At 32.2% G+C, this 237,981-nt stretch overlaps 6 protein-coding genes and 2 non-coding genes across 11 annotated transcripts; 3 read left to right on the plus strand and 5 right to left on the minus strand.

Annotated features, from left to right (window-relative positions):
• Positions 1 to 26,053: 26,053 nt before the first annotated feature.
• LOC124362552 (ninjurin-A-like) lies at positions 26,054 to 45,449 on the minus strand. Its single transcript, XM_046817171.1, has 2 exons — positions 41,974 to 45,449; positions 26,054 to 28,031 (listed from the first exon to the last, which is right to left on the minus strand). Exons 1-2 carry the CDS (start codon positions 42,223 to 42,225, stop codon positions 27,840 to 27,842), a joined length of 444 nt encoding a protein of 147 aa, XP_046673127.1. The 5' UTR covers positions 42,226 to 45,449; the 3' UTR covers positions 26,054 to 27,839.
• Positions 45,450 to 45,573: 124 nt separating this feature from the next.
• LOC124362561 (ninjurin-A-like) lies at positions 45,574 to 58,806 on the minus strand. Of its 2 annotated transcripts, none has more exons than XM_046817183.1 (2): positions 58,471 to 58,806; positions 45,574 to 45,950 (listed from the first exon to the last, which is right to left on the minus strand). In XM_046817183.1, the coding sequence occupies exons 1-2, from the start codon at positions 58,711 to 58,713 to the stop codon at positions 45,771 to 45,773; spliced, it is 423 nt and encodes a 140-aa protein (XP_046673139.1). In that variant the 5' UTR covers positions 58,714 to 58,806; the 3' UTR covers positions 45,574 to 45,770. The 2 variants fall into 2 exon arrangements, with proteins under 2 accessions (XP_046673139.1, XP_046673147.1); XM_046817191.1 differs by lacking the exon at positions 58,471 to 58,806 and adding an exon at positions 50,518 to 50,923.
• LOC124353274 lies at positions 47,111 to 47,261 on the minus strand. Its single transcript, XR_006921590.1, has one exon. It is a non-coding gene; the product is annotated as a U12 minor spliceosomal RNA (small nuclear RNA).
• A 3,690-nt stretch (positions 58,807 to 62,496) lies between the features above and the next one.
• LOC124367170 (coiled-coil domain-containing protein 113-like) lies at positions 62,497 to 78,899 on the plus strand. Its single transcript, XM_046823851.1, has 9 exons — positions 62,497 to 62,655; positions 63,527 to 63,652; positions 63,796 to 63,970; positions 67,825 to 68,058; positions 72,764 to 72,996; positions 77,244 to 77,374; positions 77,623 to 77,691; positions 78,465 to 78,646; positions 78,740 to 78,899. Exons 1-9 carry the CDS (start codon positions 62,607 to 62,609, stop codon positions 78,831 to 78,833), a joined length of 1,293 nt encoding a protein of 430 aa, XP_046679807.1. The 5' UTR covers positions 62,497 to 62,606; the 3' UTR covers positions 78,834 to 78,899.
• Positions 78,900 to 82,596: 3,697 nt separating this feature from the next.
• Positions 82,597 to 82,737, minus strand: LOC124353275. Its single transcript, XR_006921591.1, has one exon. It is a non-coding gene; the product is annotated as a U4 spliceosomal RNA (small nuclear RNA).
• A 2,693-nt stretch (positions 82,738 to 85,430) lies between these two features.
• Positions 85,431 to 144,276, plus strand: LOC124362588 (putative protein kinase C delta type homolog). Its single transcript, XM_046817235.1, has 8 exons — positions 85,431 to 86,155; positions 93,645 to 93,726; positions 100,222 to 100,308; positions 108,496 to 108,643; positions 115,494 to 115,525; positions 118,482 to 118,567; positions 127,761 to 127,890; positions 143,710 to 144,276. Exons 1-8 carry the CDS (start codon positions 86,015 to 86,017, stop codon positions 143,727 to 143,729), a joined length of 726 nt encoding a protein of 241 aa, XP_046673191.1. The 5' UTR covers positions 85,431 to 86,014; the 3' UTR covers positions 143,730 to 144,276.
• A 20,467-nt stretch (positions 144,277 to 164,743) lies between these two features.
• LOC124362575 (putative surface protein SACOL0050) lies at positions 164,744 to 217,270 on the plus strand. 3 transcript variants are annotated; one of them, XM_046817204.1, is made up of 9 exons: positions 164,785 to 170,490; positions 175,189 to 175,290; positions 197,942 to 198,129; positions 202,388 to 202,561; positions 206,164 to 206,318; positions 211,136 to 211,274; positions 212,776 to 212,964; positions 213,842 to 213,982; positions 215,156 to 217,270. In XM_046817204.1, exons 1-9 carry the CDS (start codon positions 165,249 to 165,251, stop codon positions 215,300 to 215,302), a joined length of 6,477 nt encoding a protein of 2,158 aa, XP_046673160.1. In that variant the 5' UTR covers positions 164,785 to 165,248; the 3' UTR covers positions 215,303 to 217,270. The 3 variants fall into 3 exon arrangements, with proteins under 3 accessions (XP_046673177.1, XP_046673160.1, XP_046673169.1); XM_046817213.1 differs by lacking the exon at positions 175,189 to 175,290 and having other exon boundaries at positions 164,789 to 170,490; XM_046817221.1 differs by lacking the exons at positions 202,388 to 202,561; positions 206,164 to 206,318; positions 211,136 to 211,274; ... (1 more) ...; positions 213,842 to 213,982; positions 215,156 to 217,270 and adding an exon at positions 196,453 to 196,498 and having other exon boundaries at positions 164,744 to 170,490; positions 197,942 to 198,074.
• Positions 217,271 to 221,127: 3,857 nt separating this feature from the next.
• On the minus strand, positions 221,128 to 233,094 carry LOC124362597 (sodium channel protein Nach-like). The gene is made up of 11 exons (XM_046817246.1): positions 232,747 to 233,094; positions 232,414 to 232,614; positions 230,342 to 230,510; positions 229,806 to 229,957; positions 229,474 to 229,579; positions 227,559 to 227,723; positions 227,361 to 227,472; positions 225,087 to 225,140; positions 224,662 to 224,746; positions 223,065 to 223,159; positions 221,128 to 222,025 (listed from the first exon to the last, which is right to left on the minus strand). The coding sequence occupies exons 1-11, from the start codon at positions 232,890 to 232,892 to the stop codon at positions 221,772 to 221,774; spliced, it is 1,539 nt and encodes a 512-aa protein (XP_046673202.1). The 5' UTR covers positions 232,893 to 233,094; the 3' UTR covers positions 221,128 to 221,771.
• Between the last annotated feature and the right edge of the window lie 4,887 nt (positions 233,095 to 237,981).

The following is a 237,981-nucleotide window of genomic DNA, read 5'->3' on the forward strand; positions in this document are numbered from 1 at the left end:
AACTTGTAATTATTAAAAATATTAATAATTGTTGCTGTCAAATAAGTAGTGTTTGAGAGATGATTGAAGTAGTTGGTGGTGTGTGATTATTCTTGATTGCATATTTATTTAAATGTCTTGTACTTGCATCATTTTTGTGGGGGATTGGATCTAATTTCTGAGAATATGCGTAAAAGTAAAAATACTTGTGTACCCAGTTGATATACTCATTGGATTTTGACTAAATTTTTTCTGAATTCTATGAGTGTTTTCAGAGAAGAGCTGTTTGTAGTGAATGCTCTAATTTTCACTGAGGATGCTGGACTTGGATGCTCTCCAAGTACTGGAAGAATTCAGTTCCTGGTAACTGAAACGTTAGCATCACAGCTTCCCTTCAGAATCACATCCTGCACATTTGCATCCTGGTTTGGATGTGGCATTTTCATATGCTAACGAATTTTTCTAAGCCAAGCCAGAAGTTATATGAAAAGCAGTCCTTTGTTAAAGCATCAGATTATTATCAGCATAAAAAATTTACCAGAAGAGTAAATTTCATTTGTGTTTCCATTCATGAAACACTAATTTTTGTAAAATGGTTAAACTTATAAAAACTAAAATTTTGTCTATTTTCAAATTTGTTCCTAACATTTCTCAAAGCACTTATCCATATAAAACAAGTGTAAAATTGATGTCTGTAACTCTATATTAATGACATACTCTTTCCTAATTAATTTTTAATGATACACTAATAGTGTTGAAGTTTTATTCTTGTCAGATTGAATCTTTGAAATCAGCCTAAAAAGGGTATCATAAGTAGATTTTTGTGCTCAAAACCGAGTAAGAATGACCCTAAATACCAAATATTGTAGGGTATATTAGTGTGGCCAAGTTAATTGAAAAACCACTAAGAAGTTTAGCTCCAATAAAGGGCAGCAGTTGTGGACATATGAAAATTAACTTTACTTTTGAAATAGATATAAACTATAACGTAGATTCAGATAAAACATCACAAACATTGTAATAAGACGAATGCATCTTCAGAGGGTATGAAAAACAACAAAGTACACTAAAAATATAGTATTGATTTATTGGTTATAAGAAATAAATTTTTTCAATTCTGGTGGTCAGAAGTTAAAATATCAACTAACAGAGGTCAGTAGTTTCTTATAAAACAGTATGCAAGATATTAAAATAGTATTTGCATTTAAGACAGTTATCTTCGTTTTTTTTTTTTATTCAAAACCTGAAATGACACTATGGAATTATAACTAGAACAAACTAATACAATAATACAAACTTAACAAATTAGAATCTCTCTATATAACATAACACAAATATACATATATTTTTACTATACACAGATCTAAAGTTCTACCTAGAAAACAATGATGGTCTGCTGATGAAATATGCAACAACAGTATGTTGATAGCTTTCCTTATCACAAATAAATAAATGAATTTATGTTGTAAGTTATTGTTGAATTGTAAAGATTTAAAACCCTTAACATTGGTAATTGTGTAAGATTAATTTGTGTATTTTAAAAGTACACTGTTATTTAAACATATAAATTTTGTGTTTTTTATAGACTATTTTCTAAATGCTATAAAAGTATACGGTAATAACAATGTTCCTCATTTTGTGCTGAAAATCCTTTGTAATTAGTTTTTCAACAAACGATTCAATAACCTTGTAAAGTTTAATGATTAAGACTCATGATCTTTATGTTTCAAGTAAGTATGAGTTGAGAAATGTAATCTTATGCTAATTACTACCAGACAACTAAACGTTTAACACCTACTAAACAACACCATTATTTAAGAGAAATAACAAAAATCCACTTGTAGAGAATAAAAGAACACAGAAGGCATTAAAATACTAGTTTGTTCACCATTTTGTACAGTAAAATACACACATATAAACAAGGAAAGTACGGTACTGAGAGTATGTGTTTATTATAAACCGCAGTGAGATATAATACACAGTGAGTCAGGCCAGAATGTGTCACGAGACGGCCAGAGCTACCTGGCTGTTACTGTGGTGACATTGTGGGGACCAACATCACTTCTTGCCACCTGTAACAACAATACACAGATATATAAACAAGGAAAGTACGTACTGAAAGTATGTGTCTACTAAACCGCAGTGAGATATAATAATACATGGTGAATGAGGTTAGAATGTGTAACGAGAACGTCAGAGCTACCTGGCTGTTACTGTAGTGATATTTTGGGTTGGGGGGGAGGGCCAAAATTGGAGTTAATCAAAGTAAAGAAATATGATTTTATAAACAACATTTAACTTGAAATCATATACTCAATGATATATGTACATACATTTAAATCTTAATATTTTTTATCGTGAATAGAGGTGGGTTTAAAATTTCTTTAAACATTTTAAGCTTAAAATACATTTCATAATTGATACAAACACAAATGTTTGGCAGGTAAACACATATTCATTCTATAAGCCTAATATTATAAACCATAAAGTGACAATAGAAGGCATAGGATATGAATTAGTTCTTAAAATAAAGTTATTACCCTGAATCTTAGCAAATCCCTTTAAAATAAAGTAGATGTGAATGTTCTTCAGTTACCTCTTGTTATCGGACGGTCTCTGAAATTTAAAACTTTTAGAATGGCAGAAATTGGTTTGGTTATGATTGTATTTTAATTAAAGAATCTAATAAAATCTATTAGGATTCGAGAATCGGTATCAATTTTTTAAGATTCGAAAGTAGACCAGAGGTTAAAAAATCTGCATTAGACCATCACAACTGATAGCATCATGTGACAGTGAATCAGACTGTTATATTTTAAAGTGATGAAACGGAGCATACATTATCATTACATTATAATATTTAATCCTTATAACAAAAAAAAAACATGGTTTCATAAATGTAAAATAAATTAACACAAACTGCATCTTGATGTACACCCCATTGATATAATATTACAATTCTCATGGCTTTTTTGTTGGAGTAAATAAGTGTAAAGTTCTAAATAATAATAATAATGAAACTTATTCATAACACGCCATATGAGAAAGTACTTAAACAGAATCAATATTTATGTCAATTATAACAAAACAAGACTTTAATTAAATGCTGTGTGCCAGAAAATCAATCACAAAACCCTATTACAATGATCTAAGTAATCACTTTAACAATGTAAATGAATATATTATTAGCTAGGGTATGGAACAAACACCCTGCTACTTTGCTCATTAATATGCCATTTCCAATCAAAGGTACTAATGTAACATTCTAATATTTGTAAAGATGTTATAATGTTTCTATTAAACAGCAGTGAAATATACTGCACAGTTAGTAAGACCAGAATGTGTGATGAGACCGCCAGAGCTACGTGGCTAGTGTGGTGCAATGGGGGAGGCAAACAATTCTGTTTATTTTATATTTATGAAACCATGTGTTTTGGTTATAAAGATTTAAATAGTATAGTGTAAAGATAATGTATACTCCGTTCCGTCACTTTAAAATATATACAGATATTTTAGTTTAAATCATTTAAAGGCTAAGTTATTTTTCGGTACAATACAGAGAATTTTACTATTTATCTCAAACCATCTACAAATGTTAATTTTCAATCTGGTTTCTGGATACGTGTTTTGAGAACTTTCATAGTAGCCTTTTCACATAGTTAAACATGATTTGAACTCAATTGTTCAACCTTTTGATTCCCAGGCAACGATCTTCTTTACATTAATGCTACACATACTGCATAGTACAATCATATTCATTGCATATTCTTTACTAGGGTTTAAAGGGTTATAAAAAGTCAAATATTAACACACCCACTAACAATGCAATTAAGCTGTATAATGTTTTATCTTACTTCATTATATATAGTTACAGAAAGGTTTCTTAACTTAGGAATTTAAAGTTCTCATAGGATATAAAGTAAGTTTGACTGAGATCTAAATTACACCGTCACAACACAATATACTCAAGTACACAAATATCTTATCAAGTATAAATAACAAAAAAAACCGAAGTTGAAATAGCTACAGCTACTTGTATAATTGCATGTTATAATTTGGAATATGAAAGCGAGTGAAACAACTAAAGTATTGGAAAAAAGGGATTTGAGCTAGATACAATATTAGCAATATATGTATTAATAATTAAGACAATTGGAACTCCATTACCTTGTTTAACATTCAGTTAACTACACTTAATATTAATGGCATTAACATAGTGATTGTTATTTAACAGCGGTTGTACTGGCAGATATCTTGATTTCAGCTTTATAATTATAGTGTGAAGTCTGAAACACTTGCACCCTTATTTTGGTTATTTAACTATGTAATATGTTTAATTTTAAATATTATTATTAATATGCATCCAAATACTTTTTAGATTTTATGATAACATTATTGGTTCTTTCAAATATAAATTTTTATTTAAATATATTTGAAAAGTACTAAGTTTACATACCATTATTAAAACAGTTATGTTATGTATCTCAGGATCTTGTAGTATCTCATTATTTTATCTTTAAAAGAGATAGCTCATATAATTTTATGACCAGGAATAAAGACGTAATATTGTTTGAGATTTAAAATTTGTCTTACAGAGTATCACTGAAGGTAGTTTTTTTCTGGTTTCTTACGATCTTGTGAAACAACTATGGAAATATGTCTCATCTTACAGGTGTTGATAAATATTCATCCAAACGCTTTTTAGTTGTCTTAAGTTTATATTTCTTGAGTATTTAAATAATAAAATTCAAAAAAGTTTAAGAATTTTGTCTAAGTTACAAATAAAAATATTAAAAAACTTAAAAGTGTTTGGATGTCTATTAATTATATCTTTAAAATGATATTCCATAACTCTATGACCAAAATAATAGAGTTTGAAGTTTAACATTGTTCTCATTGAACTAAAATCAATGATGAAAGTGCCTTTAACTGAAAGTCCTGTTTTACTTCCCCTTTGGTGGGAAGGGATCTCCACTGTTCTTTGTCAATGTAATTATCTTGTGGTGGATGTGATCCACTCCTATAAGAAAGTGCAGCCACTGTGAAAACTGTAAATTTTATATATTACCTTTCTTCCCCCCCTTCTCTCCTCCCTTGGGTTTGTCTCCACCTCCTTTTGCTCCTCCTCCTCCGGCAGCTTTCTTCTGCAATATCGTCAACAAGCTTAGAGAAATATACTGAGGAATAAGATCAAAATACATAAAATAGTGGCAAAAAAATCAAGTTATCCTCCTCCCTTTCTTAGTATACATTGTGTCTAATTATTCCCCAAAAGACCTCTGGTTGAGTTTGACAGGGGACATATTTTGGCCTTGACGCATTCAATATTTCATTTTTACACAAAGTCAAATATTTTTTAAATGAGAATTCTATATGTTGTGATCTATGCCATTTCAGATATGGTAGTTGTGTATTCCTTGAAATTAAGAATAGTTTAAAAATAAAAAGTTAAAACTTTTGTTCTAAACTTGCTTTTGTCAGGTATGTTATAAATTTACTGTAATGTAATTAATTATAATGATCTAATGATAAATAATTAATTTTAGATAGCTTTCTTATATTATTTTTAAGCTTTAATAAATGTTTCGAGGTAGAATCCTACTTGTAGGTCTAACCTAACCCCCGAACGCCATCCAGCGACCTGGAAAACGACCGTTTAGGAAATCCCTAACATCTGTTAGGTTGTGAGGTGGTGCTCCGTCTTGCTGGTAGTAGAAAGGAGCATCCTGTTGTTCATCTTCATCAATTTGAGGAATCAAAAAATTCTGCAACATATCAAGGTAAATGATACCAGTGACAGTTCTATCCAGCTTCACGCCGCATTGATTTTTTAGGACTGCGGGCAAAGGTTTCCCTGATCTGTTCGACAGTAGCATCACTAAGGCGGAACTTGGTACTACAGCACTACGGGAGTCAAACTTGAAGTAATTTGGTACAAAATGACACATATATCAAGTCTATAAGTAAAATAAATAAATATCTATTTAATTTCAAAGTTGTAAAGTCCTTTTAGACTCACCCGGTATTAGACAAACATTTACACTAAACCCTAAAAACAGTAAAAGTGACAAAAACTACTGACCTCCTCTCCACCAGCTGCTGCAGGCGCTGCTGCTCCTCCTTTACCTCCTGCAAAGTCAGGAAATCAGACTTGTTGATTTAAAAAAAATACATAACTATGTATATATATATATATATATATACTATATATATATAGTCTGTGTGTGTGTGTGTGTGTGTGTGTGTGTGTGTGTGTGTGTGTGCAATACAAACTGTTATTAAACCTGGTGAAGCTAGATTATAGTGGTACTTAGTGAATAAACGATATTTATTTTGACACATTAAAAAATTAAACTGCATTTAAAAATACACTTTAACACTATCATTCATTTTATAGGCTACTTTTCAAGTTTTCCAACTCATGTCATGTCAAAACACTGTAAACAACCTATAACCTTGAGATGTTACGTCCTCTGTGGAAAACCATCACATAAGTCTCATAGATCGATTCAATGGTGTTGTTCACTGATCTTCTGTCTGACATTATATCGGTTGAATATAGATTTACAGTGAATGTTAAATATCTCAAGATTTTTAAAGTTTTTACGCGGTGTGAATTAGAAGATAGTAAATTAGATTACTAGTATTGGATTTAGATTTGACTCCAGCTGCGTAAGCCTAAGAAGTAATATTCTTCTTATATTATTATTTTGGTTCAGGATGAGTCATAACATTACTAAAGAATAAATTTTAATAATTACTATTTATACTGATACTGACCTCCTTTTAGTACACTGTTATAGTGCAGTCATTGAAGCATTTTTGCTCCGAATTTTTTTACTGTGAACCGAATTGCATACAATTTTGGAATTAGGTTCATCTTACCCTTAACTTCAAAAGTGAAAATGATTTGAACTCCGCAACCACCCTGGGGGTGGTTACCACCCCTTCTCGGGGGTGAATTTTTTTTGTTTCAAAATAACCTTGGATATCGATAGAAGGCATCATTTTAAGCAAAAAATCATCTATAAAGTTTTTTGAAAAATCCAATACTTTTCAAGTTACTGGCAATTGAAAATTCGCAATTTTGTCACGTTTTTTCATCGGTTTTTTGCAAATATCTCCAAAAATAAACGTTTTATCGAAAGTTTTATAAAGAACAAAATTGTAGCAGGTAATAAAATGAACAATTTGGTTTTTTATAAAGTATTCTAAGTGCAATATTAAGCTAGATATTAAAGATCAAAGCAGTTTTTTATTTTGTCTGAAATTTAATCGATGTTGTCAATGCCATCTAGCGGCGAGCAGATGCATTTTAGGCATTCTAATAAAAAAGATTTTTGTAGTGCTTGAAATAAGCTTTAAAATGAGCACTATTAAACGTCTTTTGCACTAAAGTAAGTGAGTTGTATTGCAAATAAGAGGAGCATCTAATGTTTTTTCTTTGAAATCAATGGGTTTCATAAGTGCCATTTCCACCAAAATTAAAATTAATCGGATTCCGCCTAGAATTAACTTTATTATGAAGAGTTTGATAGATTGTATCAGTTTTGCTGCTTCTGGACACATATTTTTCCAAAAAGTCACGATTAAAAACAATTTCAAATTTTTAAAAAAAATCACCTTTTTCATAATATCTCAAAAATGACTACAGATACGTTTAAAAGTGTTAGGATGAAAAATTTAGGTATTTTTTTGACAAAAAATTTGGTTTCTTTGTTTTTTCTGACACACAAAAATTGACGGAGATATGATTGTTTAAAGAGCGCGTGGCAGCGCAATCACAGCCTCTCTTAAGCCCTTTAACCCTTCACCGTTTGAGAAAAAGGTTTTTTACTATATATTTCAATAAATGATGTTGTAGCTCTCTAAATTATCTTTACAATGGTTTTTTATAAATTGTGATAGCATGGAAATTGAAGGAGTTGTGGTCCAAAAACTTATCATATTTTGTTTATACTTAGTAACTGAAAATTTCGGAGTGTGAATATTTGGAGCAATGTGAAAGTACGCAGTATAATAGAGACCCAAACTATTGTAATGTGTATATATATACATAACATGGCTCATATACTTTGGAAACGTAGGCATGAATACATACCAACGTTCTTATATGTATATATAACACATTTGAATGAATTTTATATAATTTGTAAATTTTTTATTTAATAAATGGCAATTTTTTACTCTAAATAAAAATTTTTTAAATATGTAATCATATATATTTACTGTTTTAATTTAGGGGTAGTTTTAAGGGTTGAAAAGCTTAAGAATATGATAATCATTTTCGAGAGTGTGGAATAATATTTAAATCCTTTTCCTTTTTTTTAAAAAAAATGTTAAAATTTTTTTATCAAGGGGTAGTTTTCAAGGGTTGAAGGGGATTAAAAATTTGATAATTATTATAGAGAATATAAAATATTACTTACTCTATACTTACATCTTTTTATGTCATACCAAAGTATTTTTTTGTGTTTTTTTTTTCAATTTAGGGGTTGTTTGCAAGCGTTGTAAGATTTTCAAGGGGTTGAAAATGATTTTAATATGAGGTACTTGTGTTAGAAAACACTTTACAATTTCACCACTTACTATTAGACATGTGTTCTAGCGATAAAATGGCTCAATGTCAATTTTTCCATTAAGGGGTTGTTTACACCCCTTAAAAATAATAGGCGGAGTTCAGATCATTTTCACTTTTGAAGTTAAGGGTAAGATGAGCCTAATTCCAAAATTTCATGCAAATCGGTTCACAGTAAAAAAATTCGGAGGTAAGACCGTATTTTTCGCTTCAATGACTGCACTATTAGACGTTTTCACACTACAGCACTAAGATACTTCTGACAGTCTAAAGTTAACGTTACGTTGTAGTTCTCATGATTTCAATTGTACACACAATTTAATTTATTTTAGATAATAGCATGTTGTACGATACAGTTAGTTAATAAACTGTACGTTGTTCAGTTTATTACTATACAATAATACAATAGGATTGTAAAAATTGCATAACTTTAAAAACATTGGTATGACAATATCACAATTTTTAGGCTAAAATTAACATATATTTAAAAGTATAGATTAATACAAGTTATGTAAAATAAAAAAATATTATTTATATATTTAATACATTTTGTTACATTAAAACGTTTTATTAAAATTGAAATAAAATTTTAACAAAAAATGGTTTTGATATAAAACGCTTATTCTTTTAAATAGCCACTATGATTTTGTATATGTTTTCACCATTTATAATCTATTAAACCATAAACTACAATAGGTCTAATAATTTATTCAATACTCTAAACTAATTTCTTAGAATTATATATTGAACTTTTCCATTACCATCTCAATTAAGATCTTCCAGAACTACCTGTTAGTGTGGAAATGGTAAAATGCAATGTATAGGTGATGAAAGGAATATTTTGGAATTAATTATTTAATCTAAAAAGTGCATGTTGCAGATTTTTTGAAGATCAGGTAAGTTGGGGAAGTGCAGGACAGTCCACCAGGTTATTCTCGAGTTTATAGAGCCTAAGCACACTGTGGACATTGTGCTTTATCTCGAGCGCCTTAAGGGTAGGGCACATGCAGCCGAATTCCTACCACACTTACAAACCTACCTTGAATTCTTTGCAAATCGTCAACGAGGCCTCTCAGAAAGGGCGACCAGACTACCGATGTAAATTCGAGCAACTGTCTCGCCAATGCACAGTATATAGACTTCAATACCACTGGACTACTGAACTCCCTCGTAAAACGTATCACAAGCCTACCAGCCGAGATATATTTTTAGCTAACAACAATTATTATAGTTTTCAAATAATCATCGTTTCTTGTTCATGAACTGAAAAATGTTTTAGTAACTTCGCCTGGCATCGAGGAAGAATGTCTATCTCCTGTCAAATGCATTGAGTTGGTCTTGGGTTTAAAACGAATTGTACAAAACTTGCAACAAACGTCATGCAAGGACATGGAGGTAAGGGAATGCACGTTGTGGTGTGGCATGCATGTCTCCCGAACATATGATATAATAATGAGATATCGACAACCTGTCAGCTGGTCTATGAGGGTAAACACAGACGTTATGCGGAGCAAGGCTTAGACATGCGATACAACCATCTTGCGCCTTTCCTTCCAGCAATACTGCATCCGGTGCGTAGCTGGTACGGTTTAGCTATCTGGCAGTTGAAGAGTGGGACGATTACACAGAGAGAGATATATAGTACAGAATTACTATGCGTACGATCATCAACTGTGAGTTTCTGAGTTAAATGAGCTGGATTTAAGAAATATGACGTCATACCTGTAAGCGTAACTTTAAGGGGAAACTTGCAGGGCCAAATTTACCAATACATTCAGGTGTATGTACTCCTCCCTCCTCAAGGCAGAGAGGTTCAAGGATTCTCGTTTGAAAAGTTCTTCATATTTAGATCAAAAATAATAATTTTTCATATTAACCTCTAGTATCTGTACATCTTGTATTAAAATATGTTCATATTCACCTCTAGTGTTTGTACATCTTGTATTAAAATATGTTCATATTAACCTCTAGTATTTGTACATCTTGTATTAAAATATGTTCATATTCACCTCTAGTGTTTGTACATCTTGTACTAAAATATATGTTTTGAGGCCTTTTCAGAATTTAATATCTGCAACACTTTCACTAAAAGATAAAATGTGTACTTGTTTAAATTTGTTATCTACTTCTAAATATTTAATATATTTTTGGTACAGTAAAAATTGTTGCTTTGATAAAATGATACATACAATTGTGTCTATTTCTATTCTACAAAAACTTTTTGTCAATTCAAATATATAGTATAAAACTTTAACTCTCTCTATCGATTCCGAAAAGTTAAAATACTGACCTTCCACAAACGTACTCATGTATTAGAATTCAAATAAAATCTTTTAATTCACACCTTTGTTGTAAACTAACCAATCAGATCGATCGAACGTTGCGCCGCCGTATCGTTTTGCAGCGTCCATAAGAAACAAAAATACATAATTTTCTTTTTATTCTAGAAATGTACCTGTACACATTGATGAACATCAAAGCTTACAGCAGCAGTTACTTTCTCTTTGGACGCGTTGACGCGCGGTGATCACCGATTGTAGTGATTAAATAATTGTTTGTCTCTGTACACGGTATCTTTTCACGTTTTCGTCATATTCTGTAATAAAAGTGGCGTCATCGAAGTGCGAATATATTATTTCTCGTCGAAGAAAATAGGAAATTAACTGAAAACAATGTGGTTCACGAGAAACCATTCATCCAGAAACACGTTGTTGAAAAATTAAAGTTAATGTCAACTTCAACCAATAAATTGTTCACTCTTCGTGAGACACCCATAACTTATGATTTGACATTACCATATTTTGATTTGTTTTCATTTTGTTTCTTCTTTACATGCAATGTTGCACTTTCACGACTATGGCCGAGTAATGTAGCATACGGCAACCACGTATTCTCTCCTTTTGACTGTCGTTTTTGTGTTAGTTTTCTCTCACCAGTCCATGGTCGTAGGTCCTATAGGCGAGTTGGTTTCTTCTTAGGACTGAAAACATAGAGTACCGTAATATTGGCTATCACTCGTGAGACTGGAAAAAAGTCATTTCTGTCTGTCCACACAATATCTTGAAAACGAACTTAACTATAGAATTGAAATGTTACATAAAGTTTCATCTGGCAACATTGAGTTCGATGATGGTGCATGTCACTCACTCCATGGGATTTGGCCGAGGGTTAGCGAATATTTGTACATTGGTCTAATGGGTAACCAACATGATGACAACGAGAAAATTGCAGTATTAATCAATTTATAAACAAGCTGAGTACAACCATATTAGATTTTATGGTTATGTCATGTGACATATTAACAAATGTAGATTATTAATAGAGTAAAAAGAAACAACAATATAGTCAAGTACATATTGAAAGTCGGTGACAAGATCTGATTTCAGTGTACACTTGTATTATAGTACTCTCCCTACCTCACTCGGAAGTTTATTATTTAAACACTGATATGTAACCTAACTCAATAAAATAATGTAAATGTATCCTGAAAGCTAGTTCTTTCAATAAAGATAATTTTCACACTTTAAATTTGCATGAAACTTCATTATACAAAGGGAATGAGTTCTGTGGTGGTTTGTGCCTAACCATAGAATTTGGCTGAGCGTCATTGAAGCATATTACGTAGTAGGCTGACCAATTTCAATTTTGTCTGCCAGTGGGTTGTATAATTTTTTTCTGTGTGATGTCAATCTGGCTATCTGACCGCAGGATATCTCGAGAATGAAATAACTATAGGCTTAAAATTGGCGTACTCCTACCTTATATCATGTGTTATTCTATTTTGAAGATTTTCAGCACACTCTCCATATAGAGATTATGCCCGTAGAGACTACTTAAAAAAACTATTTCAATATTATGTTAGGTGCTTGAAATATCCATGCACAGTTTTGCTGGATTGAATCGTAGTTCATCATGTCAGGGAAATATATTTTCATTCGCGGTGGCAGCCTGTACGTAGTGGCGGGAAGACTATTTGGCGCGTTACCGAGTTTGCTAGTTGTATGCCTCAATGGTGTTATTGATTACACCACACCAAAATGCAGCGATTGATTCTGATAACTTATTTACCTATAGGTTTTTTTTTTAATTCAATAGATTTACTGGTATGTTTAAGAGATAACCAAATCATTTTTATACAATTAAAACTATGATTTTGATATTGTCTAATAATCTCAATTAATAGTGTTATATATTTTATTTTATGCACACACAAACTAGTAATTCTTTTTTTATATTATAGTTATTCATATTTGTGATGTAAAACTCCTTTCTATGTGAATTCTACATAATAAAACCTCAGTTCACAGCGGTAAACTACATTAACCGTAGCCATACCCTGAAAGGAGACTATATATAAAAAATCGCCAGTTTACAGGAGCACACGTTATCTCCTTAGATTCTACTATTCTACCACCGTAGTCTACAGAGAGACATACTAATAGCACTCTAGTCGTCAAAGCGTAGTCCATTCTTCAATGTTTAACATTCTGTAAAATCTGTGGAAGCAATATTTTACTCGTACAGTATCAGTTTGAAAGTCAGCAGATACAAGCTTGCCTAGTATTATCTTTCAATATGCTGTATTACATCATAACACTCACAGACTTTATTGACAATGCTGGTCTCGCTTCGCTCGGTCTAGTTTTATCTCGTTTTTTACCATATTGTTTATTATGTATGCCTGTTAACACGAAAACAGCTAAAAAAAATAGTCGATCGATTTTTTAGCACAAGTGATTTTTGTACTATAACGATTTTAGGTAATTTTGTAGATTTGTTTATCCAACACCTCATGTTTCCGCAAAAGCTTCAAACTCTATTGGAGCACAGTAGAACGAATATACAGAAAACCCTTTATGGAGAACTTGTTAAAACTTTACTTAGGCCTAAACGATTTTTCATTATATATAAACAACTAATATAACCAAACTACTTAATAAAAATACTTCTTTATAAAATTTCTTAAAAATATTATATAAATTATGATAACATAAATAATTATTATCATATAAATTATTATTATTATTTTATAATAAGACCCTTTCCATTGATATCTAAATGTCAAAATCAGATCACAATAAAAAACTAACAGTGAACCTCAAAAGGGTCATACTCTCGCAACGCATTATGTAGACCTTTCAGAGGGAAAACGTAAATAAATTTAAAACATGATAACGAACCAATAAAATAGGCTCATTTTGAAATACTTATTTTGAGACAAAATGAACTATAACAATAACAATTATTTTTGCCGGATCCCAAGATTTTGCGAGATGTCCGGAATTTTAACAGTTGTTCAATTTAGCAAAGTATTATAATTATACTCAGCTCTTATACTGATACTAGCTAGCGATTTATACTGGCCAAAATGTATCTGTTCTCTCTTTACTTGAATGGTAATAACACTAATGCTCGCATTGGACAGTTTCGCAAAACTATTATGCTTTAGCTCTTAGTGACATGACTGTGCTAAGTATTTCAACAAAACTGTTGCAACAGCGTAGAAATGTACCGGTTTGTTTTCATGGCTAGTTGTGTTTACTCGCACACTCGCTGTCACAATTTGTCATTATAGGACGGTGTACATGAGTCACTTTCTTGGGCCAAAATAACCGCGACGTCACTCTTTTAAAATAACCATAAATCATTTTGTCAGTACGCGATTAACGTACGCGCTATAACACAATATGTACTATTATTGCGATCAATAATGGAGTATTTCAAGGTCAATATTTCAATTATAATTTAACTAAATTCCAACCTTTCTGTAAACAATCAAGATTAGAGCAATATTAGAACATGATATTTTAAAATAAATCAGTTGATTAGTTTTCTTACAACGAAATTAAAAGTGTATATTTTGAATTGTGGCGTCTTAAATCTTCCTAAATACACAATTTTTAACAAAGACGGAGATAATTTTATTTGCATGCATCTAAGTATCATGCATTCTAACCTCAGCTGTTTAATACTTTATTTAATGAACTGAATTGAATAAAAAATGTATTATTAACAATTATTGATGGTTTTCAAAGGCCGACTTGATTGTTACGTTTTGATCTGTACTGTGATTAAGAACTGAAAATGTTGAATGCACTCCAAAGAGGCGGAAATCGAAATTATCTACTTTACCTGATACATTGTTTTAAAGAGGTAGCCTACAAAAATAGGCAAATGTTGAAAACTAGAGATCGCTATCTCTTTCCTACCCAATTTTGTGACAAGTCAAAGATTTTAGTGAAGTCGCTACTTAGCTTTCGTTAAGCCTTATATGGCTCAAGGAACATTATAATCTATTATAAGGCTGTGCGGAGAATCGTGGCCTCTGGGGTTACCGACCCCAAGCGTTAAGCACGCGGACTCAAAGTTCGAGTAGCCTCAGCTGTCCTGTCAATCACCATCTGCCTTCTCAATGTGCGTTGATCACTTTAATTCATTCTTATCCTACCCTGTTATTGTTATTACATGTGTTATCGTGATAACAAAATAAATTATTGAGTTCAAATAAGTTATACGGCACTTATGTCATAGTAAAGGCTAACTTTAAATGTTTATGGCAAGGCAGGCGGGTTGCGATGACCGGCTGTGTAGTGAGATGTCTGTAGTGATGGATATATAACCTAATCCTTCAGGGCGACGGCCTTCCAGACAGAGTATAGAAGAATGAGCAGTTTGAACATAAACAATTATACAATTCTGTAGACAAATTCGTTCATTTATTTGCAGTTAATAGTAGTATAAGTGATTTACATTTTCTCTTGCATCAGTATACCGATAGGGGTTTATTTATATTAAGTGATTTTAACACAGCGAAGGTTTCTAGTGTTCACTAGGATTATGTTATTAATCTCAGAATCTTAAGTGCATAAAAAAACTTGATTTTTTGAAATTAGATTGTATTACGTATCTGGGACATACACTTGTTTCATTATATTTTAAAATATGAACCATTGTGATCAAACTTAAATAATAAAAATGCACTTGTGGTTGAATAACGTCAGTAAGGAACCTGTTACTATTTTAAAGGACAATATAAATAATTACATTAAATAAAACCCACTTTAAAATTAGACGATCCAATGTATCACAACTTTACGAAAGGATTTGTTCTACAAACTGATTACATGTTTTCTAGAGAGTTGAGAAGTAAATGACACTTGACTAGCTGAGAATTAATCTTATCTTTAGTGACGACAATGTCCTTTGAAACAAGCACGTTCAGTACCAGAGACGGAGTATAATCTTGTTTGTTCAGTACTGTAGGTGTACTGTCTTTTATTATGTATCAGTCTATGAGAAGATATTACATCCATTGCTAAACTCTGAAACGTTGTGGTTGTGCGCTACCTAGCGGCAAACAAATGAAACAGTTGTAAATTATATAAAGACCAACGAACTATACTACTGGAACGCGCACTGCCCATAAGCAGCATGTTGTGTTTTCCGGTCGCACACAGCTGTGCGTTACTGGTGTATCCATGGATTTGCAGGCGCTTAAAGTGGGCAAGAACTCACCAAGTTCTGTACTCCATGCCAATGATGCTGATCTTAGAACACATTAACTTTTTATTGATTTTAAATCTAAGGGTAAATTAAGTAGATCAAGTGATGATGTACGGTATTGAAAATTGTAAAATATTATTATTTACTCTAGTTATCTCAAACAAATGCGACCACTTCTAAATTGACAGGAAGCCACGAGTTACTTTGAATTAAAACTGTGACTAAACTATTTTTTTTTAATAATATCTCATCACATCGAAAAAACAAAAACTTTTGACATTAAAAAAGAAACCAACTTAGAAATAAGGCAAAAATATTGGTCAAAATAATTTTATTTTCTAACACGTAGATTAAGTGTGTCATGTTTGTAAATTTTTTGTAGTTTATTTTGAAATAAAATACTGTCAATAAAAAGTTGTTTTTTTTCATCTGGGTAATATTTTAATGCCTGTAATATTTGTTTCCGACTTTGTAAGAAAAATAAAAGTCAAAATCTCAGTTATTTTGATATTGCACAAAAATCAGTTTTTTTAACAGAAAATAAAAATCCACGGTAAAAAGCAGCTACTAACATTTGTAATAATAAATAAATTGTAGTATCTAACAATTGTATTAAGTCTACAAGGCGTTTTAAAGTGATATTAGATCATTACTATAATGCCTGCCATATGGGCGGAGTTAGTTCTTGCCCATTTCCAGCGCCTGCAGACTCGGAACGCAGCCCAGGATTTCGGCTCGGTTTCTCCGGCCCAGAGCGCGTTCCATTATTATAATTCGTTGATAAAGACATCACTATTGAACACATTATTACATTGAGTAAACTGTGACAAGTATAAAAATATTCAACATTTTAAATTTAATTCATAAAAAATGGGGTAATAACTATTGGATTAAAATGGACTAAACCTCTGAATAACAGATTGTGTATAGTAGCGCTATCTGTGTAACAAAACTATCTTTACCGAAGTAAATTTCTGCCACGAAACTGCTAAATGGCTATATTATAAGGTCTATTCCCTGAAAAGTCAAAGCTATTGCTAATTTCGTTTTGTCTTAAATCTTTTTTAGAAGTTGTGAAATGTTTCTTTCTTGGTACTTCCGATGTTTATTTATAAGGCAAACTAGGAGTATTGTTTTTTTCAGACTGCATTAAATTCTCGGCCGTATCTCATGCGTTCATGCCTGTTTATGCCCGTAAGATTGTTCATTTTATTGTAGTATAAAATTGAAGAACATTTGTTTATCATAAATGTGTTTTCACCATGACGTATTTCGTACCTGAACAGTGTGTGTAAATTGCTTATTTTACACTTAGTGCTTAGTGTAGTTTATTAATTACGGATTGTAGTCTCCTATATAGCATGAAAAAGAAAACCCGTTTTCTTTACGGACGTGTTTGTCATGTTTAATATTTTTGTTGTCGGTTTCTAACTATGCAAGTTAATAAAACATGTTTCGTTTAATTAAAATTATTTGTTTGTTATAATTCTCAATGAATATTTGACGAGCGAAGAAAAGTATCGTTCATCACTCATCCAAAATTGCCAATTTGGTATGCGGAAAAAACTTAGTGTCGCCTTTGACTTGCACGAAAACACAATAGTTCAATTTACAGATTATTAAATATTGTCTTACAACACCATTTACTTCTAGAACTCCTATAAATCCTGTTTTTTTTTTATTTATTTTTTTATTTTTTATTTTTTTTTTTATTTTTTTTTTTTATGTGAAGTAGCCTACTTCTCTTACAATATATCAAAAACTTAAACGTTAAAATATGCCCTAAGGTGTATTATCATCAACTAACATTATAAATTGCATATAACATCCGCTACACATTGCTTCAGAAAATATTGATTTCAGAAAATGCATTTTATACTCATGTACTGTATTAGCCTACTGGTCTGTACATACATGTGTAAACAGTCTTGCTTGCTTTATAAAGAAGCGAACCTGTTTACCACTTGCAGTATTGTATCATGTGTCACACACGCACGCACGTGCACTACAAGCCGTGGTAGTGTTTATTGTCTGGGCCAGTGCTGCGAGACAACTGCTGACCTTGGACGTCCATTCTCGTCTGTTGCTACTGTCTGCCATTGAATTGAATGATATAAATACAGTGTGTAAATAAGGTGTGGGGCCTTCTTCTTTGTCGTTTACAGTGATGAATAGACAAATATCCTTTGGATACATGCGTTACTGTAACAAAAAGTTCTAATAGACTTTTTTAAATCTTTAGTTAGAGTTCCCCAGAAATGTGGTGAAACTCAAACCACTTGTAGCCAATTTACGTGTCTTAATTTTTAAATGAGCTTCAAAAATAAACAAACAAACTATGAAAATTGTAGATCTATCTCCTTTCAAATGTCAAACTTTATAATTACGATTTTATGCCACTTTATTTCCTTTGGCCCTCATCTCCCTATTTTTTGACCAGAGTCAAGGTTTCACAACAGTAGAGATTAAATTAATGGAAGAAATTTGTCTTACATCGGAATACTGATAAGTAGTTTATTTGTAAATACCGTTTAATTATTAGTTGCAATAGCCTAACAAAAACCCAACGGCACATTAAATAAACCTGAATCAACGGGATGTCGATGTATTCGACAGAACGTAAAAAATCTTCACCGAACTGACTATAACTTTATACCTGATAAATAAAATGTATGGTATGTAGGCTTGCCATAATTTTTCACCGGCCAACCGGGACGCCTCTGTTCGAAATGCGTGGGGGGGGATAAATATGAAGTCAGATTAACAATAAAAACCAAAAAACTTTGTGTATAATTGTATGAATTTAATTTAATTTCTAAATAGTATAAAAGTGATTATATCTTATAACAATAAAAATACAGTTTGGGTTATATTTTTACACGGCTTTCATTAAATAAATGTAAACCATTAAACAATACAAGCTTACTTCAGGCTATACCTTAAAAATATTGACAGCTATAAAATGTAAAAGCAAGGCTTATTTTTTATACCATTCGTATTTTTCACTAGAGCAAATCTTTCTAAATAACTCTTTTTTGCTTTTTATTTTTTCATAAAATTCAGTGCAGCTAACTGCAAAGTTAACTTTGCATAACATTAAATTTCAAACTGTGGATTCGTGCATTAATCCTTGATCATCACTCCAGGCAATGTTCATCATGGAGAAAACTCTCTCAACTAAACTGAAAACTCTCTTATTTCGGGACCATGCTGAACCGATAGAGTGTTGTGTAGTTGTGAACCTCTAGACTAAACTACAACTAGGCCTAGCTCAATTGTTTTAAACATTCGGCTCCTCTGACGTGACCGGGACAAGCAGGCAACCGGGCGGGACACCGGGACAAGCTTGTAAAACCGGGACTGTCCCGGCCAAACCGGGACGTATGGCAAGTCTGGGTATATGTAACTCAAAACGTGCTTTTATGTATGATGTGCTCAACGCGGTTTATGGAAACGACAACTGCCCCCAGAAAGGCAAAACAAATTAAAACCTGGTACATAAATTAATCTTATACCATTTTTTAAAATTTTAATATTTACAAGAACAAAATCATTGTTGGCCAAGAAGATCCCCGATCACTGTGTAAGTAAATACAAATAAAGAATATTGATGTCCCATTTGAATGGAGTGGCCAGATTGGTACGTCATTTCGTTTCAATTTGACGGCCGTACAAAATTTAAAACATTCACAACTCCGTCATTTATGAACCTAGGTACTACATAAAATATGTTCTGGAATGCTCATAGAATTTCATAGACTTTGTGTAATTAACACTTGTTGTATTTCAAACAATTTTCAAGATATTGATTTACATGTAATTCCCATAAAAATATTTCTATCGCCAAAAACTGGAGGACATAAAGTTGAAAACGAGGTCACTCTTGGTATAGAGATGTATTTTATAAATATTTTAGCTAAGGTTATTGCCCAGATTGGTTACACCATTTCGTTCCATTATGGCGGCCGTTCTATTAAAAAATTAAATCCGTTATTTATGTGCTAAATGGACTATTTTCATGCTTACTAATGTATGAATTTACTGCCATTAGGCGCGTTGGCCCAAAAATCTATTATTAGAACCAGAAGGAACCTATATATCACGTTTCAACCCTCTAGGAGCTTTCTGTCGCACAGACGGCCTGACAGAAGAGCGGACTGCCCATTGACATTTTGATCCGAAAAATAATACATTTCTTCCTTTAGCCAAAAGACGTCCATGCACCATGTTTCAAGCTGTAGGACCTTTTTATCAAGGAGCTATCGCATAGGCAGCAGCAGACAGACAATTTTAAGAAAGACCTGCCGTGTCCTTAATACAGTGAGTAAAACCGAATGTCCTCAATAAAATAGTTAGTTAAAAATAGAAGGATAGTTGGCTAAACATTATGAAAACTATGACCCCTGGGGGTGGGCTATCAAGATGACTCTTCTGCCTGTCTGACTATCTACATGATGTCCTCGAAAATAAATTGAGAGATAGACTAATAATTTTACATGAAGCTTCAATTGTTTAAGGGCAACATCGAGTTAAATGATCGTACATGTTCCTCCATGGTAATTGGGTGAACAAACACGGGTACCGATATTTCTAGTTTAAAATATCGATACAGCAGTACTTACCTACAACAAGATGATAATAAGAGGATCTATCTTGACGCAAAGAATTACGGAGGAAACTCTACATAACATTACTATATTGTATATTTATATAATTCTTACAATAATAACAATAAGTGAGTAAAAAGGCTCTCTTGCGGTTTTCAGATTTTCAAAAGGAGCAATATTTTTTATTAATTTAAGTTTTATAATTTAGGATTAGCTTAAGCGAACTGTTTAATGATTAATGAGTGCACCAATTTTCTGCGTCAAAGTAATATACCCATTAGTGTACAATCAATAGTAGACGAGTTAATGGTTGCAGTACGTAGTCTACCCTTAGGCAACAGTCACCAACAAGAGTAACTCTAGATTATTTTTTATGAACTATGCTGCTAATATTACTTATTATTTCGAGAAGAGGCAGAATGGTATCACATTACTCGCTAAGTCTTAAGGTTCGTTGCACAGTATGAAACCTTTTCAATAAAATGCCAAGACTAGCCATTGGTAAATTCTTGGTACAGGCCCTTCATAGATCAGTGATAACTTTTGTCACGCCCTAATTTATATATGAAATATATACAGTTATTCGCCAGTATTATTATTAGAGATAGGAAATTATTTCAAAATAGCAGAAGATGCTACCATAATACAATTTTTTCATTTATAAAATAATTCTTTCAAAAAACTCTTGGAATTCACATAACATAAATTACGAGATTTCAATTAATTATGACCATTTTGTACGTTATGAGAGAATATTTGCGCCTCTCAGCACTCCTTAAACATGTCCGTGTTGAAGTAAGATTTTCGTAATTACAACAATAGTAACATTTTGCAGAAACTATTTTGCTATAATTGAATGCTAATATAACAATAATGTATTCCATATTTCTTAAAATATTGTCGTGTGATCGAAACTTTATGTGTAGATTTATACAGAAAGGGATAAAAGGTCACAATTTTAAAAATCTAATATGGCAATAATCTTATAATATCATACAAGCTTCAATTGTTTAGCACATCAAAACATTCCTTTTTGGAAAGAAAAGTGTCCTGTGTATTCAATGATCACACCGTGTAATTCTAGTAAGATTGAGTTGTAGTACAATGTAAGTTACCGCCTCCACTCTAAATCTGTTGCTCACATCTCCTCGACAAAAATCACTTTCCCCGTTTACACAGTTAGTATTGTCGTGCGAGTTTTCAACGTATGCGTGTCATGCGTATTTAGTTCAAAAGTCCAACTGTATCGCCGAATTTTTAGTTTAGTAACAAAACGTTTTTGTTGAATTAATCCTATACCTGATAATATGTTCAAGTCGATTTTGTTGTTGTTAATGTTGGTTATTTATTGAAAATTGTATTTCTAATAAACTGAAAGTTGTTTTATTAGTAGGATACGAATCTCTCGAAGAGGCATTTTTATATTACACACCAGCTGAGTTATGGCCCGCAAAAATTACCACAAACTTCTCAAGTCAAATATTAACTAAACTGATTCTTGAAAATCCGAGAACATATGCATGGGTCATCTTAGTCCTCTTATTATTTATTTTACACATATGTAATTTACTCTGTACCTTAATCGGTACAGCAATCTGTTTTGTAACTGATTTGAACTTTGAACTGTATAGAAGATTGCTACAGCCTTTAAAGTTACCATTTCTGAAGGCAAGAACATAGTTCATTATTCCAAGATGAATTGTAGGGATTAGAAGCATACATTTAGGGATATCTTATAATCAGGTGCAAAGAGAAAAGGTTAAAAATAAGTACACTAACATTGTGCAGTAAACATATGAAAAATAGGGTGACCTGGTTTTTTATTACCAAAATACATTAATTTCGTAGAGAAATATTTTGTTAAACATAATTTTTAAATTATACTTCACTAAATAACGTAATTTCCTTAAGTAATTAATGAATATAAAACTCATGTCATTCCCTGAAGCTCAAGTACATAATGTAAAAGTCTCATATGTTTGTCATGAATGTTTGTTTTCAGCCGTTTTTTAATTTTGTCTGATTACAAAATTTTCTAAATTTCCTATTTGAAATGCCTTAATTCCTTGTGGAGTGCTTATTATCTTATAAATTAAAACTAAAATTATATTTTCCCAGCCAAAGACCAATTGCATCGCGTTAAGCGCCAATGTGTGTAATACCTGACAATGGCATTGCTGACTAATTCATCTTATCGATTCTATCCATATTTAAGTGTTGTGTCAGATAGGAATTCTTACCCCTTAACTTCGCTTGGTGAAATAAGACACTCTTTGCCTTTATACCTTTCTTTTAGTTTTGCATTTCTTCATTAAATGTTTCTTGTTGTAGTACAATTAAAACTAATAACTCTTCATTTTATGATTCCGTTCCCAATAATAAAAGTATTCTTAGTCGCATCCGTTGGTTGTAAAACGGAATGGCTCGAAACAAATTACCAAATAAAACTGTATTTATGAATGTGTGTTATTAGAATAATAACATAAAGTTCGAGTTTGAAATAGGAAATGAAGGTATAGTCTATCTCTGTCTTATCTGCAACATTTTATTACATCTTTATTTTTAACATTACTTCAAAATGTATGTACTTTTTAATATTTTTTACGTATCAAATGCAATATTTTGTGTACGTCTAAAGTATGTACTTATATTTCATTTAAGCACTCATAAATTAGTAGCCTAAATCATTAGTCAACTAACTAACTCTCAAAAATAGACAAAAGCCTACATCTGATAGAAAAAGTATAAAACAACGCCGATCTATACATTAAACCAATATTTGTGTATAATTTGTTTCTCAGATGTTGCGTGTTGTTTGTTTAGTGTCGCGGACCGCCGATTGTGTACAAACAATATTAAAATAGCCATCCGTATAGTTTTGAAATATATTTGATAGATATGTAATATACTATACAAGTTACATAATTTGCTATAATTCTGTAAGCCAACGATTATTTTATTTGTTACACTTGATTGAAAGACTCTTCGATAAAAACGAAATGAAATTTTGAAAGTAAATTACGTATAAACTATTTTTGACACAGTACCATGTTGTTAATGTCCCGTATCATTACGCATCCAACATATCATAGCTCTCATTATTTACATTATCAACAATGGTATGATAAAGCTCTTAGATTAACGCAATAAATCTTGTTAAGTGCCTTATCGAGAAGTTTCTACTAAGCGATATCGATTGTTTTGTCACGTTCACAAATATTACACGATCTTTATTGGATGGCAAAAATCGATGAAGCGTTTAAAAAGCAAATTTTAATTGTATTAAAATTGACTCGTAAACAGTTAACACAATCGTGTGTAATCAATAAATACAGTTTAAATAAACCTGTCAACGTTATCCACGATTATTTTTAGCCACCCTTCAAACACGCTATTTTTACCCCGGTGGGCCTTCATTTCAACAACAACAAACCACTAAAGGTGTACTACAGTTAGTGAGACTTGTACTTGACGGCAAGGACCACGGCTGGCGTGCCCGGGCGTCTATTTTTACCCGAGATTTAATACAGGCCACGGTCACTCTATCGGGTTACGACTCGTCACTACGGCGGGTGTCTGTTAACTATCAGGATATCAGGAGATGGAAGATACTTGCCTTTTCCCTTGGCCATCACCGGAGTTGTAGGTTGCTGAAGGGTCGATAGCAGACTCGCCACTGCTGCCGCCTATCGCTCGCTGCTTCTCTCTCGCCCGGGCCAGGCCGCGCGCGCTGCCAACCTCCCAGCTGACAATCATCAGCTGTGCCCCTCCATGTACCGTCTCTTCGCTGTAAAACTTTAATACATTTTTCTAGAAATTACAGTACATATTTATGAATCGGAAGTAGGTAGAAATATAACGCATACAAATGATTTAGTGGATTCCGAAAGTTTTTAAAACTGGTGAAAATATTACTCATAAAGCCTACAGAAAAAATTCACATTCAAATTTTTAACTATATATGTATATAATATAAAATATACTGATATTAAAATCAGACTCCCGTCACCCACAAAGAAGTACCTTTCGATAAAATATAGTTCCAAGGACTCGACGTTGGTTGATTATAAATAATTGTACATTTGTTTACTCAGACTGAAATATAACAATTAATTATTATTGTTTAAATCTTGTGTGATTTGCTCTACATCAAATCCGGCAGTGACAGGTGTCTCATTCGGAGATATTCAAAGCACAGAACCTTAGGGGAATTAACAAATTTAAATATTGAACATAAAATATGCTGATACTTTAAACTCCCAAAGCTCTCTAACGGAACTGTCGCCTCACGAGAGTTAGGTCAATTCGTTTATCTTATAAGATTAGGTAATATTTTGTTAACGAAATTTTGTTACGTACGACGAACGCAGGCTAATTGAGACCATCTTAAAAAATATGAGATCTAAAAAGATCACATGATTAATACAGTACACATAGTCCAACAGACTAAAATTCTTCGGAATATACAAGTGTAGCAACTTAAAATGTCAGTGTTATCTCAGTTCATACAAGATATAGCCTACATTTACTTTCATAATTAATACAAATTTGTGAAAATAGTATTTGATGTCTAAAATACATTGAATGAAAAATCAAATTATTTGTGTTTGCCATAAAGAAGCTTGGCAAGAAATTCTTTGTCACATAACCCATCACACAAAACAAAATAACTTATGCAAAATTGAAATGGAACTTTTATTACCCATTGTTTATATTTTGTGCCATTTATTTCTGAAGTCAAATTCTTGAAAATGTAGTTTACATCCCTTATTTTCTCCAGCCTTATTCTTGATGTTCTGATTAAAGGTAGTCGTAGGCTATATATTCAAAACAGAAAATTTGCATAAAACTCATGTAGCCTACACCCTATGTTATATCCAATTCGAGCTAAAATTTGGTCTAATAAGTGTTTGTTTTGTGCATTTTTAGTGACGAATCAGAATAACTAAGTTAATTGTTTTATGTTATGAAATTATCTGTTCATTAAAAATAAACGAACATGATAATACGAACATTAAGTCGAATTCAAATGTAACCTGTCTCATACCTGCCTTCATATTGAGGCTTTCTCAACTCTTGGGTTTGTCTGACGACACCTCTAAGTATTAATTAGTCTTCGAGTTTTTAACATTAATTAATATAATCTCTAAAACTGTAACTCCTTACACACTGCAGTTTTATCCAGAATAACGAGCAGGTATATCCACTGTCTCGTTCAAATATAATTATTTCCTGTGGTCAACTGGTTCATTTACAGTAATAAATTAGTTTACGAACAGCCTAGGCTTATTCCTTAATACATTAACACAAATCAAATATATGTAGCCATATAATCAGGTAAGGGAAGGTTTTATACGTGTGCCACTAAGTCAATAATAAAAACCAATAAGTATAACGGTGATTTATTTCAGATAGACTTATCAATAATTGCATTATCTTACAAATATAATATATGCAGCCATATAATTAGGTAAGGGAAGGTTTTTTACGTGTGCCACTTATTCAATAATGAAAACCAACGTGTATTACATTATTTAATAATTACATTATCTTTCAGTAACACACATATGTTAACGCATATAGTATTTGCTTTTTCGGGTAATTCTTAACTTATTTAAAACCAAAACATGCGGTACACTTTTAGACTTTGTCTATATAATATTCAAAATAATAATTAGTCATCTAATCAAAATTTGTGTGCACGAGTGTGTTGTATACACTAAATTTAATAATTACTGATCAGGGTACTATTACATTAACCACAGGGAATATTCCTATTTATATCTTTGGTCATCATAATTTTGTATATGTAAGTTCATGAGAAGATACTGCATCCAATACTAAACTCTGTTGGCACGTGAAACGATATGGGTTGCTCGTAGTGTTATGGCGAACAAAGGGAACGGTGATTACAAATTACAGAAAAATATTAACACACATATGTCACATTGGATAAACAAAATTTCTACCACATAATATTCATATTGCATGCAAGGTCTATTCTCTTTTAAAGACAAATTCCAAGTATAGAATGAGTAGGCCTATCTGAGTTATCTTTGGTCATAACACAATTAGTACTATCGTATGCTGTTCGGATTATTCATTTTTATCGTTTCCACAAATACGAAACAATATATAATTTTGTCCGAATCTAACGGAAATGTTTCAATAAAATATTTCCATACAATCTATCTCCAATCTTTCAGCAATAATGCACAATGATCTGAGGTCTTTTGTACGGCTTCCGGAATAATAACACATTCAGGATGGTATAGCCATTGGTGACGACTGTTTAAAAAGTAATTTATTATAATTATAACTAATAGCCTATGTACAAGAGTAGGTTTTATCATAAATATAAAATAAAGTAGGCCTATCCTATACTTTAAATGTAGACTAATCTTAATTTGTTGAGTTGAGTACAAAACAGTACAAATTTTGTATGACGTGTCTTTAAACTAACACAAAACAATAAAACGGTTACGTACATCTACTTGAACTATGTATCCTAGCTAAACAATAATAATTCTTATTAAAAAAATATGAATAAAAACAATAAATGTGTTTTATTATCATAAGGGAAATTTTCTCACTGCCCGATATTCGCAAGCACGAGAACAGGCAAGACCTACATCTAGTTTCCGACATATGATCAATTCTGTGTTATATTCCAGAATTCATATTTTAATAAATCACCTGACTTTTAGGTAACTTATTTCAACCAAACATACAACCACATTCAGCAAACATAATTAAATTCCCACAACACGTTGTATGGAGACCATTGTTGCCAACACTATAAACACTGGAGTAGCAATTACGATCCAACAGTTTTTTAGGTTACCCATAATGCATCGTATTTAAGAAATTCGAACTATTGCAAAATGTTGCCCATTGCATGAATTATATAAAATAAAATTCACCATTTTCACATCTATTTAAAATCTTCCATTTCCGAAGTAGCTAAAATAACATAAATTATTCTTTTGTTTATATATACTAAATTATTTTTTAATCTTTTGTTGTTTTTGCTCAAACCTAAAACAAACATGAAAACTACGCATTCCTGTGATTGGCTATTTGTAAAAGTTATCACAGGCAAGGTATCGTACATCACAGACGTGCCTTATAGTAATTATAACGTTCTTTGGTTATACAGCATCTGGGTGACGTCATAGGGCCGAGGCGGTGTGCTGATCCTTCGCCGGTCCCGTCACGCTGAAAGCTGCGATGAACACGTTTATGATGGTGATGAGGAAGACCCCGATGACCACCCTGTTGTTGATGCGGTTGGCCATCTCCAGCTTGGACTCTCCCTTCAGGTCACATCGTCCTTTGTAGACCAACGAGACCCCCACCACAATCTGAGGAGAGAAACCAGTTATATGTTCCACAGTCCACATATTGCAGTACAAAAGGAATAATTGAGCAGCAGCGATCCGTTTATCTATTGCATAGCTGGGATTGAATAATAAAAAAACAATCGTAATGGAACTCTTTTCACAGCGCCATCCGACGGTTAGATCTAGTAACTAAAAAAGACAGGAAATGCGTTACTAACGAATTATGTTCATGTTGTCTGGTCTCAGGTATGGTCTTTGATGGCTGTGCTGTCCTTTAGCTAAAGATCGAATTTAAAAGATGTATCGAAGCCCGGATTTTTTTAAATGTCCCCGTTTGGCTTCTGATGACCAACCTGTTGGATGAACGTCATCGTTCCTTAGAGGTTTATTCTTAGGCCTCCAAAATATGTACTACCTTTGTCACTGTATATGATACAGGACTCTTATCAGTTCAGTTCGCCCAGTGGGTCAGTTCGGTCATTGTTCATTGGTTTTTAGCTGTGCGGTTAGCATTAGTTTTAAAATGATTTCAATAGTACTTTTGTAGTGTTTTTAGCTTTTAGGAGTATTGTAGTGTTGTCCCGTATAGTGTAATGCAGTGAAGTTTAGTGTAGTGCAGTATAGTACAAATCAATAGTGTAAACTATTATGTCATCATGGAACAGTTAAATGAACTTAGTGTAAGGGAACCGAGGTGAAGACCACGTACACGGATGTCGGTCGAAAAGAATTCGTCTGGCCAAGAAATAACGTTGAAAAGTCAGTTAAGGGAAATATATATATATATATATATATATATATATATATATATATATATATACTCGCCTTCGGCTCGCTGGGGGCTACGCCCCCAGGCCCCCATGATGTACGCTTGCAAATTCGGGGATAAGCGGAATTTGGTAATTGGTTAAATTCAGACATGAGGTTTCCAAATTTCATGTATCCGTTCTCGACAATCGTACGGGTCGTAATGCTTCGCTAACGCTCAGCCAATTGATGTGTGGTGTATAATAATAATAATCAATAGATATCGTAGAACAGTTAAGTTATGTGTTCGCGAAATTAGAAGACAAGAAGAATTTGATGGTAACTAAAGTCAGAGATTATGTTTGTATATCATAGTTAAATTTTCCGGATTTACCCAAACTTTTGACTTAGAGAGCGTTTTACGGCTTAACCGTTTGAGATACGACAATAAGTGACTGGACCTTTCTTGTCGAAAATTTAATTTTGTGTTTCGATTCCGTTGTGTGATTTGAGTTACGACGTCTGGTTTAGGTGGTGCAATGCTTGGGATAAAAGTCTGCACTGGTCAGCTATTGTGAATTTTTCAGTGTAATATAACAAAAAATCGATCCTAAGTCAGTATTTTTAAGTTGTTTAGGGGGTTACTATTTGCTCAGGAGTTTATTTAGTCATACAAGGAAATTCCCTGGAGGGGAGTTAATGTTATCGAGGGTTAAAATATTACGTGGTACCACAGGGCGTTATGAGGAAAGCTGTGTTGTTACCTGAAGAGTAATCAACCTAAGTCAGTAATATTTAACAGATTAAGAAATTGATTAGGGGGTTTAATTTACTCAGGAGTTTATCTGGTCATACCAGGAAATTCCCAGGGGGGGGGTTAATGTTACCGGGGTTTAAGACATCAGGGGGTTTAATTTACTCAGGAGGTTATCTGGTCATACAGGGAAATTCCAGGGGGGTTTAATGTTACCTTCGCTAACGCTCAGCTAATTCACGATGTGCTCCAGTAGACGTATACTAGTCAGTCGTTTACGAAAGTAGGGTGGTTAATTTTAACCAAAGCTTTGATTTAAAGAGCATTTTGCGGCTTAACCGTTAGAGATACGACAAAAAGTTACTAAACCTTACTTTTAGAAAATTTAAAATTGAAGGAGGATTCTGCTATCTGATTTCATTTACGACCTCTAGTTTTGCAGTACAGAGCTTGGGAGCAAAGACTGCACTAGCCAACTATGGTTAATTGTTTAGTCTAAACAAAATAAAAACTAACTTTATCAGATTATTAGGTTGATCAGGGGGTCTAATTTAATCAGGAATTCATCTACCAGGAAATTCGCGGGAGGGGGTTATGCTATAGGGGGTTATAAGAACGCGTTGTACTTTTCTGGGAAATGTGTGTCTGTGCTAAAAAAATATGTGTACAGTAATTTTTATAAAAAAACGTTGATCAGAGGTTACAATTATTTAGGAAATTATCATTCCGTAACACAGTGTTGATAAGGAATCACTATTTCATTAAATTAATTAACTCTTAGCCAATTTCAAATCTGTTGTATTCACTCGTTAACCTAGCAGAGCAAGTGCAATCGGAATCTGGAATGAATTGCACAAATATTAGTCGCATATAAATTAAAATCTCCAAAAATTGCCAATTCACAACAAATACGAATGTTTGTATTTTACTATTTAAGGCGATTTTCGGGCTTGCGAAAGGATATACGATAAAAGCTACTAGACCTTTTTTGTACACCTAGTCATTTTATATTATTGGAAACTTTCATATTTAATCTAAGACTGAAGATTCGACCGCTATACACTCCAGAAACAAAATTATCACGTCAAAATTACATAATATTAACATTTATCAGCCAAAAAAAATAAAGATAGAGCAAAAAGCTACCAAACCTTTTTTGTAGATCGCTTCAGTTAATAAACAAAACAGTTTTTAGTTTTAAGCTAGAACCATCGGTTCGGTCACTATCGAGCCCGGAAGGTAAGTTTTTAAGTACGATTTTCATCATAATCACGTTTTTACGGCTAAACCAATGAAGATAGAGTAAAAAATCAATTAATCTTTTTTGTAGATCGCCTTATTTTGTATTGAAATCACATTTTTAATTTTGTGCTAAACAAACTGCTGACTGCAATGTAGCCCAGACTCACAAATTTAACGGGAAAAAGTAATGCGTTTAAACGCGTTTTCCGGCCAAACCATTGAGGATAGGGCAAAATGTTATTAAACCTTTTTTGTAGATTGCGCTCTTTCCTAAGACCTATTGAAATTGTTTTGAGCTACGACCAACCGTTTTGCCGCTATCAAGCCCGGAATGTAAATTTTTAGGCGAAAATGTCCAAATATTTTCACTTAATCGCGTTTTGCGGTCAAACTAATGGAGATAGAGTAAAAAGTCACTTGACCTTTTTTGTGGATCATATTATTTCCTAAATCTAACCTTTGTTTTATTTTGACCTCCGACCAATGGTTTCGCCGCTATCGATTCCAAAAACAAAATTTTCACGTAAAAATTACAAAAAAATTGCACATAATCACGTTTTTCGGCCAAACCAATGGAGATATGGCAAAAAGTCACTAGACGTTTTCTGTAGATCACGGAATTTGCTAATTTGACGGGTCAATCAGATTTGAGCTACGACAAACGGTTCGGTCGCTGTCGGGCCCAAAACATAATTTTTGGCGAAAAAATCTCTGGAATGTCAAATATTCGAGCGTTTTGTCGCTTAACCATGGGAGATAGAGCAAAAAGTCACTTGACCTTTTTTGTAGTTAACTTCATTCCTGACTAACGATTTTTCATCAGATCCGAGCTAGCTCCAATGGTTCGCCCGCTATCGGGCTTACAAAAAAGGCCTGCAAGGGTAAAAAATGCGCGTTTTTTTGCGAATTTTTTTGAGGGGTTTTAAAGTTAAAAATTCCCGGTTTTCAGACTTTTCCTGTTGATTTCACGGTAAAAGGTACCTCCGTGCCAAATTTCAAGTTTCTAGCACTTCTAGAAGTAGGTTAGAATTTGTATACATATATCAGTCAGTCAGTCAGTTTCACATGCGGCTGTATAGTATATATATATATATATGCAAAGTACGGAATACTTTAAAAGTGAAAAATGAAACAACCGTAGCTGGCCCGTTGCCCCCTGTAGGAAATGTTTTACAACGAACTGCAGATGTGTTATGAGTTTATCCTAGTTCCATATTTCATTAGGGTTTTTATTTTATTGATATTATGCAAAAACCATCTTACATTAAAAATATTTTTGTTCCATACAACAATTTTGAATACATTTTCAATATTTATATTCAGTATATCCCATATTCCCTTAAGTTTTAATATACTTGTATTTTAATAAGTTACAACTCTTCAAATTCCAGAAGAATGGTAAAGATGTTCTTTTGACTTTAATTAGTGATATAACATTTCTAACACTTACAATTGTAAAAGCAGAATAAATAATAATTAATTTAAAAAACTCTTAACAAATTGTCATATATTGATTTTGTTTTAAACGCAGTTAAAACAACAGAAACTCAAATAAAGTCCCAATCTAAAATTCCCAGAATTATTCTCTACCTGAATGGACAAGGAGAAAATACAATGTTAATAGAGGAGAAAGTATGCGACACTAATTGTACTATTCTACAACTAATAGTATTAAGTGGCTTATATCAATATATTTTATTTTCAAATCTCGTCTTCTTATATTTTGCCAGGTTTAACTAAGAAGGTAGTAACTATATAAACACACCATGTATTGTAGTCTAGTTTTGTGCAGGATGTCAAACCGCGACTACTGAACTACTAATGAAAATGTATTTAGGCCAGGAAGTTAACCGCCTGATAACCCTGTTTGAGTACTCCTCATTGATATTTTCTCTAACTGAATGACATTTGGATTAAGTACATTAATTGTATTAGTTAAACTACTAGGTAAATTAATTATAAACCACCACGTAGCTACAAAGTTGTATAAATGAGAGTGGGGATTCTGAAACACATTCTCTGACATCGTTTCATTACTAAGATGATTTACGTTCACTAGCATATCGCTGTAGCATTTTATTTGTCAATTAAGGCCTACTATAAATAGGTTTAATTTCTTCATACTTCTACTTACTTTATTTCTTCGTTACGAACCTAGGGAGGTAACGTTCTTAACATTTATTTTTTACAATTGTTGTTAACGGGATACTTAAATCTGCACTGTAGCCAGCCTATTTAATACCACGGCTTCGTAATAGTTGTATTCGAATTTCGAATGCTGTTAAACCATCATTCAGAAATACATTTCTTTTGTTCACTACAATTACTTAACCGTATGGAGTGAAAACAAATAAAAGTCGATTGCAAGCAGATTTAGTAATTTCGTCATTCATTATGCCTGTCGAGATATGACGCCTTCTGTGAGAAGATAGAGTTAATATGATAAAATACAGTGGTTTTATATAACATTTTATCAGATTAATAGGGAATATTTTCAATGATAAATAGAAATACCGAAATAATAATTATTGAGTTGTTTCTTTTTAAAAGGGGGATTCTCAAAATGCAGCCTCATTAACTGTGAGCAATAAATGTTCGATACCTCAAATAAATATACTCGTATACTCGGATAGTAGATGTCTCCAGCTGAATCTTACAGGTGACCTCTTCATCATATTTACCGATATTTATGTTTCTGTTACTACGAACATTTGCAGAAAATGTAGATTTCTTTATTCTTTACTACAACCTTAAAGAAACTATTCTGTGTTTTCTATATACCCTGCTGTATTCTACAACTCTACATTGTCATATTTATAAATATATACTTCTTCAGAATCTGGAGATGTAATTAAACATTATTATTTATTTATTTTAATGCTTGATTCCTAGGAATATTATTTATGAAATGTCATTTATGAGTCTGCGTTGTATTATTAAGTTCGTCACATTCAGTATATTTCATTTTTATTCAAAATTGTATGGTTATCAAAATTAATTCAGTTCATTTAACAGCCGAAAAGAGATTTTAAACCAAATACAACACAAACCCAGGCGTCACACTGAGGTTAGTTACCAGGCACAGTAAATTCGCTAGTGTGTGCAGAGTCCCAATGAAACTTCTATGTTTTATATTTTTTAACCCATTGCCTGCCATGATCCCCATTTGGGGATATTTGGTTCTAAGCTGTTTAGGTTGGCAGTATTGCCTGTTTGGCGCCAAATGAGTACTGATTGTCACTCCTAGTGTTGTTCTGTTCAAGCAGATGGGGTTCTAATATTTTTGATGTTATTTATTATTTCACCATATGATATCTACTTAACCAATGTCAGGTAAAGTGAAAACCTCTTGTATTCTTAGTTATAAAGTGGTTGTAACGGAGTTATATTTTGGTTCTGGGTGTTTATACTTGTAACACTCACTGTATGTAGGTTATGAAACACAAACCACATATTGTTTTGTTTGTGTAAGAGTTTGGTTGATTTATTTAGGTGCGTAAACGTAGATCCCCATTTGGGGATCATGGCATATACCACATGTATACATCTCGCGTTCAAGTTTTATAGTTTTTTTTTTTTTTTTTTTTTTCTTTACAGATATGGCTGGAAGGCAGTTTTTTAAATTAAATGAAATAGAAGAACTCACAATGAACTCATAAATGATCCAGAATTCACTGATTCTATTGACCTTGAGATTCATATTGACATTGTTCAGTTACCTCCAGACACTGTAGATGACGTATCAGACTTAGAGGAAATTGGTGACAGCATTTTAGATGACACACTTCCCATAGACGTTCCAGGAAAAGTTGAATTTCACTACAATACATTTCAAACAAATCCAGATGAAACTGTAGCTGATCATGACTTAACCCCTATTTTACCTTCATTGTCCAATGATAATAACCTACAAACAGACTCAGCACGATCACAACAGGCACTCCCACCCTCAATAGGCATGTATGATGGTTTTGGGAATGGTACAAATAAGCCATCTTTGTTTCCTAGCCTAATCACTGAAGAACAAACACCTGTTCCTAAAAACCCAACAGTGATATTGAGTAATATTGTGGAAACCCCTGAAAAAATACTCCAGCCAAGGGTATAAAAAGAAAATCAGCGACGGACCGTTGTACTTTTCCTTCACCAGATCCCTCTAGCACCTCGACCACGATTGTGAATCGACAGAAAACTGAAATCAAGTCTAAAAATAAACCTCAAGTAAAAAAAAGAAAATAATAATTATACTGTGATTTGGAAAAAGTGTGATCCAGAGTTTCGTTTATGTTTACCTACGAATGATTCTGAAACTTATCAAAGAGAGGTTATTAAACTACAACTAAAGGATAAATCACACACACACACAAGTGATAGAACATATTATATAGAACATATTCACACACAAGTTTTTGAAACTCTTTTTGATGACTTCAACATATTATTGAACAAAGCATAATTTTTGCATCACAAAACAACCGCCATGGTTTCACTTTGAGCCATGATTGTCTCAGGAAGTTTGTTGGGTTCTTGCTTTTAACAGGTCACTCATTACCTCAAGAACAACTTTAATGTAGTAAGGATGATGATATTTCTATTGATTGCGTAAGGAAATGTTTTACTAAAAACAGGTACATTGAAATAAAGCGCAATTTACATTTGAACAATAACATTGACATTGTAAATGAAAGTTCACCTAAAGATTTTAAAATCTCTCCACTTTATGAAATGCTTAACACAAATTTCCTAAAGTATGGAGATTTCTCATAAAAGCTCAGCATAGACGAACAAATGGTTCGGTATTATGGTCATCACTTTTTTAAGCAATTCATTAGAGGCAAACCTATTAGGTTTGGTTTCAAACAATGGGCACTATGCGGCTCTGAAACTGGATATTGTTTCCACACTGAACTCTATGAAGGGAAACAAGTATTTAATAACGACGAAACGTTTTCACTTGGCTACTCTGGTGTCATGAAAAAGGTCGCTGTTTTACAACATCCTGAACATCACGCACTGTACTTCGACAACTTCTTTACTAATTATTACATAATGAAAAATGTCACTGAACTCATAGTTCGCGCAACAGGTACTACTCAAATCAGACAAATGGGTGCGAGTTCTTTGAAAGACGACAAAATCATGAAAAAGGATGAGAGTGGAACATCTGATCACCAGTTTGATGAAGAAAACAAAATCCTTGCAATTACCTGGAAAGACAGCAATGTTGTTAAAGTCATGTCAAATCATGAAGGGATAGAACCATTACAGAAAGTGAACCGTTGGTCGAGACAAGAAAAAAAGCAACTAAAAGTCAAACAGCCATTTTGTATTTCTAACTGCAATAAAGGAATGGGTGGTGTGGACAAAATGGATTGGTTGATAAACTAGTACCGAATAAAAATACGTGGAAAGAAGTGGTATTTCCCATTGTTCACAAACATGATTGATTTGGCACTTGTCAATGCGCATGTGCTTTACAATATTGCAAATCCCAAAATCACTCTTTTAGATTTCAAACGACAAGTAGCCAGAGTTTATCTTGCCTTACCCCTCTATATCAGATCCCAAAAAAGCTGGAAGGCCTTCCCTAAACCTGCATCCAAAAGGACACTAGAGACTATTAGAAAGAACTCTGTTGGTCACTTCATAGTAAGAACTACCAATGGAAGGCAGAGGAAGTGTGGTATTTGCAAAAGGAATGCAAGGAAGCAGTGCTCAAAGTGCGATGTCGGCCTACACATAGACTGTTTTAAGCTTGGCATAAATAAAATAAATTAGTTTGTTATTTTTTTAAGAAGATTTATGTAATAAAATACAAATAAATTGAGTTTTTCTTGAAATGTGTACTTATTCACCCTAAATGCCATGACCCCCAAATGGTACTTTTTTAGTTTTTTACAATATAACAACTTTAAAGTTATTTATAATGAAAATTACTTTAAATGTAATAGTTTTAGTATAGAATAAAACATTTAGCCACAAAAACTAAATTTTTAAAATTTGGCAGTTAATGAGTTAAACAAAATACCTAATCTCATATTACAGCTACTTTTGGTGAAAAATCCGTTTTAGGCCGAAATCTCAGAAAAGGAAGACCACAGAATTAATTCTTACCACACTGTTCACATCGCCATCCAACTATCACATCTAGGAATCTACTATTGGTGGGGCAGAGCCCCAACTAGCGAGTTCTGTTGACTGGTTACAAGGAATATATTAACCTCAGTCAGACGTCTGGGTTAGTATTGGCCTTGACTAAAATAATTATGATATTGATGGCATTGATTTCTCACTGAATTATACACAATTTAAGGCTGACGATGCCATAAGAATAATTTATAGTTGTCTTAATGACCAACAACCGGGACAAATAAAAGGTTTAAATAAACCTTAATGACAAGTTTTTCGGCTTTATTAAACTTTTGTATTAAAACTGAGTTATGAGTAAATGTATCTTTCATGCATTCTTTCTTGTTGTTCTGTATATTTCAGACCACAAGAAGGCCAAGGCTGTTCTGGAGTTACTGCATTGTAGGCTATATCCTTGTTTATCTGTGGATGTGGTCTCAATGCGGTTTCCCTCATATCCTCTGCAGACCTCCACCAATGTGGGTTGATAACGATAAGAGACGTTTGTTTACGCTGAGGTGTCGGATAAAGGTTAATTATGTTAACAATCAAACATGACAGAACATATAATTGAAGAAAAAGAAAATCAAAATAATCTTTTTTAATAAATAAAAAAAACAACCTTGAATAATCGTGATAGGTTGTGAAAAATATTGCCGCATATAATATTGTAAGTTCGTATTAGTGAAAATGAAATAAATCAGTATCCCAAAAATGGAAGCAATTCTTATTATGTATTAGATAATTAATAATTTACTACGCCTATTTCGTGCAATGATCAATTTTAATTTTACCAGGTAAATTATAATTGTTGTTAATGGGATACTTAAATCTGTAGTTGTAGCCAGCCTATTTAATAGCACGGCTTCATAATTACTTGTATTCGAATCCTGACTGGAATTTAAACATCATTCAAAAATAAATTTTTTTGTTCACTACAATTACTTTAGCCGTATGGAATGAGAACAAATAAAAGTCGATTGCAAGCAGATTTCATCATTTCGTCATTCATTATGCCTGACGCCTAAATGCTTTATTGCATTATGTTTTATTGAGATATGACGCCTTCTGTGAGAAGATAGAGTTAATTTGATAATACAGTAATGTTATATAACATTTTATCAGATTAATAGGGAATATTTTGTCATAATTTCAATCTTTTATTTCGATAGAAAATTTAATCCAAACAAAAATTATAAATATAGTTTTGAAGTTTTATGTTTTTAGATTTTTTAAGGCGATAGTGCACAGGATGTACACACTCTTAATTTTTGACGCAAATAACTTGTAAACTGTGAATGGTTTCTGTTGTATTTGTAGCTTTCAATAATTAAACATTAAAATTAAGGTGGAAACAACGTTTGTTACCATTTTTTTCAATATATTGGAAATTGGCACTGTCGTAAATGTGAAATCTGCGAATGGCTTGCAACGTCACATGGACAAACACAAGAACGACGTAAGAACGGAGAATGACGGGAATATATAAGAACTAATATATACGTATATGTTTTTGCGATTTGCTTCACTCAAATCAGGCAATACTTTTTCTTAATAAAAATGTTAAAACTTTATTCGTTTATGATGTTAAATGTACAGAGTTTTGTTATTAATTGTTACTTAGATATTGTTAACAAATTAGATCACAGTTTATTTATACTACTATGAACTGAAAGCGACAATTTATTAAACAATTAGCAATGACGTAAAAGTAACGTTTTAAGTTTATATTTTAGGCATACCTCCAGCCACCCCCTCCGCTACAAGCACGTTCTAACCATATCCTTCCTAACAGTATCTCGATGTCGATTTGGAGACAATGTCTAATTTTCTTCACCTTCCACCGCTGTCAGTTCGCAGAACCTTAATGGACATGGTTTTCCTTTTTAAGATCTTGAATGGGATGATCGAATGTCCAGCCATTCTTCAGGCAATAGACCTTCATATACCTCGTAGTCAAGCACGGAGCTCCCAACTGTTCACCAGACGTCACCATCATACCAACTACCTTTACCACGGTACGATTCCGAGGCTGATGAGAACGGGCAACAGTATGTGTTCTGACGTGGACTTCTTTGATCCGTCTTTTCGTCACTTCAGGAGAAACGTACTGGCAGCTATAACTTCACCAACTGGAGTCTGAAAATCGACAGTGTGTTCTAAGTGATGAGTGCCTGGGTGGTGCCTTTAAAGGGCCACATCGTGCTTTATGCACGATTATTGGCTGTGATAGCAACTTAATAAGGGTCCACATAGTGCTGCGATGTTATATATTTGCTATCGTTACTGTTATCTATCTGTTATCTATATTTTATTATTTATGTTATTGTTACAATGTATTATATAGTTTATGTCCATTGTTATTGTCCTAGTTACTTATATTGTTATGTACTGTTATTAATTTATTATTGTATATATTATTGTTGCACGCTGCTTCTAAGTTACTAGTCCTCTTCTGAGCTAATTATTGATATTTTGTAAAATGGTGTATTGCCGTAAATGAAATAAATGAAATGAAAATCCTTGGTGCTTCAGTGTATACAAATCATAGTGTATCATCAGGTGCTCAAATAAGTGCACTACGATATTTTTAGACACGATATCAAAGCACGGTGGAGCGACCGAGTTTTCTACACATAACGTAACTATGGTGGGTAGGGTTGATTCAGTGTGAATACCGAATTTAACTCAAGTTCACCTAGATTAAACTGTATTTTACAGTCTAGGTATCTCTAATGTTGAAACTATGTAAAGAGATCATTTTGAGCTTCTACTTCACCGACAGTTTTTGGATCTCTTCATACGATCATGACTCCATATTGCAGGAGTCAAGTCTGAGACAGCGTGAGATTTCAGCCGCTGCACTAAGAGGAAGGTGAACTGGAGCTAACTCAGCATTCACATTGGACCAAACCTACCCACCATAGCTACGTTATACGATAAGATGTTTCATTCAATGTTAAATCTGTTGCTCGTTGAAGCATCGTGGTAGCTCGCTATGTAGCCAGAGAAACGAGATACTCTATCATTACTCGGTAATAGGCTGCATGTTATATCATAAACTCTGACAATAATTAAAAACAAACCATCAATTTAAATTTAATTAAAAAAATGAGGTTATTTCTAGAAGATTCAAATGGATTATAATTTTAAACAAGAGATGTAGCGTGGTAGCTCTAGTATCTATGGGCCATCGCAATGATCTAACTTTACCGCACAAGATGTCTTCCACAATCCTCAATTCGATGCCAGATCTACGCTCTTTTATAAGCATAGCTTTTATGTACTCCACAATATAACAAACTCTAAATTGTGCTTTTTTATATGAACTCTTTTAGTAAAATCATTTCTGAGATTAATTTAAATGAGTTAAGATTACATGTTACAAATGTAAATGGATAAGAAGTAAGCGGTGTCCTGGATATGGAGATAAGATCGACGACGCTATAGAGAAAAATGAGGAGATGGTTAAGAGAATAAGGTAAAACAAAATAGATACACGTGATGATCTAATTAATTAGTTCATTCAAAAATAAGTAATTGTATATTGATTCATTTAAGCTTGAATAATAAGATTTGAACAGTTAGTTCATATAGACATTTATCAAACAGGACAGTTGTAATATATTTTATTTCTCTATTTTTAAGGTGGTGAATGATAGGATCTCTCCTCCTCCGAGAGGTCGCGCCGAATATCATAGCATTCACAACAGTGTCAATGCTGATATTGTCAGCTGAATAATTGAATGGGTATTTAGAGAACAACTTTGTTGCCATAATGGTCATATATCACTCTACTATTACATAACATACCGTTTTTGGAGCTTCTTCCCAGTATCGGACGATACTTACGAAACATCAACATTCACAGAGTCATGGAACAAAATTGAAGGTTTCTAATATTTACTACTAACTTTTGACACTACTCATCTATCTACTATTATTGGGAGTCAATAATAAAAACCAACCACTAAAATGGAATGTAAGGAAGAAGCCAATATTAAGAGCAGGAGTTCAAATTAATTGGTTAGTCGATAACCAGTTCAGTGGCGTAGCTATAATTCTCGAGAGGGGGTTTACTAATATGTATAACGGAACCCCCCCTAGGGTAAATTCGTTAACTGTGAGTTATGTCAAATATTAATGAATTAAGATTTGAAACTGTTTGATTGCTACAGTCTGGATTTATTATTTCCAATGCTGTTTGTTCTTCGATTATAATTTAGTATCCATACTTGTGACCTCAATTGCATAGGAGGGGGTGATTGTTAATCCATATATCACCCTCCCTCCCTGTTGCTACGCCACTGAATCGTTGCCTTAAATGATGTACCTGTGAGTGCTTTCCTAACAGACAATATTTTATAAGAAATATTTAACTAAATTTGTAAAGCACGAGGCTTTTTGCTATTCCATCACAATATTTTTAATGTAAACTTTTGGGTGGAGATTTTTAATAAATCTCACAGCTTTCATTTCTTATATATGTGTGTAGATAATACAGTATAACTAGTGGTTTAAAATAGTAGTAGTATTGGTTCTAAAAGTGAAGTCTTCATAATACGTGGTTAAATTTATGTTCTTTGTCGATTAATGGAATTTATAACCCACAGTAAAACTGCAATATTCTAAGTACATATAATTTTAAAGAAGTTAATAGTAATTTTTGAATTACATTTGTTTATAAAATGTTAACATGTGATAACGGTTTGGCTAAATGGTAATGTAAATATATTATAGACACTTACTGTAAATATAAATGTTCTTGGAATTTTAAAATAAATTCTACAGCCTACTTTAAGTCATGAATATTCGGACAATTTCAGACACCGATTAGAGACACAATAAATCTAATTGTTCGTTAATAACAATGTTTTAAATTTGTACAATGTGGTATTAGCATACGTTTGTCCGTTTGTTTGGTGGTTAATAAAACCAAGTCTAATTTTAACTCCTTTAAATTTTAAAATTAAAACAAAGAAATTATAATAACATTAAATGTACACTGTTCAATGTGTGCTATAAAATATCCTCCGGGGCAGTCAATGAACAGTATGCTATATTATTGACGTATATACCAATGAGAAATACCTGCAGGAGGAGGCTGATGATCAGGAGCGTCAGGACCAGGTAGTAGGACGCGGACTCCGAGCCGTACTCGAGAACAAACTTCATCTGATTAGCGTTGGCTGTGATGAGAGCCACATCCATCATCCCCTGGGCGACCGTCTTCTTTGCGGCGTAGGAGTTCTGGAGGGGCAGGGGGTTGCGCCTCTTGCCTGCCTGGAGGACCACAGGGGGCACGGGGTCAACTGCCACAGGCTGTAACTCCACGTCGTCCATCGCGACCGGTCGCTGACAGCCTACTGGTAGGTGGTTGACATCTGACTAGGTCACGTGACCTGACCGCAGTGTGGCTACTGTGCGACCGAGGGAACATGACTGATGTGGATCAGGACAAGTAAAGTGTTGGCGCAAGTAAATCGAGCCAGAAGTCTCCAATACTACTATAGGATATGTGGTAATACGATACTTTAGGAGTTACGTAATAATCTACTACTAACGAGAAACAACACACTCATGTCGTGGTCGAGTCACTTCCGTAATCTAAAATTCTAAATTAATAAATGGTTTCAGATTTTGAAATGAACAATTCACTAACCATCCAGTGTCTATTATATCTTTTACACTCAAATCAATCGTAGAATAATGGTTATGTTGTGTGTGAACTCTTAAAACACGTTTTATGTCAACTTCATTTATAATATCATATATAGATTTCTATATATGTAGTATATTTATTTGTACTCCACTTGAATAAGTTTTGTAAAAATGCATAAACTTAATTGTACTCAATGTTAATAGTGGTGTGTAATGGGAACTGTTCTTTTAATTAATTTACTATCTCAAGGAAATCCTCAAGCAAGGAGTTGTGGTGTTCAAGAAATGAAAATTACCCGAAACCAAATAGAAAATGTACCAAAAATATTTAAATTATTTGTAATAAGTGAAATACATCGACCAGAGCCATAGTTTATTTACTGAATAACAATATATACATTGAATATTGTTCACACGTTCTAAAATAATTATACATTTTGAATATGTTTTCCTCAAACAATACTTTAAAATATCGAGACATGCACTACTAGCCAAGGCAAACCATCGCTGCTCTATCCAACAGAGTGTACCTGTATTTGTAGAATACCTCCTCTATTCCACCATCTCTCAAATGTAAGGACCAAACAATTTGTTTTTTCTTACAGCCTCAACAATATTATAGAAATATTTCTTACAGTTTCAAGTTTTGTATCAATCAATGAAGAATATATATTGGGACAAAGGCAAAATCAACTATGGAACAAAAAAATACTAAGACCCTAGTAAATTACAATGTCCATCAATATACACTCTTCATCATATTTTCTTGGTTGTAGCAAGAAGGTAAACAACATTGGAGTCGGAAATGCAATTCACTCGAACCAGAAGTGCTCATTCAGTTGCAAAACTACAAAATTGCGTGCGCAGCCGTAGGTTACTGCTATTATTTAATATATTGTTATTTTTTTATTTAATTCTCCATTTATTTGAATTATTTGTAATGCGGATTTTATGAAGGACAATAATCACATATCGAAAAATGAGTTAAGAAATTAATTAAGGTGAGCGACGCAGGTAAAGTTTGTTACACTCCTTTGGTGCGCTGCTTGCTTGTTATAACAGGTACAGAACGAATAAAAATAGAAGAGGACGCACACACACAAATATTAAGTTCAAGTATGATATAAATTACTATTATACTTATACATATGTATACAGTAATAAAATAAAATAAACAGCGAGATTAACAAATCAGTATTATTGAAGTGGGACATTAATTTGACTTATTATGTAAACGTGACATCTACAGATTTTCGATCAAACTGTTAATTACATAGTTATGTTAGTTGGAAAAGTACGCTAAGAGTGTGTAATAATGGTAATTAACGCACGTGTTTGACGCAACTTGTAAAACGAGCCAAGGGCGAGGTTCGGTAACCTCATAGTTAGGGGTTTTTAATTACTATATAAGAAACTAGGGAAGTAAGAAATTTCACTTTTCCAATGGATTTTTGCCATGTAAGAGTATATAAATTTATTTATTGGGAGCCTGAATGTTTTTAAATACAAAACAAAATAATACTCTCGTGTACAGTTGTTTCCATAGGTCAGCCATGTGCAAAGGTACATAACTTTTTAAACACACTAATGAACAACGTTATGGATTTGAGCATTAATACTACCTATGTATTTATTATTTTCAGTAGTGAAAACCTTTCACTAAAATATGCTTAGATATAGACAGCTTAATTAGATATAAAAGACATTCCTTCTCTTAGACATTGAAAACGAGGTGTCACATACTTACCATTCCATAATAATTATACTTGGAGTTACAACCATATGATTTCTTCAAAACTTGTATTTGAAGGGGTAATGAGTTTTCTATATGTTCATGTGAAACGTAATTAAAAAATAAAGTGTATTCAATGCGTATTAATAGGTTAAGAGGTTTATTATGTTATTTGCAATATAAATAACTGTATACATTTTTTTAACACTCAAATTTGTTATGATTTAGTTCCTCATTAAAAAATACTAAACCATAGTGATTTTTTACAATATTTTAAAATTATGCACCATATGAAAGATTTGCTTTAGAAAAATTGTATATTATAATGTAAAGATTTAATAGTGGAAAAGTTCAACAATGTGAACATTATTGAAGTGTGAAACTTATTTTAGTTCTCGGCGTATAAAATGAAGAGCCAAATGACCTACCATAATAATGGCCATTTTATTTTTTTTCAATATATGTATCTAGGGGTAGGGAGTGTTTTTTGATGTTTTTGTGACATGTTTGGACCACAATGTTTACAGCGCCAACGGACAGCCAGACCTAGGAACTACCATTGCCGGGACTGACGTCTGGGTTTGGATTTTCTTCTGATTTAAGCAATCCACGCCTGTTTACGTCTGACATTTATTTCTGTAGTTTTGCATGTAGAGGAACTATTAAATATAACAAGTTATATTTCCATTGCCATATTTATTTGAGTTTTCCTTGTTGTCCGGATGAGGAAAGTACGTTGACTAAATACAGAAATCTGAGAAGCCTATTTTGGTATAAACAAGCGTCTTATTTGGTATAAGTAATGGAATCAAAATCCTGTTTTCCGACTTGCTATACTATTCAATAGACCAATTTTGGTTCTAAATGTCTCAGCTGTAGGTACGTCAAACGGTTCTCGAGATAATGTGCAGACAAACCAATGTGGGACATAGACCTACCCACACCACACGTAGGCTACACCCGCACAAGCAGACAAGAGCTTTTCGATTATTTACCTCAATTCAAATTTTAAATATATCGTTTCGTCAGTTGAAAACAATAGTAATAAATAATCCTTAACTACAAAGACTGGACAAATACCCTTTACTCCAATGAAGTTGGTTGTAATTTGTCTTATATAATTGTGGTATAACGCTGTATTTGTTAGCGCATTACAACATTAATATTTGTGTTTATGGGTGTGACTAAAACTTTCATCAATGTCAAGCTGTAAAACATAGCAACTTAATAAAAAGTGTGCTGAGTGAAAAACAATGGTTAATGGGTAAAGAAGGGGAAATGTGCGGTTATGCGCTGCATAAAATACGAATGTTCTTACATTTATTTCTAGATACATATTATAAAATATTAAAACACTGTAATACTTTCCTTTGGCAATAGTTATTTGTCGCAGTTATTTCTAAACCGATGGACACACACGAACATTATGTTAAATATAACAAAAATAAATATCACAGCGTGGCATGTTGAGTAGCATAGTCATTGTCAGTAGTCACTACTGGCCCGTCACTGGTGGTGCAGCAGTACTGGTGAAGGCGGTGATGAACACGTTGATGATGGTGATCAGGAACACTCCAACGAGAACCCAGTTGTTGATGCGGTTCGCTTGTTCCAACTTGGAGTCGCCGCCCAGATCACACCTACCCTTGAAAATTAACGAGATTCCCACCACAATCTGCAAAAGAGAAGACTTTACTAGATTATTAAAAACAAAACTTGTTCAGTTACTTGTAGTCAATCGTGACTAAATGAAGGCGCAGTAGTACTCCGTTTATCCAGATCAGTCAGGACACGAAGTTATCCGAATAAAACTGGAATATAGTAAAAACACTATAGGTAATAAGGAATTTATAATACAGTAAAAGAGAGCCAAATTGTTATTTCGTTTCACTGAAATTAATTGTAGAGTAAACGATAAGTTAACAAATAAAAAGAAATGTTAATTATAACATTGTTAATTTGTTTTATTCTACGCATTATTCTGAGCGGCGAGGGTCCAATTTAGTTCAGAAGACCAGTTTGATTCAGGCGCCTGATCACAAGTCGTATAGCTTGTAACTAACTAATACCCAGAGTAACTACATAATATGTTATGGAATTAATATTTAAACCATCAAGGAAGACTAATACTAATGTTCGAAATATGATGGTAGCGTCTACTACATTGTTATTTTCAATATTGTCGTTTACAGTTTAATAGTAATACGACTAATTGGATATCTGATATTGTTATTTTAGGATACTATTTCATTAATTTTATAACAAGTGTTATACTTTGCCTATGTGTAAAATCGATGTTTGAATTATATTATTTAGTTTTGTAACTAACTACTACTAGTAGTAGTAGTAGTAGCTATTAAGTTGTCAACAGACTGCCTGCCGAAGTGCTAATGCTAAGAAGATAGTAGAGATTCAAAAGGGTAGTTCGCGACTAGTTCAAAAATCGGCCTCTCTATTCAATAAAGCACTTTTTCGAAGATTAACAAGGTATATCAGCTGCAATGTAAATAATAGTAAATAACATTTTATTTGTTGATTTTGAAAGTTTTTCATAGGCTAGTCTATTCAGCATTGCTGGTATCGACAATGAACGTAGGATATAAGGTATTTAGTGATACAACGTGTAACATAATTCGATTATTATGAAATTGAATATACTCGTGCATATAAACAGCAAATAATGTACGGATATATAACACAGAGTCACTAATGTCGAAACTCCTCTATTTTATTATTGGTTGAAATTTGCCAACATGAAATAATATTATCACAACTGGACTCGCCAGTTTGCTTCACCACAACAGAAAAACTTGTTTCTACAAATCGATAGCTTACAGGGCAGATCGCTTCACCAGAACAGCCCGTAAAAGTAGACGGGCCACTCAAGGGACGACCTGTACCCAATTAAAAATTATGGGCTAGGTTTGCTAGCTGAGCCAAGCGTCACCAAAGCTCTATATTTTCCTTACTCATTAGTTTAAGGCACGAAGGTACACAATTACCATTTCTTGAGTATATGTTTGACCTATTAAAAATTCCCATGAGAACTGTTTAAGAACATAATTTATTTTGAGTTCTTTGAATAAGTAACTCGTGTTTATTTTCATAAAATAAATATTTTATACTTTTTAATAGACTTATAAATATAAGCTATTATCATATACATATTACATATTTATAATATTAACTTAAAAAAGTATAATTTGAGTTGTAAGTATTGATTACAGCGATACCTAGCAGCTTCAGTTTAAACTACGTACAAATATTCTGATTGTGCCGCCTCTAACGGGAACCTTGAACACTAACGACGTACTAGTGCTGCTACTGGTGGTGCTAAAATCCAACTTTTGAATTATTTTAAATTCAGTACCTAACATTTTAATTAATTTGAGTAATAGGTTCTTACATCTCTTCTTTCACTTCTGGAAATATATAATACATGATATACGCATATAAGTAACAATAATTATTAAAATAAGTAAAGAAGTCTTTTAAATAGTCAGTAGCAGTAAAATCACAACAATTTGTAGTAGTAAGCTTTATTTCTAACGTAGCAATATATGTTAGTTACTTGTAGAAAATAAATTTACATACAAATTCTTAATTTGAAATATACAGTATTAACTTCTATTGCTTATAAGAATTGGAAACCCTTACAAATTTTCGAAAGTGTTTTTGTTGTAAATACCGTAGTAGTATTAGCCTATAGCATAATACCCTTATATCGTGTAACCTATAGTATAATGCCCTTATATCGTGTAGCCTATATCATAATAACCTTGATATGCTAGTTCATTATGTGTTACTCGCAATTACCGAATAGAGCATTTTAAGAAATTTTTACCCACTTATCGAACGTTGTTTTACTCGTTTCGAGGAATGGAAAAAATCAAAATACTCTATTCGCGGAATAGGCATTTCAATTTACGTAACACACATAGTAAAACCTCCAGTTTGGCTTCTGAGTTACATCAAATATCCACTCTGAAGAGTGAGCATTTCCATTTACTCTTATTTGTGCCCTAGTTTTAAATAAGCTGTTTGTAAAACAACAAAATTCGCACATTCTGTAAAGAATAGCCTATAAATTTATAAACATAACGTATTTAAAGAATATCTTATATATGTAAAGTTTGTCCTCAGCTATTTAAACCAATCGTTTCTTATTGCCAATGCCAGTAAAGTTACAAAAATCCGTTACAATTTAATTCAACTGTAATCTTTAGAAGTCACGTATAGAGTTCTTTGCGTTTCTCCTCTTTTACTTCTTTTGTTCTTTGACATACAATTGATATTATTATTAATAATAAAAAATTGGCCTACAATGAAAGTGAACCCCCTATTTTTACAACGTCACAAAAACAGAGTTTTATTGGGAAGGTGGCTAAAAACTATTATAAACTCGTCTATTTGTGGAAACGTTTGAAAACGACTAATTAGTGATCACAAATCATCAGACCCGGTTTAATAGCATCAGTAGAGGAATTGGTGAGGTGTTCAGGGTATCTAATTTCCCTCAACCGGGGAGAGAAAAAATAGCAAATTATATGAAGATTTGTGGAAAGAGTTTAGAGCTGAATTTAAATTAAATTGTAACTGCTCAACGCAATAGGACAGAATCTCTAATTACAGCTCTGATGTAGCAACAGCATTATTTTGTGGCTTTTATAAATTTGGGTTCTCTCAGTGCATCGTGTTTTCCTGTTCAATGTTGTTGTGTATCTATATAATCTTTTAGAATTGCATCGTCATAACAACTCTGACCGGACATGGATAAACCAAGATATGATAAGGCTGGCCGCATTGCCTTCCGAGAAAGTGCTTTAAAGAAAGGCTTGATGTAGATTTAGTCATATCATGTGTAATAGCTTTGTTATAAAAGATGTGTGTATACAAAGAAGTTTAAGAACTGTATATACCCATGCAATAACCCTTTTCACTTAAAATAAAAACAATTATTGATAAATGCATAATATTTCAGTAACTATCATTTGCGTTGCAGCATCATATTTACCACAATGGACATAAGAAAAGATTTTAAACTTGAATGTAGGCCTACATTACAATTTAATTATAAATTTGTCTTTAAAATGTTCTAAATTAGGTATAAATAGCTCTCGCGGCTTCGATCAATCAATAGACATTAAGTTTTATTGATGATCAACGTAAATCGTAAAAATAGAAAAAACTGTTACATGTAGACTATTTATGATCTCTGATAGACAAGAAAATAAAATTGGACGCATTTTGGATCTGCATGTGTAAGTAGATTCATACTACGGATCTGTTTCTATAATGTAACGTTATTTACAATAGCTAGAATATACTCTTATCAATTAATACATAGTATAAATTATTAAAGTGACCTTTTGTGTTGGACTGTTTGTGGATCGATATTTTCTAAACTATTCAACGGATTTTGATACGGTTTCCCCTGTCGGCTTCGTTATGAACTAGGCAAATTCCTCGTTATGATAAATAAATATTTTAATCATAGAAATTAAAGTAATGTTTGTATAATGCAAAAATTCATATTAATATCAATTTATCCACATCAATGCATCAAGCTACGTAAAGATTAGATCAAATTACTCTTCAAGGAAATAATTTCGATTAATATTTTGGTACATAGATATTACGTTTAAAAGCCCACGTGTTTTGGTCCCAAAGAACGTCACCTCTGATTGATCGAGTGGGCATCATACCACACTTCATTACGAAGTAACTTATAATAATAAAATCCAAGACAAACTAATATTTAACTAAAGTTAAGTAAATCCGATTAGTACAGTTACAACGTTAGTATACTTTTAATTCATCAAATTTAGCTGTTATTATTATTTTATTGTTGTAACACATTTTCAAAAATTAATTACTGATTAGGGTTGTTTTTAGTAGGTATATTAATTTATGTGGTTGAAGAAATGTCACAGGGATCCTTCATATAACAACATAAATGGTTTCATGAAGAAGGCTACAAATTTCGATTTTGAAAATTGCATGTAAAGTCGCGGGAAACTTGTAATAGACAATATTATTAATCTAAGATACAAAATTGACAGATCTCGTGAAAGCCTTCAAATCAGATGTTAGTTAGCCTATAATTTTCAATCCTGACTGTCAGACTGATCGTATACGGTCCGATTTATTACGGATTCGGAACATGTTTAAAAAATAATAAATTACTATGAATAGATAAACGATTACTACGTCGATCATTTCCTACACAACATAGGGACTACCTGTAGGATAAGGCTGGCGGTGATGAGGAACAAGACGAGGTAGTAGGTCTTGGTAGTCGTGCTGTACTCGAGGACGTATCTCATCTGGTTGGAATTGGCCATCACCAGGGCAACGTCCATCATGCCCTGGGCCATAGTCTTCTTAGCGGCGTACGTGTTCTGGAGAGGCAGCGGCGTGCGCTTCTTGGCCGGCAGGTCTAGGTCGAAGTCCTCCATGACACCGAGACGAGAGGACCAACACAGTCGGTAGCGCGACAATAACTGAGGTTTGTGGGCGCGAGCGTGTCACGCGTCGAGCGACAGCTGACGGGCAGGACTGCTCTTTTCCTGTATTCTTCATTCCTTCTATCTTGTGTATGACGCGCTCGCTTTGCAAAATACAGGTTACATAGTCTCAGCCCCAGTATAGAAGTTATTACGACCGACGTTGCATACGGTGATTGGTTGAGTTTTCTGCTTACAAATTTTAGTCACTCATAATATTTTTTGAAAATAAGAAACACATAAGGAAGTTTTAGTCTTTCCACGAGGAGTCGTGGGCAAATTATAGGTATCTTGTAATCAGGCGTAAAGAAAAACGGCTGAAGATAAGGATGTAACATTTTTATAGTATGTCTATAAAATATGACTAACGGAAGTTATTTATTTAAAAAACAAAATGTCCCCAGGTAACATTTATTTAAAATATTCTTCATAAACTATATTGAAAAATAAAAACATTATAATTATTAAGTAATTATCAAGCTTGGCATTATCTTTAGTATTAGGCTAACTAATACAAAACAATGCATAAACATGTTCTTATCTTCAATCATTTTTCTTTGGGTCTGATTGCAAAACTGCCCAACATTCTAAAATAAATACCTATAAATCCTCGTGAAGTTACTAAAAATAGGGAAATTATCTAAATAGAAACGATTTTTTTTATTTATCCAACCAAGATGATACAAAAACCTATTGTAGCATTTTAATATTAAAGAATTCAGCAAGGGAAAAATTAAATTCTTAATATAGAAAATGACTTATCACCTCATGTAAATGTATAAAGGCTTAGAAGTATATAACGTTGTTTATTTTGTACATACAGTTTTAATTGATATGAGTACATACTACACACAAAAATTATTCTGATGTTAAAAAATTGTTGACTACATTTTCAGAAATTTTTTCGAAGAGCCTGAAACAAAATGTTCTAGTTTGTTCATATAAAGGAAACGTACAGTATCACTGGAATTATCCCATAAGGATCTAGGCAGCAGAGATGAAGGCGATTTATCAGAGGCAGGGCAAAGTAGAAAAAGTAGGGGTCTCCAGACCAGGTATATATCAAGACCACTAGTCGCGTAACAGAGTTCGCTGCATTTGTACGAAAAACTTCAAGTCTATAAATAATTTCTTTCCTACAGACAAAGAGACAGACGATTGACAGGCTTCGCTAACGCTCAGCCAATAAAGACGGATCGAAGTCCGAGAATCGCGACTGGTAGTGGCAGTAAAGCTGGGAGGACACCGGAGGACGCTGAACTGACCGGCTTAATCCGCAGGTCCAATATTAGGTAGGACGATGAAGTAAACAAGTAACTCAAGCGACTCCTTTCTGTTCGTGGTTATTTTCAGTCGTAGGGGCAAGAACGGATCAGCGGACTGTATATTCTGCTCTGGCATAGCTGACGAGGCGACGCGACGTGGTGGAGCTCACTTTCTTCTGCTTAACGCGCTGGGGAAAGCGACGTCTGGAGGCTACAATACTTTTGGAGTATTCTCAGTAAACTCAATCTGCTTAAATATTATGTAGGACGAGGACAACTATGACTGCGGTAACTGTGTGTATCACGGGTAAGTCCAGTGCATCCTCCGCAAAAACCTACTGGTGTTAGTAGTAATAAAAGATCGGGATTTAATAGTTTATGTCACGCAGAAAAGTTTTTAGGGTAATTTCATACGAAATAGGCCGAATTTGTGCTGATCAGTTTACAGAGTAGTGTTGGAAAGTGTAGAGGAAAATGTTATTAGTTGAGAGGCACACTACTGGCTGGCCACCAGTGTGCACGTGTGTGGGTGGCCACCAGACACCTACTTTAAAAGTACCCATTTTAATATGTTATGTTTTGCTTGTACTTATTTATTGCTTCTTTCAGAATAGCTGAGTGTGGACATTATCAACACTTGTTGAATCATAAAAAATGTTAACTTATAGAAAAAATAATAATATTTTATATAATTGTATTAGCACAAAACGTTAATAAGGTACAAATGTGATAAATAATGTTAACCTTGTTTTAAGCAAAGCACATTCAAATTTGTTTTACGTTTTGACCGACATTTTAGCCAAGATTTTTTTTAAACAGGGTATTTATATTTTCCCCATTCACAAATTAGGATTGTGTCAAAGAGTGTAAGGTATAAAGTAGAATTTATTTAATTATTTGTAAAATGTTTACGGTTTCAACAAGACTTATGTTTGTGTGAGACTATGTCTGTATGTTGTGAAATGTGAATGTTCAGCGCGCGTGTGTATGCGTAATATTATCCATACCATAGCAACAAATCTTAGCATTCTGAATGAAAAATGGCAGCTAATGCTGCTTTTTATAAATTGGCCGCCATTTTGAAACGGTTAAACATTTGTATAAACGTTAAATGTGAACATTTCTCAATTTGTAAATAGCTTTAATTTTGCGATTTAATAAAGCCTATTTTCGTTAGAATTGTACACACAAATTGTAATCATAACCCTGTCTTGCAAGCGTATTGTATTTACGTAAAGTATTAAATTAAACCGAGCCGAATAGTGGTAGCAGCCCTAACCCAACCCTTCAACGATAGTTGAGAGAAATATATCGTAAACGTGGAAGTGAGTATGAAATTTAATTAGAAAAATTGTTATGTAATGTTTAGAAAATGTATATATTTGTGCAGCATATCTACAAAATTGATCAATACAATGGCTATTAATCAACAAATAGTTTTACTATCTTTGATCAAGATAAAAGAGAAAATAAATGTACGCCACTTTCGTACTGTTAAAATAGAAATATACTCAGACATTAACTTATAGCACAATTATTGTTTACGTATTATACTAAAGATCGTTACTGGTTCTGGTAGATAATTCTCGGATTTCAACACCAAGGTGGGGGCATCACATACCCCTCTGACTACCCTCCCCCAACAGGCGGCTTGACACACTTGCACTCGTGAAGTTTGTCTGCTAAATGTGCCCATGCTGCGCAGTCAAGGTCACGGGAAGACCAGCTGATGGTGATTCGCGCGTCGAAATACCAGTGACGTATGATAACATGTAGACTGCCTAGTTGGTTGTGTCACTTGTGCGTAGGCTCGAAAAGGAAACCATCGTTATCCTTATTATGGTGACTTTCCCGTTACTGATAAGATACGTTTTTACCAACTACTGCAATATACATTATAACATTTCAACTCAGAAATATCACGGAACGTTTGTTCTTATACTAATGTTTGCATTTGCTTATTTTAACCTCACTAAAAATAGGGTCAGGTACCTCCCAATAGGTTGATGACACTCATGGCGAGTGTAGCCCAGGCGGCGCCCCCTCCCCTAACATACATAAGACATTTTTCATTTCATTTCATTTTACAAACATAAAAAGTGAATATAATTGTAACATTATCATTACTACATTTATTCATATGTATCACTCAAGCCAGTAGACCACTCACTCATCATCCTAGTTTAGAGGGTGTTTATCGACACTATGTAGTTTTTTGTTACCGGTTAGCGAGCATCCCGTACGTAAGGGAGCACACTAGTAAGCTGGCACCCGCTCATCTGAGACGTTTTTATCATGGGCTAAAATTAGATGGGAGTAGGCAATTTATTGGATTTATATTTGGGATAAAATACACTAACTTGAAATAATCTGCTGTATGACTAATCAAATTCTCGTTAAATTATGAAAAAAGTGATGTTTTTGTTTTAGTCTTTTTAAAACAGGGGAGGGGGAGCGATCAGTTGGTGGTGGGGTGCGCCGAAAGGGTATTTGCCTTGGGCGCCAGAATAACTTGCGTCGGCCGTATTGCCTGATAACGCGCCCCTTGGTGAAATGAAGATGTTTACTATATTGCTTATTACTGTTATTATAATATTTTTATAAACCAATAATTTTAGAATACGGCATATGTTTGAGAATGTGTAAAAATTAATGTACAGCCTAAAAACAAAAACGAAATTATTCAATGTATACCAACAATTTTTGCTGTATAACTATCAATGCAACATAAAATAGGTTATTCGTGAAAATTGCTATAAATATCAAAATAATTTGTAATTTTTAAATAGAAATATTTACATATGATATTATAAGCCTATAATATTTTATTTTAAGTACACTAAAATCCTTAACACTAAAACCATATTCGAACAATAATGCTGGGTGCTGTACTAATCCATAGATTTTAACCACAATTGACAAGGAGATTCTTTGGAATATATCACGATAATTATTTTATGCCCTTTTCCTCGGACACAAGGGGCGCAATTCAAGCTAAGTTTATAAGTGCTTTTCGGACATCTACCTGTGCATGCAATGGGAATGGATGTATGCATTTTCGTGAGAATGATCTTACCTATAGACTTTAAATTTTGTATGAAGCTTCATTCCTATATAAGGGACATAGAGTTCGATGATGGTGCATGGGATTTGGCTGAGCGTTAGTGAACATTTTTATATTTATCTTATGAGTAACCATCATGAAAACAAAACATATCAATAAACAAATTTGTAAATGGACTTGAGTACACTCATATTAAATTTGAACACGTGATATTTGGTGGATCGGTCTGTAAGAATTTCCTTACATTCCATAAGGTTCTTCTTTTTATCAGTTTATTTGCATGGTGCATGGCCCTCAATATGATTGGCTGAGCGTTGGCAAAGCTTATAATTTAGAGTAATACATCAAGAATGAATTGAGCTGTACACTTGAATTGTGTACATTTTTCAATTTTTTCATTAACGGCTCGATTCAAAATAATTAGAAAATTGGAGTGGATTAGGAATATGAAGAAAAATAATCCTATCTTGAAAAAAACAACGAATGGCTTCACACTGGTTTGAACATTGAAAAAGTATGTTACTATAGGAGTTATAGAAGTGAAATCTTTGCTATTCTACAGCCTGTCAAATGAACAAGATGTTCTATGTTACCACTAACACTAGTCGGCCTACTGTGACAGTACTATATACAAGGATACATACCTACAGTACATGCGGTTTAAGCAAATGGCTTTTTGGTGATACCTATAATTAAAGTGAATTCCAAAGAAAGGTATATCATACTCATACTTATAGAAACAGAGGACAAGGTAACAAATCATCTGAACACACACACACACACACACACACACACACACACACACACACACACACACACACACACACACATTAAGTACAAGTATGATATAAATTATTATTATACTATTGATACACCTCGGTCTTGAACTTGTCCGATGGTTTGACGCGATCGCTGCCGTCTGAAGAACGTTAGAAAACTGATATTAAAAAAAATTAGTACACGTTTTAATTAATTACTACTTAAAGGTACAATCGATATTATTGATGAAAAATAACCAACCTTATCGTGAACGTTGGTGTAAAGTCACGTAACAAAATATTTAGAGACATGCACAGGGAGTTTTAGAAAAAATTTTATTGTGATAAACATACGAATTTGCAATCAAAATATAAATAAATTTTAAATGATTAACTAATTTACGGATAACCGATAAATACAATCTGTACAATCTGTTTATATACATAGGCTATTATATTGTGCTAGGCTATATTTTCCCATTAATCGTGTTTTTGGTCAGTTTTAATAACATTTAATTTTGAATACGCATGTTTAAAAAAATGCTGCAATTTTGGAATCTATGAAATTAGTTTTGCAGTAAAACGACGACCTCTGCAATACAAGCTATCACTAAAAATTCAAGTGGTTGTAATATGTTATAATCAGATTATTGTATAAAACGTAACAGGTACACAATATAGACGGAATACGACCGTCATGTTTTCGGGGTTGATTCGCGTTAAAATTTAACATATATTGCAAACGTTTTTCGTCTTATTTAAGCTATTATAATAATTAAAATATATAATTTACATAATATGTATAGGCTACTACTACTACACACGCGCGCGCGCACACACGCACGCACAATCACACATATTCCTAAACTTATAATTTTTCCTAAACTAGTAAAACAAGTACGAAAAAGTCGAACAATGTATATGAAATTTCAATAAATATTTAGCGACTTTTTATTAACCAGACAAATCACTATCAACGAATGTAATAACCTAATCTTTGGTTACATATGAAACCATGAAATCACTTATACTTTATATCAATCTTGTAATATGATTACCGGTATTAAATAAGTAATGATAAAACCAACACGTAATTTTATTATAGCATTTATGAATACTAATACTGGTTTACATTACTGTACTGATGTACATGTATATAAACATACTAATAGACTACTGATTGATGTACATGCTGCTATTATGTTTATCATTACATTTTAATATTTTATATTTATTGCATTTTCTTTATGAGTTATTAAATATTTTCTACATGTAGTAATATCTAGAGAACAATACTAAAATAACGTTTTAACGGGAATGTTAAACAACTAAAAGATTGCAAGAGGGCTTAGAAGGAGACGGGGACCTGTAGTAGCCTACTATTCGACCCTCTCTGTCCGCTTAAATGAGCTAACGCAGCGGCGTAGGTCGTGGGCCAACGCCTTTTGTGCAATTGACCTTCTTGAACATTTTAGGAATCATTTCATTAAGGTTTGTTGGCCCAACGATCCACTTAAATTATTATTGCCCAATATTAATTCATGGTTGGGTCGTTAGCCAAACGAGCCAGTGGAGTAATCAAACCTCTATATATTTATACAAATTACATTTCTTCCAGGAGGGTCGTTGGGACAATGATTAGTGGAAATGTGAATAATCTAACAGAAAATTAATATATAATATAATATAAGCTTATATTATACAGTATATTAATTTGAAACCTTGTATTGAAAGAGCTTTCTTTCTTTGGGAGAAGATGAGAATGCGACTGGAAATAACCAATAGCATGATAGTCTGTATGGAATAAAAGTAGATCTGCTAGTTTTCATTCAATTTAAAAATTATATCTTCTTAAATTTGTACACAATAAATCAAGTATGAAAAATTTTTGTCTTCCCTCTTCACCAATATAAACCTGTAAGTGTAGTATAGTAGTGAGGTGACTAACTAATGACTGGCTTCTACAGCTGTAGGTAGATTGTGAACTACTTGAGTTCTATGCATAGGAATTTTACATCATCATCAATGTAATGATTGATTCCTTCTTCCTCTTCTTAACCAATTAGTTTGGTAGTTAAATAAATATTGTGTTGTACTGTGGTGGTTGCTTATGATAAATCTGTGTTATATCGTGAACTTTCATCTTTTGTTCTTAAGGATCTGGATGCCTTGTATATAGCCTATGTTTATGGTTTTCTTATACAATGTTTGTAAGAGAATTTTTATACATGTGTAGTTTATAGAATGTTTACCAATTTAATTGCTTTTAAATGTTGACAACTGTTACAACATTGCTAGATAATTAAAGCTGTATATCTGATACCAAAAAATTAATAAAAAAGCCTTAACTAATAGAGTTTGAAAAGTCTTTAACATTCAATTAAAACCAGATGATTTATATAAACGTGTATATAATCTATACAACCCTAATATAATTTAACTTTTGTTCTGAAACAAATCACGTGTCCTTCATATTCTGGACATGTTGTTTAAAGTGATGCTAGAAATGTTCATCCCTACACAATATATTATTTATCCCTTTAGATTCAAAGTAAAAATAAATACTCTAGAGTTTAAAAAGTACAAGATGTTTAATCCTCACCTGGAGGCCCAAACTGATAGAGATGAGGACAATGAGAAATGTAGAAGATTTAGTCGTTGCCTGGTGTTCGAAGATGAGCCTCATCTGGTTGGCGTTGGCCATGACGAGAGCAAAGTCCATCATCCCCTGGGCAATTGTCTTTTTGGCAGCATAAGTGTTCTGGAGGGTTAGTGGTTGCTGGGTGGTGCTAGGCTTGACAACGGTGGTGTCCATATCCATCGGCTCCATGATACGTTTGTGCATTTGTATTTTGGTTCAATGTATATATGTAGCTGACCACTTCCTCCCAAAACTCGGGAAACCAGATTAGATATGAAATTCTAACTTTGTTATCTTGTTGACATACCCTAAGACAAGGACAATAACACAGATCTTCCTTAATGATGTGGAATTTTATTTTATTTGAACCAAGTCCACTGTGGTGTAGAATTCTGCTTGAGTTATTATCTAATTTAGCAAACACATATTGTTAATTATAATAATTAGGTCAATGCCCACAAGGTTCAAAATTAATTAATGTTTAACTGTTTTCCCAGGTGTTTTTTTACAGGTTGCAGCTAAAATACTACCACTATTATTGGCACTCATATCAAATCTATTGCACGGATCCTCTACTAATGGTAGTAATATTCAGAAGGAAAAGGGGAAGTTACAGATCAGCCAGTAGTTAACATATTCTTTAGCTCTTACTAGATAAATCAAATAACAACATCACATAAATGATAAGTTATAAACAGAAATTATAATAATTTATGTTGTATGTTCATTGAAGATATGGAATAATGTATTGAGAGGAAGTACAATAAGAGGCTTAGGTAAATTAAGAAGAAGTGACATGTTTTGGGATGTTATATAATCAAAGTGATTTTGTTAATAATATGGTAGTAATGGCAAAACAGGGATAAAGCAGGAGATAAAACTCATGTTGGGGAAATGGTGTAATTAAGACTTGGTTTGGGGGACGATGGATCTGCTTTAAGAGAACGCTACAATCTGGAGGATGTGGTATAAATCTAAATTTCTAAAACTTTGAATTAGAAGTATCTAATTTATTCTAAGTAAAATATTTAACTGCTGAATTACAAACAAATGGTATTGCTGTCAGTAGCGTAGCCAGGAATTTCGTTCGGGGGGGGGGGGTCCGAAACCGGGATGCGGGGGACGTTTTGTGTGAGTTGCCAGTGAGTTCACTGGTAAAAGGTAAAAATATGGAGCTTTAGTAACTATGCCTTATAGAAAGTGGAAAGATGTAATAGGCAAATTCAACTCTCACAGCAACTCTAGTACCACAAATTTTCTTGTATAGCTACCGAAACTTTACGAAGTTCGATTCTGGCCGAGTAGAAGGCACCAATGTGATGTTGCATTCACTGGATAAGAAAGAAGAAGAACAAAACAGAGCTTCACTCAAATGTATAATTGACACAACTATATTCTGTGGAGAAAATGAAATACCCCTTCGGGGACATTGGGCCACTGACGGCCAAAAACCCTTTAGAAAAGGTGGGCAATTTTCAAGCGTTGCTCGGGTACAGATCAAAATTAAGTGTCGGAAAATGCACCGGAAAAACTCTACTGATTAGAAGTTCGGCTGCTTTGGATTTCACTGATAGAGGTATTTATGAATGAGTTATAATGACGATTTTTTGTATCATTACACTGTAGACGAGTACATAATTATCGGAAAAAAATCACTTTTGGTCGGAAATAAAATACACATGAAAAACTCTAATGATTAGAACTTCAACTACTTCGGACTTCATTTATTGAGGTAAACGTGGTATTTTTGATTGAGTTAGGGCGACGATTTTTTGTTATCATTAAACTGTACTCGACTAACTATATATATATCGAGAAAAAAATCACTTCCGGTCGGTAAATACCAAAGAAAAGCTTTACCTCAACCACTCAACCAGTGAAATCCAAAATCGTCAAAACTTGAATCTGCAGAGAGCTTTTATTCGGTATTTACCGACCGGAAGTGATTTTTTCTCCATAATTATATAGGTACACTGTACAGTTTAATGGTAACAAAAATCGTCGTCCTAACTCAACCGGAAACACCACATTTACCTCAATCACTGAAGTCCAAATTAGCTGAAGTTCTAATTTTATGGAATTGAGTTTTTCAAGTGTATTTTCCGACCAAAACTGATTTTTTTTAATTTTGTTCGATAATTATATACACGTCTACAGTTTAATGAAACCTAAAATCAACGTCGTAACTTAATTATAATCGGTCATTTTACGTCCCCAAGACGAATTTGAAAGAAGTGGTCGCTAATTTAAACTGTTTGCCGTGTTACGGTTCAGGTTACTTTGCCACGTCACGTGACCGCGCCCTATAGAAATACCGTGATTACACTACACTATCCGAAAAGCCGAGCCCTAAAGTATCGTTTGATACTTTATGATTTAAACGAAAGGACAATTATATTTTTAACAACGGTCACTTTCATCAATTAAATCAATCAATTTAATGTTTGTAGACAAGAGTAATAATAACTCTCCTTTTTTCTCCTGCTCCATACTTCATTTTTTTATGTCTTAAAATTTCGGGGGGGGGGGGTCCGGACCCCCTGGACCCCCCCTTCGCTACGCCACTGATTGCTGTTATATATTTTTTTATATTTTTATGGCTCTTGGGGTTAGTACTATTCTCTTCATCCCCCATAGTTACGCTACTGCTGGCTGGAGGAAGAAGTATAAAGAGGGTAGATAGTTTAAAATATATCTATAGACAGTGTGATACAAATGGATGGTACTTCAAATGAATACACAAGACAAGTAGGAGGTATAACAGGACTTTGGACATTTGCTATTGTTATATGTTACAAAGATGGCACATATAACAATGGATAATGTCCAAAATACTGTTATAACCATCAACAATTAACTTTAAAAAAAGAAACATGAGATTTTGTGAAAGGAGTGGAAAGATCAGTAAAAAGCAAGGATGTGTCAATGATATATAAACAGTGATATATGGATATATTTTGTGATTGTATTGTATGGATGAATGACCTGGTCAATTAGTGGTATGAGCAGGATTGACTAGAAAGACAGGAATAAAGATGTTAGAAAGCAAGTTGGAAAAGAAAAATGGTTGAAAGGATCAACTTGTGATTTGGACAGGTAAGGGAGATGGCTAATTATAAATAAGTGAAAATAATACATAAATGTTCTCTGTATGGAAGGAAAATAAGACTAAAGTGTTAAAACATGAGGGTAAAGGAAGGTAAGAATGCAATTGGCGGAGGGTGCTGGAGAAAGGAAGTCAGAAGTGTTAGAAAAAAGATTGCACACAGCAGTTCCAATCCATATTCTACTGTTATACTAACTATAACATAAAAGAGTACTCCAATTAAAACATGACATAAACGTAATAAAACAATCCTACTATGTGGATTTATTAACTGATAGATTTTATTGGTAAGTTATGTGAAAATTGGTGAGGTCAAGAATTGAAACCTTTATTAGAAATAAACAATTCATGAATGAAGTGATGCAATGGGAAAAAGTCTTTATGTGTTATTTATCAAAATTATCCCAAAAGGAAATAAATATAAGAGACTGTAGAGAAACTCTCAAGAAAATAATTATGTTCAATGAAGAGATCCAAAACCCAGCAGTTATGGATAGGATTTTTGATTAGTATTAGTGTAAGTATTCCATAAAAATTATGAAAGATAAAACATATTTATAAAGCAATTCTTTCTTGTTTTTATAAAAGAATAGATAAGAAACATTCTGAACATATTTAAGATTAGATCTATCTAGTTATTGTGTGGATAAAAATGCATAGACAGATACAAAATACAGCAGTAAGATGTTTTGTAGTAATTTTCTAAACTGTACAAAGGGCAAAATGGTTACATTGTAATACATATAAATTATGTTTGTGTATTTGCTGCTGTTTCTGTTTAATTTATGGAAGACTAGACTCCTCTTCTCTATGTAACTCAGTTATTGTTTAATGGTTCACATAGCAACCAGCTGTATCTGATATTATTCGTGGCAACATCCTGTCAGCATATACCTGGTATTTACAGAGTTGTTTAGGTTAGACTGGACAGTTCAGTTGAGGAACAATTTAAGTTAGATTATGTTTAAGTTGTGATATAAAATTCAAAATCATGGATGCAGTATCTAAAACATCTGGTTACTCTCGTAAAAATGTTGAAGGTGAGAACATTTGCATATTATATTTACAGTTGTTTACTGCAATTAAAAATAAGTAAATCTTTTTATATAATCCTTGATTTTAGAAACACAATTATAAAAATGTGATATTAATTTGGTACTACTTATAGACCAAATTTAAATTAATTCAAAGTTACAATATATTTTAATGCCCATGCCATTAGTAGAACATATTAAATTGATACATATGAGACAATTAATTTTCATTACTATTTTATTATGCTTTACTTTTCCTATGGTGTAATTTCTCTTTCATCTCTCAGAAGTAATCAGAATCAGATGATAAAATAATATGAAATTCATTATTTATTTAAAATTCATAAAAAAATTAAAGAAATTACAATTCATAAATTAAATGGAACATATGAATTGCTACAAGGTACAGTGCCAAATTCACAATCAATAATTGTATCTTACAGGTAAATGCATGCTAGGCATGTAATAGTGAAGATAATACCCTGTATGAGACATTATAAAAGAGGGTTTGTAAAGGTCAAACCCCTCCCCTCTGGCTTTGCCACTGGCACCTAAGGATCCCTTTGGGAATCTACTTTGGAGATGCTAGTTAAGAAAACTGAATAATGTATTTAAACATTATATTTTATTTAAAGTACAGTTAAAAAGTATTAAAAGTGATATACTACATCAGTGTAACATTATAGTAAAAAGAATAAATTTATTCATCATAAAATAAGTATTTTTTCTGAGAATGACAACTATTTAAAAATATGATGAACTAATTTTTTGAATTGTTTTATCTATTTACCAAAGTTTTTGGGTATAATCCTCTTATTCATGTCATGTTACACATTTATTTTAAAAAGTATTTTATTACATTCCTTTTATTTTCTAGATTATTCAAATTTACAAGAAATTTTGGCAGAGATAGAAGCAATGACAAGAGACAACTTTCTTCAAACTCAAGCGAATGAAGTTATGGAACGGTATTTGCGCAAGAAGAATCCAAACCTATTAATTGGTAAATTTATATGAAACTTTACACTATTTATATTTTGTACTATAACACATTATATCTATATTTGTGTGCGCTGTTAATGATGGTTTCTGTTATATTATTCTTAAATTCATATCTTTGAAGTGGTTCCTTGCCATGATCTTCAGGTTTAGATAGGCCAATGATGGAACACCCAGCGTTCAGAGACGTGTATATGAGCCGATCTCTCTCCACAACAGCATCACTAGACTCCTCGACCTTGACACTCACTCGCACCTCCACCAGTTCAAGCCCTGTCCTCACATCTCGTAGTGCTCTTCATTCATCCATGGCTACCAACAGGTACACAAAATTATTGTTTACTCATTTTCATAAGTTTTCAAAAATTAAATTTTTAAACAGATCCAAAATGTCAAATTTTAAATAACAGAATTATGTGGAAATGGTTCAACTTATCTTGTAATTAATTATAATTATTCAGGTAAACTTTCATACCTTAATACATGTTCTTCTAACCAGCATATTCTTTCTTTTCCTCCCAAAGGCCTGCCTATTATCAAATAATTAAGGGTGTGCAATTGGTTTTTGGTTCAATCATCTTTATTTGTTGTAAGAACTCATACAAGTTGTTAAAAAAGTCAAAATTCATTTAGTTAAGACTAGGTCAAATCAATAATTAAAGAAAACACTGAGTTATAACCTGAATTTTAACTTAGATTACTTTAAGTAAAAAATGAATCTAAATTATAAGTTACATATGTTATAAGTTACATAAATTCATCTTATAAATTAAAAACTTTAAATAGCATATATGTTATATAAGATTTACAAATTACTAAATATAATACTGAAATTAAATCTCTTTGTGAAATCACTCTTAAAAAACAATTATAAAGAGCATATATGATTATAATCTAACTAATTTCATTACTTTATTTACATTCATCAAAAGGAAATCTGATTTATACTTGTGAATTTATGGAGGCACAGAAGGGATTTTATGATACTCATTTAAAAAACTTTCTTTTAAACATTAACCAAGGATATGCATTTATTGGGTTGTACAATGTTAAAAACTTCAATTGATACCACTAAATGACTATTTTGTGTTTTACTTAGGTGGTGAGTATATAATTGCTCTACTGTTCATTTGCATGTTGTAATTCCTGTTTATCTGAATGAAGTTTCAACATATTTGTATTTTTATTATATAAACAACTAAATCAAAAATGTACAAATTTGTCATTGTCAAAATATTCTGTTCTATAAAGAGAGGTCTACAGTGATATATGGGATCTGCTCTTATAATAGTCCTAAGTGCTTTTTTTTTTAATTTTCAAAATTTCTTGTGCCCTAATCCAGTTACCCCATATAATTAAACCATACCTCACAATAGACTGAAGTAGGCAAAATAGGCTGTTTGAATATAACTACTAGGAAAGGCCTCACTAAGTCTGTGTAGGAGATAAACAACCCTTGATAGCTTTGTACTTAAGTAGTAATCTATATGGTTACTCCAAGATAACCATTTATATATAGACAAGTTTGTTAGCACCAACAAAATTTTGGTCTGCATATAAAAATATATTTTTTATATTGAAGTTCATATGTTGTGTTTTCTCATAATTTAATAAAAATCCATTGCTACGGAACTAACTTTTGGCATTAGATAATGTATTTTTTGTAAAACCAAATAATTTTTCAAGACCGTTGCATACATTTAAAATTATGTGTTGTCAGCATAAAGAATAGTTTTTGAATAAACACAACAGGGAAAGTCATTTATATAAATTAAAAAGAGAAGGGGTCTAAGGTCAGAGCCCTGAGGAACCCCCAACTGAACACGAATTTCTTTATACCACTTGCCATTAATGATTAGTAAAGTAAGATTTGAATAATTTCATGAAGAACCATGAAAACCATTTGTTTTTTTATTAGAATATCACCATCTACACAATTAAAAGCTTTGCTCAGGTCACAAAAGCTAGCCTGAACATAGGTTTTCCTTTCAAAACTTAAAATAACTCTTCTTCCTAATGTATCCAAGGCATCTACTGTGCACCTCCTCCTTCTAAAGCCAAATTGGGATGAATTAAGCAAATTACTAGATTCTAAAAATTTAACAACTTGTTCATACACTAGGAGTTCTATTAATTTACCTATCACTGGAATGATTGATACAGGTCAGTACTTTGTGGTTGATCTTTAGGGCCTTTCTTATATATAGGACTAACTTGTGAAATCTTAAACAAACCTAAAAATGTATTTAAAAAAAATCATTATTAGTCATATAGTAAACATCACTACTATCGGATTTAATCAATCTTTTGACAGCATTTTATCTTTTGTTTTTATTGAAAGCCATTCAAAGGTTTTCATGGTGATAGTTTCATTTTCATTTAATAGTTCAATGAAGAAAACTTGTATTTTTGAACTAGCTACTTTTTGTTATATTCAATTTTTTTAATCAATAAAATACATATTGAACTCATTTGGTTTGATTTCCGGTTTAACATTTTGCTTGTGTGTGTATCATTCTGCTTTACATTTATTTTTAATACTTTCAATGTGTTTCAAATTCTTTCAAAGTTTAGCTTTTTGTATAGACCTTTTAAACTCTTTTTAAAATTCTAAATATGTGTTTTAAATTGATGAATTATTTTGATTGTTTGGATGCTTTAACAAGGATTTCAAAAATAGATGTCTTTCCTTCATAGAAGACACCACACTAGTATACCATATTTTATCTGGCTTTTTTTATTGCAAAAACTATTTTTGGTTTTTAAAATCGTTTAGAAATAATAAATATTTTTAGTTATCAAATTGAAAATAGCCGTAAATTGTGTTTCTGAACATTTACTTTCTAGATTGACTGTTGATATCTTTGACTAATCACAAGCATTCAAACTCAAGGCCAATGCTGCTATATTTTTTATGTAAATAGTGCTTGACTAAGAATTTAATTGTTGACAACCTGTCATTGAGCAACCCATTTTAATCTTTCTTTTTCACCTTAAAATAAAAAGTTAGATCTAGGTGGTCAGAGAAAGGGAATTCAATGGTTTTAATGTTGCCTATACAACAGATCTTTGACAAAAAAATACATTAGTGAGGCAGTTTTGTCCTCATGTTGGTTTGTCATTTAAGTAATAAAAATTAGATTGTTTAAAAACATTTAATAGTGTCCTAACTGTTTTGCTTTTTTGTCACACCAAAGCTGCTGTTAAAATCACTCCCCCTCTCCCTCCCACACTAAGATATTGTAGCATTTATACTGTTTTAACATTTTTCTTCAAAAAGGGTTCTAAAATATTTAGGACGTTATTTGGATTACCATTAGGTGAGTGATATAATGAGACTACAACAGTTTGTAGTCAGTCTATGAACACCGTGGATGATTCAAAATCTATTTCTTCACTGAACTGACATAGGTCACACATTCTTTATTTGTATTTATTCAATAAAAATATTTCTGTTCCTCCTCTAATACAATTTTCTTTACTATAAGCACAGTAAAATCCACTAGGAAAGGCAAAATTTCTCTCATTGTGTTTCAACCAATGTTCAGTAAGATATATTATGGCAATGTTTGAATTTATTAAAACACTCTCTAAAACTGAGGTTTTATCTTTTTGACTTTGAACATTTGAATACATCATTTTAAAATCTATAGAATATGTGCTATCATAGTCTTCATCCATCAACCAAGGTTTACAAATACCCAAGTTTGAATTAGTATAAAAATTATTAGAAGTAGCAGCATTAATATCATTGTCAAGTTTACTTAGTTTAAACAAGAAACAGGTTGCAGTAACTCTTCGATAAAGACAAAAGAAAGATGTTTTGATATCTCTATCAAGATTACAGCTATTTAAAGTAAGAAATTTAGGAAATTTTATAACCAAGCTCAAATAAAAATGACTGAAGATAAAAATGTCAATAATTTTAGAGTAAGTACTACATGAGGTAAAGCTTCAGGGAGTGATTTGTTGTTTTATGATCTTGACTTTAAATTTACCTTTTTTATATATGTATAAAATTTCTCAAACAAACATTTTCAATAATGCATTATTACACAAAATGTCTACAGTAAACAACAACAATAATTATACAGATAATGGTAAAATAAATGTTTCATATTAGTATTACTGGGTAATACTGAATGTTCACCATTGTTATTGAAATGTTATTTACAGGATAAATATTATTTACCGTATTGAGATGGTGGAGAGAGAAATGGAAGAGGGAAAGATGACAATGGATAAGCTGAAAAAAAGATTTCATTCTGCAAAATTTCTTCTTCAAACGGAAGAAGAAAACTTTTGCTCACAACTGGATACGTTACAAGAGAGTAAGAAAAACTTTGGAAATTTTATCAATGAAGGTACAGACAAGAAAACTGGACGTGTATTCCAAGATAAATTTCTAAGGTAATAACTAATTACAATATATGAACTATATGCAGGGCCGTACTCAACTTGGCGGGCCCTGGAAAAGATATTTGGCCGAACTCCATCACCACGTCACGCCACAGCGCCCCCGTCAACTCGCAGACGTGGGGCAGACTCGCTAGGGCCCCCACAAGAGAACGGGCTCTGGTAAAATTGTAAGAAAAAACAGGTATGAGTACGGGCCTGAATATATGTTTTGTAAATGAATGACTAGTTTGCAGCAATAATAACTAAATAGCTTGCACTTCAAACAAACAAATAAAGTTAATACCCATGAGTTGCTAAGAAAAAAGTAAACACCACTTATTAACTTTTATTATTATTTTGAGGAATACGAATTCATTAAAATAATAGGTTTCATATCCTACTATCAATCCAATCCAATTTCATGTGGTCTTATGGCGACATGTTTCAAAGGTATTGTAGGTCACTTAATCTTCATCGTCGGACCTTAGAAGCCGTGGTGGTAGATGGCTTGACATGAAATTACAACTATGCAACACAACATATATAGAAGTAAATAAACAAACAAATAAATATCACTTAAACAGAACATAAGACACGCTTGCGCGCGGTGTTAAATGCTGCCTGTTAAAGGCGGACTACTGGACACGTAACCCCACTTGCTAGTTCTGTCCCGCTAGCACCACAGTTATCGTTCTGACCAGCTGTTCTGATTGGGACGCTGGTCTTTCCGCTGTTAATAACAGTTTTGAAGATGATGTTAGATTTGTATTGTAATTTTTCATTTAGCAGGTTTATACCTATGCAATTTTTGGGACGGTCATTGCATTTTATTTTATACAATCCACTCTTGTCACGAACCTGCTTATTAGTTTTCAAAATGTTGTTTCATTCGATCATATTTTATATTTTGTATAAGTGATATTTATTTATTTTTTATTTTTGAAGTGAAAACTTCTTTAGGCGCGTTGAGCGTTTTGGTAGAGGGTTAAAATCCTCGGTTCGCGTCACCGACATGCTAATGATACTAACCTGCATGAAAAAGTCAGTCTCGCTGTGTTTTTTTTACCGTAGACTTGGCCGCGGACTACTAACCTGCATGAAAAAGTCAGTCTCGCTGTGTTAAAACTGTCCCGGCGGAGTATGAAAACAGACTGCGAAAATCAGTGACCTTTACGGCTTCCTCTCGTGATTTAAAAGTGAAGCCAATGTCGTACAATTCTGTAAGATGCGTCAAATTAAAGCTCTTAATATTGGCAATCTATTGGTTACATTTTTAAATATTAAAAAAATTTCGAAATAATTTTGATTATTGTTTACATTTTACATAGCGTTTACAATGACAAGAAAAAAGTAGTAAGCGAGGATTTTTTTTATTTTTTGGTCAGACAAAATTTGTCAGCGAAAAAGTTGTGTGAAAATAGATGAATATTTTTTTTGTAATTTATCATTTTTTTTATTGGAAGTTTAGTTTAGCCTGTAGTAGCGTATGAAGTGATGAGTGAACGTTTCTGCCGGAACTGTAGTTGGCGCATTGGCTCACTGATACCGTATTAACTCAATAAATTAGTTTATTGTGCAATAAAAATACCTTTACGAAAGAACCAAGTTAATTTAACTAATTTATTAGTTTTAAAAATATTGTGGGTTTAATTGTTATTGCAATTATATACTTTATCCGTAGCAATAACTGTATTATTTACAACGGTGTTCAACTCACTGTTGTTCACTCGGTGTTTACTCACTTGTATTCTATGTTTAACTAACTATTAATTATACAGATAAATGAATAATGAAAACAACGAATATATTTTTAAACATTTTTAATATTTGTACGAATATTTGTATTTAAAATTTATCATTATTCATTTTAATTATGTTTTTAATATTTAACCTCTTCATCATGAAATGAGTATTATTACGGTATAAGATTTATCTTACTAACGTGGTAAAATAGATTTCTAGTTATTTGATAATATTTTTTCGTGGATTTTTAAATTGGAAAATTAAAAAAATATTATAACAATTTTAGATTTTATGAAATATGTTCATTTATTGTTTTTATTAAGATATTGTTAAGATAATTGTATATTAATTATTTTTTCAACCACTTTGTATTTATATTTTGTTCATGATTTGTTTAACCCATCATATGTAACTAATAAATAAAACATAAAAAATTTCATATAATTTTTGCATATACTTTTAATTACTCTCAACGAACTTTTAATAGTTCCGTTTTCACTTCTATCGGCAGTCCCACGACTGCTACTTTTTTTTATTTATTTATTTGTTAAATATTTGTTTATTTATACATGTGTTGTGTTGTATAACGTTAGTTTTATGACAAAACCATCCACCCACCATGGATAGTAAAGTCCGACGATAAAGGTAACCTTCAAAACATGACACTATAAGACTAAATGGAATTGGATTGAATGGACGGTAGGATATACAACCTATTATATTAGATAATATAATCAATCCTGGACTAATCACAATGAATTATAAAAATGATTCCAATTTGTAGCACACTTATTTTTATATGTAACTGTAGACTAGTACTGCATAGTTGTACCTTTTATAGTAAATCAGATTTGCTCATGCTATGATTATTTAAAATATTACTGTAGTCGTATACACAGTTTTCTACGTGTCATTTACTTTGTTGGTAATAAAGGCTTGAAGTTCCAAACTCCTTAAGGCAATGACATTTCAGTTGGAATATATTTTTAATATTTTAAACAACATTTTGGTCACAGTTCTTTAAGACACCTTTCCTGAAGAATGGGAAAATAAACAATTACCATTACACAATGAGTTCTAGTCATTTTAAGCAGCATTTATCGGCTCCTATATTATAATCAGGCTCAATGAAAAAAAGGTTGAAGATAAGGATATGAATTTTTTGTACAGTGTGCATATGAATCAGGACCAAGGTTATAAAAAGCTAATATTTTGAAGGGAATGTTTATTAAAGTAGTGCCATTTAAAAAAGTATACTCCATTAAAAAATGTAATTTCCTTAAATTATAAATAGTTAAAATATGTCACTCTCTGGAACTATTATAGTTCCTGCTACATTTTCTGTAATTTACATTTTTATCCTCAGCTGTTTTTATTTGGACCTGATTATATAATTGCCCAAATTTCCTCCTTCAAATATCTGTAATTCCTCATGGAGTAATCAAAAACAGTTTCATACTTTTTCTGCATTCAAAGATCATAATCTGTATTTTATAGGGCTGTGACTTTAAAACAAAAAGAATGATCACAAACGAAAATCGACTATACCGCCTTAAATCCTGATGAATCAAATGACACATTGATACAGTGAGGCAAAAATATGAAGTATTCCAAAGTGAGCAAAATATACTTTAAACACCATTGATATTGTAACCAGACATAAGTTTTCCATTTTTATCCCTAACGCCAATAATTAACCAGCACTTTAAAAGTTTTTTCTTAGTGCCAAGAAAAGTCAGCCTTTACTTAGAAAAAGTTTAATTGCTCTTTAAAATTTGGCATATGTCATGACCATTTAGATCCAAACTGAGATCTTTCAACAAAATAATTCTTGTGTTCCAACAAAGGAACACAGAGAATGAATAAAGTGATTAAAATATGAGAAGAAAGGAATGGTATGAATGATAACAGTATGTGGGATTGGTAGATGAGTTATCTGAAACTGTGTAACCTTTAACAGACTAATGGTTCTCTATTTTAATTTCTATAATTTAAATTGGTGTTTCGAAGAACTCTACTTGTGATTCCCTTACAGCTGACAAAGCCCAAAGACCTCATTCGGGTCTGTTGGCCACCTCCCATACTAAGGGATAGTACACAACAAGAAATGTTGTACTATCAATTGTCATAAGGCTATTGTTGAATAATATCATTATAATATAAATTTACGACTAGACACATTTCTTTTTGTACTGATAAAGCTTACTGTACAAATTAGCCATTAAAAATGAAATATATTAGAATTAGATAATAAGAATACTACTTATTACAACAGAGGTCATTAATCATCTCATTTCAGTTACAGAAATGAATGCCACGATATTCATAACTTTCATGAAAACATCCTAATGTACAATTAGAAGAAACAAATTCCACCTGATAATATAGCCTTACACACTTTTCAAAAACCATCCTTACCTATTGCATCTGTTATACTCTAAAAGATATTTAAAAGTTAAAGTCATTACACCTACTATCTTTTCATCATACATCAGGAAAACATCCAAAATTATGGTCAGAAAAAATATATTCTTCCTGAGCTTCCTTTCATATCCTATAGAAACATTTAAAATTAGTATGGAGAGAAGAAACAAATTCCACTTGAAATTGCTCTTAGCCACATTGTGATTATATTTTATAGTACGATTAGACGAAAGTATAATCAGGGGGATGCTGTAACTTTCTGAAAGTTCTTAGACTCAAAGGAAAGCTACTCTAATTTTAGAGAAGGTTGAATCCTAATCAGTCAAAATCTACCAAGGTTCTGATCTGGTATCAGTAACTTTAACCCACCAATGAGCCTGCTATTTTTCAACTATGAAAACCCTTTAATTGGCAAGTAAATAATTTCCTTAAAGTGATTACATAGTACCCTGCAGGCAATTTATTCTCGTCTAATTAGATAATCAAGGAAGGTTCTGATGGAATTTCTACTTGATCTGCAGGAATGTTTTACGTCAAAACAGATTTTCAGGTATTTAGAGAGCGAGCTCCAATTGAAGGACCGAGATCTGAGGAAGATGAAGCTAAAGACAAAGACTTATCAGACAGAGTATAGTAGAATGAAATCACAGCAACAGCAAAAGTTAGAACTGCGAGAGCGACTACACCCTGTAGACTTGGACAAGCTCCAGATTGAGAACCAGGAGTTGCTGCAAGTGCTAGACTTCAAGACCAGAGACCTTCTTGACCTCAAGAGAACTGTTGGTAAGATTTTGCTTTTCCATTAATACAATGCTATATGCTTTTCATGAGTCATTTTTGTCAAAGCTTTATGCTTATTCTGTATCATTTGTTGTTTGGTTTTCCTTAACTTGTTTGTTACACTTGTTTTTAAGTGTATCTAAGGAAGCCTACTGTGTAACATGACTCTATAATTTCCACTATTGTATAGCTCATCCAATATAGTAGTTTGTTGAGATTTTATTTGTTCTGTCACTATAAAATAATCTCATCCAAGCCAATAATAGGATTTATATCTTTGAGGATGTGTCATATTAGATAAAGACATTCACAAATTGATACTTAACACAAATTAGTTGTTTTGGTAAAAGAGACAGCAATCTCACTTGTTTTTGCATATTTTTACTGTTAATTTATATTATTAAAATCGTGTAATTTAATATTTTTTTATATATAATTTCATAGGAACATGCTCTTATAGCATGTGGGAATTGCTTCAGACGTTGAAGCTTCTTCTCTCACTCCTGGATTTTTATCATCCTCATTGCTTTATTTGCTTATATTAGTGTAAAAGATCAAAACTATGCCCAATGTATTTATTATACTGTCATTTAGTCAGAAACTAATTAAGATTTTAAATTCTAAAGTAATTTGTAGAATGAGCATTTAATAATAATGTATTCCTCTACTATCAACTGTTTGAAGCTCAAAGAAGAGAGCTGCAAGAAGTAGTAGGGAAAAGGTTAGAGCCTGAAAACCTGACTGATACGATTATGTCTTTGGAAACCAACTGGAAAGCTATATCCAGCTTCGCAGCAATAGTGATGAAGAAGATTGAGAGAAGAAGATTGTAATAGAAGAACTGACCCCCACCCTCAAAGTAATGTCGAACAGCTCTTCTGCGGGATGGCTTATACAAGAAGAGCAATTGGTGGTGGTTTTATTGGGTGAGAATCCCCTACTGTGGGTAGTGATGGCACCCTACCCCAGGATGTCTATTAAGATTTCCATACCTTCTGGAATTGCAAAACACACACACACACACACATCGTATAATAAGAATAGGCTAAGGTTGTTGATATCTAATGGTTTGGAAGCTGTATCTAACTGGCTAATAGATTATAAACTCCTAATAAATATGACTAAAACTAAGTGTTTGGTATATTCAGAAAGAGAAAAAAACTTGTGAAGATCTGCAACACAACTTTACTTTTTACTGTCACAAGCATCTTTGTAAGTATAATTGTGTATGTGAGCCAAGTGAAATTTTTGGTAATATTAAGTGCCAAGACTTGATTATTGATAGGTGGTTAAGAAAATGTAGAAAAGTAAATGATGTGCTATTTCACAGGAGAGAATTTCTTGCCTCGAATTATTTATTGAAGCTGTACTTTTCTTGGTTTGAGGGTCTGTTAAGGTATGGAATAATCCATTATGGAGGGTATAATGAAGATATTTTAAATCCTATTTGTATGACACAACGATTTACTGTTAAAAATGTAAAATGTTTTTAGTTTTAGTATCTTATTAAGGAAAACAGGTTCAATACAAGATCATCAGATAGATTGTCAATCCTTTTCCTTGTTTTAAAAAGGAAATTGGTTGAAAAAAATATTGTTATATTGGCCCCAAAATAATAAATAAATGTATTTCAAAATTAGGAAATTATATCTTGTTTGATTTGAGACCAAGATTTCAAATTTATTTGTTCATTAAATCTATTTATATATTTATGCTTGTTGATATTGCTACTCGAGTCGCTTTTTCATTAACTTCTTGAAAGTCCTTTGTTAAAGTTTGTTTTTGAGGATAGAAGGATGGTGAAGGAAACATGGTTTTTCCGGAAATTTGTCATCATTCAGTAATACAAAAGAATCAGTAAAATCACTACGTTTCGAGATCTGCAAGTTGGTCGGATTTAATAATTAGTTTTGTGTTTAGTTTTATTGAGTGCATGTTTTAGAGTTAGTGAAGTTGACACACAACATGGTGGTTGTGATTCCTGACTTATGCATTTCACAACGCTCTGGTATTTGTTAATTATGTGTTAGGCTAGATATTTACCTGAAGAAGAGATCAGATTGCAGATTTTCTTCTTGAAGATGTTTCTTGAAGCATAGTCTTGCGTCGATCCATACTCCCAGGTATTGGAGGGCTGGTGCAGATGCTATTCTTGCATCACCAACCGTAAGTGTAATGGTCTCTCTTGTTTTCCTGCTGGAGATTAGCATGACTTCTGTCTCGTGATCGGCTAATTCAAGTCGTTCAGATGTCAGCCACTCCCTTATGGTCCATATGGTTTCATTAGTAGCAAAATTAACCTTTTCTAAGTGCTTATGTTCAGCTGCCACTGTGAGGTCATCTGCAAAGATGAAGGTTCTCACACCGTTGGATATATTAAGTCTTAAAACTCCATTGTACATTATGTTGCACAAGAGTGGTCTAATTACAAATCCCTGCAGCACTCCTGCTGATACTTTGTATCACTTATCTCCTTTGTCCGTAGATTAGATCAGCGTCCTATCTGTGAAGTAGCTGGAGGTTATCCTCAAGAGATAATTCGGTACGTCCTTATCCTTCAAGACTTGTGTGACATTGCTTAATCTGACTGAGTTGACGCATTATTAATGTCCAGAGTGGCAATGGTGCAGTACTTTTTAGTATCTCTTTTCCTTTTTGATCCACTGACAGCTCTTCTAGCTTTATTGACGACAGCATCCACACTGTCGATTTCTGACTTTTCTTTCCTCAGTCCAAATTGGTCTTTTGACAGCAGCTCGTAGTCCTCTGTGAATGACTCAAGTCTTTCATAGATGACTCTTTCAAACACCTTGCCTGCCGTATCTAGAAGGCAGATTGGTCGATATGATGACGGTTCTTCCAATGGCTTCTTTCCCTTAGGGATCAATATCAGTTATTGCTCTTTCCACTTCCTAGGAAAAACTCCATCTTTCATTTGTAAAGAACACTTATGAATTCCTCTGACATTGTTGCAATACCTATCTTCAAGGCACCATTTGAGAACCCATCGGGGCCAGGTGCATTTCCTTCGCCTATCCCCTTGTATGTAGATCATAGCTTACACATTATTACTGGTGGAACCTCTTCTCCTTCTGGAATCACCTCCATCACAAGTCAATTCTTTCGTCTCGTGGGAATATGGAGGAGATGACGTGGTACAAAAAGTTCTGGCATGTTGGTTGAGCCCGCCGTGACTCATTCACCTGACCCATAACTGTTTTGTACGGTATTCCCTATGTACTTTTTCGCACAATTCTTCCCAGCCAATGTACTTATTCAGCTTTATGGCCTTACAAAATCGTAGTTTTACTTCCAGATAGCATTCTTGCACATTACGTCCTCATCCTCGTTGTAGGGCTCTTTAAGATTCTCCCCTAGCTCTGAGGCTTATGTTCTCTTAGTAAGGCTAGATCACGCGTTCCAACAGAATGCCGGTTTTTGATGCCTTCTTCTTGAATTCCTTGTCATTGACGCATTACAAGCACGCTTTACTGCTTCCATTAGTTGACTCTCCATTTCTTCTGGAGATCTTTCTGGTATAAGTATGTCAACCAGCATTATATGGAGTGCCTCAATGTCCAGAGATCTGGAGTTCTTTCCATTTGCAACTAGTGTGACGTCAATGCATGATATAGCCCCAGCTCTTTCAAACGTTGGTGTACTACCGCTGTTTGCCACTATGAAGTCCAGCAGGCGCTCACTATGCCTATTAGTTCTTGTGTGTGTGTGTGTGTGTGTGTGTGTGTGTGTGTGTGTGTGTGTGTGCGTGTACAGGTGTCCCAAAAACGTGTGCCAAGCATGTAATGCTATTTTTTTTTTAGTTATTACTGTTTTTAACTTGACTGTAATAACATAACTCTTATATCATACATAATTTTAAAACCAAGTACATTTTCTCAGTTATTTACCTTGCAAATATCGTGAAGCCACCTCAATCACATCATATCTCAGTTTCCGCTTGAAACACACAGAGCCAAAAAATGTGTTTTAATGGGAGAGTAGAAAATTGGTTCAAACTTAATCAATCATTCATTGTTGTTAACATTTTATTGGTCAAAATTACAAAAACAATTATGAGACAACCTTTGTGCTTAATGCAAATTCTACATGTCTAAATTTTGTTCTTCTTTTTCCCAGTAAAGTTAACATATGTATTGACATATTGATATATATATATATCAATATGAGAGACTTTCTATTTATTGTAATTTATGTATAGCAATAACTCATAATATTTATTTCTATTCCAGGAAGAAAGGGTCAAAATCTGGTATCGCTGAAGTCAAAGTTAAATGATACAATTCTCTCTCTCAAGAACATGTCTCAAGACATAAAGCTAAAAGAGGCCAAGTATACCTTTACTGAAAATAAGGAAGCTCAAGTATGTATACAAAAATTTGTTGTGTACCTAACATTCAAATTTATTAGGTATATCCACTGATACTGGATTTTCCGTAGCTTACTATGAATTTTTGTTTACTCAAATTCATTGTAACATCTTGCATGTATACAGTTATATTCAAAATCATCAAGCCCAACTGTAACTTTTAATAAAGTATAAAATGAAATTAAATTCATGCTTGTAAATGTATCAAATATATAACTTAAAATTAAACTTGATTTTTCCAGAATTTAAATGATTTGGTTACTGCTGAAGTTTTGAATCAAAGCATCAAAAAGCTCAACAGCACATTTAAGGTAAGCAGTTTCATAAGCATTTTACAAATAATAAATATGAAGAAAATATAAGACAAAACAAAACATACTACTAGTTTTTTACGTTTTTAATTTTTTAGGATATATTTTCCCTTTTGTTCTAAAAATACTTCCTACTCAAAAGCATCCATGATATCAAAAATAATAAATAATGGAAAAACTTTAAGAGAAGTCCAGGTACAAGCAAAACCACATTTAAATCACTACAAAATTAATGGCATTTGATTTATTATTGGATACAATACATTTGGTTAGGAATTCAAATCAAGTCTCAATCAAGGACATAGCCAGTGAGGGAGTTCAAGGGGTCCAGATCCCCCCACAAATTTTGAATGTTTTCAATTACTTTTTTAGTAAACGATTATTATTATTTAAATAATTCAGCATTACTGACATACTGCTGAAAGAACATGTCAACATCTCAACAGAGAAACGGGTCAAGGAATAAAATGGGGCTTTACTCTCTGTCTACAACGGGAAAATAGAAGTTGACTGGACACCCCCTTCCCACCAAAATGTTTTTCTCGCTACGTTCTTGGTCTCAATGAAAAATCTCTGTCAAAAATTGGTTATTATTAAAATAAAACACTGTAACTACAGTTTCAAACTTTAAGGTATAGTCAATAAAAATTTAAACTGTAGGTATTTTCCCATTTTATTACTATTAGTAACATTAGATAGCCCATAATGTTGAGTAAGCAAAAGTTGGATGACAAGAAACTGTATCGTATTTATAAAATTCATCTTGCTTCCAGAGCCCAGATGTCCACAGTTATCTGAAAATGGAAATGAACTTGAATGAGCTACGTATGGAGCAACAAGTCTGGGAACGACGTTGCCGCAACCAAAGACAAACCATAATCTTGCTGGAACACCAGCTTAAGCAGACAACTCCGGTGAGCTACTCCCGCTCCAGGTCCACCTTCAGAACCACAAGGTAATGTCAGAAGCTAAGTAACAGAGTGTAAATAATTGGATTTTATTCGAAATTGTATCGGATTGTTATAATTTTGTCCTCAACCTATTACAGGTCATTCAGTTCAAAATCAGCTGATTCCACACTGAGACAGAAAGACAAAATGAATTTCCCACACGCTACTCCAACAACACCAATGCTGCTGTAGCTATAAAACTTCAGACTGATCTGTTTTGTGATTTCCAAATAAACTTTGGGTACCTATAGAGTGAGATTCTCTCTATAAATAGCAATAAGTACTGCATAAGAACATAATCTTTGTAGAATTATTTACCACATTTCCTACTGTAAAAAAAGGTATCCTAGATAAACGTGAAGCAACTTATAATCCTGTAAATTGCAAATTCAGAATGAATGATATTTTTCAACACCAGAATGGTCCTCAATTTATAATTTCATCTTAATATCACAATAGTATAAATTACAAAAATGTTAAAGATGGCAAGTCAAACATTGTTGAAAATAATATATTTAAAATAACGGTTATACTATTATTTATTGGAATGTATAAAAGAATCTTTAGAGAAAATCTATTACTTGATACAGCATAGTTGAAGTTAAGAATTAAAACATTTTAAATTTATTATTTAAGTGTACTTGTAATATGCAATCTGACTTTTGATTCAAGTATCTATAAAATCATTGTATAGCATCTAAAAAGATAAATAACCTTTTAAATCTTTCAAACAATATTCTTTTTGAATTATATGAACTTCATATAATGTAGGTATGGTTGGAAAGTTTAATTCAATGCAAATGTTTAGTTTAACTCCATTTCACCTTCTACTTAGTGCAGCGTCTGAAATCTGACAGTCCTAGACTCGACTTCGGGAATCTGGAGTCAACGTTCATCTGAAGAGATCCAAGAAAATATGTGACAAAGACGATCAAAGCAAACTCTTTGCATTGTTTCAGAACGAGTAGAATCTTGGTTGTTCACCATGTTTTGGGATTGTGTCTGAAACATCTTAGTGCACCTAATGAGACAATGAGAACATCTCTTCATCTAGATTACACTGGGTGGGTGCTGTGTAAAGCAGACAGATCTCTTTTGTATTCTAGGTGTCCTGATGTCAAAACAACACATTTTAAACATCTTTGTTGCCAATTTTCCTTTGAATCTCTTCCAGATTCCATGAGTCAAGTCTGAGAGAGTGTAAGATTTCAGATGCAGCATTAAGTAGAAGATGAAATGGAGATAAACTCAACATCCGTATAAAAACTTTTTGTACATCCCTCAATGTAACCCTCTTTTAAAGTGTTATTCTATTAGTATATAAATAATAAATATTCCTCATATTCATCCATTTTTTATTTATTACCTGAAGCAGCAATACTATATAACATTTCAGGCCTATTGTCTGTCTGGAAATACCAAATTTTTATGTAAATAGTATGTTAAATATCTATATTTTACGTACCGATTACATGCAGTTCATATAGATTGTTTTCTAAATCTTACACTGTCAACTACCACTGACAAGACATGACAAGAATACGTAACTGAACTAACGTAAAACCATTTTGCCATTAGTTAATTGTCAGTTCCTGAAATCATGTATTATTAGTTTCTGCATTAATTGTCATTGACATTCTGGTGGTAAGTAAAGTTTCTGTGTTGAATGGTTTGTATACTGTGAAAGTTGTGAAGTACTGATATATCCAACCATTATAAACTAAACTTAGATTAGTAATACAGTGAAACTTGGATCATTCGAAACTGAAGGGACCAATAAACAAATTTGAATGGAGTATAAACATTTTGAATGGAGAACCAGCTGCACTGACAGCCGTCTTGATTTTAGCCCCATAAGAACTATGTTAAACTTCAAACACTGTTATGATGTTATTTTTAATCGTAGAATTATGGGTAAGGTGTAATTTTAAACATACAATTGATGATTGATATGCTTCACTTTTTAGTATTTTGAATATATGTATTGGTTATTTAAAAAATTAATCTCAAACATTTTGGTATTTCGTTTTTAAATACCCGAAAATTGTAAACTTTACATGAAAAACTAAAAAGCATTTGGATGTTTACTCATCATACCTTTACAGTGAGACATTTCCCATAGTTCTATAATAAAAATAATGGTATAAAACTTTTTGAAGTTTAACATTGTTCTTACAGGGCAAAACTCTCTACTGCTAGGAAAGTAAATTTGGAAAAGTTACATTTATTTTGAATTTAAACCAACTGGGTATTTAGATTTTAGGATTAACTGGTGAACTTATTTGTTAAACAAATTTAACCTATTTTAATTTTTATCTGGACAAGGTAAGACCTTATTAATTCCTTTAAGATCATAAAACTAATCAATTTTGTCTTTTTTGTGCTCAGCAGCATGTTTGGCCAATGGCTTATCCTCGTCTTTAATGTAAGAGGTTAAATGTAAGAAAAAACCGTGTGGTCCTAATTTCGCCTCAATAAAGAAGTGTTTCTTTCTTTCTTTCTTTTTCGTCTTTATACAAAATATCAATTCTGTGCTCAGTTATTTTGACTCTAAAGCGGTTATATATTTGTACAATGTATTGTTTATTACAAAATTTACAATTAATTTGTAAATTAAATTCTTAGAGTCACAATTTACTTTGCCAATGATAGGATATGTTAAACCAGTTAAGTTGTTTTTGAACTCCCTAGAATTTTTATAATTTTCCAGGAACCGCAACACGGGTTGTTGTCTGGTTCATATCCATCAGTAATGAGGTGTTTTACTTTAGGTAATTTAGGTTGGACAAGTTTGTTTTTCAAATTTAGATGTTTGCGAAATATTACTCTAGGTACTTTAGCCACAAAATTTAGAGTATCTGGAGAGCAAAGCAAAACACTATGAGTAATTATAATAATAATGTTAATTTTGTGTAGTCCAGGCAAAAATGGTGTTATTAACTTTGGTTGTGTTTCATAATTGAAGCTTTTGGTTGATTTTTTCGTTTATTTATTTGAATTTAAAAAATTCTGTCTGTGTAATTAAAATATTTAAAAGTATTGCTTAGTTTTTCAATGTAGGTAATTCAAGAAGTCTATATCATTGCTGCAGAAATGCATGGCTCGTATAGATAAACTTTTTGGAATAGATAAACTCTCGAAGATTTGTCAAAAACTCATGCAAAGATTCCATGCTATGATGCCATATGAAAAATATATCATTGATGAAACGTACCCATTTTAGTGGTTGAAGATTTTGTGAAGGAAGAAATTTCTTCTCAAATTCACCAATGGATAGGTAGGTTAGCATATGAAGGAGTCATCCTGGTGCCCATATCTGTATCAGAAATTTATAGATAATTAATTCTTATTGTTAAATTTAAAGCTGTTCGTTGTGAGGACGAAATCAAATTTAATTAATCAAAAAGTTGGTTTACAGAATAACATTGTTTTTTTTATAGTTTCTAAAACACTCTCTGCAGCCTTCAGATCATCTTCATATGGCATGTTCATATATAGAGCAATTAAATCTACTGTTACAAGAGTAGAGGAAGATGAATGGAGGTGTATAATTTAGAAAGTGTATAAAATATAGGTGTTCTAAGCCATTTTGGAGTTGATAATTCAATATTCTTTGTAGATAACCCTTGACTGGGACCATAATTTTTAAGGTATATGTATATAAATTATGAATCTGCAACTATTTATTTGCTCAGTCCCCAGTGTCATTTTTATTAGAGTCAATAATGTGGCTTTGGTATTCAACACAAAATTTGGTAATTGTAAACTGTATTTTGTCCATTTATCATACCTAATACTATCTAGATATGCCCAATAAATCAATCTCATTTTCAGTTTCAATACATATATATACAATGGGTAATTTATTGGCGTTATTTATTTACATGATTTACATAATATGGACAGCTTTCATATACTAGCTTTGTCTCAGAGATTGTGAATGTATGAGAATAAGTCCCCAGAAGGACTTCCACAAATTGCCAATGCGGGCGATATTTCACGCCCCCACGGCGGGGTATTGGTAAAAGTTTTCAATAAGCAATAATCGCACCTCAGATGAACTTCATTGGTTACGATATTGCCACTGCGCAAAGTTAATTTCATGAAGTTAGAGGGGGGAAGTCTATAAAACAATAAGCTTTTCTACACATGAGAGGGGGAAAAATATATACTAAAAAATAATACAAATATTTGCATAAATAACTTGAAATTTTTAAATATTGAGTATAAAATACATTTTTATTTAAAAATATGGATTTAAATTGAACATACTTATTGTTTTAGATAAATTTACACTTATTAATTTAGTTATATCCATAAACATGGCTATATTAGCTTGCTACCTAGCGGCGGCTGCTAGAACTACGTTATGTACATTGTATAATTACCGCTACTAACGTTAAACCTATGAACTAATTTCGAAGATTTGATGACATGATCGCGACTGTGTAATACAGATGTTCTAAAGAGAAGGGAGATTTCTCAGTAACTTTTTATTAATAGTGATGACAATGCACCTGCAACCAACGATTACTGTCAACGGTAAATAATACGCGGTTCACTGTCTAGGTAACATTGGTATTTTTAATAAGGAAGTTTTATCACAGATATTTGAAGATTCGTTTACCACATAGGTATTATTCCTAGGTAGTATGATATATATCACATATATACATATGAGATTGACGATGCGTTGACGATAAAATGGTAATAACAATGACGGAAACTTAAAAATAGTATGCTTTCTATGAATAGATCTATTGTGATTGTTGCACCTGATTTAGAAGCATTAAATTAAGTAGTTTGATGCTTCTATAAAATGTATTTTGTTGTTTGGAGATATTGAAAATAATGATAATACCTATATATATATATATATATATATATATATATATATATATATATATATATATATATATATATTGGTACATAATAGTTTAAATATTATATACCAAAAATCTATATTTAAGTTTGATGTGATCCTAAATATCGATATATTTAAAACTCGATTTTGTCGTTCTTGTGTTGTCAGTACAATAATTTCTAATACATTATATATAAGAACTTAGCCCATCCCCAATCAAAAGTGTTGTAAAAATTAATGTTAAAATATTATGAGGTAATATTTTATAATAGTATGAAGTTAAAAGTGATAAAACTTCGATAAGTCTTTCTGGTATCTGTCGGTATGTTTTTGTTTTCACACACAACAGTGACCACTTACATATTGTTTGATTGTAAAAATCCTGAGTTGATTGAATTTGTCCAGTCGATTTCAGTTTGTTAACATGTTGTTACACATAACTAGTACTCATATGGTGCCCACCAAATGGATATATGTAAAGTTCGTACTACAGTAATATTATACATATGAATGGTATGATGGATTAATATATAGATATATACATTTTGCGTACTTCATCACGCAAAAAGGTACCGAAATAAATCGATAGAGTTGAAATTTTTTATTAACATAGTCTAGACATAGAAAGACACATACGGCTCATATAGACTTAACACACAAATGCAAATAAAATCAGCGTCATTCAACGAAATAAATATAGAAGGTGACTTCCTGTCTTTACATTTCGTTGGTTAATATTACTATTATTTAAGTAAACGATAGTTGGTTATAAGCAGTGCTCGATTTCTACAACTAGATGTGATGGGACTAGCCGCTTAGGGGTCTCGTTGTATGGAAAACTTGTCGTGTGCTTAAACAATGCAAATTAGCTCTCAGTTTTCATACTATATTTAAGTGTATAAAGACATTCGAAATGGCGAGAGAAGCTGTAATATTTGTTTACATCACTACATTTGGAGAATAAAAACAATTCTTATTTTAACGCTTTCCGCAAATATCATTTCTAAGAGTTCATTTAGATAAGATAGTTGATGGTTTTAGATGAATATACCTTTAATACTTTTAAACGCATATTTTATAAATGTACACAGTGCTCTGACTGTCTGTCTACAGTCCAAGTTAGTAGAAAGTAGGTAGTGTACTGAAAAGAATAATTACACAAGATATCAAACTTCATCTACAGGACTAATTGTTAATGTTGTTTCTGTATGTAATATTTACTTATTGTTCTTTTCAGATTGAACAGATTGTAAATAAACAAACTGTTGTTAGAAAAAATCTACAGGACGAATTAAAATCATTTACTGCATTAGGAATTGGGGACGTTTAGACCGATATATTGGTTAACCCTTGATTATCATAGAAATTCGTAATAATTCAGGAATTAACTTAATCAACAAATAAGTAAATTGTACATGTTAAACAAATGACTAGAAATGTATGGCTTTCCTGATATTTTGTAACGGCATGTTTTTTAATGGCTGTATAAAAATATAAGAACGAAAATACATAGGTTACTAATGGGCCGTACTTGATTTAGCCAACTTTTTTTCTGAAATCGTAGCCCGAAAAAAAGGAAGCAAAGCAAACGCAGTCAATATCGGTACATATTTATTGCAAACGGCACATACATAATGCACTAATAATGCATTCTATTTCGATTCAGAATTTAAACAATTTTTCAAAACTTACAGCATACTTAAAATTATTTGTAATTACCGGTAGGAAACAAATTATTTCAGAAAGCTAAATGCGGAATTGTTAAAGTGATGCTGTGATAATAAAATAAACTATTTCCAACATTTACTAAAGACATTTCAGGCATAATGATTAAACATTTGAATTTTTAAGGAAAATAGGTATGCATTATTTTATTGCTCGGTCATGTTAAATATCATTATAGAATTATAATATGTTTCAGGCATGCTCAAATAAAAATAATAAAATTTAAAAATATTTTGAAAATGTTTACCGGAGAAGGGAGTTGTTCTATTTTCATCAGCTGATTGATCGCTCAGCTGCAAGCAGAAAAGCAGACATTTCAGTTCATGAGATATTTATCTGTGGTATGTGGGAGTTTATGTTGGTCTTGTCTAGTGGATTAGTCTCAATCCGAAATGTTGTGATATCAAGATGCAACTCAATAGTAATGATGTGTTTTGTTATTTGGTAGTGGTATCAAATATTACATTTAATAGTTTACTTTTGACATTTTTTGCATTTTTATTGGTCTTGTCCACATGGGAATGTGGTGGAGGTTAGGCCTAGTCCAATTTTGAGAAACCATTTTTGAGCAGTGGTTAGTAATAATAAAATCTTTGTAATACTCTTCTATAATAATCTTTTTAATTATTAAGAAATTCTGATTTTTATTTTTTATAGCAATGTTACCTGTGTAATTGTGTACATGGACACCTCTAATCCATGAATGCAACTAAAAGTATAATTTATTTTCTGAATCAGGATGCACTAGCCTGTGTTGTGTTCTTACTGTCAATTTTCCAAAAATATGAAAATTTTAATAAGCACGATGATGTTTCATCGAGGAACTCATTCTAAAAAGAGAAGTGTTAGTAATTCTCAGAGAAGACATGTTCCAGCTAATCAAGATAAGGCGAGGCCAGTAGCAGGATCTTCAGTTTATCAAGAAGTAAGTTTAGATGTAGAGAATAATTAAAGTTAGACCTTTTCATAATTTGAACTTAGGCCTAACCCAAATAGCCTACCAGAATTGAGAACCATAGTAATTCTAATCTGTTGCTGGGTTTGAATTCAATTTGGTTTGGACTCTTACAACAGTTTTTTAGTGAGTCAAGGCCATAATAAACTATAAAAGTCAGATGCTACAGACATGAATTTTGTGCTGCAACTAGTGCTATGACAATTTACACACCATTTCTTAATGCCTAGCCATGTTCATCCAGTAATTTATTCATTATCTCTCTGGTGTCCCAAGTGGTTGGGGGATTTGGCTGTGGACCCTCATATTATACTTCTTATTTTCAAGCATCAGATCCATTCTTTACAGGTTTGGTTGCAGTTTAGAAAGCGGCCACCACCACAATCGAATCAGGGTACCAAATTATCAATTAGAAATACCCAAACTATCAAGTACAAAAATATTCTAAATATAAGTATTTATACTTAAGTATTGCTAGCTCTTTTTAAGGTTTTGGATGAGAATATTGTTCCATATTCATTTACACAAAGTACAATCATTTGTATAGTGTTTGAGTAATTTACAGTGGCGATACACATGTGTTATTTGTGTCATAAGTTGTCAGACACATTTTATCCTTCATAATAGTTAAATGTAACTAAATGTTACACTGTTTTGTTTATTACAAGTTTATAAATACACATATCCTAGATAGTGTTTTATTTGTCATTAAATCGTTACTTTTTAGATATAAAAACAGTTGAACTATACTGTAATTTAAAATACCTATAATGTAATATGGTTCGACAATTTATTTTATTAGTTTAGATAAATAGAATATGGATGATTCAATGTGGTGGTGACTATTTATTATATGGCAGCCACAGGTTTTTTGGTTGCCGCAATGGCTAACCAATATTTATCAATTCATTTTAACAAATAAATTATCTGTAAATTACTAAATGAAGTAAGTTCAAAAGATGTTAACGGGTTTGCTCCTTGTTTTAGTATGTTAAACTGGTGATGAAATACTTTTTGAAAGCAGTTGTGCATTTCTACACAGGAGAAAATTTTACTGGTTTCACAACAAATCATGTTTAGGCCTACTGTTTTGTTTGTTTAATTGCTATGGTTTGTTACATATTTATAAGTTTATGGTGTTGAATATTAAATTAACACACTCTGTTATAAATTGTTAAATATTTGCTAGTTTTGTTATTCAATATAATAAATATCATTGATTATAATAAGCAATATAAAAACCAAATCTGTACTCTCCCCTGTCAAATCACCTGTTCACTAAAACACCTTAAACAATGGTTGACACCATGCTAATTATGAATGCATGTGGATTTTACTGAGCTGGTTTTCAGATAAAATAACGGTCTGTCGTATGTGAATAATGCTGTGTGGACTTTGAACATCTTATCGCTTGATGCGGAATCCATTCTTTCTATTGTCTAGCTTTCTTTTCTTTCTTTACTTTGCAGTATTTAGCGTATAAAGCAAACTGAAGTTGATCCATTGAGTGAATAGCTGAGAAATACCAAACCCATAATATCATCTGTGTTGAAATAATGAAGTAACATTATATTACGAGCAAAGTTCTATAGACTTGAGTATAGTAAAGATGTATATTATTTTAATTATATATGAAGAAGATATTAAACCATCATATGAAAGTGGTATACTTTTACCTTTATTGGGTAGAGTGGATATATATAGTTACTTCTTCTCAGAAGTAATAAAAAAGAGATCTTGGTATAGTTTTCTAACTTGATAGATGAGAGCTATATCTACTCGTATATACAAACAAATTATTGTTGTTTTTGTAGTTCTTTAGAAAAAAACTTAGTATGTTTAAAAAAACCATCTAAAAAAATGTTTTACACCTGTGTAGGGTATACAGATTAACTTCTTGATATAATGAAGTTCTGGGGCTCACAACGGTTCCTCGATTTAAACTAATAAACTTTCTCTTTAAATGAATTTAGTGCTTCCTAAATTCCTTCAGAAACTCACTATACAGCCTACTTATTTTGCATTTCTGACACACTGTTTAGTAGTTTAGATGAAAATCAAATATTTACTTTTTGCCACAGGTTGTCTGTAATTTATCTTGATAACCTTATTTCTACGTCATTACAACAATGCATGTCATCAAAGTTCAAAGTCTAAGTTTTAATGTCCTTTCTCATATCCACCATAATATCAAAATTATCCACCACAAATATTGTGCCCTTTTTAGTGCACACATCTCAAGTATTCTTTTTAGAGTTTGACTTAAGGAATGACATTATTAAATGATTCATTGGGATTCTATGTATTTTCTGTCACACATTTTCCAAACCACTTCTTGTCTTACAATTCTTGAGGTAAAGGTGTAACAAAGCTGCCATTATGTATTGGATAATAGTAATAGAAATATCTGTTGTGTCTAACATTCTCTTATTTCGTACTGCTTCATTCCATGTCAACTGAACACACTCAGTTTAACTAGCCACCGCAGACATTGTTCAAATTAGATATACTCAAGTTAAATGCTAAGACTATGAAATATTTTAAATTTTATCTCAATTCATTTCTGAAGTACAGCTATATAAAATGTGAAAATATTCACCAAAAAGACATGAACAAATTTTTTAAATTTACATAGGAGCTGTGCTATTTGTTCTAGAGAGCTAGAATATTTGTCACTTTATAGCATTTTGTATGTTCTTTCCAGTGTATTGTAACACAGATTGTAGAAAAATATTTTTTGTAATAATATAATTATATGAAGATTATTTGATTCAATATATATATATATATATATATATATATATATATATATATATATAAATTACATTTTCCAAAATTGTCCTTGAATACTAGTGGTCTTTTAATTATTTTGTAAGCAAATGTGGGGTGGTAGTGTCTTCGTTGTTAAAAAACATATTCTTGCCTTGCAGTAGTAGCTGTTTAGACTGAATCTAAACTATAAACATAGAAATTTCAATTGGTTGAGTTCCTCCAAAAAATGTATTTGTACATTTGTAATGTACAAATACATAAAAAAATGTATTAAATGGTTATGTTACTTTCCATTTTAATTGTTTTTTACAGATTAAATTTTACAAATGTTATTTGTATTTGGGTTACATCACTTCCACTAAGAGTTATGTTATTTCAGTCATAATAACCAGATTTATGTTAGTAAGAATGTCCACAACCTACAAAAACATGATATCTGCATGTTGGAAAGGCGAATAATCTAGCTGATCCATATGGATGAAGAAAAAGATCTATTCTAAGTTCAAAAATTTTTTTTTCTGTCATAAAGCGTACACAAGCCACCAGTTTTTGTCATACAGTGGAGAATGGTCTCATAACTTTAAAATATCCAGAACAACATTAAAATGAAATTTTTCAGAGCATCTCTTACAAACTAGTCATAATATTCAATTATGAACAACAACATGAAAATTAATTACATTAACCCTAGATTACTTAAGCCTTTTTATTGTTACATTATTACTTAAGTGTCGTAATTTTGACGACTCACATATATTTTTTTTTTATATAAGGCCTTAAACATGTTTTTTAATTATATAAATATTCCTGTGTTGGTTTACAACTCTTAAAGCTTTGGTGAAAAAATTTTGAAAGGTTTATCATTGCCACATCCTGTGAAAAAAAATTCATTTCGTACCTAGATTTGACAAACATTTTCAAAATACAGGGTTTGAAAAAAAAAATGTTGTATACAAGAAAATTGTTATATTGAATTAAACACACATTTATATCAAAATATACAAGTTGGAGACTACTTTATTGGTATTGGAAAAATTTTTACATTTGTATTTATTGTTTAGGTAGATTGATAAACATTAGGTTTTCAGTTCATTGGGTACTTATTTGTCACAGTCTAAGCAGCATACGGCCCGGTGCTGTCCACATATTGGATGGCCGCAGTGAACACAATATGTAGTAGTCATTCTTCTGAGGGCAGCTGGACAGTAAAAACATGTTTTTCTGGCTTCTTGAGCTCTTGGGGCTTGTGGTGCTACTGCAATTCCAAGCAGCTCACAAATTTCAGTTCGAGTGTTCCTCCTCAGTTGAGGTATTTGAAGGCGCGATCTCATATGTGGTTCTGTTAGCTCCTTACACAACTGCTTCATGTAAGCTTTTCTTTGGAGTGGTTTGTTTCCCAGCCGAAGATTGTTCATGCAGTAAATCACATATGAGTTCATAAAGGCAATGTTCAATATGCCATAAAAAATGCAGAGGGGCCATCGACGGGTTTTTCTACTGCATGACATGTCTCCACACATTTTATCTAGCGTATCAACTGCTCCTTTTGTTGAGTTTTATGTGTGGATAATTTCAGGTTTCTTTGTGTTGGAATTAAGTGTCGGACCACTGTGCATGGTAGATAAGAGTACTACTACCTTGTTTCGTTTAGGTTTGTAAGAAACCAAAGGTGTCTCTCGGTCAAAGAGAAACATCGATGACTCTACAGGCTTTTCTTTTCGATTTCCAAGCTCACTTGGGACACCTTTTCTTTTTAGACGGATTGTCCCAACAGTTGTCAATTTGAAGGGATCCTGCAACAAGTCCTCTGCCAGCTTGATGTTCGTGAACCAGTTGTCAGTGGTTACACTTCTGTTAGAGCCGTGGATGCTTGTTGTCAACTTTTTCACAAAGTAATCAGCTGCCAGCTGGTTTCCTGTGAGAGTTTTCTTTCCCAAATATGGTTCACTATCAATCATGTAGTATGTAGTGTTGTCACAGCAACATACAAGTTTGATCCCATATTTGGCGGGCTTGTTAGGAATGTACATCCTAAAAGGACATTTCCCACGAAACGCAAGGAGCTACTCATCAATCGTTACATAGCTGCCTGGCTTATACTTTGTTCGGCAGTTCAAAATAAATGCTTCCCACACATCTCGTATTGGAGCAAAAGGGTCAGTGCGTTTGCGCTCATTGCGCGTTGCTTTGTCGTCAAATCTAAGACAAAGTATTAGAAACTGAAAACGATCGCAAGTCATTACACACTTGTACCTGGAGCCACTCCATTCACTGTCGAACATCTCTCTTGCAGCAAGATGGTTGTCTTTGCTCCATGCAGAGTTTACAAGGAGTCCGACAAAAGCTTTCATTTCATCTAAGTTAGTAGGTTGAATGGTATTTATTATAGGGTCATTGTAGTTGTTACTCACCCGCTCAATTTCTTCGTTGGTATATCTGACAACTGTATTGAACATATGTTCATAAAAAATTTCCATAAAACAAGACAAGGGTAAAATAGAGTTACGGGCATTACCAACAACCTCTCGTCTTGAGAAAACGAGGTTTCTCATTGGTGTTCGAGTATTGTTAGGCTGAGGTCGAGTGTTCCACACATGGCCATTCTTAGCTCGGATAAGTCTGGCATTGGAGATGAACAGATGTGGATCAGGCGTAGGTTGATCAGAAATTGGTTGATCAGGCATAAGTTGACCAGGCGTAGGTTGGTCAGGTGTAGGTCGTTCAGGGCTAGGCAACGTTTCGGAGTTTTTATTATGTGTGTTTGGTATAGGCCTAAGTAAGTCATCATTAGGAGGAACATCAGGAGAAGCTGAGCTACCTGCAGTAGCTGGAGAGTCAGTATTAGGTAGGTCTAGTGAATTAGTTTTAGGTACTGGGCCGTTATCAGATGATTGACGTAAAGGCAAACTTTTAGGCCTACGTCGTTTTTTACTTGTAACCGACTGAACCTCAATGTCACTATCAGACGATTCACTCACGTAAACTCGCTTCCGGTCCCGTAGTGGAGGTTGGTAAGTTTCATCAGCATCCGTGTCGTCTGCGTCAGAGCTTTCCACGTCATCGGTCTCTAAAATATCTTCTTGTTCACTGCCACAATTTTCACTGTCAGGATCTCTTCTAAATATTTCCTTATTTGTGCACTCACACGGTCATTTTCATCACCCATGGTGTATGAAAACTGATATTTACAACTTGGAAAAACTAACTACTAAAATTAACTACAAATAATTACTGCTAAAACGCGTATACTATGAAATAAAACCAATCTAACAGGATAAAAACAATCAACAACTTTCAGGGAAAAAAGTTACGTTACTACTTAAGTGTCGTCAAATTGACGAGACAGATATAAATGCGTAATGATAGAACTGACCGGTTGGCGTGCCACTCCGCGACTGGTGTTGTCTACTGGCGGTAGGAAGGTACTAGGAGTGGGGGGGCGGGGGGCGCACTATTTGTCTAGATACAACATTTTTGGAAACGGCGAGTCGTAATTTTTACGACACATAAGTAATCTAGGGTTAAGCAAAAAGGTAGAGAATATATAACTATTTCAAAAGAAGAGTTATATATTTTTAATTACAAGACATCCGAACAATGTGTTAAATAGCATATGTAATGTTAAATATGCTCAAGTGATATGAAATAATGTCAGAAACATAAATAATGCCAATATTCACTGAAAAATGCTGTGTCATTCTGTCCGTAGTGAAGATGTACTTACATATATAAAGTGTCAACAAGCAATTGAAATTTACCTTAGATTGTTATAGTTATTTGAGTTGTTTTAACTTTTAAAAAAATATATAATAGATAACAAATATTAAATATATTGACAAAATTAACTTCAAAGCTTTGTGTGTTAAAAATAAATTAAAACAATTTTAATCACTCTATTGAAAGCTCAACAGTAATATTTATTTATTTTTTAAATTTTGGTTGTAGTGATTTTTTTATATAGTGATTTGCAATAAGAAACAAAAATAAGTCCCACTTTTAACATTAAAACACATATAATACGTTGTTGTTAACTTCATTAAAATTGTTACAAAAATCAAATGAAACACCATATATATTAACAGTTTAAATTGAGTTTATGATGACGTGACTAATAATTGTTATTTCTGATTATGGGTGGGTATATATAGATTACAAACAATGTAAATTAACCTGCACTGTGGAATGTATGAAAATATGTGTACAGAAGATTTATACAGAAAATGTTATTCATAAACATCAAGTTCAGAACATGCGTCATTAAAGAAATAAAATAAAAGTAATAGAAAATACCATTCTCCACTTGCGAAGTTCAGAAACTCATTGATTGTGTAGACAGATTGTTTCTACATTTGCTCGCTAATGCAGTCCTCTTTTGAGATTTCTCTCATTTATTTACCTGAATTCGATTGGAAGATTGTTAAATAGTCTTAATCCATCATACAATGGTTTCTTTGTAATTAATGCAATCCTGTAAGCTGGTAGAATAAAGTCATATCCAGGTGTTGTTGTCTTGTCATGGGGATTGTTTATAAAGTTGAGAATGACAGCATACATGATGACTTGATAGTAAAGTAGAGAATGACAGCATACATGATGACTTGAAGTATGAAAAGAGCTATGATGGTAAAGCTATTTAGATCTGAAGAACTAAAAAGAATTTAAATATAATAATCTAAAAAATTTACAGGGAAGACAATGGCAGACAGCTCGTCCCTCATCTTCCAGTTCTTCAGGTCATTCTTCAGGATATCTTCGAACACATCCAGAAGGTAATGTTATAATTTAAGTACAGTATATATTCACTATTAAAAGTATATTTGAGAGTCATTCTCAGTGCGAGCAGGAGGGTACAGGAATTGTGCATACTGAATCTGATAACAGTAGCTGCAATAGATTTTTTATGGAGTAATTGTCTAACATTTGGATACTTTCCGAAGATCTTCGTAGCTATAATACATGTAGTTAGTTACATGTATTGTGTCTTCACTGTGGCTCTATACTGAGTGAGACCCATCAGTTACCTCTGCGCTGTAAGGCGTCTGCTCCAGTCAATGTATAAAATTTTAATATAACCTAAAAAATATCGAGTGAAATTATTTTGTGTGTTCAATAAACTGTTAAATATACACTTTACATAAATACATATTTGACCCTCAGGAGACCAACCGATTATACAGACTACAGGTAAGGTTAAGTTTACCACATTATATCGTTGGTGGTCTTATAAGGGTAAAATTTTGCTGCAATTTTATTTAGGAAATTTGGGAACTTGTTTCTCTGTGGTTTAGATAATTTTAGTTTTCATTTATACTGTGCAATAAATTGATCACACTTTAAAACTTCAAAATCGTAAATCCTTAATTATAAAATAATTTCATCGAAAATATTTTTACCAATATTACTAAAGTTACAGAAAAATGTCTTTCCCCTTTTTCTTACTACTTGAATATTACAGATTATGGCTCCAAATAAAAGAAAAGTTAACTTTGTAATATGCAGGTGTATTATGGTTCCGTACTAAGTTTGCAACATGCAGAAGTTGTAGATTGAATGCTCTGTTACCAAGATAGGCTGTTCTAATTATCCAAGAATCCTCATATTGTGAAAAGATATAATACAGGGCTTCTACACTGATTTAAAAGCTCATTATATTCCAACATACAACTTGAAGCCCAAGATTCAAGGAACTAAGAATAATTTTTTTAAATCAATTAAAAATTTGTTTCAGCTAAAACAAAATTTTATTCATAATTATAATGACTTCAAAAATATAAGTACCACTTAAATATAATTTGAAAGACTTGCAGGGATTTTACGGATTTATATATATATATATATATATACAGGGTGAGTCAGAAATATGGTAAAATATTTTAAGACGTGATTTTAGAGCTAAAAATAAGAAAAAAATGTTATATAAAGGTAGGTCCGGAAACGCTCCGTAACTGAGTAATGGGAAAGATTTTGCTTTGTTTTCAGTTCACCTGGTGAAATTAAGTGGTTCTGAGAGGTTTTGTTCTTACTTTTTAACTCAAATAAGATGGATATATAAGGAAAATCACCTTAAAAATCAAATAAAACCACTCTAGAGGTTGCAGTGTGAACAGTATTTGAGAAAAAGTATGAAATTTGCAAAAAATTGAATAACAAAAATACCGTCTTAAATGTTTGATGTCGAATAACATTGTTAAATGACCAATAAACAAATTGTTTTTCCTAATACAGATTGTAGAGAATTTAATTCTCAAAACAACCATAATAAAAAAAATTAACTAAATGTGTAAAAAAGTTATGATATTGACTCCTCACGTATCACACTACACAGCAAACTTTTGCTGTTTTGTAATAAGGAATGAGTATCTGATTAGTAACAGCTGGTGAAAAATAAACATTTTTAGTTCAAAATGTTATTTTTAAATACAATAGACATCTACAATCGCTTTTAGTCTCACCGGAAGATTAAAAAGGATGCTCTAAATGACCTCCATTGTTCAAAATGCACGCGTTCAGGCGTCTTCTCGTCAAGTTTCGGACCCGTTCAAAAACTCCAGGTGTCTGCTTAATGGTTTCTATTCCATTAGAAACGTTTAATCGGAGTTCTTCAATGGTATCTATTGGGGAAGAGTAAACTAATGTTTTTAATTGTCCCCAAAGTCCAAAGGATTTAAGTCCGGTGATCTTACTGGCCAGGAAACTGGTCCACCTCGGCCTATCGATTGATTTGTGAAACTCTCATTTAGGTGTCCACGATCTGCCAGAGAGTAGTGCGCAGGTACTCCGTCATGCATAAACCACATGTTTTGGCGCAAATTCAGAAGTACATCATCAAGCAGGTTAGGTAGCTCGTCTCTTAAAAAGTTCAAGTACACCACGCCATTATGCCTGGGAGGAAGCACGAATATGACAACATGATCTGCTAAGATTCCAACCCAGACATTAACTGGAAACCGATGTTGTGGGCGATTAGGTTTGATAGCATGAGGATTTCTGTCTGCCCAAATGTGGTTGTTATGGAAGTTATTGATAGCTGTTCTTGTAAAGTGGGCCTCATTGGTAAACAAAATTGTATTCAAAAAGTTTGGATCAGCACGTTTTAACAGAAGCCATCGACAAAAACAATATGGAGAGCGTAGTCTTGTGGCAAAAGAGTTGCTGGAACATGGAGTTGCTTGGACATGCTGGAAGTGGTATGGGTGTAACTGGTACTCGTGTAGTATGAGAAGACGCCTGAACGCGTGCATTTTGAACAATGGAGGTCATTTAGAGCATCCTTTTTAATCTTCCGGTGAGACTAAAAGCGATTGTAGATGTCTATTGTATTTAAAAATAACATTTTGAACTAAAAATGTTTATTTTTCACCAGCTGTTACTAATCAGATACTCATTCCTTATTACAAAACAGCAAAAGTTTGCTGTGTAGTGTAATACGTGAGGAGTCAATTTCATAACTTTTTTACACATTTAGTTAACTTTGTTTATTATGGTTGTTTTCAGAATTAAATTCTCTACAATCTGTATTAGGAAAAACAATTTGTTTACTGGTCATTTAACAATGTTATTCGACTTCAAAAATTTAAGACGGTATTTTTGTTCTTAGATTTTTTGCAAATTTCATACTTTTTCTAAAAAACTGTTCACACTACAACCTCTAGAGTGGTTTATTTTGATTTTTCAGGTGATTTTCCTTATATATCCATCTTATTTGAGTTAAAAAGTAAGAACAAAACCTCTCAGAATCACTTAATTTCACCAGGTGAACTGAAAACAAAGCAAAATCTTTCGCCAGCCATTACTCAGTAATGGAGCGTTTCCGGACCTACCTTTATATAACATTTTTTTCTTATTTTTAGCTCTATAATCACGTCTTAAAATATTTTACCATATTTCTGACTCACCCTGTATGTATATATGTATATATATATATATATAAGCTATATATAAGCTAGTATACAGTAGAGTCCCGTTAATCCGACCTAATTGGGACCGAGCCCTATTCGGATTATGTGATTGTTCGGATTAGCCAGAATTACAGAAAAATACGGTTTTAAACTTGAGAATGGGTCTATTTTGTTATAGAATTATCAACATTGTTTATTAAAACATGTTTTCTGACTGTTGCATTGTATTTCTTGACAAATAAACGTGTTTGCGAATACTAAGCACATTTACCGTATTTAGTGTGAGAGTTCTATTGTTAAGCAATGTGAGCGTACTGGATATTGTACGGGTTCACGCGTTCAATAGTTGTACGAAACTACGCGTCATCCAATAGACTCTCTTTAATGCGACAGAAGACAATAACTGAATTTATGTCTTTTAACAATTAATATTGTACTCAATAATAATATCAGTACTGTACGTCCAATTTTTGTTTGATTTCACTTCTTAATACAGTAATTTAACTCATACTTAACCTATAAGTTTCAATTTGGTACTGTATTTAACTTCATTATTTATGTACTGTACCGTACACAATTTGTCTTAATAAAATACTGTATGTCTATTTAATTAAAGTTTTCTTTGTTTATGTACGAAATGATGCACCCATTTTCATTTTTTATGTAATTAGTTCCTATAACTGTTCATTATCGTTATAAATAATTCCTCCTGGACCTGCTCGGATTAACCGACGTTCGGATTACACGTGTTCGGATTAGCGGGACTCCACTGTATATATATATATATATATATATATACTAGCTGTTACCCGCGGCTTCACACGCAATCTTAGAACCAAAGTCCTTATATTACTATTAAAAGCAATTATAATGTAATATGATAGGAGTCCTATAAAAATTTTAAAACGTAAGTAGGCATACATCAGGTAGATATTATTTAAGTTCGTGGTAAGTAGTATCAGAGTTTAACTTAATTATTATACAGTATCATGTTTGGCACGTTTAGGAGCATTTCTGGTTCTAATTAATTATATACATAACGTCATAGCTGAATCTGCCTTGTCATCCCGATCAAGAAAACACAAATCTCAGATCTCACAGGTCTCGTAAACTTACTTCGGTCAAAAAGCGTATATTTCCAGTCCTTCTCATATATTTCAGGTCTAAGATATTTTCAGTACTATAGTAGAGTTTGCCTTGTTCTGACGAAGAAGATATATATATGTATGTATGTAGGACCGAGATGCCTACTTCAGTTAAATAGTGCCTACTTAAGACCATTTAAATTCACTTACCTACTATGTCACAGTTTAGCTTGCCATATTGCCTCTATCAAATTTTATATACGTTCAATTATCTAGTTCTCGGAAATCTACTTTGATCAAAATTGTGTTGACATAGTTGAGTTTGCTAGGACTGAAAAGCCTATTACGACCTAGGGGGAAGTCCTACCTACTTCTTATGTACTTCCGGTATAAGGGGGAAATCCTTATTAAGGTTATGCAACTTTCCAAAATAATCGTTATTAAAGTTTTGCGTTACACTTGTTTTTTGGACTGTAGCCAGCGAAAGAATGAATCGTTAAGGTATGTTAGTATTCATTTCTCTGTTTTTCCGTAAGCCATTGTTAAAATGTAATATCTTAATGTCAAGGAAGCCCACCAGTTTAAAGTAACTTATGTGAAAACATTCATAACTTTGTTCATTAAGGTTAGTTTTCTAACAGTATTTAATGCATTAGATGATTTTAATTCATCACTGGCACAATCTGGAGTAAAATTTATATATTAATGTTTTATTTACTATCTGCATTACACTACCGATCAAGCACTGTTTACTTATTATTGATAAAATTCAAATGTAAACAGATGTTTCAGAAAGTTTGTCGTACTATAGCTGTCAACAGCTGTCAAAATACGTTTCGTTCTTATCATAAAACATTCGAATGTAAACAAACTAATTTTTCAATTTGAATTCGACTTTATTTGGTGGAATGAATGTGTTATGGGTGGTAAAAAGCACTCTAAATGTTAATTCAGACCAAAAGCTATACCTGTTCCAAATTTCAGCACAATTCATATAGCAGTTTCAGCGTGATTCAAGGACAAACCTCCAAACATCCAAATATCCAAACATTCAAACTTTCGCATTTACAATATTAGTGGGATATATATATTTAACATAATTTATTCACATTACCATAATTTATTTATTTATATATTTTCACAATTTATGCTATTTGATTTTTTACTGTCTTCATGAGAACATTTGCTGCTCTTACTGGTATCTAGTTTCTTACGATTAACTGCTGGTTTGGTTCCTGCTGATTTCGAGATTTATGGGTTTTCCAACAACACAGACTAACAACTAAAATTGTACAATATTTTACTTTTTATTGCTTTTCGTCTTCAGTTTCAGTTTCTTGTAAAATTGGTAATTGTTCAAACGAACTGGAATTGAAGATAAAAGGCAATTTTAAAAAACCACAGTATATTGTCATATCATTTTCAGGGACAATAACCAGAATGAGTAAAACTAAATAACATTGTTACTATTAAAATTCGACTAAATCAATCTTTTTAGCAGATTATTTGTATTGCAATTTTAACAAGCGGCATGGTAATCAATAATAAAGAAGTAAAATATATTATATGATGACAATGTGAAAATCAAAATGTAGAACAGAGCAGGTAAGAGCACACATTGTGATCCCCATCATATCCTGGCCCAGCCTGTTGTAACCAGCCTCAGTTACGACCTGGCTGCTTGATAAAAAAAACATCCCAATCTTCAAAAAAATTTGAAGTAGTTGTATTTATTCCGTAGGTGAAATAATGTTAATCCAAATACATAAATAGTGTCAATACTTTTTCAATACCTAAGAACAGTCTGCGAGGATTTGATAGGAAATATTTACTAAGCATATGACTAAGTTAAGATTTCATTTTAAAAGCTATGGTCATATTTTAGCTGTCTATTGATAAACCACTAGGACTGTAATTATTTTCGGAGTTGTCCAAATTTATTTGTTTGATTTTTATGTCCACTTTGGTTGTAGCTCTTATATAATCAAAATCTTTAAAATTGTGTGTAACTAGATCTACAATTAAATAATTCCCATAGAATATCACCATGATTTCAATGGGAGTCGTCAAAAATGAATCCCAACTTTTTTTATGCATTTTAAATATATAATTCTTGAAAGTTTCATAAAAATAAAAATATTTCTCTTCAAAAAATTTCTAATTTACTTCCTTGGATTATTTTATGTTTATTTGTTAAGTATGCTAACAATGAAATAATCTCAATAACTATGTTATCTTACATTAAGGGTTCTGATCAATATTCTTCATCTTTCAATTATAGACGAACACTCGGAACACTCTGACGGAGGAAGATACAGCCCTCGCCACCCTCTGCTTCAGTCTTCCTCGTCTAACCAGAGCTCAATAGGTAAGACTGAAAATAGTTCTTCTGGCACTATCAGAATAAGTAGGTAGATTTTTGTGACAACTGAAATATTATTAATTTATTCTCATGGGATTCACATGTGTTCAACATCTTGAAAATCTTTACAGATACAAAAAAAGTTTATTGCAGAAGATTTAGGAAATGTTATAAATCATTACAGAACAGTTTTAGCCTTTTATTTAGGTTCACATATAATGGAGTTGCAAATAAAAAAGTGTTAAAATGGCTACCATAATGGAAAGAAGTAGGGTACCAAGCTAGCCAGTGAACTTAGTCCAGGCTCAATTTTTGTACCATGTTTCAATTTGTTTGGGCATTTTATTGGGACAGTTATTGTTTACACAAGCCGCGTTATATAATGTAATATACAGGGTGGCACAAATGTCAGTTTACCCAGAAGAGAAATTTAAAGGCGTTGTAGGTTAATTGAATAAAACGCTTTTAAGCAAGAAAACAAATTCATTATATGAAATTGCAATACTTACATTTTACCATACAATGTTATAGTTGTTCGAAATGTACACCTTGATTTTGTATACACTTCATACAACGGTTGCAGTTTGCGGTTTTGAAGTATACACAGTCTTCCTTACAATACCCCATAGTAAAAATCACATGGGGTCAGGTCTGACGAGCGCTTAGGCCAATCGATTGTACCACGGTGACCACTCCATTCTTTAAATGTGTTATTTAAAAAATCTCGAACTTGGATACCGAAATCTGCTGGGGCACCATCTTGTTGCCAGATGAGCAAATGAATATTGAAAACAGGATTGTTTCTGAGCTCGGGAGCTACTATTTATTGCAGCAACTGTAAGCAACTTTTTGAGTTAACATTTCTTTGAAGAAAATAAGGACCAATCAGTGTAGTACTCGAAATACCTGCCCATACCATAACACCAGGCACATTGAGTTCTGCTTGGATTACGTTATGAGGATTTACATCCGACCAGTACACGCAGTTATGCAGATTAACACGTCCATTTAGTTTGAAACATGCCTCATCACACCACAAAATTGATTGCAAGAAATTTGGATCAGCCTCTGAGCGGATAATAAATTATTGTCTCACAGAATTCCAATCGCCTATCGGAATCATCTTCGTGATGCACTTGGTGTAGAGATGGACGGTATGGTTTAAATTTTAATCGCTTTAACATTCTTTGCACGCTTCTTCTTGATGTTTCTAGTTCAACAGATGCCTTACGAGTCGATTTACCAGGACTACAAAAGCTTGAGCAACTGTCTGCAGGTTTTCTTCATTTCAAATTGATCGTGGACGATCACACTTCGGGGCATTTAAAACGCTTCCTGTGTTTTCAAATTTCTTACTTAACTTCTGCATATACTGTCGAGTGGGTATCACGACACCTGGATATTTACTACTAAATTCTTCAATTACTATAATAGGAGTATTTTTATTAAGCTCCCACCACAACTGAAGGATGTAAACTTGGGTTGTAAATATTTTTAAAAGACACACAAACCAATAACAGATGCAAAGAGAGTTACTTTACACTAGCCACTGGAACAGACAACCGTGTTGCTGCAAAATATCCCAATTTATGGGGAAACTAACATAGGCGCCACCCTGTATATATATAATATTTTGAATAGGGGGTTGTTTTGGGCTCTAGGTCATGTTTGGTGAAGTCATAAATACTTAAACAGTTATTTTCTGCTAATTATTAAGTAAGTAATAAAACTCAAAAGTTTCCAAGGTTATTTTATTATTTAATTTGAACAAATTTCATTTTGGACTGTAAACCCTTTTGTGTAAACAACTTTATCATTTGGAACTCACATAGTTGCTCCCTTTCGTCTAATTTTGCCATAGGTTCTCGATGTGTATTTTTACTTCTCTTATTATGGATATCTTTATTTGGTCAATAAATATTTGGAACATGTAGAATGCCATTAATATTTATGTATATACATATTTATAAATATTTAAAATGATTTCATGATCTTTTTAAGATAAACTTAAACTTTAAATGACCTGGAATATGAAGAATAGATCTTTTATTTTAGTGCTATATAGTACATATGACTGAAAAATATTCACCCTGCAATACAACTGGACGTTTTGCATTTTATTTCTATATTATAAATATTTTAGCCATATTTAGTACTAGCCTAATTATGAAAAACTGATTAAGAATATATTATACATAATAATATAGTTATCTCTCCTTTGTTATTTATTTGGTTAAAATATACACAACATTGACAACTAGGCAGCTGTTATGCAGTTGCAAAATTGTTAATAAAAACATGTTCTTCAATAAAAATTATAAAACATTTGTGATTGTGTACAGTTTAGTTATAGCATTTAGTGATAAGTATTATACTCAAGAACTGTTTTGAAAGTGTTTTTATAATACAAAAAGGAAAAACATATTTTCTTTTTTTGGCAAGTAACATAAATACTTAAATATTTACTTATATATAAATACTTTTAGGTAAGTACATTATGTATTATAACTTTTTGGTTTTTATTGGTTACAAGTAATATTATTTGTAGTGCTAAAGAATTTATTCTTGTACAGTTAAAAAAATGATGAATTTTTAGCAAAAAATAAGGAACTTACGAATAATAATGTTAAAAGGTACACAACAACCTAAAATGGGTCCAGTATCCCTTGGTAGCCCTATGTAGATATCACTGGTGTTTCTCAGAAAGAATATTTCAATTTGGCCGGTATCTAAAGGGTTAATGCAAACCCAATGTCTAATTTATTATTTAAATTCGCCTTGTAAAATAAATTCCTTACTTTACTTTTTTTAAATAAGCACATTTAGAGGTGTTTATAACAAATCAATAAGTAGTTCTTTTTAAATTTTGCAATTTGTCTTAATTTTTTTCAAAAATTACATTTACGTTTTATTGTTATTACAATTTTATTTTTGATCCTTGTAGTTACATATTTTGAAAAACGTTAGTAAATAATTAATTATGTACAAAGTGTATTTCTACAAATCTTTGGACTTGAAATTTTAGTGCAGTTGTCAATTCAATTTGCACTTATATTTATGATAATTTCATCAAACACTTCAAAAAATACATTGGTGTAGCAATGCTCATGGTAGAGCAACCCATTCTAAAGATCAGTAGTAATCATGCAATGTAAGGGTACTTATTAAAAATACATATTTTAATACAGCTTGCAAAACAGCCCTTACCATGTTGGTATTTTCCAAGTGCCAGATCTAATGTTAAAGATCCCAGAGAAAATCCACAAAGTGTCTAATTAATAAGAAATAGTATTAATACCAGCTAGTACTAAGTTGGGCCGTGGATGGAGAATAACATACTGTCTAGGCAACATGTGTATTATTGCTGTTTTGATCCAAACAAAAATACTCTCATAATATAAACAATGGATCTTTGGAAGCCTATGGGGCAGAGCAAGGCCAGACTACACTAAAGGTCGGAGTACTGACCCCACCACCAGTTGCTACGTCGTCCGACCGGCCGTATACTCCACGTGTATTTATCACAGCTGATTGATTATAACACCGCAAATCATCTATTTATTAGTTGTACATTACAAATTCTTTTGTTGTATAAAGATAACAAAGAGTATACTTGTATGTCTGGTTATTGCCTCACAAAGTACATGTAGTTTCTTTACAGTCTCTGCAGTGTGTATAATTTGAAATTTTGAACTTCGTGTGTATGTAATTTTGCATCAGTGTAAAACAAGTATGGGTAATATGTAAAATACAACACTAGAACCAATTTTGTTAGTACAGACACAGACCAACCTCTGGTTTAAACTCAAGTAGTGTTACATTTTATTATATTTACTGGTAATTTGTGCTTAGTAAAATTTTGATTTTTAATTAAAAATTAAGTACTGCTAATCTTATCACAGCTAATTGATTCTTCATCAGTGAGTCAGCTATTCATTGACCTATTAAATAACTATTAGATTTATTTGGGAAATTCAACATATTGTAATACAACATTATTTTAATATTGGCAGTTGTATCGGAAAGTCCTTAAGGTTCATAATATATAACATTGTCACTTTGACAAGTTTCAAATAAATAAGTCAAGCATATGTTACAACTAGATTTAAATTTAACTTATTTTAGTAGATAAAGTTCTATAAATAACTTAATAAGTATTGTATTCTATCATATTTTTCACTACTATTTTACATGAAATACTTTAGCATATGCTTGCTAGACATGGATGAGCTAAAACAGGCAGAGTCCTTTGGTTAAGAAAATAAAAAATGTTTATAGCATTTTACAAATAAAATCTGTAACGCATTATTTATAAAAAAAATATATATATTTCATTTTAGATTTTTGTTATAAAATGGAATTATACAAGAGACATGTATATAACTTACTAAATTTAGATTAAATTAATAGCAACTGCACATGGGATCACTATTTGACTATTTGCTAAATTTAATGAAACTGCTTTTTTTTAACTATTTGTTTAAATAATCATTGATTTCTGGTTATAAAACAACCAGTAAAAAAACAATAGAAACCAAAAATACTACATCATTATAAAGAATGATTACCAAATAAGTAATAATAACAATTTCAATTTGACAGCACGGTATCAAAATTAAGATATTTTTATTAGGAACATAATGTAGTAAAATATCAGTGCTAGTAAACATTAGTAGAGAATGTGATAAGGTAAGGGCTGTTACATAGTTAAAATTCAATATACTTCAATTTGAAGAATTCTTGAACTGAATCAAAAAGGATGTACAAAAGCCAGTTGTAAAACTTTTTCTGAAGTCCTTAACAGGATACAGGTTGATGACAATTCTCATATGATTGCACCATGCACTTATGAAAATCCACTTGAGGTACGGAGTTATTGAATGGGGCAGCACTTCAGCAACAAACCTGAAGCGAGTGCTGAAAATATAAAATCAGCTCCTAGCGTTCTTTAAACAACTAACTGGAAAGGCAATGAAGAGGAAACTCGATTCGTTGTGGTTATTGGAACATACTGAAGAGATCAGTCTCAAACTTTACACTAAAACTTGATCAACCATAAATGACATTCGTGTATTATTACCATGTATCATATGTATATTCTGATGCATAACTGTTCTCAATGTTAATATTAATAAAGAGATGCTGATTATAAACTTTTAAAATATAACTGTATAGTTGTTTAGTTCTATTGATCCTATAAAATTCTTTTGGTTGTGTTTAGATTTTGTCTGGTGTTGTAATGGCGTAACAAGCAATTGAATTTTAAAATATCAGAGTGTTGAACAATGTAAATAATTAAATCATATATACGAGATTGATGCTGGTTTTAATTCCTGTTTGAATGAAATGTGTCTCGCAAAAGTGTAGCTTTTGTCGTGTTTCTCATTGTTTTTTATTTATAAAATGTCCTGCATCTTTCTGTAATCTTCCCATATAACAAAGCCATATCTGAAAATTGATTGAAAATAAGAAAAGTACTCAGATTTTAAGTGATAGTTGTATTAAAAGTTAATAGAAGACTTAATGAGTTCTGACATGACTTTCTTTGTAAATTTTTTCAGAGAATTAATTAACTGTTTGAACTAACACGATGATCATAGGTTTGCTGTTTGATAATTATGTGTGTGTAGTTTTGGTTTACTCTTCCATTTCATAGTTTGGTTACAGAAGAAGATTTCATATTTCTCAGGCTTTATAAATTTATAAAAAAGTTATAGCATAAAGTCGAGATTAGTTTTTTGCCCAATGTCTAAAAATTTGTATCAATATGTATCAAATTTAGTTTGTTATTGCCGATAGCTAATCATGTTTTTATTATAACGCCTCATTTATATATGAGGTAGTAATTAATGAGGTCAATGACAAAAAGTTCTTGGAAATACAGATTGATAAAATACTAACATGGGACATACATGGAATTTGTCTGTAGAAAAAATATCAGTTATTTTTGTATTGACAAAATTAATAACATTTTTTGTCAGGATATATTAAAAATGGCATATTACTGCTCTATATGAGGGTCACTCTGTAAGTTTTTAGATATATGGAGATATATCTTGTTTGATATATTTTGTGCTAGACTTACTAAATATTTGAGTTCAAAGTAATCCTCTCCAGTGTGAGTACACTTTAGAAGTGGGATTTTAATTGTTAAAAGCACCCAGTACTCAATGAATGGAGTGAATGGAGTTTTTTTCTCCAGAGAAAGGAAAACCGCACAAACTTTTTTTCAGATTGAAGAGTAATCAATAATTTATAGATAGCGAGATCGGGTGAATAAGTGGAGTGCTCCATGGTTTTAATTCCATTTCTGGTTAAAACCCCCAAATGTTTTGCAACAGTAAGATAAAAGGCATTGTCTTAATACCAAATTAAATTCTTAATGTTCAAGTCCCAAAGAATTTCTGGCAAGCATTATTCAATGTACCAACTTGCTGTAACAGTTATTTGTTTCTCCAGTTTAATAGCCTTCACCAGTCTTGTACTCCTGAAGAAAACAGCATACATTACTGTGGGAGACGGCTTGTATTCAAACACCCATATGTAACACTCTTCTAAAGTTGGAATGTTATATAATGTTATGTACATCTCATCACCACTGATAATTTTGAAAATAATCTGATGACCACCATTATTAAGGAGTTGAAGGACCTGTCAGCTGATTCACACATGCTCAGATTTTTGCTTACCTGTCAATTTGTGAGGTACACATTGAGAAACAATTTTCCTGTCTTTTAAAAAGTAATACAATATTATGAGCACTGTTGCAGATCCATTCTTTAGAGGAGTTACAATCCTTAAATAAGAGCAGTGTTTGGGATTGTAGCGCGCATCCAATCAAGGTTTTTTTTTTTAGAGACGGCACAATGCATCCTTCCAAAATTCCAAATACTACCCTAAGCAGTAACACGGGATGGTGCTTCATAACCAAAGTCAATTTTGAAACTTTCAACGCTCTCCATTTGAGACTTACCAACATTAAAATCACAACCCGAAAATGCTTTCTCAATAACTCCATGATTTCATGAAATTTATTTGTCCAAATAGAGTTATAAACACACTGATGAGCCCAAGTTGCTGTCAGGTACAGAATGAAGCTCAAACAGTTAAAAATCATAAGATTATTGCAGTATGCACTGTATGCCAGTGTCTGAAAACTTTCAGAATGATCCTTGTATACCATAAATGTCTTAGTTTTGTGTGATAACCCTGTCATTATAGGTGCACATGTGACAGGGATGTATACGGGTACAACATTAGGGAGAGGGATGTGACCAAGACAGCTCAGCATAGGCTCCAAGTGTATGATCCTTTACCATACAGAGAACACAGATACGTAATGAATATAGATAAAATTAACAGAAACCTTGTATGGTGTTACTAAGTTTGCGGAGCATGAAGCAGAGTATTGATGTCCTGGCATGTCTTATTATTTTTAAAGTTTTAAACTTTTTAATTGTCTTTAAAACTGTTTTTTATTAGATGTGACATAATCTGTCGTAGTTTTGTATATTGAAATAAAATGTAATATATTTCTCACAATTTGAATATTTAAACAAATGTTATGTCAAATATATTGTTATGTTTTAAATAAAGAATTACTTGTTATTCATATAAAATTGACGGATGCTGTACAGGTTGTAAATGGTTGTTCATTAATAAAGAAGACTATTTAAATTCTAATAAATCTAATACGAATCAGTAATAAAATTAAAAAAATTACTATCTGTTATTATTTACAGCATTGAAAATATTTAGACTAAATGTTATAAAATAAATTGCATTAACTGAAATATTTCTAGAAACAATTAAAACTATTGGTTGTTAGCTTAGTATCTGAATATCTTGTTTATTTGCAGCAAAATAAAGGAACTTTTACAGCAATGACAGCAAGGTAACACCGTTAAGATAGTAATGTATTTTATATTCTTAGAGGAAGAGGATGATTCTCATGGCCGAGCCATCACACAAAGACGGGGAGCCATCAAATACCAGAAAGTCCATGAATTCATATGTCACAGTTTCCTATCACTGTTAAGACGGTAATGTCTTTAATGTTGTAGAGGAAGAGGATGATTCTCATGATCGAGCCATCACACGAAGACGGGGAGCCATCAAACACCAGAAAGTCCATGAAGTCAAAGGTCACAGTTTCCTATCACTGTTACGATGGTAATGTGTTTACTGTTGTAGAGGAAGAAGATGATTCTCATGGTCGAGCCATCACACGAAGACGGGGAGCCATCAAACACCAGAAAGTCCATGAAGTCAAAGGTCACCGTTTCGTTGCAAAGTTCTTCCGTCAACCAACGTTCTGTACCTTCTGTAAAGAATTTCTTTGGTGAGGAGAGCCTGCTTATATTACATCATTAATTAGTATAGAACTATTCTTTTTCATTTCATATTACTTTGCCTTTTGGTACGTACTGTCTGTGACCATAGCACTTCTTATCAGTACCAGTACCATCAACCTTGGATTGTGTTGATTCTTCTCCCTTATTATGTTTGTAAAGATCCTCACAGTGGGTCATAAAGATGAACAGAATAAGACTTGAAAGAGGATCGGCATCTCCTTACAAAATTTCAAATTATTTAAAGAAAGAAAAAGAAATTATTTATCTGTTAGGGTTGGCTAAGTTTGGTAACCTAATTGACAAAACCAAAGGGGTGGTCAGTAGCTAGTTGTCTGTAGTGTTGTGTGTAGTTATCATCAAGTGTTCTCCCATAGAACAATATTTAACTTCAAACACTTGGATATAATTAATGTGCATCTAAATCCTTTTGAGTTTTTCTTCTTGTAGAGTACGAATTTTAAGCATTTAAATTTGAAGATTAAAATATTTAAGTAATAAAGTTAATAAAAGTTTCTGTGTATTCATTTTAATAATAAATAACAGTATTTTAGAACTAAAACGCTCTTGAATGTGTATTAATAATAGTTTTAAATGAGAAATTTTATATAATTATGTGACCATAAAGGTTTTTATAGTTGTGATAAAGGTTTAAGATTATTCTTGTGGTGCTAAAATGAAAATGGTCACCAGTACAGTTGAATTTTAATAATAAAAACTGTCCTTTATATTCTTGTTATTCTTTTAACCTGTAGTCATCAAAAATGAACTGAAACTAAGAAAAACCAAAAGTTATTTAGTTTGATCCTCGGGTTAGACAAATTCTCATGTTCCCTTTTTTCACTTATTTGACTACAAATGAGTACAAATTTATAAGTTTAGAAAATTGTTCTCTTTATAATTAATTCAAATATTTTGACTTGTTTAGGCAAAGGTACACTCACTCTCTCAAATTTAATTTGATACATACATAAGTTCTGATTCATGAGAAATATTACAAAGAAAATGTGAAAACAAAGTTTGAGACCATTCAAGTACATTAATGCAAAGTGTCTGTGTTATCTTTGTGGAATGTCACTTAGTTGAAATAAAAAATTTTCTTTGACTTAACAAATACTTAACTTTACATCTTGTAAATGATATGCTGATAGAAACTAATTAAACATATAATCATTGAAACAATAAAACTGTGGCAAAGGAAAGAACAATAACAAGTGTACAAACATTAGTGCAAGCAGACAATGCGAAGGACATTGAGCTACCGTGAATCACTACACACTCCACTGGCGATCACTCCAGCTTGGCTGCCAACTATTGCTACAAATAGATTCCAACGATCAATAACGATCTTCAAACCGTCACATAGCATTTGTGTTTATTTGAGTAAAATTGATTTACTATTATTAGTTGCTAATCATATTTGAATTCATTTTTGAACATAGATTTTTTTAAATAGCCATACATAAAATTTTGATATATTCAGTTGCTTCGGCACAAATATATAACTGCATTTGCTTAAAAAAATCACTGTATGAGTAAATTTGTTAGCTGTTTGTTTAGTAAGCAACATAATTATATGGTAACAAAAAATATGTGTTGCCTGTTACAGTATATTATTTTTTACTAAATAATTTGTTGTATTTTGATTATGCCAATAATAAAAATTATAATTATAGCACAGATAATTGCAGGTGTATTAGATGTCAATCCTCTAACAGCTAACTTTTTATCATTACATTGTACTAAAAATCAGTTTAAAAACATTGTTCAGTCCTTTGACTGTGGGGTTTTTCACTGCAGTAGTGCTCCAAAAAGTAATTTTTAGAAGTTATCAATATAATTTGATAAGATAGAATGATGTAATGTAGAAAGAAAAATTTGTGTAGGAAACAAAAATAACACTTGTTTCAGATTTAACTTTTTAAACATTTGTATGCAAATTAAATATACAGTGTAAAGGAAATTACTGTACATTTATAGAAAATTAAATTCTTTATATTATATTTTCTTTATTTGTTTCAATATTTTAAGTTTTTGATCAATCAGCTGATGTATTTTTAAGTGCTCTGAAACAGATGAAAAGCCACAGCAAACAGATATATTATAACTGAACAGAAAAGAAAAAACTAGCTACTGCCTTCTTTTAAGAATAACAAAAATTTGTGAAATTGTTGACTCTCCACTAGGTCATGTTGTATGTGTTTAGAAAAACAATTATAACTCATGAAACAATACAAGATATATTGTTTAGTGAATAAAGTAGCAGATCCTGTATAGCAATCAGTTTTACTACTGGTAGTACAATGCTTGCTTCCATCTAACTTTCAGGATTATTAGTAAATGGGTTAATTTAAATTTATTGGATTTGGTAATACAAAACTAATACTTTTAATTCAACTCAAAATTCCCACAGTTGCAAATTTGTATGTATTTCAGGTACTATTTACCTGAAATACATAAAAATATACATATAAAAAATACATATTTTTTTATTATATACAAAAAAATGTACAGAATTTTCCAATTAAAAATAATATTCACCAGTATAATAATACAGGTGAAATTAAACGTAATATACTTCCTCACAAACTCTGAAACTAAACAGTATTTAATTTTTTTTTTAATTGGCTGCCTGGTTGTGCAAAATCTGTTAGTTTTAGACTCTTTAAACATTATATATTTTAAACATTAAACATTTTATAGTTTAAATGATTTTTTGAACCTCAATTTTGATTTTAAAATTTAGCTTAAAACTCTTAACTGTTGTGAGCAAGTAGTTTTACATAATAGATAAATTTATTTATTTATTATGCCGTTTGATTTAATATGCTTTAAAGTATATTTTAAATTGTGTGTTTTCAAGGTGTATTTAATAACAATAAAAATTTTATGTTATATTATATTTTGTATTTTAAAGTATATTTTATACTGTATATTTATAAATTATAAAAGTGTTTGACCTTTGAACTATTCTATAATAACTATTTGTAACAATTCCCATTATGTAATAACTACTGATGTTTTTATTTTTAAATGTTTAAAATGAATTAAGTTTGTGTCATTTTTAAAACAAACTTGACTTTGGCTATTCAATGTAAGATTGTCTATGGGAATACATTCTTCATTACAATTGTGAAAAAACCAAATTATTTCTTTTGAAATTAAAACAATGTTTCACTCTTATACAAATTAAGAAAACTATTTATGCTATTTGTATTTTTACAGAATATGAAAATAAAACAACATTATTTCAGTCTTTGATAAGCTTCAGTGATTTAGCAGGAAATAGAATTGAAGAGAAATTGAGAAAAAAGCAACTACAATTTATTGGGAGCACCATAAAGCACATAAAAGTGTTTCTAAGCATATTCACTAGACCACACATGCATTTATATCATATATATATATATATATATATATATATATATATATGATGATATATTAAATTATATATATATATACAGAGGTGATTCGGTTAGTGTTACCGGCAGCTTTCTGAGTGATTGTACTATAAAAATAAAGAAAAAAGTTATATAAAACTATGGTCGGAAAAAGCTTCCTTACTTAGGTTTGGCAATTTGACGATGTCACCAAAAAAATTGTGTGCAGGGAGGTCAAATGATGGATTTGGCCGCGTGTTTATGAAGGATACTTTATAGGCGAAAGCAACTTTTTCTAACGGATTCTTTAGATGTGAAATTGAATAAAGTTCATCTCATAGCTGTATTCATTTTAGTTTTTTTGTTATACTACAAAAAACAGACATAAAAAAATTTTGAACACTTTTTTAAGGTATTTTAACGGACAGTTATTTTGTTAATATAGGCATTGAAGACCCACATTTTTTCAAAGAATCTTGCAGAAAAATTAATTCTGAATAAAATTATGTGCCACACGGCTATTAACAGCGAAAGATTAGTTTCTGGAATTTAATTTTACAACAAACATTATACCAGCAAGAAATTGTATTTAGTAAAAATAAACACCGTAATGTAATGATATAAGGTAACACTAATAATGATAGCATTCAATTGGTAAATACGATGTTTAATAGATTAATGCTAACTTAAAAACCAATAATACTATTACTTTTTAGGACTATCAAATGGTTACATATGTTACCTACATACTTTGTCACGTTGGCTTTAATAGAGGTAAATTATGTTTTTATAAGTCTGGTATCACAATCAGGCTGTCAACAATACACTGCAATTTATTGAAGGAATCCAAATTATTTGTTACCAATTCTGAACTAGTTAAAGAATGCAATAAAATACATTAATTTACTAATCGTTTGTTATAGTGAAGTGTATTTTAAAAGTAACTCTATCACAATTGCAATGCCTTTGTTATTTACAACGGCAATAAGATTATGCAGACATTGGTATTTGTCTTAGGCGTTTGTGACGGAACTGCAACCGCTGCTACTGCAGAATTTTTTACGAAGACGATTTCCCTAAACGCAGAGTTCCAAAACCCAAAAAACGACAGTGGATTCATTTCGTACCCTCAGAGTAACAGGTAACTTCCTAGTATTAATAATTATGCGTGATCGCCCTGGCCCAGAATAATGTAGTTATGGAAGCAGGGCTTAATCATGGCATACTGAACGCAGTCTGTGTCAGTACACGGCGTCTTTCTTGGCGAATTCGCAGTGTCTCTGTCTGATGTATGGAGAACTTTGCGCAAAAATGGCTATGTTCCCTTACATAAACAACAAGTTCAATGTATTCAACCAAAGATCCGCTCTTCATTGGAATTTTGAACTGGTTAATTAGAAACCGTCAACATCATAGACCATTTTATTCACTGATGGAGCTCAATTTACCGAGATGGCGTCAACAAACCTTCACAAATGAACACACTTGGGAGAGGGAAATCCAACATAGTACAATCGTGCGCAACTTTCAACACAGATTTAGTGTAAAAATGTATGGTGTGGACCTCATTTCGATGATCGATTAATAGGGACCATTCATTCTCCGAGGACATCTACAATTCCCGATGTACTAGAATTCCTTACAGAACAACTACAACTATTCTTTAGATAGATGTTCCATTTGAGCAAGGTGCAATATTATTTATCAACATGATGGTGCCCCTGCCCACTTTTCTCATAATGTAACAATGGGCACTTAAACTAGCAGTTTCCCGGGCGATGGATTTGGTCGCGGTGGACCACACACCTTGGCCACAAGATCACCAGATCTAAAATCCATTAGATTTCTGTATATGGGGTTGGATGGAAGAACCTGGTGTTACCAGGAAAAAGTAAATACACGTGAAGGTTAAATAAATCGAATTGAAGATGCCGGCCGCACAAATCAAAAACAATACGTTGCAGGTTGCGGAGGATAACAGATCAATCAGAAACAAGTGTCTAAGTGTATTGAATGTACAAGGACTGATTTATTGAATCCCCCTGTTATGAAAGTGGGTACGTTGTATTATAAGCTTTAGATGAAAAAAACAATAATTTATTTAAAAACTTAATTTAAATTGCATCCTAATAAAATTTATGTGTGGCTACTCTATGTCAGTAAAATGCGGTTTTCCTTTGCTTTGGAAGTTCTCCATACTTCTGACTGATGACATGCGAATCGCCTAGAAAGACGTCCGTGTACTGACACAGGACTGCGTTCATAGCCATGTTATAGCTCTTCCATATCTACATTATTCTGGGCAGGGCGGATCCGATAAATTATTTACTAGGAAGTTTACCTGTTACTCTTAGGGTACGAAATGATCATTGATCGTTTTTGGGTTTGGAACTCTGCTGATTAGAAATCGTTCTTCGGTATTCTGCAGTGCAGCGGTTGCCATTTCGTCACAAACGCCTAAGACAAATACCCATTCGCATATTGTTAGTTGTAAATAAACCAAAGGCATTTGCAATTTTGATAGTAAGTTACTTTAAAATACACTTCACTAACAATAGAGTAGGAAAATTTATTGTATTAACTTGTATTCATTAAACTAGTAAAGAATTGGTAACAAATGAATTTGGATTCCTCAATAAATTGCTGTGGTATTGTTGAACAGCCTGATTGGTTGATACCAACTTATAAAAACATAATTTTTACCTTCTGTAAAGCTAACGGGACAAAGATATGTAGGTAATGCTGTTACCATTTGGATAGTCTCTAAAAAGTAAATAGTATTATTGTTTTTTAGTTGAGCATTAACCTTTAAAATTGGTATTTACAATTGTATGTAATCATTTATTGTGTACCTTTATATCATTACATTACGGTGTTTATTACTAATTACGTATTTCTTGCTTCGTAGAATGTTTGTGTAAAAATAATTCCAGACAGGAAACTAATACTTCGCTGTTAATTGCCGTGTGGACATAATTTTATGCAGAATTAAATTTTCTGCAAAGTTGCAAGTTTCTTTGTACAAAAATGTGGGTATTCAATGCCTATTTAACTCAAATTAATTGTCCGTTAAACCTTAAAAAAGTGTTTTCAAAATTATTTTATTTTCTGTTTTTTTGTAGTATAAACAAAAAAATCTAATGAGATACAGCTATGAGATGAACTTTATTCAATTTTTCATCTAAAAAATCCGTTAGTAAAAGTTGAATTCGCCTATAAATATCTTCTTCAAAACACGAGGCAAATCATCATTTGACCCTCCTGCAAACACACTTTTTGGATGAAATCTTCAATTGGACATTACCCAAGTACGGAAAGCATTTCGGACCATGTTTTATATGAACTTTTTTCTCCATTATTTTATATAGTACAATCGCTCAGAAAAAGTGCGGTAACACTAACCGAATCACCCTGTATATAATATCAATCATTATATCAATATATTTTTTTTTAATTACAGGGGCTTTGGAAAACAGGGATATCAGTGTCAATGTAAGTACATATATCATTATCTTAAAAGTGCAGCTTAATTTAAAATATTTTAAGAGTTGTCTAATTTTGTTTAACACAGTGTATTAGCAGGTTAAATAATAGTACATAAAATGAAGAGTTGATTTGAGTAATAAGACATTTTTTATTTAAATAAATTTTCATGTTTGGCCAATCATGAGTGATTTGTCATATAGTAGAATCTGGTTCAATTGGAGCCTTTTATTTGAATCTGCAGGTAACCCGGAACAGTTGTAGTAAGTCAATTGTACATAACAACTCAGTGATTTGCACGGTATATGATAGCCTTGTTTAATATTAAGTACTTTTAGTAGTATTCTTATTTAATTAAACATATTAAGTTTAAACAACAAGTAAGCGAGAGAGATCAGGTGTTGTCCCTCAAATAACTATTCTAAATTTATCATGGTTGAACCACCCTCGTGTCCACACTGCTCGGTTTGGCCAGTGGGGCTGCATCTCTCGTACTGGTATGGTCATTGTACTCTCGACACGATCTACCTTTTCTCTATATTACACCTATGTCTTTGTGCGTTCTGTACACATTCACTTCCATATGCACATTCACTTCACCATCCTATGTTATCCTCTCTATATCACCATTCTCCTTTATTACTTTGCCTCTTTTGTTCTCTCTTGTTTACCCTTCAATGTGCCTCGTTGTGCATGCTAAAGTGAATTATCTCCTGCAAACGTGAACTATTCCGTCAGTGTGGAAGCTGGAGTCCCCCTGGATCTCTGTCTGGTATTGTGCACCCTGATTAAGGACTCCTTTGGTTGTCCTCAGGAAAGAAAGCTTCTATTGGTTAGTGATTTCTTTGGAAAATTCCATGAAATTTCTCCTATCCTTATCTTGTTTCCTTGAATTATTGGAAGTTGGAGATTTCAACTACTCCTCCAAACATCTTAAATATAATAATAATGAAATAAAATAGCTAATTGATTTATTTTAATTCTCCTCTTTACATGGCAGGTTTAGTGAATAGCATATAATATTTGCTTTTGCATTCGCTCTCTTAATTCCACTGTCACAGACAACTTTTCATTATTCCATTCCTTCTAAAATCAATGATAAATGTTTTTCTGAAGACATATTCGTGTGTAGGCTAGCAACAGAATTTAACTCTAAGGGAGCTCCACCTACTCTAACAGTAATCCTCTACAGTTAACTAGACCTATCTATCAACTCTTTTATCCCTGAGGCCACTTCTGGACATATATGGGGTTCCATGTAAGTGACACATCTGTTTTGCTGCACCCAGTGTACATTCAACTGAAGAGTATGAACCAATGACCCCTCCTGGGGAGTTTAGACATGGTTGGAAGCAGACAATGGGAGAAGTTATGACACAATATCAAGATGTCGGGAACAGTAGAAATGAAGAGGAAACAGCTAGCTATTATGAATTTTGTGGAAGCAATATTTCACTTGACTCAGTGCAGAAGGATATAGTATCAGCTGAACTGGGGCTGTAGTATATACACAGTACATGTAGTTCACATTGTGGAATTTATCAATAAGAAACATAATTTATTCATAATATTCTTTAAACCAGTAGAAGAGACTAGTGTCACAATAATTAAGATAAATAGATAATATCATCACGGTTTGTATTACAAATCAGTAGCTAACTATTTTGTTATCATAATAATCAGAAAAACTAAGGTATCGTTCTTGTAAAATATTGTATTACAGTTTAACATCCAAACATATGTAAATTGATAAAATATTAATTTACAATAATTCATTTTTTAGTACTAAATCTAGATATTTTTAAAATTAGTTTTCATGCTCTCTTTCAATAACAACTTACGTAATGTAGTGTGTTTCAAGAATCTGATAACAAACATTAAAGCTGGATTTTCACATTTCTGTATATGCTAATATTCAACTTCCAAAAGCAGTTATAGTAGTTTTTATTAGGTTTTCACAATAAATAAATTGTATATAAATGTAATTGTTACAACTCAGTAGGAATAATTTTGTCATGAACTTATAATAAGAAGTGACTGAGAAATAATTGTTTGAGAACTAAAAAAAAAGAACTGACCTTCCTATATTTCACTATCTTCTTATCAGCCACAGCCTCCTCCACCAACCAAAACTATCATCTTCATCTTTCTTAACTAATAAAACTCATCAGCTGGTATTTGAGTTACAATAATTACATGATTGGACACTAATTTCAACAAAAATTCTAATCAATCTTGAAATACACCATTAGGATAACTAAGTATAAAACATTCTGCAAAACAGTAAGCCACGGAATTAATGCCTAGAGCCTAGATGTGTCTAGGAGCTGAGAGCCAATTTGTACTGCTTAGCATAGAACATCTATAGCAGATAGATTCTTTTCATCGATAGCAGAATTTTTCCTAAGAAAATGTTTTATTGTAAGCTATGCTCGTTTTGGTGGGGGTATAAATGGGGGGAGGTTATGAAAGGTGTTAAAAATATGAAACGATAATTTTGTCGTAGTTCCTAGCTTGTTACGTTTAAAACTGACCTTCAGACTGACATATTTGATATCACAGTCAGATGACTAGACAAAGAGACTGGAAGATGCCACTTTCAGGGCCTGTATATGTTAGCTGATGTTGATTTAACATTTATTTACACATCTGACAGTTGTTTTAAGTGTGTCTAGCCAAGAAAACTATGATCTGAGAAAAATTATGATTTCATATTTTTAACCCTTTTGATACGTTCTAATATCAACCTCCGCCAAACATAGTGTGTCCGACCATCAATTTCTTCCTTACGGAAAATTCTCTAAATATAAAGAAAAACTAGATTTTTTGCTTAGGCCTATACAATGCAAACTGGCTTTAGGCTCCTGGACTTTTAACAGACAGCTAATTTCTACAACATTTAGCATAAGTACATTACAGTCAGTTTCTTGATTATTTTCTCAGAGTGACATTGTTTTCTGTCCAGTGTGCCAAACAGCTGTCCACAAGAAATGTCATGACAAGTTCCTGGCTAAATGTCCGGGTTCTGGCAGGGAATCTGCCAGCACTATTGTAAGTATGACAGTTTGAATTTTGGCTTAGACAATTATTATTGAAGTTTGGCTGAGTTTTAATGGGATTAAAACTGTATCAAGTCAAATATAGATAAGATTTTAGTTGTTTCAGTGGTACATGGAGTTTAGGAATATTAGTTTGGGGTGGACACGATGTAAGAATAGACTTAGTTCTTACTCTGCAATGTTGTTTGTCTTACTAGCACACCTGAGTCTAGCAAGCCTGGGTGTCCACTGTTGATCTGCTAGGTCTGAATTTGTGTGATTTTCCCGTGGTTTTTCTATTCTCTTTCAAATTCTCTTCTATAATTTTAGTTTTGAAATGCTGATTTGTGGATTCTTGCATGATGAGTTGTAAGAGTAATGTAAGGAATTTGTTTCCCTCATTTATGTGATTGTAGTATATGAACTCTTTAACTTTGACATAAAATACACATTTTTAACCATTTTACTGCTATGGTGTGTGCAAATTGCTGAAGTATTTTAGTGGAAAACCGTAAACTACACTGTCTATGCTAAACTATGTTTACAATTGATGCTAAAGATTATCTTAAATTGAGATCAGAAACAATGATTGAAAAATAAAAGCCTCATGACAGACATGGTTCAGTCAAATATTGGTCTACTTCAACCAATAAAGGTGTCCATATTATAATAGGTCTTTGCTTCAGTTTTAGCTATCTGCTTGTCATTCATATTCACGGTTACAGATCATTGAACACAAAATCAGAGATAAACAAAGAGTAATTATTTTTGCTCTCCATACTTTTTGATGTGATGAATTTAAAATATTTTGCTATAAAAATACAAAGTCAATGTCTTTCATGCCTCTATATGGTGTTGTTTGGCTGGATATAAAATCATACACAGAAAATATATATGTAGTTGTTTGTGTTCTCCATGTTTACACATGTTATTGTTTTTAATTTTAAAGCTTTTGTTGTTATAAAAAAGCCAGCATAAAAAATCTGAGTGTCTATTCTGTACAGACATCAGCCATGGAAAGGTCAACTGATAAATTAAAACAAAAAAAATCCATTTCATAAAATTTGATTTATGAATATCTTCTTTTGAAAGCACAATCAATAGGACATTGCATATATCATAGTTATGGGAGTTAATATTTGAATTTAAGATTTAATATGTGGTAAAAGGAAATGCAACATTTCTATTAAAAGATTTTAGCCAATATCTAATTTTGAAACACCCTAATCGACTAGAGTCTAGTTGATGTCCAGTAGGATGAGTAGTAAATAGGTTCTAAGTCAATTATTTGGTAGTTTTGAGTCAGAGGTGGGAAATTTAATTTGAAGGGTAGCTGCACAACTATGTGCAGAAATACTATTTCATTGACTTGCAGAGTTTCTGTTTGAACTGTTGAAAACACTTCTCAATTTTGTCTGTCAGCTCAGTCATCTGTTCACTGTAACAGTATAATGTTGCTGTTGTATTACTGTACTAATATCTCCTGTAGTACAAGTAAGTTTACAGTTAATGAAATTGCAGCTTTGGATGTTAAACATTTCCAAAAGTCAAGGCATTTATTCTATTGAAGAATCAGGTGTTTCATAGGAAACAGGAAGAAGACAAAATATTAGTTCTTTTTCAGTTGCAAGGTTTTGCTGCACATTGAAAAATGATTTAAATTGAAATTAGACTCAAAAGTAGAAAAAACATCCGTGCTAAGCTTATAATCAGTAAAATTCACCAATTGATGCATCTCAAAGGCAATGATCATTACCTACAGTTGTTATTTAAGACTGATTATGTTACCAAACATGCCAAAATATTGGACCTTTAACTTACTCACTACATTTAGAACACACTATCCAATACTTAAAACTTTTATTTTTGTGAGGCCTTTCAATAGCAAGGCTTTTGTGATGTGTAGATAGCCTTGCTATCGATAGGTGTGACAAAAATAAAAGTTTTAAGTATTGGTTGGTGTATTCTAAATGTAATGATTAAGTTAATAATAGCCAATACAAGCTCCATCTTCAAAATTGGACCTTTAATTATATTAGTTAAGATTATTTGTTCTGCAAGTGTATTGCCTAAAACATCCAAAATAATTTCAGCTCAACATCCAGTACTCATTATAAATCATTTAAGATATTTGTCTACATATATTCTTTTTTACAAGTAGCCTATATAACCTGAAGCAGTTAAAAATAAACATTATTAACAGCAATTATCTATTATTTAAACTAAAAAAAAACATGTGATAAAAATAGGTTAATCATAAACCTATTCATTTAGCTATTTTGTAGTACCACTTTGTTTATTTAGGCTTATTTCGTTTTAGTATCGTTTTTTAACTGTTGAGGCACATTTCATATAAGAACAAAACAAGTTTGCTGTTAAACTAAAATTGCAAGCTTAGCTTTTTGGAAAAATAGTAAAAAAGTTGTATGTTAACTTTATTTACTCAACATAGGACATACTTCTATTTATAAGAATCACAAATACATTTTTTGTAGATTTATATCATAAATAATACAATATATTATATTGTATTTTATTTTCACTAATAAATCAAGAGTTTTAAATTTGTATGAAAGAAATACATTAAAACAGCAGTATAATTCACTAAAACAGATTGAATTGAAAACACATTAAAAAATTAGCCACATTTGTAGTGATTATAAAATGTATACATTTACATTGTTTGGCTGTAATGTTTGCTTTAAAATTTATATTTTATATCTAATTAAACATTAGAACCTATAAATTATACAACTTACATACATTATATAAAAAATATCAAACAAACACTAAACCAGAAGCTTATAATTCTACATTGTCTAATGTAAAATTATTACTTAACATAATAACTTAAACAGAAAATTTCATTGGTTTCTTATGAAAAGCAAAAAACTGAAAGTCTTGCTCTTGAGTTCTTTTGCCAAAATATAAACTTGCAAAACCACGCCTATATTAGAATCTTTAATGATATTGATAAAGCAGCAGCATAAAACAGATGACTAGATCGTAGCTGAAGAGACATGGAGCACAACATCAACATCAAAGTTCATGTAAATCTTAAGTGTCATATATCAAACTACTCAGCATTTCTTTTGAAGTGCAAGAATTTGTAGATTACATCATATAGCTGTTTTCAGATGCAAATAAATATAATATTAAAAAACCTTAATCAAAAGACTCGCATGTGTTTTGCCAATGAGGTAACACATACAAAGGACTCACCACGAGTCTTAAGTCAGTTATAGCATTAAAATAATCTTATTATAATTTCAAAACGTACATTTGTTCTATTTTTGAACAAAAAATTACTACCAAATATAATGTGAAAAGTAACTATTTTATCAATGCCTTATAAGTATCAAGAAAGTCATATTTGATTTACTAAAAAAGTTAAAAGTGACATTCCCCCTTCTTCCCCTGTACCCTTCAAATGTAAAATCTGCTGGACTCATGGAAATTAGTAATTTACAGGTACTTTATTCTAGAGCTAAGATAGTTGAATTATGAAACATAATTTTTATATACTAATGATTGCATAATGTTTTATACAGTTAGTTAAAAGTATGGACACACTATTTAGTTTGAGATGGATAAAGATAGAGGGATGGAACTTAACAACTTTGGCAAAGTTGTAACAGTGACTAGAAAATCACTTCTATTTATTTCCTAGAAAGATGGCCTTGTTTCCATCCCTCCATCAAAAACTAAACAGAGTGTATCAACACTTGTAACTCACACTTTATATACAATATCTATTCCAAAAGTAACCACAGTTCTTCTTTTTTTTTTTCTTTTTTTTTTTTTTACGATAGGAAAATGCATTATGCACCGTCAGGGACAGGTGTTCGCCCTGGTGTGTGGGACTCTCACCCACTAAAAACCTACCGGTCCAGGCATTGGAAACCCTCTCGGGAACGCATCTCTGCAACTACTTCAAGAGGGTGCCATCGTTCCCCCAATGGGCATTACTTCATTCTAAAATCCACCAGCATGAGCTATTCTGGTGCTTTATAGCTGCTCTCTTCTTTTTTGCCTTAGCACCCTCTTGCAGAACGCAGCGACAGCGTTCCACGATTCAGGACTGGACAACATCTCTTCTATAAGAGTCTCCGGCGAAACATGCCCGATAGCTGCCTCCAGCTCCCTTCTCTCCGTTTCCCACCTTCTACATTTGAAGAAGGTGTGCAGGGCATCGTCCGCATCCGAATCCCCGTACTGGCATTCCGGACTCGGGATCTTCCCCATTCTGTTAAGGTAGAAGCCGAAACAACCGTGCCCAGTGAGAAGCTGGGTAAGGTAGAAGTCTACCTCTCCATGCTCTCTTTCGGTCCATCCCCTACAGTTCCCTATTAGCATCATTAGTACTTGGGGTAGTATTCTCTCTCACACATTGACAAGCTCTGCATGTCAGTCGGCATCTAACCGTGGCAGTTAGGAGGTTGAACAAGCACTCTTTCCTTTTCTATAGCTTTGCATAATGTATTTGCAATTTAATTTTCCGGCAAATGCAAAGTGTGTGCTGTAATTAATTTTTTTACAGCCAAACAATATTCAGCAGCAGTTATTTATAGAGAACTTTGCGCTGTTTATGGGCCAAACGTTATGGATGACAGGAGTGTATGTGAATGGGTTTGTTTTACGAATGAAGGAAAGAGTGGCCAGATCATCAATGGTGAGTGATGAACTTATTGCCGATCAACGAAACAGTTAGGGAAGATCAATGTTTTACAATATCTGAGTTTTCGGAACAATTTTCCAAAATTTCCTAACTGCTAATTTGGCTCTCAGCGTTTATAGATGATGAACTCAAAGACTCTGTCACTGGCTGGCTAAAGGCACATGGAACATTTTTTGAGAAGGCATTTCTAAATTAGTCAAAAGATATGATGTATCTAAATCTTAATGGTAATTATGTAGAAAAATAGGGGAAATGTATAGTTTTAAATGTGCATAATAAAATATGTTTATACGAATGGTTGTTTTTTTATTAACCAAATGGCAGTTACTTTAGGAATAATCCTCGTGTGTAGTATATATATATCACGACTGGAAAAACAATAATAGGTTTACATCAAATGAAATAATGATGTGAAGATACATTGAACAATATGATTTCGTACTTCAAATTACCCTTCATAATAAAAGAAAGTTTGATTCATGGTTTTATTACAACATCAACGTGCGTACCAAAATATATATATATATATATTGACCCAGAGTTTTTGTATCAGATGATGCAACAACCTACTAAATGGTTGGTTCCTTTTAGAAGCGTATTATGATGACTGGTGACAGACAATGATTACAAAGATAATTTTTCAAATTTTGACATAATTTAAAAATCTGTTTTATGACAACTATAACTCCTAAAACACTTTTAGAGCTACAATAATGGCGGTTACATTAAACATTAGCTTGTTTATTTCTGCGAGTAGCAAATAATGTACATACAATAACTTCTAGCTTTTATCTTGATAACAATGGAAAAAGGATACCAGATTTTTGAGTTTTTTTCATTCAAACTACAAATTTGAAAATTATTATGAAATTTTATAATTATTCTAAGAAGGCAGTCTGACGCTTTGCACATTCAAATGAGTAGGTGCCGCCCTTGGTAAAATCATGCTCAATTAAATCTGTTTTAATAATTACATGTTTTGAATGGTGGTTTACAAAATTACACCCCCAAGATAATGACTTTAATAGCTCCATAACAAGCCTTAAATCAAACTCCAAGATTTTAGAGTTGTTTGGCTGTGTGATAAGACTCTTCTGTTCTATTTTGCTTCCATTAGCTATGTACAGAACTCTCTGGCTTCAATTCTAGCCTGGAAGATATTAGCTGTTTAGATTAGGACCTCAGCGTATCTTGTACTTTGTCTAAAGACTCCTAGTCCTGAACCAATCTTCAATCTAGAGCCATCCGTATAGAAAAATAAATGATTTTGGCCCATATAGTCTCTGACATTCGTCAGCCACCCTGTTTTATTAACAGTAGAAACTTTATATGATTTATCAATGTCAAATCTTTTTTTTAAATCTGATTGCATTTTTGTTTTAATCCAAGATTGTATAGATCATGTCGTCTCTTTATCACCTTGAGTATGGACACATCTGAACAACATAAACACTACACATAATGAGGCTATGGTAGGAAGGGTTGATTCAATGTGAATGTTGAGTTTAGCTCCAGTTCACCTTCCTCTTAGTACAACGGCTAAAATCTGACAATGTTGCAGACTTTTGGATCTCTTCCACTCTGATGACGGGTGTCACATCTGCAACAGTGTCAGATTTTAGCCGTTGCACCAAGAGGAAGGTGAACTGGAGCTAAACTCAACATTCACAACATATATGCTGTTATAACTTTTATGAATAGTAATATTGATACAGTTGCAAAATTTTCTTTCAGACATGGACTCAAACTCAATGAAAGTAAGACTCAGACTATACTTATTGGCTTCTCCAGAATACTTAGTAAAATTGACTTGATTACTGCACTGAGACTTAAATTCAACAATAACAAACTTTAATATTGTGTTAGAGTAAAGAACCTTGGATTAATTAAGACAAGACACATGGTATGGACTGACTGGGCCGTTAATGTAATATGGTCTTTGCTGGTATTCACAGTTTGAAAAGTTTTGTTCTATTTTTACCCCTTAATGTGAAAATTCTGCTGACAAAGACCGTGATTATACCACATTCTAACTACTATGATGTTATATACAATTATAAGAATGTTGAGGTCTTTGATAGACTACAATGAGCTCAAAACAAGTGCATCAGGTTTATTTTTAATTTTAGGATGGATCATGTCACCCTTGTTTTTCAACAGCTATTCATAATGATACTGAATGAACTCTGAGTAGATCATATTCTTGTTATTCTTCCTGCAATAATCACTTTTAAATTACCTTCTTAACTGTCCGAAAGGTTTATTTAAATTTCCAACATCAGTGAAATCTACTTGTAGGGGAGCATCTCTTCTGTCTATTCCTATCCATTGTTCCAGTTTCTTCAATAAATCGTTCACTGTTACTGCCTGCCAACTGTGGAATGCACTTCCTGATGATATCAGAAATCTGGGCATGCATTTTCGTTTCAGAGCGGGATTCTTGGAAGTGTGTGAGCGGTGTGTGTGAAGGGGTCTAGGTTACCGCCCACCGGTGACATGTTTTGGGGCTAAATGAGTGAATGATTTGTATGGATGCTTTATTAATTTTTAAACTTATTATCAATCAGTATGATGTAAGATTATTTTAATTTATAATTATCCTTTGCTCCTAAAAATCTGTTCCTCCAGCATAAACTTGAGCCTGGTATTCTAACAGGTATCTTAGCTTCTTTTTCTGTGCCACAAGTGAACGAGATAATACTTAATCACAACAAAAGATTACCCAGTAACCTTGTGTTTTTTTGTATTCCGCAGAACCTTAACATTGAAACATTGTCACAAAGACTAGCTAAAATACTACTTCTAACAGGTCTAACATCTTTTTTTTGCTTAAGAATGTTATGGGAAACTCCACATGCTATATCCTCACTCTACTTTTCCTGGGATGTGCTTTTCCTCATCCCCTCCCTATACAGTACTGCTTCTAGGGTTACTCAGGGCGGCTCCCCTCATTTCTTTTACAATTTTCCCCTGAGATGTAGACTATTATTGATTTCTGTCGCTTAACAAGTAAGTGTGTAACCTTGGTTGAATTCAAGTATTTCATCCACTGAATGTCTCTCTGATCCTACAGCCATCTCTGTCTTCTTTTATAGGCCCCTTCAAGCTTAACAATTTTTTTTATTTTCATTTAGTTTTTAGATTTTTCATCTATTTCCCAACCTGATTTGAGCCTGTGAGGACTGTACAGTAGAAGGTGTGTAGCTGTGTGTGCATGTGACCTTTGCCAGTGATTGTGGTGGTGGACCTTGGTGCGGGGTAAACTGCACGTGTTTCTGCAAACATAGAATAGACACTGCCAGCGCTTACCTTCCCTACTCTTTAGTTAATACACACACACTGATGTTTTTATGCACAACCGTACAACTTTGGTAGCATACAGCTACGTGGCTCCTATTGTATCTGCTTCTGATGTTGGGACTTCTGGAGTTTCGGGAATTATTGGGCTTAAGAACTCCATCCCTTTAACACTGCATCAATTCAACAGTATTTTGAAGTAATGAATCTGGATTGAGTGCCTAGGCTCTGATTCAGTATTCATTTCAGTCTTTTACTTTAGTTTTACATCATTTTACAAAATGCAGTGCTTAGTTTAACCTACAAAATTGCATAAAATGTATATGTCGTACTAGAGCACAATTAGGAATAATAAAAAGTATTACTTTGCATATAGAAACTAAATAGGAAATTAATAAGTGTATACAACATTCTTGATTAGTTTCGAATTCAGATGTACTGAAATGTTCAAGACTGAATCAACTGAAATTCATTGATTGTCAAGAATCTGGTTTGGGAATACGACTTCATTTTTAAACGTTTTGTCTCACCATCTTCATAGCGACATTGAGAATTTAGTGAAGTTGTAATTAGTCTTGGCTTTCACATATTCTGAGGTGGTTTTTGGACAAAACACATTTTCACTACTCTAAGAGCTGTGTTATTCATATGCTACCTTAACTTTCTGCTATTGTAATTAGAGACGCCTACACACACTTTATTGATTTTAAGACACACACACTCACAAGTGGGGCCATGATCAAGATTATGGCAGCACACTATGCAGCCAAAGATATGATGGCTTTTTTCCTGAATTTACTCAATATGCAGCAACAAAATACAAAAGAAGTAAGGGGTCAATCAAAGTCCAACAATTAATATAGACTTTTTCAAGCTGGTCATAGTTTACACCAATCTTATGTTCTCTTCTACTTTCAGCTGCTACTATAGGTTTTACCAGTAAGTAACTTCTAACCCAAATGTCAAATATTTCAGTTTCAGAGTAAAGTGAACCTGAAAGTATTTTATGTGGTGCCTTCCCTGACATCAGTTGAAGGAATACCTATAACCTAGTCATCTTTTTTACATTATAAGACAATCACTAGAGATATTTTAACAGGTACTCCCAATATGACATAAAGACCAGATTTGAGTAGGTGGGAAAATTTTAGTATTGTGTTGTTGTTTAAATTCTAACCATATTTGGTGTTGAAGTTTAGTTGGTCATTCTTTTCACTTTGTTATTTTTCAGTACCTGCGGGAAAGGTTTAAACTGGACGTTCCTCACAGATTCCGACCTCACAACTTCATGTCTCCCACTTTCTGTGACCATTGCGGCTCTCTGCTGTATGGTCTCTTCCGTCAGGGTCTCAAGTGTGAGGGTGAGTTTTCTTAGTGTGCTTCTTTCACTGTATTTGATCATTTCAGAATACTGCTTGTTCATTTGCTTTTTGTGGAAGCAGTAATGAAAATCTAAGTATGTTTTACCCCCAACAATAATATCGTCAGTGTATAACATTGTTTTGGAATCTCAAAACTGCTGTATTATTGTTTATTAATGCATTGAATTTTAGATCCACAGAATTAAAAAATATGTACATTGATGAAACCTTTCAACTGAGTGGATTATCACAAAAATTGACAAATTGCTTATAGAAAATTCTCTTTAAATACATTTTTTTTTAAATACAGATCTTGTCTAAATTTTGTTTTAGCAGATACTTATGAAAGCTGTCAAAAAATAGTTAAAGAGACAAGCTTTTGTGTAAAAATAAAATTATCTTAAAGTAATTATTTATTTATTTTTCTTTAATTTCAGAGCGATACTTATTTTACAGATGCACCCCATACTTGTGTAGAAAATCTTATCACCAATTACGACCTAAGATTAGTTAGTTTTTTTGTGGTTGTTCTTAAATTTCAGTTTATATTGATTTCATACTCATTTTTAATTAACAGTACATTTATTTAGAATGTTTACCAAGATTCAGTTATGGTTTGATTTTGAAATAAATTCATTTATATAACAATTTGATTGATAAATCTGACCAATTTAATACAAAATATTTATACATAAGTACAGTTACTGTGTAGTTGAAAAGTTGACTGTGTAATATAAAATTAGATTTGGATGCCAAATACTAGTGGTTGTGAATGTTATAAACTTAAGTCATGGTTACTTGAACTCCTGGTTATTGGATCTTGAAAGTGCATAAGACAAAATATATTTCATTGCCTTATTGACTTATCAAAAGGGAGACAACTTTGCTTGAGCATTTTTAGTCCTGTGGTTTCCCTAGCATGAGCAACCCAAGTACAGTTCCTACAGTCTAAAGAATGGCCTCTCAGTTCTAGATGACGGATTAAATTAGTTAGATGCTTAACAAAGATATTAAACATAATTTTCTTTGGCGAACACTATACACACATTCAGCTACTATCATCTGGAGTTATAATAGGAAAGTTTGTCTTTGAGTAGATTTATGTCCAATGGACTAACATAACAACAATATAGGGTAACAAGGTACCAACCTGCACCACTGAGCAGGTTCTCCAAATGAGAAATTCTGTCCATATATTTGCAGCTTCCAGCCAGACAATTATGAATGAATGAATGAAACAAATGAAAGAAGACCTCTAACACGTAATCTGGTGCCATATATAAAAAGATCCAAATCTCTACGGATCGTTAAGAGATTTTTTTTAACTGTTCAATAAATTAAATCACTGTACTGATTAATATCTCCAACACAGGATTGACATCATTGGAGTTAAAAATGGGTTGCCAATTTGGGTAAGTGGTATTGTGTCAGTAGCCAAACGTGAGTGTGCAATGGCAGTGGCAGTGATCGTGAGAGCTGTGCTGTAGTGGTCAGTCATTGTTGTGTGCAGTGTAGCTATGACTGTACTTCACTCATGTCACTGTACCATACAAATATGTGATTGTTACAAGATAAACTATGTTCTGTTTCTCTTGTTTGTTTGGTCACACTTTGCACATGAGTCCTTGTAAACTAAGTACATACCCACAAGAAAATAATTGTTTAGAAGGTCTATGTTTGTTTTACCCAAAAATATAAATATGTTATTATTTTTTAAATGCTCATAACTAGATAATTCATTTATAAATCTTATACAATCACTATTGAAAGTTCTATAAACAGTAATAAATTAAATGGTTTATATAAGTAAACAAAGTCCAAACTAATTCCGTACACATTCCTTAATGTCACTTGTTTAACATTCAGTTAAAGATGTTTATTAACATAAAAAATAATACCATCATTGCTGTTGCATTGTGCATAAGTCCTACTGCCCGATGTCAAATCCCACCTCTCTATCACTCAGCCAACACTTCGTCAATACTATAATATCCAGTTCAGTACTCAGTGGTTCCAAATGAACTCAAAATTTGTCAGTTTTTAGAATAACTCATAATATTACAGTGAAACAGTCTAAAGTAAAAAGTGATGTTATTGCTATTGAAAATACTAATACTAATACTGATTGAATTTATTCTGTTAATACAAAAGAAAGAATAACTGTGACTAGATTTCCAGTGGTCGGCAATTTAAAGAGTTCTGTAGGAAATTAATAATAATAATAATTTAATTTTGGAAATTATCTTTCATTAAAATGTTTCTATTAATAAAAAATTAACTTTTTTTCATAGTACAACACTGAATGAAAGGACTAAATTCCTGCTTATGACAATAAACATTTATTGAAGTTAAATGTTTTATAAAATATTAATTAAAACTTGTACAATCGATCTAGTTATACCCTATCCCTATAAGGTTGACTGCCACTATTTGTTCTAAAAATAGTAGCACAAAAAAATTTTACCATACTTTAGAAAAGGAATAAAAATTACCTTTTTGAGAATATTAAATGAAGTAGTGCCTCAAAATAAAATTATTTCTTGTCCATTGAAAGTCAGACTCTTAACAGTTGAAGCATTTATCGTACTGTGAAATAAATAATGACCATAAAATAAAAGGTAGCAGCAATTTATGCATACCACTTCAAGGGTTAAAATTAACAGTCATTGCGATCGAGGTCCTGAAATTCCATCACTCTGATAGTGGCGTCATCCCCTTGCAGCTTGATCAACAACTTTCGGCAGTGAAATTTCCTCTGACTGAAGATATACAGCGCCCTCTCCAACAACGCTTTGTTGGAGCTAGTAAGATGCTCATTGATGACGGTCCTCAATGATGATGCACTATAATGGGCAAAAACTGCATGTTTGGAAGACAGACGCAAGCAATGCACAATCAAAATGTCCTCGACTCTGAAAGGAGTGTTTATTGCTTTTCACAATTTTCCCAAGAAGGCGTGAAGATGTAGAAGGTGTAAATTGCCATGGTATCGCTCAAAATCACCCCTAGAAAACTATTGTTTATCTGCCAGTTACCAAAGATTTCAATCTATGCCATAACACATCTTAACATATGTTGAAGATTCTTGGTGCAATTGGAAATAATTTCCAATTGGTTGTAGTTATTGATAATTACACATATCCAATGTAATTTTTATTTTTGGGGAAAGGTAACTAATGTAACATTTCTAACTAAGTATGTCAAAAGTATTCTGCCAAGCAGTAAAGAGTTCAATAACAAATAGGCAAATGTAGTTTCAATCAAAGACAAAGTTGCTGGTTCAGTAATAAGCTCCAAACGATGCATAATGGGTATCTGTGCTCAGTAATTCTCTAATGTGATTTTTTTAGTAAGGATTAAATGGCTTCTCTAGAACTTCGTCATTAGCTCACTAATTTAATTAGATATAGGTTTAAACATATTTAGTGTCTATAACGGTATAAACAATAATAACTGGAGAGTTCATATATTTTTAGTAATGTATAGTTGAGTATATTAAGCAATTGTACAGATATAAGTTAACCTGTTTACTGTTTGTAATGTTACGTTCATAGCGATTGCATAAAATTGTGCTAATGACATAATATTACACATTGTTATATTGTTCCTGTTTTATTCTGTTGCCTGCCATAATATTATGCAAGAAGCATTTCTTTGAAAACCGTGCATTGCACAAATAGTTCTGGCATTTTCTGTTAGATATCAGTACTTTTGGTCTTCTGTCATGAGTGTTTACACATTAGTGAGTTTGCTGTAGTTGCATAGTGCAGACAGCTACAACTGCTTGTTATTGTATATCGCCCGTCCTGTAGTATTTTTTTCTAGTGTATAATGTATCATGGAAATATAATGTACCATTGAAATATTCAATAATCGGCTTCGTTTGCGTTATGACAAGAACACAGATAGTGAATATGACTTAATAGACAATATAAAAAAATTAAAATTTCACAAAGACACTTGTTAATTTGTTAAATAAATTTCTTTATTGCCGTAATAACAATTTTTACAATATTGCATGGCATGCGTCAAGTCGTGTAGGTATTTAAATAAAATAATATTGTAATGTTTTACAAAGTTATATGTAAAACTAAACAAATAAAAGAAACCACTTAAAATTTTAATTCTCAAATAAAACAAAACTTAAATAGAGAGAACATTATGGTTTATCGTGTAGGCCTAAAGCCTGGCAGGTCTCAGATGGCAGGTCTTCGAAAGCCTGGAGCCTGTGCTGCGCTGGTCTTAAATTAAACTAATAAATTATTATTAAGTCATTAATGTAAATAATGAGGTGTATTAAAACATAATTTTAAGTAATTTTCATTGTATTACATCTATTTATTTAAAAATGATCTTTCTTTGCCAGATTTCTTCCTTAAAGACTAGGTCGTACATTACATATTGATATTAAAATTTTGTTTGTAAATGATTACTAACTCTTGATAGTAAACATAGTAAAAAAAGTATCTTTTATGCACTAGTTAGTATCTACTGTTTCTGAAGCTTGGATAGCGTAAATCTAATTGCAAGGAAATAGAATTTTAGACAATTGCAATTGTTGCATGTTATAAAAATGGAACACTATATTTGATTGACTAAAATCTATTTTTTTCTTCAAGTGGCAAAACTACTATGGAATTAGACATGCAAAAATCAAACTTGACAACAACACATGTATTAATAATTAAACGTACACCTGAGAAAGTCCATAGAAACACAAATAATGTCACTGCACATTACAGGCCTATTGCATAACACATGCTGCACACATCAGCGTTTGTTGTATAATTATTTTTAAATATATCACAATAAGTAATTATTTTAACATTTTGTATAAGTTGAAAATCATTAAAAAGCTTTGTTTCTGAGTTTAAATCTCATAAAGCCAATTGTGTAGTTGTCCCTACTTCTATTTCTGTCTGGCTTGGAAATATTCCTGGCACCTGGATTCCAAAATCATAAGGATTCTTTTAGTAATTTCCTTATTTTAAATTATATATAACCAGAGCCATCATCATAACATTCCTTTTAATCTTTCAAAACTCAGAGCTACCATTCTAGATTATTGTTGCACACGACATTGGTGTAATACTATAAGTAAAATTGAGATGTTCTACACACTCTTCTTGAGGTAAAGTAAATAAAAAGGTTGAAAAATTGTTGAAAATCAGGCTGAAAATTGACAAATTTAAACTTAGAAATCTAAAAACTTTAAGGATGACTCTCATGTATAGTAACAAAAAAATTTTTAAAATACCATTTTTTATGTAATTAATAAAAATTCACTGGATAAAAGGTATAAAATTGTGTACAATGGTCTTTGGTACTTTAAGAGATATTATAATTTATTCATTATTGGTAACAAATATATTAGTTTACAGGTATTTTATAATAAATTTTCTCTCTGGTAGTTAGGTAATAATACTAAGGGCAAAAAGATGATTTTTAAAACCAATCTTCCATTAATTATATTAAACCTGATTATTATAATTTACTATAATGAGAACAATTATGCTTTTATGTGTGATACTGTGATACATAACAGCTCTGTAACCAGATTGCGGGGAACAGATAGAAGGCACTTATATCTCAGATATATTTGTGTCCACATCTCAGACTGCCAATTGGTCTGTCGAAGATATTTTAATTTGTACAGCTTGGAGGAAGAACATCAGCTTAGAATGTATCATACTGTGATACACAGCAGAGCTGTAACCAGATTGTGGGGAGCATGTGGACGGCACTAAGTTTATGACACTTGTACCTTCTTACCCTATCCACATCTCAGACTAGAGACTGCCAGTTGGTCTCCCTAAGAGATCTGATTTAGACAGTTTAGTCAGGAAAAATCTGCTTAATACAGGGCGTTTCAAAAAGGACTTTACAACTTTAAAAATTCATATAAAATTTATTAAACAAGGTACAGAGCTGGTTTTGGTGTTGTTTTAAAGGAAAACAGTTCAAGTTTTGACTTGCGTATTCCGCTAGTGCCTAATCGGCCACACAAGCGCTAGTGACAGTTAAGTTACGTTAAACATGGCTGTCTTCACTGGACCGGAGCGTGCTAGTTGTGTGTGTCTTGTTTTGAAGAATCGAAGTCTATGACAACAGTTCAGCGTAATTTTCGTACGCTAAAAATCCTCCTAGTAGGCCTACAATTTATGAGTGGCATAGTTGTTTTGTAGAAACAGGGTGCTCAGTGAAACATAAAAAATCCTCAGGTCGTCCCAGCACATCTGATGAAGTCGTTGAGCAAGTGAGACAATGTTTAGTAAATAGCCCTACGAAATCGACCCGGCGTGCATCTCGTGAGCTGCAAGTACCACATACAACGATTTGGCGTGTGTTAAGAAAATGTTTGCACTTGAAACTATACCGATATTCGCTTTTACAAGCAATTACTGATAAGATTGCCTGTAGGAACTTCTGTGTGGATATGTTAAATCGAGTGGATGATGATGAACATTTCTTGGACAACATAATCTTTTCTGGAGTCCACTTTTCACTTAAGTGGCAAGGTAAACACACATAACTGTAGGATTTGAGGCAGGGAAAATCCACATGAAACATTACAACATGTTCGTGATAGCCCTAAAGTGAACGTTTTTTGTGCGTTGAGCAAGAGGAAAGTGTACGGCCCCTTTTTTTCCAAGAGAGAACCATCAATGTTTTCTTTATGCGAGATCGAAATGTTTTCTTTATGCAGGATGGCGCACCACCACACTATCTGACTGACGTCTGGGATTTTCTAAATGACCACTTCCTAGGTCATTGGATTGGCCGTGATGCACCAATTACATAGCCCCCCGTTCCCCAGACCTGACACCGTTAGATTTTTTCTTCAGGGGTTTCATAAAAGATATGGTGTACGTACCTCCTTTGCTGGCCACTCTACCTGAATTTAGAGCAAGAATTTACGCTGCTGCTGAGCAAGTTACACCTAAAATGCTAGTGCGAGTCTGGGAAGAAATCGACTACCTATGGGATGTCTGCAGAATAACCAACGGAAGCCACATAGAACATCTTTAGTTTAAGGTAAAAAAACTTGAAGTTTTTTCCTTTAAAATAACACAAAAACCAGCTCTGTACCTTGTTTAATAAAATTTATATGAATTTTCAAAGTTGTAAAGTCCTTTTTGAAACGCCCTGTATATGTGATACACGATACATGTGGGGAGCATTTGGAAGGCACTAAGAGGCTGTATGTGACATATCATATTATCTGTGTCCACATCTCAGACTTGGGACTGCCAATTGGCCTCTCTAAGAGATCTGATTTGGACAGTTTAGTCAGGAGATAGAACATCAGCTTATTATATTAGGAGAGAAGTCACCTTTGTGGTTCGTTAGGCACAGTGGTGTTAAAATCGTTTTGTCATGTTAGAATACTTTTGGCTCTGTTTACAATTATACCACATTTTATTTTTTATACCAAAGTAAATTATAATAGTTATTATCAACAGAGGTTTTTATGCACAGAACAGTTTTAAATTTATTATTGATTTGAACCAACAAAACAAATTATGTAGGAATATTTACTTTAAATTCCATTAATTGTTGTATTTGGGTAATTCTCTGCACTTATTTGCTTTTCATGCAAAACTAATATAATATTATCTGGTATTAATATTGTGTTTGCTGTCGATGTCGGTTTAAACACTAAGGTGCTGTGTTCTTGAACGAGCTTCCCATTGTGGTTTTAATGATCAAGTAGTTCATTGGGCTATAGACTAAAACAGTCTGAAACAGGGTTATAAATTTCTGACCAAAATCTAAAATTATCAACCATATTATTATAGTGGTCTCTAATGTTTGTGTAAATTAACCATGAAGAGTTTCTTATTTTTCTGAATATTCAGGTTTTGTATATTAGTTATTTTATAGCAACATAAATTGGTTATTGGTAACTGATGGACAATGAGGTGGATTACCTTTCTTATCATTATCAATAAAGGCAAGGAAACAGGACTGTGCCAGGTTGAACAATATATAGGTCCAATATTGTTAAAACAGTGAATGATATAAACAGTTTGTACAACATTTCATACATTAACATTAACAATGTTTTGTCAAATTCACTAAAAAAAAGTGAATTTTTTTTTACCATATAGTATGTATTATTGACAAGCAACCTGTTCACACAACATGTATAGTTGTATAACTGTGGATGTTATGTTGCAATAAATTTCTTGATTCTTGAAATTTCTTGATTCTATAAAAATATTCAATGTTTATTGTGCGCTAATAATTTATAGTTAATACTATTATAAAAGACTGGACAAAGGAATGTAGAAAAACAACTGTAACTTTGTCATTTGTAATTAAAAAGAAGTGGAAACGTTTTTAAGACCAGTATTGTTATAAATGAATATCTGTCACTAATAGTAATAAATAATTAAGTAAAATATTGCAAAGTTACATTATTTTAATTTAAAACAAGATACAATTTAATGCTCAAGTATGACAAATCTAGCAGAATGATGTTTTTTATTTCTTGGAATATTGAAATCAGAATACATACATAAATTGTAGGTTTGACCATTTAAAAAATGTTTCAACCAACATTCTACATTACAACACATTGGTGATATGGAATTAAAGTCAAATGTTTGACTATTCTGCTCTATAATACGCTATACTATAACAGCTGAGGACATGGTATTGTTTGATTTGAAATTTTTCTAATTCATGCTGGTTTAATTAACATCCTGTTGAAAGTATACTCGTACATTAGTTGTAGTAGTAATTAATGAATTCTGAATTCAAGTTTATTTGTTGGCTAATTTATTGAAAGCATAAACCTATGAAGATATTACTCTAACTGTTGACTACTGTGTTTGTGCATTTTAAGACTTTTTGTTGGATGTTCCGTTACCATTTGTAAACAAGTATATTTCAAAGGAGTCAATACCAGGAACTGCTCCAGACAATTACTATGAGAAGTATCTACAAGGACCTCTTTTCTGATGTTTAAAATATTCTGTAACTACACCATTAGCATATGTTAATACCCATCTGAGTGTAAACTTCTCAGTCAAAAGAAGTTGGTAGATTTTGTGACAAATGAAATGTTATAGAGGATTGAATAAGTTATTTCTGATGGAATGTACATATTATTTCAAACACAATTAGAGATAAAAAATATTGTTCAAAATAAGCATTCCAGAACATATTTTTATTATTCTGTCTGTAGCTCCATAAATCACAGAGTTATGCAGTTTTTATGTTGAAATTAATGGCGTGCCAAGCTGGGCAGTGAATGTGGGAAAGATGTTTATAAAACCAGAACTTGTTTTAGCTTTCCTTACGGTATTTATACGTACTCAATATCTCAAAAACAGTTTGGTACACAAGAATATTGTGTACTACATAAGGTTTAGGAAATTTTATTGGCATTCCATTTTTTATTTTAGGAGTTTTTATTTTCTTCTTCTGGTCCATAATAACAAAGATCTTAATATTTACAAAATTTATTGGCCGTCTTATTGAAATGAAATTGTATACCAAGCTCTCCAACGACCTTATCCAAAATATTAATAAGATCAATTTTTGTTCTATCTAAGTCTCAACATGTTTGGGATTTTCTTGGGTCAGTTATAATTTCCACAAACCACGTTAAATAGCTTAGATACGTAAATATAAACACTTTGGAACAGGGGGTGGTTATGGAATCTGGGGATCATGTTCAGTGGAGTTACATATGCATTTTTCTAATGTGCTATGGCAAGGACAGTTGCAATAGATCGATGTGTACAAAATCTACCTAAGAGTACTCATTAGAGGGATATTAACATATTTGTTTGTCTTCCCCAAGCTGTATTTATTTGACCAGCACACATGGAGAAGAGTACCTTATAAATAAAATAGCATTTAAGAATTTCCAACTCACCAAGTAAGAGAGCAAGTAGTTTTGTTTGAACTTTGATCCTAATAGTGTCTGTTGTATCTCAGCAACTCTGTGTGTGTTTCACTGCCAACAGCTTACAAATAGAATTAATTTTATTTACAGTATTGTTTATACGTGCTAAATTTGGCATCACCTGACTATGACGAGACTGTTATAAAGCCTTCCTACCACCAATTAACTGGGATCTTACAACAGAAATATAATAACACTAATGAGACACCAAACATTATTTATAAATAACAATTTAATTGTAAATTATAATCGCTTTCAAGCTTATCTGGTTCACAGATAGCAAGTTCATTAAATGTCCGTGAAAAATCTTAGTTGAGACCTGTTCTTATACTTTATAAATTTTGTTTTGAATCTTATGAAATGAGAAAAATAAATGCCAACATCAACAAAAATGGCAGAGTGTTTTACCATCAGATATTTCATGAGTCAGTATTTGGTGATTAGATTATTTACCTCCAATATATTTTATTATACTGTGTGTTCCAAATTGTATGCACACTGAGGGGATCTTGGAAACTATGAGATACAGCAAAGATTAAATGGACAAAGTTGTGCATAATAACAAGACCAGCAAATTAATGTGGTCAAGTTGATTGTGTCTGACTGTTTTTGACATTTTTTGTAATTTATTAGCGAAATAGCCTGTTAGTTTCAAATTGTATCATAACTTATCATTAAAATAAATTAAAATCATCATATAAAAATTATTATACAATCTTATTAAATTTGAACACGCAGTGTTGAAATTATTGTAGAATATGCATATTGCAATTGCGTTATTGTACACATTTTGTAAAATGCTATATAAAAACTGAGTCTTTATGTTAATATTCTTCTTATGTAACAAAATTGAGTTATTCATTATATTCTTTTTTAGTTAGAATAAACTTAGTTGCGTTAAATCTAAATTAGGTGATTTCATTATTTTTATATAGTGAATTTAATTTGTATTTTTTACTAAATGATAAATTATGATTTAATTTGAAGCTAACATGCTATTTTGGTAATCAGTTACAAAAATATCAAAAACAGTCATTTTTAGATTGATCTTGTCTGCAATTTCTATGTTTTACTAAACAGCTGATTCCATGTTTGTGTGCAATGAAATATCAGGTTTTTTTTCCTTTCCTGAGGGAAAAGCACAGTTTGTCCCCGCGCTTAGTCCTAAAAGGACTTTTGCGCCTCCCTTACTTTTATTTTGTTTCCTCAAGTCAGGTTTACCAACTAGAATATAAATTCCCTTTAAACAACCATTCAAAGGGGTTTTTATGAATGATTTGGTGAAAATCACGAGAAAAGTATAACATATATGATATTTTGTTTAACAATGTTTATGATATTAATTATAATGTTCAAAACTAGAAGAAATTTCATGTGGATTTCAGGTGAAAAACGTCTCATGAATCTTTTCTGTACATACTACATGTAGTTTTTTTAGCAATATAAAGATACAGCAGTTAAGGTCAGATATGGTGAGTTATCTCTGAATGTAGGTAAAAATACATAAGACTTCTTAAAGTTGTGTGATCTGAACACTGTTATTATGCTTTCTAATTTTTTTAATGAATCTCTCACTGCTTAATGAGATGATCTACTCAACTAGCACTGGAAACTTCTAGGCCACTCATGAAAAGATTTTCTTCTGTACACCTTCAATTGCTTTATCTGTGTAACATGAGTTATTTCAGACAATGTTACCTTCTTAAAACTGAGATCTTAAAAACATTGAACACGAAATCTGGGATGTTTAGAAATCAGGTCATTCACATTACAGGATCACGTTTCTCCTAGCTTTTGAATAAACACCACTCGCAAATTTATTTTAAAAAAATCAACAAAAATAGGAGACATTAAACATTTTTGGTCGTCAGATATTACCTTGAAATCTACGAGACAGCCATGATCTGCATGATGTACTTTCTCTTGATTCTGCTGTTCCTAATCATATCAAAAAGAGACAAAATGATTGTATTTACAAGTGAAAGTAATATTGCTTCCTTGTTGGAGCCTCAAAACACTCTAGAACTGAAATGAAATTGTCAGACTACCTGATAGGTAATGATACTAAGTACAGAATATACTTAGTGGCTCAATGAAAACAGTGTAAAATTAATTGTTCTGAGGATAGTGAGTTTTGTTTAAAGGTTATGTTTGAAAATGGAAGGGTTGTGAAGGAAAAGTAATATTTCTGGTTATTTGTCTTCGTTTACAAATAAAAATTGTCTTAAAAGTACAAGAAATCAATGACCAAAAGTGGCATATAATTTATAAGTTTTGACCAATTCAAGCATCTGTTATATGTACATATTATTTTATACACGTTAAGATTTAAAATTGGCAGTTTTAAGTTTAGAAAAGGATTGGTTCTATATGAGGTATTAAGGTTTGGTACAGGAAGGCAAGTGTATTAGAATTGTCAAGTTATTTAAAACAATATTTGTTCATACTTGTGGTTTTGGATAGATATCACATAAAGTTAAAAAAAATTATGCCTAAATAGTACTGAGAAGTTTGTGATAACTTAAGTTATAAAAGTTAATATGTTTAAAAATATGATTTTCAAGTGACCCACGTTTTGTACCATTATATAAATTTATTGACTACCATTTTATTTATTTAACCGTTGTGTTTATTGACCATTTACACGCTTATAATGATTTTAATATTTGAAGGTTTGAAGATCGTGGAGTTATTGGTTGAACAAAATAACCTAAAAAATATATCTTCAATTTGATATTCCACAGTGATAGATAGCCACACACAAAATCAACCTTTATCGAGACTGTGCTGGAAGAGATATTTCATTTTGAAATTTTATTCATTCTTGATTAAAATACACACTATTAAATATAAATAAGTCATGTGGATTGATGGTTTATTGTTGAATAAAATGAATTAATAGACAATATAAATAATAAATAATATAAACTGTAAAACTTAAAAATAATTAATGTACAACATTAAACTATTTCAAAACAATCAGTACTTATTTCAAATGATTTTTTTACTAGACTAAACATTTTTGTGACTTTTGAATGCGACAGAGATATATTTTAGTTTTGAAGTTTTGTCAGAAATAACACCCTCCATTCTGTCAAGAGAATGAGAACACCGCCCACAATGAGACAAGAATAACTTGTTGTAAATTTTAACAAAAAAATAGGATATTGTTTATTCTGGTTGTTTGAACTGAAAATAAAAATAATTTCCTTGTAATTGTTTTTATTCTACAGTTCTCCAGAAAAGTAAAAAGTGGATATTTCTGCACAGTTAATTGTTACACTCTCATTAACACCCAAAATAACAGTAAAGCAAAGGTTTGGCAAGTGCGTCTCGTTATTTTTCCTTTATGCCGACGTTTTCCACCAGTGGCCAGCACAGTCTACTGTTCAGCGGGAGACTCCTAACAAGACGAATGTGTTCTCTCCGCGTGTGATTGGTCTTTCTTTTAAAATTAGTATTTGGTTTGTTCCATACTGTGAGATGTGATTTGTTGTGAGTTCAGAAGCTATTAATACCCACGTAAGCCAGCCAGCTGCTTTACGTCGTCGTAAATATTCTGATGAGAGTTGATCTTGTTTACAAATATTGCATTTGGCAAGTGCTTCTTGTTCACCTTGTTTATGTTTTATCAATTGAAAATAAAACCATAGAGCGTGGAATTTGAAAAATAATTAGTAACTGTAGATTACTGAGGTTAGTATGTAGACTATTAACACCAAGTGTACAGCATTACTACCAGCCGGATCTTAGGAGTTTTAGGAATAGGTTTGAGGTTGTTAATCATGAAACCAGAGAAGCTAGAGATATCAACCAAAAATTAATAATTTTTCAGCTTTATTATTCAAAATTGTAACTTTTTCTATACAATATTTGTTATTTTGATTTATTAAATTAATGTACACTTAATTTTTTTATCATTATACCATTAGTATTATACATTGTAACATTTTCAGAAGTGGCACGTTTAGTTTTGATAATGAAATGTTATGTTTTGTAATTTAAATATCTCTACCCACTGTCAGAAGAACAGTACATTTCACTTGTGGCCGTCATATCTAAATGTTAAACTGAAGGTGTGTTATTTGTTTAGAAAACTAATTTGCACAACACTGATAGGATAATAACTCTCCATGTTGACATGTTAATATAAACGTAACCCTTTCAAACATTTATAAATTCATTAATCTTAAAACCTTACAATACAAAAATTGTTATAAACATATACATTTTTTGTAATAATATGAACTTGATTCAGTTACAATTAATCCATAATTATTTTTGAAAACATATTTAATTATAATGGTTCAATTAGATACTTCTCTAAATTTAAATCCACTATCTTGAAACCTTGAGAATTATCAAAAAATAAATAAGAATAAATGTTGCTTAAAATTGCTTTATCATTTAAAGAAAAGTGTCAATTTTGATTTATGTTATGAAATACCTGATATAAAAATATTGCCCAAATGCGAATTAATGTCATCTTGTAACGTTTTATTTGGGCTGGCTAAGGAACTCACCCAAACTATATACAAATACAGCCTCTGTATTAATTATGGTCTGAATCTATTAAGAACTACGGCAGTTATGGTGTTAACAATTAATCCCGCAATATTGTATACTACTTAAAAAATCTTTGTATGTCCGCTATCTGGAAATCATACGACATACAAAAAACACTTAAGAACAAACATTATTGTAAGTAATCTGAGAATTTGTATAATCTTTCTTGTTTTGCATTACAATACACATTAACTTGTATATAATCATTCCTTTTCCAAACTTTGACGGCTGCCATTTTGAAACCTTAAGAGATATTGTAAAAGTGAAGAAATCAAAGTTGTTTATAGTTACTTGATATATTTAGAAAATGTATAGTTTTTGGTCTATGTTAGTAATTAGTTTGCTTAAATGTGATTGCAAAATAGTATTGTCAATGCGACAACAGTTCTCAACTTACTTACCTTAAACCGGTGTCGTTGCTTAGGGAAGGAAGCAGGATTGGCAGTGTAGACAACATGTTGAAAAATAATTCCTCCGGCCGTGAGAGCCTCTGTACACTTACTTTCTGGATATGCCTTATATATGTAAATTTTTGGATTATGAAGGTTATGGTTGGAAAAAATGCAGAAAAACTCCTAGAAGTTCTGTCCTAAGGGCAGTATGCAGATTTCAGTGAACTTGGTGTTACATCAATATAACTTTATACTGAAATATTAGTAAACAATCAAATAATACTAAAAATATCTTGATACTTATTTCCTACATTTAAATAAGTTATAATAATAAATAACATTAAAACTTATTACTGTCTCCTAAATGCTCCAGTCGGTAATTGAATCGCGGCAAATTCTTCCCCTTCAACACTGGTTAATAGCCTTGCTATATGATATTCGTCAATATTAATTTTACTAAGTCAAATAAAACACTGCATGAACTTTTACAGAAGCAAAGAAAATTACACAAATTTGTAGTTTGAATGATACAGCACTCGCACATAGTAGTAAACTCAGGTTGTCACGCCATGTAAAAACTCGCACATGAAAACTACCTCCAGGATATCGCAAATAGTACTCCCAAGCTAACTCAAAGTGGCATAATAGAACAGGGGTGGAGAAATCATATTCTAGAAAAGATGCTTGTGAAGTAACTAGAAGATCAGCTCAGCCGACCAAAGACTTCTTGGACAAGTTGAGAAATGAACTTAGACCCGGAAGTAACTTCCGATATAAATGCTTGCAGCAGCAACAACTTCTACAATAACTGGATGTGTTTCAGTAGAATCAATGAAAACCATTGATTAAGTATATGGAGTTAAAAATGTTTATAATTGCTAGTTTAATAATATCAGATGATGAGATAAAAGGGTTGATTAATAGGTCTTCCTTTTTTCCTAGATAATGTTACCGAGATGTAGTCCACTTTTCCTCCTCATGGAATCTTGACAGGAGTCATGCCACGACCTGAATATTTTGTCACTCCGGAACCAAGTGCAACGGTTATTTGTTTAGGTATTTAGGTTTCATAAACAATGCAGGGAGGGCTTTTAAAATTTTCAGGTTATAACCAGTATCTAATAAAATATATTATGTTTCATACTGATTCCAGATTGTTGCTGTATAAAAGTTTGAGTTGAAATATACGATTAAATCAAATCAATCAGTGTTATTCAAATTAATCTCAAAAACTAACAATTCCCCTTCAGCTTAGGTAGATTTCGTTGATGATATTCATAGATAAAATCTACCTTTGTGTAATTTACGACGGAGGGAATCTCTTGTAAATTTCATACAGCTTGATCTATTGCAATCACACTTATGATGGAATTTCCAGAAGAATTTTTAATTTTTGAAAATTATGTCCTCCAGAATTACCAATTGGTACCAAGATTAGTACTCTTACAGTGGAAAGGTCAGTTATATAGTTTCAACCAATTAAAAGTTTCAAGATGGCCACTGTTTATATTTTTATCTTAGCTATTAAAAAAAACAAAAAATATAGTTTTTTTTAATAAATATTAAATGATTTTAAATAACCTTTTTATTTGTACATTTTTAATATCTCTTTAAGATTTCAAGAGACAGCTGTTCACAGATTCTAAAAATAATTGTTTGTTACTAGGCATCATATAAAAAAATGTTATAACAAAAAAAGGGTTTTTTTCCTCCTTGGAGCGGCCTACTACCATGCACTTAAGCTTCAAGAGCTTTTTGCACACCCCGTAAACACACCATGAGGCCTACCAGTCTATGATTTCAGCAGTTCCATACTAAAGCAGTTCAGCAGTTTGCACCCTTGTCCAAACTACCAAAGATGGCATACCGCTCCCTTGCTATTGAAGGGCAATCAAAGAGCAGGTGCTCAGCAGTTTCATCCTGTTCATCACACTTCTACAGAGCAGATCCTCCTGAAAGATGCTGACTGTGTGAAAATGCTTCCTCAGGTGACCATGTCCCGTGATAAGACCAATAACCCGAGAAGACATTGATCTATTTAATGAGAGAAGGACCGACGCCACTCTGGAGGAATTTTATACCATTCTGCTCATTCTCAAGCCCAGATGCAATCTCCAGCTTCTGTCATGCTCCGCACGAACCCATTTCGAGACAGCCCTACAGGATTCACACCTTGGAACACTGCAGAACGGTTGAGGGCCCGTTATAATTGACGCTGAGCCCCGGTTGGCCAGGGCATCAGCTCTTTCGTTCCCAGGGATACCTCCATAACCAGGAACCAAACAAACGGTCACATTGTTGATTCTGGCAAGGGAGGAAACGGATTGATAGCAATCCCAAACTAGTTTGGAAATAAACACACAAGAGTCCAGCACCATCAGTGCTGCCTGACTATCCGTGAAAATGTTAATCGTCTTGCTCCTATATCGCAGATGAAGATACTCACGAGCACATTCCATAATGGCTGCGACCTCCGACTGAAAAACTGTCAGATACGGACCCATAGGGACCACCAGTTCCCTACATGGTCTTACTCCCACAATTCCAGCGCCTGTTTTAGAGCCGTCTGTGAACCATTCAAGCTCCACTGGTGGAAGAGGTTTCCTTCCCTCCAACCAATCATCCCTAGAGGGTTTGACAATCCTAAAGGGTTTGTCAAAGGAAAACTTTTGTGGCGTCTGATCAGAGATCATATGCAGAGCATCCTCCTGAATCAGGATGCTAATTCTACATTGCCCACTGCTGCAGCCCAACCAGAGTCCCATCTGCTGAAGACAGTAGGCACTCCTCCTGGCCATAGTCCGAATAACAATGTCCAGGGGGGCGAGGTTGAGACAACAGTATAGAGCTGCACCTGGCGCACTAGGAAAAGCCCCAGTAAAAAAAAGGGTTATAAAGTTCTCAGATTTTTTACAACAATGTGTGTTCTTAATGTTACTCTACTGTACATCTCATATGGTTTCAAGTTAGTACAAATCTTTGTTAAGTATGCAATAACAAATATATGCCTTAGTTTCAAACTAAAGTTGGTAGATACTTAGTTCTTAGATATGCCTTAAATGGCCCGTTAGCCAGTATTAACTAATAAAAAGTTTCAAATTGGAAATAATTTGTAAATAATTTTAACTTAGTTCTTGTTTAAAATAATCGAAAAACTAAAAGGTATTTATAAACTAAAAACAGTTTTGTACTAGTAAAATTTTATCAATTTCTCTTAAGGTTATCAGGGTTGTCTTTTAAAATGTTTGTAACTTTTTTCAAAACAAAATAAAGGCTTTTTTCCAGCTTGGCATTTTAGAACAAAATGGAAAAGAACTTACAAGTTTCAGGTAATTTAACTTAGATCTGCTGTTCCTACAAGATTTTAATATTTTGTAAAGTTTTCAGAAAGTTGCTCTATACAGATTTGAGAAAAACATGATAACATTATACCAATAAATACTATACAAACATAATTTCATAAATCCACATGTTTAGAAAATACTTATTTTCTTAAAACTACTTATGTAAATCTTGTAGGATTTCAAGATGATGAAAAGTATTACAATTAGTATATTAACATGTGCTAACCATTTAATAGGTCTTACCATAAGTATTGTACAAATAACTGTTAATGTTGAAATAGTTTACTTTTCCCTAATTTATATCCTTGAAATACAAAAATAGATATAAACCATACTGAAAGACTGTTACAAGAAATCCAGTACACCATGGATGCGATTATCTGAAATTGGTGGAACTAAACCTATTCCAGATAAACTAAATTTCATATTAGGCGGACCACATTTTTGTACACATTGCGTAATACTCGCAAGAGTGTTTCTTAGACTGTGAAGTCTTATTCTAACACTGATTAACCATGTGTAGGGTCAAATAAACTAATACACTAGGGACATGATTATCTAGAATCAGATTATCCTAAATACGTTGTAGGAATTCATTTGTTTTCCACAATCTAGATGTTATTGGTTGTAAGTCCATTTAAAACATGTAAGTTGCTGAACTAAAACTTTTTATTCATTGTTTTATTCATTATTACATCATGAGAACTTGATGTCTACCTCCAAAATGTCTAAGACTATGAATATCGAATTCTGACTACCACTGAAGACGCTTATGTGATGCCGCTGCTCAGTTTTTGCATTGATACCTTTCATAAGCAACACATTCACTTCTGACGTCTCCAATCGGACTCACTCCAGGTGCTCTGTCACCCATTCACCTTCATGCCTAATGAGTTTCAATATATTTTTAGTAGTAAATGTGTTAATAGTGGTCTCCCTTTTCTAAAATTTATATTGCCCGACGTAAATTAATATTACAGTATCCTTTTGGCAAACAAATTCACCAACAAGCAATGAAGTGTGAGCAAGTGCATTATCACGATGCAAAAACTATGAACTGTTTTGCCATAGCTTTTGGGGTCTTTGTTTCTGATTGCTTCACGAAAACAGCATTGAACTTGTAGGTGGTATTCCTTATTAACTGTTTGACCTTATGGCAAGAATTCAAGATGCGCTATACCATTAAAATCAAAGAACACAGTTAGCATAATCTTCACGTTTGACTGCACTTGTAATCCAGAATACCTCCATTGAGGTGATTGAGGCTTAGTTTCGACATCATATCGGTAAACCCATGTTTCTTTACCTTTTATGACACGTTTCAATAATTCCACATTGTCTTTTACCTCATGTAAGCCACACCTGAGCAACTTCCAATTGCCGCTGTTTTTGTTCAAAATTCAAATTAACAATTTTTGAACAAATTTTGCTGCCACCTGTTTTGTACTAAAACATTTAAAAACAGATTTCTTTGCATGAGCCAATTGATATGCAAAAATCATTTAGCAACTTGTAATACAGCAATCATTCATTACCATTTCTTCCAATTTTTTCATGTTTTCATCATCTGTTGATGTGCTGGGTGTCTGTAGCATTCGTTATCTTAAAATAATGTCTTCACGACCATCTTTGAAAAGTTTTTACCACTCATAAAATCTTGTTTTACTCATAGCAGATTCACTTTGTTAACATTTCCCACACTTTCTTACATTTTTTAATTTTCACACAAAATTTGATACAAAATCTTTGATCAATTTTTTTTAACAAACAAAAATTGCTAAGTTCATGAAACACATCTAGCCTTAGCAGCTGCCACTGAAAAAGTAAACATTGAATACAGCTGGAAATTGTATTATACTTTAGGAGCATGAACCCCAACATAATAACAAAAATCTTGACAATCGAACTCTCCAAACACACAAAACTTTTGATATTTTGTCTGTATGTAATTTTTATTAAAACCTGTTTTCCCTAAAATCCTTACACATACATCAACCAAATTTTGCAGACGTTATCACGAATAATGTCTATTAAAAAATTCAATAAAAATTTTTACATTTTATATTTCAAGATAGCAGCTTTTTTTTAAATTTGTACATAAGTAAATTCTGTAACAATAAACTTATCATTTTCATCAAACAAATGTAAAATTTAAAAGTAATAATAAAATATGTACTTACCAAAACTATACTATATATAATAAATACAATTAATTTAATTGAAAACGTGCTAATATCTGGACATTAGTATTTTGCAACAGGATATCTTGTGTATCTTCCTATGTCTGAATATCTGGATCTTAGAACCCAAAGAGTTAAATTAGGCAATTTAGGCCATTTTATTACTAGACCCATATAACAATGTAAAATGTTTATAGTATTTACAGGTTTTAGTATAACAGAGCAACGCTTTTTTTATTCATTTATTTATTTATGATTTAAGGATTTTGTTATTAAATATGATTTAAGAAAATCACATTAAAAAAATGAAATGTAATATAAAAAAACTGTTTTATTCCTTGAGGTATAACTCATACTCTAAAAATTTTCCTTTTTTTATTCAGCCGATTTTACTTGTACATGATTATAAAATGTCCTAAATTGTCTACTTTAATTACATGGAATTGGTTCAACTTAACCTAAATACCATGTAAAGTGATCAATATTTTTCCTAATATTTTTTCTGTGTTCTGTGTTATCTTAAAGTGCTATGAATTTAACATGAAAAATATTTTTTAAACCTAAAATCTATTGCAAAACCTTAAACAATTTATAGGCTAGCTAGATTAAAGGAACACCCATAAAATAATCATACAAAAAAATGTTAAATATAAACTACTTTTATAATAAGGCATATCGACTTCTAAGAATGAGCAATATTCATTTCAGAGATTCCTCAAACATCTATTATCTCTCTTCTTTTTTCTGTCCATTTTCTGCTAAATCCTTAGTGAAACTCTAAAGACATGTTTTACAATCGTACCTAACCATTGATCCTGAACTTAAAGTTTTTTCTTGTCATAAATATGAAAATATGTGCTTTTCAAATCAGTGGGCCTCTCACCTTGAATAACCTGAAGTATAGGCTCAGAAATCACCCCGCTCTAAGCAAGTGACTTTGAGAAAAAATATTTGAACTGAAGTTATATGTTTCAGATACTCTGTTTTCTCAAAAGTAGTAGCCCAAATCTGACATTCATAGAATAGGATTTTTAAGATTTGTAAATAATGACCAACACCATGTCACCTTCTTTGTACTGTTGGCTTTCAGAATTCACCAATAGTCTAATCAAAGCTAATGTTACTTTAGATACTCTGTTTTCTCAAAAGTAGTAGCCCAAATCTGACATTCATAGAATAGGATTTTTAAGATTTGTAAATAATGACCAACACCATGTCACCTTCTTTGTACTGTTGGCTTTCAGAATTCACCAATAGTCTAATCAAAGCTAATGTTACTTTAGATACTCTGTTTTCTCAAAAGTAGTAGCCCAAATCTGACATTCATAGAATAGGATTTTTAAGATTTGTAAATAATGACCAACACCATGTCACCTTCTTTGTACTGTTGGCTTTCAGAATTCACCAATAGTCTAATCAAAGCTAATGTTACTTTAGATACTCTGTTTTCTCAAAAGTAGTAGCCCAAATCTGACATTCATAGAATAGGATTTTTAAGATTTGTAAATAATGACCAACACCATGTCACCTTCTTTGTACTGTTGGCTTTCAGAATTCACCAATAGTCTAATCAAAGCTAATGTTACTTTAGATGCTTCTCTGATGAGCAAATGAGTGCTTATTATCCAATGTAGATCTAGATGGTTTATTTCTAATTTCTCAATTCCAGTCTGAAATAGATAAATATATCAAAAGTATTTTCTCATAATCAGAACCACCTCGCTATTCACAGTTGTGAGCAGCTATTTCAAATATTTATTTTTTACAACATTTTTATATTGTTTATTAAATAAAAAAATTGAGAAAATAATTTATTTAATTATATTTGGTATTTAACAAATCCCAACACCTTCAAAAAAAGGTAAAGTTAAAAGTAGCTTTTACTCAATATGTACTTTAAATAAAAGCAATTAGTTTAGTCTTCTTGAACTTCAACATAAAAACTCTATCTACATGGTTTTTGGGCCATCAATAATTTTACCCTTTGAAATGTGAAGGATGAACCTCTCATCCTGTTCCCAAGAAAAAATAAAATTTCAAAAATCATGATTTCTTTTTACCAGATGTTAATAAAATTTAGTATGCTTTTTGGACTGCTTATTAAAAATTTTACGACAAAATAAATGTAAAGGGAATATGGTTTTGAATTACCAACTTTCTTTTCTACTGCAAAAAAAATATATGTATATGAAATCAATATTAATTATTAGTTCCTGATATGTACAAAATTAGTACTGAGTATGCCTTTAGCAAATCAAATACAAATATTTAAAGTATTCTATGTAAAGTAAATTGATTCTGACACTAAATCCCTCTCCTTACTAAATGTGTAGAAATCTGAAATGATTATTATTTTCTACAATGTTATGTTTTGTATGTACATTATCGCTTTTGGATAGCTATAAATGAATGTTTCCATGTTTAAAATAAAACATTGGGTTCAGGTTCTATTTCTCCAATATTCCAAAAGATGCTCCTAAAATTAATAAATTTAATATGCACATGGCCATTGGCAAACTTAACTCAGATTTCTCGCTGAGGATAGTAACTGGAACCAGTTAGAATTCATGAGTGATGTGTCATTTCCTGTTAATGCTTGTTCATAGTTCTGACTATTGGATGGCACTATAAACACTGTTCCACTGCTACTTCTATATTTTCTACCTTTTCTATACAAATTTTTTTATTGTACATATAAAGTATTTGTCAATTCTTTGTGTATAAAAAATTAATCTAGCCTCTATAAACCACGTAACATACAAAGGGCAAAACCAATAATTCAATAATGTTCACACTATTATTAAAACATGTAGTGTGGATAAAATTCAAAACGAAAAAATAAAATCTCTACTATTACTTTAGAAAATGGAAAGTTGTATTCTATCACCATCTTTCCACACAAAAAGTCTTTAATTGCTATATAAATATAATGTTTATATGTTCAAAGTTCAAAAAGTCTGTATTCAATAATTTATACATTTCATGTACTTCACAAAGCACGTGTAAAATTAGAAAGACATTTATTTTATTATTTAAGTCCATCTTTCTCTCTTTGTTTTGATATGTAAATAATTTTTGGGATTTCAATTACAAGTATCACCAATATATTAATAAAACCATATATTCTGCATCCATTCTCTATTCCCCTTACAAAAAATTGTATTTGCTCCACATCATGGTTTAGTTTTGGTATGTCAAATAAGAATAATGTTATTTTTTTTTTTTTATGTAAGGGAATTGGTTTTGGTTCCAACAACTCTCTTCTTAAGAACTGTATAGATACCAAATTAGGATACTACTTTAATTTTATAAAAAATTGATATTTACATTGTTGCTTATGTATACAATTGTTCTGATTTCATTCCATCACCACTCTTAATTTAAATAAATAGAAAATATCAATAAATGTATTATACCTAAACACAAAATGTTCAACTTCTTATTTGTTAATGAATGGGTAAGAGCTGCATCTCATATGATCAACCCACCTTGCACACGGAATGGTTGTGTTTTGTGAAAAGTTTTCAATATATGTTATGGTGTGCTATTTGTGTTCATTTAAATACTATAACAGCACTGTACAGCTGACTCAATTTTGCTTTGTTTAGAATTGCACAATAGAATAATTAGAATTGGAATTCGGAGGGTCAGGGTTATCTATAAATGCTCTTGCACACGCCAACCTTAGGCTCTGTGAGACTCTTGTGATCTATCATTGGACCAATTGGAGGCCGATCTTTATTTCCTTGACTAGGTCATGATCCACTCCTACTGCTGATACTAATTTTGTCTTAACAGTGTTGGACATCATTTTCAAAGAGTTTTACTTTCCACACCTCCAGTTCCTTACACTCCGATATAATATGGATTACTGCTTCTTCTGTTTTGCTATGTAAATGGCATATGGGATCCTCATTGAAAAGGTACATTATGATGTTTTCAGGAATTGCCATGATCAGTGATTAAGTCGAACTGTTCTTCTAAGTTGCTCACTGCTTAGTGAAAGATGGGATTGTTTTAGTGTAAACTTGTGTCTTCAAGAGTTTTCCCATAATATTGGCTGAAAATTAAATGTTTTACATACTCTCTTTCTCAAGAGTATTGTCCCAAATCTCACATTCATAGAACAAGATAATATTTCTACCACATCTGGGGTAGAGTTTCCAGAATTGAAAGTGTTCTGTTCTGACACTATGTCTGAATTGCAATTCATGCCATAGTCAGGTTCTATCCAATTTCCTTTTTGGTTAGAAGATCAGCTATCTCATTTCCTAAGACTCCATGGTGACCTTGGCATGGACGTGTCTTAATCCTAGATAGTTAAAAGCTCAATGTAGTGAAACAACCCTAAGTTTTACACCATAGATAATTTTTAAAAATCTTTGAAATGATCCTTTAAATTTTTACATTAAAAATATTAGCCAACAGGTAAAACCTGTATTTCAGAGAATCATGCTAAATAAATAGATCATTAGCCTGTATGTTAGAAGAGACAGTTGATAGAGTGTAGACCAAGTCACGAGTCAGTCAGTCAGGCCATTTGGCAAATGTTTACCCTGATTATTGGCACAGTAGACCTACTGGCTTGGTTGGTCCGTAGCAGTGACGCACATCACAACAGTCACATCTGAGTGGTACAGATATAGGTATTTAATTTGAATTAATTCTGTACAAATTTCCATTCTGCTTAGTTATTTTATACTTAAAGTGCTGTGTAGTTTCAAGTACATTACCTAAAATGTAAACTTGAAGCAATGAAACATCAATTTTTTAACAAAAATCTGCGCTCCTCTTTATTATATTTTCTTGTTGCATATAAAAAATTCGTTATTAATAAATACTTTAGATATTTACCTCTTACCATGCATGGAAAGGTTCCCCACACCATCTGAGTCATCTGTCTTCAGCAACATTCTTTAAGCTTATAATTTTACCAGGAAATTAAAATTGTTATTGATGTGTAGTTTATTTAAGTGTTTATCTTCTAACTTTTTCAATATTGCTATATTCAAAATATTTTTGTTGATCAATGGAAGTTTTATAGAAATTTTTCTGTTGTTATGCCAAGAAGTTCTATTTGAAATAAAAAGTAGTTGGTGCTGGCGTACGAAGGTATTAATGGACACTGAGCCTTGTGTCTAATTGTCGTTCACCTCCGAACAGACGCAGACATTGACGGGGACCCAGTAACCTGTTTGGCCACCTCACCTTACCACTAATCTTGACCTTCTGTTCGATCGGCCGTTAAATAGCCCTGGCCCACTGCCACCAAGGTGCTTATAATTAATCATCTGTCGCAATACAATCACTGAGCTAGCTGCGGCTCAGTGTTGTTTTTGACGTGAGTGTTTTCTTATCTGTGCTCGCGTTCGGTGAAAACATGCCCATCCGGCACTTTGCTCCCATCCGGCATGGAAGGCCACCACAGTTCGAGCTCAAGATCAAGTACAATAACAGTTTTGTGGAGGATGATTCGTCATCTGATGAGTCGGACTCTGAGACCGAAAGCGAAACTGATTCCTCGTACTCGACCTCATCCTCTGACTCTCAAGGTAACGAAAGTTCACTCTCATTCTGTGGCACTTGTTGAGGTTCATGGTTGATTCCTTGGAGATCAGCCTGATGAGATGTAACAACTGTTAAGTTTTTATGAGTATGAACATTGAAATAATATTATCATTTTATAATGAACTCAGTTTTTAATAACATTTTTAACAATTTAATCAGGTAACAAAATGAAAGTTTAGATGAGAATAATTTTAAATGATACCTATTTAACTTTCCAAATCATGATTTACGACAGACAGTACAACCTAACTTTTAGTAATAAACTCATTTTTATATAATATGGTTTATTTCGATCTATGATTTTAATATGTATTCAAATATCTAACAGTAAAGTTATATATTCAGTTTTAAATTGATTCACTTAATGGTGTCAAAAATCCAATTTAACTATATTATTTTGAGAATTACCAACAGAAAGATGCTCTTCCAAACGCAAATAATTTAATTCATTCTTACGTAAAAAGGATGAGTACTATGCAAAATTTTAATTTAATGAACAATATGACATTTTTAATCAATTTTCTGGGTATCCTTGGGGGAAAAAATGGCTAAAACTTTGATTTATTTTGTTTGTATTAAAAGAGCCCTGAAAGTATGCTAGTGAAATATTGTTGTCTATTACATGAAGATAATAATTTTAGCTTTATAATAATATTTTCCTTGATTGGCTGTATTACGGAACAGATTGACTGGACTATAAATAGATTATAGTTTGGAACTGTTTTCCATATAATTAAAAATGCTTTCCTTTAAGTTTTGTACTAAGGATTGTGTATACAGTGGGAACATCATTTAAAAAGTGAAAGTTTACACTTTAACATAGTATCTAAAACCAATTTTTTATGCCGTCAAGCAATTTTCAGTGTAACTGGATATGTGGGGCAAATGAAAAGTCTTAATTATATGCTTACCTTAAATTTATTTTAATTTATGAGTGAGTATACACGAAAAAAGAGTTAAGAATTCAGTTAAGAGAGAAATATTGCAATAATTCAAAGTATTTTGATTTAAATTCCTAATAATTTAGCAGCAACTCTATACTGAATTATTTTGATCAGTCATTCTGAGAGCCTAATGCAGTAGTGTACCTACCACAATCAGTGTGTTATACCATATCACAGTCATGAGGTTTCCATAAAAATTCTTTGTCCTTCCAAAACCCTCGCCCTGCCAAAAACGTATTTAGGAAACCACATTTTATGTAGCTTTAAAGCACTTAACTTACAAGCATTTTACTTTGTGATGCACTTAAAAATACCTAAGGTGATTGTTGAAACAGCTGTTTCAATCATACATAGTGCTTCAGATAGGAAGATTTATAATTAATTGTTTTCAAATATTCAACTGTTACTTGAAACATGTTGACAACCTAAAATGTACCATGTTAACTTTCAGCTATCATTTTACATGCCAAATTTATGTATTTTATTCTAACATCATAAACGTTTAGAACAGTAAACTCTCAATTAATTATCCAACTTAATTAGGACCAGTCAGGATAACACAAATAATTGTAAAATTGTCAATAAAAGTTATTTATATTGGCTGACATTTTATTCTTCCATTATTTCTGATCACTTTTAATAATTTATAATATTTAAAATACTTATTATTTTGAAATAAATTTCTGAGGTATTTTTAAAATGTTAAACTTGGTTTAGTGTATACAGCATTTGTTTTAGTATATGTTTTGTAAAATTCCCTTGTTTTTGCATTATCATGAATTGAACAAGCTGTAGTGCAATGCACTGTTTGTATTGTAACTTTAAATTTTTTAAATAATCAGAATACATTCAAATGTGCACAATAAAACATAAAAATATCAATATTACACATGAGTTTTATAGTCAATAATCTGTATACCAAATCTTGCTATAAAACATCCCAATTAATCACATTTTCAATGAAGATAGCTATATAGAATAAATGAACAATTACCAAAGTTTAATTAAAAATATGAATTAAAAAACAACTACAGTAGGGGCCACGAAATAGTGCATTTGGCGCAACATGTAAACTGCTGCCTGGCACGGCACACTGCGGCAGACACAGACCGTTGTCACAGTGTTATACTGTACAAACCTCGAACTAACATAGTTATTAGTTAGCGCAGTCCTAATTGGTGCTCCAAGGTCACGTGCCAAATAGGCTCCTCCCTTAACTGCACTCTCTGGTGGTCTCTACTGTAGAAATTACTAGCTTGCCATTGGAAAGACGTATTATTATAGGTAAACCGCTTACAAAAAACCTTGGTTGATTTGAGTTCACGCAGGGTGGGAAAAATATCCCTCCGCCGCCCCTCCAAGTATCCCCACCACTGCTCGGCGCTCACTCTATTTGATCAGCTGACCAATCCGGCTCAGTCAGTATCGTTCACTGCTGCGACCCGTTCAGTTGAACCGGTCAGTACAGTCACTGAACCTTCCCGCTACAGCGTGTTATACCGGTCATCATGGTGTTGGGTGTTGAATGAACAAAATGAACGACTGGATGTAATGACCGAGTGAACGAAAGGATCTGCTAGTATAAAAGTATTCGAATAGAGGAAGAAACAGCATATCATACAGTGAATGGATAGATGTATTATTTCAGTAATCTATTAAATGCAAATATTAAAACTGATTTAAAAAATGTAATTGTAAGTTACCAGATACATTGCTAAATATTTTAAATGTTAATACTTATAATAAATGGACTTGGTTGATTGATATGCCTTTAATTTATCATAAGTAAGGCTATTTCCTACAAATGGGGAGACTCCCTAGTCCCCCTGTTGAGTTATACGATTACGGTTTTATTCTTAAATATATATATATTATATTTATATAGTTATTTCCATATGATGTTAAGCTATTTTTCATGTATAAAAGTTTATAAATTAATTTAATAATATTATAAGTTTTAACGATCATTAAAAATAACATATCTGGTTTGAAAAAATATCAAACTTATTCAGTTGGCAGGAAAAAGTGAACGAAACGTTCTAGGTGAACAGGTCTTTTGATACACTCTGATCTGGATCACTTGTTCACTTGACTGACCCGTTCAAATTGAACGACACATCTCTAATGACCACTGCCACTGCACGGCTAACCTCAAAACAAAATGCAAGCTTCCTGGATACATCTATGGCTACATTAATCTGTTCAATTAATATTTTACACTTAGACTGCGAAACTTGTATATGCCTGCACAAAAAAAATATATAGTTATAGAACAGGTAAAGTAGCTGCAGTGTAAATAAAACTGTGAGGGCGAGACACAATCCACACAGCTGATAAACAGATCCAAGAAGGTGCTGGATTCGTTCTGTAATAAGAATTTAGAACTCAAGATATGTGAAACCGGCTGAAATTTATTGTCAAGTTTTAGATGTGTACGGGAGAGACATGATGAGTGAAGGAATGATGGGTTAGAATATTCAATGGTGGTCGAACAAATGTGCATCGGTCAGCCTTCTCTCGTCACCGATGATCTGGTGAGGGTAGTGGACGAAATATCCAAGAGAACAGACGTTTCACTATGAAATCGCCATCTAACAATTTCCAACAAATTTCACGCACTCTTTTGTACGAAATTGTTATGGAATTGTTATTGTTAGGTTATTGTAAGCTGTGTTCTCGATGGGTTTCAAAAATGTTCATTGACGTGCACAAAACCAAGAAACTCGGAAGTGCTTTGACTTTTCTCACACAGTACAGTGGTGATGGTGGGGATTTTTTAAACAAAATTGTGACAGGTGATGAAACTTGGGTCCATCGTGTCACACCAGAATCCGGTGACACACACAATTCCCGAAGAAACAAAAATTCAAAACGACAATGTCTGCACACAAAAATCAAGTGCACTGTCCCTTAAGAAAACTAAGGCGGGCAATTCAAAACAAATTGAGAGGATTGCTCAGTAACGGAATTGTGTTGCTCCATGACAATGCTCGGCCCCATACCGCTGGTGACACTCAAACATTGGTTCAAAAATTTCTTTGAGAGTAGTTCGATCACCTGCTATACCCCGGACTTGGCACAGTTTGACTACCACTTTTTCCTGCACATGAAGTGCGAGTTAGGTGGCCAACACTTTGAAACCGACGATGAAGTGGAAATTGCCTTGAAGGCGTGGCTGCATTCGTTGGTGGGAACCTTCTATGAAGAGCGTATAGACAAATTGATCTCCCACTATGTACAAGTGTTTGAACGTCAGTGGAAACTATGTTGAAAAATAGTTGAAGGTTTGGGCTTTCATGTAGAAATAAAATTGTGTTGAAAAAATTGTTTTACTTGGTTTTTTTTTAAATGGTACTTACTTTCTGAACACACCTCATATAAATAGTCAAAAGCCCTCAGCGAAGAGCATTAAGACATATCTGAGATAGTAATCCTTCTTTGGTTTTAGATTTGTTTAATCATCAAAATGCATAAGAAAGGTGATAATATTTTAATTTGAACAAGTATTCTACTTTAATCCTAAAATTTTAGTGCATTGTTTTCGATCGTTATGTTTTGTGAAGCCCATTGTTGCTTTAATTCAAGTAAGTTTATTTTTTATACTGCTTTTATAAGAAAGGAGGATATATACATTTCTGGTAAGTTTATTAAGTTATTCCATTTAATTTTAATTTTTTTATGTCATTAAATTTTTGTTAACTTTTTAAAATAATTTAATCATTTTGAATAGTTTCAGTTTTTAATTTATTTTTGCTGCGCTAATGTAATCAATAATTTTTACAAAAATTACTAACACTGTTTAAATTTAAATATTTTGTAAATACATAATAAATTCCACATCCATGATCAAAAGTTTGTGCAAACAATTTTTACAGCAAATTTTATTGATAGCACATCCTTATCAAGTGTGTACAAATTAAGGCATGTGGTGGTAAGGCATTTCTCTTCATTATATCATAAATGCCCACTTTTCCAATTCAAGTGCCAACATTTTTACATAAGAATGGTGGATCCCAAGTTGTTTTTTTTATTAATGATAAGATTTTAATTTTCAAATAATATAACAAATTAAAAATAAATAAAATATAATAAATAAATTGGTTTGTAAATAAAAAGAAAAACATAAGTTTGAATCAAAATCATGATGAAACTATATTTTACCGATACATTGGGAAAGCCAATTTAAGGAGACATTTTTTAAGCAAGGGTAATAATAGATAGTGTGCTAATTATTAATAATATTTGTGTATTTTGAAGTAGCTCTGTTCTGTGACGATCACTGTAGACACTGTAGTGTTGAGCAACACTATTTCTGGTAGTGAAGGACAAGACAGCTGACAAATCAAAGCTTGGGTCAGTCAGGTGTTAGGTGTCTACAAGCTGTCAGAACGGTCAAGAAGGCATCAGTTTTCAACCTTGTGCATAGAAAATATGCAAGCTATTTGTGTTAAAAACACAGTTTCAAGTCATGTTCAATCTCTGTGAGGTTGATATTTTCAGTATATAACGTTTATCAACTGGAAATCTCTAAAACACTTGTATTGTTCTTTTAAAATCTTTGTCGTTAACAATGGAAGGTATATATTACATTATTAAATATCTTTGTAAAATTTATTGTTGATTAATAAACATCTTTGTTAGAATTGTTAGAATGCTAACAGCATTGAACAAAATATTTGACAGTAGATTACTTAGTTTAAACATTAAGTAATACTCGTCCTGTGCGTAACAACAAAGTTTTCAGAATTATCTTCTATAAACGCAGAGGCTTTAGGCACCTTCATAAATCTATTTCTTGTGTTTTTATTCTCAGTAAGCAAAAAAAAATTGAAATATAATTCTAAGACCTAAAAACAAATTTATTCTTCCTTAACTTTTCCATTGCTCAAAAAATGATATTAAATTACAGTAGAATTAGAAAATTCAATTATAAATAATTTAACTTTTTTATTTGACTTTATGTATTCAGGAAACCTTCAAACATCTTCTGGAATTTGGCAAAATTTAGGTGTAATTCATTTTGTAATACTATCTGTAAAACAATAATTATATAACAAATTTAAATGAGTCACACACCAGTTTCAGTTGTTTTGTAAACATGACTACAAATCGAGGTGTGATTATACACAAACAGCCGTATTCTGGAGCATGTAATCATCTGGGTGGTGTTTACACGATTAGTGAGGACATTTGGCACGGTAGGACCAGGAAGTGGCTCTGTCCCGTGCTACTCTCTGGTGTGGGGGTCGGGAACTAGCCACACCCGCACCACTTGTTCCCTGCCAGGAACTGTTGTTCTGTCAGCGGGATCTGGTTAATCTTATTTGGTTCCACGTAGCACCAATTGTTTGCTCCTCACAACGATAAAGTAGCTTAATCCTTCTTAAATATTTTAAATTTAATTTACAATGCATTTTACACTATTTATGTGTGTTTATAAACATACATAAATACCAAACAATAAATACACTGTTTTTTTGTTTTGGGTGATTTTATCTTTAATTGTGGTGTAACGTGGAAAGAGCTCCAATTCCACTACATAATATTATAAGAATGGCCAATTCTCAAATACGGACAAGTATATAACCACGGTGGTGTTACAAAATACAAGAGTTTTCTTATAATAAAAAGACAAAATTTATCATTTTATTTTGTATTTTATTAATCATGATATCTAAAATGTATTATTACATTATTATTAAGGTATTTGATAGAGCTGATTATGTAGGGAACATGAATCTAGTTTTTTTACAGTAAAGTTATGTAATTTTTATGTTAAATTGAAGTGGTCATGTCGTCCGGATATCAGTAGTGCTTTCAGTGGACAACTTCCAATGTGTAGATGGGGCACAAGCAGTTATTTCTTGAGTCCTTTGTAGTGATAGTCCTGTCAGGTTGTCCAGGGTTGGTGGAAGCAGGTCTTTGGAGTCCTCAGCTAGCATAATAATGTGGTGTCTTTTCCATGAGGGTTGTGTAATGTATAGGAAAGGTTGACGAGTGTTAATAGTAGTAGTTGTTTCTTTCTCTAGGAACACTTGATTTGTGATTTGTGTATAGTATGATATTTGTATTTAGGGCTAATAGCCATTCTTTATTATCCACAATACTTAGTTTTGTTACAGGACTTTAGTGGTACAAGACCTTGCATAAGTTCAGATTGCCTTATTATTTAAATATTAATCATGCTTTTAATAGATAATGCTCTTCTCCATTTATGATACTGTAACTGACACAGGGTTTCACAACAGCACCAAAGTGATTTTTTCTGATTTTTCTATGGAGGGGAGTTTAACATTTTCATGGAAAAATTATAAAAAGTGTTAAGTTACATAACATTTTTACAGAATTTTGGTTTTAAAGTATGCAGAATTACTAATTACATATTTGTGCACAAGTTCTAGAAGAAACATTGCAGAAGAACTATTTTTTTACTTAATAAACTAAAATAATACTTTGATTGATACTTAAAGAACTACAAGCAATATAGAACAACACCTAACTAAGAAAGTTGTTGTGTTGTTTCTTAAACAAACAAAAACATTAAATATAGCAAACAGTGAGTCAGCCACTTTCAGTTCTGTTTATTTCTATCCGTTGTAAGCTCCCTCCAATGTTTAGACTCACTTACTGAGTGAACTTTATGTAGAGTTTCTTTTTAACATACACATTCTCTTATGTTACCAAGTTCTTGCTTTGTTAAATATGATATCATTATTATGATAAACCTATTACGTATATTTATTTATTTTTATTTATCCAACACTTAAAAAATAAAAATCGTGTGCATTTTATTAAGTTTGTTATAATAATTTAAGTTTATAATCTTAAACCTATTAAAGGATAGACCTCATTACAAAGGGTTTTCTCATACTTGGACATAGAGGAGAGTGAGAGAATGAAAAATGAGCGCAAGATGAGGAAGGATTTTAAGGCCAAACATTTTTAAACAATTTTCAAGTGGTTGTGCTTAGTTTAAATATTTTACCCATATAGTTTTTCCTACTGGATGGCAACACTTAAATAAAAGCGAATTGCAAAGGTCAAGTTTGTGTAAAATCATATGCTGTTTTGTAACTAGTGTTGTTTTAAAGTCATATTTAAAACACTAGAAGACTGGCGCTTTATTATGTTATAATACTTACATTATTATCAAGGTATCTAAACATATGATTTGGTAATATCTAAGTATGTTACGCTACTTTAAAATAATTCAAAATGAAAATCAAGCATCATTTTTAGACAATGCAGCCACTTACATAGATAATCTTTTGGCAATGGTCAGGTTCCATTGAAACATGAAATTCGAAAAGATATGAAGAAGTTGGATGAGAATTGAATGAATCTAAAATATTTTTCAAAAGTTTATCTGGCAGTTCTCGTATTTTCAATGTATTGATAAAGTTTATGAAAGATATCTATCTTTCAAGCACGTTTTAAGAAAAAAAAAATATTAAAATGTTGCGCTCTTTCTTTCAAGTGCCAGGAACAGTCAATTTTAAGTTGAAAGCAATAAAAACCACAAGTTATGTGTATTTTTCCGTCTTAATAAGATAAATTGGTACAACCACAACCCTATGCTTATACTCTTAAAGCCATAATTTTTATTTCTAGGAAAGTCAATACAATTGGTAAAATAGGTTAGGACCATTTCTCCTTAAAAACTTTTAATATAATCAAATTTAAAAAAACTCCATTACAGTACAAAGAAGTTCCTTCTCTCATAAATTTTCAATATTTGCATGTAGTTAGGAAAACAAAACTAAAACTCTCATTTCTACTTTGCAAGATAAAAAATCGAAATGTTTAAAATGTAATGTGTGGTTTATGTCATGTTAGACAAAAAACTATGATATCAAAACCATTAACATCATATTTTCTCTAACTTTTTGTTTCCTGACTAGACACTGGCAAATTATACACCTATTACATAAAAACCATTTTTATACTACCTATTTCTTTTTTGTAATTAAAATTTAATGTGTGAAACAATTATATATAATTGCTTTGTGATTTTATGAAGTGAGTGTTTAACATGTGTCAAATGTTTTTTTTTTTTTTTTTTTTTTTTTTTTTTATATATAAAATTGGTTAATTTTTGCCATAAATAATTAATGATTTATTTTGTTTGTTAAATTAATCAAATTTGGCTTTTGAATACTACCCTAAATTATCCCCTTTCCTCTAAAAAAAGAAGTACATATTAAAATTAATGTAACAAAAGTTTCCTACTTAAAATAGTTACCGTACCGTACTAATAATTTCAACTTTGTTTTGCCAGGATTATAAAGTTAATAAGGCAATTAAATAAATTTAAAGAGGAAAAGTGTATATCACAGTAGACATGACACGTAATTGGGTGTTCCCATGTGTCTGATGAGTGTCCAGGACGAATACAACAGGTATGGAGTCAAAAGATAGGGTGAGGAAGATGTGAGGGGGGGCTGGGCCATTGCCAGGTTGGGAATAGCTTCACAGTCTCTGTAAGAGGTGGCTACAGACTCTTGTCTTGCGCAATTACTAACAATACTCTTAATGTTGTCTTGGTACACAACTGTCACTGTTAGGCGTAATTGAAGATTCTTGTTTACCGCAACGTTACGAGAAGTTCCTTTAAAAGAGATTTAGTTTAAGAGGAGGTCATGTTTAAGGAAGTTAGCTCCTGATAGTTTCCGAGAATGCATTTTGTTGGCACAAGCTTGTTAATAATTCATAGAGCAGAAAATACTTTAATTTTGTTAGATCTATAGACGTTTCACTTTTGTATATTAATTCATCTTACATTTTTATTAAGTTTTAATATTTATTAAAACTTTTTATCTATTTTCTTAAAAGTACATGTACATAAAATAAATAGTTACAATAAAAATATCCATACAACATTAAAGTTTTAACAGATTTAAAAAAATTATAAACAACAGCAAACTATTGATAATTTCTATTATGGCATTTAAGTCTTCTCTGATAGATTACATTTATTAGCAGTGAAACGTATACTGATAATTTAATTAGAATTATTATACTATTGTGAAATACAAAATATATTAGTATTTAGGTTATTTTATAAATAACCTATCAGTCTTCTCTGATAGATTACATTTATTAGCAGTGAAACGTATACTGATAATTTAATTAGAATTATTATACTATTGTGAAATACAAAATATATTAGTATTTAGGTTATTTTATAAATTAAATTCTTGACACATAAATAAAATTGCTATTTACTAAAGTAGCAATTCATAGTAAATATCAATAAATGGTATATTTAAACCAAACCTTTTTTTGTGACTAATCTGATTTATATAATTTAGTCAATAATTTACCATGTGGTCTGTGAGGTTTGTTGATATAGTCAGAGTAACTATTGCTATCTCAATATTTAACTGAACATTGACTTCTGATTACTTAAATCCCATTTAACTCATAATAGTTTATTTGAGTAGACAATTTTATTGAGTTAAATGATTTTAGTTGGGTGAATTTGAAATAAGTAATTATTAGTATGTCAGATATCATCTTAATTTTTTTTAGTATCAGATAAATAGTTAGGTAGTAGTAGTACTATTAGTATTTTGTACTATATAAAGTTTCTTATAGTTTTAAGTAAATTCAATGTTTGTTTGTAATGGAATCTTACAAAAATTAAATTGTGTTGTGTAAGTAAATCGATTTTAATTTGGACTGTATATGGTTTTTCTCAACAAAACATCATCTCTCTTATTTCCCTCTGCAACATTAAATCTCTTAAACTAACTCATGAAATATGTGTATAATGTCTTTTATTATTAATGCAGAACATTAGATAATTTTATTAGTCTTCCTTGATATATTAAAAATTATTAAATTGTTCAAAACTATTTGTGTTCAAATAAAAAGAGTTTATTATATTTTGTTTTGTTTTGTTTACATTATCTTTTACTGTGGGTTTTTTCAATACCTTTTGTGAATTATGATAAAACTTAGCTTAATAAAAAAAAATTTGGAGCGAGAAAGTTTTAAAATTATAGTATTAATTACATTACATTAACAATAATTAAGAAAATATGTATTTAGTCTATAGCCACCAATAAAAATTAAAATCTGCATACAAAGTAAGAGTGAATGTAAAGGTATCTTTGTTGCCATTGTTTGTCAGCCTATTAGTGTAGACCAGCTTGTTATTAAAAATAGCGCGATGGTGGAGCCTGTGGGGTAGGAGGGATTGGCAGCATTCTTGTGACTGTCAGTGTGTAGCGTGCGACTGACCGAGTGGCGTGGCAGTACGCGGTGTGCGGAATCATGTGACTGTGTCAGTGTCCGTGTCTGTGCTCGTCATTTGTGCTGTTTGGTTCATTTAAAGATAAGTATGGTGTGTTAAACACAAACATGTTTTAAACATACTTTTGTTTTCGACTCTTAAACATTTAATTGATTGAATCTTAAAAGTTTTGTAAGTTTGAATAAAAATGCCTTATTATTCAGATCACTACTATGGGTCAGGTCAACCACCCCCATATTACCTGCCATCTTCACCGTACACTCCTGCTACTTCTCGGATATCCTCTCCCTACTCCTTCAGCTATATGTCACCCATCTCTGCCATGTTATCTGCTGGTATCGGCACCAATCCTGTGCCTCGTGGGTTGCGCTCTTACTCCCCGATGTTGTCCTCTATATCGGAGAGCGGTTCTCCACTCATCTCCCGTAGAGATCTTGGTTCTCCAAGACACATTAGTGGGAAGACGTATTATCGCCAACCTCGGCCAGTGGTCATCGATACGGAGAATATTGACGTTTCAAGAAGGAAGCATGATGATATCAATGATATGGAATCAACCCCAGGATTGATTTCACGAGGGAAAACAATTGTGCGGATGCATACAAAAAAACTGAAAGAGAACCCAGAATTGAAGAAAAAGAAAACTCAAGCAGAATTGTTGATGGAAAAATATCTCATCAAAGAGAAGCCAAAAGAGGAAATCCCTAGGAGGAAACGGATTTGGGAGGAACGTGAAGAAGAACTTAGTAAGACTCCAGCACAAGCTGGAACTATCAAGAGGACAAATACGGTTTACAGAAAAATCTCTGGTCCACTACCACCACCTGAAGATATTGTTCAAGAAGAAATCAGTGAATCACTTCCTCAAAGGAAAACATCAATCGATAGCGATTTACTGAAAGCAGAAGCTGCTTTATTTGATTGCATGATTCAAGAAGAACTTGGGTTTCGCAGTCAAAAAGAAATTTCTGATGATCAAAATGTAGAAAATAGCGATTCAAACTCTGCTAAACGTAAAACTAAAAGAGAATTTCTTCCATATGGGAAAAAGAAATCCTCCCACCTTTTGTTGGATGAAAATGGTTTGCCGGTAGAAAAAAAGAAATCTCATTTCCATAAAAAAAGAAGTTCAAGGAATTTGCCATTGGATGAGGTGAACTCAGATGAAAATTTAAAAGAAGGAAATACCACCCAGGATGAAACAGATACAAAAGTTATCAAAAGAAGATCAACCAAAAAAAAGAAAAATTTGAGTGGACCCTTAAAATTCAAAATTGATGCTTTGCATGTAGAAGAAAAATCATCTCCTAAACTTTTAAGAAAGTTTCAATATGAAGTCATTGTTGAAGAAGGTGATAGAAAATCTGTCAAACAAAGTCCTCGAAAAACTGAGAATCAGTTTGACAAATCAATTTATGAAAACATTCCAGATATTTTGAGGAAAGAACCTCTAAATTATGAAAGTAGAGAGAACATGCAAATTTGTGATAAGACTTCATGTGCAAATTCAGAAAATATAAGACTTATGAGCAAAGCTTGTGATAGTGGTTGTGATAACAAAAGTAAATCTGAGAATATTGTAAATAGTACAGGTATAACAAACAAACCAGTAATATGTGATAAGGAGATACAGGATGAACAGAGTGTCACTGTTAAAACTGACGGAAAGAAAGAAAATAGTTCCTTGAAGAATACTGAAGAATATATGAATAAGTTTAAGATCAAAGGATTTTTAGAGAAACAACAAAAACAAGAAAAGGGAGCTGACAAGAACAAAACTTCTCCAATATTGGACAAAAGAAAAAATCAGAAGACTGATAGCATTAGGCCGGAAAATGAAACACAAAAACATTCAGGTAAAGAAACTGATTTAGCCGGTGAAAAAGATAATAGTGGTGTTGAGCTATTTCTAAACACAGATCTGAAAACTGTAGGTAGTGAATTTGATCATTCCATAGAACATTGTAAGGAAAGTATCATTACTACTTCAAATATAGATCAACAAAATAAAATTAATGACTCAAAAACTACATTAGAAAATCAAAAACAAAGTTTATTTCTTTCTATAGAGCAACCACTAATCCCTCAGAAAAATATTGCTACTTCAGAAGTTGATCAAAAAATATTAATCAATGTGACTCCCAGCACTCCTGTTTCTCCAGATGAAAAACAAATGTTACAATCACTAAAAAATACTGAATTGAAAGATTTTGAGAAAAAGAAGTTTGTTGCTAAATCAAATCCCAGTACACCTATTTTATCAAAAAGACCAGTTGATCAGAGTAGTACAACTCAAAGCAGCTTAGGAATCGCTGACATTGACAGAAATGCATTGAGAAATAAACTTCCTAAATCACATCCCAATACACCGCTAATGTCAAAAAAAGAAACCATACAAGAAAATAAAGAACAATCTGCAATTGGAAAGCCAGAAATAGATCAAGTATCCCTCACAAATAATATGAGTTCAAAATCTAATACAAGTACACCTATCTTACAAAGAAAGCATGTTAGCCTAGAAGATAGTGAGCAAAAACAGACTGGTTCTCCAGAACTTGATAAGAAAATAAAACCAAACAAAGCAGAAAATTTAAAGCCCAACACTCCAATTTTACAGAAAAAGGAAATATGTCAAACACATCAAGAACATCCACAATTAAAAACTCAAAATTTGGAAAGGACATTTTTAAATAAAGATATGTTAGGTAGTGATTGTGATAACAGTTCATCTAGTTTAGTTGCAAAACAGGTTTTACAGAAAAATATAACAGATCAAAAAATTGAAACTTTAGAATCAGATGTGATAAAAGCAATAGATAAAGGTTGTAAATCCAGTTCAGTTACACCTGTTTTGCAGAAAAAGGAAATTACTACAAAAACAAAAACTGCACAGCCCAAGATAGGAACACCTGTTGCTACCAGAAAATTTACCAATGAAGAAACAACGTGTTCAAATCAAAACTTACCAAATGTACTAAAAAAAGATGTTCTACAAAAGGAAATAGAACCTAAAATTAACTCACCAGATTTTGGCAAGAAAAAAATGTTTAGCGAAATCCCCAAATCAAAACCCAGCACTCCTGTTTTTTCAAAGAAAGAAGTTAAAAGTGAAGATTTGGTACAATCAAAAATAGAAACACCAAGCAACGAATTTGATCCTTGGAAGATAATTCTGAGTGAAAATGAAAATAAATATGAAAACACAAAACAGCTTATTACTGATCCTCCAGAGAAGAATGATGATACATTGAAATGTACTTCTACTGCAACTAATATGAATAAAAAAGATACTGTTTTTGAAATCACTGATCAGGTGAAGTCTGAGACACCAAACATGTCAAAGAAAAAATTAGGAGATGACAAACCTAAATCAAGTCCTTGTACCCCTGTCTTCAAAAAGAAGGAAATAACACCAGAAATTTCAGCACACAAAACAACAGAAACACCAAATGAAATTGACAAAAATATTGTTGCAAATGTTACCAAATCAAGTCCTACTACACCTGTTTTACAAAAGAAAGACATCAAAGTAGATGATCTAATTGACGAAATACCAGAAATGGGTAGAAAAACTGAAGCAAATGCTAATAATATGTCTAATTCAACTACACCTGTTGTACAAAATAAACAAATTATCCAAGGAATAGTCAAGCCCAAGTTTGGAACACCAGAACCCGGAAGAAAATTGATAAGTAATGTTGCTCCTAAGTCAAACCCTAGTACACCTGTGCTAAAGAAAAAGCAACTTCCACTAGAAAGTTCACCTCTAATTCTTCAACAAAAATTTGGAACACCAGAATTGGGAAGGAAAAAGCTTGTTAATGTAGCACCTAAATCTGATCCATGCACTCCAGTAATGGCCAAGAAACAAATTGTGGGCCCAAAGATGGATCTGCCAATTGAAGTTTCCATGGTACAGTCAGAAAAGAAATATAATAGTTCTGAAGCTGAGAAAAGTATTCCTGATGCAAGTAAAAATATTCCCATTGATGAAAATAAAATTGGTATAACTGATATGGCGGAAAAGAATAGTTCTGTGAACGATTCAACTGAAGTGAGTAGTGATACAGTTAATGATAAACAAAAAACAAATGCTATGACAGAAATACAAACTGATAAAGACGGTCAAGTAGATATAAATTTGGAAAATGAAAAGAGCAAAATTCCTGTAACAAAACAAGGAGATATTACAACTCCTGTAGGTAAAGAAATCACAAAACAAGGTGTAAATGCTGAGAAACCAGTTACAAAGGAGAAGACTGCTCCATCTAAGGTGGAAGGCCTTAAAAATTTATTTAGTAAAACCGGAACGGTTGAAGAAAATGTTAAAGGTGTCAATAATGTTAAAACTTCCAACACAAAGTCTCAAGACAATACTGACGGCAAGGAACTAGGCAGTAAATCTGTTCCAAAACTTGAAGAGAAAATTGGAAAGTTGGTTAAGGATGGCAATGCTCTAGCTAATAAAAAAGAAGAAAAATCAACTTCAGTCAAGAAGTTGATAAAGCAGAATGCTGTTGATGAAATTAGTGAAAAAACATTGGTCAAGGATAAGCATGACCCAGAAAAATTAGGTGACACAAATATTAAACTTCTAAGCCATGAAAATCAATCAGAGACTAAAGTGAAACATATTGTGCCCACACAAACTAAATCAACAGAAACTATGAAGTCCGCATTATATCAAGATAAGCCTATTGAGTTAATTTCTAAGAAAGTGGAGATTGACCAATCAAATACAAGTACTTCAAAGCTAGAACTCTCTAGTAAACTCATCAAAGACAATAAAGAAGTTGGCATGAAAAAAGAATCCCCCAAGAAGGAACTTATTGCAGTTAAAGAAAGTAGGAAAAAGCGTATAAAATCTGAATCTGATGTTCCAGAAGATATTGATGCACAAGATGGAAATAGTAATGCAACTGATGCAGAAAGGAAAGGTTCCAAAACAATTGAGAAATCAAAATCATTAGATGAAACTAAAACAGAAAAGAGTTCAAAGAAGAAGAAAAAGAGCAAAGATAAGGATAGTGGTAACAAAAAAGGAAATTCAAAATCACCTAAAAAATTAAAAGACGTCAAACAATCTTCTCTTGATGTCAAAGAAATAATTCAGGAGAAAAAGTCACAAAATGAGATACAAAAGCAAACTGCTACGTCCAATAGTAAGGGAAGCTCTTCTGTTAATCAAAGTGAAGATAAAGGTTCTGATACTAAAACATTAGAAAAAAATGACCTCTCCAAAAGTGAATTACGTTTGTTACACTTCATCAACAAGTGTATAAGACTAAGTGCTGATAATGAGAACATTTTAGTGGACATGAGTGATGAGGACGAGAGTTCTTCATCGGATTACACGAGTGACAGCGACAGCGAATATACTTCTGACTCCGAGGAAGACACTTTGACTGATGATTCATCAGAAGATGATGGTATGTTATTATTCTAGTTGTCATTTTAGTTTACCAATATCGTCAAAATCGTTGATTTAATATAAAGACTTTTTATTGAACCCTTCAGTTTGAGGTGGCATAGTGCTTTTAAACTTTTTTAGTTGCTTATCTGCCTTATTTAGTCCAAACCATTTGTTTCAAAAAGATAAACAGATTTATTATTCCATTAAGTTACTTATAATGACAAAACATAAGATACAGTTATTTAACAATGAACACAATTAATGATAAATTTTCTGTATTAATACTTGATGGAAGTTGTATAGTTTTAGTATTGTAGACATTTTTATTACTCCCACAAAATATGTACAATAAATTTTGTGAAGGAAGACTTTTATTTTTTTTATTACATACTTTTTCATATTATCAGAGAGCTTGTTATAATTGCTACCAGACTTAAAATGTTAAGTTTATTTCTTGAAATATTTTTCTGTTTTAACAATTTCATTTACCTCTTATTTAAACACTTATTTAACTATAGTACATTTCTGTAACAAAATATCTTTAAACGTATATATTTTAATTGTTATTTTCAAATTACTGTCTACCTTCATGTAAATATCTATGATGATGATGTAGTTTTTTAGCAAATCCTAGCTTTTATATACTCTATTGTTGTTGTTAAATAGCTGTTTCTTTTGTTATGTATATGGGTTTTACATATTTAATCTGCTTATCTTTGATCAATGCTCAGGTTTTCTTAGTTTTCTGCTTATAGATGCTTTTCTTTAGCAAAATGAACTTATTTTGGCAACTCAAGGATTATAAATTTGTCATAGTGATGAAAGTTATATTTTTTCTGTCAATCTGCTTATATACATTTTTATTTATCACCAGGGAGCAAAATATTCCCTGCTCTCCAATCCCCTAAATATTTGATAGTTTTATGTTTTGTATCATTTGAAAATGATTTCTATAAAAATCCCCTATTGTTATCTATTACAACCCAACAAGTTAACTTGTTTGAAACTGGTTTTCAATATTTTTATCACACTCCTCACAAGATTAACATTATCATTTTAAAAATTGTTCCTGAATGTCATACAATATTAAATTTCATTCTACTTGAGCATGTAGGAACATTATTATTTATATTTTATTAATGTAGACAAAGCCATCTTATTTTATAATTTTTCTTGTACAACCTACTTTGAACCTTAATAATAATAAATATGTGTATAACGACAGAGATGTTACTGCCTGTTTTAAATTTTGAAGTTTAAATATATTAAATTTAAGTTCTGTTACTTATATTATGTTTAATATATGAATCCACAGTATATAATGGATTAGAATAAAATGTTATGTTAAATGAGCTTATATTTGATAATCATATATTCAGGCAGTTTATTGAATAAAGTCTTAAGAACATGCTTATGATGGGAGAATTTGAGATAAGTCTACTCTGTGTTTTTGAGGTCCAGGAATATATATATATATATATATATATATATATATATATATATACACACACACACAAGGACTATATAAAAATGTATATATAAAATGTATATATATATATATATATATACCTTGAAATTTGAGGGGAAAAAATTAAGAGTTCTGTTATAGTGAATCGGCGGTCTCCTTTAATCTTTTCATCAACTTTAAAGACAATTTCATTGGTCACAATGCTTGATCATCCACTTTGTTCGTCATCATACATATTATTATGTACATAATAATCCACCTTCAGTAATCACATCGTTCCCATAAACTTCACAGAATTGGTGATATATCTCTATTGGTTTATTGTTCTTGCCAACAAAAATCATATTACCAACCGCTTTTCACAACTCACAGGATTTTCAATTGTGTCACACATTTTAAACTATTATTGTAAACAACAAGAAGTGACAATAACCTATCACTAGCACGGCTGGATAGCCACTGAACCGAAAATGCCCTGCATCAAAATGGCTGCGATAGTCCTGCCCTTAGCGACTACGGAGCGAAACATACTCTACTTTTTGGATAGCCCTTTTGTGTGTGTGTGTGTGTGTGTATATATATATATATATATATATATATATATATATATATATATATACTGAAGGTGGATTGTGTCAGTAGTACATTAGTTGCAAAAATGGCTGAATTATAATATGTATAGACGTATATACATAATGTACATATTATTATGTACATAATAATATGTATGATGACGAACAAAGTGGATGATCAAGCATTGTGACCAATGAAATTGTCTCTAAAGTTGATGAAAAGATTAAAGAAGACCGCCGATTCACTATAACAGAACTCTTAATTTTTTCCCCTCAAATTTCAAGGTGTTTGTTACATGAAATCGTTTGATATATAAATATATATATGTATATAACAATTTCATTTAACAAATATATATATATATATATACACTCACTAACACTAGTATCTATACCAGTATTATATACTATTATTGTTTCTAAAATGTACAAACCAGGAAAGTTAGAAGTTTTAACTTTAATAGGCCTAATAGATTTACCTAGTATTTTTTTTTATATTCTTTTGGATTTTTTTGTTGAACAAATGCTATCTGGAACTCATTTAGTTGTAACATTATCATGTATCAACTTGTATAATAACTGAGAATATATTTCACAATAGCCCATTCTAAATACATTCATATATTAATATAAATTCAGGCTTTCCAGTATGTGTATGGCAGTGTGAAAACGTATTTATATTCTTTGAATTTTAATAAATGCGGGTATCCAAGAGGAACAAGGCAATGAGAAAATCGGATGTAACGTTGTAAAATGAGTTCTTTAATGGATATACAAGAAAAATAGTGCACATAAGTTTCAGTCTATAAATATTTTCTATTATTAACCATTTACGGATTTTTTACTAAAGTAGAGAGCTATATCAGTTGCATGTTGGATTACATTTATGGATGTCCAGGACAAATTATTTAACAGAAATAATATTGTAGGAAGAAAAATGTATCTATGTTCTTGCACCTAACAAATTACCTGGTTGTGGTTACATCTTTTGAACCTATAGTAATGTTATGCAATTAACTTAAAAAAATATAATTTTTGTCATACTCTCGTTCTTTAAATGTTGTATATTTGTCTACTATTGGGTCCGTTTTGTTGGTTTCTGCAGTGGTAGTCCTTATCTAGATTGTTTGTTTGTTTTTAATTTTAAGTAGAGGCCAATCCCTTTTTAAGCTTTACTCTGTGTGTCCTCAAGGGCCACTGGCCTGTGTGAGGAGTCAATACAATACAAGGTCAATGGTACTGTTAAAAAGTGTAACAGTTAAATACAGGATTTGAACCTGCGCTATCTCTAACTCAGATCTACAATCCAAACTCTTAGACCGCTTGGCCATTGGCACTCCTCAAAGAGAGCCCATGCAGTTATTATGAATATAAAATTATGCATTAAATGCAGGGCAGTCCAATAAAACTGATGATCCAAAATAAAGTAACATAGGAAATAATATCTACTATTAATTAATTAATATACCCAAGATATGTACATAGTTATATCACATTCGTTTATGGAATTTAACATCACTTGGGTGTTTCTCACAAACATCCAAACAGGTTTCAAATTTGTCTATACATTTTCAATTACTCGGCGTACAATGGACATTGGTATTGCAGCTACTTTATTTCTTATTTAGTTCTTTAAATCAGCAATTTTGTGTTGTAAAAATACTTTGCTATTGCACAATAGCCACACAACTAATACGAGATGTACAAAGTAAATTGAAAAAGCGACTGGACAGGCCATGTGGCATCATCAAAACAAAAATGAGATTCCTTGGGACATCCTTTGTATAACTCGTTGTATACCCTCTGTATGTACAGTCATTGTATTTTGCTGGTACCATAATGAGATCCTTTTTATTCTAAACTATTGCAGTGGAAGAAATAAAAATGTCTGAATCATTTCCACATACTATTTTTTAGTCGCTGTAACTCTCACCATTTTCATTTTCAGACTCATCAACCAAAGTACGATATTGACCTGTCCTCTGCTCCATGTTTACTGAAATTGTATGAGCTGTGTAAAGTGATAGTTAAATCAGTCTAAACAAAGTAACATCTGAACAAGGCTAGACCACCCTTACAATATGTTTTGTTTGAAAGATTTTATTGCTCGGTGATTAATTTCTGTTGTTAATGCTAAAGTGGAACACTGAGGTTAATTTTGAAGGCTCATCACCTATACATGGTGGAGTTAAGGGAAGAACCTAATGCTTGCCTATGTCTGGGTGCTTAAGCTTCAGTAATGAACTACTGGGTGCAAATTCCAGTCTCAAATTTTTGAGGAAGGCCTTGACCCCTCTGAGTCTCCTTCCATATATATGTTCATGGCATTCATTATATTCAGTAATCAAAGGGTTATCATATAGAAATATTATTACTCATTATCTCTTTAAAATAAAATAAACATTTTTTAAATATATGATTTTGTCTTATTTTGAAGTAGGTAATAATTATGTTTTATTTATGAACTAAACGCTTTGGAAATTCAAGTAACCATGACTAAATAATTTATTCATTACAATTGAACTGTTTTAGAGTAATAAAGTTGTGTTCTTGTATCTAAACTAAAGCCAGAAAGTAAATTGGTTAAATTTGTTACATTATGTAAAGAAAATCCAAGTCTGGTTGATGAGGAAACCGTTAGCCCGACAAGTTGCCAAAGTAGGTTATGTTGTAGAGTGTGATGTCAACTGCCACCGCAAGTGTGAGAAGCTGATGCCCAATTTGTGTGGCGTCAACCAGAAGCTCATTGTTGAAGCGCTGTCATCGCTGCGGAAAGGTAAATGCTAACGTACTTATTGTGCTGTGTGCGCTTATATTATGTGCTCCTTACTGTAGGTTGAACATGTAATATATTGTTTTATTGATGTTTTGCTATTTTGACTAATTTTATTCATTAACTTATATTTTGATTCTAAAATAGCAAGCACAACATAAATTCTCTGCATATAAAATCAATAAACATACTACAATTAATCACTATGTTATAATATACAACAACCAATATTTTAAACTTTTTGTTTTATGAGTAGCACAAGTCTTTATACAGTTTAAAACATTCCTAAAAACTAAATTATTTTGCTCTTTCTTAAAACTGTGACAGCCTTTCAAAATATTAGAAAATTTTTATAATGATGCCGATAAATGAAACTTTCAAATACTACTTTGTGGATTTACTTCATTTCCAATTTAAAGAGGATTATGTATAGTGAGTGTTCAAACAGGGTTGATAGTACTGTTTAATGAATTAGGGTACTGATTGTAAATTTGAAAGTGCATTTAGATTTAGGTTGTAAACAACTAATCTGTATACAGGGTGTTTCAGATCACCTTTCTTTAATGTTTAGCAGTCAAACGGCTAAGTGCAGAGGGTTAGTTGAAACAGATTCCCTACTAAATCCAAGTATCCAAAAAAGTTCTATCAATGTAAAATTAATTTTCTAAATATAAAAATGTCCATTACCCAAACATTTCAAATAGTACCCCCTTACTATTTGAAATGTATTGGGTATTGGGCATTTTTATACTTTTAGAAAATTAATTTTACAGTGATAGAAAATTTAGTTTACCGCCCCTTCTTTCTCTACATCAAACTAAAAGTGGTACAAAATTGAACAACTTTCACATTTAAAGTTCTTTTCTACCACTAACCCTTATAAAACTGTGGCAAATAAACTGTATTTATGTGTAATGAGTGGAAGTTTACTTTGTCTCTTAACAAGTCTGTAAGCAATAGAAAAGCGAAAAAATAAAATAAAACATTTTAAAAGTTGTATTCACTACGTTAATAAATATCACTTCAAACATCCACTCATACTTGGCATTTACATTTTTATCTCTTATCATTACAAAAATGGGTTACGAATTCAATTTTATTGATAATTTAAGCACTTATTTGGCAAATTTATTGTAAGACCCATGTACAGTAAAAAGAATAAAAACTCTAAAAGATGTTAACATACTCTGTAATGCTATAAGTGCTATATATCAAGCAGAAATTTACACTACCTCTTTACAAATAGTTAGGAAATGAAGAATTCAAAAATAATAATAAATATTATTTCAACAGAATTCAAAAATAATAATAAATATTATTTCAACAATATGCTGGAGCCTGACTACATTCTTAGTGTACTGTACATTAAATGACAACCAACAGTAAAAAGCAAAATATAATTATCAGCGGTTATCATTAAATAACATTTTTGAAAAATATGGTCATGCATAGGTCTTTTGCTTTTAATTTGAAGCTCGTTGCATGAAGTATTGAAAAAAACATTTATTTGTTATGGGTTTATATAACAGAAAAATCAATAAACATAAATAAAACCCTGTTTTATATACACTTTAGACCAACATTTTGTGACAAATAGATATAATTAAATGTTTTATTCACCAAAATGTTAAGAATACAAGACCTGAAAGTTATGTACAACATGACTTGTATTTGTGTGAATTTAACATTTTTGAGATTTGGACATGAAACCCTCTGTTTTTGTGACACCCTTTATTGTTATGAAGTTGAAATTATTTAAAAAAAATCATTATGGTCGATTTAGGGAATACATTCAAACTAAACCCCTGCTGTTATGCGATTGACCGCTAGACATTTCAGACGGATAGTCTGAAACACCACTTTATAGTAAATTATTTTTCACCTCCTTTAAAGGGGAAAATGTTTTTTTATCTAATCTAAGTGATGGGATCACCTAAGTGTAGTGTTTTTCCCATCAAGAAAACCCCTTTGTTGAACATTATTATTTAGTAAATTCATTATTTGAGTTTGATTTTTGTGAACTGTACAATTATATATAGGTTATTTAATATCTTGTCATAAATATCTTTACATTCATCATAAGGTTCATTATATATGTAATTTATAACAAATTAAAATATGTAGAGCTGAAATAGTGCCACTTACATTTTAAACATGGAAAATTTTTTTCAAAGCATCAGTATCGTATATGTGACATCCAGTCTCAGTAAACAAGAGGCAATGGTTTAACGATGCTTATGAACCACAAACAAGAATCTGATAACTGCTGTAGGTCTTATCTCACATTGGTGTAATCTGAAAACATATCACTAAAATAAAACAGCATTGTTGGCCTTAATATTCTGAGTAGAATAAACAACTCATATTAAATTGATTTGTAAATATATGAGTTGTAAATACATAAATCATTCTGAAAACGAATAACTGTATGTACTCTACAGAATACAAAATCTCGCAATAACAGAGACCATGTTAACAACTGGTACTACTGATTAACAAGTGACTGCAACAGATACCCTAGTGTGTACTGGAGGTTTGAGATTACTAAGTATCACTCAGTATGGAGCCATAGTGGAGGTGTTAACTATGTGTATTATAGCTACACAGTTATTGTACAATATGTGTACGTTTACTGCAACCAGCTCCCTAGTACATACTGGATAGTTAAGATTACTAAATATCACTCAGTATGGAGCCATAGTGGAAGGTGTTAACTATGTGTATTATAGCTACACAAGTTATTGTACAATATGTGTACGTTTACTGCAACAGCTCCCTAGTGCATACTGGATAGTTAAGATTACTAAATATCACTCAGTATGGAGACATAGTGGAGGTGTTAACTATGTGTATTATAGCTACACAGTTATTGTACAATATGTGTACGTTTACTGCAACAGCTCCCTAGTGCATACTGGATAGTTAAGATTACTAAATATCACTCAGTATGGAGACATAGTGGAGGTGTTAACTATGTGTATTATAGCTACACAGTTATTGTACAATATGTGTACGTTTACTGCAACAGCTCCTAGTGCATACTGGATAGTTAAGATTACTGAGTATCACTCAGTATGGAGACATAGTGGAGGTGTTAACTATGTCTATTACAGCTACACAGTTATTGTACAATATGTGTACGTTTACTGCAACAGCTCCCTAGTGCATACTGGATAGTTAAGATTACTAAAATAATCACTCAGTATGGAGACATAGTGGAGGTGTTAACTATGTGTATTATAGCTACACAGTTATTGTACAATATGTGTACGTTTACTGCAACAGCTCCCTAGTGCATACTGGATAGTTAAGATTACTAAAATATCACTCAGTATGGAGACATAGTGGAGGTGTTAACTATGTCTATTATAGCTACACAGTTATTGTACAATATGTGTACGTTTACTGCAACAGCTCCCTAGTGCATACTGGATAGTTAATATTACTAAGTATCATCACTCAGTATGGAGCCATAGTGGAGGTGTTAACTATGTGTATTATAGCTACACAGTTATTGTACAATATGTGTACGTTTACTGCAATAGCTCCCTAGTGCATACTGGATAGTTAAGATTACTAAGTATCACTCAGTATAGAGCCATAGTGGAGGTGTTAACTATGTGTATTATAGCTACACAGTTATTGTACAATATGTGTACGTTTACTGCAACAGCTCCCTAGTGCATACTGGATAGTTAAGATTACTAAATATCACTCAGTATGGAGACATAGTGGAGGTGTTAACTATGTGTATTATAGCTACACAGTTATTGTACAATATGTGTACGTTTACTGCAACAGCTCCCTAGTGCATACTGGATAGTTAAGATTACTAAGTATCACTCAGTATGGAGCCATAGTGGAGGTGTTAACTATGTGTATTATAGCTACACACAGTTATTGTACAATATGTGTTACGTTTACTGCAACAGCTCCCTAGTGCATACTGGATAGTTAAGATTACTAAATATCACTCAGTATGGAGACATAGTGGAGTGTGTTAACTATGTGTATTATAGCTACACAGTTATTGTACAATATGTGTACGTTTACTGCAAACAGCTCCCTAGTGCATACTGGATAGTTAAGATTACTAAATATCACTCAGTATGGAGCCATAGTGGAGGTGTTAACTATGTCTATTACAGCTACACAGTTATTGTACAATTTGTGTACGTTTACTGCAACAGCTCCCTAGTGCATACTGGATAGTTAAGATTACTAAATATCACTCAGTATGGAGACATAGTGGAGGTGTTAACTATGTGTATTATAGCTACACAGTTATTGTACAATATGTGTACGTTTACTGCAACAGCTCCCTAGTGCATACTGGATAGTTAAGATTACTAAATATCACTCAGTATGGAGACATAGTGGAGGTTGTTAACTATGTGTATTATAGCTACACAGTTATTGTCCAATAAGTGTACGTTTACTGCAACAGCTCCCTAAGTGCATACTGGATAGTTAACATTACTAAGTATCACTCAGTATAGAGCCATAGTGGAGGTGTTAACTATGTGTATTATAGCTACACAGTTATTGTACAATATGTGTACGTTTACTGCAACAGCTCCCTAGTGCATACTGGATAGTTAAGATTACTAAATATCACTCAGTATGGAGCCATAGTGGAGGTGTTAACTATGTCTATTACAGCTACACAGTTATTGTACAATATGTGTACGTTTACTGCAACAGCTCCCTAGTGCATACTGGATAGTTAAGATTACTAAATATCACTCAGTATGGAGACATAGTGGAGGTGTTAACTATGGTGTATTATAGCTACACAGTTATTGTACAATATGTGTACGTTTACTGCAACAGCTCCCTAGTGCATACTGGATAGTTAAGATTACTAAATATCACTCAGTATGGAGACATAGTGGAGGTGTTAACTATGTGTATTATAGCTACACAGTTATTGTACAATATGTGTACGTTTACTGCAACAGCTCCCTAGTGCATACTGGATAGTTAACATTACTAAGTATCACTCAGTATAGAGCCATAGTGGAGGTGTTAACTATGTGTATTATTACTAGACATTATACATTGTACATTATTAAATGGTCAAAGCCCTTCCCAATGATCAGCCAGATATGCATCAAGCCCATACAGGCTGTATGGCATCACTGAGTTCAAGCAAAATCCACTACTACTTCAAGAAACAATTATAAAATCACTACACTAAATGGAGGGAAATATTTAAATATTACTCTTAGAAGAAAATGACAGGCATTCTATAATCAACACTGGTAATGAAATACATATGTAAGTCAGAAAGTACAACTTATCTCTAGAATGAGGCAAGACTAGAGTATTTTTTTCTCAGACCTTTCAATTGTATGAAGATAAATTGTGTTCATTAATGCAGCAGACAAAAAAATCATTCAATCAGCAAATATTTAAACAAAACAACTCCAAAACAGACCATGTTTAACCATAACTTTTTTTTGAGTTTGAGAATATTTTGTTTCAATGTAGAAACAGACAAAAGAAGTCCACATTTTCAACTCCAAGGAACTTAAAGCTGGAATTAAGATTGTCAGGGAAAAGGGATTAGATTTTATTACTAATAAGATTGAATTAAATTATTTTTCCAATAATTCCATGCTATTATAAGTTTTACTGATACATTAAAGTGCAGGTTTTTATATTTTCTGTTAGCTACATTTCCGTGAAGTTACGCTGACCACAGTTGGCAAGAGCTTCTTTGTCTGATACGTTTGAGTTATTCTGGTATGTGAAGTGAGAATAGAGAGGATAGATAATGTGGCTATATTTACTTCAGCAGGTGTACCCTGTACTGTCTCCTCGGCCTCAATATTACAGGTGGCAAAACTTACACATAGTTGTACCTACAATACTATTTACTTCAGCAGGTGTACCCTGTACTGTCTCGTCCTCAACATTACAGGTGGCAAAACTTACACATAGTTGTACCTACAATACTATTTACTTCAGCAGGTGTACCCTGTAATGTCTCGTCCTCAATATTATAGGTGGTAAAACTTACACATAGTTGTACCTACAATACTATTTACTTCAGCAGGTGTACCCTGTACTGTCTCGTCCTCAACATTACAGGTGGCAAAACTTACACATAGTTGTACCTACAATACTATTTACTTCAGCAGGTGTACCCTGTACTGTCTCGTCCTCAACATTACAGGTGGCAAAACTTACACATAGTTGTACCTACAATACTATTTACTTCAGCAGGTGTACCCTGTACTGTCTCGTCCTCAACATTATAGGTGGCAAAACTTACACATAGTTGTACCTACAATACTATTTACTTCAGCAGGTGTACCCTGTAATGTCTCGTCCTCAATATTACAGGTGGTAAAACTTACACATAGTTGTACCGGTACCTACAATAATATTTACTTCAGCAGGTATACCCTGCTCTGTCTCCTCGTCCTCAATATTATAGGTGGCAAAACTTACACATAGTTGTACCTATAATACTATTTACTTCAGCAGGACCCTGTACGTCTCCTCGTCCTCAATATTACAGGTGGCAAAACTTTAACAAATAGTCGTATCTACAAAGCAGGTGTACCCTATACTGTCTCCTCGTCCTCAATATTACAGGTGGCAAAACTTTAACAAATAGTTGTATCTACAAAGCAGGTGTACCCTGTACTGTCTCCTCGTCCTCAATATTACAGGTGACAAAACTTTAACAAATAGTTGTATCTACAAAACAGGTGTACCCTATACTGTCTCCTCGTCCTCAATATTACAGGTGGCAAAACTTACAAATAGTTGTACCTACAAAACAGGTGTACCCTATACTGTCTCCTCGTCCTCAATATTACAGGTGGCAAAACTTTAACAAATAGTTGTATCTACAAAGCAGGTGTACCCTATACTGTCTCCTCGTCCTCAATATTAGAGGTGGCAAAACTTACAAATAGTTGTACCTACAAAGCAGGTGTACCCTATACTGTCTCCTCGTCCTCAATATTACAGGTGACAAAACTTACAAATAGTTGTATCTACAAAGCAGGTGTACCCTATACTGTCTCCTCGTCCTCAATATTACAGGTGGCAAAACTTACAAATAGTTGTACCTACAAAGCAGGTGTACCCTATACTGTCTCCTCGTCCTCAATATTACAGGTGGCAAAACTTTAACAAATAGTTGTATCTACAAAGCAGGTGTACCCTATACTGTCTCCTTGTCCTCAATATTTCAGGTTGCAAAGTTGTACTAATAATAAAGTATTACTTTATTTCTAAGTTTGGGAGGAGAAAACATTTCCATATTACACTAGCATCATTAAAGATGATTCCCCGTCTTTTTATACATATTAAGTTATTAGACAAAATGAGCCTGTTGGCGCAGCTTCAAAAGTTGTTTTGTCAACAGAATAATGTACCAGTGAGAGGCTAAGTTTAATTTATAATTTAAATATTGTCTTCTAAAAATATTTATATAATGGTTTAATCTAACTTACTTAGATTTACAAATAGATAAGTTAAAGAGACCACAATATTATATTATAAAATATAGTTACTTTATGTAAGACAGATCTAAAATTCCTTTTCAGTGTAGTATGTCAAGTACTCTACAGTTAAGCGCTTCGTTAAAACTTTAGGGGACAAGTTTGAAAAGCTTTAAATTTATAATTAATGATGGATGATTTAAAAAGACAACTGTATTTTTTATATTTTACATTATTTGTTAAAAAAACAGAACTATGTTTTCAGGAGTAGAGTTCATCCACTTTTTAAAATGTAGAAAGATTTTGTACATAATTTAATGTGTATAAAGATTGTTAAAAAAACAGAACTATGTTTTCAGGAGTAGAGTTCATCCACTTTTTAAAATGTAGAAAAATTTTATACATAATTTAATGTGTATAAAGAAGCACAAATTAATGGAGCCACCATAATGAAAACAACAACATATACGTCAAAGTAAGTACAAGCTATATGACAAAATATTCAAACAAACCAGTATTACTGTTCAATAGAGGAACACTATACAACACATGCTGTACACACTGGAGAAGATGAGAGACTGAAGATAAAATAAACATCAACACATTTCATAGTATGTGGCACGACATCTGAAACAAAAAACTGAATGGCAGTGGTTTGGGAGGAGGAGTGTTAGATGCTGAGAGTATTACGTTTTTGCTCTTAATCTCAAAGTCATAGTGTATGTTCAAAGTTTATGAGCTGAGATATCTTTGATTGTTCCCATTTGTTTAGATTTCCTTGTTTTTAAATATTGGTAGCCAAAGTGGTTTAGAAAGTTGACTAAGTGTTAATCTGCTAATTTTATTTATGAAGCTTCAATTAGTTCTAAAAAACACATGTACTAGATATTTAACTGTAAGACCACCATTTTACTGAATTGTTCAGTAAGAACATTCATGAACTTAAAAATTAGAATCACTTAAAAAACATTTTTTTTAGTATAGTACTCTACTTTAGGTAGTAATAGTTATTTTACCATTAAAAAGTATTTAAAACTCAACATCAACATTCAAATGTATAAATACTTAATTCTTACAGTTCGTAAGACTTACAAATCAAGGTTCCAAATATATAGGTCTTGTATGGCTCATCACCGAGTGTACTGTACCACATGTTATGTAAAGTACATTTCACCTCCATAATTCTAAATAAACTGTTTATCACAAAACATTTTAAAAAATTATATCATAAAACATTTTAAAATGTAGCCAATATTAAATAAACTTTTGCACTGTTATTTCATACTATCTTGATTGTCATAATGTGTTATTCAATTGTACAAAAAAATAAAAATTTTCTTCTTAGCTTTAACTTTATTTTCTAACAGTATTAACAAAACTTTTCAAATTCAAATTTGTGCCAGAAACGAGCGGTGTTTCAAAAAGTGTAGAATTGCTTCAATTCCCATAATGTATAGGGTATCGGGATTGCCAGTCCTCGGTATGGCTGGGCAGAACATATACAATGGAGATGGGTATGCAGTTTAACCCTCCATCGGGCGCTAAACGGAGTTTTCCTCCGTGTATTTTTTTATTATTAAAAATAGTACTACTTTTCTGATGTTGGCAGTCGCTTCCCGCAGTGTACTTCACGAGCATCTTTCGGGGAAGCGAAACAATAGCCTCCCGCTTACCTTTGTCAAAATCTGTCAGATTGAGGTCTACTTCCGTGCGAGACTGGACGATTCCTCCGTGAGCGCCCGATGGTGTGTTTGTAGTTCTTGGACGAAATCTCCGTGAGCGCCTTATTGTGTTTAGTTTTTATGGAGTAATAATCCGTGTGCGCCTAAATGTGTGACCTGTTATGGTTTTTTTTAAGTTTTACGATATATTTTATTTGAATTTTGTGAAATTAGAATGAAGACGAGAGACTTGTCAGTACAGTACCAGTGTGCTAGAGAACATTTCAGTATTCTTTATGGAGTGAACATTGTCGTTATAAGAACCAGAAGGAAAATATTTTGAAACTTTGTGTAGTGTGTAAAAATATCTTTAGTAAAGAATAAATTTTGTTTTCAGAGTAATAATTGACATTACAATTGTATAAATCTCAAGAATTGAAGTAAGTTGTTTTTGTAAGAAGTTAAAAACTAAGTTAATTTGCATATATTATTACAGTAGGTTAAACATTGTTACAATTAATTGCATTATATCTTAAAATTAATCATGTTGTTATTATACAATAACATTTTTTAATATTTCGAATTGCTTATTTGGAAAATTCATTACATAAGAGAGTAATTTTTATTTAATTTATAAAAATGAATATATTACATTGTAATTAAATCAGTATGAATATTTAAACAAATAAAAACAGTTTAAACGACTAAGATATCCATTATTCGCTAACCTGGAGGAAACCTCCGTGAGCGCCTGATGGTGTTTCTAATTTTAAGCGCCTGATGGAGGGTTAATGGGAAGGCAGCTCTATTATTTATAATGAACCCATTTACAGAAACATGATATAGAAGTGACATTATTGGTGACAGTTGAAGATGGTCTGTTATAAGGTCCAAGTACTGTGTACATAAACATTTTAAAGAAACAGATATGGGAAAAGATATGGGATAAAATGCAAAATCTAAGGTTTAACATCACTATCATCACTGAATATTGATTTATTACTGGTTGGATGTTCATATCGAATCGTGACTGATATTGTCGGTTGGCTCTGATAATACAAATCGTAAGACTGTTTAGAAAAATGTTGGTTTCTGGGATGCTTTGTCTGTATATTTGCATACTTGTTATTATAGTGTTGATGTAATATAAATATAAATTTGTTAACAAGGGCTTTATTATATGCTCCAAGTGACTTCTTTGCTTTGGATTTTTTTTATAAGTAAAGCCGAATAATCAAAATAAGTTCTTTGCACAACCTCTTACACATTATTGTAACTAAGGTGATTCTAATGAGACTAGAAGTATTCATTAGCTATTATTGCTTTTACATTTAGTATCTGTAACAGTCATTACGAATATATGGTATTGTCAAGGTGAGTATTCTGTTATTGGTATTTTGTAATAATTGTATATAGTGATTTTTCACCCTAGTACATCTTTAATAGTAACTACCGTTATAAACAAAACTAATATCTTACTAGTCATGATGTGTGATTCAGTATAGGCGTTTGTACCCAAGATTAACTTTAGTCCAATACATGCTAAGATGATAAACGTTCCCTTTATGTGACTTACTATACACCTTTTTAAAATGATTTGTCTCATATAACAAGACAAGTGTTGAACTGAGCGTTCTTCTCTTTGTATATACTGAGAGAATTCTGCTGTATGATTTATTTTATTTAAATCTGTTTTGGTAGTAATTACCATACTTTAATTTTACAATGTTTTTAAACTGTGACGTGTTGTCATTTAATCTATTCCCCTATTGAATATATTCTGTCTACATTTTTAATATATAGAAATTATTGATATATTACTTACATTGATTTTTCCTATTTGTTTGACTTAGGCAGTATCATATGTTCTGATTTTAAGATTAATCAGTGTAACAAATCTGTGCTGAACAGTATAGTACAGGTTCAAAATTACATTGACTCTTTTGGCAAGGTACTTAATGGAAATTGGATACCATGGAATGAGGAAATAATTTTGACTGAGTACATATGTCACAATTGAGTAAAAATATTCTGTAACAATATATTTCTTTAAAGTTTAAAGGATGGGTCATTCTGTAATAATCTTGTAATTTTAAGAAAGATCAGCTCACCTTTTCTCTATAGATGAGTTCTTCTATAGAAATGTTTGTGTTCATGAGAAGAAAGAAATAAATATATGTGAAAAGTAAAAAGTTTTTTTCGGAGGGAAAGAGACGGTTGTCTCTGCACATAGTCCTAAAAGGACTTTTGCACCTCCCTTACTTATGTTTGTGCCCTCAGAATCTGAGACTTTTACAAAAGCCAATCAAATTTGAGGGCTCCTGTTCTCTGATGTCCTTGGAGCTGAGAAGACATGCCCGTAGGAAATTTGTCCTACTTCTAGATATGGCAGGACAGAAAGTACCAAGTTGAAAAGAGTATTGATGCTTGCTGTTATAAGACGAAAGTAGGAACGTACCTGTGGCAGTTATATTGGAAATACGATGGATGCTTGCAATTATAAGAGGAATAAACGCACATATGTGAGGTATCAAGTTGGAAGGAGGATGGATACTTACAGTTGCCTGTCGTCACGCGCATGTTTGGTGAGATTTTGGCTTTAACTCTTGGACAATTAGAGACTTCATCTGTCATGCTCGCCTCGCCATGTGACCATCTGAGTAGCTTTCACGTAATGATTGTACGCCTCTTGCCAACATATAAAAGCTTTTGGCAACCGGCAGCAATTTATTTTGAACTGTTTTCGCTATTTCTAGAAGCGATCATTCTTCCTTTTTTTTTGTCTGTTGGGTAAAATATACTCCACACTTGGCTTGAGTTTTGTTCTTGGATTGAAAATAAAAGAAAGAAATTGTTGGTTGTTTGAGTTTTGATTAACTTTACATCTTCAATAATAATCTAAGAAATACAAAAATTAAAAAGTTTTATTCAAATGTAGTTTTAGTTAGTCTTTATTCAGAATCATATTAACTCTATCACATTAAAAAATTACATTTTAAAATCACATTTTCTGAATTAAATATTATTGCTAATTTTAAATATAGTATAATCTTAGAAGCTCAACATTTTCTATTGAAAATAAATTAGTTGGTTTGGTAAAATGGATAAAAAACAGAATTTTACAGTTTTTTTTTTTTAATTCATTTAAATTGCCCAAGTAATTTTCCTAAATTGTGTACTCTTCATAGTATTTGTATCGTACAACATTATTTTTAAGTGTTGTAGACCATGTACTGCAGTTGTTATTAAATTCTTGTGGTCCTAATGTATTTAAGGTCTTTGACTTGTAAAGATCTGGCAGGCAGTCAGGCTGTGAGTAGCAACCCTGCCAATGAAATATTCGCTACCAACTGTCGGCACTGTCAGTCCCGTTATTTTTGCTATACAGAACCACTTCCTCCTCTTTATCTATTAATAGATCATCAACATTTCGGAATTTCCCAGCTTTTAAGTGGTAGAAAACTTCTGAAACTACATTTCAAATAGCATATATTAATTAGTTTTGTTTGTATAGAGCAATATGCAACAATGTTAAATATATATATATATATATATATATATATATATATATATATATATATATTGTTTTCCTTATATTTTTTATTGATTAAGTACATGTTTAATTTGATTATTTTTATTCTTGGTAACAGTTATGTAAGAATCTGTTTTTTTATTACATTAACTATAGTTAAATGAAAAAATAGATATTTGGCATATGAACTGATTATGAACTATTCTTAATAAAAAAATGTAAATAAAAGTAAATTCCACCTTCAGTTTGAGTTGACTTATATTGATGTATCTTTGCTTAAATTGAATTGTCATCTGCATTTTTAATCTGTAAAATATTTTGTTTTAAGAGCCGGTTGTGATGGTGATTATCTTAATTTTAACCTCTTAAAAAAAATGATAAACCTCAAACATTTTTATGTATACCTCTATTTTTTGTCATAAAATTATGGAAGAGTTTTTTATAGTTATGGTTAAGAGTTTGTACACACACACACACACACACACACACACACACACACACACACACACACACATATATATATATATATATATATATATATATATATATATATATATATATATATATATATATATACAATTTTATGTAGTTTTGATTGATGAAATATAAATATGCTGGCTGCAATATGAAACACAAATTTAAGTTCTTAAATTGTGTATATTATAATAATTGTATGAAACAAAACAGCTGTTAAATGATATTTATTTCAGCTGTGGTGATGTATGAGTTGTTAACTAGTATAGATCAAAGCTTGAGCAGACTGAGATGAGCCGACCACTGCCACCGCCACCATGATTGTTGAGCTGTCAGGCCTCTGCCAATCCACACAAGGGTGTCCGTTTGTCAGTCAGTCCGTCTTTGTTTATTTGCCATTCATTAGTCTTTGCTCACCCACCTTTTGTCTTGTGACTCACTCCCAATTAGAGGGGAGGGCTTTCTTATTCTGTCCACAAACATTGACTAAAATAGTTGGCTAATCTATTTTAACTTTTTTGCCAGTACACTTTAAGCCAATGGACAGATTCCAATATGGTGTGTTAAACAAGTATCATAAAGGCTTGATAACATTTTAATGGTTGAAGTTATTGGAGTTAAACACACTAAAACTATTTTTAATGCTATCAGTGGCTCTTAGTTGTTGAAAAAAGATTAATCATAAATAAAAATAACTGTGCCCACAGGTTGTTTTATAATATATTTTCATACATCATCACATAAGAGTAGTTATATAAGAAAAATTATGTTTGGTCAAGGTAAAAAATTACAGCCGTCTGTGTTAATGGTTTAAAAAGTTAAATATTAAATACCCTGAATTACTTTGTATGTACAGTTCACAAAACATTATGTTCAAAAATTAATTTTGAATGATTAATAAGAGACAAAAACAGGGTGTGCAATAAGTGAGATTTCCTTAAAAAATTGTCATGAGTGAAATGTGTTTTCTTATCTGTCTGTTAAGATATTATCTAAAGGAGTCAAAATCCTACCAGTAATAATTTCAATGAAGAGTAGGATTTGGGACATTCCTACTATCCTTTCAAATCATCCATCGTCAACAGCAGACTTAAAACAAAGAAGCAGTAATAATTTAGTTACTATCAAACAACTTCAGATAGCTGTCGTTTAGTTCAGGTAGGCAGAACTGAACTGTATGAATCTTTTTTTTTTAATATATTCATATGTAACTGGACCTATGTCTATATTTCTCACCAACTCTTTATACCACTGTCTATTATGCATTATTTCTATTACATTTAATCTATAGATTGTAATGTAAGGGTTTAAAAATTACATACAGAACGGTTAAGTATGTAAAATCACGTAGAAAATCACGTTTCTGTGAAAGATGTTCCATTTTACAACCTACTCTTCAGAGGAATCCATATTGTATTAGTTTAGGCTATTTTTAACCTCTCCCCTCCACTTCTCTTTCCACATGATGCTTTAGGCAAGTTCTGCTTTTCCTACTTTATATTACACAATGCCAATTCCACTAAAATCAAAGTTGTAAGATGTACATACATTTATATTAATATTGTTTTATTGTATGTTCTTGTGAACTACAAGAATTATATTATAACATTAATTCTAACAATTACTGTGAAAAATGTAGTGAATGTTTGGTAAGGTCTTACAAAACACAATCCACTCTACAGTCATTTAAATGTTTCCTCTTGTATAGAGTCATCAAGGTCAGATTTACCTTTTTTAAAATAAAAATATTATAAACTTGCTGTTTGATTCTGTTAGGGACAGATTGTTAACTTGTCAAGGTTATTGTGACTTTTGCTCTTCAGCTACCAAAATTATGAAAATTATTGGTAGGAAGTTGAGTGAACCTTTTCCTACTTAGGAGATTTTAAGTAGGAATTTTATTACATCTTATCCTTGAAGATTTTTGTGCAACTTCCAATACATTTTTCATGTAGGAAGAATCCTTTTTCAGTTGCTATCTCTGAGCATAGAAACAGAATTGCTTTCTCTTTCAATCACTATGCCCTTGATTACATCTAGATCTAGGTCAGAATGTTGCTTTTTACGCCTTTTCCATTGTGAGAGGTCTATTCAATGTGCATCCTGCACAGTGATTAAAATACCATTGCTGAGCATTTCTGCTTACCTGAATGTTAATATACTAAAGCATCATAGTGAAGTGTCTTATCTCTATTGTAAAAATCAGAACAAGAACTCACCAGTTAGGGATAATTATCACTCTTCCAGAGTTACAGTTATTTATTTTAAACGGTAAAATTATCACCTTTTGGGTATAAAATAGAACTGGATTGTATGAGGCTTGTCATTTTCTGTAAGATTGTTCCTTGTTCATTATGGTCGTTTGTCTTATAATAATTTTTAAGACATGTGAAATAAATTACTAGAATATCACTGTAAATCATATTAATTCTAATTTAACTGCCAAACTCTGTGTTGCTCTATAACATTAGAAAACTGTGAGGAACTTAAACGGCTGTTTCATGCTTGAAGCTGTGCTAGTAATTTTGTTTATAAATTCTCTGCATCGGACAGATACGGTCCAATGTGAAGCCTTTGCCTGTGGTATTCCGGGCCTGGCAGAAGGTAGTCAGTGGCCAGGTAGTATATTGTCCGTTCCCTCGGCTAAAATAACTCTTCTTTGAGTAATGTATGAACAGACCGTAGAGCAGAAAGTGAAAGTGCTGTCTGAAATTTTACTCTATGTTTAAATAACTGAATTTAAAATTGAATTACCCTCAAGTTGAAAGTACTTAAATGTAAAATTCTGTGGAGTTTAACATTTTTTATTGCTAACTGCATATAATTTATTCATAGATGCTTTTAGTTTCTAATTTTTATTACTGTGACTGTGATGAAAGCTTGTTGGCCAAACTCATTCTAAACATAATCAATTTGTACTGAACGTTTTGCCAAGGAATGTTGTTTTTGCCATACATTAAAATACTGCAGCTGAAAGCAACGGTGAGAAACAACCGGAAAAGTTTATTACTCAGGAATTAGCTGCAAGTGGGCAGATTTCACAGTCACTGACCACTTGGCCTTGCTTCCAGTTCCCAGTTCAACAAGTTATTTATGGTGTTGTTTGACCATTAGAAGGGGCTACTGGTATAGTAATTATCAGTAAACTTGTTGAGCTACTTCATATGTTGATAACGTGTTAACACTTTGCATTTGAAAGAAACTATTTTAGTTTGCTTATTGCTCTCAAGTTAAGTGGCTACTTGATCCCTGTCACGGCTCTTGTACCACTTTAATTGCCATCTGTCACAAGCTTTAAATTGATTTTGAATCTTAGTTCAATGTTTGTCAGATTTTAACACTGCTAAAAGTAAAATGATTGGATATATATATTTGTAACATATTTCACATACTCATATTTTTTATTTGATTGTTAGGTATGAGTATTCAAAGTGCGTATTATTTGTGGTAGTCAAACAATTTGGGAGGAATGTAACAACGAAAGATACACAAGGTAATTGAAAATTAATCTGAGGGTACTCACATGAATGGACAACTCTTTAGAAACGTTTTTAACAATCACAATCGAGAACAACCTATTCAGTGCAATTCTTTTACAATGAACTTCACTATTCTTCATCCGTCACAGAAGTTTAACAATTCAACTTCTCCAATCTTATCAGTTTGAAGTTAATTGTTATATGAAGTTAATGTTATTAATAACTAAATATTTCATAGGAAAAATGTTAAAATATCTTTTAATGGAAAAACATAATGAGGCTTTTCTGTATATTATATACTTTCTTGAATGCAAGCACATTAAATTGAGGCATAAGAACTTCTGATTAGAAATAAAAATCAAGAAATTATTTTTTATTGTTAATTGTGATTTCATACATTAGACAATTTGGTCAAAATTCTTGTTTTTGTGTAAAAGAATAATTTAAATGAACTGTGTATTATTAAATCCATATTAGCATGTTGTCATCTCTCTTCTAAGCACGAAGTAACATAACTGCTATATTCAAAAATCATTTTTTCAAGGCCTTGACTTGAAATTATCTGAAAGAAGATCAACCATTTATTATGTATTGACTCTTTTTGAACAGAATTACACTTGTACTACTAAATGTGTACATGAGTACAACCGTTGCTCATGACAAAGTTTACAGTGAGGAATAATTTTGTTTTTACTCTCCTGAAAATTTTATTTCAGATGAATTGACTGCAAGCATATATAAAATTTGTATTATTAAAACCATTATGTAGATAAGTGATAAATACAATCCACAATATCAGTTTCCACCTGTGCTAGACAAGACTGCCGCAGTGACTTGTTTACGGCCACAGTTGCGTGGAGTGTTTCCTCTGTTTACTGCACAGATGCTATTGTTCTGCCTTGTCTCCTTGCCAGTTGTATCTCGTCTACTAGGAAACAATGAGTTGTACTCCCACTCTTAACTCTGCTCATATAAATACAGCCTTTGTGGTAGAATCTGCTGCGCATTCTTCAGCCAAGGTAATGGCCTTCGCTAAGATTGCGTTCTGCTTCAGTTATAGTCAGCTTTAACAAATGATTTAGTTTCATTGCCAACAATAGTGGTATAAACTTGTTTAACTATGAAAAGTTAAAACCCTGATCCTCATAAGATGAAGGGGAAAGGACTTATCATGTCCCCACTTCGTCATGCCCCATTACAAGAAGCATACGAAAACACATCTCTAGTAAAAGGTGATCTTTTTTCAATCAGTGACCGATATTACGTAGTTATTTAGTTCTTGAGATTATTAAAGTCCGTAATGGAAATGATGCTCTTTGTTGTCTAGTTACAATTTAAGAGTGACTGATTCATTACAGCCTAGGGGAACTAATGAACTTATAATTTAGTTTTGGCTGTGAACCACTGCAGTTAATTATAGTGCTCCAGATTCTCTTATGTACAAAAGCAACCTGGCACGGTATTGCAATTACGAGGTACATTTTATGCTTTACACTACATAATGTTGAAGTTTATTGCATATTTTGTATTACTGGTAGTGTTATTGTTTGCTACAAGAAATTTTAGGAAATTGTCTTTTGTGAGATTGACACAACAATTAATTTTGTACTATTTTGGTTGGAAAAACATTGTAGGGAAAAATCTTTTGTTCACATAGCAGTATCTGTTAACATCAAAAGTTAACATGACTATATCTACAAAATCTTCCTCAGATACAGTGTTTATGTGCTCGCTTTACAAAACAAGGACTTTCAAAAATTATCTTAATACTTATTATACTTTAACCAAGTATTATAGCTGCTGAATACCAAGGTGAAAAGAGAAATAGGAATACCAGTCTGGTGGCCCAGTTTCGTCCGTTGTCGCACATGATATCACTCATGGAGCACATGGCATTGCTACTGTCTCAGTTTGGCCAGGGAGCAATACGGTTTATGCTAATTATATGACTTTACTTCAATATATATTTAAATAATATGACATAAACATGTCTTTATGGCTTTTATATGATTATGTGCTTTATAAAGTATTGTTCACATACAAAAACATAAAACTTTAACCTCAAATTCCACCAAACTATCACCAGTAACAATAAACTTACATGTCAACCAAGGCAAGCGAGTGACAGCTCTGGATATCAACTGCTCCATGCTCTGTAAATGACGTCAGTATATGCACAATGGCACATCTATTTATTTTTCCACCATGGCTGAACACTGTGCACTCAGCTGTGTAAACATTGTTCATGTGAATGAAGTTGATATTCAACTAAATGAGTCTTTGATGGTTATCATTATATTTGTTTTCAAATTTTCTAACTCCAAAAGTAAGGACTGTTACGGGCTTTCTAACTATATAATTACAAGGACTATCCAATTAATCTGTAAACCCCTTTCTTTATTATTGACATATTAATACCTTGAATTACTTATTTTGTACATACAGTTCACAAAACAAATGCATCAAATCTGGTTATTTTCCTGACCCACTGAAAATTTTGTGGATCATGAAATTAATCGAAAAACACTTATTGAAAATTTATCGCTCAATTGAGTTATTAATTTGGAAATCATAATACTTTCTTTAACCAACAGTCATTTTTTGATTTCACAAAGGAAAGTACAAGGAAAGTAAAATTATAAATAAAACATTAGATCTATATATATAAAAATGAATGTTTGTATGTTTGTCCTTTATGGAATCGTGAACTATTGGACCGATCATGATGAAAATTTGTACGTATATGTATTTTTCCACGGAGAAGGTTTATAAGCTATGCCCATCCCTTTCCCGATTCAGGATTCCGCCCCACTGGTTACAGAACTACCCATAAGAAATGCATTGCAGCAAACATATGTTAACGTCTTTTCAAATTTTTAATCAGCTGTTCTTTGTAAACATATATTACACTTATAGTTTTAAAGCATAGAGTAAGCTTAAGAGAAACGACAAATTTTGTTTAAACTGTTTTTGCAATCACTGTTAAACATAGACTTTACTATCCAGATAATACAATTCAAATTTGACGTAAAAATTCACCTTTAACTGCAATATTTATTTAATATAAACCATGCTCATGCTTGATCAGAAGAGTAATGCAGATATCATAATTACTATCTTACGTTGGCTACAAATATAAAGAATGTTATAAAATCAACCTTAGTTGTTTTTTTTGACAGAAGTATGGTTCTCAAAACTCCGTGTGTACATATTCTCTCGATCGAGACAACAAAGCAAGCTCAATCGTGGCATCGGAGATATAACTAATTTAATCTAAAATTTATTATAGTAAAAAAAAAAATTTACTAAGTAATATAAGGACTTCGGTTCTTAAGATTTGCGTGCGAAGCCGTGGGTAACAGCTAGATAGAGGCAGGAATATGGTACATACCTTCATAATACGCCCAAGAGGCTCACGATGGAACGACTATCAATTATCTCAGCAATGTTTAGAATGTGATAGAAAAAGAATAAGTGAATATAGTGTACTGTTTTCAACGGGAAATTGCGTGCGAAGCCGCGGGCAACTTTTGCAAAAAATTATTGAAATGCGCAGCAAAGCGCGCCGGGCCCGCTAGTACTTTATAAAATAAAGATACTGTATGGTAAACACTTATATAATAAATTACCACTGTCTACTAGAATTGCACCTATAAGTATGTTTAGGACTAGAATGTACAGCTAATTGCTTAAAACTCCATTTTAAACTTCTACAGAATTCTTTGGCTGTGAGATTACTGTTAACTTTAACTAGGCTAACATAGTTTTTTGAATTTTAAATTTGAAACTTATGGATAAAACCTATTTCATTACATATGATCAATGGTTAATAAAGAATATCAATCTTAAGGCTCATTCTTCCCTGGCTCACTATAGTAAATTATAGTCCCTCTGGATACAAGGTGAAAGTGAAAGCAGACTTTCGTGATAGTTTTATATTATAAATGTACCTTCTCTGCAAATATTAGGTACATCCGTTGGATAAGAAGGTGGGATTTATTTGATGTATAAATGTTAGTAGCCAACACAGAGGTGAATGTTCATTAATGCTTTACTCCTTCAGTAATGCATTTGGTCAATGCAACTATTAGAGAAATTGCAATGTGGACTGGCTGAAGATCCTGTGATTGTGAAGTGGATAATCAGAGGATGAGTGATATTTTGAATGTGTGTTCTCTTCTACTTTTTCTGGAGTATTAACTAAATATGGTTAATCAGAAAGTTTTATATTTGTTTAAGGCATTGAAATGAGCTCTGTAACGAGAGATCAGATTTTCTTACTGCATTAAACTTATGCATTTATTCTTATAAACAAGTACATCCTAGTTTTTGATGTAGCTAACATTAATATATAACCTTTGTATTGTATATAACTGTGTAGTAGTTGAATAAGTAAGTGACCACAATTTCAGTGTTTGCACAACACTAATAAAAAGCAACAATTGCACGACTCACTGTTTTACTTGCTCTGTTTTAGTGTTATTAGCTTTGTGTGTATAAATACTCAATAACACAGCTGTATCACTTGTCTGACTAACCTAATCTATTTGTTTTAGTGTTAATCTGCCTCTGTATAGCTCACAACTGCTGAGGAAAGACCAGGTAATTTTATCCAATAGTTACGTCACACACTTGTATACATTTCTGTACAGCTAGCTAATATAATGAGCTCGTAAGTCCAAAGTGGTATTAGTATTTAAAGATTTCTTCATGAGATTTAATGCTAAAGTAACCCTTTTAATGTCATGGTATTTAAGCAGGGTTACCTTGCAAAATACTAGCTATTTGTGGAAAAAATGCAAGATATTGATTAAAGAATCATAAAAATGTGCTTTTTCTTATATTTCCACAATTTTTCTTTTTTATCAAGGATAAACTTAGAGTATGTTCTTGTACACTAATTCTATCAACATAAATAAATAAGTATATGTGTATATATATAATAAATTATTTTATAATATGGAACAAGGTATAAACTGTCCATTGGAAAAGAGAGTACCTATGACATGTTTTTCCAACTAACTCTATTGACATGCTTCATACCTGCTAGCACTAAAAGAGTTAAGAAATAGATTTTTTCCCAAAACTGATTCTTTTGAAAATTTTCTATTTACAAATTATTTTGTATCGCAACAGATCAAATAAAAACAATAATTGGAAATTTATAGGCTTTGTCTGGAGTTCATTAATAACATCCTGGAAATATAAAGCACTGAACAAAACTTACTATGACAAATACTTATATACTGTCCTTTGATACATAAAATATTTTTTAGAGCAGAGCATAAATGTGAAGTTAGTTTTAATTGAAAGCATGTTTCGTAGGTCACATTGGGTAAGTACAGATTTGGTTGCCGCTTATTTATAATCGTTTCAGAGAAATTTACTCCTTGGATCGCCAACAGGTAAAATATTATATTTTGGAAGTTTTAAAGAATAATACTGCATCCATGATGTAATGTGAATATTTACAAACAGTATTAAGCTAGTTGAAGCAGTGTTCCTATAGTTTAGTTATTAATTGAATTGAAGTTATTTTGAATGCTATTGAATGGCACAAATGTATTTCCTAATTTTTGGTTCATTTTTATCTGTTCCTTATATTTAGTCCATTCAGTTATTAAACCATTGTTATTTAAAAAGTTTTTTCAAAAATCGTGTAAAATCAAAGCTTTAAATCAATATTAGTACTTCTTTTGTTTCTGTGCTTAGATTGCAATTTTTTAATGGTTACTAAATACAAATATTTCAAATTTCAATTCTGTTTTTATCTGCTAATTATTTAGCCAATACAGTAAATTGTAATACATATTCAAGTGTATATTTTAAAGCTATTTACCGATAAATTTGTATGTAAAAGTTAAGAAAATTGAAACAAAATATGTAAACAATTTTTGTATTTATACATATACTTTATGAATTAGTTGTACAACATTGGAATGATTGTTAAATGTTTTTTTTTTTTTGTTTAGAAATTTTATTCTTTGAATCCACACTTGACGTGAAGATATGAACTGTGATAATATACAGTGTTCACTTGTATAGGGTCATCAGAATCCCGAGACCATGGGTCACCCACTCGTCGACACAGTAATGCTGCCCTCAGCCTGGATGAGGAAAGGAGCCATCCCGGGCGTGTCACTCCTCCTGCCACCACCATCCCAAAGTTCCGCAAATATACACTGGAGGACTTCCAGTTCCTTAAAGTGCTCGGCAAAGGGAGTTTTGGGAAGGTATGTTTTTGACACTAAGATCATTAGATTTATAATTAATCTCTAATGAAGATATAAATAAACTTATATATATGGAGTATCAAATGTTATGGAAACATTATGTGTTATTAAAATATGAAAGCAACTTCTTGGCTTCTTCAGAAATATATGACTGAGAAAATCAAATTTGCTTTGTGTCATGAAAGAATGAATGGATTTTGTTGAGGTAAATCACAGTAAGTCTCATTGACAGAGGTTCTTCAATGTAAATAATATTTTGTTTAAGCTATCTAGTCAGTAAATGCGGAAAATCAGTGATTACAATGTATGAGTCATTGTACTTCGGGTTTGGATATACGTTCAAATCATACTGACTTAAACACTGACCATTTTCTATACGCTGACTCTTCTAAGGTCAAGCACTTTGCTTGTTAATTTCCCTGCTGTTCAGGTCTATAGTCTGAATGTGGGAATGGGTGAAATAAGGCTAAGATTGGAAACAACTGCTCTTTAATAATAAAAGGAACCAAATGTTACATTCAATAATTTAAGTGAAGTGCAGGTACATACAAGGTGATAACGTGCACACCATACTGTAGATAAATTTCCTCTTGAGATTTATTGTTTCTCACATGAGATGGTGGTTAGTAAGACAGGTGAGATATGGAGGAGAAGGACGATGAGGAAGCCTGCACACCAACAAAGGAATGTCATTTGACACTGTATATTAACATAAAATCACAGACTGTATGTAATGAGATTTGATTGTAAAACATCAACATGTATTCAAATATGTATTTTTTATTACCAAGCTTTTTAAAATTTGCTGCTGATGATACACACTATAACCTGACCTGTCTTTGAAAGACTGTGATAAGCTCACTTGTCAGGCTGAATATCTTACGGTTTTTATTCTTTAATACACAGAGATAACTACATTTACCTCAAAAGTTTTTAATATGTGGTGTACATTATAAGCTCTCGTGTAACCCAAAATTTTTTTAATTTGTGAGATAATCAGTTTATTTCAATACTTTAAGATTCTAAGATAGTACCCAATTGTTTATGTATATAAAAAACTGAGCATTTGAGAGAGTCGGTGTCTGAGTAGTCAAAGTTTTTCAATGACTTTTGGGTTAACAGTACTTGTTCCATAGATTAAGAGTTTGCCTTTTACCATACTTTTTATTGCTAATGGTGATCTTGCACTATTACAATTATTTCTCTTTAGGTTATTTCATAGACCTGTGTCTATTGGAAGCAGGCAGTAAAGATAAAAATAATACAGACTTCTTAAAAAAATTATATAAAACATTAAATTTTCATTTTAAATTATTATTATAAATAGTTGAAATAATCAAGTTACTCAAGTAAGGAAAATGTCAGTGTCAAATGCCTGTGTATACATTTTAAAAATGTGAAAGTTATAGAAAAAATGCATTTTAATATAATTTATCCTATTGATCAAGATCTGATTTGAAAAGTTGATTTCTTAGTACAATTAATTAAAAATTTCATGAATATAATAAATCATTTGACCATATATGCCAAATTAGTGATATTTAGAATGTGTTTTAGTTTTATATGTGGATATAAAAAATATCGTACACGGGTCTAACATGCGGACAGCAGAGTAGTGTAACAGGTGATTGGTGGTATCAAAAATAAACCATAGCAGACGGGACTGAGTGCTCTACATCTTGGTGGGGCTTCTTACTTACTTGAATCTCAACCATGGGCAGTTTGTCAATGTCTTGTGGGCACAAATATTAATTTTATATCCAAGATTGATATTTATTTGCACATCTGCTCACAGTGTTTGTTAATGACTCATGTGCTAGTAAATTTAGTTTAATCTGTTAAATAATAGTATTAGATTCTTGACTTGAAGTGTTGTCTGTAATAAATTGTTGATATTTTCTGTTGTTAAAGAAGAAATAGGATAGTTAGTAAAATTTCTATTGAAAATAGTGGTTGTTAAAGGTTAAATAGGATAGTTAGTAAAATTGGTATTGAAATCAATGGTTGTTAAAGGATTCATGGATAAAACCGTGAAGAGCCCTTATTAAATTAGCTGTGTCTGATGACATCATATTTTTGTAGCATTTCAAAACCTCCTTGACACATATTAAATATGTTGATTATGTATATTTTCTCCTTATAATAATGGAACAAGTTAACTAAAACTTTCCAATTTTGCTTGGAAAAACTCATTCAAGCAAAATATGAAAGAGAGATAATTAATTTATGAGATGCGTGGCATGATTGTGATACTGCTATTTTTGGACATTTAAGCCACCATTAGCCTGCTACAAAAATTATTTTTTGGAGGAATAGTTCTAACTCCTTGTGTAAGATAATGTATGTGAACATTTTTAGAAATATTCATGAGTAATAGCACAAGAACAGGGAGTGTAAGGGACTTACATTTAAATTTGTGCTCTAAAGCACTTATGTATTAATCCAGTTACATGGACTAATTGACTATAAATGTAACTGCCGTAAATGTAATATCAAATACAGCTGATGCTATTAAATTTATTAAAAATAGTGATAGGACAAACAATACATTTTCTTATAGCATATTTCAGTCAGTAAAATTTATAAATCTATAAAATATTTAAAAAACAAAACATCTGCTGGTTGGGATGGAATACCAGTAAATTTATTGAGGATCGTTGCAGAATATATTTCTAAACTTTTATGTTATATAATAAATCAATGTTTTGATGAAGGGATGTTACCTTCACAACTTAAGCATGCTAAAGTAAAACCTTTATTTAAGAAATGGGATGGAGAAGGTACTATAAATTATCGTCCTGTCTCAATATTGGGCCCATTATTATTTTTAGTATTTATTATTGATCTACCAAAAAATATTGACTTATCTTTTAATTTGAATTTTATGTGCAGATGATACCACTTCCATTGTCAAATCTGAATCTAATCATTGACTTATAAAATATGTAAAATGTATCTTGAACAACTATCATTGTGGTTGAAATAAAATATGTAAAATGTATCTTGAACAACTATCATTGTGGTTGAAATCGAACGGATTGGGACTGAACTTCTCAAAAACTCTCATAGTACAATTTTATACCTGTCAAAATAAAGATTAACTAGTAAAATAGTTTTTAGGGATTTAGGGATATATATATTGTAACATGTAATTGTTTATGCATAGTATTAGTTCAACTCTGTCTTGGAAGTTTTAAATTGAAATTTATCTAAAAGACTAAACATGTGTTGCTTTCAAATGCTTATTTGAAGGGACAGTGTTGATTTACAAACCCGGAAGAAGGTATATTATGCATTCTTATACTCTTTGAATAATTATGGTATAGAGTTTTGTGTTAGGTCAACTGATGCTCTAAATACTTTTATAATACAGAAAAAGTTTATTAGAATTTTGACATTTACAAATAAAAACTCTTCAGGTAAAGAATTATTTCAAGAACTTCAGTTTTTAACAGTACCATCTCTTTACATTTACTTTATGAAAAACTGAATTATAACAATTTCTGTAATGAACAACATCAGCACAGTTATGAACCTAGAAATAAACGTAATCTTCCAATTCAGACATAGGTTAACATTGAGAGAGCATAGTCCCCAATACATGTGAATTAAGTTCTTTAATAAGCTTTTACAAGAGTTAAAGTTTATTGAGGATAATATAAAATTTAAATCTAGGTTTAAAAAATTTTGTTGAATAAAAATTACTACTCAGTAGATGAATATTTAGATGAACAATTTTAGTATTTTGACTTGTAGATATTTTATGTATGATACTTATGTTAATTTTGAAGTTATGTAAAATTATTTATAACTCTTTATTTGACAATGTTACCTGTTGAAGACTCTTTGAGCAATTGAAAAAATGTTAAAATTGTACATTTACTACTATTTTAAAGCCACATGCCTTTGTGTAGCCTAGAATCTAAGCTCACTCTGTAAAAGATATGTTTGTGACAATACAGTTATATTATTATTATTACTAAACCTATTCTAAGTTTGTTTTCCTCTTGCTGAGATCTGGAAGATACATTACTCTCCTAGCAATCCAGACAAACAAGATTTCTGTAGAAGTGTCTATATTGACTAAGAACAGCAAATGTAAGTGTAGCTTACAAGGTAATTATGTAATGAAATGGACTGTTGTATTAAATCTCCTAATGCCTATTCTCTGTTAGCTACATTACAGATCACTATGCCGTTATTGCCAACCATTGACAGTTAGTTTTCATACTTTGAAACAAGTATGTTTGCTTGACAGGTATTGTTGGCAGAGTTGAGGGGTACACAATACTACTACGCTGTCAAGTGTCTGAAGAAAGATGTGGTCTTAGAGGATGATGATGTGGAGTGTACACTGATAGAGCGCAAGGTACTTGCCCTAGGCACCAACCACCCTTACCTCTGCCACCTGTTCTGCACTTTCCAAACCGATGTGAGTATATTTGGAAGTTCTTTTGGAAATTTTTTGCTCTTGATTTGAATTTTAAATCTTTGAGTTAAATGTAGTATTATGTGTGTCAATGATGAACAGGCAAAGATTTTTACCAGTGGCATGAGAGACTCTCAAGAAGACTCGAGGGCAAACTCATTATTATTTCTATTTGTTCTGTTCCATGAAACCAGAAAATAGGGAAGGAAGATATATGAGGAAAGAGAATAAGAATATGTTTATTGTCATAAAGGTTATGAAAGCGTCGTCATATTCAAGACTAATATTCAAACTAATCTAAAGCAGAAGTCTAATAGATTCCACAACATGAAGTTGCCAATACATTTTTGCCATAAAATAAATATTAGTAGTGTAACAAATAAATAAATAACAGGCATATAACAAATAAATAAATGCCAATCTATTATATATAAAAATGAAACTGTTCGTGTGTAACAGCATCACTCACAAACGGCTGGACGGATTCGCCTAATTTTTTTTTTAATTTGTTCGTCTTGATCTGTAGAAGGTTATAGGATACTTTTTATCCCTTTCCCGATTCAGGATTCCGCCCCACTGGTTACAGAAATACCCGTAAGAAATGCATTGCAGCAAACATATGTTATTAAGTGAAAGAGTCTTTTCAAATTTTTAATCAGCTGTTCTTTGTAAACATATATAATGCGACAAAAAATATATTTATATATAAATTTCTTTACACTTATAGTTTTAAAGCATAGAGTAAGCTTAAGAGAAACGACAAATTTTGTTTAAACTGTTTCTGCAATCATAATATATAAAAATGAATGTTTGTGTGTTTGTCCTTTATAGACTCAGAAACTATTGGACCGATCACTATGAAAATTTGTATTTTTCTATGTAGAAGGTTTATACGCAATGCCCATTGATGTAACTAACCACCAGGCTGTACTGCAAGATATAAAAGTTATCAAAGCGCCTGCACATTATAAACTGCAATTACAACACAGTAGTTACGTATATTAAAATATCCAAACACTATTTGAAGGCAAAGAAATATACGGGCAAAGCTTAAGAGACGCGTGCGAAGCCGCGGGAAACAGCTAGTAACAAATAAAACAGAAATTCAGAAATTACAACAGAATTTTGTCATATGAAAATGATACATTTAAAAATATAGCCTGAATAAATAAAACATATGACATTAAACAGTTAAAATTCAATCATTTAACTAAACATTTAATATCTGGTAGCTGACAGTTACACAGTAAAAAAATTCTGTTAAAAAATGAAATGGATTGACTAAATGCTACGAATAACATTTTTGTTTAAATTTAAGGCTATTAAAGGGCATTCATTCCTTTTGATTACCAGAGACAGAGTTCTCAATATCCTTCTGTTATACTGATTTTGTGAAGTATTCACACTGAAAAGTAAAGCAATATACAAATTTACCCTTTATAATATTTAAATATTTACAACTATAGACACTATTAAAACATATTTTTGTGTGAGGTTAAGTGGTAGAGAGGACTTTATAGTCCTAACTTCGCCTCTAATAAAGTCATTTTTTCATTTCATTACAACGATCTTGGTGTGTTCTGGTGGTCTTTTTTCTTTCAAAGGAATTTTTAATTTCAGAAATAGCCAGAAGTCACAAGGAGCTATGTCAGGACTGTAGGGAGACTGTCCTAGTTGGTTGATGTCTTGTTTGACCAAAAAACGCTGAATAAGATTTGAGGAATGAGCTGGTGCGTTGTCGTGGTGCAGGATCCAGTCACGGATTGTCCACAGTTCAGGTCGTTTCCTTCGCACTGCATCTCGTAGCCGCCTTAGGACCTCAAGATAATACTCCTTATTCACTATCTGGCCTTTTGGAGCATATTCGTGATGAACAACGCCGTCCTGTTAAAAAAAAACTGTCAGCATTGTCTTGACATTGCTTCAACTTTGTCTTGTTCAACCGTTGCTCTTCGCGAGCTTTCCCCTGTGAAGATTGAGCCTTTGTTTCAGGGTTGTAGCCATAAACCCATGACTCATCACCAGTAATAACTTTTTTAAATAGCCCTGGGTCTCTTTTTATCAAATCCAGATTGTTCTGTGCGATTTCAAGTCGACAGTTCTTTTGGTCTTCTGTCAGCAGCCAAGGAACAAATTTTGCCGAAACACGGTTCATTTTTAAATCTTTGTGTAAAATGTTACAAACTGACGATTTTGGTATTCCTAAATCTTCTTCCAGCTCTTGGACAGTCAATCGACGGTTTTTATTAATTGCTGCACAAACACGTTCAACATTTTCAGCGTTTCTGGCCGATGAAGGCCTGTCAGATCGGTCATCACTCTCCACTGATATGCGGCCATTTTTAAACCGCCTAAACCACTCTTTTATTTGTGTATCGCCCATAGACACGTCACCATAAACTTTCCGTATCGTATTAATCGTCTTTGATGCTGAATGGCCAAGTTTTTGGAAAAATTTAATGCAAATGCGCTGCTCAACACGTTCAGTCATATTGAAATGCGACGCACACACACGGCAGTACTGTACGGAACAGAGCACTGTGAGTCACTGATTGACCGGATCATATTCAATGCCTAATATGGGAAGGAGTAGGCACGCCTCTCCCCTCCAATAACTGGTTCGCCGGTCGGTTACGCCGCGGCCGCCTACTGGTCTGCGGTCGGATACTTTTTGGACAGATCTCGTATTTGTTTCTGGCTCCATACAAATTAGTTTTAAAATATTTAGTAAATAAACCTTCTACCCATTTATTCAATAAAACTTTAACTGCTCTATGATCTAACTGAGTATCCTCTACAGATAGTAGATTAGAACACAATGCTGTCAATATTTAACTCATTTCTAATTTACTCTAACGTATGGTCAGACCATTATAAACTATGATTGAAAAATCACCTGAATTACACCAGCAATTACACAATAATCCTAACCAACTCATCAGAGATAATGAGGTCGAACTGATCTGGTTTGGCACAGATTATGTTACTTTATACCATTCAGGTAATATTCATTCCAATGAACATAAACACAGTATCATTCTCATTGCATACTTCAGAATAAGAGACGAGTGAGTGAATCAATGTCATATACTACCCATTAGTGTAAGTGAGTTGTGGCTGGGATAACAATCCTCAGTGTAGCATTTTTCTCTTGTATTTGTCATCCCCTAAATGCCTGAAGTCATTAGTCCGACAAGGAAAACAAACAACCTAACGTAATTTAGTTCAGGTGTATGCAACCTAAAAACTGTAAAAAAGGGTGTTTGGCGTATTTAAAAAAAATTGAGGGCTTTTAGATTATATTTCAACATTTTTAATATTTTGGCATATTTACACTGCTTATGGAAATAATCATCAATATCTGTCATCCTTTCTGTGAAATTTCTGGATTTGTTTACTTTTTTGTGTATAAAATGGTATTTTCCTTTGTTATGGTTGTTATAAAAGTTTGTAAACCTGATGAAGTGAAGAACAGATTTTAAAAGAAACTTTAAGAATATTTTTGCTTTGTCCAATAATAATTTTACAGAATATGATATATTTTCATTATAAATAAGTTTTTTCCTGAGGGAATTATGTAATAACATGTTGCTACTGTTGGGCAGTCACACCTTTTCTTTGTAATGGAGTATCTCAACGGAGGAGACCTGATGTTCCACATCCAGCAGCAAGGTCGTTTTGATGAGGGCCGAGCACGTTTCTACGCTGCTGAGATTGTCTCAGGCCTCAAATTCTTACACAAGAAAGGAATCATCTACAGGTAATGTTTACTTTAGATTTTTTAACTTTTTATTTGTCCTTTTAACTTTTGACCTAATCAACTACACAATCCTACCAAAGTAAGAAGGTAGAGCACCTGGGAATCAGAGGAATCTCCCAATCATTGATTCCATCAAATTTGGTGAATGGGTCACAAAATATTCACATACCGGATACAACTCAGCAACTCGGATTGAGAAGGGTGTCCCTTAGGATTTTTTTCTCATGCCTTTTTTGTGATCTTCATAAACAACATTCCAGGAGCATTAAAAAATTCAAAGGTATGTTTATTTGCGGATGATGACACATGTTACTTGCCATGTTTGTGGCTGGGAAGGCCGAGCTGGAGGTAAGGGTCTATGAGAAAACGAGTGCTGTTCTACAGTGGTCTTTAAAGAAGCGATTGATTAACAGGGCACACTTTAACCCTCTATTTTTAATTCTGAAATACTTGTAACTTCCTTTTCTTTCAACTTTTTGCTAGAGCTTAAGTTCTGGTGTTTTCCTATTAAATAAGATTATCAACTTTTGCTCTCCAGCAGATTTCACAGGCAACTTGCAATGGAATTATTAACTCTTTCATGTCCTACGCTATTAAAATGTGGAGGTGTAAGGGCACAATTTCCAGCTGCATTTTAAATTCCAAAAATAAAGAAAATTTCATCACCAAAAATAAAGAAAATTTCATCAGAATTGTTTTAAAAAAACCCTTGGGATCTTGTTGAGAAAATTTTAAGTAGAATATTATTTTTTCTTTTTTGTCTATATACATTTTATCTTGCACCTGGTTTGTGCAAAAGAACACTTAACTTATTGGCATTGGTCCTTGCAACTGCTAAAACGAGTTCTGGTAATATAGCTATCCCTCAGTGTAGAACTTCAATTTTTGGAAAACACCTCCACAGTAATGATAGGTAGGCTCTGTAATTCACTACCTGATGTAATTATGTAATGAGGTTGAATATATGTTTTCGGAAAATATCACGAAAATTCTTCCGTAGCCCACTACTGCATGAGGTTTGTATGAAGCCAAGAATGACACAATCTAAAGATGTTTGGGTGTAGTGTAAGCTAAACAAAACCCTTAGTTAGATAGCAACAAGTTTTAACAATGTATAAGTGTAAGTTTTAATATCATGTTAATTACAGTGCTGTTATAAAATTAAGAAAGCAACAATAAAAAATTATTTTGCATGATTAATGACTTAAATAAGAAAAGAGTGGAAAGTACAAGTGAGGGAGGAATCATCTTTCAACAATAGATAAAGTTCTCGTTTCTCCACACTTAAATTTCTAATTTCTTCCTCAACCCATTTCTTATTCTTATTTTAGAAATTTACTGTACTTGTTGCTGTTTATTTCAGATTCACTGTAAGTAAGAGAGCATGTGCTTTTAACTAAAGGGATTGTAAATACAATTTTTTAATTATTTGGCATTACTTTTAAAATTTTATGGTGAAATTTGATTATTTATTCCAAAGAACATACTAACCCTGTAACCCAATAAGTGTTTTACATAAAGATAACCGCACACTATACTAAAAATACAAATTTTATTGTGGCTAAAACTATAACACCTGTAACAGTCACTGCACTTCAAAACAAACCCTATGGACTAAGGAGACCATCTGAGTTATATTATAATTTTTAAATAAAATCTAGAAAGCTATGTTAATATTTTTGAATTTTTATAATTAATTGACAACATTTGTCAATTGCAATTGTTCTATGATTACCCAGCATATGAAATGGGATGACTATTTAAATAGAAATTACATTTAAGATACAGCTGCAGGTCAGGGTTTTATAGGGCAGTTTTCAAAAATACCAGTTGGCCTAAAGGACATAACATTTCAATTTAGTAATAACACAAAGTTGTATGTTTGTCAAGTAACCATTACCTATAAGATGCTCCACTCTAAACTGATTGGGCAAATAACACAACATTATAGTAACAGTGTGGGAAGAAATAGAAGACTAAAACTAAATACTGTCACTTAAATAAAAACATTTGTATTGTTAAATATTACTGCTTGTACTTAAAATATTTTAGTTTCTTGTATATTCGTAACAGCTGTTTGTACAAAGCCATTACACTATTTTTATAAGTGGTAAAAATAATAACTGTTTTTTTCCTATTACTAAATAATTCATTGTTTTTGTCTACAAAACAATGTATAATTGTATGCATCTGGCTAACTAAATTGTAAATTGTGTTGGAATGAATTGACTGTCACAGTTGTGGAGCAAAATTATTAGCATGTTTGGCAACATTTGGTTGGCCGATCCTTTCTTCTATTGTTTAATGAACCACTTATTATGTTCTGTTCTAGAATATAATAAAATATTAACATTAAATTAAGTATGATAATGCCAACTCTTGTGAAATTACCTCGAGTTTTCCCTAAAACAATGCTTAAGCCTCAAACATTTTAAAAAACCTTCTTTTTTGTAAAATTATGGGAGATGTCTCATTTTAATGATATGATTAATGAAGTGGTTTTATATATTTTAAATATATCTTTAAGATTATGCATCTTCTATAATTCTGTGACCAAAAACAAGAGTGCAGCAGTATTTGAGGTTAACACTATTGTTATGTGGCTAAAATCCAACGAATTATACTAATGGAACGCGCTCTGGGCCGGAGAAACTGAGCTGAAATCCTGGGCTGCGTTCCGAGTCTGCAGGCACTGGAAATAGGCAAGAACTCACTCCGCCCATATGGCTGGCATTATAGTAATGATCTAACATCATTTTAAACCCCTTCTAGACTTAATAATATTGTTAGATACCACAATTTATTTATTATTACAAAATAACTGCTTTTTACCGTGGATTTTTATTTTTAGTAAAAAAAAAAAAACAGATGTTTGTACAATATCAAAATAATTGAGATTTTTACTTGATATTTTACTTATAAAGCCGGAAACCAAGATTACAGACATTAAAATATTTCCCAGGTGAAAAGAACAACTTTTTAATTGACAGTATTTTATTTCAAAGTAAACTACATAAAATGTACAAACTCCAATGGCTGTTGCATATGAGATGGAAAATAAAAAAATTGTTGGAACTGCTTCATTTTCTAGACATTTTCTTAGTGTGTCAGGCAAAATTAAATGGTAATCATGTTCGGTAAAATGTTTACTGCATAAAACAGTATGTTTTGTTGGCTTAAAATTATCTCTTTGTCACAGTAATCCACTTTTTTAATAAATTGTCATCATTCAATGGAAAGCTTTAACAAATAATAAAATACAGGTAGCTGAAAATCACAAAGATCCAATAATTATAAAGTAGAGTAGGTCAGTAGATATTGTTTTTAACAATGATTTATAAGTTTATGCATTTATAAGTGGTATAATGATCAGCATTGATATTTTGGATCAATACAGATGAAATAATTGAATGATAAGCATTTTTTACTCAACTATATAATTATTGTTCATGATTAAAAAATGATAGCTTATTAATTTACTCATTAACAGTATTACCGTACTTTTAATAATTTGGCAATACAGAAAATAATATTGGTGAGAATTACTATTTTGGAAGTTGCAAATAATCATTGACATGGTTGATGTAGTAAGAACTTACTTGTGAAAAGAAATGTGGCTGTCTTTAGTCCATCTGGACGTGCAGTTGTACGCAGAGCAACTCTTCACCATGTCACGAAATAAAAAACACTACCAACATTGACAAATAAAAAGAAAACAAACTAGTTGAGATGCTCAGATCAGACGTCTTGACGTAATAAACAGGATGAGTTGCCAACAATGCAAATAACAACAATGATTTGTGTTTCGGCATGAAAAGGCATGATGCCGTATCATCCCGTTGATCACCGCAAAACTCTGTGAGTTCTTGCCCACTTTAAGTGCAAGTCCATGGATACACCTGAAATGCACAGCTGTGTGAGACCGGAAAACACAACATGTGGCTTATGGCCAGTGCGTGTTCCAGTAGTATAGTTCGTTGCTAAAATCAAGATGGCTGCCAGCTGACTCTTAAACAAGAACGTTTATTGTTTTAGTCATGTGACTTTTGTGGAACATGTGATACAAATTAGTTTAATCAAATTTTAAATTGGTACTCGTTGGTTTAAATTTTATATTATTTTTATAATATCAATTCACATAACACTAATATTAATTAATTAATATTAAGGTAGTTTAGAATCATATACTACAGTAAATACTATCATTCAATATAAAATACTACACAAGTATTGTACTTAACCCTACATTAGTCACATGATCTGTGAGGGAAACAAGTACTTATCTTTGTCCTAATAGGGAATGGTACACTGTCTATATAAATACTTGGATGTCTTACTCGAACATAATTTAGTAATTCTGTGCCTTAATAAAATTCCTGTTAAAAACTAGTAATAGCCTTTAATATTTTCATGGAGATGAATTAATCCTCTCCTTATTATTTATGCCACTTCTGGGAAATGTCCATGCTGTTTTTAAATGTTATCATTTTGAATTTTGTTGTATAGCTGAGTGTTTAAATCCCCTCTATCCCACCCCAGTGGGCAAAAATAGTATTAAATAAATTCTAAAGAACAATAGAAGATTTTCTCTTGCATCCTGAATTGTTATCACAGAGGAATGGTGTCATTATATCTGGTCATTAATGGTATTGTTTTAATATTTTACAAGTACAATCTTCTCATTAATTATTCTTATGAAATTAGAGTTTTTATTTTTTTAGTTTGAATTAACTTCCTATCATTAATACAAGTTAAATTATAATGGTTTGGTTATACTGCTGTATTTGTAAAAATCTGATAAGTTTATGAACAATTAGGGACCTCAAATTGGACAACATTCTGTTGGACTTTGATGGCCACGTCCGGATAGCAGATTTTGGGATGTGCAAACTACAGATCTTCCTGGACCGTACAGCTGATACATTCTGCGGCACTCCGGACTACATGGCTCCTGAGGTAGGATCATAATAACTCTGTAAATGATTTTGGATCTTGTACAAAAAGTGTTGGAAGAGAGATGATGGTTTTGCTTGGACTTCACAAACATTCAACTGCACTCCATATTAAAATAGTTATTGGTGATATGAAAAATATATCAATAAACAGTTTAAGTGCTCAATTGGTCTTGAACTGGACTCAGTGACAAAAAATGTTTTGATTACTCAGTTCTGATTTAAAAACATCTATTTATGCTCATATTTAGTTACACACATAAGTGTAATCATGGGTGTTTTGATGGTTCTCCCTCTTCAATCACAAAAATATAAAATGTACAATTTGGTCAAGAAAGCATATTCAAGATATTTAAACAATATTATCATTAATAGAATTGTAAACAAATAGAGTAAGCACAAATTGTATACAGAATTTGTGATTTTCAAAAAATTAGAAATATGGATTGTCATAAAAATAAACGGCTCCTCTAATGAACCAAACCAGTAGTATCTTTGATTGTACTGGTTACTCAAAAAATAACTCATTCAGTACTATAAATTGTGGCACCAGAGTGAGCACTTGGAAACTCTGTGGTGTGACAGGCGGTACTGTGACGATTCTAGGCTCCCGTGAAGTGAACTTGTCTCTCTTATTCACTCCATTGATAGGATAACAAGTTATGAATTAATGCCTTTGTTTGGGTTGGCTCACTAAAATCGCAACTATAGTCCGCTTTCCAAATTCAGTGCTGCTGACAGTTGGAGAGGAATATCGTGACGCTAGTGCTGTCACTCAACATGACACTTCATTAACTATTGACAGAGAGGATAGTAAAAGCTTGCAAATATTATAGAAGGAGACCGCACATGTGCACAAGGTGGTCGTGGCACAGCCGTAAGGTCAGACCACAGAACTAATTGAACTGGATTTCAGTATACCTTGTTCATATAAATGATTTATCTCTTGTGTAACTTCTGGATTTCTTAGGATATATCCCAACAATAATTACTACTTTAGGTACAACATTATACAACAACCTTATTTACCATTTACAGTGTTTATCAATTATTAAAATGTCTATCAAGGTGTATAATAATTAATAGGGGTGGGTTGATTCCGATTCTCAATAACTTCCTAGCGGTATCGAGGTATTGAAGATTCTTTATATCATGACTCAATCCTGATATCAATATTTTCAGAGTATTTTATTGCAAAATAATGAATAAAACCAATAAAAGTCTTTATAATACACTTGGAAAGTTAGTGTCATGACTAGTGATATGTTGAAACTGAATCTCAAATCCACCGAAAATTTAAGTAAGTCTATTCGCTAACAACAGCCGATCCCAAATAAAAATTATACAATTTTTTTAGAATAGTACTATATTCTTATTTCTTAGTTACAAATAACACTGAAATCTGAATGAAATTATTTGGGAATCTGTCCACCAGTAATAATTAACGATAACTCCTAAATAGTTCTACAGGCTGGGTAGATAACAAATGTGTCCATTTGTCCCAGATTATCAAGGGGCTAAAGTACAACCAATGCGTGGACTGGTGGTCGTTTGGTATCCTACTATACGAGATGTTGGTGGGCCAGAGTCCCTTCAGTGGCTGTGATGAAGACGATCTGTTCTGGTGTATCTGCAATAGACAGCCCCACTACCCACGCTTCATTACATTGGAGGCTAAGCGGATACTCTGTCAGGTACAACTCATATGTCTATTCGAATGCTTATTATTTTGTAAACTTTGTTACATAGATTATTAACTAGAAATTAAAAAGTTTCACTGTTATATTTAGCAGTTAATTCAAAAATTAGAAGAATGTCATAAAAAATCTTTGCCAAATGAGGTTTAGCATGGCCAAAATTTCCAGACAGATGAATTAAATTTCATAAAAATTTGTATTAAATAAATAATTTTAACTATATTTTACCTTTAACACTTTGAGTGCTGCTGCTAAAATACTTTGCTCTTTATTACATTGTACCCAATTATAGTGATTTTCAAAAATCTTGGTCAAAAACTGTAAATAATAAAAATAAAGTATTAACATGAAATCCCATTATTTTCTTCTTTGTTTGGCTTATCAGGTTTTACATGCAATAAAGTAGTTTAAACATATTTACATCTAATCAAAACACGTGTAATATTCTCAGAATAAATGTCAACACTTTATGTTACAATTTAATGAAATATTATCATTATTTTTACTGTCAGGTAAAGCTGGCTGATAAAAACTAACAAACAATGCAAACCAATAAGCTTTTACTTTCTAAAACAGCCAAACTAGTACAGCACACACACTCCGGTAGTACATTATTTTAATGTATAATATTTAAAATTACATGATTCAATTGAAATATGAGACCAAACTCTTTCTTTTTATAACAAGAGAGTATAGCATCTATCAAGGCCATTGCTAAATGACCTTGGAATTATAGCAAGATGACAGAGTCCAGCAACAATGAATGTGACCCTTGGATGGGTGACTACTAAAATAATCCTGTGGTCAAAAGCAGGCCTCAGTTATTTGTATTAAGTATTCATCACATAAAGTGTTTATGTGTATTATGTACCAGCTGTTAGAGAAAGAGGCGACCAAGCGGCTAGGTTCATGTGAGAACGGTGCAGAGGAAGTGATGGGCCACCCCTTCTTCAATGGTTTGGACTGGAGCCGGCTGGAGCGCAGGGAACTGATGCCTCCTTTCAAACCGAATGTTGTAAGTCTTACCCACTTATGTATGGTGTTTTCCATTACTTCTGTGATAAAATTAAACATTTTTTTATATTTTATCTCTGTGATTTACATTGCTGTTGGAAAGCATGTTTATTGTTTATTGTTGTGTTGTGTTGGAGGCATGTAATATTGGGCTGATTAAATTATGCTACCAGACATCCTAGAATAAAAAATGGATCCTATTAATATATCTAACACTTTCAAGCCATTTAAATTGTTATGGCTTTTTCACAAAGTCAAATTTAAAAAAAAGAAATGTTTTGGAACTAAAGAAAACAATATGTATAAAAATGTTGATTCTTACAAAATTTAAATAGTTTAATTTTCATAGTAAATGCATTGTAAGTTTGTTAATACAGCGTAATTTTAATACAAAAGGTTAATAAATATAAAATGCAAAAAGTACGGTATAAATTTGAATCAAATTACATTGTGACTGTAACTGAGTGTTGGTATCATTGATTTTGTAGCAGACAATGAATGAGTAGCCAGCTGTCATTTTCCAGCTCTTAGAACAGATGTGAAGATTGCAATGGGTCTGAACTTTTGTCAACTGTATATTAATCCTAATTTATGGTTTAGTGGTGATATTTACTAGGTATTGAAGTGAAAATAAGTAATATTTTTGACCTTACGTCTGTGCACAATTTCATGGCCCATTATGGGTTAACATTTTATCAAAGTATTGCATACCTATAGTCATGTAAATACCAAACTATTTTCTCAGTTCTAGGGATTAAAAATCAACACATTTGACGGTGATAGAATTTTTTAGTTTTTTTATTACTTGTTATCCACTTCTAACAGAAAATAGTAGGCAGAAAAATAGTTTATTAATGTTATATGTTTATTATTTGGCAAAGGGTGCGAACCAAAAACTGATGGCACACAAAAGTAAGGTAATAGCACACATACTGCTACGACAGCTCAAGGTTCCCTGTACAATGCTAGTTGACAAATGATGCAATGATGGAAGAAGGATAAAAACGCAGGTAATCCTCTGTGCAGCTTCAACGTAATAGAAATATGTAACAGTATTTCCGGAGTGCTGCAGCCAAAGTTTATAACAGCCAATATGTTTGTATTAATTTTATTTAAATATATGCAAGACACATAAGAATACTGTAATATAAGACATGATGTGTTGTGGTTACAGAAACATCCTCTCGATGTACATTACTTTGACAAGCACTTCACTGCAGAGAGAGCTTGCCTTACACCTATAGACCCCTCGATACTCCAGTCCATGGATCAGACACAGTTTCAGGGCTTCAGCTACACTAATCCCAATGTCACGGAGTAAACTCTACGTAGTTGAAGTTTCACGTTAAACTAGCTCAAGAAACATTTAGTAAAACAAAAATCACTGTTGATGTATCACGGAAGCGTTCTAAAAAAATTTGACATTCACAAGGAATGAATATACCAAGATAAAATCTGTGAAGACATATATCTTGGACTGTCCAGCTTCTACACTAGTTCTAAATGCTTGTGGCAAGAGCAAACTTCCTCGATTTAATAGCACTGATTGTGGTTTAATTAAAACTACTGCTATTAGTTTTATTCTAATGTGTTCTCTGAGGAGTACAGCTTATATGTATGAACCATTTCATTCTTCCATACTGCTGTTTTAGGAGTCTGAACAAAATGTTTATAGATGTTAAAGAAATGGTTAAATGTTAAGTGGTATGTTATGTTTAAATCACTAGCAGTTTGTATTTTTTATAAGGTAGATAGCTACTTGTGTAGATCTTTAATCAATATCAGTCCTTCAAGTAAGCATTATTTACATTTAATACTGGTATATTATATTACTCATCACAGTTTTATATAGATTATGTTTGGATTTAGTTATTTCTTTTATTTATAAAGGTGCTGGCTGTTTCCTCATATTTCACCTAGAGATTCTTATATAAAACAAAAATGTTTTAAATCACAGATTTATTGATTCTGATTCAACTCAATACAATACAGTTTTGCAGTAATCAGCTTTTATTTAGTCTTCTTGCAGTTTTCTATTTATACAAAAATGTCTTGATTAAATAGCTCTGTGATTGTTGTTGACTGTTCAAATTGATTAATGGTAATTGGACTGCCGGTAATTTTTGTTATTCTATCTAGTTTTAAGAGATGTTAGTACAAAATATGAGTTATCAAGTATTGTGTGGATGATTTTGGTTAAGTTAAATGTTATATTGTAGTTTATTGTATATTTTTTTTATAAATAGTATATTGTCAATGTTTAAAAACCGTGTTCCTGCTTTAATTTAATATATAATTTGTATTTATTTATATTATCGTTAGTAACGCTGGATGGTTGGGATAAAAGTTTGTAATTTTAAAAATTAACAAACTAATCACAAATAATATTGAGTACTTGTTTTCGTGCCAAGCAAGGTAAATTATACTTTGTATATAGCTTACTATGTTTATGTATGGTGTATTAAAATTAATTGCATGTTATTTAAATAATGCAATTAAATCTGTATTGTCAATTGTAATGCCAACTATAACAATTTGATCTGTTTGTATTATTACAAATTTGATTGTATGTTACTCAGGAGAAGACTCTTACAAATTCAGATTTAAATTTGATTGAAATTGAAAATGAATTTTTAAAATTCTAAATTGATAATATCTTTAAAACAGTGGAATATCGTAATTTTAAAATCAGGCACTTTTTTGGTAACTACATGATGGCAGAATATTCTAATGCAGAAATGTATTAAGGAATGATTACTTAAATTTAATATTTATTTTTAATATTGCTTATTATGTACTGCATGCTAATTTTTAAATCTCCTTCTAACAACTTACAACTGTTCAGTAATTTTAAGTAAAGAGGATAGGGCACTAGTGTGGAAAATGGATAAATTTGTATTAATCTGGTAATAATGTTTATGATATACATACCACGTTTATAAGAAAGATTAATTATTAAAGTATAGTTTAGAAATGTCTGAGTCTTCTCTGATAATCATTTTTAAATTCTTTATGTTGCTTGTAATCAAATCTTACAGTAAAAGTTGCACTGTTATTCAAACCACCATATTCTGAATTTGCTCATAGTTGTCTTTATAATGATAATAATAAACATTGTATTCCTTAATATAAGATTTTTGTAAATAATATTTAAATCTGTTTTTGTTTAACATGGTCGATGTTGCTTCATATTTTGAGTATGTTTATATGTTAAATTGTTTATTTTTTGATAGCTTAAAATGTTGTTAAATTAGATTTAAGTTTCATAAATAAAACTTGTTTACAACCACTTTTAATTCATTATTGTCATTAGTTTAATATCAATTAATTGGTTTATGAAGCGCTGTTGTTTTATCATAGTGCAATTATATTAATATTAGTAATGTGTCATGGAGGTTTGCTTGTGAGAAATTAGAGAGGAGAGAGGACTGGATCATCTTAAGTTTATTCTCTGTTCGTAACATCTTTCGAAATACTGAGAATTGTAACCAAAATTGTATTGCTACTCTGTATTTAGTACAAATTTGCAAAACATTCCACAAAACATGCATTTCTTTCCTCAGTTTTCTTCTTATTTGAACAATTTCTCTCTGGCCAACAATTTTATCATACAGTAGTCTCGATAATTCAACCCCTGATAATCCGAGATTCCGTGTATTCCAAGGCACCTTAGAGTAACAAAAAGTTGTAGATTGTTTATTTAAATCAATAAAGTAATGCTTGTTAATCCTGAAGTGGGTGACTAAAATTTGTTTATGGCACATTGTATACAAGTCACTTGTGAGTCGTTCAGTGCTTTAATGATCTTTTGAGAAGTGAAGGTCAGTGGACAATGGCACCTGTCTGCTCAGATGATTCACGCGTTGTGAAAAATAGATCAGTATTGCTCTTACTGCCACTGTAACCGGTTTTGGTTCGTTCATGATTGTTTTATAGTTGTCAGGTGTTCAATTCAGTTGAGTAGTGCATGTGTTATTGCTAAGTGTGTGGGGTGTGTGGATTACTTTATGTGTAATTTTTGTGAATTTTTAGCTAATTTAGTGCAAATGAGTGGAAAAGTGAAGAGAAAGATTGTTTCTATCAAAGAAAAACTCACAGCATTAAAGAGGATTGATCAAGAAGAATCGCTGAAGAAAATAGCAGTTGATTATGATGTAGGCGAGACAACAGTAGGCGATTGCTGCAGAAATCGTAGCAAAATTGAACAGTTTTCTTCTGTTAAAAGTGTTGACATAACTGCATCCAACAGAAAGCAACGGAAAAATCCAAGTATGAAAAAAACAAGTGAAGCCCTTTGTCTGTGGTTCAGTAAACAACATCAAAAAGGAAGTTCTATTTCAGGCCCGATCTTTCAGGAAAAAGTGTTGTTTTTCTGAAACTAGTTAAAAGGAGGCGAACCTGATTTTACTGCAAATGCAGGATGGTTTGACCATTGGATAAAAGTATACGATATCAGGCAACTTAAAATATGCGGCAAAAAATTGTCAGCAGATTCTGAAGTTGTTGGAGAGTTTTTGAATGTCTCAGTAGATCAAAGATGAAAATCTTACAGTGAAACCAGATTTACAATTGTGACGAAACCGGACTGAATTTTAAGATGTTAACTTCAAAGACCCGTGTCTCTAAAGAAGAAAAGGCAGCCCCAGGACTTAAAAATCAAGAGAGAGAGTTACAGTGTTGCTGCTGTAAATACTAGTGGTGACCACAAATTAAAGCTGATGGTCATAGGTAAATCTGCTAAACCTTGAGCCTTAAAAAATATCTCAAAGTCTGATTTGCCCAGAACTTAAACAAATAAAAAATCTGCATGGATGAACAAAGCAATTTTTAAGAAATGGTTCTAAGTGCCAGAAAAAAAATATTTAAAGAAGCAGAATTTACCTTTGAAAGCAATTTTGACGCTAGACAACGCTGGGTGCCACCCTGATGAAGAAGACTAACTTGTGAGGAAATCTGCAACTCTGTTTTGCCGCCAAACGTCACTAGCATTATTCAGCCTAGGGATCAAGGCATATTGACGTTGTTTGTTGCAATGTGTGGCTCAAGCAACAGAAGGTGCAATAAAATTTTTTATTGTATATTATTTTTTATTTTATTTTTTTTTTACGATAAAAAATTTGTTAAGAAAACTCGTACAATGAAAGAGTGGTTTTTTGGATAGCTAAGTCTTAGGATGAAGTTAAAACAGACACTGTCAACAAATCGTGAAATAAGATCTTGAATAAAGACTCAAGCACAAGTAAAGAGAATGATCCAGATGACGATTTGCCCTTAGCAGAACTTATAAAGAAGTTCCCAGGATGTGAACAAACAGATTCGTTAAAAAATGATAAGCAACATGAAGTTACTGACCAAACTATCACAGAAATTATATCTGAACCAGGTAACCCAGCGGAAGGAAGTGATGACTAGGCTGTGTGTGAAGAGAGTATGGTAGTGATGACTCACAGAAGGGCTTGCGGTGCTTACCTACATAGAACAACAACCGGAAGCGACCCCAGTCGATACAATGCTCCTCAGATGACGGCAGGACATTAAAGCAAAAAATACATTGTCAAATTTAAAGCAAATTACTTTGGACTCCGTTTTCAAGTAAACCATATATGCATTCCAGGTAACTGAATCATGAATTATGTGTTTTACTGTATTCAGATTACTATATAAATTAAATCTCATACAAAAATATGTTGAGAACGCTTTTTTCCGTTTATTTAGTGTAATCCAAGTTTCTCAAAATTCAAGTTACCACCAGCCCCAATTACCTTGGATTATTGTAACTCTACTGTATTAGAAACAGCGATATATTACTGCCATATCTGGTGCACTGGGCCGTAGAATAAAAACCTCGATCCAAGGTTGCGTCCGGGATTGTGAAGGAACACTCAGCAAGCTTTACATGCGGTGACACCAGTTTTAAAGCATCTGTAGAATTGTTCGAATTGTATTTTTTGTAATTGTTAATAATCGTTTACTATACTCTGAAAATCTTTTTTTAATACAGAACATTATATTATGATGAATAATTAAGAATTTAACGTGGTGATTTACAGATTTAATCAATTACTAAGACATCAAAATGCCAATTTAAATTATTACATTTCTTCTGTATTGCTTGTATTTTGTTTCAATCTACATAACATTTGCAAAACTTAATTATAGGTTACAATGGTATAAATTTTATAGCAGACGAGAGATTGATCATATCTACATGTTAGAAACTAAAATTATTTCAATAATTATGATAATAAATTTAGTTATTTTTTATGAGATATTTCTCTGTTTGTGAATAAAATTCACAAATTTTCTCATCAGAGTGAAATTCATTCAGTAAGAAAAAAAATAATACTCACCAATGATTAATTGCTAATAATAGTCCTCTTCTATTTCTTCAATGAATATTGCGTATAAGTAGGGACAAATTTTAGAACCGCTTTATTTTTTAAACTATTCTGTATTTTATTTGTCAATATTTAACTGGTAATCGTTTTTGGTGAAATGTTTGCCGCATAAAACACTATGTTTAGTTGGCTTGAATATTTTTCTCTTTGTCGCACCATTTCATGTTTTAAGAAGTTTCCCATCATTTAAGGAAAAAACTAAAAAATAAAATATAATGTAATAATTTTTTTAGCTGAAGACAAGATGTACAATAGATTTATAATTCATTTTTTCTATTTATTTTCAATCACAGTATATCTGTGAATTACATTCTTGATCAATAAATTTTGGATATAATAAAAGAAATCTCATGATGCTACATTATCAATGTTAATTAGTAATTTTAAAATGTAGGCCTAGTAAACAAATAGAACTGTCAATATTTTTGGGGCATCTGTGGAATTTCAAATTTAAATTACAAAGTAATATTTGTACAAAAGTATTAGAATTGATACCTTTCAGTAACAGGAGTTATAGAGTATTCAGTTCTGCAGGTGCATGTTGCTGGCCTGGCACCTGTAGAATTTCGATGTGAAATTTTCACAATAACTAGTATACCTAATTTGTTCCAAAGTATTGGAATTTGTACCCTTTAGGAACAGGAGCTATAGCATATTCAATTCTACCGGACCAGCAACACCCTACTGACATACTCTAGCCCTGCACAGAGTATAGTCAATGAATACAAACCTTATAAGAAGCGTAAAGCTGATGGAGAATAGTCTGCCAAGTTGGTTTCCTGCCAAAACGAGCTTAGCGCGTCCGCTGCTAGGAGCACTTGTTTCCCCCTCTTTCCCTCTCGCTCTAGCTTGTTTTCTCTCTCTCTAACTGGCCACGCGCTGCCTTCTCCCTCACTCCCACTCTGTCTTCTGTCTCACTCTAGCTGGCCACGCCACGAGCGCCCTTCACGCTGCCTAGCGGTGGACGCGCTAAGCTTGCCAAATTCAAATAAAAGTTGGCAGACTTTTTAACATTGCCTTTGTGCTTCTTATAAGGTTTGTATTCATTGGTATAGTCCATTATGGTTACAAGTTAGTATCAGTTCCTTCAAGAGATTTTACTAAATAATAACCTCAGTGCACACCAGCTCAATAATCTCTCTGACTGGACTTTCCATAGACTCATGCAATACACCATAAAACTGCTCAGAAATAATTTTACTCTAACTCTCAGTATACATCTATCAGTTGAGCTATGCTGCTTTCAACCTACTATTTCATTTTACCTAATTGTGTAGAGTGTAAGTTCAGTTTCAAGTGTGGTTTTACTCGACAGAATGTAGTCATATGGAACACGACACCAAGTATTATATTCTTCATCAATAATAACAAATAAACAATATTGCCCTTAATTTAATTAAGATAAGGTATAGTGAAGATCTCACGAGGTTGAGATCGTTCCACAACAGGATTCTCTCTAAAGTAGGGCTTAAGGTCCAGGTTGATCTCAGGTCGAGGCTGGGTCTCGTATTCGTTCTGTAACTGTATCAGCTGTTCACGGTTGCGGTATAGCATGCAGCATGAGCGCATCGTGAAGTAGTACACAATCTCTACGCCACTCAGAAGGCTGAATCCCAAGAATAGGCCTGCAATGCCTCCAAATGATACTGGAATAATAGAAAAGATTTATTTTTGTATTTTAATAATGTAAAAGTGCTCTTACTCTGTCTTATAGAAGAAACAATCAAATAGTTCCACCATGTATTTAAAACCATTATTTTGACAAAATATGTAAATGTTATAGAACTTCACAGCCAGAAACATCCTGTAAACTTATTTGCTGTAATGCTCTTCAGCTCCTAGATCCATTGGGTGTTTCTTTAATTTGTCTATTTAGTCAAATGTTTGACCCTTCAAGCATCTCTCCAGTTTTGAAAATCAAATCATAGGCGATATTTTGGTGAATACAGGGCTAGATAATGGCAGATGACATAGTGTTTTGTGTAATAATGTGAAGAAGTAACACAGAATGGACTCCATCCTGTCCCCATTGATGATATTTTTAAAAGCATCATCATCTGCTATTTCAGAATTCCCAACTAACTTGAGCTAGATATTTAGTTTTTAATCATTATTCATTTGTCTCATGACAAACTTTGCTGCCAGTCACTGCATCTGCAATCGTTTAGGGCAAATGAAGCAGATCTTTGATATTTAACAAAATGGTTAGTTATTAGTATTTAGTTGCACAGCAGCATTTACACTGGTAACATATTTGTCTTCAGTCATGTTGATGATGTCCTGAGTGAGGGACATCTTCTGACGATATCAATCTTTCTTTTTTTATCTTTTGTATTTCGTAACAGCACAGTTGAGTCAAAATCATCAAACATGAAAAACATTAATTGGAGTATTAAAACAGGTAAGTCTAAACATAGTGTATGAACACTGCTTGCTTCACTCAAGAATACTACAACTAGTGATGCCTAACATACCACCTTTCAACAGTGTGTTCACACAAATACAAACGATCCTTGATCCTTTTTATCAACCTCATAAGATCATCTTTTGTCTTGCATATGGAATTTTAAATTATAGCTTTTAACGTTTTTGTCAAACAATATTGAACAGCACTGTACTTGGTTCTTTAGTTGTAAACATGTAATTAATGGCTTAACCTCTTAAATCAGTTTAATTAAAACTTACCCAAAAGGTCCACCCAGCCAAACAACACCTCCCTCTTGTATCTAACCATAGGCCAAGATACAAATCCTATTTCTAAGGAATTGTCACTATCAAGTCTGAAACAAATTGTTTATAAATCAATGAGTAAGCCACAGTTTCACTTTACTCTCTCTACAGGTTACGTTAGACTAATGTTAGGAAATAGCTGTTCAAAATTAATTTAGAATGTGAACAATCTCAGTTAAAATGAAAAGTGAGAATGTTCCTATTATTTTTTCTGATGTACCAATAGTCTGTGAAAGGATCTTATCATGGAACATGGGATGGTTAGTACAAAGAAGATAGAGGATTAATTTAAAAGTTGCTTGTCGCAGATGGGATTTTATGCTGTATTGTCTTTAACTCAGGCAATACCAGTGCCTTGTACCATGTGACACCTGCTCTTTAACAAAGACGTGTGTGAATTACATTTTTTTAAATAACACCATATCCATAGATCAAATATTACATAATAAAGCGGGTATTTTTATGATGAATGAAAAGCTTTACAATAATATTAAATTTTTTAATTATACTAATAAAAATGTATGACATGTTCTTAAAAATTACAGAAATATTACATTTGTCTATTTTCATTCACTGTTTATTTAACTCACTATAAAACATGGTGCACGTTGTATAATACCCCTTTTGATCATATGGAAGGAATAATGTGTCCAGTGCTATAACTGACTATAGAGAGTTAAGAAAAAAGTTGGACAAATTGTCTGATAACTAATTTTTTTAAATGCTTTTTAGGCATCAATATTTTTATATATGGAAACAAAAAATTTGTTGTATAACTAAATTTGAGGTTATTAATCATATGATAAGATCTGAAGTCCAAAAATCCTCTATTTGAAACATTTTAATGTTTAACAATAGATACGTAATTTATTTAGATATTTTATATTTTAAGTATTATTTGTCTAAGTTTATTGTTAAATACACAATATATTATGTTCTGAAATATCTTACATTTCATCACTATTTCATAATTCTCGTTATGTTTTACGTTCTCATTACTATAAGTTGTTAACATGGTAAAAAAAAGAAGAAAATATTGCATATCTTTTTAGATGATAAGTGTCTATAAAAAGTCATCATAAAACATGTGGTATACATATCACAGTAATAGTTTTATAGGTCAGTTTCGGGTACTATGTCAACTATCCCAACATAGAGAGGTCCTTCCCCTCATACCTCTGGTGCTAACCTCAACAAGTGTTATTGTTGGCATAGATGCTGCAATAACTGCTGTCAGCTCTGCTCTTTCATGATCCAAGCAGCCAAGAAGTCTCAACATCAAACAGATGTGCATGTATGACGACCACTACTCTGTTGGGATAATTATACTGACCAGCTGATGCAAATATCATAAAATACTGCAGTGAATTTATAAAGAGATAGAACCTTTCAATGTTAGTATACTTATTGATTTGCACAATCTAGAGTGAGTTTAAATATTGTACTAATATAAAATGACACTACAGACATTGTATAACATCTACACAACAACAAAAAATATAATCTGCTTCATGACATAAAAATTGAGCAGCAGCATTTTAGTGATACATACACAACATCATTGAGCTTATCCACTTCATACACAGTGTTCATGCAGCCGAGTTCACAGGAGCATGTCAAGTCCTTGGTTAGTTCAGCTGTAAAATGAGAAAAATGTCCATAATTTTATATGTGTCTTAGTATATCACTAAAAAATTTCAATTCTGTTAAACTTGTGTGTTATATGAAAACTTAGAATTTAATTTAATGTTTTGAATTATCCAAATAAATAACAGCCCTGCATAAAAAGGACTAAATTTTTTTTCAATTTGCTTTAGATTTGTAAAAACTCAGATTTTTAAGTAGTACTCATATCCTTGTACTTCATTCAATACTTATTTATCAAATAATATTACGTTACAGAAATCTATAAGAATATAGATTCACACGTTGTGTAAGGTAAAGTTTGCAACCGTAGTTTAGAATAAAACTACTTACCATTAAGTTTAGCTAAACAAGCCAATCCCTTCAAGTCACAGTGGGGAAATGTATCTGAAATAGTTAATAGAAAAACTTAATTCTGTAACAAAATTCTCAAAACACTTTAAAAAGCACTTGAAAGTTTTTAACCCTGAATCTGGCTGTTGAAATTCCTGTAATGTCAGGCACTATTTTGCATGCTGTGCACATCACCATTCAAATCTATGTAGAATGTTTATTATTCAAATAATGTATATACTATTAGATATTTTCTTTTTCAGTACATTGCAAGGAACATTTATCTGCAGTTTGATCTATTTTGTATTTCAATTTAGGATTTTGTCGACATTACAAATGAAAAAAAGAAAACCAAACATAAATTCTAAAGTGAGTTTTTTATAAAAAAAATGTGTTGTTCATTTTTCAAAATATTTCTTAAAAGGTTTCTTTTACAAAACAGAGAGAAATTCTTGTACACAAACTATTTGAATTTTTAATATTGTAAAATTTGTGTTCTTTACAAAAAACCAAATATTCAAATTAAAAAAATTGTAGACATTTTCAATGTGGTTATTATCTTTTGAAGCTTTTACTATTATACAACCTCTGATGCCAAATTTCACGATGAAAAGTCTGATATCACTTACAATCACAACCTTATACTAAAATAAAAAATCACAAAATACTAGCAACTAGTCAAAACTAGTTGTGTAATATTGTAGTAATGCCACTAACCATGCTTACAATGAATGTATTTCTGTCGACCAAACAGTAATTAACAGATGTTTGTTACTGATGCTCTTGTTCAGGAATAAATTCTAAATGCAGTGATCTAGCCAACCTTTTTCCCGAACGAAATTTCCTGTGTCGAAAGTAGACAACAAAATCCTAATATTTTGCATTTTGTCAAAGTGGGCAAGTATAAACGACAAACTATGTCTAGTATAGTTTTCATGGTACTAATTAAACTGTCATATGCGACATCTGTACCTATTGCATAGTAGATTCTATCCCAGTATAGGTGAATCACTCACTATTTAGGTATTTCTGCAGTGCAAATGTCTGAAGCTGAAGGTTCTGTACTACATATCAAGCTCTTCAGACCTAATTGATGTGATGGCACATAGTCACCCCTTTCATATATTACCAATATCTGCAATCAAAGTTGCTCAATGCTAATCCCCAGGAGTGCACATAACAATGGTGGAGCAGGTATAGGTGATTGTGTTTGTAGCAAATTAACCATTGATTATCAAAATGAGGCAAATCATTCTGAATAAACTTCTTAGACTCATCCAGTCTGTTGACATCACAATCACTATTATCAGCCAGGCTCTAAAGTTATTTTATGGAAATGTTTTGTGAATCAGCAGTAACTGATACCATTACTTCATCAAAAAGGCCATTCTAGGAAACCTGGCCATATATGGAATATAAATGTTTCTTAATGTGTCGTGTTTTGTTTCTTTCAGAAGTCATTTTATAGATGCATATTGTTGTTTTTGGAATTGGCTAGGATCTTGAGTTAATAAATGGAAATTCCATCTTTCTGATGGTTGTCTCAGCATTAAAATAAGCATTAGTAAGAGTGCCCAATAGTTTGTAAGCATAAATGAGGTTTATAGAGAATGTTGCTGACAGTGCTTGTTAGACCTCTTTATTGTTTTGATGACATAGTCTATGTTTAATAAAGAATGTTAGTGTTCTCAAGCTAGAAATTATGTAAGAATTTCTTGCATCATTTTGCATCTGTTATTATGTTTGGAGTCAAGATTCAAATTCAAACCCTTAGTAAATATATATTAAAATGGCTCCTTTACTGATTGTGAGAAAAGATATTCTCATTTTCCTCTGCATCTTTCTCTGCTCTGGTATACTGATGTTGACTGTTGAGCAGGATAAGTTTTTCTCCCATGTTCCTTGTAGTAATTAGTGCCTTTAGTTGTCTCTTTTCTCTATTGTAGGTTTGATAACAGATGATCATTATTAAAAAGTAATGATTAGTTTTTAGGTTCTTTAGAATTTCTCATATATTTTGTTTACCATTGCATGTAAATGTTGCTGATCAAAATAAAATAAATTTTATGAAATCCTTGATATTTAATTATGTAACTTTTGGATGCCCATTCTCGCAACATAAATCATAAATTATTTGCATACAACTCTGGAAATTACAAATTAAACTTATTACTACTACTAAATTACATGACTGAGAATAACTAAAATAATAAAGAGTTTTTTCATTATGTGAAGATGTATAATAGCAATTTCAGTATAAATGGAGTCACCTACCAAATTCCTGATAGAAGAAGGGCACACAGCCACATAGAGCTTTGGCTCGCCTCATCCTACACTCAACCATACAGGTGCTGTAGGTGTAGTTGGTATCGGAAAGTAGTTGCACCTAAAAATTCAAGTAGTTATTTCACCCTTAGAATATTTACAACATACTTTAATTGTTTCTCTCCACCACCTGATATACTTAATTACCTCACGTGGGAACACACAGTGGCGCTGACGAACGCTAAGTTGACGTGCATCATCTGTAGTGTATGTGTGCTTAGCAGAGAACTGAATTTTGTTAATTGTCCTCTTCCACACATGTTGGGGAGCCAAATCCAGGCTGGGTCCCTCGTCTGCACTATGGATGTACACCTGGCATGAGCATACAGACATTTTTAATATAGATGTGTAAGAAAACATTCAAATTCAAAATCAATTTATTTTCAGGAATACAGAGAAAAATCAGAACAGAGGCATTTATTAAAATAATGTTCATAGACATTATTAATAACGCAAGAAAGACTACTCTAGCACACACAATTGATCTATGTGGGTTGATAAAGTACTAACTGACTTTTTGTTTTCTAATGTAATAAACTACTGAGTGAGGGATGTAGTTACCTAAGAAATGTAAATGCAATACACATTTCACCACCACCAAAATGTTGAACCAAGTATTTTCAACACAGAGATAATATACGTATTAAGAAGCACATTCTTGTAAATCATATCAAGTACACTGATTTAGACTAGTATAGTATGATAGGCTTACAGCTCAATGGTCGTGGCAAGAAAAAAAGTGGTGACAGATTTGTAAAATTGTACCTACAAGGGAGACTAAGGGCTCATTAATTTATGTGCCTGATATTGTTTTAAATGTATCAATTTAGGAAAATTATAAAGTGAAACAATTATCGTTTCATATTTTACCCCTTTTGATAACATCCCATTTCCTCTTTTGATTTCATGAGAAACCATGTTGTGTGCTTATAAAGTTCAAATTGGCTTTCGGACTATGGGGAAAGATTAACTGTTGTTCGCTTTCAATAGTTCAAGCAAAGCTATCATTCCAGCTTCTATAAACAGTTATTAATTTTATGCCTTAATTGATATAGGGAGCTCACCTAGTTTTATAAATCATAGTGTTATTTATACTTATACAAAATGCCTGGCTATCTTGCTTGAAAGAAGTATCATCCATGGCTTCCACTTCTTTATGATCCGTTATGGTGTGGTGAGAGGTCAATGTAAAACTGATCCCAATCTACAAGGGCATATCTGTCAAATGTCATCTATTTACATTTAGTATCTTGTCAAATTTATGCTCGGACATCATCATAGGATATGATATTTTGAAACAATTCTATTGCACAGCTAGATACAGTTTGGTGCCTCTGAGACTCCTCTCGTGGCATGTAGCTGTGGCCATGTAGTGCATACTCAGCTTTTCTTCAGATTGCAAACCCATATCCATAAATTTTCGTACACATAAAATTTGTCTAGTACTGTAGATTGGTGGTAGATAATTCACAATCAATTAACAACTTTACAGAATTAGATGCTGTTCTGCTGCCAAATATAGATGAAATTGTTAACCACGTAGCTGCATACTGTATGTTCAGTTCAATTATAGATTTGTGTAATGCTTATCATCAAGCTCATGTCAGGGAGAAAGATGAACCTTATACTGCCTAAGAGGCTTGCGGAAATTGTAGCAGTTTATACTGTCCATTTGGAGTAATGGTGTACCTGCAATTTCAATATACAGTACTTTGATCAAAATCATTTCAGACAAAGGTCTGAAGAGAGTGTATGCATACCTGGATGACGTAACGATCTGTGGTCTTACTCAGGACGGACATGACAGAAACTTTTATAATTTACTATTCATCTCTTTGAAAATGTTATTAGTCATAAATTCTTAAAACCAGATCTTGACCTTGAATCCCCTGAATGAATTCAAATGCTCTTCCTACAAACATTTCTTCACTTCGCCAACCTATTGGTATATTATCAAAAAAGAGTTTGAGGACTTCAAACAAATTACTATATTATACTCTAACACCTTAGATTGGTCGATCAAACATCATGATGGCCACTAAAATATCCCAAAAAAACTCACCCTGACATTGTTCTGCTCCACATTGAGAATGTTGACAATCATTGCCCACTTAGAGTCAGTCTCGTGGATTAAGTGTGGCTTGAATTCTCCTTCCTCACCAGTGACCCTTGACATAACATCGTTTTGTTATTTAAATATAAGTGTAGTAATAAAGTTTCCTGTGCCATTTTAAAATATTCTACACACAAAAAACAACAAAACAACGCAATGTTTTTTTTAAATAATATTTTGATAATTTGATGTTGATAATATTTTAAACACAGTAATTCATTCCTTTGAATGTATAGCATTTCTACAACCCTCATTACCTTATACAATCTAACTTTGCAAACCTGAGGTTATCACTGCCACCGTGGGAGTGGCGAGAATTGAAAGTGAAGCAAAACCCGACCTCAGTTAGAATGGCACTGAATCCTTCGCAGCAGTTGTAAGGTGTTCCCTTCCACTCACAATCAAACAGCACATCAGAGCAATCACTCATAACCTAACAAAACAAAAACCTATTGATCCCAATGTTCACAAATATGTATGATAGCAAATCAAAAGAACTTCAACATATAGAAGCACATGGCTAAAACTAAATTAAAGAGGGTTAATATACAAATGCAGACAATGAAATATTTTATTTGTCAAGGTATTTTAAAATAATATATTTGAGTTGTAGTGGTGAAATTAACATTGACTACATTGAGATTAATTGTGAAGTTCAATAAGTTTTAAAATAATTGACTTATTAAGAACTACTGAGAGTCAACTTACCAAGATTAACTGCTTAACTAATCCCAAAATCTGTTAATAAAGTTTAGAACAGAGTGATAGACTAAGAGTTCAATACCTAAAAATAACTGAAGAAGTAATTTGTCAATACCTTATACAGGATGTCCTCAAAGTTCGTTGAAGGCAATTTGGAAACTAGAGCAGAGTTGTCTGAGAACTGCAGGATATTTTGTAGGTCCGAGACACTTAGAAGAGCTAAAGTCTTTACAAAGGCTATGTACAGTTCGCTGTTTTCTAATGCTGAAACATTACCCCAAGTGCTGAAAATTAAAAACATTAATGTATTAAAACAAGAATATTGTATTAAATAAATAAACAATTATTTTAAATACATTTTCCATCAAATTAATTAATCTTATAACCTGGATTATGGATTCCATAATCCAGTCTTATACTGAATAATGATTGTTGGATTTTGTTTTAATTGGCAGAAGAGAGATTTGTTCCAAAACAACTTCAGACAGGGGCGCACCAACGGAAGGGGGGACGAACTGGACCAGCTCCCCCCCCCCCCCATTCAAGAGCATTTCATTTCAAGATGATTGCCTAATGGTCTATTTTCGACTTAACATACGTTGGAACTTTGAAATAAATCACAATAAAATGTATAATTCAAAACTAATACCTATTTTAATTTACAAAATACACGGCACTGCACATACAATAATTACATTTTTTCAAAACCTTAAATATTTTAATTTCACCCCCATTCAGCAACCACAAAGTGAGGTTAGTTTTTACTACTCTATTGGCCGTACTACCTGTAACCGAGTACAAAATGTACTCATACTCATTTAGACTCTTAGGTTACATAGTTCTTCAAAAAGGGTACAAGTACAGGTTGTAGTCAGGCTCATACTTAGACCGGTTTTATTCGGAAAATTTTACCGGTGCCCCACCACACATCTATTGAAGTGACCGTGTTGACGGACGGGTGACGGGACATGACGGGGCCCGGCTGAATATCATTTCTGGGGCCCCAGGTTGTATTTACTGTTACTGCTAAACTAGTCAGAGTATTTTGTACCAAGAACGGCGGTAAGAGTATCAAATATCTCTATCGTAAAAGTATTTGAAACAGTGATATGCACCTGGTACTTTTGGTATACGCGGTAACTTGTACTCCCTGTACAGAAGAGTAACCGGTACAAAAAGTAGCCTCCACGTGATCAGTTATTAAATTAGTGAGTAAGTTACCGAGCTCCGAGTAGTATTCTAGTGTGTTAGTTTACTGTCATTCATTGTCACTGCGAGGTAACCCCGCCCGGGCAATCTGGCGATTGCGCGTTAAAACGAACAGTTGCCGATTACGATGAATTAACAATACTTACTCAATTTAATATGTGTTAAAAATTCAACGTTTTAATTGTGGACCACATGTCAAGAATAGAATTTGATGGCATTTAACGGACAAAAATAAGATGGTAATTTAATAACAACTTTTTTCATGCCATAACTTAAAATTACATAACAAAATTACAATTCCAGTATTTGGCAATTGTTTATACTATCTTGTATAAACATTAGGTCTTAATCGGATCACAAGTTTCTGAGCTATGAATTTTCAAAGTTAGAGTTTAATTGAAAATCCTCAAAATTAGTATTTTTCGTTGTTATTGATATAAAATTGGAAATGATGAGTTAGTAAACAGTTTGATATGTAGAAAGACAGAAATAAACAAGCTAAATTTTAATATAGCTCCCATTATTGCAGCTTTATTAGTTAGTTTGTTATCAACTTTCAAACTCGGATATCTATATTTTTATTCAAGAGTAGACATCAATATTTATCTTTGGTCTTTATTTGTGATTCAAAATTAACTATTTTATTCAATATTTTATTAATGTTATGATTAAGTTTTGTTTCAGTTAATACATTTCATATAAACTGTATTTTTTACAGAAGATTTTAATTATCCCTTTATAAGCTTCCCCTTTTGATTGGATCTTAGGACCTAGTACTTCAAAAACTTAAAGGGGTGGACCGCCGAACCTTTCTGCAAGTATGGGGAGGTTTCCATACACACGACTCCGGTGTTTCGGACATCCCCCAGAGAAGATTTCTGGGTGCGCCACTGACTTCATATGTAATAAAATATTAAAACATGTCTTACAGATTGGTTCTTAAGGAAAGGAGCTAAATCATTATCTAATGTAACAAACCTCTCAATGTACTCTATGATTAAGGATTCGTTGGTGGGGTCTTGTGGACAGAGTGTGACGGTGGGGAAAGGCACTTCCCAATTATGGAAGTCTGTATCCAGCCCTGTGATGGTGGGATTGGTCTGGAACTTCTCCCACAGGGAGACAATGATGATCAGTGTGACCATTGTCCCAACTGAGGTTAGACAGAACCAAATAAACCTAAACAATCAAACATGATCAATTGTGTTGAAAATATCAGGATTAAATCTACTAAACATAGGTGAAACTAGTCCATACTTTATCATTTATACATCAAAGTCAAGAAATATAGAAAAAGATAAGGATCCTAACCGCTCACAAAATGGTCGGTCCTTCTCAGCTATGTAGCGGACACCATGCAATGTGCTCTTGTCGAAGAACTCGCCTGTCTGGTAACGCCAACTGGTTTTGAGTAGTCCCCATCCCTCTTTTTGCTTCCCTCCTGTTCTTCGGTGCATAATCTACTTTCACCTTCTGCAACTTATAGGTCATTGTATTCAAGATAACTGTTCCATCAAAACAGTCCCAAATAACTTCCTGTAGAAATTAATGTGATCTCACTCTTCATTCAGTAGAGAAATAAAAATAAAATTCACAATTTTGAACATATCAGGAAAGTATTTATGCTTTCTAAATAAAAGTGAGAACCAAAATAAATAATTCAATTTACTGTTTAAATATAGTCCTTAAAACTTGCACACATACAGGAAAATTCTATTTTCAACATTAAAAGCTGATATTGAATTGCTAGATATTAACTGGAATTCTCTACTAGACTCAATGATTTGTAATATGTTACTTTTAATATAATCCTATATAACCTTTATTTAATCTATACACTTAAAAAAACATGAGTAATCCAGAAAACTGATTGTTGCAGGCCATGATACAGCTACAAGCAAAATTTTAAGTTTCTATGGCACTGCAAGAGAATAAATATTTGTATCAGTCATTTAATCAGTGAATATTCATTCTGAGAATTATGCAATTTATTGGAATCATTAAAACTATGCAAATTATGTTGATGTTATTTATGTTGACGAATTCATCATGTGTGGTAATAATTCATCATTTATAAATATTTCCATATAACCTTTTTTATTTTAAGGTTTATAGAACCATAAATCATGATTTTTGTTGAACAGATAGCCTACATTTTAAAAGGTGAATTTGATTTGTTTCAATTTTTTTATTTTCAAAAAAAAATAGCATAAACCACATCTGTATAAAAATATCTTAAAACGGTTTAATTACAGTGTAATATAGAAGTATAATTGAAGTATGGGGAATCAAAAGTCTTCATTCTTGTGTGCTTGCAACACAAAAATGTACAAGTAAATTTTGATCTCACAAAGCTTTCTAGCTATAGACTTGACAATTAAATGATCTTTCCCGGGTCTTATGAAAGGGTTTGTCTGTTTGCAAAAGGCCCCTCAACAGTCAACAATGCCTTCAATGTTTTGTTACAGCTTATTTCAAGTTTAGAAATAAAAAAACCTAGACTCTAGTTTCCGGTACCTTATATGTGGCGTCTATCTATATTTATTACTACCTTTGATTATACTCAATAAAAATTAAAATATTTGTTTGTATGGATAAGGTGTACTGAGGTCCATCGTTAGGGCTGCGCCACGACCATCGCGTTCGAATGTTCGGTCTCCTTCCATGAATTTTTCAAGAAAAACAAACGCCCTGTACGTTAAGAATTAGTAAAATGTCACGCTGAGTGAGAGTAACAACGCCAGTGTCGCGATCATTCCTTTATTCCTATTCCTCTGCGACTGTCAGGAACAGCGCTGGAAATCGGACTACAGTTGCGATTCTAGTGCCCTGACCCGAACAGAGGCATCAAGCAGCTCACATACTTTTTTACCCCACCAATAGAGCGGAGTGAGAGAGACAGTTTCATTCACGTAGTTTGAGCGCACCACAGTACCGTCTATTCCATACCACAGAAACTGCCTGAGCGCTCACTTTTGCTGTGCTTCAGTTTGTAGCATTATATGGGTTATCTCTTGTGTAACTATTACACCTACAGATATTATAAAAATCTAATAATGATTTAGTTGATTGATTTGTAAACATTTCGCTTTATTTTTCAGTTGTTTTATATTGCAATGCATTATACAAAAGTACCATACGACATAAAGAGAGTTCATAGTAAATGTTAAAAGTACTAAGAACGCGAGTTACATGAACACAGTAAATTAAATTAAACATGAATAAATATGGCAATGTCGATAAATCATTCTAACAGTTTTAACTCGGCAACAACGTAAGTAATGAATACAACATTAATATTTATTTTGACAGCTGATATTTAGATAACTACAGTAGACCCTCAGGTAATCAGAAACGAGGTAGGCTATTTAAACGAGCCTAGCGTTTTTTTTTTTTTTATGTTGTACACAACTAGCGCCCATAACCGGAGAAGACAGGAATCAAAGCCTGGTTACCATATTATGTGGGTTAATTCACAATACTGTTTTGTACATTACCGCTCATAGCGCTAGTATCGACTACAACGTAATGCTGAGGTAGTGTCAGTCAGTGAATACCACAAGGAAGAACCACTAATTGACTTAACTGGTTTAGAAACATAAAAATGCAATGTAATAAATAGTTTATTCATTTTGTAGTACTATATCTCATATAAAATAAGGATCTTATAATTTTTACAACTATATATCTTATTATATATATTATAGAAAATGTGCCAACTTTACAGGAATTTGAGTTGAGCTTTGAAAATTGAGTGAGTTTTTTCATAACTCAGTACATTCAACTGAACTGGGAAGAATGTCTGGTTTTAAATGCCATTTATTCGGAAATCAGTTGGCCTGCTAACGGCTAGGCTTAGTGATTGTTAAGTTGTTTATGGCGTGGTAAGTTCAAATTTGTTATCCGAGAGCCGATTTGCATCATATAAACACACATAGGCCTACTAGGTTTCTTAAAATCTATGTTCGATAGAGGATTTTAACTAATGTGACCTGTGATTCACGGTGGTTTTGTTCTTTTTCCTAACAATGAAAAAACGATTGTTCAGGTTAAGAATTGGAGTTACGACGAGATTGTAAACATATTATAAAAGTGCTATTAAAAGTAAATACATTATATTAGCTAATGATTAATATTATAACGTACTTGATTTATGTGTTAATATAAAAATTACATTAATTAATAAAAATAATACAATTTCTACGATTAAAATGATACACGATAAGGAGTGATGACTATTAACTTAAATTTTAATTATTTTTTTTTTTTTTTAATTATTGGCTTATACCATGAGTGATATAATGTTATGATAAATTGTGCCCTAGTGCCATAGAGATGCACTAAAGAAGAATGTTTCTCTCCGGCCTCAAGGCGCCATCCCACTGGCCTCTAAAATTACGAAAGTTCCCAATAAGAAATGCATTGCAGCAACACGTTTTATTAATTGAAAGCGCTTGTCAAATTTAAAAACTGTTCTGTGTAAACATTGTTATAGGACAGCACAACCACATGTTTAGTTAGTTTCATTACAATAAATTATTTTAAAATTGTTTACATTTTTTGTTTTGAAAGAATGGGAACAAAACTTCTTATTTTGAAACTTTCATCGCTGTCTAACCGTTACACACAGAGTTTACCCACATAAAATAAATTAGAAGTGTTAGTAAAAATATACTTTTGACGGTACATTTTAGCAAATATTAAGTATGCAGTGCTTTATCAGTACTGTAATACAGACACAGTTATCAAAGAAAAAGTTACCATGTAACTGTTACTACAGATTTAAAGACTGTTACGAAGTCCACCTTAGTTGATTTTTTGAGGAATTAAAGCTTCTCAGATCTGTATATATCTTTTTGATCAGGGAAGTCCAAAGCACACTTAACTAAAGAGGCAAACATTAAACTCTGCCAATAACGTCTTAAACGAGACTTTAGAAAGAGTAATCCATTGAACATGATCCATTGAACATTAACTATGTATAATTTAAAACTTAAGTAATATATATATATATATATATATATATATATATATATTATATATATATATATATATTTAGGTTTGACTGAAATGATTTAAAATAAATTTGCTCTACAAATAGATGACTAAAGAATATTTGAAGCTCAAATTAACAATAGTTAGTTCATGTAGAATGTATATTAAACCATTTTCATAAAAATAAACATAAATGGTTGTGCTTTAACCTATCAAATATGGAAGAACAGTTACTTATATACATTTACTTACCATGAACAAAGCCCGCTGGAAACTGAAATCTATTGATTGACAATCGCTGATAACAATCAACATGAGAGCGTGACGCCATACAAAGCAATCGACAATCACGCCACTCACCGCAATACCTACCGTCGCATCGCTTCGGTGTGATTTTCAGCCCTGTCACGGCACGTGCCATGCCCGACCTCCCTTGTTTGTCACTATGTGGAATGTTGAGTGAAAATGTCTCATAATTAAGTTTCTCAGACCTTATACAGCTCACAATCAAATTATATCTTTTAACTTTACATTTGTAATTCTAAAATGTAACAAGATGTGCTTATGTACACACGATAGTAGTTATTAATTTAAATGCACGTTTAAATTTCTAGAAACAAAGCTACGTCAAATTGCTAGGAAATTCTTTTTCTCACTCAGAAAAGAGATGTACAGTATAACTAAGGTTTAGTTTTATCAGTAATACAACCAGCCGTCGTTGTATCGCCGGTAGTGTTGACGACCAACCGGCGATATCGTGACGCGTACTTTTTCACCCCGATTCGACTGTCAGCTATAGCAGGTTCGCTATTTTTAGTTTTTCATTATCGTTTCGGGTAATATGTACTGAAAACTGAATGACAATCAAATTCACCATTAATCCGTGTTTCGTCTTTGCTTCGAATATATTTATAAAGATACGTCAAACCATAATCATAATTATGGTGGCACTGTGTGACGTAGTAAACATAATTACTGTGCGACTAGTTCATTTATATAAAACACATTAAAAACGAGCAGCGATTCAAAGATACGAAATTCTTCCAATCTCGTCTTCAAAGAGCCTCCAATGGTTTTAGTTCAGTTAAGAATATAATGAAATAAAAAGACATAAACACAATCGCACTGGAATAAATCTGAAGACCGCGGCAGGGGACAGGCGACTGGAAGTCAGACGATAGGACAATAATAACGATAATGATATCACATTCCTCCTAGCGCCCGTTTTGGAAAAGCGGCAAAGGTAACGCACGGCTGCTTGGCGGAGATTGCCTATCAAAATTCAAAGACTTCATTTTAGAGGGGCCCGTATTGGAGATAAACTTTCCTTGCCCTTTACAACTAATGTGGTAACTAAAGATAGAAGAAATCAGAAGTTCTGACACTTACGAGTATATAATCAGTTAGGCGTTTTATCAGTTTTTTTTTTTAATTTAATCAGGCTAAAATCCTACTCTAAATACTCGTACCAGAAAAAACTTGACAAGTGAGTTGTGATTGTCATATAGGCCAAGTGGTTTCCTTCAATCAAAACAATAAACCAAAGAAGTT

The sequence above is a fragment of the Homalodisca vitripennis genome, chromosome 1 (assembly GCF_021130785.1).
Source record: "Homalodisca vitripennis isolate AUS2020 chromosome 1, UT_GWSS_2.1, whole genome shotgun sequence".
Taxonomy (NCBI): domain Eukaryota; kingdom Metazoa; phylum Arthropoda; class Insecta; order Hemiptera; family Cicadellidae; genus Homalodisca; species Homalodisca vitripennis.

Excerpts from the sequence above, each read along its gene's own strand:
- LOC124362561 (XM_046817183.1), bottom strand. The coding sequence starts at position 58,713 with ATGCACAAACGTATCATGGAGCCGATGGATATGGACACCACCGTTGTC. Across the intron at positions 45,951-58,470 it reads CTATCAGTTTGGGCCTCCAG|ATTGTGGTGGGAATCTCGTT; the intron begins GTGAGGATTAAA and ends TCTCTTTTGCAG.
- LOC124362575 (XM_046817204.1), top strand. The coding sequence starts at position 165,249 with ATGCCTTATTATTCAGATCACTACTATGGGTCAGGTCAACCACCCCCA. Across the intron at positions 170,491-175,188 it reads TGATTCATCAGAAGATGATG|AGTGTGATGTCAACTGCCAC; the intron begins GTATGTTATTAT and ends GTTATGTTGTAG. Across the intron at positions 175,291-197,941 it reads GCTGTCATCGCTGCGGAAAG|GGTCATCAGAATCCCGAGAC; the intron begins GTAAATGCTAAC and ends TCACTTGTATAG.
- LOC124367170 (XM_046823851.1), top strand. The coding sequence starts at position 62,607 with ATGGATGCAGTATCTAAAACATCTGGTTACTCTCGTAAAAATGTTGAA. Across the intron at positions 77,375-77,622 it reads CTGAAAATAAGGAAGCTCAA|AATTTAAATGATTTGGTTAC; the intron begins GTATGTATACAA and ends TGATTTTTCCAG. Across the intron at positions 77,692-78,464 it reads AGCTCAACAGCACATTTAAG|AGCCCAGATGTCCACAGTTA; the intron begins GTAAGCAGTTTC and ends TCTTGCTTCCAG.
- LOC124362597 (XM_046817246.1), bottom strand. The coding sequence starts at position 232,892 with ATGCACCGAAGAACAGGAGGGAAGCAAAAAGAGGGATGGGGACTACTC. Across the intron at positions 230,511-232,413 it reads ATCATAGAGTACATTGAGAG|CACTTGGGGTAATGTTTCAG; the intron begins GTTTGTTACATT and ends TTTAATTTTCAG. Across the intron at positions 229,580-229,805 it reads GGTGGCAGTGATAACCTCAG|GGTCACTGGTGAGGAAGGAG; the intron begins GTTTGCAAAGTT and ends TGTTATGTCAAG.
- LOC124362552 (XM_046817171.1), bottom strand. The coding sequence starts at position 42,225 with ATGGACGACGTGGAGTTACAGCCTGTGGCAGTTGACCCCGTGCCCCCT. Across the intron at positions 28,032-41,973 it reads TCATCAGCCTCCTCCTGCAG|ATTGTGGTGGGGGTCTCGTT; the intron begins GTATTTCTCATT and ends TTCTCTCCTCAG.
- LOC124362588 (XM_046817235.1), top strand. The coding sequence starts at position 86,015 with ATGAAAATTTTAATAAGCACGATGATGTTTCATCGAGGAACTCATTCT. Across the intron at positions 115,526-118,481 it reads ACAGGGATATCAGTGTCAAT|TGTGCCAAACAGCTGTCCAC; the intron begins GTAAGTACATAT and ends TTTTCTGTCCAG. Across the intron at positions 118,568-127,760 it reads GGGAATCTGCCAGCACTATT|TACCTGCGGGAAAGGTTTAA; the intron begins GTAAGTATGACA and ends GTTATTTTTCAG.